Here is a 246,209-nt window from a genome sequence, read left to right as displayed (position 1 = left end):
TGTGGCTTTCAATATGTGGATTTGTATTTATGGGTGTATGGTGTCAGATCGAAAGGACTGGCTTTTAAATGTTATTCTGTAATGCAAAGAAAAAGTTTGGGGAATTGGTGATCTGTGTTGCTAGTGGCTGTTCTAAATGGGTAGTAATTTATATTGAGAATTCACAGTATTGAAATCTGAAGTGTACATGAATAGTTGTGTGTGAAGTTGGAGATATGGCTGCATGAACTCCTGGCCATTGCAAATCCCACAGATATTGCCTGGAACCTAAAATGTACTGGTTTAAATGTTCAATTTTGCCTGCATCAGGCAGGGTTCAAATTAGTTGAAAACTTTAAATAAAACTCAGAATGTTGAACATGAACAAAAAATCTGCAGGCTTTGCATGGCTCCAGTCAATATCTGTTAAGAAGATATTTAAGCAGAAGCTCGACATCTTTTACTGGAAAACTCTGTCTGCCCTCTCTCCTCCTTCCTTTCCTCCACTGAGGGGATAGCTAGCTTGTACTTAATGCAGTCTTTGTCAGGGTGAATGACATTTCATATTAGCCCATAGCATATTGGTGGAAATGTTTTGTTTAAAAAATTAATCATTTTAACAACAACAACAACAACAACATTCCTCTCATTATTCCCCTTCCACAGGCAACAACTAGTTTGGTTTTATTAACATTTGAGCTACAATTACACAGTATTTTGTGTCTGCATAGGGATTTGAGTAACTTATTTAGGAGATAAGGGGCATAGAAAATAATGTATATATCTAATGCTTGGTACATATAGCAGCCCTCAAAACCTTACAGGTAATGGGGCTAAAATTGAAAGACTGCTATAGTATTTTATCAGTAGACTATGACTCAGATTCTTATCTTATCCTGATGTAAATCTGAAGTAGCACCAATGACTGTGAAAGGAGCTACTCCAGATTGAAAAAGTATTTGCGGGATTAGAATCTAGTCATTTCTGTGCTGTATCCCCATGGTATGCATTTGTAGAAAAAGTCAGGTATTAACAGTCACTAAAATAAATTATGTAATGGTTTCAGCGGAATTACAAATAAATCATGTAATTTAGTCATCCATATTAGTTTACAGAAATATTGAATAAAATACAAAATGAAAAAGCAAATCAGTCTAAATCAATAATTTTCAGTTGTTCATTAAGGCAATCAGATATATACATTAACAAATAACTAGGGCATGTTAAATATTTAAACAGAGGAAATAAAACATAACTTGTGTTGCTATAATTAAGGAAAAGCTGACTTTAATCCCAGAAACAGAGCAATATGTATATTTTGAAAAAAAATAGAGCAAGAAAAATTAGCTAAGAACTTCAGTAATGCTCTAATTCAGCAAAACACTTAAGTACACACTTAACTTTAAGCATGTGAGTAGTCCCATTTACTTTAAGGGACTCTAGCTCTCCAAACTCATTGATATCTCAAGTCCTTGGGACAATCAATGGATCTTACTGGGATCTAGAGAGTTTGTTAAAGGCCCAGTGTCTCTGTACTACTGGCTGGTCTCTGCTTAACTCCAAGGAGTACGGCTCCCATCTAACCAGTGGCCATTACTTACAAGCCACCCCTACATACACTGGGCTTGTCTACACAGATTAGCATGCAGCAAGCTGCAAACGAGCTTGCCAAGCACTATCTGGCCACATGGACCCTGTTACTATGACTAAAAGTTCCATAGTGCACTTTGACATGCTGCTGTGGGGACAAGCCAATTGAAACTTTTCACATTAAGGAGGAGGATTCTGGGTAATACATAATGCTCTCTGGATGATCATTGTTTAATACGGGGAAAACCCTAAAAGTTAGCCAGAGGAGATGATACATAATGAGGAATGGCCATCATGCTGCAATCAACCCCGCCTCACACAGTTATATGCCCCCTCTCCTGTAAATATTATGTACCAAAAATTACATTAAAACAACAATATTAAGGATGCATAGTCTAGTCAACCACTTGAAAGCTAGGAAATACCAGAATTAAGATGACCATGCAATATGCTAGCAACTCAACAGAAACTTCAAACAGTGTACAAAACTTCCTTTAAAAAAGTACATATATATTTAGACATCAGAATCACCTGGACTGAGGCAATTCTGCTGAAGTATACTGGAAGAAGCAGCAGCAGCAAGGAAACCTGCATTAGCTAAGAACAAATGAAGCAGTGTATTGTGGATACATGGAAAGAAGACTCACCTTCTAGCAACAAATATATATGCTGTTACATATAGAGTTTACTGTATAAAAAAAAAGCTAATGGTAGACACACAAATATTAAATGAAATGAATATATTAATCTACATAGAGATAGTTTTGTGTGTAATAAAAAAAGCTAGTTGTGGGCACACTAAGAAAAGAATGAAATGACTGAAAAGATGTCTCAATATTGTATTTTTGTAATTTAATATTTGTCAGTACATTTGTATGGATAACTAACATAGGGTGTGTAGCTGGATGCGGTTTTCCCCCCCACACTGCAATTTGCTCTTTTGAGTGCAGTCTGCACAACTTCCGGTTATGCTGTTACAAAGCCACAAGCAGTGGAAGCTCCCAATGATGTTAGATGCTTTTTTAAGGCTGCATTGCTCTATATTACCAATTGTATTCATGCTTATGAATATGTAATCAATTAATGTAAGGAATGAGTGAGAGAGAGTGAGTGACAGCCAATGGTGAAACAAAGAAGCAAATATCGCCTTTTATGGAACCATGGTATTATCTTGAAGAAGGTATAAAACTCAAGGCAGGAGGCCAGGACGGTTACCAACAAGGAAATGTAAAAGCACGCTAAACTCAGGACCAGACCAAAAGCAGTAGAGCCCTCCCATGAATTCGAAGCAACTTTGGGGACTCTCGTTGCCTCATGGCCGATTTCTGGGCAGCTGTCACCTGGCCAGCCTCATCCACCTGCGAAATTGAAACCAACACCCACAGTCTGCCAGCATGAAGGTGGTGTGTGTGAGAGTATAATTGCTCAACTAAGAGAAGCAATAAATCAACCCTCAGCGTTGCTTTAGTTCAACCTTTGTTTGTGGTTTTCCTGGGCTGGTTCCCAGGATGGGTAACAAGGTGTTCAATTACTTTTCTCCATTACTTATTAAACTATTACTCAAAAGATATTGATGTCTTAATACCTTACATTTGGAAGACATAGGGAATATGACGACAACATGCAGATTCAATTATTTTATTTTCTGATTACAGTATCTACATTTTGAAGTGTAAGGCAACTGCATCCATGTGAAATTCACAGCACACTTTGCTAAATACATATAGACTGACTGACCCCCAAGTGACATAGACGTTAATAACATACAACCTATTCCACACATACAACACAGAGATCATACATAAGTAAATTCTTTAAAAAGGAACAACAGTTATAAAGGCTGGCTTTTTCCAAATGCTGAGCATTCATCAGGTTTTATTGTCTTCAATGGGAGCTCTTTGGTGCACAGCTTTCTTTTAAAAAAATCAGACCACTTGTTTATATGCCTAAAATTGGGTTCAGGAGCCTAACTTTAGAAACTCATTGTTGAAAATTTTGACCCTCAGAATCTATTATCAAATCTCACCTGGAAGAATTCTATCCACATTCCCACCCACAACAAAAGGTTTTTTTGACAGCTAAGCAAATCATCATCTGATGTTTCATCATCATCATCACAGTAAAGGGCTGGCAAATAGACTTTGTTCCTAGGCTGGTAAACTTTCCTGATGGATTTGAAGGACTGATTCTACCCAAACTTGAGTAAATAATATTTCCCTCCTCCCCAATATATCTTCAGCAATTTAGATTCAGCTACTTACTGGTGAGCATTTTGTGTGTATTGTCTTTGCAATATTCATAGGTGTAAAAGATGTTTGCTTTTGTTTGTGTACTGCGCTTGGATCTGCAGTACAAGAAAATAATGCACAAACACCTACACATCAATGATTTTGGCATTTGTATGCTTCAGATATAGCTTTTCAATAAATGTAAAAGAATACTCCAATTGTTCTGTGGATGGATATTTGCATGTTACCCCCCTTTAATTCTATGCAAAGCTATGCACAGAGGCAATGTGGCTGGCAAAACTGATAAGCAGCCATGAACACAAGAGATGAACCTTTATTTTCCTGTTAAAACTCCAATCGAAATAAAATTTATATTTTGTATCTAGTCCTCTGGTGCCTGATAAGATTGTGATGCTCATGTGTTACTTATCCAAGAACATGACAGTTGCATCTTAGCTGTGCCCAAGCACCTATTCCCTTGTATTCTCTGCTGAACATACAATATAATTATCAATGATTCAAAATAAAGGGATTAGGTGTCCCATTCTAAAAAGGGATGTAGTATCTTTCAGGATTTCATTGTAGAGTGAAAAATAGAGGTTGGGTGTAGAAGGGGGAAATATAGCCTCCATGTAGGGTCTTGACTTCATACCTGAGCTGAGGGGCAAGTGAGGAGACCAGGGCTGGCCACGCTCAGCTAGATCCTTCCCCCCCCCCGGGACAATTACTGGGTGTAGAGTCTAGAGGGGGCTTCTAGGAAGTAGTAGAAAGAGGGAGCTCTGTTCAGATACCCTTTGCCTTGGGCAGGTTTTGAGGGATCCATAGGTTATGGGAAGGCAAGCCCCTTTCTGTCAAGTTGCCATGCAGAAGAGCAAGGAGTACAGAGAGGTGTGTAGGGTTAGAACAATGGTAAAAGCTTTATTAGCAATTCCATGAAGTGACATAGAAATGAACAGAGCAGCATGCTGAAGTGAGTAGGCAGCCCTTCTTTGCCTTAATCATGAGGTCCATCATACAATTTGCCAATGACATCTGGTTTGTCAGGGGTAAGACTAGAACTTTGGTTACAGCTTTAGCCATGTTTCATATGGGGACTGTGGGTGAAATCCTGGCCCACTGAGGTCAATGGGAGTTTTCTCACCTTTGGAAAGAAAACTAGTTTCTCCTGACTTCAGGAAAGTAGTCTGCAAGCTGTCCAATGAGCTGGAATTTTTTAAAATCCAAAGTGGGACAAAAATGCAAGCCAGGAAATTCTGGTTTACATCCAGCCAGTGAAATATTCTTTGTTACCAGCCTGCGAAGTTTTCCATGTGGGATGCTCAGCTTTGTTATTTTGTGTTTCTTCCCTTTTTTTCAAAATGTGCAAGCTCAGATTCCACTTTGATGTTCTGTTGGGGTTGTTCAAGCTTTCTCTTGAAATACACATCAAACGTTTTGTTCAGTTTTGTAAACATTCTTCTGATCTAAAGTTAGTACTGATGTCATCTGTGTGTCATCTACCTCATCTTCTGTGGTATATATCAAGAAAATTTAATTAATACTCCTCACTACTGTTGACATTCCTGAGGCAACAAAAAAGTGCTTGAGCTGCCCATCCTTTTCAGCCAGGTTAATTTATCAGCAAAATTAAAAGAGTTTGTGAACGATTTTAAAGAAATATTAGTTTCCTTGCTCTGATGACAACTTCTTTTCCTCTATAAAATCTTTCTTTCTGTTCCTTTTCCTGCTGCACCTTTATCTTGCTTCCAGCTTGTTTTTTCTCTCACTGTTCCTGTAGAGATGATCCCAGCCCTTGTTTTTTCTGTGGGAACTGGTACTTCTTCCTGCAGCTGCTCCAACAGACAGTTTCTCAGCAAAGCCCTCTCTTGAAAGATTATTTTTTCTGCCATTCCAGTTTTTCCTCTATCTCTTCCTTTAGCTGCAGCTTTTTTTCCCTCACAGCTTTTTTCAAAGCTTTAATTGTTTGTTCTCCTTTTTTTTTCTATTTCATATCAGTCCTCTCAGCTCAGCCTGTTGTGAGGCTAATCCAGGGTAGAAATCACAACCACTTCTGAATGAAGAAGAGTTTCACTCACTTTCTTGTTTTGTCCTCTCTCCGATGGTGGGATTCAGTCACTTCTGACACCTTGTTGTGCTGTGATACAGGCAGGAACAAGGCATGCAGAGAGACATGTATTACAAGACCAGTAAGTGCTTCATTATAAATGATCCTGAAGCGATATAAAAGAGTCAGCACTATTTCTATGTGTAGTGGGAGGTACAATATTAACTCTTAAATTGTCTTCCAGCATATCTGCCACTTCTTTGAGAGGAGGAGCAAACCCCACTCTTAACTGAAAAATATTGAGTAAAACCCAAGAGTCAAAACTTGCAGAGTTTCCACTTTCCAATGCAGGTTATTCTCCATAAGGGAGCAGGAGGTCTGTAATAATACTGATAATACTTTTCACATATACAGTATTTTTCCTCTGAAGGGCTCAAAGTGCCTTTCAAACATTAGTGAAGTCAAAGAACAATTCTGTGGGATAGGTATATATTATTATATTCCATGTTAGAAACAGCTTTTACTTCTGAATCCCTAACACAGGGAGGGTTGGGTCAGGGAGATTTTTTTTCTAGTTTCCTTACCAAAGTAGTTAATTTAGCTTCCTGGAAGCTTATTGCTGACATTTTAATTCCCCTAGAGACCCACTGGGACAGATACCTCTCTTAACCACTGTATTTCACTAGCCCATTCCAACAGTGCTTGGATATTTACTTAGATAAATGCTTTTATTCTCTAAACAGTCATAGTGGCTCTCTATATATCAAATGAAATCCTGGTTGACTAGTGTCAGTATCTAAAGCAGTCGTGGCTCTCTCCCGCTCTGTCAGGGCGGGAGACTATGCTCCCTTCACTAAGACACTTCCGGAGTGCTTCAGTTCAGAGGAAAATCAGCTCACAGTTAGTGGTCCAGGCCAGCAGTCTGGCCGGGCAGTGATAAATGTGTAGGCCTGGAGCCCTCAGTCAAGTCAGGGTGCCTCATGGTTAATGACTCTGGCCAATGGGAGAGCTGCAACGAGTCTATCTGCCCAGGCACTCAATCAGGGTGGGGCAGTAATCCAGTAGGGGCTCTGGCCAACAGTCAGTCAGGCAGAGCAGTAGAGAGTCTATTCGCCCAGGGAAGCAATCAATTCCGGTATGGGACTCTGGCCTACAGCCAGGCAGATTAACAGTGGGGTTTGTTTGCTCAGGGCCCTCAATCAGGGTGGGCAGCAATCAGTTTAGGTTCAGGGGTCTGTCCTGCTGTCAGGCAGAGCAACAGTGTAGTCTAGCGGGGAGAATCCGAAAAACATCTGGCACCCTAGTTCAAGTGTGGGCCAGACCAATGCAGGCCTCCTGACCAAAAAGTAGGGAGGCTGCCACCTCTGATGGTGGAATGGCAGAGGGTAGGGGACGCAATCCCTCCCACTCCACTGCATCCGAGCCCAGGGCCCTAACAATGGCAGAACAGTCCGCCACTGGGTCAGCAGGGAAATCCAACTGCAACACTCTGGCCAGCTTGCAATCAGCCACACAGTCAACTTTATTTGGCTTCCCTGGGCTTCTTCCCACACTCCCAGTCCAGGGGTACCTGGGTTCCAGGGTTGTCGTTGGTCTCACTCAGGTAAAAGGGAAGTGGCAGCCCCAACAGCTCCTCGGTGTCTGGCAGTTTCAGCAGTCCTTCCAGGTTTCTGGCACAGGAGCAGCCTCCATCAAGTCCAGGCTCCAGCAGCGGGGGAAAAACGTCCTGCTCCTCTGGCAGCTCTGCCCCAACTGAACTAGAGGGCCAGCCTTTTATAGTTCCTGTTCCTGCTCCACCCTTCTGCTTCCAGCACGGTGGCCATGGGTATCCTGGTTCTGCCCACCATGGGGTCGGTCACAGCTCCCCCCCCATCCATCAGGTTGGGAGACCATGCCCCCTCACTACACAGCAACTGTTCCTCAACTTCACACAATGGGAAAAAATAAGCCCTGTATTGGGGAAACAAGGTTCATCTTCTGCACTGACATATTAATTTCAGCTGGCGTATGTAGGCTGTAGATCAGTATAGAATTTGTCCCATAATCTTCATATCTTTAGAAACAAATGCAAAATTATTGGACACAATTTAAATAAAGACAGATATGCTTACAGCAAAACTAACTAGCCAATTGTAACTTAATTGTGTTATTTGATCCAAAGCTTTCAGTTAAATACAAAACAAATCACTGATAGTATAAAAACCAAACCTAAATAAAATGTATATTAAGCATTAAATATATTGTCCAAAATATTGTCGTCTTTCCTCATTATGCATCTTTATTCCAATATAATTCTGATTCTCAGTAGCCACACCAACCCTTTCCGTTTTTAAACAGTGGCCTCAGTTATCAGAATGTTTACTTTTTTTCTGTGATATGCCTGCCAGCTTAGAAGAACAGTAAAAACAAAGGTCACCCATGTGATAAGGATGTATTTTCTATAATAAACAATATGTCATATTTGTTATATGAGGAAAAGAGTACAAAGGAAGAGGCCACTTCCTATTATTTCACATGTATGATCATGTATTCAGTTATAAATACATGTTAAACTTATCTTATATTACCTGGTATGTGCGTATGTTATACCTACTGTATCAGGTGTATATTTGACATAGTATTTTCACTTATGTTATTTGATCCATATGATCAGTTCAGGTGAGTAGATAATTTGTATAAACAACAAGCTCCCCCGTCAAAATCTGTAGTGTCACCATCTTATCCTTCTTCAAATCTCTCCTGAAAACTCACCATTTCCATAATGCCTACAGTAAACTGCAGCATATAATGATAGATAGCCAGTGAGTTGTGATTACTATTCCTGATTGTCTAAGAACTGCACATAACTATATAATTTTAGCTACTTTGTCTTTCCCACCCCAAATCGCTAATATATCTGTTATGTCTTGTATTTTAGCCAGTAAGCTTTTGGGGACTGTCATTTTCTATGTTTGTTCAGAACTCAAAACGACAGGGCTCTGACCTACTTGCCCTGTAGATACTACTGCTAATAAATATTATATAATAATAATAATAATAACACCACAGTTGCCAACTTTCATGCATTAAAGACCTCCCCACCCCCCACTTTCACAATAAGCCAAAAATCAAGCTAATCCCATTTCAAAACAAGGCTCAAACTACCCAGTCGCTGAGAACCCCAATACTCTATGTGACTAGATCCCCCCAGTGTGCAGTCTGGGACTGTGGTGGGCTGTTGTGCACCCCTGACTCTCTCCCACTGCTACCCCTGCCCCTTGCCCCTGCTTGCTTGGAGCTGATGAAAAAAAAAAAAGCAACAAGCTGCAAGCCAAACAAGCAATGAGCTACAAGCCAAAAACTAGACAACAAGCAACTCACAAGCCAATTAAGCCAAAAACAAGCCCAATTTCTTGTTTTTTTCTTGGGTTTGGCATGTCTGCAATACACCTGCCAATTTTCTGCCATTCAATACTAATAAATTACAATAGAACAGATTGGGGAAAACTCCCACAGTAATCATTAGGTAACAACTGAGACCTTCAGGATTTGGACTTCATGGTGAAATTCCAGCATAAGACCTGTGTCCCAAGTACACCAACTGCACTAAGGAGAATTTTGCCCTTAGAGGAAAAATAGCTATGAAAGGCAATTTATGATTTAGCATTTGAGATGATGCATCCAGTTGTTCAGGTTCACATTTAATTTTTTGACATTTTAAACTGTACCCAGTGGCACATGTTCATCTTCCATCAGCCATTATTGAATTCAAAGTCTTATAGGATCTCAATAACTTATTAGACGGTTATGTTTAGTATTTCGGGTGTATCATGCAAGAAACATGCATTAACTTGGTGTTCTTGGGGAGGGAAAGAGGGAGTTAGAGTATTGCTTTCTCTTATATGCTATTACAATGGACAAAGGGTCAGAGCCTCTCATGGGCAGGGATTAAAATATACATACATCTTAAAGTAGAAAACTAGGCAAAATGCCTGGACTTAATGTTAAAAAATTTCTTTTGAAAAAAAAAAACCAAACAGATATTCACACAAAACGTGTGTAGAAGTATGAGGCTTCTCTTTAAAGTGTTTTAAACATTTATTTTTCCCATTGCACCATATAATGGGAATTAGTTTATTTTCAGTTTAGACATATACTCTCTTGAATAGATTCATATTTAAGCAAAACTATAAGTGGTATTACTTGGAGGATCTTTTTGCTTTTTCTAAAAAAAAATCATATTTCAAATCAAACCAATATGAATGGAAACAATCACTTTTAGTAAAATTAATAAATTTTCATTGTCCTTAATACATTCATACTGGTCATTAAAATATACATTTCTTCACTAATATCAACAAAAAGGACAATTTTACTATCAAGTCAACTAATGGAAATATCTAATATTTATCAATATTTTCACTGTGTTTGGCAATTTATGTATTAATGTAGCTGTTTTATTGTGGTATCATATAAAACAATTGGCTAATAGTCTATTATTGTGCTCAGTTGTAAATTTAAACTGCTCAGATTTAATAAATCTTCAGTCTTGTACCAAATTGAAGGGTCATGCAGGCAGTTTGGTAGTGTTGGATTAGTTACATGCATATTCAAATTTACAAATTGATGCAGGTCACAGGAACCTGTCCTGAAGACAACATCTTAAGGACAAAATATTTCAGACAACTGAAAAAAGTAGAATTCATTTATCTCTTTGATCCATGGAGGATGGATACATGTCGTGCATATTTTTGTTCATATCATGATCATCTTTGTCTTCAGAAAGGTACTTAAATATTCATACCCTAGACGTTCCTGTGAAAACTAATAGTAAGCCATACTCTGATGACCTTTTCAAAGATCCATAATTTGTTTCACTGACCATTTCTAGTCCCTTTTGTATACAGTTTCAATAGCTTGTTAAGAAAAGGTACATGGTCAATCAAAACACTGAATGTGAAAAAGGTCAGATTTACATGGCATTAATTTCCTCGTTCCATATTCTCATTATAACAAATTAACCTGGATGGAAAATAGTATAAAACAAACATAATTGTGTTCTCATTACATTTTCAGACTAACCCTGCGGTGCTCCTCTCTTGCTATGCCAGGGAGGCGTTAATCCTTTTGACTTCAGCAACCTTCTGTTTCATATGACTTTTAATCATTTATCCTAAGTAACGGCATGATGAAGGGTTAAGAATCAATTCAGTCCATAGCCTCTAGACTTTAGATGTTGCAGGTTTCAAAGTCAGAAGCTCATTTTTATGCAGAGTACCTCATTAAACAGTTTTCAAAACACTTACTATATGTCATGGCCCTTTCTTCTCCTTGCTGCCCTCATGTTAAAGAAGCACACAGACTTTCAAAGCATGCATCAATATCTTGAATGACTAAGTGACCTATGGTAATTAGCATCATTAGGGTTAGAAAGTTAGATCTTCTTCTACCGCTCAAGGCTTTGTCTACACTGCCTGTGCTGGCCTCTGCTTCCAGCAGCTCCCATTGGCCTGGAGCAGCAAACCGCGGCCAGTGGGAGCCGTGATCGGCCAGTCCTGCAGATGCGGCAGGTAAACAAACCGGCCTGGCCCGCCAGGGGCTTTCCCTAAACAAGCAGCATCCCAAGTTTGGGAAAACACTGATTTAGAACAATACTGACCCCCAAGTCTGCACAAAAATTGTTGATAGAATATGTCAAATTTAAGAAATGCTGCTTTGTTGTTTTTTTTTTGTTTTTGTTTTTGTTTTTTGTTAGGAGTCTGTATCTTGGGAACAACCCCCAGCCATACCTTTACTCCCATTTCAAGGCAATCTAAGTAAATATGCAGATTTTAGAGCACCTAGAAAAGTCATCCTCCAAACAGAGAAGGCTTCTTAACCTTAACTACAGCAGAGCCCCACTATAATGTATACAAGAATAAACTTTTCCTTTAATTCCAAATGCTGGTTTCCATCTGCATCTCATATTAATCACAGTCACAGAGCAGCATACTTAATGATCCCCTTAAAATGATCCATCTCTAAAACTGAGTTTGTGATGACTGCTGTTTTGGAGAATTTCAGTTAGACTGGACTAGCTCCTTGTTAAGTGTTTGCCTTGAATAAAAGGGAATGTAAAGCTGTACCTTAGTGATATTGACAGTTCAGGAAGCTTTTGTGCTGCTGGCTTGCAGAGTTAATTTGGTAAAACACAAGTAAAGCTTATTTTTAATAAATTGCTTAAGGATTTCTGAAGCTTTAATTGTGCCAACTAATTGAGCAAATCAGATAAAATACTCCATTAGGATCTGTGTAATTGAAATTTTACAGATGCAGCAAAAGGAACACAAGAGATCATAAAATAAATTAAAAATAAACAGAAAGGCTAAGAAGTCAGGATGGATGCCCTAGTAGGATAAATATTTGAACTAGTCAATCAGTAGAAATTTTAACAGAGGGAATGGTCTGAAATTTGCATTTTACCAGTTTGCCAACCGGGCAGAAATATTCCCTTTTATCCTAGTACAGTCTATGAGTTTCATCCAATAAAAATGTTGAGTATGAAAACCACCTTCTATATTACAGAAATGAGAGATGTGTCAGAAGAGCTGAAGGTTAAATCCAGCTTGCCACATAACTTTGGCCTCAAATCAACATGAATCTACACAAAGTCTGATGCTTTATTCCTTGTGCAGTCAAAACTGACTGGGAGTTTTGAATGCATAAAGAATGTAGGATGAAGGCCCATTTCAGGGTGACTGAAGGAAAGGAAAATAATGTGGGCATCTGGAAAAAACTGTTTGAGAAATTGCCCATCAGAGGAAAATCACCTATTAAATATTAACATTTCATACTTTAAAAAGCTATAAGATAAGATTATACATTTTTAAAAAGCTGTTGTAGTTTTCAACATTAAAAGATACAAAGAGGGCAGTCCTATATTCACGAGGCTCTCTGAGCATTCTGGTGAAGATCAAAGAGTATTTTAAATGATCAAAAAGAATCTCAATATCATCTATGGACAATACTGCCCCATTATAGTCAAAATGCTATAATACAGTGCATCAATACTATAGTTTACAAGTTAGCAAGCAGTTACACAAAATTTTCTTGGTAAAAGTAGCAATAATGTGGAAAAAAATCCAAAATGCATGACACTATTTTATCATTGCACATAAAAAGGCATCGTTGTGTGCTGATTGCTGAGTGAGTTCAGTCATACTGAGCAAATGACAGCTCCTGTGTGGGAGTGCAGGAGCCAAGCAAGGAAAACGAGAATGGAAGAATGCAAAGAAAATCATGTAGCTGGGACTTATGACTACAAACCTGATTTCCTATCTCTTGCTACAGTCTATGAGGATGCAGAAGGACAAGAGAGCCAGTCAAGAAAGAAATCAATTCTGAGGTTATCTTTTATCAAGAATTTTGAGAACTGACAACGTGCTTCTAATGATGAGGAATGCAAATTAGCTAGCTATAGGGCAAGGCATGTATCTTAATCTTCAAACCATGATGTGTAGAGATCTCTTCTAGAGTTCTCTTGAATTGAGATAGCTGTGTTTTTCAGACAAATTGTTTATTTGCTGGAAAAAATTGCTTTTTTGTCTAATAAAAAGGCTAGATTCACAAAGCTGCTTCACAAAAACTGAAAAAGGAGAAGATGGCCCCCTTATACCCAATAGTCAATGTTTAGAGCAGAGTACCCTAAACACTGGGCTAGAGAATCATTTTCACACACGTTCTTTCTGGCCTTATGAATAGCTTCAACAGGACAGTGAAAGAGCCTCACCCCAGAGTAGTCAATAGCCTAGTGGTTAGGGCACTTACCTAGCCCGTGGAAGACCTAGGGGTTGTCTACACTACTGGCCACATCGTCGGGCAGTGATCCAGCAGGGGTCGATTTATAGTGTCTAGTATAGACACGATAAATCAACCACTTAGCGTGCTCCCGTCAACTCCGGCACTCCACCAGAACGAGCAGTGCAGGTGCAGTCGACGGGAGAGCATCAGCTGTTGACTTCCTGCAGTGAAGACACCACCGTGAGTAGATCTAAGATGTCAGCTTCAGCTACGCTATTCACATAGCTGAAGTTGCGTATCTTAGATTGACCCCATGCAGTAGTGTAGACATGACCTTAGATTCAAGTCCTTGATCCTGGCTTTAAAGGGATTGCTGCTGCCTCCTCCTTCTGTTTTGTGAATGGTGTTTCCAAGTTTCCTTTGCTTTTAATTAAAAAAAAGTGGTTAATGATACCCAAAATCAAAACTTTTCTTTCTTGTTTTTTTTTGTTTGTTTCACCAAGAAATTAAAACGTTTTCATTTTGCTTTGATCCAAACCAATTTTTTTTTAATTTTTGGTTTGAACTTAAAAATTAATTATTTGCACAGCTCTATTCTTGAACGCTCTGAAGAGATCTTTTTGACAGTAAGGCAGGCATTCCTGCAACATGTCTGGTTCATACCCATTTTGATACATTGCTCTTTTTTAGCTATACACTTTGAATAGTTTACCAAAATCAAGTCATCTATATATAGTACCTGCCAACTTGCCTTCAGTTCTTTCTATCCTGTTGTCCCATTTCCTTCATCTTCATCTCCAAATTATTTATTTTAATTGCCCTTGATCCTAACCATAATGGACAGAGAACAAATTATGTATTGCTAGGTTATTATTGCCATGCCTTGGGTAGAACTATAAATCCAAAGTCCAAGGGTCTTGTACTGACTGTAGAACTGCAATAATCCCCTTGAAATGGATGGTCTAAAATGTATTAATGTTCATATGAAGTGAAATTTATACTGTAAGCAAGTAATTTAATAATTATTTACATTTACATAAAACCGTTTATCCACAAATATCCCAAAGTACTTCACAAGTCATATACAATAAGTGCTTTGTTACGTGTCATTTTGGGGGAATGAGGGGTGCTCGTTAGTCAAAAATTCCAGTTAACTAAGCATTATACTTACCAATGAATACCAAATTTCAAAGAATTAGAATACAATAAAATGAATAAAGTAGTATAGGTACTCGCCAATCCAGTACTAGTACTGCACTGCAGAGTGGCTGGTTTCTTGGAGCACTTAGGTGTATACAGATAAAGTTTTCTATACAGTAGGTTGTCTTATGACACTATGGGCAGAGCATGGTGTATGCCCAGATCACTAAAAATACACCTAATACTAAAACTATACTGAATATAATTTAATCTTTCTTTGATGATTCAGAAGGCACTTCAGGATCTTGCAGTGCCTCAGGGTCATCATTATCAACTTTAATTATCATTGTAGATGTAGAAGGTGTATGAGATTGGGCTGAATCTGTAATGACCCTGTGACATACCCTAGAAGCTGCTTTTTTGAGTAAATCCCTGATAGCTTGTTTACTTATCTTCTGCCTCTTTTGCATAAAAGTAGAGTGAAGAATGTGCAATTACATAACCTCCTGGGCAGTATACTAGTCCCGGTTACTAGACTGAAGATTTATATTGGGAGATATCAGAAATGCCGGTTAATAGAGCTTTTGGGTTGATAAAGTGCCAGATAACACAGCTTTTACTTTATGTATAGCACTACTGAAACGCAGCCACCTATGAGATGGAAGGCAATTGCCAAGGCAAGGTACAGCATGCAGCAAAATAGATGGGCAGAGAGGAGAGCAAATTTTGGCCAAGAACCCGGGTGCAACCCTTTACTCATACAAAATGTTCCATGAACTTTTAGTACCCACAAAGAGCAGACAGTGTTTTCTCATCTGAAAGCTCAGTATGCCCCAAACTGCATGATACTCAGTAGCAAGGCATTATACCTTTGGTCCCAGACAACTGATAACCAATTAAAAATCTCCATCAATGTTCAGCATTCTAATGACATCTCATAATATGTCATTGTTGGTATTAAGGCAGCTTCAGTTTCACGTGAATGACATATATTTCATTTAAAAATATATTTTGAGTAAAGCAAATAAAAGTACATTCTGAAACCAATAGATATTCTATCCAGGTAGTTTTTACTTCATCGGGAGGTCTTTCAGCTCATGTTGATATTGCAAAAAAAGACAGATAACAGCAGAGAAAACCTGCTACAAAATATATGTTTCCATTCTCCTCCCTTGCATCTCCTCACCCTAACCCCAGCTCCTGGCACAACCTATTACACACATGAGGACACACATCTCTTCAATTGCTTTATATCCACCCAATCAATCTTTTTTCTTTTCTTTTTTTTTTTTTGCCTTACAGCAACATGTTCAGTCCAAATTTTTCTTCACTGAAGAACAGCTAACTGTCTAAACAAAAACAAACAAACAAAACTATGCGCCACTTCCATACTATGTAGGTGCACAACCAAACAGAGGCAATGGACATCCCAGCATTATCATCAATCAAATACTGACAGAAGGATATAACGGCATAATCCTATCGCCTCAGAAAGAGGGAAAGATACTTTATAGGCATCATTTCTTAGCGTGTCTAGCCATACATATAAAGCAAGCGAGAATTCATGCAAAACACTTAACCTATTTTGAGAAGGTAGGCACAATTCGGAGAGATAGGCAATGCAAGAAACAGCAAAATGTCCTTCCACTGCAATCTTATTACCAAAGTACAGACACCACAAAACCTGATGTGTATCAGGTCCCAGACCAAAAGATTTTAAATGATTTCTCAGAACTAGTCTTTTTAGTCCTCTTCAAAGATGGAGAAATAGGCCCTGGCTGAGCTAAAGAAGTTTTCTGCATCTAACTTTCCAGCTACTATTCTTCTAAGAACAAATGACTACCTGGTTCTCCCCCCTCGCCAATAAAAAACAAAAAAAACCACAACAGCTGTCGTTTTAAAGCTAGGTATCTAAATATGGATTTAAATACCCAAGTATGGATTTAGGTGTCTTGAAAGTTTTAATCAATATATGAAGTCTCGATACATTCAAATTCAGCTGAGTGTAAGCAGGAGCAACTTTATTGAAGTCAATGAGTGGTACAAACTGAGAAAAGGCTTCAGGGACTGCACCAAAAGTAGTTTAAACAGACAAATCATAACAGTATCAGAGGGGTAGCTGTGTTAGTCTGGATCTGTAAAAACAGCAAAGAGTCCTGTGGCACCTTATAGACTAACAGACGCAGGGGCGGCTTTAGGCACCAGCAAACCAAGCTGTTGCCTAGGGCGGCCAAATCTAGGGGGCGGCAGGCTGGGCCGGTGGACCTGCCGCAGTCATGCCTGCGGGAGGTCCACCGGAGCCGCGGACGAGCGGACCTGCCGCAGGCATGACTGCGGAGGGGGCGCTCGTCCCGCGGCTCGGCTGGACCTCCCGCAGGCATGACTGCGGCAGCTCAAGCGGAGCCGCCGGACCCGCGAACCGTCCGCAGCCGTGCCCGCGGGAGGTCCGCTGTTCCCGCGGCTCCGGTGGAGCTCCCGCAGTCATGCCTGCGGCAGGTCCGCTCGTCCCGGGACCTGCCGCGGGAGCTCAACCGGAGCCGCGGGAAGAGGGGACCCGCCGCGGGACCGAGGAAGGGCGGCGCAGCACACCGCGCTGCCTGGGGCAGCCTATTTTCTAGAGCCGCCCCTGAACAGACGCTTTGGAGCATGAGCTTTCGTGGGTGAATACCCACTTCGTCGGCTGCCCCTGGAAATTTCCACTACATGCATCCGACGAAGTGGGTATTCACCCACGAAAGCTCATACTCCAATGCGTCTGTTAGTCTATAAGGTGCCACAGGACTCTTTGCTGCTTTTACAGATCATAACAGGGCTCCATATGTAACGGGAGGAAGTAAGTCTGTTGCTATCTCTCCAACTCAAATATATTTAAGTGCAAACCATCCAATCAAGGAGAAGGGGTTCCTTAAATAAGTATCATATGAGGGAACAAGGAAACAAAGATAGATCTGACTCTCAGTTTCCAACACTGTTATCAAGTACCTCTTTCATCAACACAGAAGACAAAATGAGAGAATGAGAGGCCTCTCTAGCTCACAATCTGCATTTGTTTCTGTGCCCCCACCCCCCAAAACATTTAAAAAGAAAAAAGAATCACAAACCAGAGGCAAAAAGGTGGCAAAATGGCAGCTGAATGTGTATAGGAAGCAATTAGATTAGTAATCTCTCTTTCTCTCTCCTTTTTAGTGAGCATTGGGTATTAAAATATCATCCAGAAGTAACTCAGTTTAATGTTTTGTTACACTCTATACAAAAAACAATAGCCCATTTCTGAGGGCTATATTCTGGCTTTTGAGCCAAATGTATGTAATAGATCTTAAGGCCAGAAGGGATCACTATGATAATCTAGTCTAATTTCCTGCATAACACAGGCCACAGAATCTCACCCAGTTATTTCTTTATCAAGCTCACAACTTCTATTACAGCTATAGCACATCTTTTAGAAAGATATCCATTCTTGTTTTAAAGGCTAGAAAACTCATGATATCCTGAAGGAAGTTTTTCCAGCAGTTAATTACCTCACTGTTAAAGGTTTGCACTATATTTCTAGCCTGAAACTATCTAGTTTTAGCTTCCAATCATAAGATCTCATTATTCAATTTTCTGCTGTATTAAACAGCCATTTACTATTACTCTTTCCCATGTCACTTCTTAACTATCTCTTGGATAAACTCTATAGAAAGAGTTTCTTCAGATTCTCATTACAAAGCAAATTTCCCAGATATTGAATCATTCTGATAACTCTTCTCTGAAACCTTTTGTAATTTTCCAACATCTTTTTTGAAGTGTGGACACTAGAACTGGACAAAATATTTCAATAATGGCCTCACTAGTATACACAGGTATATTTCAATATTCAATAATGGCCACACTAGTATACACCACATCCTTAGTCCTATTCGATATTCCTCTGCCTATACATCCAAGGATATCCGACTGCTGTTGTTTCTGATGGGAGTCCCACATGCAGATCTGAAGCCAAAATTTGGTCCCAAATGTGAGATCAATTATACCTCTGCTTCACACAACAAAACTACTTTCCTAGTTTGTTTTCTTACCATTTTGTAGAACCCTATAGTTAAGAAACGACAATACAAAATAAAAGGAAGAAAATGTGTAGGAGGATAATAAGTACTGCCTGCCTGCACATTTGCAAAACCACAGTTTGACTAAAGTGAAAAACCATCATCCTTTAACACATAAGCATTTCTTTTATTAATAGTTAAACTTGAAAAGTACTTCAGTGTCCTGACATCACTGTGTACTCTGTTCACCTGTCTGGGTCTTACTGAAGTGCACTACTGTCATCATGGCAGTAGTGTATCAGTAATGATAGGAAGAATTTAGCAAGTATAGATCATTATCTTTCAAAGTCCAGTTCTCTTTTTTCATATCTTTCTAAAAAAGTGAACAAAATCTCATTAGTAAAATATGGGAAAGAAACAAGGAGACTAAAGTAAACTAGCTCCCCTGATCAAGAAGTCCATACCCTGGTGAGAATCACTTAGTTGCTCTTGATTTAAAGGGGAACTAAATGTGGATTTCTTGGTTTATACCAAGAATGTCAAGAAGATTAAAAACTTGATTTGACCCAAGACCTTGAGCAAGAAAAGAGTCTCATTTATTCTTTCTTGCTTGGTGTTTCTCGGTTCTTATGTTCTGCCTCTAGGGATTCAGTAACAATATGACAGATTTGTCTACCTATATGTCGACTCTGGGGCTAGAACAACAAATAAAGACTGAGAAAAGAAAGAATGACTAGAAAACACACAGGAATCTTTACTACTCCCTCCCTCCCCAGCCTTCTTTCCCCCAAGGTGTGTATCTTACAAGGGAAGAGAAGAGATGGTGACCAGATAAAAATCATGAAAGGATGTGTGAGGTGACTGTAAAGTTTGTTTTTTTACTGCTATTAATTCAGTTATTTCTTAGGGCTTGGCTACACTTGAGAGTTGCAGCGCTGGTGGAGGCTTTCCAGCGCCGCAACGTAGTAACTGTCCACACCTGCAAGGCACATCCAGCGCTGCAACTCCCTGGCTGCAGCGCTGGCAGTACACCTGGTCTGGTTGGGGTGTAGCGATTGCAGCACTGAATCACCACCACACACACCAGCGCTGTTATTGGCCTCCAGGGTATTAGGAGATATCCCAGAATTCCTGTTCAGCCACTCTGCTCATCAGTTTGCACTCTACTGCCCTGGCCTCAGCCCTTTAAATGCCCCGGGAATTTTAAAAATCCCCTTCCTGTTTGCTGCAGCCAGGTGTGGAGTGCAATCAGTGAATCTTTCCAGGTGACCATGCCTCCACACGGCAAACGAGCCCCAGCATGGAGCAATGGCGAGTTGCTGGACCTCATTAGTGTTTGAGGGGAGGAAGCTGTGCAGGCACAGCTGCACTCTAGCCGTAAGAATTATGATACCTTTGCCCAGGTATCAAAGGACATGCTGGAAAGGGGCCATGACCGGGACGTGCTGCAATGCAGGGTTAAAGTAAAGGAGCTGCGGAGTGCCTATTACAAAGCCCGCGAGGGAAACTGCCGCTCCGGCGCTGCCCCCACGACATGCCGTTTTTACAGGGAGATGGACGCGATACTTGGGGGTGACCCCACCGCCAATCCGACGACCACGATGGACACTTCTGAGCTGGGTGGGGGACAGGAGCAGGAGGAGGAGGAGGAGGAGGAGGAGCGGGGGGTGGAGGAAACCGAGAGTGAAGCTACTGGGATGGGGGAAGACACCCCAGAGTCCCAGGAGGCATGCAGCCAGGAGCCCTTCTCAAGCCAGGAGGAAGGTAGCCAATCGCAGCAGCCAGCACTTGGTGAAGGACAAGCAGAGGAGCAGGTTACCGGTAAGCGGCTTTTATTTTCAGCATGGAAATGTTTCGGGAGAGGAGGGGGGGTTAAGGCTGCATGCATGCATGCCTAGATGTGGAATAGCCCATTGATGTGGTCTATCACGTCGCGGTAATCGGCTGCAGTAATCTCCTCAAAAGTTTCAGCCAGAGTGTGGGCAATGCGCCTGCACAAGTTTATAGGGAGAGCCATTGTGGTCCTTGTCCCAGTCAGGCTAACGCATCCACGCCACTGTGCTGTGAGGGGTGGGGGGGACCATTGCTGCACACAGGCAAGCTGCATAGGGGCCAGGGCGGAATCCGCATTGCTGTAGAAGACCTTCCCGCTCTTCCCTGGTGACCCGCAGCAGCGAGATATCTTCCAGGATTAACTCCTGTGGAAAATGTTGGGAGACTGTTCAGTGCAGATGCCCCCTGTAGCTGTTTGCTGTCCCCAACACACAGAAACTCCTGCACAGCCCTGAAGCAATCCGTCCCCCTTACTCACCATTTCGTGGCTCCTGTTGGGTTATGTGTGCTCTGTTTGGTTTGGGAAAAGTATGCTAAAGTGAAGTCTGTAAACTCCTTCAGTGTGTGGGAATTACTGTCTGGATGAGATTATGAACAATGCTACCCCTGTTAACTGTTGCCATTTTTGCCTTTCCAAAAGCGACCTTGACTGCTGGACTGCCTGTCTCCACCACTGCACAGAGGCTACAAAATCTCAGGAAGAAGCCGCGAAAAACCAAGGAAGACATGCTGAAAACAGTTATTGATCACTCTCTCTAGCAGAGTAAAAACCTGCAGGACTGGAGAGAAAGGGAAAGCAGGATCCGCCAGAGAAACGCAGTGGCCAGGAGGTAAAGCACAAAGCAGCTGCTAAGCATCCTGGTGCGCCAAGCGGACTCTATCCAGTCACTCGTAGCCATGCAGGCAGAGCACTACCGTGCTACCCCACCGCCCCCCCATCTCAAAGCTTTTTCCCTTGTGCCCCAATGTCAGCTCAAAACCCCCTTCCCCAGCATCCAGGTTCTTACCACCACCAGCTGCCTCCAACACCTGTACATTCACCAACCAGCCCTGAGAACTACGACCCTTACCCTCTGCACTCAACCCCCATCACCATGCAGTATATGCACCCTGAAGTGCAGCAGCCATTGCACAGCACTCCAGACAGGACATATGCAAACTTGTGATTGTACAGTTCACCAAACCACCCCCCTGCCCTTTTAGGTTCCCAAAATGTTGTGTGTCTGTCAAGGAAGTTATTTTCTTTTCAATAAAACAATTCTTGGCTTTGAAAACAGTCTTTATTATTGCAGATAGTGAAAGATACCGTAGCCCAGTAAAGAAACAGGCACTGCAAATCATTTTAGGGAAAATTGAACCCTACTAACAGTGTAACCACTGCACTTCACTCCTGTGCAAGGCAGCAAACATTACTGTTGGCTTTCAGCCTCAAATTCCTCCCTCAAGTCATCCCTAATCCTTGTAGCCCTGTGCTGGGCCTCTCTAGTAGCCCTGCTCTCTGGCTGTGCAAATTCAGCCTCCAGGACTTGAACCTCGGTGGTCCATGCCTGACTGAATGTTTCACCCTTTCCTTCACAAATATTATGGAGGGTACAGCAAGCGGATATAACCGCGGGGATGCTGCTTTCCCCCAAGTCTAGCTTCCCATACAGAGACCTCCAGCGCACTTTTAAACGGCCAAAAGCACACTCCACAGTCATTCGGCACCGGCTCAGCCTGTAGTTGAACTGGTCCTTGCTCCTGTCAAGCTTCCCTGTATAGGGTTTCATGAGCCAAGGCAGTAATGGGTAAGCGGGGTCTCCAAGGATCACAATGGGCATTTCGACGTCCCCTACTGTGATCTTCCTGTCTGGGAAAAAAGCCCCTGCCTGCATCTTCCTGAACAGGCCACTGTTCCGAAAGATGCATGCATCATGCACCTTTCCAGGCCAGCCTGTGTAAATGTCAATGAAACGCCCACAGTGATCCACAAGCGCCTGGAGAACCATAGAGAAATACCCCTTCCGATTAATGTACTCTGATGCTAGGTGGGGGGGGGTGCCAGAATAGGAATATGCGTCCCATCTATCGCCCCTCCACAGTTAGGGAAACCCATTTGTGCAAAGCCATCCACAATGTCCTGCACGTTCCCCAGAGTCACGGTTCTTCTTAGCAGGACGCGATTAATGGCTCTGCAAACTTGCATCAAAACTATTCCAACGATCGACTTTCCCACTCCAAACTGGTTCCCGACCGACCGGTAGCTGTCTGGAGTTGCCAGCTTCCAGACTGCAATAGTCACTTGCTTTTCCACGGTCAGGGCAGCTCTCAATCTTGTGTCCTTGCGCCGCAGGGTGGGGGCGAGCTAAGCACACAGTCCCATGAAAGTGGCTTTTCTCATGCGAAAGTTCTGCAGCCACTGCTCGTCGTCCCAGACTTCCATGACGATGTGATCCCACCACTCAGTGCTTGTTTCACAAGCCCAAAAGTGGCGTTCCACGGTGCTGAGCATTTCCGTGAATGCCACAAGCAATTTAGTGTCACACGCGTCAGGCGACTCGATATCATCGTTGGACTCCTCACTGTCACTTTGGAGCTGAAGGAAGAGCTCAACTGCCAAACGTGATGTGCTGGCGACAGTCATCAGCACAGTCCTCAGCAGCTCGGGCTCCATTTCCCTCAGAAATCGCGCTTCACACAGAGAGTAAAACACAGCAAGAGACTCACAATGGCGCCAAACGTGGCCGGAACAACTGTGACTGCTGGGATGTGAAGCGATGCACCACGGGGCGTTGGGACAGGAAGCGGAATGACCCGCACCCTTCCATCCCCTTCCCACAACCCACAGCGGCAAAATGGGACGAGGTGCTCTGTGGGATAGCTGCCCACAATGCACCTCTCAATACAGCGCTGCAAATGCTGCGAGTGTGGCCACACTGCAGCGCTGGTAGCTGTCAGTGTGGCCACACACCAGCGCTGTTCCTACACAGCTGGATGACCAGCGCTGTAAACTCCCAGCGCTGCAACTCTCCAGTGTAGCCAAGCCCTTAGAGCCTAAAGATTCCTGAGTCCTCTGATCTGCGCAGCATAACCTAAGCTTCAGCTTGGAAAAAGTCAAGCTGTATGGATACTTTCTATTACCATTTGATCAAATAAGGGATTAGTCTATTAAGTCTATTTACACCAGACTGTATGTAACCAAACAAAAAAAATTGTCATGCTTCAGAGCAGTCCCATCCTTTGTAGGTTGATGCATAATGTAGGTTCATTATATAAAGCAGGGGTAGGCAACCTATGGCACGCGTGCCGAAGGCGGCACGCAAGCTGATTTTCAGTGGCACTCACACTGCCCGGGTCCAGGCCACTGGTCTGGGTGGGCTCTGCATTTTAATTTAATTTTAAATGAAGCTTCTTAAACATTTAAAAAAACCTTATTTACTTTACATACAACAATAGTTTAGTTATATATTATAGACTTATAGAAAGAGACCTTCTAAAAATGTTAAAATGTATCACTGGCACGCGAAACCTTAATTTAGAGTGAATAAATGAAAATTCGGCACAACACTTCTGAAAGGTTGCCGACCCCTGATATAAAGTCAAAACTTTTCACAGCCCCCATATATCTACCATAAAAGTAAGAGTAAACAACATGTATCAGTGCTAACAATGATAATGTGTGTCAAGTATCAGAGGGGTAGCCATGTTAGTCTGGATCTGTAAAAGCAGCAAAGAGTCTTGTGGCACCTTATAGACTAACAGATGTTTTGGAGCATGAGCTTTCATGGGTGAATACCCCCATAATGTGTGTGTGTGTGTGCACGTGTATGTGAGAGAGAAGAAACTGACAATGCACTTAGACTCATCAGTTGAGAAAAAGGGCTTCAGAAGATTCAGATATACTTGAACAAGACTTGCATGGTGACAGGTTTCAGAGTAGCAGCCGTGTTAGTCTGTATCAGCAAAAACAATGAGGAGTCCTTGTGGCACCTTAGAGAGTAACAAATGTATTTGGGCATAAGCTTTCATGGGCTAAAACCCACTTCATCAGATGCATAGAGTGGAAAATACAGTAGGCAGGTATAAATACACAGCACATGAAAAGATGGGAGTTGCCTTACCAAGTGGGGGTCAGTGATAATGAGCCAATTTAATTAAGGTGAAAGTGGCCTATTCTCAACAGTTGACAAGAAGGGGTGAATACCAAGGGAGGGAAAAATCATTTTTGTAGTGCTACTGAAGCCAATGCAATCAAGGTGGCCCATTTCAAATAGCTGACAACAAGGTGTGAATATCAGCAGAGGGAAACTACTTTTTGTAGTGACCCATCCACTCCCAGTCTTTATTCAGGCTTAATTTGATGGTGAACAGTTTGCAAATTAATTCCAGTTCTGCAGTTTCTTGTTGGAGTCTGTTTTTGTTTTTGAAGTTTTTTTGTTGAAGAATTGCCACTTTTAAGTCTGTTATTGAGTGTCCAAGGAGACTGAAGTGTTCTCCTACTGGTTTTTTAATGTTATAATTCTTGATGCCTGATTTGTGTCCATTTAGCATTAGGGTAACACACTTTGCATGAAAACTATGTCAGCTCAGAGAAATCACAGAACTCCAGGAGGTGGCTGGGAAAGGATTGTGCTCTCCTGAACTGTTCAGTGTGCAGAAAGGCTGTGCAATCATAAATGTCCTTTAGGGTGGTGCAGTCCACTCTTCTCAGTGGATGGGGATCATTGTGTGGATCAGTGGAGGGAATGGGCCATGGCCTTGCCTCCTTCTCTATCAGGGTTGTGTGCCCTGATGTGAAAAAAGAGATCGGGAAAATATTTTGCACAGATAACTCAGTTGCTCTGTGGAGGAGTGACTATGTTAACTTGAAATTGTTTAATATGAGATGTTATTACAGGATAAATATTAAGCAAAATTTCATGATAACCAGATATATTGTTCAATGAAGACCTAAAGAGCCTATGCCAATGGGTGCACAGACACACTTGGATTCCTGGGGGGAAGCTCCACCCCCAGGGCAGGCTCCATCTTTTTTTCTGCCCCAAGCAGTGAAGCAGGGGGGGTGGAGTTGGGGGGGGAGAGAAAGCCGATCGGTGGCAGCTCAATCGTGCCGCTCCCTCTCTTCCTCTTTGGCGGCACTTCAGCAGCTGCTCAAAGAGGAAGACAGGTACTGATGGACCCGCTGCCGAATTGCCGCTGAAGACCCAGATGTGCCGCTTCTTTCCATTGGCCACCCCAAGCACCTGCTTCCTGCACTGGTGCCTGGAGCTGGCCCTGTCCATCCCACTTCTCAGCTAAGATTCTGAAAGGGTTGAATTTGAAGTGTTGCCCCTTGAGGAAAGAGGGAGCCGGATCAGAGATGGTACCAGATGTTATCAGGAAAGGAACTACTACTGGACTCTGATAAGATTAGGCTCTCCCTCTTGGAGTATGAAGTAGAAGGGTTACCAAGCACTATTATGTTTACTCTGGTTAAATAGAAGTTTGGTGTTTTCTCAGAGCCAGAAATTGGAGGCATAGTCAATCAGTTGGGTTTTTTAAAAGATCTGCGTGGTTCTCAAAATGGAGTTAGGAAAAATAGCCAAGACCATCCAATATTCACAGGACAGTGTCCTGAGAGGAAGCTTGAGGGGAGGGCTGTACTAGTAACCCAGAGACACTGGTGTAAAAGAACGTATGTGCCCAGGAAGGGGCAGGTCACAACAAGCTTGTTGAGATTCTGCTTTATTCATTTCTTTTCTATGAAGGGGGACATAGTTTTAGAAGCAATTCCAGGATCAACCTGAGTGCCAAAGGGAAGCTAAAGCCATCTTTTAAGGGTGTCCCCTCCCTACTAATTTTAGTAGTAGTAGTAGTAGTAGTAGTAAGAGTGGCAATTCAGGTCACAGTATCTTAAGGTCAAATCCTGGCTTCACAGAAGTCAATGGGAATTTTGACATTTACTTCAATGGAGCCAGAATTTACCCCCTTTGTATTTAAAGATAGAAAAAGAGCAGGATATAATCCTCCATTGATGTATTATTATGTCTCAGAGGTTTAATTACAGTTGATCTTAGCCATTAGGTCAACTGAAGGAAAAGCACTATAAGGGTGTGTGTCCAATATGGGACTTAATTTCTATACAAAAGAGTACTGAGGAATATTGTGGGTGGAGGAAGAAGTCATGGGTGAACAGAATACTAAATACAGTGGGACAGTGCCCGCAGCCTGCTTCATGATAGAAATGTAAAACAAAAAAAGATATTTTAATCTATGTTCAGCATCTACATTTTATATAAACAAACTTCTGAAACTGAAGTGACTCAAAAAGAAAACAATGGTAGGGTGAAGTTTAATAACAAATAAGAAGGGATAATGGGCATACAGAAAATTAGCACACACTATATAAAAGTGAAACAAACTATGCTATTGGTTTCTTGAAAAATGGGTTTTAGCACAGCAGCAGAAATCATGGATCTTGGATTGTTTAAAATTCCTTACTAATGTCTTTTGTTAAAGCAGAGGGATGTCTACCACAGAACATCTTTTCCTATAAAAGATAGGGAATCTTGATGTGGGTGAATAACAAAATAGAAAATCTCTATCTGCTTGTCTCATTGCTTGTCATGACAGATAATACTAGAAATTAATAACTCTCCCCATAATATGCAGAATGAAAGCAGAATCAATTGATTGAAAAAATAACCACGGCAACCTAAAAGGAATATAATTGTATTACCCTATGGGGCTTTCTGGAAAACATTCCATGATGTTTTAAACTCTTGATCGTGTCATTTAGTTACCAAAGAAGTGTGCTCTCATTACACATTTTTCTTTGTAGTTCTAATTTTGTTTCAGTCACTGGGGGAAGGATATGAGTTTCAGAGATCTATCTTCATGGCTTTTTGTCTATTGAACTCTTTCTTAAGTGCTAGCCTATTTTTAAATTAGATATTATTACAAAAACAAATCTTAATGCTTGTACAGCACTTTCAAGATGAAAATAATTTCCATGGTCTATATATTGAGTATAATTGTTATAAAATGTTTCCACAGTTGTCTAAAAGTTCAAATGGTTAAATACATGCATACACACAGTTATTCTGGTGAGTTTCTATCAGAGAATGCAACAGACTGGAAAAGGAAAAATCAATTACAAAGAAAAAGATGCAGCCACCAAAGCTGGGGGGGGGGCCTACCTTCTGTGACCCAAGACCTGGCAAAAATTATAATACCAGCTATTCTTGGAACACAAAAAAGGCCACTGGGTCCACACCCACAACTCTTTTTTAAAAAAAGTTGGTTTCATTTCTTTTTGGCTTCTGATCTCTACTATGTTACTACCTCTCCATTGAGAAACAGAAGTATTTTTTTCTTAGCCTTGGTCTTGCATGAGTGCAAAATGGGGTAAAGGCATCAAGTGTGAGAACCAGTTAGTGAAGCCAGCTGGCCCTCCTAAGAGGGTGTGTCCAGGACTTTACCCTTCTGCCTACTGGCAGAGGTGCACGGCAGGATCAGACAAAAACATATGCTTTTACAATAACCCTGCACATCAATGTAGCAGACTGTTGTAATCATATGTCTGGTGGGTCTCTGGTGCATTCTGACACTGGACTTTATCTTGACAAAGTACCCGGTAACACTGTGGCACCATGGTTAAAGCAAGGATGTACATTCTACCAAACTAGTGTGAGTGAAGTGGCAGAGGAATAGATTCTGTGTTAAGGAAACTTCAGAGCAGATGACGCCTTAAAATAAACAATGAGACAAAAATATTTAACCAGTTATGCATATCACAGTACTAAATACTGGGTTCTGCTTCAGAGTAACACCCTAGGTCTCCACTTTCAGCTGTAGGAAGCTGCAGGAAATCAAAACCTTTTGATAAATATAAGTGTAAGTGCTTCTGACAAATTTGATCTATTAAAAAAATCAGGTGTGGGTGGGCTTCACCAATAACTGATGTCTGAATTATTTCATGGAGTCTGTATGAATGGCTTCAGATACAGAGCCACTTTAATCCTTCACAATCTCCTTCATTCTGCCTCTGTACTTCCTCTCACTCCCTAAACTCATCTGCATCACATTAAAGAATAGCTACACACACACACACACCCCTACAATACAAGGTCATAGAAAGTACTAGCTACTGACACAGCAAAAGGCATTGAGAGATTGTGTAAGAAAAGTGCAATCCCCCTTTTGGTGCTAGCTTAGTGCCTACATGATGTGTGAACAGGAGACGGGTATCTCAGTCTTTGGACAGTTCCAAACTTCGTTGCCGGGGCTCTTTTTCACAGTGCTGCTGGTAGCTGTCCAGCTTTTCATTATGCTAAACAATAAAGCTACTTGGCAGTGTCTCTAGTGAGACAAGGGGTAACCACACTTGAACTCACAAAACATTCAAACTCTCACAAGCAAATAAATTAAAAAGAATAACTATAATCAAATCCTTATATAAAGTTTAAAGAGAAATATCAAAGCAATACAAATATTAAATTATTAAAATGATTAGAGATATTTAGTAATTTAGTAATTAAATGCTTTTTAATTACTAAAAGCTACGGCAGCAAGCACACTAGGTCACATGACCACACACTTCTCCCAACGTTCCTAAACAAAAAAGTGTCTCCCCGCTCAGTACTGTCTGTCCCCCATGCCTCCGGTACCCAGATGGTGCACAGGGAGACACGTTGCAGGCCTCTAAGGTGATGCTATTAGAAACACACCTTATTATATTGGAACTGGCAGTGCAGGTCCTGATGATCCAGGTAGATGAAAGCCCATTCGCAGACACAAAGTGCCTTAATGGTGCAAAATTAAACCCTAATTACCTATCTAGCTATAATACAGGCTACTCAGGTTCCTTTTCAGGCTGAGTGGTCAGGACATGAGTACAAATCAGCAGGTCTTCCCTGCGATCTGCTGGAGAGGTACTAACTGTCCACCCCCTTCCAGAACTATGCGGACCCTCTTTAAAGCTTGAAACCTACAGGTTCCATTGCAAGCATGTCAGGTTTCTAGATCCAACATCCTGAATTCGGTGTGGCCTGGCTACAGGACAAGCAGGCTGCAGATGATGGAAAGAGAGATGGGCTTCTCCTCCTGTTGATGGCAGCAGGAGGAACAGATTGTCTCCTCCTGAGGGTTTCCTGCAGACTGAGGTTACTAACAGGCCAGTTGTCCGGCCTATAAGTGCTGTCCTGACAAGCTGTAGGGAGACCTTCTCTCCACCACTCCTCAACCAGTCTCTACCAGGTGACAGGAAAGCCAGGCTATTCACAGCCTCCATCCTGCTCTCCATCTGCACAGAGTCAGAAACTACTTGCAGTCTGCCTGGCTGTCTTCTGTCCTCAGATTGGCTGTTGGTGACTGTTGTTTTTCCCTCCTCCTATTGGTTGAAGGAGGAAGGTTGCTAGGATCACTGGAGGATCACATCCTCTTTCCCTTCCCTCCTGCTGCTTGCAGAAGTCAACAGCACAGGACTCTGTCATCGACCCCATGAGGCCCAAAAGGTTTAAGGCCCAAAACAGATAACTTAGAGTATGTCTATATTACTGCTGCACAACTATGGTTCTGCAGCTGTGCCATTGTAGTGCCATAATGTAGACTCTTCCTACATCAGTGGAATACAGAAGTGTTTTTTCCACCAATGCAGTTAATCTAAGAGGCTGTAGCTAGGTCTACAGAAGAATTATTCTGTTGACCTAACCTTTTTTTACACCAAGGGTTAGGTTGACCTAACTATGGAGTTCAGGGTCTGATTTTTTTCACAGCCCTGCACAACATAGCTAGTCTATCTAACTTTAAGTGTAGACCAGGCCTAAATTAGCTGGCTGGAATATTCATTTGTGGTACAGTGCTAAAAATACAAATTAATTGAACGTTGAGACTGTGTGTACATACTGCAAGATTTGTTGTGTAAAAACGTAGTCTTCATTTCTGATTGCATAAAGCCATTATTTTTATGGGGATATGAATGATCTTTCAGTTAAAGCACCCTCTTGAAACACCCACAGAACTTGCCCTTGAAGGTCACATTTCCAAAAGGATACAGTGCTGATGTCAAAACCTTGATTGCTTATACAAGCTTTTGCACTGTGATTATAAGTGTTTTCCACACTTTGGCACATGACAGTTGAGATGTGTCATTATATTTATACGAACCTACGTTTAGTGAAATAACTATCAATGAACAGTTTATCTCTTGCAGTTCAACAAAATTGTTAGTGTTTTAAATGCTTTGAAGATCCCCTTCACCTAGTATTTTGACTTCTCTGTACCCCTTTGCTGTATCCAATAGTAAAACTTTAGCACTCAGTAATATATTCAGCATGCCAGAGGCATGTTCTTTAGGATGTCAACTATTAAGAGGTGATGAAATAGCCAATTTTCAAGAAATAAAGTATTACAGGACCAGAGTTTCAAGCCATCTTAATCTGGCTTACCCATTCAGTGACTGGCATGCAAAAAATGGTAACTACTTTGTGCACTATTGCTTGCCTGAAAAAAAAAAAGGAAGCATGGAAGCCCTATTTTCACTCATTTTGCACATGTGTTTTGCATGTGTAAATGTCACCATTTCTATTTGCAAACAGTAGTGTATTAAAAAAAATACTCTGTGAAAACGGTTACATCCACAAACAGAAGATGTGGTCCACATGAACACTTGAAATTCTCACTTTCCTCCACGTGGTTCTCCTGTGAAGTTTCAGGGGAGGAACAGATGAGATTTGTGCAGCATATTTCCAGTATCTCTCGTTGAAATACAATTTCTCTCCCCATGCTTTCCCAACCACTCCCAATATAAAAGACAAGCTCAAGCTTTACTGAGTTTGGATGAGAAATTTAGATTACACTCTGAGAAGTCCAGAGCCTGAAATGCTCAATTAGGAAAGGCTGTCAAGCTTTTCAGACTTGAAATCAGTGCTTATAACCCTTACAAGCGCCGCCCTAGGGAAAGAGTAATGTCTCTGTCATAATGTAGTTCACACAGACTGACTTTTCTTTGTGTACAATACTGCGCAAGAGGTAACTTGCTCACAAACCATTAAGACCACCAGAATGGATGACATTAAGGTAACATCATTTAACATTTTTAGCACAGCACACTAGGAATGAACAGGAGAGGCAAACCATTAATATTCATTCCCCAGCAGGACACAGAACATTAACACCTTGGATTTCAAATCACAACAATCCAATTGCCTTAAATAGGGTTGCATCATCCAAAATAGTTTGCACAGCTGTGAAAAAAAAAAAAGAACAAAAACACTATTCTGTATCTAATAACGCTTAGATCCCATGTCACTTCCTCTTCTGATATAAACTAGAATTATTCCAGCCCAGATTCTGCCACTCTTACTTGGCAAGTAGTCCCATTGGTTTAAGTGGGACTAGTTGCAGAGCAAGGCCTCAATCCTGCCAAAACTTGAGTACATGTTTAATGTTACTATCATGCACCTTTCCATCGATTTCAGTAGGATTATTCATGGTTGTAGATTTAAACATATGTGCAAGCGTTTGATGGATTGGGGCCCAACATACTTAATCATAGTAACAGCAACCTACAGCTTATACTTGAAAGGTTCTTAGAGGCAACTAAAAACAGTTTGGACTCACCCTCAGCCTGGAAAAAATGGAGTCTTCTATCAACTAATCCCAGTGAGCCAATCATCACCGTTGATGGTACAAAACTACATACCTTGGTAGTACCATCTGAAATACAAAACACAAGCCAGACTTTGCTATAGGATATTCAACAAGCATACCGTCAAACTGTCAACAAAACTGATGATCTACAATGCAGCAATGATAGCATCCCTTTTATACAGATGCGAAACATGGACAACTTACTGCAGATACTTCAAGTAACTTGAAAAATTTCATGTGTGCTATTTTTGCTCTATTCTGAAGGTACGCTGGCAAGATAAAGTGTCAAATATTAACATCCTTGAAAGAGCAAAACCAACCAGCTTCAAGACAATGGTTATCAATGCTCAGTTTAGATGGAAAAGTGATGTTATCAGAATGGAGGATAGACTCATGACAAATGTCCTCCAGATGAACTGAAACTCAGAAAGCACAGAAAGGGTGGTCAGCAAAAATCTTTCAGACATGTTTAAGCAGAATCTCAACTCACGCGGCACAAATATTGATAACTTCAAAGACACGCTCAAGGAAAAACATAGGGCCAACATAAAATAATATACAATATACTGGAGACTATATTTGTTTCCTTTAATGTATATTATAGTGCAGTTAGTTGAAAGTCTTAACCTGGTTACATTGAAAAGTTCACCTACAGAAGTCTAAAACACACACACTAAAATCATATACAATTATGATCTATAGATATACACATATGCACACACACATTACAATAGTTTAACTTTTTAAAAAGTTAAAATATAAAAAAATGAAATTTACTTTCTTCTATCATCTTTTGTATAAAGTATCATAAAATGTTTTGTTGTGATAGAATAGAAAAATGGAGAGGATATTAAAATAGCTAGAGTAGATAGAGCAGCTTTCATGCAAACCAAAAAAGGAAAAAGATGCAAATTTTGCAGGTTAGTTATTGCAGTGAGAGGAGAACTGAAGAATGCCAATGGGAATTTCTTCCCCCTTCAAAATCCACTTCTAGCATTCCAGTTGGGATTGTCTCACAATATCTAGCACTAGCAGTTGGCAAAGAAAATCAGTAGAGCACAAACATTTAAAAGTGCGAATAAAACAAGTAAACATATCAGTAACAGTCCTAATTAAAAAACATGTACTGTCAGTACAAAAAAATGCATTTATTTAATTATACAGCTGTGCCCTATTTTTAACATTCATGGCTTTAAGTGAACAGCATTCTCTATTCATCCTTTTCTCAGCTGAAACATGTTTCTAAATTCTTTTCATGTATCATCTCCTTCCAAGGATGTAGGCCCTGGCGAGTATTTTAATATAATGTCCCTAAAAATTAATAGCTTGTATCATCTGCTTATGTAAATAAAGAAAAAAAAGACCCTGGGCCAAATTCTACTCTGTTATATCTGTGTAAATGGACTTCAGCTGTGTTATTGGAGAGCAGAATTTGGTCCATTGTCACTCATGTTGAGTAGTACTGTACCTAATCCCATATCTAGCCCCATTCAAGTCAATGTGACAGTTTATGAAGTAAATTGTAACTAACCCAGAATAAGGGTGGTAGAATCTGGCCCCTTAAATTCATAGGAGAGCAAAATAATGCATCAGTCTTTTTGTGACGTGATATCCCTTTAGAATGAAGAGCTGACTGATTAAGGACAATAGATTAAACTTATAGGTAATAAGGGCCCTGGCAATCCTCTTGTTATGGAATTCCATTAGCTAAGCTGGATTCCTAAGAACTTGTTTTCCCCCAGTAATGAAAATGTTCATCTGAAAATGTTCATCTGAAAATGGCGAAATTTGCCTGACAACATTTATTAAATTGTATAGACGTGCACTATCCTGCGGAGCGTCTAAAACGTCTTGAGAACCAGGATCCCTGGTTTCCCAATAATATGTCACAGAGTCCTCTCTTCATGGATTCTTTGGTATAAAGATGTAATGAATTTGCTTGTAGACTCTGAAGTGAGCAACAGTATCTTCATATAGCCTTCATGTACCAAATATTCATGTACCAAAGTATTGGGTACCAGTTAGCGGCAGCTATTGTTCAGGTTAAATTCAAAATTTCATTCTGATCCCCATTTTGTTGTTGTTATTAACCTTTTCAGATACACGGAGAGATTTGTTTTTCTGAGCTCTGGTTCGGGAGCATATCTATTCCAAAATGAGCCAGTTTCTCCATGCCACTGCTCTAGTGGTGGAAACAGAATCAAATACCTTGCATTTTCCCTGCTATTCCCCCAGCATGGGATATTCACAGCAGACACAGATCCAGGGTAATTAGCTCCTCTACCATCTCTCTGCAGTCCCCAGCACAGCGGACGTACTCAAGTGGGCAAGGAACATGGCTGGAGTGTGCTGTATTCTAGCTATCCTCTGCTGGCAGTTCTTGGGCTATAGATAGAGTAAACTAGCGAGGTCGCCAGATGGCTCTAATCTACACCATAACTGGGAACCAGCCCCAGAATTAGGAAAACATGCCCAACTCTGTTGAGCCCATTTCAGCTCCATCCAGCAGGCACATCAGAGAATCTGAACCCTTCTGAGCTTTGGCCATACTATTTTGTGAGTCATTGTTCTTTATTCCACATTTTAAAATGTCCTTACTCCACACAAATTGATGTTTTTTCTCCATAGTCACTAGTATAGTTTAGTTTCATCTTCAGGTTCAAATATGAATACATCTGAAAATGTGATTATTGAACTGAATTAGCAGAGAAAATAATATCCAATTTGATTCACATTAAATTTCCAAGTATAAATCAAACCCAAATACACACTGTAAATAAAATAAAACCAAAATTCCTAAGATGGCCATTCTTCTGGTATTACAATACAAGCTGCAATTCAGTCCTCTCCAGTATCTAATATTTAAATATTAATTTTGTTTCCTTGAAAAATGGGACTTTATGCTTAAGACTTTCATCTTTCAGTAATATTTATACCTGATCTGATTTGCTTAATCTGATTTTGATCCAAAAATTATACACCTCCTCATCAGCTATCAATACAAATAGCCAACTCTACAGACTTAAAGCTTTATTTATACTGAAATGCCACTGTAGTCAATGGACGTTCTGCATATAGGGTGCAATTTTCAGAAGTGTCACTCTGTTCCCACTGAAGTCTATGGTACCTCCCTATTTGTAATGTGGTAATATGCTCTTAACTAGAAACACTTTATATTTGTGATTCTCAAAAATGCTCAGCATTGGATTAATTCTGCTCCCATTTACTTCATTAGGAATTAGGCAAATGCTAAGTGCTTTTGAAAATCAAAAGATATCATGTTTACAGGAGTGGGCCCTTATAGGCCTGCGGCCATATAAAAATAGCCTTTTTTTTTAGTTTAATATGCACACATGCTCTCTCTCTCTGTATCCATGTATATATATATAGATATATAATGTGATGCTCATTCAATGCTTATTTTATTTGTGTTTAGATTAGATATGATATGGAGCTACTCCATGTTACCTTAAGCCTGTAGGTAAAGTGAAACAATGGTACCCAAAATAAGAAAGTGTTATGTTTTGCCCAGTTCCAGAAACACTGCAACATGACTATGACTACAGTCTTTACTGTTTATATTAATTTCAACACATTAATGAGGTGTGTATTGGTCAATGCTACCAAACAACAATGTATTAGAAGATTTTTGTTGGGTTTGCATGGGCAAGCCTTTTTTTTCCCCCTAGAAATAATGAAGCTGCTTAGCATGTGTCAAAAATGGCAACTATCAACATTTTGCAATATACAAACATAACGTTTTCATACCATGTAGTCTTAATTGTCAAATTAGCTCACAAGTGATTATAATAGTTGTCTATATTTTCAGTTGAAATGAGACCAGATCAATCTCACACTGAAGGTTATGCACCAGTAACAGTAGATCAGTGTTTCTCAAAGTGGCGGCCAGTAAGTGCCTCGGCCCGTGCCACTTCCAGCAGCTCCCATTGGCCTGCAGCGGTGAACCGTGGCCAGTGGGAGCTGCGATCGGCCGGACCTGCAGACAGGGCAGGTAAACAAACCAGCCCGGCCCTCCAGGGGCTCTCTCTACACAAGTGACGACCCCAGTTTGAGAAACACTGCAGTAGATTGCGTGCCCATAGTTTGTACTGCGTAGTGGCTGGAAATGTAGCATAGAAATGTGTATGATTTCTTAATGCTTCTCCATTTGTAAGCTTTTCTACATACAATGTAGCATCTACTCTGCCTGGTAGAATGTTTTAATTTCTTACTGCATCCTCAGGCAGTTAGAAATTAAAACAGAGACGCTCCCTGGGTTATGCAAACCTGATTTACCAAATCCGGACTTACGGAAAAAGTTCCATAAATTCTGTAAGCTTGCTTTTTGGGGGGTGCAGGGAGTGAGGGGGGGTGTAATTGTCAGGTATATGTTCCTGCCTTACACAAAATTCAACTTATGCAAGGCATTCCGGAATGGAACGCTTGCATAAGTCGGGAGCATCTGTACTAACCTCTGAAATATTCTAGAAACTAGCCTTTTAATTCAGTGACATTTATGCACAGGTCAGTATTAGCCTTAGAGATGACGATACCCAGCTTCATGTTGGGCTTCAAAGTGCTCCCTAAACAACAATGGCAATTTTGATACTAACATATAGATCTGGTCCGGGAATTGAAACCGGATATCGTAGGAATAACAGAAACATGGTGGAACGGTAGCCATGACTGGAGTACAGGTATGGAAGGGTATGTGCTGTTTAGGAAAGACCGATGCAAAGGTAAAGGTGGGGGAGTAGCACTGTATATCAATAATGAGGTGAAATGTAATGAGATAACTAGCACTGCAATGGACAATACAGAGTCTGTTTGGGCAATGGTCACATTGGGGAAGAAAACTACCAGAGCCTCACCCGGGATAGTGATTGGGGTGTGCTATAGACCGCCAGGATCTAGCTTAGAGATGGATAGAGAGCTCTTTAATGTTTTTAAGGAGGTAAACACTAATAGGAACTGCTTGATCATGGGGGACTTTAACTTCCCGGATATAGATTGGGAAACAAATGCTAGTAATAATAATAGGGCTCAGCTATTCCTAGACGTGATAGCTAATGAATTCCTTCATCAAGTGGTTGCTGAACCGACGAGGGGGGATGCCATTTTAGATTTGATTTTGGTGAGTAACGAGGACCTTGTTGAGGACATTGTTGTAGGGGACAACCTTGGCTCGAGTGATCATGAGCTAATTCGTTTCCAAATAAATGGGAGGATAATCAATAGTGCATCTGAGACTAGGGTGTATGATTTCAAAAGGGCTAATTTTACTAAATTAAGGCGACTAGTTAGGAAGTGGACTGGGCTAACATATTTAGGGATCTAAGGGCAGATGACGCCTGGGGTTACTTCAGGTTGAAGTTGCAGGAGTTGTCAGAGGCATGTATCCCGAGAAGGGGGAAACGGCTCATAGGTAGCAGTTTTAGACCGAGCTGGATGAGCAAGCGTCTTAGAGGGGTCATTAAGAAAAAACAGAAAGCGTACCAGGAGTGGAAAATGGGAGGGATCAGCAAGGAAACCTACCTTATTGAGGTCAGAGGGTGCAGGGAAGCTGTGAGAAAGGCAAAGCGACGAGTGGAGATGGACCTAGCGAAGGGGATTAAAACCAATAGCAAACGGTTTTTTAGCCATATAAATAGGAAGAAAACCAAGAAAGAAGAAGTGGGACCGCTTAAAACTTTAAACGGAGTGGAGATTAGGGATAATCTTGGAATGGCACAATATCTGAACGAATACTTTCCCTCGGTCTTTAATGAGGCTAATGAAGGGCTAAGGAATAGTGATAGAGGGACCGATGGGAATGAAGATATGGGGGTAGACATTACGGTATCTGAGGTAGAAGCCAAACTTGAACAGCTTAACGGAAGTAAATCGGGGGGCCCGGATAATCTTCATCCTAGAATATTAAGGGAATTGGCGAGGATATTGCTAGCCCGTTAGCGATAATCTTTAATAAATCCCTAAATTCGGGATTGTACCGACTGACTGGAGATTAGCTAATGTAGTTCCTATATTCAAGAAGGGGAAAAAAGTGACCCGGAAATTATAGGCCTGTTAGTCTAACATCTGTAGTATGCAAAGTCATGGAAAAATCTTAAAAGAGAGAGTGGTTCCGGAGCATGAGGCGGATGGCAACTGGGATTGATTTCAGGATGGATTTACGTATGGTAGTTCGTGCCAAACCAACTTGATCTCCTTCTTTGAGAGAGTAACAGATTTTTTAGACAAGGGAAATGCGGTGGATCTAATATATCTGGATTTCAGTAAGGCGTTTGATACGGTACCGCATGAAGAATTACTGGTTAAATTGGAAAAGATGGGGATCGAAATGAAAATCCAGAGGTGGATAAGGAGCTGGTTAAAGGGGAGACTGCAGAGGGTAGTATTGAAGGGGGAACTGTCCGGTTGGAGGGGGGTTACCAGTGGAGTTCCTCAAGGCTCGGTTTTGGGTCCGATTTTATTCAATCTATTTATTGCTGACCTGGGAACCAAGAGTAGGAGTGGGCTGATAAAGTTTGCGGATGACACCAAGTTGGGGGGTATTGTCAATTCGGAAGAGGATCGGGATATTCTCCAGGGAGATTTAGATGACCTTGTAAACTGGAGTATTAGTAACAGGATGAAATTCAATAGTGAGAAGTGTAAGGTTATGCATTTAGGGATGTCTAACAAGAACTTTAGTTATAAGCTGGGGACGCACCAGTTGGAAGTAACGGAGGAGGAGAAGGACCTAGGAGTCCTGGTTGATCGCAGGATGACTATGAGTAGGCAATGTGATGTGGCCGTTAAAAAGGCTAATGCGGTCTTGGGTTGCATTAGGCAAGGTATTTCTAATAGGGATAAGGAGGTGCTAGTCCCGTTATATAAGGCGTTGGTGAGACCTCATTTGGAGTATTGTGTGCAGTTTTGGTCTCCCATGTTTAAGAAGGATGAATTCAAACTAGAACAGGTACAAAGAAGGGCCACTAGAATGATCCGAGGAATGGAAGGCCTTTCGTATGAAAGGAGACTTGAGGAGCTCGGTTTGTTTTCCTTAACCAAAAGAAGGATAAGAGGAGATATGATTACACTCTTTAAATATATCAGAGGGATAAATACCAGGAAAGGAGAAGAATTATTTCAGCTCAGTGCTAATGTGGACACGAGGACGAACGGATATAAACTGTCAGTCAGGAAATTCAGGCTTGAAATTAGACGAAGGTTTCTAACCATCAGGGGAGTGCAATACTGGAACAGCCTACCGAGGGAAACAGTGGGGGCGAAGGACCTCCATGACTTTAAGATTAAGCTAGATAAGTTTATGGAGGGGATGGTATGATAGGATAACGGGCTTAGTCAATAGGTCAATTAAGTGCCACACTGGTAAATAGTACAATGGGTCAATGGTATGATATAACCTTTTCCAGAGGGTTTGGCTGGAGAGTCTTGCCCGCATGCTCGGGGTTCAGCTGACCGCCATATTTGGGGTCGGGAAGGAATTTTCCTCCAGGGAAGATTGGCAATGGCCCTGGAGGTTTTTCGCCTTCCTCCGAAGCATGGGGCAGGGGTCGCTTGCTAAGGAGTGGGTGGATCGGCTTATGTGGCCTGCATCTTGCAGGAGGTCAGACTAGATGATCATAATGGTCCCTTCTGATCTTGAATTCTATGATTCTATGATTCTATGATCTAATTTAGCACAAATCTGTACACTTGTATAAAATAAAAAAAACAGTAGTAGTGGTGGTGGTAATGCTAACAATGTACTTTGGAAATTTACAGTATATGAAGTCATGCAGGATATAAGCTCCTGAAAGCTTGCATCAAAAAGAAAGAAAGAAAAAAAAAGACTCTCCACAAACTTTGAAAAAAAAAGTGTGATTGGTCAAGAATTTTTTTTTAAATGCAAAAAAAAAAAATCTGTCAAAAGCCACCAGTGCTGGACAGAATTCCATGATGCTGGCAGCAGAATCCAGATGAGTTTTCTAATTTCGATGATTTACCATGAACACTATCACAGGGATTACTTTCAGAAATACACAAGCAAGTCAAATTTGGCATGTTTGAGTTGTATTGAACCCAGGGGAAAAAAACAGACCAAATCTGATGAGAGACCATCATGCTTTCCTGCTTCTATGGCCAGCAGACCAAGCACATCTTCCAGCAATTGGTCCTGTTGCACTGTTTGCTTGAGAAAAAAAACCACACAAGACCAACAAGAAACTTCATAAAATAGAAACATATGAGAGAGCAACCAATCTAAGGGAAGAAGCACTTCAAAAAGGAGATGACGACATATTGTACAGTATATCTATGGGAGACTTGATTGCTAAGAATGCAGTTGATCACTCCTCATGCCTTTCTTCCTTCTTGAGTGAAATGAATCTTAAAGCAAAGCCATCTAGTTACACTGCAACAATACAGTCATCTTGTGACATTGTATTTTTATCAGCTGATTGAAAAAAAGAGAGACAGTGATTTTATGTACAGCAAGAAGGTTCTTCTCCCATCCAAGCTGCTACAAAGACATAAAGCCCTACTTCTCTCAGGACATAGAAACTGAAAGCTATTCCAGTAGCAAATTACGGACAAGATTAGAAAAATGCTATGGTTATGCAATTTCATTCCATATATCCGCTATAACATTAGCTGAAGCTATCCAAGCTGCTAGTAATTTGAAGCAGGAATTTAAGTCATCCAAATTTTTGTGCATGTTCTTCTGGCATGTCGGCCTGATGAACAGCTTTCAAATTAACAGCTAATTTTGTATAATGCCACTTCAATCATTCGGTCTGAAATAGCCAAAATAAAAGCCTCAAAATATTATCCAAAGCCAGGTGATTGTAGTTTATAGAGGTCAACTACTTTTGTGCCCCAGCTGCTGCAGGTATTTGTCCTTTGGTTGACAAAGAGGCACATAATTCAGCCAGCAATGAGTATCATCGTTCAGAAGACATTCAAAGAAGGTGCCTCCCTATTCCAAAGTGAATAATATCTAATAGTTCCAATCTCATCACACCACCGCATGTAAACTTTGCTGCACAGCTGCACCATGAGTTTGGGTTTTGTAATTTAATTGACATACTGCATCTTCATGAATTCTCCATCAGTTTTGATGAGCTGAGGTGGTTCATTACTTGTGATGGAAAAACTGAAGTAAAAACACTCCAGGGAATTGTGTTCATTCCAAATAGAATTGTACCACCCCATGGTGGTGGAAATCTCATCCATGAAGGAGAGGATAACAAACATCAACAGAGAGATCACTGATGGAAAGAATACCTTCCATTCAATGGCTAAAGTGGTGTTTCAAGAACAGTCTGCAGATAGTCCAACATCACAAGAAATATCACTGAAGTGTGGGAAAGAAAAGTCACTTACTCTCCTTGGGAAGTTAGAGTATTTTGTACAGTGTGCAGCATTTGAGAAACCTAGAACACATTGAACACATGAAAAAGTACTTGAGAAAAATAAACTCTTGTCATCTACAAATGAATGCTATCTGAAATCTCTCCTGGTCTCCTTTAAGATTATCACTTTGTGATGTACTACCACTACCAAATTATATTGGTATTGCTCACACTCAGCTGATTCCATTTTGGAGAGGTTTCAACCACAAGCATACCGCCATTTGTGTCAGGTAGATACAAATGCACATTGTTGATATGTTAAGGTCTCCCTGAAAAAGTACACTGTGCCTTTGAATCTGAGGAATGTGCTGTTTATCAGACTCCTGGTTCTTCCAATGGAATTTTGAGTGACATGGGAACAGAGAAATCTATCATCAAAAGACTCAAAGGGTAGCTGTGGGAATGTAGGACTGACAAGAAAGAAGCCAGTCCTCCTCACAAGACATGTCCTGAGTAAATATGCAAAAGCTATGAGAGAAATACATGGCCTAACAAGAAATAGTGAAGACAAAGTCCACAAGCAAGTCCTTGCCTCTGCACTGAAAAGGGACTTACTAACCATGTCTCAACAATACAACAAACCCATTTGACTCTGAATCACTTCCAGAGGTACTTAACATATCTACTGGACTGCAAGTAACATCAGATGTACAAGAGTTTCTACTGAAAATAGTAGGTGGTGGTTAAGAACAAATGGAGAGATTTGTGAGAGGTGCACTTGATTTGGATGGATTCGGATGGGACCCATGGATTCTTCAGCCCAGTCAAGTAATCTAGCACAAAAAGATTTGATGACATGGCCAAGATGACCAAATTTACGTCTGGCAAGGGAGGGACAATCACAGCACCTATCAGTCCACAAAACAAATATCTGTAGCGCCCTGTCCTTAGGGAGATGAAGAGATGATGTTTCAATGGCAGTTCCTCTGTTAATATATAGTTCAAAATGCATCTGGAAGTGTAGAAGCTCACCCAACACAAAAACACTTCTTGCTGGGTGCTTTTCCTATGATGATGTTGTAGAGTCCATCACCACTAGAGGTATTCATGAAGCCCAAGTCTTGTACTGCATTCAAGAGGAAGTGGACGCAGGGATGCTTCAGCATGCTTTATGTGCCAATATGACTTTTGTGTCTCTTTGTGTCAAAGGAACAGTAAATATTTAGTTCACTGGATACAAATGTTTTAGTCCTTGCTGTTCACTACTTTCCAAAAACGGATCACATAAATAACATGTGGATTGAAACAGGCAACGTTACCAGCACAACTGAATGTGAGGACAGTTTTGAAGAGCATGTCAAAAGAGCATCTTGTCAAACAAATATTTGGATGTCTTTGCACGTAGGTAAACCAGATATTGGATCACCATTTCAACATGGATAGAAAACACGGATGATGAATTACTTCCTGTATTCTTCAAGGGCCCAATGGCATCAGAGCTTCTATAAGACCTTATTTGTGCCTGAACCAGTATGTGCTGCTGTACAATCAACTGGGTCTAGTCAGAACAATTTTCCCTGCACAGAACTGTGTACATATCATGGCAATGAAGACTGTGGTAACCCACACACTCTTGACAGATCATAATGATGAACAAGATGATGATAATGATGTTTACTAGAAATGTCACCAGCACTACTACACTTCCATGTTACCTGTACACATTTATTATTGGATTTCATTTTACTCTTTATCTCTTGAAATAATATATAGAATCATTAAAATAACAAAACAAATGCAAATATTTCAAAGTTGTCATATTAACATGTTAATGGTATTGTTAATCCCCAATTCTATGGTAACAGCACTCCTTGACAGCTCCACATCAGACTTTAAAGTAGATATAATAAACTTTCAAATTATGTACAACGTGTCTGTATGTAGAAAGGGTACAAATCGGTGGTGTCTGTCACTCACCTATTAGTTTTACTAAGGGCTGGTTTTGTCCATTCACCCTTCCCTAATAATAACACATGTTTAGATGGATGGACAAAGATAGCAGGATAACAATAAGACAAGAAAACATGGTTCATGATTTTTATCATCATCAAAGAGTCTATTTCTTCCTGAACCTGGACAGAAATCATGACTACTAGCTGGCTATAAGGTATGATGGCCTGTGTATTTTTGATAACCATTCTAAAAAACGTTTTATATAAAAAGTTGGGATATGAATTGTACAAACTAGTAGATTATTATTTTCATTTTTATTAGATCTTTCATTTTGTATGGCATCTCATAAGAACGGCCAGACTGGGTCAGACCAAGGGTCCATCTAGCCCAGTATCCTGTCTGCTGACAGTGGCCAATGCCAGGGGCCGCAGAGGAAGTGAACCTAACAGGCAATGATCAAGTGATCTCTCTCCTGCCATCCATCTCCACCCTCTGACAAACAGAGGCTAGGGACACCATTCCTTACCCTCATTGGCATATGATAAGAAAAGTTCACACTGCATTACTTGCAATGTTCTATTCCTCAAGTAGCTGGGACTCAGGAAACCATCGCTTCAGAAAAGTGTCACTTTGAGAAGTTGGGCTTTATTAATAAATTCATAAAGAGAGATTCCAGCTAGTGTAGATATTTAGGGTGAAATTTACCTCTATGCAGAGGATCAGCACAAGCTCTATGCACTACTTAAGTTCTGCTCTAGTCTTAAAAATCGGACTTAGGTGGTGCATGGGCTTTGTGCTGACTCTCTGCACAGGGTGAATTTCACCTTTAATGAGTAATGTTAATAGTTAGTTTTCCCATGACCTGATTGTATAAGTAGGAGTAAATGTGACCCAACTCATGTCTCTTTGTGCTACTGTTGCTGTGGTATATCTTTGAAATCTGCCTCCCAATACATAATCTCAAATGGATGGAAGACATGTTGCCAACTCTCTGATTTTAAATCATGAATGTTGCAATATTTAGTGTTTTTAGTCAAGCAATCTAGTGAAGTGACACACTTTGCTTTCATTTTTTTAAATGTCCAACCCCTCATGGATGTGAAACAACTTGAAAATGTGACTCAAGTGCACCTTAAAGGCTCAAACCCAGAATGCAGATAAAGAGCAGCCAAAACAGATTTTTTTAACTATTAATTTTTTGTAACGTGACTCAAATTCTGATCTCTTAAGGTTGGCAATATTGCATCCGTGCAGTGGTATAAATCCATTGGACATGTTTTGTGTATGATCATCAGTGGAATTTTCAACATATGCAATGATACACACTTTCCATTTGAATGTAGTCTATGGCCCATTATATTCTAAACAAACTTGTACTATTACGTATAAATTGCTATTTCTTGCTACGCAGATTGCCAGCTCCTCTAAAGATATTTTGGCCCCTAAAGCTACCTTAAACTGGCAGCTGTAGATTTGTAGCCTGTTTCAGCTATCCTTGGTGAGTTTAATGTTCCTTTGGGACAGTAACAAGCTTGTATATTTTAAAGTATCCCTCAAGCAACACAACTATAGTCAACTTGGTCTACTCTTTTTTTCATCAGCTGCAAAAAGAGCATTTATTTGGATGTAGAAAGACAGAGGCACCATTTCTTAGTCCTCAAAAGAATCATAAAGGAATAAGTGGGTCAGCTGGCCATCCCATGAAATGCCTCAGAGTGTGCATATCAGTTGGCCCCTGAAGATGAAAGAGAGTACCAGGCTACTACACAGCTTCTCAAAAATACAACTAAAAGGTAACAGCTTTAGGAAGTGGGAAGAAGTTGCCTAGTTGATAGGGAAGATTTCAGGAAGCCTCCAAATTAGTCCAAACCTTCCCAGATGCTCATGGAGTTTCAAATTTATGTTAAAAGTTAAAGGTTTTCATGTGAAAAGTTTATACATGCCTACCTTCTAACTTCAGTCCCATATCATATTGAGCATAGCCTGCGTTAGGCGGCTTTAAAAAAAAATCTACTGACGCATGAATAGTTATAGTTAGCAAATCAATACATTTCATTTGCATGACAAGAGCATGCAGAGATCATTGTAATCATACCAAGATGACATCTTGAAAAAATAAAGTAAGTTAATGCTTGAAAACACCAATACATACATGAGCACGGCAGTACATTTAAATCTTGAAGTGTCCCATAGTATCACTATCTCCATATATTTTGTTGGAATAAATAAATCAAATACTGAACAAATGAATTACAAACATCCTTCAAATAACACATTTACCTTCCTAATGGCTTTTGAGCTAGACACATAATTGCTCTCCTATACAAAAAGCAACGCAATTTGATAATCTAATAGAGTATTTCAACTCTAAGCTCCTGTTACTGCTTCGTTTTACCAAATAATGAAAACATTAAATCCTAAGCACTTAATGTAGATTTGGTGCTTAAATAACTGTCTCATCATACCCTCGTCTCTCAGAAATGGTCTAAAGCTTTTTGGTCTTAAGCTACCATATAAAACTCCTTTCATCTTTATGGCAGCTGCAAGTGACAGTATTGTAAACTCTGCAGATATCATCCAAATTGATTAGTTTTTTATATAAGCAATTTACTGGCCAGGGGGAGAGTCTTAGCTCTGTTGTAAAAGAGAATATCCCTAATCTAAAAGCATGAATCCCTTCATCTGGAAACAATTGGAAATAAATTGTTTAGACTGAGCTTTACACATACAATTGTCAAAATATGCCAAAAATGCAAGGAAAGATCTGCACAAATTTTGCAAGCTATAAAACTAAGGCTCTCCTGCCATCGCACTGGTCCCATACCCCATTGCTCTCATTAGGTGACAGAATATTATTGAAGCTGAAGTCTCTACTGTCCATCACTGGCAATGAAAAGAACATTTCTTCTTGAACTGGGCATCAATTTCCATGGAGCAATGACAGCAAAAGTATTGCAGCACTTCGGCAGGGAAAAGTTTATTCTCTCTAATTTGTTTTGTTTGAGACCAATATGTTAAAGGAATATTAGATAATGCAAGCTAGTAATGTTTCTAAAATATGGTACTTACGCACAAATTCGATGTAACTTAAAAGGAATAGAAAACAGCCCAGATATGTGTTTGTCTAAAGTTGCAAATGAATTGGAGTGCATTGATAATAAAAATACCTTATACTGGTATAGCACCCTAGGGCTAGACTGTGGCATTTAGTAGCAGCTCTGTGCTAGAGGAGGTATTGAGGAAGCAGCCTGTCTCCCAGAATTTCCTTGTTGCACAGCAGAAAAAGCACAATCTGTGATGCCCATTTAAGGGGTGCAACATACCACCTCACGGGCTCTCTGGCACAAGGAAGGGGTAGAGCCATGGTCCTGCATCCTTTCCAGCAAGGTGCTCCTACAGGGGAAGCAACCTCTGCACTCCAACCTCAGGGGCTACTTTTCTGGACAGTTCTTATAAGGGCTGTGCAAGGGATGAGGTTTCTTATTCCCTCCCACCCTACTGCAAGTAAGGGACAGCAAAAACGTGGCCTTCAATTAGCTGCTTAACTATCCATTTACATGGTGGTTTGTCTTATTTGTACTTGCAATCACAAGCTTATGTATTATATCAACCCTCCTTGCTTTGTCAGGTGACCTAGGCCTTTTTTAAAAAGTGGTGTTAAGTGTTAGCCTAGATATAAATTATTAGGCTTTTGTGTGAGGAGTGGGCTTCTGTCATTTTCCCCTCTAACTTTCCCCTCCCCTGACCCATTTTGTAGTCAAGGAAGGTCTGGTATGTTGATTCATTTCCAAAAGAAACTTTGTTCTGGTCCCTTAAGAGCACTATAAAGCACAATCGTTCCAAAGGACTCAGTGTACTCTCTCTCCACTGCACTACAACTGCTCATGTAACACAGGACACAGCTCATTAATGAAACCCCCATGTTTTCAGAGAATGACATGGGCTTGCAAATTCCATCTGTATTACCAATATGTACAAAATTTGATTTAACTCAATGATCTTTGTTTAATCAAATTGTCCACACTGCAGTCCTGGTGTTGGCATACTGGAATTCTAAAATTATTTTTAATGGAATTTTTATTCCAGGGCAGACACTTGAGAAAACAAATCTATTGGATAGTGTAAGTATTATTATTAATTATCATTTGGGGGACAAAATAAGGTAAGGGATATTATTTACTAATGCAAGGAAGTATGATTTAAACTTAGGGAAGTTGTAGAATGCCAGTTAAATAGAGGGGGGAAATTAATAGTCAGAGAGGAAGAGAACAAGCCAAAAATAGGAAGCAAGATTTCACATATACATTTCTGTACAACTGGTCATTTTTTTAAAATATACAAGGAAGTTATTTGGCTAAGTAACTAGAATGAAGGTTACATATTGAGGAAGAGATGATTACCTTCAAGGGTCACTGATTTGATAGATTTCCTTTTAGAGGCTTTAAAAATTTAAAGTCTCTGCTACCAAATGAGACCTTCGTTTTTTGTATGACTGTATCAGAGTGAAGGGTTGTCTCAAGTTTCCTCTCAGATGTTCAGCAGCATGTTTTGGAGTCACAGAGTTCCTATATGGCCTCATCCCAACTCAGGTACTATTCTGAAGATAAAAAAAACTGTATCCCCAATGTAAAGTAAAAATAAATATCTACAAATGTATCTGAAAATAAAAAAAAAAGTTTAGGCTGAGTAGTTAGACACATTCAGTGGGCAGAAGCTTAAATGTATGCATAGAAATGCATAGAAAAGTAATTTATATTAACTTACCACATCTAAGGAATTCTTGCCTAAACAGAATGAGCCAGCAGGTCACTTAGTCTCTCTCTTGCCGCCTCAGTTTTTCTATATAAAATGGGCATAATGACTACCTCACAGGGGTGTTATAAGGCTTATTTAATATTTGTAAAGTATTTTGTGATCTTTGAGTAAAAGGCACTATATAACTTCTTGAAGATTCAGACTGAATGAAGGATCCTCCAAACACTGTGACCCATCTGCAGCAACCTAGTGAAAACATGGTTACATACCTGTTCAGTAATCATTCTTCAGGGTGTGTTGCACATGTCCATTCCTCTTTCGGTATGTGCATGCCAGTGCACCAAAGCTGGAGTACTTTTTTCCCTCCCGCAGAGTGGTATTCATCAGCAGATGGTTGTCGATGCTTCCTCCATGTGCTTGCCAAGAGTGTAAAGAGGCAGTCACCCTGACCCCCCACCCCTCAGTTCCATCACACCGGGTACCAGTATGTGCAGTGACTGCAATGTAGAGAAGAAGGAGCATTGGTCTGGAGACTGTGGAGATAGTGTAATGAGAGATAAACATATGGATGGAAAGCCAGGTGGTAGCCTTGCAAATCTCAGTAACAGGAACACAACCAAGAAAAGCCACTTGAGCCCTCAGAGAGAACTAATAGTCTGTGATGAAGAGCTACTTTTGCAATATCATAAACAAATACAGGCAGAAATCTAAGAACAGATCTTTTGGGCGGTAACTGGTCTCCTTCTTAGATGAGCAAATGAAACAAAGCAACTGAAGAGATGACCAACACTCCTGAGTTCCATTCACATAAAATGCTAATGCTCTTCAAACTTCTGAGGTAGTTAGTCTCTCCATCTTTGTGAGAGTGAAGCTCTGGAAAGAAATTTGGCAAATAAATAGTCTTATTCAAATGAAACCACTGCGGTAAGAAATTTGGGGTGAGGATGAAAGGCCGTGTTGTCCTTGTAAAAGATTATGTATCAGGGTGAGCCATCAGAGCCCAGAGCTCTGTAACTATCCTAAATGTGGAAAAAGCTACAAAAAACACAGTTTTAATCAAGAAATGCAATAACAAGCAGTTTAAATCCCAGGAAGAAACTGGATCTTTAACAGAAAGAATAATCTATCCATGCCTTTTAAAAACCTGATAATCATAGGATTGGAGAATTCAGATCATCTATAGATGAAAGAAATTCTGAGAGAGCTGCCAGGAGTACCCTCGGTGAGCTAATTGACAAGTTGGTCTCTTTTAGGTGTAGCAAGTAGTTCAGGATAAACTGGATAGGAGCCCAGGAAGGAGAGGTGGTTTCTCTGATGGGACCAAAATGGAGAACAACTTCCATTTCCTAAGATATGTATGCCTGATAGAAAATTTCCTGCGATTCATAATAATATTTTTAACTTCAGTGCAAACTACTTCCAGATAATCTGGAAAACCATTCCATTAATATACATATTACTTACATAAGCATATATAAACCTGGGAAACTGATAAGTAAAGCTAAGATTTTGTCACGCACATTTTTAGTAAAAGTCACGGACAGGTCACAGGCAATAATGAAAATTCACAAAAGCCATGACCTGTCTGTGACTTTTACTAAAAAATATCCATGATAAAATGGGGAGCCTGGGCAGCTGCACTTGGGCTGGGAACTCCAGGGACTCCCACCACCCCTGGGGGCTTGGAGCTCCAAGGTCCCCCTCTGTGGTGGCTCCAAGCTACAAAGGTTCCCCCTGCTGCCCATAGCAGTAGGGAATGGTGGGGGTTCCTCTAGCTGCCCAGGGTGGCCACACATGGAGGGGGGGGGTCCCCCTTGCTGCTGCTGCCGGCCATCTGGGGTTGCCAGAAGCTCTGGGGGTTCCCCTGACATGAGAGAGGTGGAGAGCTCCAGGGGTTCCCCTTGCAACCTGGAGCAGCAGAGGTCTCTCTTGCCACCCACGGCAGTGGGAGTTCTGGGGGGTCCCCCTGCTGCAACTCTGGGGATCCCCCCTGCTGCCTGTGGTGGCTGAGAGCTGCAGGGAACCACCTGCCACCACCTGTGGGGGTTCCCGCTACCTGGGGCAGCTGGGGTATCCCGCAGCTCCTAGCCTCCGCAGAGGGCAGGGCACCCTGCAGCTCCCAGCCAGTGCGAACTGAAGTCATGGAGGTCTTTGGAAGTCGTAGATTCCATGACTAAATCGCAGCCTTACTGATAAGGGATAATTGTTACTGCAGACAGAAAACAATAATTATGGGGGAAGAAAGACCCACTGAAATATATTATCTTGTTAGTCCTCAGTTGTAAATAATCACGCCTTCACACATAAATCAAGTAAACTGAGAATGTACAGAAATTACATTAAAACATGTTTATTTTGGCAAAAAAAAAAAGATTTTCTTTTTTTGGAAACCCTATTTAATGACACCGGTATGGGAACTTAGCTGGGGAATGAAATCTGCCGCATCTTTCCAGATACAATGAAGGAGAGACACATAGCCAGCTCTTTATCATCATCATATCAAAGGGCAGTAATGTGTCTTTTCTTTTCATATGCTATATAATGCTATACTAATCTCTGATAATCTTTGATTAAATAATTTCCAGTTTAGCCTATTATTCAACAATCTTGAGTCATAATTAACTCAGACACTCAGACAGATGATCCAAACAATACTGTGATGTTATAAAATCCTCTGAAACTGCAGCTTCAAACACCACTGAAAGATTGACAAGAAAGTGGATCATAAAAGCATGGCTACCCATTTCTATAAGAAAGACATTAATAACTTTTAATGTGCATATATTAAATACATTACCAATGCCATAGTCATATATTCAAAATAAAATACTACTTTGAAAGATCTGGTGGATTGTCTATCACTTGAAATTGAGACTGGATGTCTTTCTTAAAAGATAGGTTTCAGAGTAGCAGCCGTGTTAGTCTGTATCCACAAAACAAACAAACAAAAAAAAAACCAGGAGTACTTGTGGCACCTTAAAGACTAACAAATTTATTTCAGCATGAGCTTTCGTGAGCTACAGCTCACTTCTTCGGATGCATAAAATGGAACACACAGACAGGGGATATTTATACATACAGAGAACATACAGCATCTAGTGTCTCTTCAAATCAGGGTTTCTGTTGTAGGAGGAGAGTTGGTGCTTGCAAATGACTGAGGCCATTTGTGTGGAACACCGAATGAAGCTATAACCCACTTGGCAGGGCATTATCCTCATTACACCCCACTTCCAGAACTATCAATCCAAAAAGCCAAGCTTTACCACCCCATAAAAGGAGACCGTTACTGTTTAAAGTGGGGTTTTTGTGTGTATACTTATAGAGTAAATTGGTTAGTATGTGTTCGACTGGGTATAGGAAGTAGCATAAGAATTGCTTTAATATATTTTAAATCCTTTCAGCTGTTTACCGAATTTTGAAACCTGCTAGCAAGTTTTCTCCCATTTTTAAGTTGTTCCTGCAAAAGATGAATCTGTTTTGTTTGATTTGGTGTATTGTGTGCATCCTTTTTAACCATTTGGTTCAAGATAAATCTAATACCCATGTTAGATTCCCTATAAGATAGGCCCCACTAGAGTAGCTTCACTAGATAGATTGTGGGAATGGAAAAAGCAAGTATTTAATATACATTAGAGAAAGAATGAAAAAAATCAATGTATAGAAAAATCAAAGGCTTCATCCAGCATTTCTATTTTATTCAGGTTCTTATAAGAACATAACAATGGTCATACTGGGTCAGACCAATGCTTCATATAGTCCAGTATCCTGTCTTCCAACAGTGGCCAATGCCAGATGCTTCAGAAAGAATGAACAGAACAGAGTTATTGAGTGATCCATCCCAGAAATGCACTTGGAGAAAGGGGCAACCAGATCACTATTTCAAAGCTTATTGCTGCTGCGTTAGAACCTTTGTTTTCTGTTATGAGACCTATAACTTTAATGGAAGAAGGAACAGGATTTGGAAAATAAGAAAGTTATGTATTTATATTTCTATAAATGAAATAATAATTGGAATTCCCAGTGTGATATTTCCCCCTTTATCTACTGGGGAAAGGATTTCATTTCTTCTCTCTTTAGTTTAAAAAAAAAATCGAATGTCTTGGTCTTCCCATAATACTTGTTCAAATGCTATTGAAAGGTGTGGCTCATCATTATTATTGCACGTAAAATTAGACATAGGACAATTGAGGATGTGTAGAAAAATAATACCCAAGCCTGTTGATGGGCTTTACTGGAATGGAAGGAGGGAGTGCCAAGAGAATTTTAAGATAATCTCAGATCTTCCTTTAGCTGTAATAAATTGACTAGAATTGAATAATGTCCTCAGATGCAGTGGATCTTAAAATGGAATTTAAGTATGTGTAGAGAGCCAGGGTGGCTTCCCTCCAGACCTGAGGGTAAAGAGCCACTTTCTCAGCCTGGGGGGATGGAGCCAGACCAAGCTTACTCCACCCCCCAGAAGGGGAGGGGTGGAACAGAAAGTATAAAGGGCGGGGCCCTTAGCCCAGTCTGGGCAGCACCAAGGAGAGAGATAGACACAGACCACTGGCTTCTCCCTTCAGACCCTGTTGCTGGTCCAGGGGAGGCCCTGGACCAAGAGAAACCTGACCTGGAGGAAGGACAGGGGCTGCCAGGGCTGCCCACCGCTGAGTACCCGGAGGAACTGGAGAAGCCTGAGGCAGAGGGGGAGCTGGAGCTGCCAGCAGCCGAATACCTGGATGAGCTGGAAGGCCCGGAGGGACTCGCTCAAGAGACCAGGTTGGAAGGAGCCCAGGGACAGAACTGCGCAGTGCGGTGAGTCTATTTGGACCCTCACCCCGCCACTGTCAGGGCCCTGGGCTGGAATGCAGTGGAGTTGGGTGGGCCTGCGTTCTCCTACCCCGGCCAACCCGCCTCGGGTAGCAAACTCCTGATAGCACACTACAGACCCTTGCCGGCGCTCCACTGCCTGAAGGGCGCGCCACAGACCCTTGCCGGCGCCCCTCCCTCTGTTGATTCCCCAGTGACCGAGGCGAGACCCAGGACGGCCAGTGAGGCAGTAGCTCCCCGCCACCCCCTAGTGGCTCAGTGGGCCAACAGACACTGATCACAGTATGAAATCAGCGGGAGTCAGGTGCCTAAACACCATCGAAAATCTGGCCCTCAGAGTTCACAAAAGGCCTGAAGGACAGTTCTAGAGGCTGGAGAACTTTGGTTTTCTATACAACAGACACAGTTTATGTAAGAAATATGAGCATCCTCAGGTACTCCACTAATGTAACTCTACTGGGTCTAGGGGGACAGATATGTCCTCTAAAAGCGAGATGACAGTTTAACCTCCAGTCTCATTAGTGGGAACCAATTAGTTATACTTGTATACAGCTCCCTTAGGACACTTCAGGGTTTCATCTTACCAGACTAGTTCGTTCTTGGGTAAAACAAATCTTGATCTGGAGTGGGGTGGGGGACATATTTAGACCCACATATGGAGGCTAGAAAAGGGATTTACAAAAATCATTCAAAATTAGAACAAGCCTTCATAGATAAAAATAATGAACCCCATTTGTATGACACAGCTTATCATCAACAAAGGGGGGAAATGAAATATTTAAGGTGAGCAAGTGAAAGCCTTTAAATACATACTTCTTATCAACATATTAAAACAGAAAATAAGCTGCGAGCAACGGATATAGAGGAGTGGAAAAGAAAAAAAGTCCTCTGACTTACATATGCTGCAGTCCATAGGGACAATCACTGGCATTATGTAATGTAACCATTATTTATTAAAAATGTAATTACTGCTGTAAAATGTTCTACCAGAGCATCTGGAGTGGTGGATTTATTTCAATTAATCATTAATTTACTATTAACTACTGTTGCAGATACTGCAAATTAAGCAAACTTCAGAGAGCTGAAAATAGACCTAATAGGAATCCCATCCAAAGCACATAATGAAATAAAAACACAAGATTCAGCACCCTACAGAAAGTAGATTCGTGACCATTTTTCATTACTGAATGTACTGGTTATGAAAGGTGGTAGACTGACAGCCCTGGACACCCACAATAGCTAGAACACTGGTAGACATAGGGAATGCAAGATTTCCCACTCCATTAATGTGCTTCAGTGATTATCTGGCAAGGCCATCTTTTGTAGTGATCATTTTCCTTTCTGTTAAGGCAACCAATAAATAGGCCAAATGCTGTCATTTATAATGTGGATATATGTCTCTTATTAATTGTGTTCCACTCATTACATCCTTTCATATTGACCATCAAACAGCCATTAGGAAGTAACAATAATTGGTCACTACTAACTCTGATTTAGAAACAGTGGCATATAGGTTGAAGATTCATGACCCAATAACAAACCCCTGCATTATCCAGTCTTCCATATGCATGATCAATCTAAACCTGCTTGGTCTTTTCTACTACTACTAATTTGCCTGCTTTTCTGCTATGACCCCCATCCCTTCATGTTGTCTTCTCTCCTCTAAATACTGAAACTCTGGTAATTCTCATAGCAAGATTTTTCAACTTTTTGCAATTTTTATTGTGCAGTAAATTGTAGAGAATCTTAGTCACCCTGTTTTTAAAATAGCATTCTGTTCTAGAGGGTTACAGGAATCCTCTGTTTATTCATCTAAATGTGAAACCTGGACTGAGATACCTTGTGTATGTTTCACACATTATTTTAAAAGCCAAGGTCAAAATGCCTTCTGTAATTGCGGGGGTCTATAAATCAAATTACTTTTCAGGAACATATTGTTGCAATAGCCCATTCCTGTAATAGATATCTTTAAGAAAGACTATAGCATGATTAGATTAAACAAAATGGAAGCCTCATATTAAGTCCTTGGCAAACAGTTTTACAGGTACACAGTGTGGGAAAAAATGCACCCTTGGCAGTTTCTATGAATTTTGTATAAAGATGCTTTACACATCTAGGGGAGGGGAATACCACATACCAAACCCTATTCACTTTTTGGAAGCCAAGTGTTCTAATGGTCTTAAAAATGAAACTTGAACAATGTTTCTATTTGAAGACACAAATGAGTAGAACTCTGCACTAGCATTAACGTTTGTGCTTCTCAAATAAATTAGGTGTAAAATATGCATTCTTCCCACAGACATATTCCTTTGGTCTAACCCTTGCACTTATTCATTAACTCCTTGGAACATTAACCTGACCTAGAGCACTGAGCCCTAAGTGTTGACTTCTGCTCAGAGTTATACAAGGAAACTCCTATTGCTATCAGTGCAAATCATTCAAGAGCAGAATTTGGCTTGCAAAACGAAACTGTGCTCTTTGGCATAGTAAGCAAAAATCAGTTTTAGTGGGAATCAAATGTGTTTTATTAGATGCCTAAACATAGTATGGCAGGAAATCAAAAAAACATATACTCAAATTATAGAAATAGAGTTTCCACAAAGAAACCCATTCAGAATGTATTTATAGTGAAATATGGTCTTGGTTTTAGGATTCTAACCATTAACTTTTCACCATTGCCCATTGAACTCTAAACTAAGTTCTGAGAATCTCCTTGCTGAGAATTTAGCTCTCTCTTGTTGGCATTTATACTGAATTATTCCAAACCTCATTGAGTGTTCATATGATGTTATAAGCCTCGTGGTTTTTTTTTAACTCACATTAAATAATCATGTACATGGCTAACAAAGCAAAACTGATAGAATCCCATACAGCATTTTATATAATGTGCAATTTCGCTCAAATAACAGTGGCAGATCTGATGACAAATTAAGTAAACATTGGCCAAAAGCAGTCTTTCATTTGAATATAAATTGACACTGCGCTTGCTCCCATATGTCCAGCTAGGCAATAGGAACACAGACTATGTCTTATTATAGCTTTTTTAAAATTTTCAAATACAGGCCTGTAATGGACTCAGAAAACATGGTTTTCAGTTTATTATAAGGAGAGGAAGAATACAGAACACGGATATATTTAATGCTGCACAAAAGCAACATTTTTTTCATGAAAGACTAGAGAATAATTCTGATGTCTTGACTCTAGCTATAAATGTGTTAAACCTGTTAAGTTCACTGAAGTTACTCAATTTGTACCCCGTCTCCAGGTCCCAACTGCTTTGAGTTGACCCCTCTACTACCAATACCTTCATTTCCTCTCTTCTAATGCCCTCTTTAATCCTCTAAAATCTGTCTTCCTCCAACTACACCAAAACAGTTCTTACTATAATATTTATCTACTTTCTCCTGCTAAATCCATACTCATTATCCAGCTTCACTGATTCCTTCCATACTGTAGGTCTTCCTTGCTTCTCTGTCCTGAGTGAGCTTCCAGAATTGACCATTTCCTCCTTATTTCCACCTATCTAACCAATAATATTTTCACAGCATTTTCTTTCCTCTGCAAGGATTTTCCCTTTGTCCACCGTATTTTCTTTCCTACATCTTAAATAACTGGTAAAAGTTCACCATTGAACTTGTGCAAAGTATTCTATCTATTCTTCTACAGCAACAGGCCAAATATTAAATGGCTCATGACCAGCTTGTAAAAATCTGTTATAAAGTAGTTTCTGTCTCAGAGAGAAATACTGGTTATTGAGCTAAGCCTGAATATACAATCTATGAAGAGGAAAACTATGTGGCCAGTTCTGGGGCTCAGAATACTTCTCCCCAACCTGGGGACCAGGGCTGCCCAGAGGATTCAGGGGGCCTGGGGCAAAGCAATTTCAGGGACCCCTTCCATAAAAAGGTTGCAATACTATATAATACTATATTCTCGTGAGGGCCCCTGTAGGGCCCAGAGCCTGGGGCAAATTGCCCCACTTGCCTCCCCCCGTTTCTGGGTGGCCCTGCTGGGGACAGAGTGCAGTGTCTACAGCCCACTACACAACCACAATATGTAGGGTTGAACCACATAACTATAGACTCATTGGCCACAACCAGTTGTTGAAGAAGGTGCAAGGAGGCTCTTTCCCTTTCTCGTTTGCTGTTGGAATCTGGGAAAATAATCCTCCCTCACATCAAAGAGTGAATAGGGAGCTGTGCTTCTCACCACTCCACCTTTAATCCCTAGCCACAACTGCCTGCCTAATACTGTAACAACTGAATAGCTAGGCTCCATGACAAGCCAAATGTGTGAAGGCCTCCTGAAAGCCTTCTCCACCAATGTTCTCACTTGCCCAAAGGCATAGAACTGGTACTGCTGAATTCAGGGACTTCTGAATACCAGTACCAAGGTATATGAATGGGGCATGGTGGGTAATAAGGTAATAGGTAATAATTGCAGATATACCAATCTCCTAGAACTGGAAGGGACCTTGAAAGGTCATCTAGTCCAGCCTTCACTAGCAGGAACAATTTTTTCCCCAGTTCCCTAAGTGGCCTCCTCAAGGATTGAACTCACAACCCTGGGTTTAGCAGGCCAATGCTCAAACCACTGAGCTATCCCTCCCCCTGGTGATTGAAATACTGGTTATTGAGCTAAGCCTGAGTATACAATCTATGAAGAGGAAAACTATGTGGCCAGTTCTGGGGCTCAGAATACTTCTCCCCAACCTGGGGACCAGGGCTGCCCAGAGGATTCAGGGGGCCTGGGGCAAAGCAATTTCAGGGACCCCTTCCATAAAAAAGGTTGCAATACTATATAATACTATATTCTCGTGAGGGCCCCTGTAGGGCCCAGAGCCTGGGGCAAATTGCCCCACTTGCCTCCCCTCTTTCTGGGTGGCCCTGCTGGGGACAGAGTGCAGTAGTATGTGTCGGGGTGGGGGGTGGGGAGAAGGAATTTCTTTGGAGTAGAGTTTTAGAAACTGGTAATGAGCCATTTAATATTTGGCTTTTCTTTGTTTAAGGAGACTAAATAGAATACTGTACATAAATTGTTTTTGTTAATTTTTACAGAGGTGAAACTACATCTGCGGTGGCAAACCATTACTTGATGCAAAACACGTAGGTAAACAGAAGTATAGCAAACCTATTGCAAATGTTCTTCTGCCACTTATTGCTGCTACTGTATAATATTTAAAATAAATTCAGCCAAGACAGCTTACAAAGCTTTATTCTTGTTATTGATTTCCCTATAATCAGTTTTATTGCCTTCTTTCACTCAGAAACAGATACAGGAGCTACTCCCTGATTGCAGTGGGACTGTTTGCATAGGAAGGTAGTACTCTATATGAGTGCAAGTGGAAAAATCTAGTCCATGGTAAGCAACAGTCATGTACACTGGAGAAATAATTGTGCTTCACTACGTTGTTTAATTGTTTAGCTTATCTGAATACTAGAGGCCAAATTCAATCACCATGTAAGCGGGGGCAACTCCATTCAATGAAGTAGATCAGTGGAGGTATGCTAGGACTGTAATTGGCCCCCACCTGCCCACTTTTCAAGGGGAATGTGTTAAAGTAGAGGAGCAAGCACCAAAGATGTTCAGACTTCCACATAAATTATTCTTTCTATATTGCTTTCAAATGTTATTTCCTTTAATCTCATTTCTTCTTACACTTTTATTTGAAGACAGAAATGGTGCTAAAAAGTACAAGAAACTGCTTTTACCATTTCAGCAACCACAGATGAATAGGTAAGACAGTATAGAAATTGTTTTTGAATTTCTCGCTCCTTCTAAGTCCTCCTTATGCGCCTCTCTCTGCTAGCTGTTTTTATTTGTCTATCATAGCCAGATGACAATTATAAAAAAACCAAAATGCTTTACTTTTATTTAACGCTGCTTTGCAAAATTATTTTATCCTCCCACTGCTCTGCTCATTAATGTTCATTTCAGTGACACTCATATTCCCTGCCACTTCAAAATGGTTTTTTTCCAGTTTTACCCAGCAGTTTGCATCAATGCTTACCTGGTAGTTTGTACCTTGCAAGTTTTCATTAATTTTACTGTCCTATTTGTCTTTCAATGCTCCAATTCTGAGCCCCTTTACTCCATTGGCCTAACTGAACTGCCACAATGCTTTGTGCAGCATTTCACTGAAAATTACATGAAAACTGTAACCAAGGGACGGGCAGGAAAAAGGGCGAATGACTAAAAATATGAGTCTGATTTGGTGTAAACCCAAGCCCCATTTTCAAGAAAGATTTTGGTTTATATAAAAACAAGTGGGTTCATTACTATTACAAAGTCTGAAAATTAGGCTCTGTCACACCAGGAAATTCTTTTCATGTAGCTCATGGACTGGGACAGCTCACAACATTTTGGCACCTGAGGTAGAGAGCTCAAATGATGCTCCCATGCCCTCTCGCTTGGGCCAAAAAACTTTGAAAGGTCTCAATTCTGCCTTCTTCCTGTTCCACTCCTCTCTTGGTACTGCTCTGCTACCTACCCCAATAAAGGAGAACAACTTAAAATACCTTGTTCAAAAATGTTAAGTAACACTTAACTTTCAAACGCCTGACCAGCAAATGTAACTTTTCTTGTCTGCATAGTAAACACTGGCATTTTTATCTATTTGAATAATCAAAGTGGTGCTTTCCATGCCTCCTTGGTTGCAAAGATTTGAACTGTTTCCTGAAGGTCCACAGTTTGGGCCAGCCCATGCTCTATAAAGATGGTTGCAAAGCCGACCAGCCTCTGTGTCATTGTGGAGTGTAGATGTGTTTTTAACAACTTCAGCTTGGAGAAGCGCGTTCTCCACTGGCAACTGTTACAGGAAGTGTTAAAGTATGCACAGAGCAACACCAGCATTTGGAAAGAGAGTGGTCATCTTATTTGTGCGCACATATTCCAGAACAGCCTTTGGAGTTGATCCTGCTGAAATGTCTCTTGAAAGGGCTTTAAGTTCCTCACCTAAATCACTCACACCAATATCATGCATGTCATCATGTGTCAACACTGTCTCTAGTGCCCTGCATTACTGGTGTAGGTCTTCTTTAGGTATAGCGAGGAGTTTTGGAATATCATACAACATCCCAAATATACTGCTGTGTTCCCTGAGCTGCATGAAACGTTCAACTGACTGTATTGCACAATCTAGCATCTGGTTTAAGAATTCAGCTTTCATCTCTTTGGGATTGCTTATGGGATTATCCAGTGCCTCGTAATCAAAATGTCGTCTTCTTCGGTGACTCATGTATTCTTGAATGGGTGGGGAAATAGCTTCAGTGTGAAGTTCTTCTGCCAACTTCTGTGCACTCTTCAGAACGTTTTGAAATCCCTCATCTGACCAGTAAGACTGTAGGTATGACTTTGCTTTGTCCAGTTGTTCCATTGCTCCAGATATATCAAGGTCAACACCTTGGAGTCTCTTGCTTATAACATTTCAAAACAGTATGCCATGCCACAATACTAAGCCACACAGAAATTTGAAGTTATGTCTGTTTCTGGTGATTCCATTTCCCTCTGCCACTGTTCTCCCACAAACAGATCCTGACATAGCATTATCCTCCATAATGGCAACTATGGCATCGTCTCTCTTCCCAGTTTGGTGTTTGATAGGCTTTATCGCCTCCACTTGACTTTCCCATCGTGTGGCACTCAGTGGTTTCACTGTCAGAGAGGATGTTCCCAGATGTTGCTTCAAAATTTGCCATCCATGAGTTGATGCAGAGAAAAATACATAGATGCTTTGAATTACATTAAAAAATTCAGCAGCCAATGCTGCATCACTGACCACCAAGTTCAATGATTGAGAACTGCATGAGACAAAAAAAGCTCAAGGGTTTAACTCTTGGATTTGTGTCTGCACTCCTCTGTTCTGTCCTATCATGTTGGCACCCAGGGCCGGCTCCAGGGTTTTTGCCACCCCAAGTGGCAGGAGGGGGGGGAAAAAAAAGCCGCGATCGGCGGCAGCTCCACCACACCACTTTCTTCTTCAGCGGCAGGTCCTTCCCTCCGAGATGGACCGAGGGACCCGCTGCTGAATTGCCAAAGAGCCCGAAGTGCCGCCCCTTCCCCTTGGCCACCCCAAGCACCTGCTTGCTGAGCTGGTGCCTGGAGCCGGCCCTGCTTACAAAAAAATTGTGCACTCTAGGTGCCAAACACTGAAATCATATAGCCATCAGCACCAGATAATCTTATATGTAAGGTGAACAAGGAGCATTCAAATCTTCCTGCTTGTTCCCAATATACAGTATTAGAATTCAGAAATTACTTCACAGTGCTCTCTATATTCGGTATTGGGGTTGACTTCTAGCCCTTGTAGACATGAAGAAGTGCTCCAGAGGGGATAAGGTTTTCAGGACCAATTAGATCCTGAGGTTTCAGTTCACACAAAGCTTATCAGGAATCATTATTTTGCTATGAAAGCAAATTTTTGGAGTTGCAATAATATTGTGAGCAAAATTGTTTTTAAATTTTGCACATCTTTGCAACATGTTAGAAGACATTCATAGTTTATTGATAAAAGTAATTTGTTTGACTTTGTAAAACTATTACTTAGGGATTGGCTTTTTAAAAGCAACTAAGGCCCAAACCTACAAAAAGACTTAGGTGTTGCAAAGCTCAGGTTTGTACTGTCTAACTTTTAGGAAACCACAAATCCCGAGTTAGACACATAGGGTCCCTATACAGCACACAGGGAGACATAGGTGCCTAAAGAATGGAATCCCCAAAACCTTGCACACTAAGTGGAGACCTGCCTAGCTAGTCGATAGCAAATACCAATAAGAGGGCTGTGTCCTAAGCCCCATCTCTAACAAAGTTAGAGGTAACTAACCAGCTGGGAGGTAAGCACCTATCTCTGCTGGGGATCCACAGCTGAAACCCCTCTCCTGGAGTCAGGTTCCTAAGCCCTTTCACAGCAGCAATGCACACCTAACAGCCTCCCTTATAACCTTTAGCCCTGTGGTTCAATCCCCACTTCTGCCAAATGAGAAGGGATTTGAACGTTGGTTTCCAACCTCTCAGATGAGTACCCAGCCATTGAATTATGGACTATTGTGATGTGGTCTCTCTGTTTCTCCACTTTGAACAGGTAATTAAATATACACAGAAACAGAAAAAAAATCAGCAACTGAAGAAACATGTGGTGATGGTGTAAGGTTTCTGCAATAGTTTCCCATAGTGATTCTCAACCTGTTTCTCAATGACTATTCTGTCCCTCCCAGGCCAAATCCTGCTCTCCTTACTCAGACAAGTAGTTTTGCTGACGTCCATGGAACTGTTTGTATTGGGCAAGCAGGAATCAGTCCCACATTTGTGATGCAAGCAGTTTCCCTGGAATTAAATTTATTTTTTTTCTGATCCCATTAAAATATCAGGCCCTAGACAGAAGATAGTCCTGCTAATTAAACCTTCTGTAACTGACTAACTTAACTTATACTCAAGCAAATCTTGGAAATGTACTCACCAGAAAAGAGTTTTCTTCCTCCTCCTGCTTTTCTCTTCTTGTTAGATTTTTGCCTCTGAAGGCCTCACAATTCTTCATTTGCATTCAGCTCAAGCTGGTGATAAGAAGCCAATTGTGAATGAAATATTCATTCATCTGTTCACATGTAAATTGTGTTAAACATCTTTTGTCTGACAGGTGGCCTGTTTTTTCACTTTTGCTGGTGACCAGTACCTACAGACTTTAAGAATATATTTTCTGTATTTATGCACAACTCCTTATATTGTACTTACATACATTTTGCAATTATTTTGATTATGAGAGTGACACAGAGCTTTTGTTTAAGAAATTACATGACACTTTCTGATGAGCTAGCATGTACATACCAGACCCATGAGAGGCCTGTAACCCCTTTGCACCCCCTTGCAAGTTGGTCTTAAGAAGTTATTAGATTGCATGTATTTCTAACACATGCATCACTGTAGTAGCTAGGTCATTCAGAGCTACATGTAAATACTATTAACAGATGGATAAAATAAGTGTGTGCACCCATGTATCACATGGGGAGAATACTGAGAGATGCAACTTAATTCAGAACATTTCAGAGATTTAGAAAAAGGTGAAATAAGAAGTTATCATGGATGTGGCAAACAGTGGGAATGTGGCAGATGGAAGAATATATATTTGACAAAGTTAAACATTGGATCAATATAGCTAAGGTTCAAGAATACTGATCATGAAAGGAAACTGGTACATTTATAAAAAGAACACCGGTTAAAGGGAATACAAGAAAAATATGTGATAAAATTTCAGGACTACAAATGCTAATTTATTACCATCAGGCAATCACAGAAGTCAATGCCAGGTATGAAGTCATCCATGTTTTTTTCCTATTAGTTTTATAAATAATGTAAACTATGCAATGAACACAGATTTGTCATCTGTTGTCATGATGAAAGATGTATGAAAAACAGTGCAAGAAATACAAAAGGATTTCTATTTCAATGCCAAAGCAATCTTACTTTGGCTGAATTTCAAACTGATTACACAGCTCAGGAAAAAGACCAAATCACATCTTCAAAAGAGAAGAGATGATGAAAGAAATTTGGAAAGAGGTTCTGCTGTACATCATAAATTGCTCTAGTTTCACAAAAAGTAATAAAGCTCCAAAAATGGCAACTACAAAAGGAAGTAAACAAGAGATATTTTAAATATAAGGACTAATGAGTATTATAGTTTTGCAGGTTTAGATAAGGGGAGTGAAATCTCATGCTTCAGGATGTAAACTGATTAGTGTAGGTTTCAAGAAGGAATTTTCTACCTTTACATACATAAATTAGGATGTGAGTGTTGGGATCATCTTCCTCTGATGGGGAAAAAACCTCCCAACTTGATAGGCCAATGGTGGGATCCAGAATGGCTATTCCTAAATTAAAATTTGAATGTGTTAATCTAGATCAAAAGTTTCTGGAATATCAAGAGGAGGAGAATAGCACTATTTTATTATTAATAATATGTATGACAGTAACACCTAGAGGCCTCAATCACCTTTGAGACCGAGGGCAAGGAATTCAATTAGATAAGGGAGGAGCAGTAGGCAACATTGTGAGGAAACTGAAGAGGGCAACCTAAGGAGGCAATTGCAATAACAAAGGTAAGAAATATTTTCAAAACATTTCTCTGTCAATTTCAAAATGATGTAGAAATATTAATGAATTAAAATCTCAACAACACTTCTGAGGTAGGTCAAGTTTTCATAACTTCAGGAGAGAAAAATATAGGAAGAATATAGCAAGGCCAGTGCGCATTCATCAGGAGAACATTAATGACCTGAATATCAAAAAGGAATTCTACAAAAAGTGGCAACATGTACAAATCATTGAAGATGAATACAAAAGAATAGTACATGCATGTAGGGACAAAATAAGAAAGCCTACGGCACAAAATGAGTTACAACTAGCCAATGATGGCAATAAGAAAAGGTTCTATAAATACATTCGGAGCAAGAGAAAGGTGAAGGAAAATGTAGGTTCACTATTTAGCGGGGAAGAAGAGTTAATAACTGATGACATCAAGAAGGCTGAGGTTTTCAAAGCTTCATTTGCTTCAGTCTTGACTAAAAAGGTTAATTAAGATCAGTTACTTAACACAATATTTATAACAGAGGGTAAGAAACACAAGCCTGAATAGGAAAATAACAGGTTAAAAAGTATTTAGATAGGTTAGATGTATCCAACTCAGCAGAGCCTGATGAAATTCACCCTAGGTTACTTAAGAAACTAGCTGAAGCAATCTTGGAACTATTAGCAATTATCTTTGAGAACTCCTGGAGGACGGGTGAAGTCCCAGACAACTGGAGAAGAGGAAACATAGTACCTGCCTTTTAAAAAGGGAACAAAGAGGACTTGGGGAATTATGGACCAGTCAGCCTAACTTCAGAACCTGGAAAGATACTGGAACAAATTATTATTCATCAATTTTAAGCACCCAGAGTAGTGGTTCTCAAACTTTTTTCTTCCAAGGACCATTTTCATTTTTTATACAGAAGTTTCAGGCTATTATTTTATTAGTTTATTATTTAAATATGTGTATGTGCATGCATGTGTATACACACACTTTAATAAACTAATTACTTTTAATTACACTATGCTTTATTATACTATATTTTATTTACATATATATACATATACATATATCTACATACATATATATATATATATATATAATTCACTCAAAAAAGGAATGAAAAAGTAATAATTGCAGATTGTTTACAAGTTATTTATACATTACAACCATTAACTGTACCAGGATCCCCCTGCCCATGAGGATGCCATTCTGAGAACAAAATGGCTCACTACATGCCACAAAAGTGCCAGAATGCTGTTCCAGTGTATTCTGGCCCTGTCTCAAGGGATAGACCCCTGGGGACCACTGACCACTCTGGGAACTACTGACTTAGAGGATAATAGGGTTATAAGTAATAGCCAACCTGGATTTACCAAGAACAAGACATGATAAACCAACCTAATTCCTTCTTTGACAAGGGTATTGTCCTGGTGGATAGGGGGCATAATAAACATGATATATCTTGATTTAAAAAGGCTTATGACAATCTCACATGGCATTCTCATAAGCAAACTAGGTAAATGTGTTCTCAATGAATTACTATAAGAAGGGTGCACACAACTGGTTGAAAGACTACTCAAAGAGCAGTTATCAATGGTTCACTGTCAAACTGTATTCATTTCTGTTGGGTCTATGTTTTTCCAATTGTATTTCAAAGTGAGCCACTAATGACTTGGATAATAGAGCGGAGAGTATGCTCATCACATCTGAGGATGGCACCAAGATGGGAGGGGTTGCAAGCATTTTGGAGGACAGGATTAGAATTCAAAATGACTTCCACAAATTGGAGAATTGGTCTGAAACCAACAAGATGAAATTCAATAAAGACAAGTGGAAAATACTACACTTTGGAGGGAAAAAAATCAGATGTACAAATACGATATGGGAATAACTGACTAGTCAACAGTATTGCTAAAAAGAATTTAGCATTGATAGGTGGATTACAAATTGAATATGAGCCAACAATATGATGCAATTGCAAAAGAGAAGGTAATTGTTCTGCTTTACTCACCACTGGTGAGGCCTTGCAGCTATTATATTATGTACAGTTTTGGATGTCAAACTTTGGGAATGATGTGGACAAAAATGATAAATGGCTTAGAAACCTGACCTATATGAAAGGTCAAAATAACTGGGCATGTGTCTTTTTGAAGAAAAGACGACTGAGGTGGAGACCTGATTACAGTTATCAAATATATAAAAGGTCTGTTACAAAGAGGATGGTGATCAATTGTCCTCCACATCCACTGAAGATAGGACAAGAAGTAAGTGGATTATTCTGCAGCAAAGGAGATTTAGGTTAGATATTAGAAAATATTTTCCAACTATAAGGATCATTAGTTACTGGAACAAGTTTCCAATGGAGGTTCTGCAATCCCCATCATTTGAATATTTTTAAGAACAGGTTATACAGACAGCTGTCAGGGATTGTCTGGGTATATTTAGTCCTGCCTAAGCTCAGGGAGCTGGATTAGATGACCTCAACGTCTTTTCCAGCCCTACATTTCTTTGATTCTATTATTCGATTTTGAACATATTTATTACCTTCTGTCTGATTTCAAAATGCTGTACCAATATTAATGAAAAAAGACTCACAAAAACTCTGTGAGGTAAGTCATTCCCCCCACACACACTATACAGATGAAGAACTGAGGCACAGAAATTTTAAGTGGCTTGTGAAAGGCTGCACTGAAATCTGTTAGAGTCCAAAGTCAAACCCCAATATCCAGATTCACAGTTCTGTGTTTTAATAAGACTTCCCCAGATGAGTAGGTCAGCACATCTATCCCACAGCATGAACGCTAAGTTTAGGGACCACTGAACACAGATTTTTTTCCCCAAAAAAAGTATCACAATTACAGAAATATTTGGGCTAAATAGCTTTATGCTAACCAGTGTTCAATTGCTCTCAAAATTTCTTATTTCTTACCTGGGGTGGATTGTGCAATTGTACAATAGGCTGCAATCCATTATACATAATCATATTTAAGATGACTTCAAAACTTTTTTCAGAGTGGTAGCCATGTTAGTCTGTATCAGCAAAAAGACAACGAGGAGTCCTTGTGGCACCTTAGAGGCTAACAAATTTATTTGGGCATAAGCCTTCGTGGGCTAGAACCCAATTCATCAGATGCATAGAGTGGAAAATACAGTAGCAGGTATAAATATACAGCACATGAAAAGATGGGAGTTGCCTTACCAAGTGGGGGGATCAGTGCTAATGAGCCAATTTAATTAAGGTGTAGTGGCCTATTCTCAACAGTTGACAAGGAGCGAATAGCAAGGGAGGGAGAAATCACTTTCGTAGTGCTACTGAGACCAATGCAATCAAGGTGGCCCATTTCAAACAGTTGACAAGAAGGTGTGAGTATCAGCAGAGGGAAATTACTTTTTGCAGTCTTTATTCAGGCCTAAATTGATGGTGTCCAGTTTGCAAATTAATTCCAGTTCTGCAGTTTCTCATTGGAGTCTGTTTTTGAAGGGTTTTTTTGTTAAAGAATTGCCACTTTTATGTCTGTTTTTGAGTGACCAGAGAGATTGAAGTGTTCTCCTACTGGTTTTTGAATGCTATAATTCCTGATGGCAGATTTGTGTCCGTTTATTCTTTTGCATAGAAACTGTCTGGTTTGGCCAATGTACATGGCAGAAGGACATTGCTGGGACATGGCATATATCACATTGGTAGATGTGCAGGTGAACGAGCCCCTGATGGTGTAGCTGATGTGGTTAGGTCCTATGGGGGTGTCCCTTGAATAGATATGTGGACAGAGTTGGCAGTGGGGTTTGTTGCAGGGTTTGGTTTCTGGGTTGGTATTTTTGTTGTGTGGTATCTGTAAGCGAGGACAAACTGGACACCATCAAATTAGGCCTGAATGAAGACTGGGAGTGGTTGGGTCATTACAAAACCTAATTTCCCCCTACTGTTACTCTCATCTTCTTGTCAACTGTTTGAAATGGGCCACTCTCATTACCACTATAAAAGTGATTTTTCCTCCCTTGGTACCCTACTGTTAATTGAATTGTCTCGTTAGTCTGACCTCCCACTTGATATGGCAACTCCCATCTTTTCATGTGTTGTGTATTTATACCTGCTACTGTATTTTCCACTCTATGCATCGGATGACATGGGTTCTAGCCCACGAAAGCTTATGCCCAAATAAATTTGTTAGCCTATAAGGTGCCACAAGGACTCCTCTTTTTTTTTTAAACTTCTGACTTTATCCACCTACAAAGTGCAACTGTGTCAATATATTTCTGCATTGCTATATTCACAATTAGCATAATGAAAAAGACAGATAATTGAGGCTATTCTTTATGTTAGAAAAATAAGAGCTGCTTTTTGTGAGTACTCCTTGCAGTAAGCTATTTCATAAGCTCAAGGATTCCACAAACAATCCTGCCATGCAATATTTCAGCTAGGGATATGACAAAATTACACATTCTTGACATTTAAAAAAAATTCCTTTCTAGCTGGCTTCCATGCTGTAGTTTGTAACATTATGCAATAAAGTTTGTTCGGAGAACTCAATAGTTTCTTAAAATGTCGAGTCCTGAAAACGTCTCATTTGACTTTTGTGTTGATATTTCCTTCCTAGTATGTTTTTTGTTTGGTTGGTTTTTAAAGCCCCTGAGTTTTTCTCCCCCCCAATGGACATAAAACTGCCTTCCTCTGTAACCCCCTGAGCTATAAAATACTGCTCAAGTTGATCCTTATATACCTGAGAACTGTTCTTTGGTTTTATAAAATGAAAGCTCTTGCTTATGACTATTTATAGTCATTTTCTAGAGACTTGCTGATTTTTTGGCCCTGTGGATCCAGTCCACTCCCCTCTCCCCCAAAACAAAATCAGAAATAATTTAATTGATGCTATCTGAAATCTATTCTCAGTGCCAAATATCCCCTTTTCTGTACTGAAGAATCCCAAGGCACCCACTTAAAACTTAACAGAATAAAGATTCCAAAAGTGTCCAAGAGTTTAATAGCAGTCTAACTAGCCTAGAAACCATCCATCGTTCTTCCCATGAGCAGCTCAAGGGACTCTTCCACCTAGTTGGGTCTCCAGCCTAGAACATTATTTGCAACAATGTAGTATTTGTATCATTCTTGGGGATTTCTGGCCAATTTACATATGGCCTGCAAGGTGTTAAAATATGTAGGTTAGACTATATCAAAAATAAGTTAGACTACATTCTTTTTATTATTAAATACTGACAGCATGTCTAGTGTTATACAACACACACACCCTCTGCCTCCAAGACCTTCCATTAGTCTAGTCCTATATTACAAACTATTTTCTTAGAAATAATTTGTAAAAAAGTTAGATATTTTACCACTCTATACAGAAGTCACAATTTTAAAAGATTTTTTTTAAATTATACAAAAGAAAGAAATAAGAGTTAAATTAGATAGGGTGCACCACTAGAGCATAGCTGTAGGACAATAAACTCTTGATAATCATAGTGAGCATTAGAAATCTCTGCTGTTTTATTTGCTTTGTTCTCACTTTATTTGTTTTCATAAGTAACCCCCCACTTGCTTACATCTTTCCTATATTTTTTAAAGATTTTTTTCCTCTCACCGCATTTTAATTTTTTCCACTCAAGAACTGTCATAAACATACAACTAAAGGTAGCATAAAATCCCTCCTTACCTGTAAAGGGTTAAGAAGCTTAGATAACCTCGTTGGCACCTAACCAAAAGGACCAATAAGGGGAGAAGATACTTTCAAATCTGTGGGGGAAGGTTTATGTTTTTGTGTTCCTTTGTTCTCTCAGAGTCAGCAAGGAACCAGGGCAGGGGAAAGCCCTAAGCCATATCTGAATTAAGCATCTAATATTGCAGAAATAGTAAGTAATAGCATTAGATTATTTTTTGTTGTAACTTGTGAATTTTCCCTGTGCTAAGAGGAAGGTTGATCCCTGTTTTTGTAACTTTAAAGTTTTGCCTGGAGGGGAATTCCTCCGTGTTTTGAATCTTTTTGTTACCCTGTAAAGTTATCTTCCATCCTGATTTTACAGAGATGATTCTTTTATTTTTTTTTAAATAAAATTCTTCTTTTAAGAACCTGATTGATTTTTCATTGTTCTTAAGATCCAGGGTTTTATTGGTGAGGATATTATTCTCAAGCCTTCCCCAGGAAAGAGGGTGTAGGGCTTGGGAAATATTTTGTGGGGGGAATAGGACTACAGGTGGTCCTTTCCCTTATTCTTTACCTAAATCACTTGGTGGTGGCAGCATACTGTTCAAAGACAAGGGTGGAATTTGTGCCTTGGGAAAGTTTTTAACCTAAGCTGGTAAAAATAAGCTTAGGGGGTCTTTCATGCGGGTCCCCACATCTGTACCCCATAGTTCAGAGTGGGGAAGGAACTCTGACAAGAACAGTTATAATTTCCCCTAACCTTGAGGATCCTTCCTTTATTTGAAATGCCTCTAATTGTGCTTTCTATTCTAGTCTCTTTTTTTTTATGAAGTGTAACATTTCCTACACAGACTGGCACACTGACATGGTGCCAGTTTAGTTTAAGACATATAGGAACCATGAAAAGTGAGAGAGCACGTGCAGGCAAGAGAGATGTATGCTATTGCTTTTATAGGCTTGTGAGTGTGTATGTTTTACTGAATATAAGGTGTACTGATAGATTTATCTAATGCTTGATTAATTCTAGCTAACTCCTCTGTATTGAAAGATTCTGTCCCTGGAAGTATTGTCATGCTTTGATCTCTGCATGCTTTTATCATGGAAATGCAGAACTGGAAAGGACATTGATAGGTCATCAATCCAGTCCCCTGCACTGAGGCAGGACTAAGTATTACCTAGCCTATTCCTGCCTGGTGTTTGTCTAACCTTTTCTTAAAAACTTTCAATGACAGATATTCAACAATTTACCTAGGGAGGTTGTGATAGTGCTCAACTACCATTAACGGTTAGTAATTTTCTCTATCTTCTGTATTAAAAAATTATCTCCAGTGCATTCCAAGAACTTGTTGGATAATCTGTGTTCTGTATATTATTTTCCCAACAGATGTCTGGGTAATTGAAATACCCCATCACCACCAAATCCTGCGTCATGAGTAAAGATTATCATTTCATTCTGGAAAACAAGCATGGTTAAAATACACTTTAATATACAGAAAAAAATTACTTGTAAAGATCCTAATACCCCTATGGTGTGGAAGCCTAATTATCCTTGGCTGCTCCTACTCTCAAACTCAATGGGAAGCATAAAAGCTAGATGAGCACGTCATGCTGAGGTAAGCTGTCACAGCACCCTCCTGGGCGCACTCTTGGTCAATACCAATGTCTCTGGGTTGCTAGTACAGCCTCTCTTTTTACTCCTCTAAGCTTTGTCTCAGAAACTGTCCTGCAAATATTGGGCAATCTTGGTTACTTTTCCTAACTATTTTGAGGGACCTGCAGATCTCTTCAGAAACCCCACTGACTGAATATGCTTCTGACTTCTGGGTTTGACAAAAAGCAATATTTGTTTAACCAAAGTAAGCCAAAAACAGTGCTCAGTGGGTGAGGTAAATATATTTTATTGAACCAGCTTCCGTCCAACAGAAGTTTATCACTTCACCCACTCTTGCCTCTCTAATGTCCTGAAACAGATATGGCTACAACACTGCATGCAATAGTGCCCAGTAACACTTCTATTTCTTACTCCAAGAGGGAAAACCTCAGCTTATAAGAGGTCAGAAGTGATTCCTCCCGCTGCTCACAGTCTAGCCTCGCTGACCCACTTTCTGATTCTGCTCCCTCTCTCCTCAAAGGATAATCCTTCAGATTCATCACCTCCCCCTACAGGTTGCAGATGAGCAGTCTGGGTGCAGTTTCCACATGTCTGCTCACCCAGTTGCATCTGTTTCTCTTTCTTCATCCCATAATGTACTGAATCATACAATTACACTTAAACACCTAGTGTACTGGGGGCAAAAGACATATCTGGCATCAAGACTAAGCTTGATAAGTTTATGGAGGGGATGGTATGATGGGATAGCCTAATTTTGGCAATTAATTGATCTTTGATTATTAGCAGGTAAATAGGCCCAATGGTCTGTGATGGGATGTTAGAGGGGATGGGATCTGAGTTGCTACAGAGAATTCTTTCCTGGGTGCTGGCTGGAGAGTCTTGCCCACATGCTCAGAGTTTAACTGATCACCATATTTGAGGTTGGGAAGGAATTTTCCTCCAGGGAAGATTGCCAGAGGCCCTGGAGGTTTTTCGCCTTCCTCTGCAGCATGGGGCACGGGTCACTTGCTGGAGGATTCTCTGCACCTTGAAGTCTTTGAACCTCCATTTAAGGACTTCAATAACTCAGACATAGGTTAGGGGTTTGTTGCAGCAGTGGGTGGGTGAGATTCTGTGGCCTGCTTTGTGCAGGAGATCAGACTAGATTACCATAATGGTCCCTTCTGACCTTAAGTCTATGAATCTTTGAATCTCATATCAGAGAGTTTCAGGTTAACATAGTCCCTTCTCCACGCATGCCATGTTGTGGATAATGGTTGTTCAAACCAAAAGAGAGATATTGTGGCCTTGGCTGTTTTTTCCTTTTAAAAAACTTGACATGGATTTATACCATTGGCTTACTAGGAGAATAATTTGCACCCTCACCATTACTGCTCCCCATCTTTTGCCCAGTCATTGGGAAGGGTGATTTTATGGCAACAAATTAGCAATAGGCAGTGGAAGGGAACAATGGGCTCATGAAGGAGATAAATGCTTCCTTTTTAGTGGTTTTGACATGGATTGAAATGTTCCTTCCTCTGAGATCATCATTCTCAGCCTGTAAGTGGCAAGAAAATTGGCAAACATATCACGTAGGTATTTGTAGGCTGTCCATCACAATGGTATCCGAGTACCAAACAGAGATGGGGGGTGGGAAGGACACTGCTGGCAGAAGGACATGAAGTCCAGCAGAGCATTGTTTCAAAATTCTCATTTAGTTTTAGTAACATTAATTATTTAATTCTTCAGGTACTAAGTAATTTTAAAAATTAAGTATGTCATGATTTAAAAATGTCATCAAAGTACCAATCTGGTGATTATAGATTATTGCCAATCTATTAGTGAAAAAATACAATAGTTCTGTCTGATTTTAAATGAGCTCTTTTCCCCACCAACATTGCATTCAACTTCTCTCTTTCTAGAAATGTTTTTTTGTTCTAACTTTTTTTTAAATCAGCAAAGGAGAAGAAAAGATTTTTAAAAAGTATGTTGCACAGCTTGGAGAGAATTAAGACAGTAATTACAAAGAAAAATGGATCATTGCCACATGAAAAAATAGTCATTTTATATTATGAATTTTGATTTGATTATCCAGGAAAAGTAATGAATTGGTGTCATGGAAATAATCAGTGTTAATAGACTCTCATTTTTCATTATCAACAAGGGAAAAATAATTTCTATCAGTACATCAACCCAGGATGTGGGGGGGAGGGGGGAAGAGTGGTTAGCTTTTGTTATAGTGAGTGCCAACGAATCTCTAGGCTTTAAGGATTTTTGGAGGTTATGTAACACACACACACACACTGAAAAAGGCTGAAGTATAAAATAAAAGGAAGTATTTTGGTGGCTGATAAGACACAAGAAACCAAATTACCAAACACAAATTGAAAGTGTACATCCCAGAAAACTGTATATCATGTAACAGTTTCATAGATGACCTCCTATTTTTCCATAAATGAGACTAATTGCAGTGCACAGAAGGTGATTTTTCCCCTCCCACAAATGTTTATAGTTCAAAGTAGCAAACATGGACAAATCAAGAAAGATTGGACCCAAGCCTATTCATTTTTTGGCTAGAGATACAGCAAGCTGCCCACTTCGATTGTTTTTGGTGTTCCGTCGACTTAAAGGGCTCTTAAAATCTACTTCTTTACTCCTCCCTGACAAGGGGAGTAGTGCTAAAATCGACCTTGCTGGGTCAAATTTGGGGTAGTGTAGACACAAATCGACAGTATTGGCCTCTGGGAGCTATCCCAGAGTGCTCCATTGTGACCGCTCTGGACAGCACTTTGAACTCCAATGCACTAGCCAGGTACACAGGAAAAGCCCCAGGAACTTTTGAATTTCATTTCCTGTTCGGTCAGCATGGCAAACTCAGCAGCACAGGTGACCATGCCGTCCCCCCAGAATCGTAGAGCATAGAAACATTCTATGCTCCCCCTATCATCTCCGTCCCTGAGGTTATTGCAGATTAGAAGGTGGGGGGGAAAAAACGCACTCGCAATGACATGTTTTCCTAGCTCATGCAGTCCTCCCACACTGATAGGGCACAGCTTAATGCATGGAGGCATTCAGTGGCAGAGGCCAGAAGAGAATTAAGAGAACATGAAGAGCGGAGGCAGGACGCAATACTAAGGTTAATGGGGAAGCAAACGGACATGATGAAGCATCTGTTGGAGCTGCAGGAAAGCCAACAAGAGCACAGACCCCTGCTGCATCCACTGTATAACCGCCTACCCTATTCCCTATGTTCCATAGCCTCCTCACCCAGATGCCCAAGAATGCAGGAGTGGAGGATCCGGGCACCCAGCCACTCCACTCCAGAGGATTGCCCAAGCAACAGAAGGCTGTCATTCAGTTTGATTTTTAGTGTGGCTAAAATAAGCCATGTGGTCTTGTTCTTCCCTCCTCCCCCACCCCACCCAGGCTACCTTGTCCGTTATCTATCTCTCTCTCTTTCTTTTTTAAATTAAGAAAGAAAGAATGCACGGTTTCAAATCAGTAGTTACTTTATTTCAAAGTGGGGAGGGTGGTTGAATGCATGGTTTCAAATCAATAGTTACTTTATTTCAAAGTGGGGAGGGTGGTTGGCTCACAGGGAATTATAATCAACAAAGGGGGCGGGTTTGCATCAAGGAAAACACACACAACTGTCACACCGAAGCCCTGGCCAGTCACAAAACTGGTTTTCAAAGCCTCTCTGATGCACAGCACATCTTGCTGTTCTCTTCTAATCGCCCTGGTGTCTGGCTGCTCAAAATCGGATGCCAGGCAATTTGCCTCAACCTCCCACCCCACTATAAACTTCTTCCCCCTTACTCTCACAGATATGGAGCACGCAGCAAGCAGCAATAACAATGGTAATGTTGGTTGCACTGAGGTCTGACCAATAGCGCCAGCGAGCTTTTAAATGTCCAAATGCACATTCTACCACCATTCTACACTTGCTCAGCCTATACTTGAACTGCTCCTTACTACTGTGCAGGCTTCATGAACGGATCCCCCGAGCAGGACAGCAGAGTTGCAGTGGAAGTTGTGGATGAGGACAGTTAGCAGTCCTACTGCACCGTCTGCTGCGAAGACAAAGAGCTGCAATGCCAGGTGCTTCTGTGTCGAATGCTTGGAGGTCTGGGTAGGGCAAGGTACCTCGGCCAAGGTAAAAGAGCAAGAGCCCTGGAGCTGTTACATGTGTCAACCTCCGAAGTGCTATGGGGTGTTACAGCGCCAACCAGACTGGAATGTACGGCTGCAAGACTTCTTCACCAGTGACAAACAGGAATATGATGCACCTAAAATCTAAAAAGGCCCGCACATTTCCCAGAGTAACTACCCTTGATAACAGAATGTCAATGATTGCACTGGCTACTTGGATCACAGCAGCCCCCACAGTAGACTTGCCCACAACAGCAGCAGTGATGGTGAGCTGAGCGGGCTCCAGGCTTGCCGTGGTATGGCGTCCGCATAGGTAACCCAGGAAAAAAGGTGCAAAACGATTGTTTGCTGTTGCTTTCACGGAGGGAGGGGCGACTGACTACATGTACCCAAAACCACTCGCGACAATGTTTTCTCCCATCAGGCACTGGGAACTTAACCCAGAATTCCAATGGGCGGTGGAGACTGTGGGATCCATGGGATAGCTACCCGCAGTGTACTGCTCCATAAGTCGATGCTAGCCACGGTAATGAGGACGCACTCTGCTGACTTAATCCACTTAGTGTGGACATATGCAATCGACTGTATAAAATCGATTTCTAAAAATTGACTTCTACAAAATTAGGTTGATTTTATAGTGTAGACCAGTGCTTCTCAAAGTCGGGCCTTGTTCAGGGAAAGCCCCTGGCAGTCTGGGCTGGTTTGTTTACCTGCCGCGTCCACAGGTTCAGCTGATCGCGGTTCGCCACTCCAGGCTAGTGGGGGCTGCGGGAAGCGGTGCAGGCCGAGGGATGTGCTGGCTGCCCTTCCTGCAGCCCCCATTGGCCTGGAGCGGCAAACCGCAGTCAGTGGGAGCCACGATCGGCTGAACCTGCAGACACGGCAGGTAAACAAACCGGCCCGGACCACCAGGGGCTTTTCCTGCACAAGCGGTGGCCCAACTTTGAGAAGCACAGGTGTAGGCATACCCTAAGAGTTCTGGACCTCAACAAACTGAACAAAAGGAGCTATGGAAATGGCCACACTTCTGCCACACTGGTTGGGCTTTGCTCATTGTGTTGCTCATATATATATAGGATTGTGTTTCTCTGGATTATTTTTCCCTTTTGCCCCAAATACTAGATACTTTGCGTTCTACATTCCCAAAGGCTTCTGAGGAGGGAGGGATGGAGGAAGAACCACTTACCGAAGTGACCAGGAAGGTTCTGTTTTACTTCCCCAGAGCTAGGAATTCAGTTCTGGATAAGGGTTTGAGCCATTCTTCTATTCACATTAGGTAAGGATCACTATGCCAGTTAAATCCAGAGCTTGTTGTTGTTTCCATAGGCACCCGGCCAAAAGGAAACTATATTTACCCTTCTCCAGGTGCCTCCATAGCACTTGTACGTGTATACACACACACACACACACACACTCTTTAAATTTATATATGTCTTATTATGAAAACATTTAGAGACATATTTTGGGGCCATATCACTGTATACACTCAAAAATAGTTGCTCTGTAATTTTCTCCACTCACTTATTAGAGAGCTGTCCAGGAAAGGGTTCCCCCATTCTGTACAAATTTTCCCATCCTGAATCAGGAAAAAGTCAAACTAAAAAAAATAAATAAATCATAAATTAAAATAAAAAATGGTTTGGGTAAATTGAAATTGAGATAGCTGTTGTTGCAATATTTCAACCATTTTGTTTACTATAAATTAGTTTGAATTTGTAAACCAAAAGTAATTTCAAAACTGGAAAACTAGAATTTTCATGTAAAAAAACCTGTCAAAGCTGACCCTTTCTAGAAATAAGTTGTGTTTTTGACGAATTGGCTTTTATTGTTTGTTGTTTGTTTGGGGAGTTGGAAAAAGTTGTCAGAATCCCCTGGCCAGCTCTACTTATTAGCACTTCTAATATTACTCCAACTTCACCTAGTCTTCTATATGGGATGTTATAGAGAACAAATACCTTAATCTATCACCACCAATATACAACTCAAATGTTGGAGTTAATTAGTAGGAATGCAGAAGCTGGCAATACTAGAGCCAATCATTGATACATCAGAGCTTCCTCCTGAAGTGGCCAATAAATTAATTCCTTTTTCTACGGTGTGATCGGGAATAGATTATTTTCAGACCTCACTAGAGAATCCCTGAAAAAGAGAATACTTAAACATCTGAACTTAGTTTAGGGGGAAAAGTGCTTTATTGGACTATTTTTCCAGTATTATAATTAGATGATTGCATAAAAAGCTAAGACCAGAAACAGGGAGTGGGAAATAAGAAAAAAAACTAGTTTTTTAAAAAAATATAAAGCTATGCCCTTAGTTTGGAAAAATAGAATTTTTTCTACATATATAAAATGTGAATGTAAAATAGGATCAATAGAGATAAATATAAATAGATTCATCATATATTACTATATAAGCTTAAGATGTGATGCCATAACTGTAATGCTATTTTAATGTCAATGTAGGTATTTAATACCTAGTTTCTCCCCCACTCCATTTTCAACAATTGATCCTAGACCAGGGCCCACAGTATCACATATGTTGGTTTATCTCCTGCTATGAAATGCAATAGGACTTGTTCATATTCTCAAAAACCAATTGGTGAAATGAAATCAGCATGTTATGTGACATCTCTTCTTTATTTGTCGGACATGAGCCGTTAAGGCTTGGGCTGTACATAATACTTAGGGGATTACCGGGCTGTGCAATATGCATTAGACAAAACTACTTCCCAAAGGTAATGAAACCAAGGCTAATGTGGCAATAGTGGTGCATTAAACTTGGGCAGAGCTAATCGTGCATGTTCATGTGAGTCAATCTTCTGATAAAACTCATTAAGAATGCACATTAAAGAAATTGGCAATTACTCTGCCTTTTAGTCACGTCTCCTTTCTAACAACATTGTTAATATTGTGAGAATTCTGTTTAGAGAGCACATTGCATGGGTGTATTGACTGTAACTCAGTGGAGCAATTTGAAAATCTCTAGAAAGTTCTCAAATGATTCAAATTCAAAGTTGCTTAATAAGGAGCAGCGATTGATCAAATTCTCACTTCCACTCCTCTTCTCTTTTAGATGTGACAGGCCAAACATTGGTATATTGAAGGAATGCTGAAGTCGGACTTGGAATCTGTACAAGTTCCTGCCAAGTAACAGTTTGCAAAAGATGCCGAGAAAAGTAACAGTGGCAACAACACTTAAAAGAAATTTAATCATTTTTTTCCCAAAGGACACAAAAACATGGACAGCCCGAGGCTGTTGAAATCAGGGAGTTACAGAAGCACCACCAAGACAACAGCAATCTGAATCTGTATCAGAAGATGGAAATTTATAATCTTATAAATCTGTGTGCTGAGAAAGACTCATTTATGGAGAAATCACCTATGGCCAGATTTGAAATTCAGTAGCATGGGAATAGCTCACAAAATAAATAGTGTTTCAAATATTCCGTCATGTCTCTCCCTTGTTGATTCTCAAATCAGTATTCTTCTGAACTAAAAGCAACTTCACATCTCAAGTTGAGCTGCATTTATTAAAAGGACTTTTTGAAAGAAAATAACAAAGATGGGAGACTGTGAGGGGCAGAGTTTCAGCACATACTGCTGCAGAGTATGTGCAGTGCTGCCACTCGTAGGGCAGCACAAGGAGGCTGCTATAACTTAGGCCCTCAGGCTCTCTACAGCCATGTCTACACTTCTGGCAGCATGTAGAGTATGTACACTGCAGGCCTACCTAGAATGGGTATAAATAGCAGTGGAGGTGGTGAGGTGTTTGGGATGTTTAGGTTTTTAGATAGGTTTATTAAGTTGTGAGTTTTATATATGAGAAGTTGGCTTTGGCTTTCTCTCTCAGGCATAAATAATATATAAATAATAATGTCTGCTGTCTATGATGATGTTATCTATGAAGTATAGCAGTGTTGTGTAGTGAGGCACTGCTTAGGCAAGGCTATTTTTAGGAGCGTAGCATCCTGCCACCTCCCTGCAGCCAGGAAAGGCTTCAGCAGCAGGAATCTGCCAGAGTTTTTCCTTGCTGCCTCTCCCCTGCCAGAGCCTTTCACTGCTGTGTGTAACTACACACTGCAGTGTGGACACAGCCCACTTTTCATTGCAGCACAGAGCTACACATTCTATACACTGCCACCGGTATAGACAAAGCTTTCATTACACCAAGGGCTGCTCTAGCTCCAGGAGCTGCCCAGGATCACAAGTCACCTTTAATGTTTCCTCTCTCTGGGCTGCAGGTTCCACATTGTAGGTGTGTATTTTATTATGGATAGTGGTTAAGGCTCTACATTCTGATCTGGTGTCATTTTACTCCTCTTCACATTCACTTTACTCAAATGTAAATTATTATAGGGGATACAAAACAGTGGAAATCAGGCACAGGAAGGTTCAGTGATGTGGCTAGAGAGGATATTGTGCCTGTGTATTCCATTCTTGGGGGTGATTTATTATGCTATCATTCAGGGTGATAGGCCTGAGAGGTTTATTTAGCTACAAGCTTAACGTACAAAACTTGTCAAATGCATATAGACTAAGAAAGCTCCGTAAGAGCCTTGTCAGCACTTTTCTATTTTTACTCGATAACAATTTTGTTTAAAGGGGGCAGATATTGGGCTAGATCTCAGGTGATATACATCGGTGTAACTTCCATTTACATCAGCTAAGGATGGACTCATTAAGTTCTTAACTATTAATTTACTTGAGTTGAAGTGCTCGGGTTTTGTAAATGACTGGATAGGTAACTACTATTTTTTTTCCCTCCAATTAACAATCTTCGCCATTCTGTGGAACTTAGACTTGTAATTATTAAGAAGGTAACATGTGTTTAAGTTTATTTATGTACAACGTGCCTGGGAGATATGGGAATCTGATATTTACCTTGGGCACCCATATTATTCTCTGGCATGCCTTGTAGTGGAAAGACATGTAGAAGTTGAGTTTCTAGCTTAGATTCCTGGTCTTTTGGGACTTGTCAGTAGCCATTTTGTAGTTGCTTTCTCTAATTGGCTAAATTAAATAAATGTACTTTTATTAAGGAGATTTGCATATCAAAAGGTAGTGATGAATTACCCTATCTGTTTTTAGCACAGTAAACCAGATGATTTTAATAGAGATAAAGATTAATTAGGTGTAGGTGATTATAGGCCAGAGGTAGGCAACCTATGGCACAGGTGCCGAAGGCGGCACCCGAGCTGATTTTCCATGGCACTCACACTACCTGGGTCCTGGCCACCAGTCCGGGGGGCTCTGCATTTTAAATGTTGACGCTTTATTTAAAATTAAATTTAGCTTCAACATTTTGAAACCTTATTTACTTTACATACAGCAATAGTTTACTTATATATTATAGACTTCTAGAAAGAGACCATCTAAAAAACGTTAAAATGTATTACTGGCACGTGAAACCTTAGGTTAGAGTGAATAAATGAAGACTCGGCACACCATTTCTGAAAGGCTGCCGACCCCTGTTATAGGCAAACCGAATGGGAGTGAGATTAATGGGCAAATGGAGATATCTTCTAGCAGAATCAAGATATTTTTATGTAACATGGGAAAAATGCCTGTACTCTGTCCCAGCCAGAGTCTCATTCCAATACTTGTTCTGAATGTCCCTCTAAATAAATAATATCCTTTTTAATTCTTCTGTGCCCCATCTACGTTTCTAGACCTTTGAATTACTCTAATTCATATAACAGTCTCTGGGCCATTAAATACAATTGATTACCCTATCCTGAAGCAGTGTCACTTTCTTGGGAATTTACTATAAACCAAGATAAACAACATACAATGAAATCCCAGCTGTGTGCATAAGAAATGCTTTTTAAAAATGAATCCCTCCTTGTTAACATAGGAGTTTGGTATTGTTATGATGTAAATATACAGCTATGAAAGCATAAGTTACCATTTTCCTTACTGAAATTCATATTTTATCTATTTTATCTATTTATTTTTCAAGTATTAAATACTTTCCTGAAATTCCCATCTGTACAACTGATTAAAAGCAACAAATATCTTCTGGGAATAATTGTAACTCAGCAGCAAGAATATAACTGAAATATTCTTTCTACTCAAGTTTACTTCATTAATGTATATTTTACGCAATGATACATTAAGGAACTTTCTTGTCAAATACATATAAAGAGGATTTACAGAATAGTGGTCCCTCAATGAACCTAAATCTTGACCTGGGGTGACTAGCAATGAGGGCAATTGAAACTCTGTGCCTGATCAAGCCTTGGTCTAACAACTAAGATTGTTAAAAGGGGCTGATTAGTGAATTCTGTTAGTGTTTTTTTGTGATGGGGCACATAACAGCTAGGAACTGGACTGAGACCACAACTCACTAGCCAGTCATCAATTAGAACAACTTTCAGTCACTAATACCAATCAGAAATAGTGACATTTTATTTAATATTAAATCAAATGTCATTTCACCAGTCCCCTGGGCCACATGGTCCTTTAACTCTATAAAGTTTAATCTTCCTTATATTCAATTTTTAGAAAGGTTTTGGTTTTATGTTTTTAACAAGAGCAGGAATGTAGTAAACTAAAAAAGTCAAGAAGCTGCACTTGTAGAATATTAGCTCTACGGTGGCATATCTTTTGCCTAACATTCCTCTTAATTCATGACAGTGAAAAGGACACAAACAAAATAGTCAACCACACCTAATCCATCTTGCCCTTGCTTCTCCCCCCTCCCTCCAAAAAAACCCTAAAGCCGTTTTTCTCATGGCTTTCTTTTGTTTTCCTCAGACAACAAAAATGCCCATGTATGTCCTATCTTTCCAATCCTTTCTCAGGCCTTAATTCAGCAATGCACTTAGACACGCATAAAGTTGACTTCAGTGGAACTGAAGTACTTGTTTAACTTTAAGCTTATACTTGTTGTCCTTTCTTGAATCTGGCCTCAAACCCAGAGTTACACTTTCCTCCTTATGTGGTCATTTAGCCAGTATCATTTCTTCTTTTCTCATTCCTAAACAGCCCCAAGCTACAGTGTGTTCAAGATGCACTGCACCATGTTTTATGTTGACACATAATCATGCTAACTGACCCATTCTGCCTTCTCTAAAGGAGCTGCTTCAAAATCCATCCCCTCATTTACTAAGTTCTCCACCCCCGATCTCTTCTCTCTCCCCTCCTTTCTTGTGTCCAGCTTTTTTCCCTGTGGAGTGTCCAGAAACAGGAGTGGTGGACAGTGCCTCAGAGGCACTTGAGCCATCTTTCCACACAGAGAGGTAGAGATCCATGATGGAGGATCCCTTCCATGCATAGATCAGAGGGCTACAATCTGGCCAAAAAAAGTGTTACCACACTTTGTATTCAAGAAAACAAATTGTTACATTTGAAAGGGTGCGGTATTCAACAGTTCATATTGAATTCTTGGTGTGCGTTATATACAAATATTGTTGAACAGGATTGATTTTCAACAAAATGTGGCTAGAAGTATTGTACGCCATCTTTGTTGTCCATTGCTAGCATGCAACTGATGCCTGTGGATGTGTGTGTTTTTTCTACACACCCTCTGTCTTCCCTCAGATTTATTCAGGTCACAAAGTACAGTTAATTAATCAATCTATTTTCTTTGCTGGAAGCACTGCAGCACATTGTATTCATTTTAATTATTTCCCCTTCCAAAGCGTGAGGGGAAAAATAATTAAATGCTGTATAATAATCCAACTGCCTGGCAATTATCTGCCTTATTATCCCATTGGTTCATCGTGCATGCTACCAATGGACAACAAAGATGGCGTACGATACTACGAGCCACATTTTGTTGAAAATCAATCCTGTTCAACAATATTTGTATATAACTCACACCAAGAATTCAATATGAACTGTTGAATACTGCACCAGAAATTATGTACAGAAATTACTTTTATTGTGACAACTTTACCCTTGTCAGTCAGATAGAAGGCAGTATTTTGGGAGGATGCCTCCTTTTCTCACCTGTCTGAATTTTGCGGAAGCAAATGATGTCACGTAGATATTTACATCTATGGATTTTACTTACCAAACTAGTGAGTTGAGGTGCCCCAAATCACTAGTCACTTTTGAAGAAATTCGGACAAGTAATAAGAGCTTTATTGTCTAGGGCTAAATGCCACAGAGTAGGCAGTTTTGTGGAGCTACACTGCCAGGGAAGCACCAGAAAAATTGTGCAAGTGCAGAGGGAGGGCTGAATAATGATTCCATCCTCTTACCACTCCCTTTCTAGCATCCTGATCCCTGGGGGAGCAGGAGCAAGCTGTGCTCTCCTCTCCAGAGTGCAGGCAGCACAAAAGCTGCTGTTATGGAAGACTCTCACTCAGCTGTGCTAGGCTTTAATGCCATTAACACCTGTGAACAAGGAAGAGTGCCAGCACCATCTGACCAGCCAGTTTTCTGTGGATCACCAGCAAGTACACTACAGACTGCCGGTAGTGCTCTCGCCACAGTTAAGGGACTATACAACCCATAGCAATCTATCTTTGAGTTCATTTACTCATTGTGTTAAATTATCATACTAAATTTGAAAAAAAAAGTTATTTATACTAAATTACACACAGCTTTAATTACTACGATGTGCTCTAAAACTTCAAAATGCTATTAACATCTGTTAAATTTTTCTCTGCATTGGTGACAGCAAAACACCGAATACAAAAAGGACTCATTTGAGGACTCTAATTTCATCTGCATGCGGAACCCCAGACTGAATCTTTCAATGTGGTGAAAGTGAAGTGTGCTGCATTCCTGTGCTGTTATGTGCAGCATAGCCTGATCTGAAGAAGAATTAGAAAGCAGATGTTACAAGTTACAGCATTTAAGCAATTGCTCTTTTAAAAAATCCCAACAAGTAGAATGCACTCTAGGAACTAAATTGTCAAGGCTATCCATGAATACACACTAGTATTCATGTCTTGAAGTACGTGAAGAGTTTCAAGTTACATGAGAGTTGAATTCACAAATCCCTTTATAGATTCCTATATTATAAAGCCAGAAGGGATTGTTGTGATAATCTAGTCTGAACTCCTGTAGCACACAGCATAGAACTTTCAAGAATTAATTCCTGTTTTTAAACCAGAAAGCCATCTGGTTTTGATTTTAAAAATTTCAGTGATTGAGAATCACCCTTTGAAGTCATGACTTTGTAAAGGTTCTTCTAAATTACCAGTGTTTGGGGGGGGAGGAGTTTCTTCGTTTGTGTTAAGTATATTATGGGCCTGATTCTGATCTCCGTTACACAGGTATAATTCAGAAAAACTATTGAAGTCAGAATTACATTAGTGAGCAACAAAATAAAATGAGATGAGAATCAAGATGAGAAGCTAACACTCTCTCTCACTCACACCAACCTGAAATGTGATGTATTGGGCAATCATCCCCTCCCCCCCCCGCTCCCTTTTTATTTTTTATTTTTTTTAAAAGGTCTAATCCAAAGCTCATTGAAAGATGTTGATTTCAATGAGCTTCAGATATCTGGGCCCTGGTCCAAAGGTATTTAGGTATTGCTGCACTCAGCATTACAACACCTAACTGATATAGGAGCCTAAATCTCTTTCTCAAGGGATTTGGGTAACTAGTAGCCATGAGATTTTTGGCTCCTAAGTGCCTAAATCTCTTTTGAAAAGCACATGCAGGTTCCTTATTAGTTAGATGCTGCAACACTGAGCTCAGTAATGTATAAATATCTTTAAAAAACCTGGCCCCAGGCCCATTATGGATTACTACAACCTTTTGTACAAACTGAAATGGACATTCACCTGTCTTCATCATTATCCAGATCTTATTTGTTTCAGACCACAGCAGCCCTGCCTGGGATGCATTCAACATGGAAAATAGGTTGCCAGCTATAAAGTTGAAGAGTCTTTCAAACTTCACAATCCAATTGCTTTTAATCCTGCACTTACTTTAAACCCTAGTCTTGGGTTCCTTGAACATCCAAAACTCACTGAGAGCTTGGGTACTGTACTTACAGATACAAAGCAGAGTAAAATTCTGGTCCCACAGAAGCCAACAAGAGTTTTGCCATGGACTTACATGGAGCCAGGATTTCACCCAGTATTTCCTAGTAATGGGTCTGAGTCACTAGCATTATATACAGTATGCCCATCCCTAATTATATCACTTCTGGGAGATGAAAATGCATGTGCAAGGGGTATAATGTTTGTGTATATTTTCAGCTTTTAAAAAAAATAATCTATCCTTTGTCATATCTCTGGGCAAGTACAAACACTATCAGCTGTGCCAAAGTTTACTTACATTGACTATGGCAAACTAAAGGATGAACTCCAGAGTTGAACACACACACACACACACACACACCATACATAAACAGTGACTTTACTCTGTGCCCTGAAGGTCAACATAAATAAGCAGAATGGCGATACTCCAGCAAATCCTCCCAATTCACTCTCCTAGATAAGTACAACCCAGCAATCAATGTACTCACTCATTTGACACAGAATATAAGGAAAGGGCTCACATATGATCCAATATTATTCATCCCTAGCTTCTAACATATCAGAGAAGCCACTGATATTTCTCTGCATTTATTTAAATGTATACAAAGTGCTTATAAATCTAAGCACATTTTAAAAATGGTGTAATTTATTCTGCATGATCTTCAAAAGGCACAGTAACTCCAGTACATAAAGCCAAGTACTTGAATGTTGTTTGCAAAGGATTTTTCTATCTACAAAACAAAATATTGATGTTGCTATCCACTTTTTGAGGGAAACTCCCACTTAATATTCCACTGAAATCATGCACTAAAATAAGTTTAGAGGCCCTTGTTATTACTTCACAGGCTCTGTGTGTGTGTGTGTGTGTGTGTGTGTGTGTGTGTGTGTGTGTGTGTGTAGAGCGTGCGCTCTATTTCAATGACATTCTATAATCTTTGCCTGAGTGGACAATGTCAGATTTTATGCCACTATCATATTTCATTTCTTTACATCTTGAACAGTGTTGATAATCCTTACTGTTTTAGAGAGACTGCTAACCAATGTGCATGGCAATGAACTCTGGTCTGTAAACATTTTAATACAGCCTCTCTCACAGACTCATAAAATGTTTATAGGACTCAACTGCTTTTTCTGAAAAATTATATTTATTCCCATTTCAATTTTAAAAGCTATTCAAACTAGTTGTTGGACATGCTCAATTTAGTATGGCACTCTAAGATGTAGATATTAAATGTGAACTACAAGTAATTTTGAAAAAGAACAGAGATCAAGAGGTGAATTCAGAAAAGGCATAGATGCATTATTCAGTAAACATTGCCCCAATCTGATTATACCTCCCTTTATAAGAGTAAGGCAAAGTGATACATTTCTTGTACCTGAGAAAAAGGTCATGAAGTTACCATTTTGAAAGAGAATTTCTATATGGAATATACATAATGCCCATCAGGAACAAAAATTAATTCTAGTTTCTATTAATATACAAAGATTATCCCACAGTGGAGAATGGAGAGAGAGAGTAATAGATGGATTTGCTAATTTGGGGATATTGTGGACCACACTAATGAAAAAAATGATCTAGATTTTTTTCTACTTCATAATGAAATGTAAAGACTCGTTATGTAATCCTGTGGTTTACCAAAATAATCCTTACAAAATCAAATCAATAGTAAAGGTTGAAATCCCATTATAAAATCAATTTTCAAAACACACAAAGAACCACAATCTCCTGGAAATTTAACATGCCACAGCTGATCCTACAGTAGAGTTTTTATGGGTACAACTGACAGAGGCAGGAGGAAGACCTACAAAAGAGCACGTTGTGACTCTCTGACATTACACTAAAAGAACAGGAGTACTTGTGGCACCTTAGAGACTAACAAATTTATTTGAGCATAAGCTTTCGTGGGCTACAGCCTGTTCTTTTTGCGGATACAGACTAACACGGCTGCTACTCTGAAACCTGACATTACACTGGGGTTAGGGCTGGTGTGGAAATAGCTGCAGATTAGAGCAGTCTCAGGAGAGGGAAATCATCAGTTGTCCAATGTCCAATAGCTTCCGGTTATTATGCAGAATAAATTACAGAAACTGAGCTATGAAAATTGTTCCTGTTAAGACTATTTCTCTAGCCTCTCTTAAGTACTTGGGAAAGACATGACAGTGCCAATACAACATGTTTTCTGCACCTATTACGTGTTATGTTGTTTATTATAATGCTGAGTTCTATCTATACTAGTACAGCATTGATGCATGTACATAGCTGCTAGAAAATACAAAATTTTCTAGCGTAGTCCAGCACAAAATGGTGAATCCACATCTCTTTTGTAGGTGCAGTGGACCCTTGGTTCTGCTGCATACATGGAATACAGGATTTGGGGAGGTATAGGACGTGCCCACAGACACGTGGGCCACTGAAGAAGCTACTGATACCAGATTCGTTAGCAAACAATGGGTCAATATCAGCCATACTAACACGTTTTGTACACATGCAAATCTGAAAAACAACTAATTGCGGTGACTGACTAAAAATAATCTCTCCATGTTTAGTACTCAGTGGAATTAATGTTAAAAAGGAATTACAGAAGCCTCATCTTTTTAAAAGCAAAAAGATGATCCCAAGGTGACACCTCTAGCAAAGATCAATGATATACAAAAGCATATTATGCAGAACAAAACAAAAAAGGCAGACAACCCCTAGAGTAAGGTTGTTTACTCAAAAGCTAGGAGATCAGGACAGTGCGTGAACACCTTCAAAAGGAGTAAGTTATGCAGGAAAAACTGTTTATCCTAAAATGGTCTGTAGGCACAAATGGACATTTTAGAAGAGGCACTGGGGCGTAAAACAAAGTAATCTGGAAGGTTTGACTGAAGAATTGTCAGAGAAGAACAGTTTTCACCTACCCAAGAAACCACACCTTGTATTTTTACTATGGTGCCTGCCAGTGGGATAAAGAGAACAAACAGGACAAACTGGGGGAAAGGGAATGCAGCATCTAGAAATATAAGCACGGCCCTACCAAATTCACAGTCCATTTTGATCAATTTCACAGTTATAGGATTTTTAAAGTCATAAATTTCATGTGATCCCCCAGCAAATTCCTTTTGGGTCAGGACCCCCAATTTGAGAAATGCTGGTCTCCCCCAGTGAAATCTGTATAGTATAGGGTAAGAGCATACAAAAGACCAGATTTCACAAGGGGGAGACCAGATTTCATGGTCCGTGACATGTTTTTCATGGCCGTGAATTTGGTAGGGCCCTAAATACAAGAATGTTTCTTCACTGTAAGAGCATGCATCTAACTGTACTGTTGCCTTGTCTAAAATGAGGTATGTTTTGCAAACCTTTTAGTTTATTTTGAGTCTGTGTCCCTCTGTGCTTAACGGTTTTCTTTCTAATTGGATCACATGGGTCTGAAAACTGTTTGGGAATTTCATGCAGACTGTCCTAAATAGAAAAAGACCCTCCAAGTAGCACTAGTAGTGCTGGTGAAGGAAGGGTGCTAAGAGTCTACATCTTACTTTGAATTTTGATCAAAAGAGCATGAATTAAGGCAGGCCTTTACCATAAAACATTGTTTTCAGAATTATGGTCTGAGCACATGGGGAATGTCTAATGAACAAGAATAGAATACAAGGGATGTAGAGTAACAACTGCCAGTAGTCAAACATGAGCAAGTCTGATGCAGGGGAAGGAATCCCAGGTAAGTTTATTCCCCATTACAGTGATGACAGCCCCATAGCAGGACACTGTGCTGTATGCCATTCTTATGCTCAGGAGTGAGATAGCAGCTACAGTCACCACCATTTGTGGAAAATGGTGCCAATATGCAGGGCCATTCCCCTATACTCAGTTTCATGTAACTGAGCAATTCCCTCCTCATTTCCCTGGCAGGCCATGTTCACCACAACTAGCACTGTGCACAAGCACTCCTAAGGAGAAGTATCAAACAAGACATGCTTATTAATATTTTAGGGGAGCAAGGGAAGGGAGTTCTGAACCTTAAACTTTCACTTTCCATTATGGCAATGGTACCTCTGTGTTTTATCTGCATCAGCAGTTGTTGCTGCTTTGAGGTATTCCCTCCATACCCAGGAATCATAGAATATCTGGGTTGGAAGGGACCTGGGTCATCTAGTCCAACCCCCTGCTCAAAGCAGGACCAATCCCCAGGCAGATTTTTGCCCCAGATCCCTAAATGGCCCCCTTAAGGATTGAACTCACAACCCTGGGTTTAGCAAGCCAATGCTCAAACCACTGAGCTATCCCTCCCTCTAATCCAGACAAAGAAGAGAAAGAAGAAGAGGACTCACTATGACATGTTTAGCAAGATCCTGTAAGCCAGTGCTGCATCAGACCTTGAACAGAGGGCCTGGAGGATTAGTACTGCAGACTGCATGAGGAAAGAAGGCAGAGAGGAGAAAGGCCCAGGAGTTGGAGTGGTAGATGTAGTATATATTGACTTTAATAAGGGTTTTGATACTATCTCGCATGACCTTCTCATAAACAAACTAGGGAAACACAACCTAGATGGAGCTACTATAAGGTGGGAACATAATTCGTTGGAAAACCATTCCCAGAGAGCAGTTATCTGGAAGAGCACATCAAGTAGGGTCCCGCGGGCATCAGTTCTGTGTCAAGTTCTGGTCAATATAGTCATCAGGGATTTAGATAATGGCATAGAGAGTACACTTATAAAGTTTGCGGACAATACCAAACTGGGTCGGGTTGCAGTGCTTTGGACAATAGGATTAAAATTCAAAATGATCTGGACAAACTGGAGAAATGGTCTGAAATAAATAGGATTACATTCAGTAAGGACAAATGCAAAGTACTCTCCTTAGGAAGGAATAATCAATTGCACAAACACAAAATGGGAAATGACTGCCCAGGAAGGAGTACTGAAGAAAGGGATCTGGGGATCCTAGTGGATCACAAGCTAAATATGAGTCAACAGTGTAACGTTGTTGTAAAAAAGCAAACATTATTCTGGGATGTATAGCAGGAGAGTTGCTATATCATGCACTTAACAACAGAACCTCTTAGTCTGCAAGCAGGACCAGCTTGTCCTTCCCCCAACAAACACACTCTTAAAGTGATGGCTTACAATTTCAACAGACTTCAGTACACTACATGGGCTATTCTGGGGTTTCTCTCTTTCTTCCACAAAAGATTTACAAAGGTCTTGGCTTTGTTCTGGGGCGGCAGGGGTGGGGGGGCGGACGACAAAAAACAAGCATCACAAACATTTTTCCCCTCAAAACAGAATTCTTGTTGTTTTCTAGCACCCCTACTTGTGGGACTGCCTGGAGTATTTTGGCTGTGTCAGCATTAACCTTGAGCTCCATGATTTAGCTTGAATATAGTGCCATACAGAGGGTCAAGGGATATTCCCAAGGGTCAAGGGTACAATTACTGTCTGGTCATTCAGACTCTTTACTGTATTGGTAGCTCGATCCCTATTTCAGGTAACTGTGTTATTATTTGTATTGGTATAGCACAGGGGTAGGCAACCTATGGCACGGGTGCTGAAGGCGGCACGCAAGCTGATTTTCAGTGGCACTCACAGTGCCTGGGTCCTGGCCACTGGTCCGGGGGACTCTGCATTTTATTTAATTTTAAATGAAGCTTCTTAAACTTTTTAAAAACCTTATTTACTTTAAATACAATAGTTTAGTTATATATTATAGACTTATAGAAAGAGACCTTCTAAGAACGTTAAAATGTATTACTGGCACACGAAACCTTAAATTAGCGTGAATGAATGAAGACTTGGCACACCACTTCTGAAAGGTTGCCGACCTCTGGTATAGCACCTAGGAGCCCTAGTTATGGGCCAGAACACATTGTGCTAGGTGCTGTACAAAGACAGAACAAAAAGACAGTCCTTAACCCAAAAAGTTACAAAGTATAAGTCAAGAGATGAACTGACAAACCAATGGGGGCATGCAAGGAAACAATGAGACAATATTGGTCATCATGATAGCTTGCATTCTCAGCACACCAACAGCCTAACTGTTGTCAAGTCATGTCCAACACCTACACTATTCCTCCTCAACTGTTTAAGCTCTTTAGCACACAGCTACTGTTGTCACAAACAAGGAAAAATGTCTCTCCACCAGCAATTGGAAGAGGCTGGCCTACATTAAAATGAATAAATGTTTGTTCCTACAAGATTACAGAGTGCCAGAGTTCATGGGTAGTAGCAGTGGAAAATTATATAACACTGAAAACATGGACTCTTTCGGCACTAAAAATCTGCTCTGTAAAGTGTTCCTCCCTGAAAACTAGTGAGCAATTAGCTTGTTTATACAAAGAAAATGCTGTCTTTTCTCTGGAGATCATTTCTTCAGTAGACATCAGTTTGTTAGTAAACAGAAGCAAGGAGGGGGGTAATCTCAGTAGTCAGCAGTTAGCATATGTCAGACCCACAGAACACAACCTACTTCTAATGCTTTAACTAATCTCGGAACAATTTCTCCCTCTCCCACAGTAGTCATCTGCATTGCATGAACACTACTAAAGCACAGGGGAAATGAAAATTTAGATAGGAAGTTATTTTTCATGACTAGACTTAAACCAGAACATAGAAAGGAAAGGGAGCTAATTTAAATTATGTATTAGTCACCTAAACATGTTAGCATCTATGGAAGTGGGCCATTAGGTACTGACAAAGACTACATATTGATTTTGCAGAAAGAAAAAGCAAATGTACTTCTATGTGGTTGATATTTATTCCAAGTATTCCTAAGTAGTACATACAACTATTTCTGCAGCTGACTTTTGAGGCATTACAGAATGTGTGTGGTATATATGTACCTGAAGCGATCTCTTCAAGTAATGGTCTATACATTCCTCAGGAGAAATTCTGCTAAGCACACTAGATCTGCTGTTTATCACCCAGCATAAAATGGATTAATCAAACACTCCATGCACACTTACAAAGCTACTAGTCTCAAAATGACGGGAGAACTCTGCAGTTGTTGTGTTTCAAATGTTCTTGTCATCTAGATCACCACAACAGCTTACTATCTGGAAAACTCCAGTCAATTGCTATCTAAAATATAATGCATTGTTTAGACTAGATTTACTTAGACTAGATTTCACAAAAGATTTGGATGAAAAATATGGAGAGCTAGAGTCAAATTTTGATTCAAATTACATGGGTGCACAAAGATATAAGGGGAAGCAAGACTTCCTGGGAAGTCTCCACGCATGTTGGTCCTGGGCACACTTACACCATCACACCTATCCAGGTGCTCTGGCCATCAAGTAGTGAGTGGTGAAGCCAAGACTCTATTCTCTCTTCATGCCCCTCTACCTCCTCCCCATTCACTTACTCATAGTGGAAAGGGAGCTGTGTTCCACACCAGACCTGGGCCCAAGGTTTTGGTAGGTCAAGCAAAGGACTGAAGCCTTACACCTCCACGTGGTTAAGTAAACTAAGGGCACAATATAGCCCTTAAGTCTAGCATTCACACAAGCTAGCCTTTCCTCTCCACCGACCCAGATTCCTGCCTGCTAAAATCCTGCTCACATTCAGTCAGAACACGTACTCAGTGGCAAGTAACTGCTCTGCTCTCAGTCACGCTGAGATCAAGGAGGTAGGAAGGTCTACCTCCCTGCTTCTGCTGCCACACTTCCTTCCATGCTGCTGCTTGCCTGTCTTCCTTTGTCTGGTGATGCTGCTGTCTCTGGGGCTGGTCTTCCCTGCCCACAGCATACAAGTGACAGCAGCAGGAGATTATGAGGAGAGAAACCACCCTACTTTTGTAGTACCCTGCACAGGGGTGGATCCAAAGTGGGTTAGCTTCTACCTGTACATTTCACCAGCTGTCCTCATTCTAGGCCTGAAATTATTACAGCTGGTCAGCAATTTTCCATCAAAGTGTTTTTGATCGAAAATCTGGCTTCTGCAAGAATAATGGTTTACCCAGAAAAATTTGATTCCCCCCCTCCCCACACACAAGTTTTTAATCCTCTCTTAGGAAAATCTAAACCAAATATTTTCTTTCAGCCAGGTCACCCAAATTGTGACATTATCCCAAGCTGGCATTCTGGATGAGATTGCTGTGTGGCCAACTGAGTACAATTTTTAGCCCAATAGCTTGATCAAAGCTAGCATCTGTACATCTACCTGAGCTGGGACTTATACTTCCCAGATGCAATATAGATGTACCCAAAAAAGACTGGGTGATGGGTCCAATTTTGAACAGCGCTCTCACTCAGGAATGAAGTTGTGCAAACCAAATACATAATTAAAGCAATGTGTCCGGGATTGGTTTTCACATGTAACCCCTTTGTTTGCCTTTTAGCTGAAGGTTAAGGATTTGGATACTTACAGGCAAACCACACACAAAAACACAAGAGTGGGTGAAGCGGACTTCAGCAGGGTCAGGATTTTACCAACTCTCTCTCTAGAGATTTTCTTCTCCATACACACAAGTAATGAAAGCCCTTTACATTTCTAGGAATAGTATAAGTAGATAAATAACTACATTACTGGTCTTTAGAATACTCACAGATATTATTCAATAGACATTACCAAATATTTGCTTATTTTTAATCGGTGTTTGTTTTCATAGTGGTAAAAGTATTGAGTAGAAATACTTTAAAAATATGAGTAAGACACATATTTATCCACATCTTCCCTTGTGCATACTGTTTTATGCATGCATACGCCATGAACTACCACTTACAGATTTATGTATGTAATTTACACCAACCATAAAAAGGAGGCAGTAGGTTTTTTTTGCTTTTTTAAAAAATGGTCATAAATAGAAGCCTTAGTAAAGTTCTGAGTGCAGCCCCATAAAGTTAAATGCAAAGAGAATTTTTCCCTAGTTAAACTATTTTATAAAAGGAATAGCAAAGTACGACACCCTCTTCATTCAGATATTATATAAACCTGTGTATATGAATACCGGACAAATACCAAAACAAATGCCAAAGTAATTCAACATGTTTTTTCTATGTTACAGTGAAAGTTGGGCTTTAGAAACTACACAAGTCTATTACTGTTAGTTCTAACAGAAGTAGTAAATAATTTTGATTTCACTGTTACTTGAACTAATGAACAGATATTTTGTCAGAAGTGATATTTTGACTGTGAGTAGATTTAAATATACAATATACAAAAAACCCAACATGTATACCTATGTTAATATTATATTGGCTGAAATGTTCTTCTATTAGTGTGTTAATATTTCAGGTAAAAATCCCCTTTTGGCAAAATCAAGGGTATTCTTGTTTTCCTTGAATTGTTGACAAGGAGTCTCAATTCAGAACACTACTGGCATGTTCTGCTAATTGATTGTAATGAAACTCCAATGCTCTAGCTTTACATCAGTGTAAAAAGTAAGAGCAAAATGTGGTCCTATGTCTCTTGTCACAGGCCTGTTAGGGTCATCTGTGGACCTAGATGTGATCAATTGTGGCCCAAAAACTTGTTAAAGGTGATACAAGTTCCTTAATCATCTGACCCTTTTGGGAAAAATCAGTCATCTTGCATTTGCTCTGTGATCAAAAGACCTCCATGGAGTTATTTCAAATTTACATTGGTGTAGCCAAGAAAAGATGAAATACTATTTGTGCTTTCATCTGATGAGAGTTCTTTAGATGTACAGCAAGTAATCAGCTCAACCCTTTCATGTAAGTTATTCATCCTGATTTCAATAGAAAACTAAGCAAACTTCCTCTACATTTTAATTTTTAAACTTAATCTGCATTTTAAAATAGGAAAAAAAATATTCTCCTGCCCTTATTGGATTTCAAACCAGATAGTTCACTGTATGACCAGACCTAGAGGTTAAGATGTTTATTAAGAATTGTTTCATACTTTAGCTTTCAAAATTTTGAAAGCTAAGTGTTTCCCTGTCAAATCCCATGATTTATGGGGGAAGGATGATCATGAGCTCATGATATGTTTGTTGATGTATATGTGTTCCTCTGAAGCTCATGTCCTTATGCTGCATAGCTGGAAAGTAGAAGAGAATGCACAATAAACCATGAAGGGGCCTAATCGAAAGTCAGAAGTTCAACCACCAGGAAGACATGTGAAGAGCCTTATCACATGTTAGGGGTATGGTCCATATTTGGGTGGAGCTGGATAACTAACTGTTCTATACTAACAGAAATTAGTGTCATAGAAATGTCAAAAGAGGTGTATCTTTAGGTTAGTGGGGAAGATTATGAACTTGTACCCAGACTGTGCAGTCACCTCCCTAATTTTTCACCTAGTGCCAGAGTGTATGAGTGAAAAGTAGCTAACAGTCATTAATTATGACAGACTAAGAGCAAATATAGCTTTCATGTTTGTTGGCCTATACTGAAGCCTGTTACCAAATTCTTCTTCGTTCAATCAGGGAGGATGAGGCCCTCTTCTAGCAGTTGAGGTGTGACCACCAAGGGAGGAGAAACTGCTTTTGTAGTTGACCAGCCATTCACAGTCTTTGTTTAATCCTGAGCTGATGGTGTCAAATTTGCAGATGAACTGAAGCTCAGCAGTTTCTCTTTGGAGTCTGGTCCTGAAGTTTTTTTGCTGCAGGATGGCTACCTTTACATCTGCTATTGTGTGTCCAGGAAGGTTGAAGTGTTCTCCTACAGGTTTCTGTATATTGCCATTTCTATTATCTGACTTCTGTTCATTTATCCTTTTATGTAGGGACTGTCCAGTTTGGCCGACGTACATAGCAGAGGGGCATTGCTGGCACATGATGGCGTATATTACATTGGTGGGTGTGCAAGTGAATGAACCGGTGACATTGTAGCTGATCTGGTTAGGTCATGTGATGGTGTTGCTGGTGTAGATATGTGGACAGAGTTGGCATCGAGGTTTGTTGCATGGATTAGTTCCTGAGTTAGAGTTGCTATGGTGCGATATGTGGTTGATGGTGAGAATATGCTTAAGGTTGGTGGGTTGTCTGTGGGCGAGAACTGGCCTGCCTCCCAACGTCTGTGAAGCGAGGGATCATTATCCAGGATGGATTGTAGATCACTGATGATGCGTTGGAGAGGTTTAAGATGAGGACTGTAAGTGATGGCCAGTGGAGTTCTGTTGGTTTCTTTCTTGGGCTTGTCTTGCAGCAGGAGGCTTCTGGGTACATGTGGGAGTGTTTATTCTAAAGTTGCATGTGTATAAATGTTTTAAATATCACTTCTGTGGTTTTGCCCAGCCTGTTCGAAAGTGTATTATTGTGTGAAGGAAGGAAAGTAAATACAGTGAAATTATAATCTTTTCCCTCAGCAAGACTTCAGGGAAATGTTAAAATGGTAAGTAATAAAAGTATCTCTGTACTTCCTTAAGACCAGCCAGGGAGATTATGTCTGCTTTAAGCAGTCTCCCTTCGTTGAGAGCTCCCCCTTAATGCTCCTGTAAAGGGTTAATGAGCATCATTTAGCTTTAAGTTTTATGTTCTATTAATCTCTCTGTCCATCTAGGCACTTACATGGCTTCTAACACCATATTATCTGAGCCTGCAGATGAAAGCATCTATGATGCATATGTTTATGAAAGCAATAATAAAAAAATCATTGTATAAATGTTTTGGAAAAAAAAAAAGACATGTTAGCTGAAGGCTGGGCTATCAGATAATACAATCATCTCAGAGGCATAAGCCCTGAACATGACGACTCAGGAAAATTTGCTAAGGAACCAGATGTCCCACTACAAGTGTATCTTTTGTGAATTACTATCTTGATCCTGGAATTGCTATCACACAGGAAAAGGGTTGGTGAAAATGTTTTAAATCACTTTATCAATTTGCTTCTGTGATATTAATTTTTACAGCTCCCTAAAGTGTGCTATTGTAATTAACCTTTTTTATATTGTAGACCACAGTCGGAGAAAGATTTTTCTCATGGAAATTCATGGAGCATAATGTCTCTGTACCAATTACAGCAATTGCTTACATAGTTTACATGGAGAACCTCTAGTTTCCTATGTATGTTGTAGCACTTTCTTATACTTGGGGTAGAATGAGAACTGCTTACAATTGTTTTTCAGCTGAATAGTTCCCTGGATTTTACATGGATGTTAGCAGAAGATTTGAACAAACACCGACAGTATCAGTCGTATCTAGTAGTTACGTTTTTAAGCTAGTAAAGTTGCTGTTGCATTAACTATTGCTGAGTTGGAACAAAATGCCTAAAGGCAGTTTTATTTGTTTATTTTGTTCTGTGCTATTTATTTATTTTGGCACATGTAATAACCTAATTCCTCTTCAATTTGAAAGCTATTTGAAAATCTGGTCCTTAAAATTATATACAATTAAGCTTTAGAGTTAACATCCCTTTGAGAGAATCGAGAACAGCTCACATATCTTAGTGCTGCTGGTTGACATTCAGAAGGAAGTCTTAATAACCATGTGTTATAGTCAGTTATTTTAATGAAAAAAATGCCTTTTGCAGAATCTGGCTGATGGCCTCCAGCCAACCCCACACCCTCCTGTCTCCAGCCAGCTCTGCACCCCCTGCCCTGCCAGCAGCCAGCCCCACACCCCCTGCCTCCAGCTAGCCCTGCCCCACGCCCCTGTCTGCAGCCGGCTCCACATCCACTGGTGCCCTGCAGTTTCCAGGGCAGTAACCCTGCACACCTGCTTCAATGAGGGGGGCAGGGAGAAGCATGGGAGGAGAAAGAGGTGTTTGGCAGATAAAACCATTATTTTTAAATGTTATGGTTAATGTATACTTTAAAATTTCTTGCACCTCACTAGAGCTTCAAAAGCATCCTGCCTTTCCCATGCATTCAAATGCTGAGCTGCATTTCCTGTGTGTTAGACAACTGTGACAGATAAGTCAATTTTCTGCAATATACTAGAAAAAACGTATTGAATCAAGTTTAAGTAGCTTTGGAGTCAATTCGAATACAAATGCAAAGTTTATGCATTACTATAGAATTTTATGTACCATCTACAGGGGGATATGTGACCCCCTGCCCCAGTCACATTGGGGTTCATAGTCATCCAATGATTGACTAATATGCCCAGGTCTTTCTCTACCATTCTCAAGTCCCCAGCTTATATTCTCTAACTTAAACTACCAGTTTCCCTTATGGTACTCTATCAAATATTTCACTGAAGTCCAGATAGACTAGATCTACCCCATTTCCCTCCTCTGTTGGTCTATTCCCATAAAATACTGTGGTTTTCTCTAATAAATAATAATAATAATAATAAACCACAGCCACACACACCCCCCAGGTGAGAGACATGGATCCACTGATGAATACCCCCCATATTGGAGCACACAGGGGGCATGGATGATGTGGCACCCCACTGGAGCTGGTGACGGCTGCAGAGTGGCTGCCACCATTTGCATTCTACTTATCAATTCCTGTTTGGACGGGTAAATATTCTGTCCTACCTATCACAGGTCCCACACACAAAGCTTGTTTGCTTTGACTTCGTGCAGTGACAATTTCTTTCAGCATGGAAACTGACCTACTGCAAGGCCCCCATAACGAACAATCACTGGGCAAGGGAAAAGAAAATTGATTTAGCTGTATAAACAGCTATAGACAAAGATATACCAAGGAGATGATGTTTAAATCAGGATCAGGTTTTAGGCTTGTGGGGCTAGGGGTGTCACTGTTTGAGGACAAATTAGAGCCAGAGTATGGATTTGGATTCAACAGTACCCAAGTCTGATGAGCAGTTCTCATGAGAGTTCATCTGCATCTAACCCAGAACTAAAGAACAGACCCATTCCTTTTTTTGGATCCTGTCTGGAACCAAAATCCCAGAGGCAGATTTGAGCTGAGGATTTAAATCCAAACCCAGACTGAAACTGAAAAAGTTGAAGTTTTTCGTCCATCTCTAGTTATAACTAATCACTGCATTCTTCCTAGGAATAAAATTTCATCCTGAAATAGATATTGAGAAACCCAGTTTGATTAAGGTCTCCCAGAGAGCATCATTCTGTACTCTGTGTCAAAAATCAGCAGCTTGTGTCAGCCTTCTTTGCATTACATAATATAACATGACAGTGTTATGTGACTGATAACTTGATGTGATTCTCTATATGCCTGCTGGTGTATCAGCAATAATATCACTCAAAACTGGTTCTATGGATACTTCTTAATGATAAGCTCATGAGACTTATTTTTTTAAATAAGGTCTCATTACCTATAAAAAGATTGAAGTTTGGCATTTATTATTATCCATATTTTCATAGGTAATTTCCCTTTAGCCATGGGTAGAAGCGAGTAGCAATTACCAACTGAGCGTATCTCCATTAAAGCTCTGCAGCACTGTCATAAAGGCAATGACAGGAAGGCTGACCTCATAGCTGAGTCAAGAAGTGTCAGCTAAGGGCATCTGCTAAGTTGGAATCAGCAGTCTCAGACATATATTTCAAGCTTCTCAGAACACTGTGCAGATTTTGTCTCAGACAGAGAAAGGTCAGACTCCTAGCTGATAGTTATTGACAGACACTTATTTAGGTTCAAGATAATAGGTTTGAAAGTAAAATCACAAAGCTATTTTGGATAATTGCTTAGAGCCTTGGCAGATAAATTGCAGATGCCCTTACCTTGCATTTGTTGGCATTTTTTATGAAGTCTGCCTCTGTCATTTTCCCCTTATGGTGACCTGAATATCGTTACCCATTATTCACTATAGTTTTACTTTGAAAAAAAGTTTCAATTCTAAACAAAATTAAACAGCAACACCCTAAAAAGAAAACATTCAGAGCACAATTTAAGTAAGTGAAGAAAGGCTCTGATAATTAAACGTAACTGGTACAAATTTTCAGTGGTCACTTATTTCTTGATTAAATCCAAGAGTAGTTGCCTGCAACATGCCTTTATGAGAAAAAAAAGCTAATGAAGAGATTATACAATAGCAGTTTAGCAAAACTACATCTATTTTAAGTGGTTTGTTCTTAAAAATTAGACTGTAGTAGTGTAACCTTAGTCACCCCAAAGTACTATGCAATATCCCTATGCAGTCATCTAAAGCAGCTAACCATTTACCAAAAGATGCTTCAGGACTACACTCCAGTTAATTTGATATGCTGCAGGGCTGAAAAGAAGTTGTACCTCAAAAGAAAGATTTTGTTAGAGAACAGGGGTCAAAAACATTGGAAACCAAAAGGTAAAGCACTGAAGGGTAGAGAGTTGAGATGTAGTGCAAAAATCTCTCTCTCCAAAAAGATCTTAATATCAGCAAGTATTCCAACCTCAAGTTTAGATAATGGCTTGTATCAATAACCATGAAGTTATATGACTGGCACACGACTAGAAAGGGTTAAACATCCTTCAAAATAAATAACCCTCAAAAGACATGTGGAGAGATAATGTTTGTGTTTTTACATATGTATGAGTAGGTTCAACAATGTAATCAACAGTCCCTATCTATGCTGTATTCTGATAGTTCAGACATCAAAAATGAATTGTAAACATGGGATATTTCGGTATTCCTGTCTTTGAAATGTACTGTGAATGGTGACGGAACAAGCAAATGGCCTTGTGGTAATTCGTATAGCTAAGTACTGGTGATGGACCTCCTTCAAAGTCATCCTAATTACCTTTTGTTCCCTGAGGAACTCCAACTTGTCAAAAAAGACATGAAACTGTATAAAAGATCCTTGGGTCCTGATTCTGCCATCTCAGATATGCTTAGGCTTCATCAGGGGACATTTGAGTCACAAGACTGAGGTCCCAGTTATCTGAATATGATATTTGGACATTGGACTATAACTTATGAACTATTTCTCAAATAACTCTTTCTTTGCAACTACAAAGCTCACTATCTCTGCTATGAATCTGAACCTCAATTAAACTCATGTCTGGTATGTATACTGATCTTTTAAAAACACTCTCTCTTGGTTTTTAATAAATTTTAATTTAGTTAAGAATTGGCGGTAGTATTTATCTGGGTAAGATCTGAAACATTCATTAACCTGGGAGGTATGTGTCCGATCCAGTGGTGGACAACCTGTGCCCCATCAGGCTGCCAGACAGTTTGTTTATATTTGCATGGTGAACCACAGCCACTGGAAGCTGCAGGAAGCAGCGGCCAGCACTTCCCTGAAGCCTGCGCTGCTTCCCACAGCTCCCATTGGCCAGGAATGGTGAACTGCAGCCACTGCAAATATAAACAAACTGGCAGCCCACCAGCAGATTACCCTGACAGGCTGCATGTGGCCTGCAGGTTGCCCACCACTGGTCCAATCCTTTGGAATTGATAAAAAAATTCTTTTATATGATGAAATAAGATTTACAAACATTTTCATCATATTTGCCATGGGTATCTAGATGGAGGCCTGAGGCAGGATCACTTTAAGGGAACTGTTTTGTTTGGACTCTGAGTAACCAGTAAAGTAATAAAGAAGCTGTTTTATGCTCGCTTGGTAAATCTAAGTATTGGACTATCCACCAGCTTTATGGGGATTGTCTGCCCCATTGTTTGGGGTTCACCCTAATTGAGTGACCATAGCTGGCTCCCCACTAGGACTCTGGTCATAATGACACTTTGAATAATGTGTGATCAATATTTCACTAATGCAGTGGTTCCCAAACTTGTTCCGCTGCTTGTGCAGGGAAAGCCCCATGCGGGTCGGGCCGGTCTGTTTACCTGCCGTGTCCGCAGGTTCAGCGGATCATGGCTTCCAGTGGCCGCAGTTCACTGCTCCAGGCCAATGGGAGCTGCTGGAAGCAGCAGCCAGTACGTCCCTTGGCCCATGCCACTTCCAGCAGCTTCCATTGGCCTGGAGCAGTGAACCGTGGCCACTGGGAGCCACGATCGGCCGAACCTGTGGATGCATCAGATACACAAACCGGCCCAGCCCGCCAGGGGCTTCCCCTGCACAAGTGGTGGAACAAGTTTGGGAACCACTGCACTATTGTCACTATTGGCCTGATGAGATACATTGTGAAACAAAGTTAAAAAAAATAGAGCCTAAATCAAAAGCCTCATTAGAACCTTAATTTTATTAAACTTTACAAAACTGTTTCCTCATCTGAGTATTTAATAATATGTACTAATAGCTCCATGAGTTATTAACTGTATGAAAGGATAGTGCATTTCACAGAGAATTAAAAAATTCCTGGGTTGTTCTTTAGATAGAAAACATCCATCTCTAAGACCAATGGTGTAAATTCAAGACCAGGTGCTGGCAAAGTGAAACTAAGTGCCAGAAGCTATGGCTATTCATAGTTTTTAAGGCCAGAAGGCACCATTCTGATCCTCTGGTTTGATCTCTGAGTAACACAGTCCATAGAATTTTACCAAGTGGTTCCTGCATCAAGTCCATACCTTCTGGCTGACGTGGAGCATCTCTTTCAGAAAGACATTATCTACTTAGCCTTTTAAATCAAAATTGAATCTACAATATTCCTAGGTAAGATGGTTCTCCAGTGGTTAATTACCAACACTAACAAATGCTTATCTTATTTCTAGCCTGAATTTGTCTAGCTTTAATGTCCAGTCATTGGATCTTGTGAAACTTTTGTCTGCTATAGTAGAGAGCCATCTACTCTCAGAAATCTCATGTAGCTTCTTCTAGACCATGATCAGGTCATTTCATGATCTTCTCTTAAGGAAAATGGATCTCTTCAGTTTACCTTTACCTTAGTCTCACTATAATGCAGGTTTTCCTGATGCCAAATCATTTTTGTAACTTTTTCCAACTTTAATGCATTTTTTAACATTCTTTCTGAAGTGTGGACACCTGATCTGGACACAGTATTTCAGTGATGCTTGTTGCCACTTTAGTGAGACACCTCCCTACTTCCATTCAATATTTCCTCTGTTTATACAACCGAAGGTAGCATTTGCTCTCTTAACTATTGTTTTGCACTGCAAGTCATGTTCAGTTGGTTTCTTACTATGAAATCTAAGTGCTTTTTGGGGTCTCTACTTTAGAAAACACAGTAAGTGTGACCTACATTTCTGTTTCCCAGGCTTATGACATTGCATTTGGCTGAGCGATCTGGGCTTACTGTGCAGAACTGACCTGTCCTTATCTTTACTTAACCGTGTACCAATTTTTGTTTCATTAGCAAACTTTGCCAGCAATGATTTTATGTTGGTTTCTTCCAGGTTATTGATAAAGATATTGACTAGCAATAGGTCAAGAACCGATCCCTGTAGGTATCCACTAGAAACAGATGACTCCCCATTTATAATCATGTTTTCAGAACTATCTTCCAGGGTTTTTTTTAACATCAAATATGTTCTGCATTGATTTTGTACAGTGCTGAGTGTGATGTACAAGTCTTTTAGAAGATTTACAGTTATCACAAGGTCCTTCTTTCTTCCAGGAGCTAAAACATTCATTCATGATCGGATCATCTTTTGTTTAATTGATAAAAGTAATAGTGCTGATAATATACTTAAGACTTCTGCAAGTCATTTGACTAGTGCCACACAACATTTTGATTATGGATTACAAAAATCAAAATGACATACATCAAATGGATTAAAATTTGGCTGATAGTATCAAAATGTAATTGTAAATGGGGAATCATCATTAAGCAGGTGTTTCTCTAATGGAGTCCCAAAGGGATCCATTCATAGCCCTGTTTACCATTTCTTAATCAATCAATGAGCTAGGGGTGGGGAGAAGTCATGACTCATGAAGTTTCCATATGACCCAAAGATTAGGAAGAGGATAAGTCATTGATAGAGCAATGTGGATTGCTTGGTAAACTAGGCACAGGCAAACAATATGCCTTTCAAATGACAAATGCAAATGTTTACATTCAGGAATGAAGAATGTAGGCCACATTTACAGGACTGGGGGCTCAATCTTTGAAACGCAGTGACTGTGAATGAGACATGAGAGGTCATGCTGGATAACCAGCTGAACATAAGCTCCCAGTGCAATACTATTGTCAAAAGGGCTAATATGATGCATGGATGTATAACTGTGGAATAAGTAGGAGTAGACAAGTTATATTAGATCTATACTTGGCACTGCTGTGACCACAACTGGAATACTGTGTCCAGACTTCAAGAAGGATGTTGATAAATTCAAGAGTTTTCACAGAAAACTCATGACAATGATTAAAGAATTAGAAAACATGCCTTATAGTGAAAGATTCAAGGAGCTCAGTCTATTTAGCTTATCAAAGAGAAGATTAGGGGGGCAACTTGACCACAATCTATAAGAACCTACATGGGAGTATAGTATTCATGCATAGGTAGAGAACTGGTGCACTGTCCCATTAAAAGGCACAGGAAGTGAGTCTGATATACTGGCTCTGTATGCCCACAAGCTGAGGTGGGCTGCTGAAAGCAAAGTATGTTTCTGAAAGCCTTGTAAATAAAACCAAGTTTAGTTTACCCTATCCCGCGTAGATCTCCATTCCTGTGAGCAGTCTAACAAAGACAATACAATAACAGAAATCCAATAATAAAGGGCTTTTCAACCTAGCAGACAACTGTACAACAAAAATCCAATGGCTATTAGTTGAAACTGGTCATATTCAACGCAAAATAAGGTGCAAAATTTTAACAGTGAAGATAATTAGCCACTGGAACACCTTACCAAGGGTTGTAGTGGCATCTCCATCATGAACAATTTTTAAATTAAGACTGAATGTTTTGCTAATATAGATATACTCTAGTTCAACCACAGCTATTAGTCTTGAAGTAAAAAATTAATTCAGGGAAGTCCTATTATGCGGTATGTGAGAATAGATCATCACAATTGATCCTTCTGGCCTTGAAATCTCTGAATCTACAAGCCATCCCACTTACTGCAACTTCTTCTCTTTGGTACTCTCATCACCCCTGACAGTCACTCCAAATGTAGCTGCAATAGCTATAATCATAATCAGATGATTAACATTTGTTTTAGTAGAAAGAGTTTTAAAATCACTTTGATTAGTCAAAGAAACGCATTTAATGATACAACCCAAGAAATGAATAATCCATGACCACAATGGAACCACTCACATTAGTAGGGGCTACTCAGATGATTAAGGGTTGCAAGAAAAGGCCCTAAATAATCATCCAGCAAAGGCTTGCATACATGCTTGCCCTTGTGAACGCTGAATTGCCCCACTGGCTTCAACAGGACTACTCACAGTGTGTGAGCTTCAGAGCCTGTGTAAGTCTTTATAGGGTAGGAGACCAACTTTATACATCTGATTACTTTACTACCAACATAAACCCTACAAACAACAGGATTTTTGGTGACAAAAGAATCTAGAAAACAAATAACTATTTTAGTATTCAATTTCAGAACAATTTATAAAAAATTCCCTAAAGTCCATTTCTATAGAAATGTTAGGCAATTCTCAAAAAAAAGTTATCACTAAATATTCAGTAAAAATAAAACAAACACCACTGAAATCACATCTTAGCTCTCAGATCTATGGTAATTCAATCTCCTCTCTAGTTTCAATATCTGTGAGATAGAGGTTAGACCTTGATTCAAAATGCTGAGCTAAACTGGTGGGCTGGGTCAATGACATTGTTCTAGTTAAACATACAGCTATACCCTTGATTACTAGCACCACTCACTTAAAAGGGACAGTGACAAGACACACATTTAATCTACCTTGAACATTTTTTAAAATGTGATTGGATTTCTAATTCTGAAAGTTACATCACTTTCCAAAGCAAGGATTTGGAATAGGTAAAATGCCTGATATTCATCTGGGTATTAAAGAGAGACAAGGTGCATAAAGTAATACGTTTTATTGGGCCAACTTCTGTTGGTGAGAGAGACACGCTTTCGAGCTTACACAGAGCTCTTCTTCAAGACCTGAAGAAGAGCTGTGTAAGCTTGACTCTCTCACAATCAGAAGTTGATCCAATAATGATATTACCTCACCCACCTTGTCTCACTAATATCTTAGGACCACTACAGATACACCACCACTACATTCATCTAGGTAAGAAACCAGCAACAAACCCACAGGGATGAATTTCTTTGCAAGTTGTCATAAACAGATAGCTAAGGGTTAAAGTCTGTTTTACCTGTAAAGGGTTAACATGCAGTACCTGGTGACCACCTGACCAAAGGACCAATCAGAGACGAGATAATTTCAATCTCTCTGAGAGAGAGCTTTGTCTGGGTTCTTTTTTAGAACTCTTTTCTTTTCTAAGAGAGAGAGTCAGTCTCTCTCTCTCCCTGAGTAGTTTTAGTTAAATAATAATGAGTATTAATTAGAAAGGTGAAATAGTCTTTATGATTTGTTTTTTTTTTTTTTGCAATTGTGTGTTGCTAAAGAAAATGCTATTCCTTGTTTGCTGATTTTTTTTTTTGACTGAGAGGGGGGGGGATCTCTTCTCCAGAGATTAAGATAGACCCTATGAGTGTCAGCTTGGGCTCATAGAGATTCTCTGTTTTTTTTTTTTTTTAGTCTTTTTTCTTTTCTTTTCTAAGGACTTGTTTGGTCTTTCTTTGGTGGATTCTCAGGGGAAAGAGAGAGAGAGGATCCCTCTCTTAGATCCCGTCTCTCTCGGGGGAGGGAGGGGGGGAGGGGGGGAATTTTTTGTTTTTCCTGGGTCCTGGAACTCCATGGATTTGGATTTGGGGCTCTGGAATCCCCTTGGGAAGGAAGGTGACTGTCTCCTCAATTATTGAGATTGGGCAGGTGGCTAGATAGATACTAACTAAGATTTTTTTTTAGGTTTAGGGTCAGGTCCCACAGGTCCAGCACCCAACACCCAAGGGTGGGTGTGACAGTTGACCACAAGTAGGTTCACAATGTGCTATTCCGCTGTTCTTACTGACCCATTTCAGTAGAGTACTTAAGCACATGCCTAACCCCACTGACTTCAATGAGACATCCCACACATTCAAGGTTGAGTATGAGATTAACTTTGCTGACATTTCTACTCCTTGCATGGGAATAGGTATTGTGCTGAAACATTAGACTTTGGCTGAAGAAACTGTCCAAAGCCCTATTCTGATTGGCAGGACATATATCTTTTAGATATCACAACCAGAGGTGCTGGAACAATTTGTATAGCAGGGGTGCTTAAAGCCATTGAATCAAACTGTAAATCCCATCTATAATAGAATCCACTTCAAGCCAGAGGGTGCGGCAGCACCCCCAATGTTCCTAGTTCCAGCACCCATCATCACACCTGTGTATGAGCTGTCAATGATGTGCAGCTGAGATCTTGTCAATGAAAAACATGCAGAAAAATATGTATGTTCATTATAGGGAGTGTGGATTTATGTAGGAAAGAGTTCATTGTGAGGCATCAGTTAAAAAGGCTCACTGCACAGGTGGGACATTTAGAGAACTGGATGAAGTAAAAAATAAGAGACTAAATTAGAAAGTAAAAGTTTTAGACTTCCCACTGTTTAAAAGATATAGATGTTCTTTCACAGCAGTAACTTGTGGCCATCTAGCCACTATTTAGTAGAGCTGGTTGAATAATACTAACCAAATATATGAATCAGTGAATAGTACTGTTTATCCATCATGTACTTCTATAGCTGGCCAAATACTATATACCAACAATATTCAAGTACTTTATCTATGGGAGATGTTTTTCTGGTACTCAGCCAGCCATTCTTTTGAGACATTTTCTCAAGCAAAAGCTAAACTGGGAAGTGTTCAATATTTGGGACACTGCTTTGTTTTTCCTCACATTTCTTTAGCTTCCCCTAGCTCACCAACCAGAGTCCCCACAAATTCCAGCTTCACATACACACACAGGCTCGCTCTGACAGAGGCCACTTTTAAAAAAGGGGAGAACTATATAAAGGAAGCCATTCAAATGTTCCCTCCATAAAAGTTATTGAATGTTTAACTTAAAAAAAAAAAAGGGACATAAAATGCTATTGTGCTCTGAAGATTTATTGTGCCTAATCTGAAGAACAAACGCAATCATTAAAGAGTAAAACAGAGGGATTTTAGTCAGGCTCTAAGCACAAATCTCTATACAACCTTAATTTTTGAGTAACTGTTGAAGCCTACATACTTTTCAAAAATATGTTAATTAAATAACCCCAATACGGACTCAGGGAAATAAGTAAACTAATTTGCATAGTTCCCTGGTGTACTAGGGGTTAATTAAAATGCTTCAAAAACATTTGATACACCATTCAGTTGAGTTCTGACCATTTCTTGATGTTTCAATTAGTTCTGTTAATAAGGGTTTTGATGGTGTGCATTAGAGGTAACAGACCTCGGGGTTGGGTGCACAAAAGATTCTTACAACCAAGAATAGTCTCCTGAAGCAGGTCTTCTATTTGGTGTGTTATCACATATCCAAGCTGTTTCTCTCAGAGGATCTGAATCTCTGTGTAGAGTATAGAGCTAATGCAAGAACGTGACTTTAGCTTTGTTGGGTATGCTATAAAACTGCTATTGACAGTTTAGGAATTAGTTCTGTGATGATGCAGCTTTTGAATGAGTATTATAGGCATGTAAAAAAGCTGAAGCAAATGTAGCCCATTTTGCTATAAAATGTTTCATAGACCTTCCATAATTTCTCACTTTATAGAATTATGTAGAAATGGTTTCTCCCTAGGGTTGTTACTTTTTTGCCTTATGTCAGTCATAGCAGTGCGTGAATAAGCAGCCAGGAATGAAGCTTCCCAAAACCACTGCCTCTAGGCATTTCAGATTAGCAATTCATTCAATCTACAACCAATATCAACACAAAGAGTGCTGTCTAATTGTGCTCAAATATGGCATGATCCTCCAATATGAATCCCTTGCTTCTTAAAAGGTAACTGACAGATGTACAAAATTTATCCCCAAATCCCAGTACATAAGCCAAAGTGCAAGAAATGATACCTAGAACATATCAGCTCCTGGTCAAAACTGACATTTAACTTTCACTTTAAATAAATAAGAATGTGACAGTCTAATACCTATTCACACAGTTTTCACTGTAACAGTTGACACAAGAAAGACAGATATACCATTTTCAGACATTAGTAAACTGGAAAACAGGTATAATTCATGCAAAATCCATTCCTCAGATAATGCACCTCCTCTTCCCCAGCCCTTTTTCGAGGCATAACGCCTGATTCACAAGTGAGTTACTCCAGTGTTACACCAACGTAACTCCATCGGTAGAAGTCATACTAATGTAAAGCAGGAACAAAGAAGAGATTAATAGGTTCATAATATTGCCTGAAGTAAAAGCAACATGGTCAAATAAATATAGCTATTAAAATGGGATATATAGAAGGCAAGGAAGTGTCCGGGCCAGCTTGACACATATCTTGAGATGTGTCAGATTTTACATGAAGATTCAGGTTTATAGCAAGACTGACACTGAGCTAACATTTACAGAACCCTAATCCTAAAGTCTATTCTCCACACTGTGCGTATGCACTATTTAATTGGTGACTTCAGGGTCTGGTTTTATTTTTCACTCAAATGTTATTCAGAAAGCAATTATGTATTGGTAGGATTTCTATGCATAACACTGCCCTCTACCTGCAAGTATAAAAACATCCTCAAAATGATCAATTCTATAGTAAAGGTTGTGCTGAAACAGACTTAAAATTGGGCATAAATTCCTGTTCTCTTCCCCGCTCCCCTCTCCCCCCACAGATATCCTGTGTGAAATTTCTCACACACTGTGATATTGAATATTCAATATAGTTTTTATATGGTCTTGTGCAATATATTTTATAAGTGTTTGAAATTGGTCTGTGGCCCAAGTTGTCAGCATTTCTAGTATTTCATTGTTGATATGTATCTTTAAAACAACTGTGCACGTCACAAGTTGCTAGGGACAGGTCCCTTGAGTATATCTGGTACAGTGGATAGTTTTTCATAGGAATTATGTAGGACTGAAAGTCAATTGTTACCATCATTCTCCATAACTGAAAGTTTGTCTGCAGAGACTAGCACATACAATTTCTTCCTTCCAAGAAACTCACAAATAATTATCCATTTTTAAATGGCTGCCATCTCCCACTCATCTCATTGGGACACAAGCTACCTTCACTTGAGAAATGGTGGTCATCCTAACAGCTTGTGAAGAAGGATACTTAGACTGTCTTTAACAAAGATGGGCACCATCTCTTATTGTTCCACTAGGAGTAAAACTAAAGACCACCACAGTTTACTAGGCTTTCAGGAGGCATAGAGAGGTGCTATGGGTGTCATTGGGATAGGGAGGGCTGGGATGTGTGAATGGAAGATACAAGGTAAACAAGTGAAGGAGAGAGGAAGGGAAGGAGGGAAAACCCTACCACAACCTTAACTCTGCCCACCTTACTGTACCAATGATCCACAACTACTAGAGTTACAAGGAGGTAGAATTGTGAATAGGTACATGGAAGTGAGAGCTATGGAGTAGTTTCTCTCTCCAGTAACGTGAGGTTTGGTAAAATTAGTGCCTGAGGGTGACATGTTAAGGTTATTGCATTCCTATGAACAAAGGAGCTGAGGTTATAGACTGTTAGGTGGCTTAATTTCTCACTTCCTTGCTTCTGTTTGTCTCTGATGTGTTTGTAATTCAGGTTTTGAAAAAATGAGAACAAAGATATATTATAATTATTCTGTATTTAAGAATAACCTATGGAACTGAAGATATCTTTGGGGATTTGGTCCAGGTGCTCGGTTGGTGTAAATCAGCATAATAATAATGAAATCAACAGAGATTTGCCAATTTACATTGGCTGAAGATCTGGACTCAAGAATTTAGTGGCATTCATAAAAAGGATTAGTCACTTTTATTTAATTCTTGATATTCACATCACTGATATGAATATCAAGAATTAAATAAAATAGGATACAAATATGCTTTGGGGCATAAGCCAACCACCATCTGCTAGAGGTTAGAAAGAAGCTTGCTCTATTAAAAGCTTATTACATAATTGTCCTTAATGGAGTTTTACACCCCTGAAGCCTGAATTTAGGAAGAAAAAGTATAGACCATGTGTCATCCAGTCCAAATCTGATAAGACAATTCCTAGTTTTTTTAAGACACTTGTTGACTTGAGGAAAATAAATGAGGGGGACACTGCAGCAAAATGCGGGGGTGGGGAGAGAGAGTAAGATGGTGTCAAGGCTGATTCCCCACTCTGGCATTTCGAGTGCAGAAGATGGGGGACCCACAAGGATTCTAAAAGTTAATACTGGACACTGCAGGCTTGTATTAAACTCCCAAGGTTACAGCTTTTCTCTGATCTTGGATGAGTAGATGCTGCCACCACCCAACCGCAAAAAAACTCTTTGAATCCAGGAAGGCGCACTTGGGAATTCCTCCTTGTGGGGTACTCTCAAGCCCTTTCACCCCCACTCCAGGGAAGAACTGAGAAAGAAAGGAAATCAGCTGTTGCCACCAGCTAATTAAAACAACATATGCACAAACGTCTTAGGATACAAAAACCCAATCCTATTCTTAAAAAACAAAAAGGTACATTTTATTAAAAACAAAAAAGAAAAAATACATCTGGAACTTAAGCTATTGCTAGAGTTAAAAAGAGCAAATATAATAATTAAGAAACAAGAATGGTTTTCTTGAGGTCTAGCTTAATGAAATACAGTAAAAGAAAATAAAAGAAATAAACCTAATTGCGTCTTCCTGGACATTTCCTGATCTACTTACATATCTGGGGATTTCAATGAGTAGTTTCTAGGTATGATCTGGTGATTTTCATACCTGGCCCACAGCTTTTTACAGTATAGCTCCAGCCCTGTCTCTGCTCTGCTCTCTGGACAGACAGACAAAGAGAAAGTTTTTTCCTCAATTTTAAAAAGTTCTAGTCCTCCCATTGGCTCTTTTGGTCAGATGCCCACTCCCTTCCTTTTACCTATGGGCTTTTTTAACCCTTTACAGGTAAAGCAAGTAGAGAACAGCTATTAACAGAGATTTTGTAGCTAACTGTCAGGCTGTGTGTCCATAAAAGGAAGCTACCCCTGCCCCTTCATTTATCACAGATGGTCTCAGAGTTGATTAGCCTAACCATATGGTTATTACCTCAGGAACGGGAAGAACCTTTAAGTTACCATTTAAATATCCTGAGTAGAAAAAAGTTGGAAGGGAATGGAAGCCAGTTAAAGGTGAGCCAGTGAGACCATGAAATAATCTTACCCAATTTTGGGGACACCCTGTTTGACCAATCCCCAGTGACTGTCCCAAACAAACCACCAGAAGCTCCCTCTGATTAAGCAGAGAGAAAATAGATTCTCTCTAAAAGGTCTCATTTATCAGTTTTAAATATCTTCAAAACAAAGGCAGTCAAACTCAGATGTCCTGTGCCGGTGGTGATTCTCAACCTTTTCAGACTGGTGACCCCCTATTTGAAGTTTAAAAAACAAAACAAAAAAAACACTATGGCCTTACATTTAGCAATAATAAAATAATGTATTGATAGTGATAAGCATAATGCATAGTGTATTTGCATTTGCAAGTACATGTGTTTTTCTGAGAGGCTGACAGAGAACACTCAACCTTGAAGTGAATGCTAGGCACAAGATCGTGGGAGAGAATTACCTGTGTGGATTCACAAACTTTGAAGGCCTTGGCTGCCCTAAAGTTATTCTGGAAATTTTATTGTCTTTGCTTTAAAAAAGTAAAAACATTTTCATTGCTTCACAACCCACCTAATTGTCTTATGTAATCCAGCTGGGGGTGAAGACTCACTAGTTGAGAAACATTGAACTAAAGTATATAGAAGAAATAACCTCTGCATAATATGTTTTGTGTAAGTCTCAGGTCTATTCAAGGAGATTTCCCTTGAGCTTCCCCCAGAAATGGAAATGTTTTCTGACAGCCCTCTTTCTTTAGATACTCTTTATAAACCCTGTATTAGAAATACTGCACAGCTGTCTTAGTTGTAGTGAGTTAGATTCTCAAGACAGGTATATAGGGTTCTCTCAACTTTCAACAGCATTGCAAGCAACATGTGTGGGTCCTAGCTTCCCCTGGAGTCCTCTTATCCTAATATCCAACTTGATGTCATGGCACTTTAAGAGAGAAAATGGGCTATAAGGGCCACATATAAGGCACCAAAACATACAACCCCTCATAACCAATAGCTACTCATCTTATCACTCCTTTCATCACATGGTTTTACACAGACTGCAACTCAACTGGCTATGTGCATTCACTCATACCATGCTCCCACATGACAAGGGGATGCAAACCTCATTTCACCAAATGATGAAAGTACTGAAATACAAAGTGTTTCAATGCAAGTAATTCAATATGCACCATTTCCAAACTCACTCAACTGTTGTCCAACCCATTCACAATCTCAGAGGCCCACTCATGCATAGAAATGCTCAGTGAATGATTCATGCATTCGTTGTTTTGCTTTCTTAGTCAATCATTCCTCAATTCCCCTTTGATGCATTAGACATTCAAGTGTTCAGTCCCTCAGTTACTTGGCTCTACTCATTTTTTGAAAGGACATGTCCTTTCAGACCTCCATCTTTCACTGCTCTACAGCTGCCATTCAGTCTCTTCCAGAATTTTTTTGTCTAATATTAGATAGAACTGAATTGCACACAGCATTACCCATTCCTAATTGATCCTTTTTGAAAGCACCTAGAATCAAAGACAATTGTAACTAGAAATAAACACAGATGTGTCACTTCCGGATATTTTTAGCTCAAATGTAAAGTACTCTTAGGCTTATGGATTAGATTAGTTCAGAAGTAGGATAGATAGGTGAAATCCTAATGCATGTCATGTTCTGGAACATTGTCATTCCCCAAAGCATTAGCTTCATGTCTGACATCAAAAGCTGGCATGATATTGTTTATTACAAAGTCAGAACTCCTATGGGTAGAGCTGTTTTGAGAGGAAAATTGCCTGTAGGGATAGGAAGTAGGACATGCCCACTAGCAGTGATAACATGGCTATGAAAAAGGAACAAAGCTGATCTTGGAAGATTATTTCAATCCCAAACAATCTAATTCATGCAACAATATACAGATTTATATTTAAATAAATTATCAAATTTTCATAACTACACTGGACTGACCACACTGGAAAAATATGAGTGAGTGCCCACACCTTCAGATGGCAGTGGGGAAAGAGAAGAAGGTATGAAGTGGATATGAACCACAGTGGGGGGGAGCACAGGACTCAACTATGAGGGTTATAAAGGGATCTGCAATGATTGTGGGGGAATCTGATGGAGCAGGAGAAGAGGATGCTAGTTTATGGTGTGACCAGGGGATTTGGAGATACTGGGCAGGGCGAGGATTAGAACAGATTTCAGTGACAATAATGAAGTTAAGAGGCAGGAGAGGAAACAGAAGTTGGATGGGGAACTGACAGTTTGGCCCCACTTTAGTCCCTCTAGTGAGCAGTGTGATGAGGACACAAGTAACTGGGAGGAGGGAAGAGAGTGAAGCTGGCTAAAATCCAGATGTCCGCGGAGGCTAGCAGATGGTTTGTCTTGACATGCTGGATATTATTTTACCTCAGAATAGTGTCCCTTTAACAGCTGCATCTTGTTCAATGCAAGGAGGTAGAGAAGGTTCCTCTCACATTTGACCCTGAAGTTGTTCTAACAAAGCACTAATGGAATTTTCACTCCTTGGATATCTAAAGAAATGTAAGTATATATTTACCGTGCAACTGATCCTCATTGCTGTATGACAGAGCTTGGCTCAAATGAATTTACACCTCTTTGAACTACAAATCCTACAAGTTGATGGTTTGCAGCTTTATTTCATTTTACATCTGTCCATGTTTGTTCTCCCATTTTACCCCAGCTATAAACACAAGTTTCATCTTCCCTTGATCTTTATCTTAAAGGACCCTTCTCTTGTCCTCCTTACTGCTAACCCCCACGCCCAGTTCTTTGGTCGCATTGCAGCATCTCATGATTATTTCAGTTGGTATGCTATGTAAAAGAGTACAAGTTGCAGCTTTTTCACTGAAAGCGTATTGATTTAAGCTGAGCATGGAGTGTTTGATCTAGACTTGTTTTGGTCTACTCTGCACATCTAATGGGGCTCACTCACAGCTGAATGGATCTGCTCATGATTAGATCACAGTTAGGAAAAGTAATCAGTACAAAACTTTAATCTATCTTCATTGTGTGTGATAATGGATCATCTTATTTTGATTTGGTTTTCTTGCACAGTAATAATGTGACTAGAGGAACACATTTAAATATAAATTGCAAGCAATGTGAAATACATTTAGAAAATGTTGGTGAACAAAATGCAAGCCTAGAATATTTCAGGTGAGAGGGAATAGAGCTTTGTTGGAGAAATAGAAGGGCATATCATTACCAGTGTTACTGCATATTTGGAGCAGAGAAAGTAACCATAATATAAACAGCAATAGACAGAACTAGAGGTATTTAGTACCCACAGGTATCCTCCAAGTGGCTGAATTGCTTAAAATAGCTATGAATATGGGCTTACATACTACCACCTCAGTAGTTACAGCCATTTTCCATGACCTACACAATAGCTCAAAATTTGTCACATTGGGTTTAAGCCAAAGCCCACTTAGTTAAATAGGAGTCTGTACATTGACTTTAGGGGGCTTTCAATCAGGTCCTAATAGCAGAAGCATGTAGAATAGTTCAAGATGAATTAGAGCCATTCATTGCACTAACTACAAGATAGCTTAGACTTTTCAATGTGTTGATGTGTATTTCTTTGTTTAGCCTACACCTAACAGCTTGCTATGTTCCTACCCTCTCCAAATCTCTCCTTAAACTCACTTCTCCAATGACACTTGTAAAGCTTAATCTTTCCTTAACCATAACCTTATATTTAAAGGCAAATCTGTGTAACCCAAGCAGCCATGTGATACCGGGCAAATTAGTTGAAACAATAGTAAAGAATAAAATTGTCAGACACATAGAAAAACATAAACTCTTGAGCAATAGTCAACATGGTTTCTGTAAAGGGAAATCGTGTCTTACTAATCTATTAGAGTTCTTTGAAGAGGTCAACAAACATGTGGACAAGGGGGATCCGGTAGACATAGTGTACTTAGATTTCTAGAAAGCCTTTGACAAGGTCCCTCACCAAAGGCTATTACGTAAATTAAGTTGTCATGGGATAAAAGGGAAGGTCCTTTCATGGATTGAGAACTGGTTAAAGGACAGGGAACAAAGGGTAGGAATTAATGGTAAATTCTCAGAATGGAGAGGGGTAACTAGTGGTGTTCCTCAAGGGTCAGTCCTAGGACCAATCCTATTCAATTTATTCATAAATGATCTGGAGAAAGGGGTAAACAGTGAGGTGTGTTTGTTTGATGACACTAAACTACTCACTCAAGATAGTTAAAAAGCAAGCAGAGAGAAAAAACAAAAAAATCTCACAAAACTAAAGTGATTGGGCAACAAAAAAAAAAAAAAAATTTAATAAATGTAAAAATAAGTAAATGCACAAAAAAAAAAAAAAAACCCTAACTATACATGATGGGGGGGGGGGGGCTAATTTAGCTACAGTCAGTCAAAAAAAATCTTGTTATCGTAGTTCTCTTCTTCTCTGAGATGAGTGTGCAGCAGAAGCAAAAAAAAAAAAAAAAAAAGGGGAATAAGGAAAAAAGGGAATAAAAGAGAATAAGACTGAGAATATATTATTGCCCTTATATAAATCCATGTACGCCACACATCTCGATACTGTGTACAGATGTGGTCTCTCTCACCAAAAAAAGATATTCTAGCACTAAAAGGTTCAGAAAAAAGCAAAAAAAAATGATTAGGGGGTAGAGGAGAGGATATGAGGAAAGAAGAAAGATAAAGAGACTCTTCAGTTTGGAAAAAGAAAAGAAAGAGGGGGGACATGATGAGGTATATAAAATCATGAGTGATGTTGAGAAAGTGGATAAGAAAAAGTTATTTATATATTTACTTATACCATAATACAAGAACTAGGGTGAAATTAATAGGCAGCAGGTTTAAAACAAATAAAAGGAAGTTCTTCTTCACGCAGCTACAGTCAACTTTGGGACTCCTTACCTGAGGAGGTTGTGAGGCTAGGGACTATAACAATGTTTAAAAAGGGAAGATATATTCATGGTGGCTAAGTCCATAAATGGCTATTAGCCAGGATGGGTAAGAATGGTGTCCCTAGCCTCTGTTCGTCAGAGGATGGAGATGGATGGCAGGAGAGAGATCACTTGATCATTGCCTGTTCGGTTCACTCCCTCAGGGGCACCTGGCATTGGCCACTGTCGGTAGACAGATACTGGGCTAGATGGACCTTTGGTCTGACCCGGTACGGCCTTTCTTATGTTCTTATGTTCTTATGTGATCTTGTTGTCATCCTCACCCATCTTCCAACCACTCATCTCCTCTTCCCCCATATATCTGTCACCATCTCTCATTACACCTGGCTGTAGCTTGAAACCTAAAATCTGCAGTCTGATCCTTGCAGCCAGATGCTTACACCTACAAAGAATCCCACAAGTCAATGGTGCTCGGCCTGAGTGTGTGCTGCTTAGATCGCAGTGCCAGGGCCTAGAGCCTTACCTATAATGTTGTTATACTGGTACCAAAACTATATCAGTTAGGGGTCTTTTCCTTTTTCAGCCTCAAAGAAAGTTATGCCAGTACAGCTCCTAGTGGAGGCACAGTTCTACTGGCATAAAGGTGCCTTATTCTGATATGGCTTATTTTCCTTCTCATACAGAAATAAGCTATGCTGGTAAGAGAACCTGTGTCCCCACTAGGGGAGTTACATATACTGGTGTAGCTAAAGCGGTACAATGTGTGTGTGTAATCAAGGCAGTAAATTATAAAATTCTTCAGGACAGGGACATTACAGACAAAGAAAGACAAAGTCCCATACAAACAAATGATGCTGAATAACTTAATACATTTGTATTTAGCAGATTTTAAAAGGCCTGTTGAGTAAGAAATGTTAGGGTTAAACCTTTCAATAAAATATAAATGGAGGAGCCTGGGTTTTGCACAAGAAGTTACCTTGACATTTCTGAAGTTTCCAAGTCAGGCACTCTCTGATTAATGGAAGCCAACGTGGTCCTGGATACCAGAGGCTGCATGGCCTTTGCAAACCAAAATGTACAGCAATAGCGTATACACCTGCAAGGCACATAGTATCCTTTCTGTGAGCACATTTTTCTACTATTCCCCTATACATCTATTATTGTAGAAACTGCTTTTACTCTGGAAAAACCTGTTGCATACTTTGGAGCATACATGTGTGTTGAAACTTATCAGCTTTCTAGTGGCTTTTATCCTCAGGCCTGCACTGGTGCAATGCAGAGCTGAACCTCCCCTATGGGTGCACTGGCAGGGATTGCATGTTTAGGGAGTATAATGCTACCTGGGAGTCCTTAGTGCACAGTGGACATGTGCCCATTGCTTCACCCCGTACAAGGGTGCAGCATGTGCTACCATGAGTGGCTGGCTAACTCTGGATGGTAGTTGTATGGCTAAAAGGAGGGGTCAGAGCCATAGTCCTGCCTCCCCCTTCATGACTTTCTGCCTTCTTGAGATGATTAGATGCCACAACACACTAGCAGGGAGCAGTTTCTGCACCCACTTGAGTAATAAGATTGCAAGTGTTGCCAGTTTCTGTACAGGGGAACAAGAGAGGGAAAGTTCCCCTCCTCCCAAGGTACCCACACAGGAGCGAATTGTGATCTGATCCAAAATGTGGAAGTATTTAAAATGTTATATAGAGAGAACAGATGTTACTTTCAGAAAAATGAACACCAGACTACATTATCTGGCAGTGAAAGCCTAGCTGCAAAATTGATTGAGAGTCTGGTAGCAATATCTGAGTGGGAGAGGCATTCCCTAAACCAAATAGAACTGTCAAAGCTGCTTGATGTTGGAATATAAAGCTGGTTACATTTCCTATAGTTTATGATCTAAGCTTCCATGAGTCATTCACAGACTGAGTTTCAGATTCTCAGATCTGATTCTCACTTCCCAGAAGTGCAACCCTATCAAGCCTCTCTTTGTCTATCTTAATCCCTTCCATAGATTTCACGGGACAGATCTTGGAGTCCAGACACAGCGTGCAGGGAGGGTGAAGGCAAAATTGGCTTCAAATCATCTTCAACATCCCCCCAATTCTACAGTAGTTGCCTGAAGCAGCCAGGGTTCACCAGAGCACAGACACCCCAACATGCTCCCCATGCGCTGAACACATAGGACTAGTCACAGCAGCTCTAGGTCATCCAAAGAGACCCCCTACTGTTGTGGATCCTCCATTAGATGGCTAATCCATCTTCGGGTAGCTGTGTATTGGCTGACCAATGCGGATTGCCCTAGTGACCCCACATCTTTATAAGGATGAATTTTTTCTAACTTTTTTGTATGAGTGAAAAATATTGCAGACAAGACTGGTCTTATTTTTAGAGACAGAACTAGTGAAAGTGTCTGTCACAAAAAGATCAACAGATACTAATAATTAAATGTTTAATATAAACACAATAACAAAATTTGAATCCAGAGCTTTTTAAACTGAATTTTGTCACATTATCAGCCAAACTACATGGAGTCTTTGGTGAGAATCAGAGGTGTTTTATGAGGTCTGATATTACATTAAGTCCTATGAATTTAATAGGAACAGACTCAAACAAGCAATGTTACAATCAACCATATATTTTCAGGGAGGAATTTTTTTCTTTATGTACAGCATTCAGCAATGGATTAGGTCCATTGTAAGAGGTTTGTGTGTTTTTATGAAGCATCAGGTACTGTACTTATTACTGGAGACAAAGCTTAAGATTTGATGGCTCAAAGGTCTGATACAGTACAGCAATCTGAATTGGTTTGGATAAATACAAGAACAGTAAAGTTCTAATGTACAGATTTGTTACCAGAATGTTCCTATTGTCTTCCTAATGTGCTGTCACACATGTATAAATCAGATTAGTGAGCCAGCAGTTAAAGTTGTCTTTTTAAAAAAGACAGTTTCTAGCAGAGAAGAACTTTCAATAACCCAGACTCAAGTGTAAACGAATACAAATACATTAAAATAATGCATCACCTTAAGAACAGTGATAGAAGACCACAAAACACCAATGCTTTGCTAAACAGGGTAATTGTTTTACATTTGTCATTTATCTTTGATACTGTGACCATAAGGGATCTATTCTAATACTAAAGCTTGTAATGGCATGTCTGACAACAGAGTTGCATGTTAGAGGCTGTTTACAGGAAGTATCCCAAATCCTAACTTCAATTCTCTTCAGGTTCTTACACCACACGAACAGTAACTGAGCATCTACCTCAAGAGGCATCAGTATTTCTTATGGAATTTCATAAATTCAAATATCCTTTAAAACACAGAGTGGAAATCTGGTCTGCTAACTGCAAGGGGATGGGGGAGGAACACACACACACACACACTCACTCACTCTCATTGCCCTATCATAGGTAATAGAACAGGTTCCCCTCATGATGCAGTCTTTCAACACTTCACAATTTATTTACAACATGCTATTCAAGTTTTTGTTTCCCACAGCATCAGGCTCTTACCTTCTCCCCAAACACCTGATGAGAGGAAGAAGAGATCTCATCTCTCTGCGACCCTGCACTTCTCTCTTCTTAACTGTCCTCAGCTCATAAGATGAATCATCTTTATTGATTAAGCACCTGATAATTAACTAATTTGGCCCATGTGGGGACACTTGCGAAGTGTACAGAGTGGTGAATCAACCCTTAGGCTACTCAGACACAGTCAAAAAGGTCATATGAGAGACAAGGTGGGTGAGGTAATATGTTGTAGACCAACTTCTGTTGATGAGAGAGACAAGCTTTCAAGCTTCCTGAAGAAGAGCTCGGTGTAAGTTCAAAAGCTTGTCTTTCTCACCAACAGAAGTTGGCCCAATGAAAGATATTTCCTCACCCACTTTGTCTTGTGACCACTACAGCTACAACACCACTACATTTACAATATATTCTTCCTTGAAGTCGCCATGTTGCATAGTCTACTCTAGCACTCCTCCTGTGCAGTGCAAACATGAAGCCATTAAGGGAAATAAGAATTTTTGCAATTCAGGGTCTTTATTTTGATCTGTAAAGGCTCTTATGATTTGGATATAGATACATGAGAAACAGCATTTCTTCTCATGCTTTATCCTGAGCTCGTATCAACTCAAGTACTCTTGCTAATAGATTTTAGATTTAAGTGTCTGAAACTGTTGGCAGCCTTAGCCACTGGGCTAAAAGTTATAAGGAAGGTCTTCCTCCTCCTCCTCCTTTCTCTGCCTCCACCCAGCTTCTTGCTAAACTAGCATAGGCACATAACTTTGAGAAGGTTTGAAGCTGATAATTCCCAGCAGACAGAGGCATCTCTCTGCACACCAGATTTAGGAGCCTCTCTCTGAGAAAGGGGCGGGGATTAGCACATACTCCTCTCTTCAGCATCTTCCCTTGACTAGTTAAGACAAGCCACCTAGCATGCTAGCTTTTGTGCATCCCCTTCTTGGATGCCGATCTGTTCCCATTCCTCATGGAGGGAGCCTAGGCAAGGCTTTGTGAATCCTACTGAGTTTCTAGGCACCTTAAAGTTAGGCATGGTGATGCTCATAATCCCCCTCACCTATTTTTTTTATATAAATCGAGCCCTTTCTAAATACATTACTATTATAGGGCTAAATTTCATACTTGGTTAATAGGGGTCTAATTATCTAATTGATAATCCACAAACACTTTTTCTTCTGAGGGACATTAAGATATTTTGTTACAGTGGGACTGAGAGTGGAATTTGGCCCATATTATTTAAAGAAAAAATAATTTTGTTAAAATGAATTTAAAACAACGGTAGACACTACTACAATTATCAGTTCCCATACTCAATATACAAGAATTTAAAAATATTAAATGAAGTTTCTTACAGAAATACTTTAAGTGTTTCCTTTAGATTCCTGCATTCTCCATTCAGTCAGTTTGCCTAGATTTCTGTTCCACTCAATTTTCACAATCAATTTATTTACTGTTGATGCTCTTTGAATCTGTTTCCTTTTTCCAGAAACCCCTCCTCCCATATTTTGCTTGAGTGACTTTCCTACTTCAAAGGAAACCTGAATGGAATATAGAATTGGCAGCAATCATTACACTTTGCTACAATTATTACAGTATCTGATCAGAGTAAATCTTTCTTCATCTCTTTTTATAACATTAATTCTAATACATTTTTCTAACCTTTTTTCAAGGGCTCGGTTACAGAGGATCTCATTTTGAATATGAAAAGTTATACCTGTATATAAACACCAGAGCTGGCATACCTTACAATATATTTCTTTATTAAGTAGGTAATGTAGCGTGATTCATGCCAGACATTGTCAGTTTACAATATTTCCTGCTTTCATCTTCAAAAATAAGTTTGTTTTCTCTGTAATGTCACCAAAGTTCAACAAATTGACCAGGGAAAATATATTATACTGGCTTCTGCTTTCTGCATAGCTGGTTACAGTTCATAGACTCCAAAGCCTGAAGGGACCACTGTGATCATCTAGTCTGACTTCCACCATAACTCAGGACATAGAACTTCCCCAAAATAATTTATTTTTAACTAGGGCATCTCTTACAGAAATAACATCCAATATTTCCTTCCCTGCATTATTGAAATTTTACCATTTCCATCTAATAATGGATCGATACCATCATTGGGATTCTTTTTTGTTCCCAATATACTTAAAGAAAACCCCTCCTTACTGTCCTTAACTCTGCTGGCCATAGATTTCTCCCTCCTTTGCATGAAGCATTGCTCAGATATATGTTTTAAAGTATTTCTGAATGACAAAAATGCAGGACAGAATACAGCATACTATGGCTCTCATCTCATATTGCCTCTCTGTATGTTCTGTTATACAAATACAATGAATGGAATATGCAGCAAAAATTTGCAGTGAAGATAGAAGTGAAGAATTTTGCCTGTAGGTTGATAAGTCTCTAATTCAACAGCTGTATATGTTACATGTGAATATACCTAAGCTTTCATTCCTAGAATGGTAGTTTCTGTGAAGCAGGAAAGTTAAACAACTTTTGTAACATAAGGTTGTGAAATAATTGTTCCTTGCATTTCTATAGCCCTGCCGTTTAATTTTTTTTTTCTGAAAATCCACTTTGAAATATTTAGCCAAATACAAAACAAACAGCCTGCTATTTCAAACCATATCTAAGGATGTGTTTCCTTTTAACTTCCCCTCAAATTTACTCTCTGTGTGACTAAAAGCCTTGAAACTCAAGTGAAGACTTTAAATAAAAGCTTCTACAAAAATGTATACATCAGTTTTTATCTTTTTTCCCTTGGGTTGTAAGTCACTTCATATGATGCAGCATTATAAAGAATAATTAAAAACCAAGGAAACACTCAAGTCAATCTAGAAATCTATAAAGCTTCAGGGCCGCTCAGAGGGGGGACAAGTGGGGCAATTTGCCCCAGGCCCCGCAGGGGACCCCACGAGAATATCGTATTTATAGTATTGCAATTTTTTTTATGGAAGGGGCCCCCAAAATTGCTTTGCCCCAGGCCCCCTGAATCCTCTGGGCAGCCCTGTAAAGCTTTAAGCTTACAGACTTAAAAATTCACAACCAAAATGATAGTTTGGGTATTTCAATGATTATTACACAGCAGTAGTTGTGATTTAAACATTTGACCATCATATTTATGAGTGTAGATAATAGCAAGCACACAGCAACCAGTGCTCATAGAACCTAAGGACCAGGACTGTCAGGCCCTATGGTGATTAAAGTAGCTTTCTTTTAAGTTGTTAGTTGCCATTGTGAGGGGAGAACATAAGATGTATTGAATACTGCATGAAGTACTAAGAATAGGAAAAGCCTAAAAGCTTTTCCTAACATTTACATTTGCTTTTTGTTCCCTTTGGTCAACAAAGATCTTTTATTAAAAAGTGAGACATTTTGAACCTTTGGTATTAACGAGTTTTCAAATTGGAATGCTACAGTTTCAACAAAATGGCATCTTGCTTATCTGTATGCAGATAAAACCCAGAACATGATTTTTGTTTTGACAGTGGTACTAACCCACCTTCAAAGGTTTCCTTTATACATTATTAAGAGATAACATTCTGTGTACTAGAGTGCACACAGGAAAGGTGGATCTAGTTATTAAACACATTCTTTTATGTGGATAAAGTTATTCCATATAGATACTTTAAACCAGAGATGGGCAAACTATGGCCCGTGGGACCATTCTCCCTAGCCCCTGAGCTCCTGGCCAGGGAGGCTAGCCACTGGACCTTCCCCTGCTGTTCCCTCTCCCCCACAGCCTCAGCTCATGCCACCGGCACAATGCTCTGGGCGGCAGGGCTGTGAGCTTCTGGGACAGTGAAGCTGCAGAGCCGCGGCCTGACCCGGTGCTCTGTGCTGCATGGTATGTGGCTGGCTCCAGCCAGGTGGCGCAGCTGCCTATCATGGTGCAGCCGTGCTGCCAGCCACTGGTGCTCCAGGCAGTGCAGTAAGGGGGCAGGGGGAGCTGGATAGTGGGCAGGGGAGTTTGGGGTGGTGGTCAGGGACCAGGGGTGTGATAGGGGTTGGGGCAGTCAGAGGGCAGGAAAAAGGAGGGTTGAATGGAGGCAGGGGTCCTGTGGGGACAGTCAGGAAGGGGGGGGGGTTGGATGAGACGATGGGAGGCAGTCAGGGGCAGGAGTTCCGGGGGCGGTCAGGGAGCAGGGGGGTGGATGGGGCAGGGGTCGGGGAGGGGCAGTCAGGAATGAGAGGGTGTGTTGGATGGGGTGGTGCGGAGCAGTTAGGAGTGGGGGGTCCGGGGCAGGTCAGAGGACAGGGAGCTGGGGGGTGGATGGGGCAGGAGTCCCAGGGGGCCATCGGGGTGAGACCTGTAGGGGGAAGAGGGAGCGGGCCATGCCTGCCTGTTTGGGGAGGCACAGCCTCCCCAAACCGGCCCTCCATACAATTTCTGAAACCCAGTGCAGCCCTCAGGTTTGCCTGCCCCTGCTCTAGACTAAATTCAACCCTCCAAATTCAAGTCAACATAAATTGTCCCAACCAGAGTTAATTTGAAATAAAAGCATACATAAAAAATAGAGAATTATTTATTCCACAAGAGTGGACAAATTAATGAGATGTAATTTCTCATTCCTAAAAAGGGCCTTGTACATAAATTGTGTAAAGCAAATAAAAAGCAAATGGAGACATTAGTCAGTCATGTCCTAGAAAAGAAATATGGCTGTCTCAGAAACCACACATTTTCAACCCTGTACTGATATATTTTACCATTTCCGCCTAATAATGGATCGATACCATCGTTGGGATTCTTTTTTGTTCCAAATATACTTAAAGAAAACCCCTCATTGTCCTTAACTCTGCTGGCCATAGATTTCTCCCTCCTATTTTCAAAGACTTCAGCCTGCTAAGTTAAATTCTCGGGCTTGTGTTTTGCAAGTGAGCATGAATGGTCCCTCTGGTCTTCAAACCCCTAAATCTACACTAAACGCCTGAAACATGATAGGGCTCTTACAGCAATAGGGCACATAGTTGCATTTACACACCTTTTAATGCTTTTAGCAAGTATTTAAGACCATAAAAGGTCTCTGTGCATCAACGTGAGAACACGCAGCTGAGTGGAAAGGCTTTGGCAAGGAGAAATCCAATATGGAGAAAAGCAATACTTAAAATGAAGTGACCTCTCTATATAATGTAAGTGAGGACACAGATAGGAGTTGACTGTATGATAACAAGCAAGAGGGGGAAATAATAACTTTACAATGGGGGGTCGTGGGGTGTTGAGAATCTAACATAAGTGGACACGTCAGTGAGTAGTAAATTAGAAACACAATTGGGTAGCACAGCTTGTTATTAGTCACTCTCAGAACCATACAGCATATATATCTCCTTCTGGGCACCTATGCAAGAAGGAAAATCCACTCTATTTCTTTGTATTCCAGTTTCAAAGGAGAGTAGATCAAAGCCCACTACAGAACTTTTACACATTCTTCTGAAGCGTCTGGTGCAAGCCACTCTCAGAAACATATTGGCCCACACATCTGATCCCATATGGGAATTCATATATTTCTATATTGTAAACCTTGATAAAACAAGAAAAACATTTTATGTTGTGCTTTAATAAGTCTTCTTGGAACATAAGGATAATACTTTGCATGAGACTATAGTCACAATAAGTTACTTGTACAGTTATACATCCCTATTTGGCTTAATCATTTATTTACCTTCAAAAGCCGCTTTGTTGCCTCGTATACTGTTCTGCCATCAACATTATACCCTAAATTATGTCTTCAGTTTAGATTAATCTTCACAGTGCTTCATAAACAAACAATGGTATATTATATACTTTGTGAATCCATTCAGACTATTTAATAAGGGTTTTCATCATAACAAACTGCTGACTCACAAGCATTAAAAAAAATACATGCTTCAATGAATAATATGATCAAACACATAATTTAAACTTCAAATACAACAATAGATTAAAACCAAAATTGACTATACAAAAGAAGCCTACATTATATAATCTGTGTATTTTACCGAGCGTTGTTCTCATTGCTGTAAACAAAAACCAAAGTAATCTGCAATGGACAGAAAAAACTGATGTTTTATGTTTAGTTTTAGAATTTTATTGACATCAGTTCTCCTTTCCAACCTTCACACAATAATCAGAATCTGTATGTGCATCAATAAGAAAAATCAACAGGATGAGCTATGCAGCTTGTTTTCATTATTGTCCCGTAAAGGTTAAATCCTGTCATTCTCTCTCAACTGTTAATTAATCCAAACTCCAACCAACATATTGATATTTCCACCTTTCCATTCTTGCCTTCTAGTCAGCACTTTGTTGTTCAGTCAGCAATGATTGGAAACTCATTTGGCTGAACACCTATTAGTGACCCGGCTAAAGAGTAATAACCTGATTTAAAAACTCTTCAACTGCCTTACCTCCTGAAAGTAGTTTAACAATTTAAGCTGCTTTAAGCGCTAAGATGTGTTAAAGCTCCCCTTGAGGATCTGAAGTCATCTTAACCATTTAGACTGCTTTAAAGAGTTAAGATGGCTTAGTTTCTTAAAGCATCTGATGGACTGATTTAAAAAAAAAAAAAAAGATTGTGAGCACCTGCTACTCCCATTGACTTCCATACATTAAGAAATCAGACCATGAACGCCTTAATATGACTTAGAAGCTTGAGTAACCATTTAAGGAGTTAAGCTGATTTAAACTATCTGAGCCCTGTATATATTTCAGGTCATTATCCAAGATATTCCAAATAGTTTCAGAGGCTGCAACTTTGTACAAATTTGAACCCAGGCTGAATATTCATCACATCCCTAATACCAAGTTCTAGTCTCTCACATTTTTATTTTTAGAAGCTGCTCATGTGTTATTGAAGCAAACAATGTTTATCATTACAAAGTGACCAAGCACATTGTGAGGTGCTTCCTCTGAAGCATCAGGTATTGGCTAGTGACCAAAAAGGTAGGATGCCTACTGGCTAAATGGACAAGACATCTAAGCTGGTATGATAATTCCAGTATCTGTGTGTTCCAGACTTATCAGTACATCTGTTCCCCCCAGATAAGCACATGCCAATAAATTTGAGAGACAACTTAGAGTGCCTCAAACTGAAATACATGGAAGACCCTGTTTTCATACAGAAAATGGCACATCACTATGGATTTCAAAGATGGCCTCTAGACCTGATAAGCACTGTATGCTATTTTAGTGAAGAGATCAACCTCTTAGGATTCGAGGCATTTGCTCCTTGAAATGATCAGCAAGGGCAATGACAAGAAATGTTTGGTGTTTGAATGTTTGTTATTTTAATATTCTTTGCATTGTGTCTTACTGTCTTGTCACATCATACCAGGCATAACACGATGTGCTTTAACACTATCTGACAGAGTGTAGCTAACACAGTGCACCGAGAGGGTGAGAAGAAAAACAGCAAAATTCACATCTCTCCTCTGCTCTTTCCACCTTAACATTTCTGCAGTAAATGAGAAACTTGATTTCCCCCTCCCATCCCTCCAAGTAAAAGCAACCTGTTCCAGGTTCAGAAATTACATTCACTAGCATTAATTTCCTCGAGCTGCAACTTCATTCACTGTGGTCCTTGTAACCGAAAATTAAGCCCAAATAAAATACTGCTTTCTCTGTATCAGTATTCAGTACACAGCTTCAAGAACGTTTTTTTTCTTACCAGTCACAGCTCAGTTTTGCTCTCTCTCTGGGAAAAGGGGAAATAGTTCTATTTTCTTTTACTTGATTGCTTAAAGTTTTCCCACTCTGTTGCACTCTCAGCAGGCATCTAGGCTTGTGCTGAGTGGAAACAAAAAATGGTCACTTTGAATTCTAGCCTGGCATCTTACTTCCAGTCCACACCTCAGAATAAACCTGAGGCATGGTAAGGTGAGAATTTTACGTGTCATTCAGTAAACTACAATTTACCTGATTGCTTTCAAATAATGCCAAATTCCTGGATGTTTTCATATAATTCAAAGCAAAGCAAAAGAGAACAATGGGCAAGATTAACCCATACAAAAGTTGGACCACTTTAACTATAGTGGTACAGTAAAAACAGTACAATATCCTAGAGTGGATGCTGGTGCATTGGTATAAGGTGCTTATAGTTTATTCTCATATGTGAAAGGGAATGTTACACAGGTATAGGCATCTTTATACAAGTATTACACACAAAAAACTATGATAAAAGAACATTAGGTTTTGCAAAGTCAAGCACTCCCACAACAGTTGCAAGGAGCAGCAACACTAGCAGCCACACTGCCCACGCAGGTTTGGCTCTGTGGCCCCGCTGTCATGAGAGAGGGCTGGCAGGGCCAAACGTAGGTGGGCAGTGGGGCAGCCAGCCACTGCCAATTATATGTGCCATGCATAACGTGTATGTCTTTGGTTGCCAGAGTTTGAAAGCACAGGAGATATATAGACTCCCTGCTTTTGGTTTCAGTGCCCATCTTCCCCCCCCCCCCCCGCAATCATTATAAGGAAAGTCCTTTGAACCCCTGTAGCCCTGGCCTGAAGCATGCTTTGTTGCTTTAGGAGGGAAGATTCGTCCACTCACACACAGGAACTATAAGGGGGACAGGGCAAGCTCAGCTGTTCTGTAGAGCTAGCCAATACGCAGACTGGTAAGCACCAAGAACTGTGAGAGGCTCGAGCAAGCCATTGCTAAAAGTATAGCCAAATAATTGACTACATGTGCAGTTCATTATTAAAAATGTTTGAGACCAAACAACCAAACTTAGCCAATTTTACTGTCTAAGAAAAAGTAGTACAAGATAAAAGGAGACATACATAGTCTCTGTCTGGGAAACAAATCTTATCTCACAACATATTCCCCTTACACTGAAGCTGTGCTTTCAAGATACACTCCCCAAATCTCTTATATTTATCATTGCCAGGAGAGGAAGGTTGAAAATAAGAATAGTAGCTGCTGTCAAGAGGACAAGTTCAGTTCAAGCAGCAAATCCTGAATAAGCAAGAGAGGGAATTTTTTTTAAATGGCCCCCACATTTTGGGACATCACCTCCCAACAATGTAGAAGCAGACTTACGACTGCTCATTTCTGGAAGGGCCCCCAGCTTTTGATTGTGATTCCACCAGCTATGTGCCAGAAGTCACTGAATGAATTTGGGACCTATCAGAGGATTTACTACTCAGTCTTCTGGCACCTCATTTTGGCCACATTTGGGGATTCACTCTCAACCACCCCATGCCCCCTCCTTTGGTCGTTTGCCCTGTCTCTCCCCCTCTCTGGGCTCAATTACTCCATCTTCACAACTCAGAGTATTCCCTCTTCATGGTTTGGTCCTCCAGACAGGTCTAACAGGTCATTATAGTTTTCCCCTTCTAGGGTATCAAAGTTCCACTAGATGATCTGTCTCAGGCAATCTTCCATTCCACTGCCCAGACTATACCATTTCCCCAGTGGCTTGCTAGAGGAAACCACAGCATACTCTCCTCCTAGACCTTCACCTTATCTCTAGCCTACTCCCCTCCTCACTACGGAATGACTACAGAAATCCTTCTTGAAGTCCCCTCTTGCACTCTACTTACTGACTTTATATTAGTTCAGTCTGCTGCTGTGCAGCTGGTTTTCCTCATCCACCATACCTCATCTGCCCCGACTCTACTCCAGATGCAGCCTGGCACAGGGTTAATTGGCCCATGTTACCTATTCTGACCTTGGGTGGGGTAGACACCCCAACACTGGGCCTCAACATTGTTAGCCTACATGGGCCACATTTAACCTTATTTTGTTCTTACATCTGTAGGATGTAATCTCAGGATTACAGTACCATAGAAAAGGTACAGAAATAAGGTGAAACCAAAATACTCCCATTGATTTCAATAGTATTTTACCCATGGAGTTTTGGTAAACAACTGATACAATACATAACCAGAAATAATATATTTTCCATATCGTAAATAAGAGACAGAGTTTATATGTAAATATACTAGGGAGCCCAAGCTTCAAATGTGGGCAGCTAAATTAGATGTCAAAATTAACACTTAACAAATTCAGACACTTTGTACAGGTATTTGGTTGCCTAAATGCAAAATTTCGAATGAATTGTGGAAAAATTACACATTTAGTATCTTCATTTTACATTGCTTCCCTCTACCCCCAAAGTTTTTAAAATATATGTAATCAAGCATTTCCAGCTAGCAATATTTGAATAGTTTTTAACAGTGGATACTACTATTATACAGGTTACTGGTAACCCTGAGGAGCTTAAAGGATATGAATGTTACATGAAGAGAAGGATTTTAACAAGAGTAATAATGGTTTTGCTGTTGTTGGAGCAAGGATTTAATAGTCTCACATCTGAAAGGATTCTAGTAAAGAGCTTTAATGAGAAGAATGAGGAGTACTTGTGACACCTTAGAGACTAGCAAATTTATTTGGGCATAAACTTCCGTGGGATAAAACCCACTTCATTGGATGCATGCAGTGGAAAAATACAGTTGAAAGATATATATACACAGAGAACATGAAAAAATAGGTGTTGCCATACTAACTCTAATGAGACTAATCAATTAAGGTGGGCTATTATCAGCAGGAGAAAAAAAAATTTTGTAGTGATAATCAGGATGGCCCATTTCCAACAGTAGAGAAGAAGGTGTGAGTAACAGTAGGGGAAAAAATTAGCAACCATGTTAATCCAACAGGCCCAACTGCATTGGACACCTGTGGAGCCTGTGCTAGTAACTGATTTAAGTGACTCAAAAATAACTTCTTCAAACCCAAGCAGCATTTAATTGCCAAAGGGAACCCAACATTTAGGGAAATGGATTTAACACAAAGAGTGTAAAATGTCCATTTCCTTATCTAAACTTAATCTTTCTATCCATAATTTAGGTAGGTCCAGTTTATTCCCATCTCTGAGTTGGGAGAGCCAGCATGCTCAAGTCATGTGTTCTCTCTGAGTCTCAATCATTTTGGGCACCAGTATCAGTCTGCTGCCACCTCACTCACCCCTCCTCCTTTCTGAGGCCAGCATATTTAAGTTTTAGATTCCTCTTTAATTTGAGGCTGTCAGTCTTGGAAGAGTAAGTCATGCCATGTTTGGATGGAACCAAATAGGTAGCTAATTCCTATTGTTGTGTTAATTCCTTTGAAGGAATTAATTAATTTTTATTCAATGGGAAAAAATTACTTAATTTACTCCCCACTTCTCTTCTCCCAGTGAAAAAATGTCAAAGTGAGAAACAGATTCATTTTTTTTAAAACACTTAAATATGTAATTTTTCATCAAAAAACTTAAATTTCATTTTTTTCTTCATGAAATATACTTTGTTTTATTCTTAACGGCTCTGTACACTGTGTAACACACAACATCATTGTTCTTGCACTGCATCTCCAGTTCTATGGCTAAAGAGAATCAACACTGCTATAGAAAGATATTGGATTTGTGTAAATTGGAGCAACTCCATTAATTTCAAAGGAGCTACTCTGATTTATACCTGCTGAGAATTTGGCTCATTGTGTTGTGCCACACACTTTCAAATAAAGATCTGCCCACCATCTCAGTGGGCATACATGTATCTGAGTTAGGTTTGGGCTAGTATATGGCTATGAATTCAAGGTTGGATTGGGACTAGGATCCAGATTCTGCCATGAATTCAAGAGATGTTTTCACAACATTGCCACCATCATTTAAATTCAGATTTCCAGTGTTAGTCCATTACTCATGGCTACCTCATGGACACTTACTGGTGTAGTAACCTATGTCTAACTCCCCCAGGTGAAACAGAGCAGTGATTAGCACACCCAGGGATGTGGGGAAAGGCAGAGGTAGGGTAGGCTGACCCCTGGGTGCTGTCACATACCAGACTCACACCAGCTGCTGTAACTTATGTTAGCAAATAACTGCCCTCCTGGAAGTGCACACAGCTCCATCCCTGTCCTAGAACACTCTACATCCTGACCAAAAATGTACCCATGTAAGTGCAGCTAGAAAGGGCCAGTGTATGATTGGTTATGACAACTCAGGGTTCTGCTACACTATTTGGATTCTCCACTGTTACCTTAAGATAGCTTTCAACTCTCTCTTTGCCACTTTAAGAGGAATTCTCTGTGTATCGCGTTAACATAGGCTAAGAATCTGGGCTTATATAGTCATATAGTGAGGAAGGTTACCTTGTTTATTGTGACCCTACCTCTGAGGTCACAGATGGTCCACACAGTAATATCTAGTACATAGGGTGGCAGCAAAAGGTTGAAGAGGCGAGTGGAGGAGTGAAGGGAAATAGGGCAGAAAAAAGGGAAAGGAAAAAGAGAGCCGCACAGATTTAGTCTGTCATAAAAAAAACTAATTTAACTCTGATGTCACAATACAATGATGTCACTCAACCATGAGCTCTTTCATGGGGCAACAGCAGAAGAGAAAGAGGGAGGGAGGAGATAAGAATAATATGTATGTGTACGAGATCTTTCACGCTGGTGTTAAAAGAGTTATAAATCAAAGATGCCATCTAATTTACTGTAATTTTAAACAATATCTTGTATGCATTTATCAGAGGGGTAGCCATGTTAGTCTGGATCTGTAAAAGCAGCAAAGAGTCCTGTGGCACCTTCATAGACTAACAGACGTTTTGGAGCATGAGCATGCATCCGACAAAGTGGGTATTCACCCACGAAAGCTCATGCTCCAAAACGTCTGTTAGTCTATAAGGTGCCACAGGACTCTTTGCTGCTTGTATGTATTTGAGACAGATTTGGAGTTAGTTGTGTCCATCTATGAATGCTTTATATGTTTGTGTATTGAAGAGAATCACTAAATGTACATATTGAATTAGTTCAACATAGGATTACAAGGAAATGCATCCAGGAAGTGGGAGTATAGATCCAGAAAGCTATACATGTCAAGTGATAACGTGTTGTCTGACCTCCCTTTCCCCCCATTATGGATAGAGAGGTTAAGCTTAGATAAGGAAATAGGCATATTAGAATCTGTGTGTGTTAAATACATTTTCCTAGTGCTTGTCAGATAAGTTCAGCAAATAAGGAATCCAGAGAGCAAAGGACTTTGCTCCCTGAAAAAGAGGGAGACAGGTTTTGCAGGGAGCAGAGATGGCTTCTTAGACAGAAGGTGAGAGAGCCAAGAAGAAGAAAAACTTAGGCTGAGACCCAAGACCCACTAGGGTGGTTGAAGGAATGGGCCTGCCTTGGTCTCCTACATTAGAAGGACTTTGGGGTCAGTTCGGCTTGTATGGAGGTCTTTTGTTGTTTTAGTTCTCTTTCCCAGAAATACATTAGTTTTAAGAAGGTTGCACTGCTCTTTGAAACACACTGATCACAAGCTCCCAGAGGGGAACAAGAACTGCACGTATATGAACCCAGGCAGACCCATAGGGAAAAATGGCTGATACAAGGGTGCTGCAGCCCAGATCTCTGGTCTGAGAGCGGGGGAACCACACGATTCCAACTAGAGAGAGGTAAAAGCCAGAAGGCCTAACACCTGAGGCGGTGCACTCAGAGATATCACAAAGGGGACAGAGGTGCAGTTAGCCCCAAACTATGCCAGCATTTAATTGCACATCTTTCTTTGTTAGTCTATTGAAAAACACTGAATAAATTTTTGCACTCAGTCCTCAATCCCTTACACATGTGAATGGACCCATTGATTTAAATAGGTCTTCTCATATAAATAAAGGTGATGCATCAGGTCCTGGGGTAACACTTAATACTATGCTAGTCATTTTTATTTAAAAAAAAATGTGTACATGTTACCGGATAAATCTGCCTGAGTGAAGAATGCAGGAGCTGATGGAGAACAGGTATCTTGACATGAAATACTGTGCTTTTAAAATTGTAAACCTTGTTTACTAGGTTTAACTGCATAGCATTCTTATAAAAAGTGACACAACAAGGCAAGAAGCATCAAAAATACTCTAAACACTCACACTCATGGCTTGTCAGCTATCCACTATCAGTTATAGATAGCAGATGTGGGCATAGAAATATCCTCTCTACCCCATTAACTTCCTTTCTGAGGCATCTGAACCATTTCCAGTAGTTCAATACATCTTGAATGAGAAACATCTTTCTTTAAATATGATACCTGCTTGAGGGCTGAAACAGAATCAGCAGGACAGAATAGTAGCCTTACTTCAGAAATAACGGTACAGAACATCAGGTGACTCATATTTTAGGAGACAGGGGAAAACTGTCTGCAGAAATTTTTCTTTCAGTCTTTTCTCATGAAGTTGATGCTTCTATCAGCTTAAACTGTTAACAACATGCTACCTATTACTATCAATGCTTGCTTGCTAAAAGCAAGATAAAGGGATGACACTTCCAAGGCAGGCAACATTTGTGCCTGGTGTCAGGAGAAACAGCAAAGTGAAATTTAAAATAAAAAGCCTTTGAAAAGGTAAACCAGTCTCTAGCCTGTAAATATGTGTTAGCTGTTGAGTTTCTATTTGTGTAAAGTAGACCAAAACAAGGAAGGGCCAAAGAGAAAATGTGTTTGTGATCCCATCTGAGTCTCCATTTGTCTGCAACATAAAGCCACAATTTAGTATAATTTAGCATGATTGGCAGCTCCAGAGAAGCCCAGGAATAGAACAGCACAGTAAGTATTACAGGATAGTATTGAGGTATGCTGGCAGAGTTTGGGGGGAAGCTTGTACAGCATTCTGCATCTATTGTGACTTTCCCAAGCCAGTATTTTTAGCTTCTTGCTATCATGGATACTAAATTCACTCACAGCATTTAGAAAAAGAAAAATAGGGAAGCCACACCTGTTTGGATACAAATTTCGAAACATTATACTATTCACATCGAACTGCAACTGCTATAGATCAACCTAAGCAGAACTCTCACAAAATCCATAAGATGTCTGAGAGGAAAGCATTTTTGGCTAACATAATTAAAGGAGTTCTATTCCACGTATCCACACATAGAGAACTGGAAGTCTGCTTTGAAATTAACCAAATCAGAGAGGTTGCCAATTTTTGTTGGCTCCTCTATTCAGATTTTTGTATATGTTCTGGGGATTTTCCCATCAGCTGAACCACAGTGTCTTCCATAGTTGTTAACTGGTTTTAGTGATAGTGAAACTCACTGAACATGTTTTGGCAGCATTTTCATATTTTTGTGAAACCACCAGTATAGGTGTCCCACCCATCTGGGTTTTACCTGGACAGTCCAGTTTTTGGCTTCTGCATCTGGGTGCCATTTAGGGTTTCCAGGTGCCTTTTTTTTTTTTAAACCAGAAAGCCCGATTATCACAGGGCAGGGGAGGCACTGGGTCATTAACCTGCACCAACCCCTGCTCAGCTGAGATTGCCTCCTTACCTGCACGTAGGCTCCTTGAGGCAATCCAGCAAGCTAAGTGGGGAGGGAGATGAGTGAGCAATAGGGGCAGGGCCTCAGGGGAAGAGGTGGAACACAGGTGGGGTCTTGGGGGAGGAGAGGCGGAGCAGGGGCCGTGGCCTCCGGTTTCAGGTTACCAGCAATTAGAAAGGTGGCAACCTGCACTAATAAGGCAAAGTATTACTTTCTCTAAAAAAGTACTTGGCACTGCTTGAGTCTAGATGTAGAAGAGTCTTTACTAGGGGAATCCTTACTAGAAGTCTAAGTCAAGGCCTGTTAAAGCCAGTGGGAGTGTTTCTATTGATTCAATGGGCTTTAGATCCAGCCATAGGTTGGGAAGTTTAATAATCTATTCCCTATTTATGGAAACAGTTCCCAAATTTCTCTATTCACCCAGCAAAGATTGACATATAGTATGAGGTTATACAGTAGTTACTAATTAAGGTAACTTCATCAGATAGCTCAGTGGCTTGAGCATTGGTCTGCTAAATTCAGAATTGTGAGTTCAATCCTTGAGGGGACCACTTAGGGATCGGCGGCAAAATCAGTACTTGGTCCTGTTAGTGAATGCAGGGGGCTGGACTCAATGACTTTTCAGGGTCCCTTCCAGCTCTGAGATAGGTATATTATTTCAGTTTTGTACAAGAGGTAAAAACTCAAAAATGAAATGAAACTTTTGACCCAAAACAAAAGTATTTTCAGTTTGTCAAAAAATTCCAAAAAAATTGTTTTGAATTGACAACTTTTTTTTATTTCATGATATGGCCAGCAAACTGAAAAATAGGTTATTCAGCTCTAAATATAAAAATAAGAGTACTCTGGTAATATCGTACTAATAGGTCATAGACTTGTCAAACCTCCTTGGCTAGAGTAGAAAAGCCAATACAGAAAATAAAAGCTAGTGCAGATAATATGAACATTTGCAATAGAGGCCACTTGCTGACTATGAGTGTAAAAGCCTCAAACCTTCATTTTCCCCAAATTTGCTATATATATATATAATATTAGCTTGAATTCTCATATCAATTGTGTTTCTTTCTTAGCTATTACTCCTTAAGTGATATATGCATCTGTGTTTGACCCATCCTGCAACTCACACTTGAGCCACTAATCATTTTAAAGTGGTGACAGACACGAGTTGCTATGAGCAACACAGACCACACAAACATGGTTCTTAAACAGCAAATAGTAAAATGAGATTGCATTCTAAGAGTATAAAATCTTCGACTGTTTGTTAATAGAAGATTGTGGATTTAAAAAATATATTATATATATATAAAATATATATAATATATTATATATATATAAAATATATATATTCATGCTCTTGGGGAATTTACTTTGCATAGCTCTATTACACTCAATAATTTAGGGGTTTGATGGCCTCCCTAATTTTAGAAAGTATTTCTTGTGCCATCCCCTTCCATTCCATACATTTCCCTCCACCCATTCATCACCACTATGGTTTTTTTCTCTCTCTCATTTTTTGCTCTGTTATTTGATAGTCTAAATATGAATTTAATTTGTCTATGTTGACTGATTGCTTATTTTACTCCAAATGGGAAATGTAGGTTCCGTTATTATTAAACAATCACTCTTACATAGGTCAATAGTGGAAAGAGACAAAGAAAGTGCTTACTTATGACTTACCACCACATAAAAACAATGCCATTACAAATGAAGTCTGGGGACACAGTTTGAACCTGAGATTGCTTTGGGGTAACTATTTCTCCACATGTGAACACGGTGAGCAATGATTGATTGATTTCAGAAAATCAATATTGTTATTGGAGAAGAGAGAAACAGTTGTTTAGCTGAGTAGGTCAATAAAGATACAGATGCTTTAAAAGTTTCTGCAGAGGAAATAATTACATTGAGCAGGTTTCATTAGCATAGAGGTTATTTGAAGGAAATACCCATGTCACTGGTCAATAACTATCTTGTGGGTTTAATCACTATGTTGCCAGTTTCCACTTCAGAGACACACTCACAATAAAGACAGCTGAGGAAATAACTAATGGTTGCTGTAGATTGTTAAGTAATGAACTACTTCTTTCCTTCTAGATTGACATGATCCTTTGGTTCATTTATAATATAATAATAATGTCTAGGCACCCAAACCACTGTAATGAAACTTCATCTCCACACTAAAATACTGATTCAGTTAAAGTTAAAGCATATGCTTAAATCTCATTAACTACAAATTAGGATTAAGCATATGTTTAAATGCCATACTGAATCAGTCCCTACCTCTAAACCCATAAATAAACAAGTATCAGAGGGGTAGCCGTGTTAGTCTGGTTCTGTAGAAGCAGCAAAGAATCCTGTGGCACCTTATAGACTAACAGACGTTTTGCAGCATGAGCTTTCATGGGTGAATACCCACTTCTTCAGATGCAAGCAGTGGAAATTTCCAGGGGCAGGTGTGTATATATAAGCAAGCAAGAAGCAAGCTAGAGATAATGAGGTTAGATCAATCAGGGAGGATGGGGCCCTGTTCCAGCAGCTGAGGTGTGAAAACCAAGGGAGGAGAAACTGGTTCTGTAATTGGCAAGCCATTCACAGTCTTTGTTTAGTCCTAAGCTGATGGTGTTTAAATTTGCAGATGAACTGGAGCTCAGCAGTTTCTCTTTGAAGTCTGGTCCTAAAGTTTTTTTGCTGTAGGATGGCCACCTTAAAATCTGCTATTGTGTGGCCAGGGAGGTTGAAGTGTTCTCCTACAGGTTTTTGTATATTGCCATTCCTAATGTCTGATTTGTGTCCATTTATCCTTTTCCTTAGAGACTGTCCAGTTTGGCCGATGTACATAGCAGAGGGGCATTGCTGGCATATGATGGCATATATTACATTGGTGGACTTGCAGGTGAATGAACCGGTGATGGTGTGGCTGATCTGGTTAGGTCCTGTGATGGTGTTGCTGGTGTAGATATGTGGGCAGAGTTGGCATCGAGGTTTGTTGCATGAGTTGGTTCCTGAGCTAGAGTTACTATGGTGCGGTGTGCAGTTGTTGGTGAGAATATGCTTCAGGTTGGCAGGTTGTCTGTGGGCAAGGACTGGCCTGCCACCCAAGGCCTGTGAAAGTGTGGGATCATTGTCCAGGATGGGTTGTAGATCCCTGATGATGCGTTGGAGGGGTTTGAGCTGGGGACTGTATGTGATGGCCAGTGGAGTCCTGTTGGTTTCTTTCTTGGGTTTGTCTTGCAGTAGGAGGCTTCTGGGTACACATCTGGCTCTGTTGATCTGTTTCCTTATTTCCTCATGTGGGTACTGTAGTCTTGAGAATGCTTGGTGGAGATTTTCTAGGTGTTGGTCTCTGTCTGCAGGGTTAGAGCAGATACGGTTGTACCTCAGTGCTTGGCTGTAGACAATGGATCTTGTGGTGTGCCCGGGATGGAAGCTGGAGGCATGAAGGTAGGCATAGCGGTCGGTAGGTTTTCGGTATAGGGTGGTGTTAATGTGACCACCACTTACTTGCACCATGGTGTCTAGGAAGTGGACCTCCCGTGTAGATAGGTCCAGGCTGAGGTTGATGGAGGGGTGGAAGCTGTTGAAATCATGGTGGAATTTTTCCAGAGTCTCCTTCCCATGGGTCCAGATGATGAAGATGTCATCAATGTAGCGTAGGTAGAGAAGGGGCGTGAGTGGACGGGAGCTGAGGAAGCGTTGTTCCAGGTCGGCCATAAAAATATTGGCATATTGTGGGGCCCATGCGGGTGCCCATAGCGGCAACCAACAGGACTCCACTGGCAATCACATACAGTCCCCAGCTCAACGCATCATCAGGGATCTACAACCCAACGCATCATCAGGGATCTACAACCCATCCTGGACAATGATCCCACAATTTCACAGGCCTTGGGTGGCAGGCCAGTCCTCGCCCACAGACAACCTGCCAACCTGAAGCATATTCTCACCAACAACTGCACACCGCACCATAGTAACTCTAGCTCAGGAACCAACCCATGCAACAAACCTCGATGCCAACTCTGCCCACATATCTACACCAGCAACACCATCACAGGACCTAACCAGATCAGCCACACCATCACCGGTTCATTCACCTGCACGTCCACCAATGTAATATATGCCATCATATGCCAGCAATGCCCCTCTGCTATGTACATCGGCCAAACTGGACAGTCTCTAAGGAAAAGGATAAATGGACACAAATCAGACATTAGGAATGGCAATATACAAAAACCTGTAGGAGAACACTTCAACCTCCCTGGCCACACAATAGCAGATTTTAAGGTGGCCATCCTACAGCAAAAAAACTTTAGGACCAGACTTCAAAGAGAAACTGCTGAGCTCCAGTTCATCTGCAAATTTAAACACCATCAGTTTAGGACTAAACAAAGACTGTGAATGGCTTGCCAATTACAGAACCAGTTTCTCCTCCCTTGGTTTTCACACCTCAGCTGCTGGAACAGGGCCCCATCCTCCCTGATTGATCTAACCTCGTTATCTCTCGCTTGCTTCTTGCTTGCTTATATATACACACCTGCCCCTGGAAATTTCCACTGCTTGCATCCGAAGAAGTGGGTATTCACCCATGAAAGCTCATGCTGCAAAACGTCTGTTAGTCTATAAGGTGCCACAGGATTCTTTGCTGCTTCTAAATAAACAAGGTGAGTGTTCCTAACATCACTATTACATGAGTAGATTTTTGCCTTTGTAAGACCCTATGGCACTTAACTTCTAATTTACTTCAGGTTAGGAGGTATTTGAATATTTCACTAAATTTAGCTTTTGTCGTATTAATAATGTGAATTGGGAGGGGCAAAGATAGTAGAGAACTGACACTGAAGGAAAGAAAGAGAGCTTTCTTGTGTTCTATTTAGAAACTCAGGGACACTCTGAATACACTCATTATGTTTTTCCAGTCCATGTTTGAATCCACACTAGATTCTATGGTGACTTCTACCATATTGGCACACAAGGAAGACAGACCAATCATAAAAAAATTGAGTACAAGGCACTGCTTACATTTTAATATTGACTTTACTTAAGGTTAGTGATATTGGTAATAGTCATGCATGTTTATAGAACTCTTTTTGATAGGATCTCAAAAAACTAAATTACATGTAGAAAGTCTGGACTAGGTATTTACAAAACCTCACTTCATCAGTACATGAGACTGAAAAAACTCTTCTTTGAACAAAATAGGAACTTTTTACAATGCACAGTAACCTACCATTTAGAACAGGAAGTAAAGATTATTGTATGCAGTTGAAACTGATAAAGGAAGTTAGGAAGACAGAACATATTTTCCTAAAATGTAAGTTACCAGGGGTTGCATATCCCACTTGTCTACAGAAGGAAATTGACCAGAATAGCTACTGTGGAATAAATTATTCCTCAACAGCTATTCTAGAATAGCTCCCCATATGGACACTCTGTTCCAGAATAATTACTCAGCTTTGGAAGTGACTTAAGGTAAACTAAAGGCCAATTTTATTTCAAATTAGAATGTCCTCATGGGGGGTTAATCTGGTTTAACTAATTTGGTTTAAATTCACACTTTCAATTAATCCAGATTAATTTCTATTATATCACACCCTTGAAAGACGTCAGGAACAATGTGAGGTACACTAAAGCCATTCCCTAAACAGTGTAGGCTTTTTTACATTAATAAATATATTAAAAAGCCTTTTTAATAGACCAGAATTCAGAAAATGAATGTTTTGTGTTAATTTCAGCACCATGAGTTATTCCAATCTTAAATCCTGCTGTTCCAGTGCTGCAGTTTTTACTTCAAGAGCTGGGATTATATTGACAACTTTAAAACCTTAAATCATTTGGGCTCAGCATTCAATAACAATTGTTCTGCTTCAGGCTTTTGGAATCTGCCCTTAATTCTTTATAGATGGGGACACTTAGTCCATCAAGTTGCTTAGTCAATCACTAAATTTCCTGGAGTGACACACTTAATCACTAAGGTTTGTAGCGAGTGGATATGCTTTCTAGAGTTATTTCAACCTTTATTGTGATTGGGATTGGTTTGATGATACCTTAATCTCAAAAAGATCTGTTTTGTTAAGCAATAAATCAATGCCTCCCTCTTTGCAAAATTTCTAATCACTATGCATTTACCATGGAAAAGATGTTTTGTTTTCATGCCCTTTTAAAAAGCATCAACTCACTAGCTGTGTGCCCTTTCCAATTTCTGTTATCCAGGAGTAAAATGATTATATTTGGGCAACTGGATGGCTCTGGGCTATGGCTTTTCACCTGTAGGTCACCGATTCAAATCCACTGTTAGTCAATAGTGACCAAAAGTCATTTCCATGAATACTGATGAATATGGTTTGGTGTGGAATATCTAACCATGTAAATAATGGAGTGTGTGTAATTTGCTTTAACAAAACTATTGGTTTGAAAAACTGCTTCCCACAAGCTTTGCAGATTGAGTTGTTCTTGGCATCAATGTCTATCTTCTCCTGAAAGTGAATTACTTAAAATACAATGTTGGTTTGGCTACTCCTCAGAGCCATCTCTTCCGCACATGTGCAGATCCACTAAAAGTGCTCTCCCTGAGGCCAACGCAGAAAGGGGATACTGTTGTGGTAGCAGCTAAGACTCCTTCTGCATGAGAGGGAGAGATCCATGCAATAGAAAGTTCCCTCATCATAGGTTCAGCATTTAAGGCTAGGATGGACCATTAGATTATCTAGTCTGACCTCCTGAATGTCATAGGCCATTACCCCTGTGTCATCCCTTCATTTTGCTTTTAAACTTGTTTACCTAAAGCATATTTGCCAGCCTTCATCTGAACATCACAAAATGAAGAAACCACCAATTCCCTGAGTAGTTTGTTCCAATGGCCAGTGACCCTCACTGATAAAAAAGTGTGCCTAATCTCTAATTTAATTTCTCTGGCTTCTGCTTCCAGCCAGTGACTGTTGTTCTGCCTTTCTGCACTAGATTAAAGAGCCTTTTTCATGTTTTCATGAAGGTACTTATACACTGTAATCAACTCATCTCTCAATCTTCTTTTTGATAAGCTAAGTAAATTGAGTTCTTTAAGTCTCTCACTGTCAGGCATTTTCTCCTGCTCTCATCATTTGTGTGGCTCTTTTCTGCACTCTCTGCAATTTTTCAACATCCTTTTCAAAATGTGGACCAAACAACTATGTACAGCTCTATCACACGTACCTCAAAGTAGTACTCCGTAACCCCCATATTCATCAATTCATAGACGGTTTTGATATTTCATACAAACATGCCATGTAAGATATCATATGAAAGGTCATGATCTGTTGAAACCCACTGTTCTGTAAAAATATGTGTATCATTCGTGTGTATGAAGTTATGAGATTTTGCTGTATGGTTATTGTTGAAATATGTTGTAAGTTTGTGAGTCATCCATTGCTAGTTCTCCAGTGATAACAAAGGAGGTGATCCATACCCAGGAGGGCATTAAACAAATGCTAAATAGCAGGGGAGTTGCAAACAAGGAGTTTACAATTCTGTAACAGAAGCACCACAGAATGTGGATTGCTCAACCCTGTGACTCAGCAAGGCCCACCAGGAATACCACCTCAACAAGAGGCATAGTTTTTTGCAGCAAAGTTAGATCGACAAAGTGTCAGTGTAGACACAGCTTTAGTTACATGACCATAACTGGCCTCTAGGAGGTATCCCACAATGCCCACAGTGACCATTCTGCTCACAGTTTTGAACTCCATTGCCCTGCATCCAGCTACATAAGCACGTACCCCTCTCCTTTCAAAGCCCCAGTAAGTTTTGAAATTGCTCAGCATGGCGAGCTCATGTAGCTACTGCCCAGCTGAGCATGCCAGTTACCTGCAGCAAACGCACCCTCTGCCTGGGGGGGTGTATCTCCTTGGTCTGTGGGGAGAGGAGGCTGTTGGAGAACTCTGAGAGAATCACAGAATCAAAACATTAACATGGAATCCTGCTCTCCCCAGCGCTAGGACCACAGTGGCAGGCAGATGGGGCAGGCTGGTGGGCAGGGGTGGGGAGGAGTGGAGAAGAGACTTGTGCTGTGCAGAGCCACGGAAGGAGGTGGGGCTGATATCTTGGTGTTGAAGATGGAGGAATAGGGGGACACCAGCTGTCTGTGCACCAGCTTCGGCCTCAGGACTGATTGCTTCTGGCTGCTATCTAAACAAGGGTTCGGGCTGGTGAGTACTGTACTTAAACTGACAGCATGCCGACACACTCACTGTCCCCCAACACACACTGTCTCTCTCTCACACACACACATAAATACACTCTGTCACAAACTCTCCCTCCTTTCCCTTCTCCCACCCTTCCACTTCTGTGGGCTTCTTGTATTAGTGTTTAGCAATGTCAGTTTAGTCATATTACCAAGTGCTACTCTAAAAAGTGATTTAAAAGGTGTTACTTTTCAGGCACAAACAGCCATCATTACAAGGTTCATAGCCCACTGAAAACAAACAATGCCAGACTCAGCACACTACAGCAACACACACTGCTGTGGTGCAGTGTTAATAATCTCCTTAAAGGCATCCCCCAGTCAAATAGCCCCCCATTGAGCACCTTTTATAGCCTAGTGTTCATAATGCACAGCACAATACTGAACAGCAATGCAGGATCCATGCTTTCTGACAGAGATGGCTGGGTTGCAGGTTACAAGGGCAGTTGACTAGTGGCTAGCAATCTAGCAGAATGCCCATGGAACACTAGGATTAAGAAACCTTCATCATGTGACACCGTACCTGCCCCCATGAGCATTGCAAACCCTTCCCAAAGTACCTTGTGACCAGTTTCAGAGTGGGCTAGCTACCTCTGGTGCACTGCTCTCTGTGTCAATGCAAGAGCTGCTATTGTGGATGCACCAACACAACACAAGGAATATAGTGTGGACATGCAACAGCAGTTTAATTACAGTGGTGGTTGTACATTGGTGTAACTTAAGTCCACTTAACTGTGTAGTGTAGATAAAGCTTGAGTATAAAATAAGGGACAGTGGCATCATGCTTTTACCTTTCTCCTCCCGCACCTGTACTGGAAGCAACAGGAATGCTGGGAAGACAAAGACCTGAACTGAGGACAAAGACTGGTCCCAGGCTTACAGAGGAAGCCTGTGTATTAAGGACTGTAACCTACCTGCAACATCCAGTGGGGTGAGAGAAACTGCTTGATCCAAATACTGCTTAGGCTACTCAGGTTTAAGATTTAGACTATGTGCTTACTTTTTATTTTCTTTGGTAACTATCTCTGACTTTTTGTGCCTACCAGTTATCATCACTTAAAACTATCTTTCTGTAGTTAATACACCTGTTTTATATTTTACCTAAAAGAGCATTTTTTGGTCGAAGTGCTTGGGAAATCTCAGCACAATTTACAAAGATTAAAGTGTGTCCTCTCCACATCCAGGAAGGGGTGGACTGAGTAATGAACTTACACTGGTCAGGCTTCTGATCAGGACAAGATGGTACAGTTCTGGGGTGCAAGGCTGTGGGCATGGGAGATTTTCTGGTGCCTTTCTCTGTGATTTGTGAGTGGCTATGGGAGCATTCATGCAGTTTAGTTAGGTGTGGGGCGCCATATGCAGTTGTGCTGAGTGATAGCTCCTGGAGGAGATTGCTGCTTGTTACTAGCAAAGCCTTCTGAGAGACAGCCCAGGGTGGAGAGTTAAGGGGACACAGCGGTACTCTAGGTCCACGTTGTACCCCAGAACCCATCACAGCAGTATTCCAGGACTAATCTCACCAATGCTGTCTACAGACATAAAATCATCTCCTTGCTCTTATTTACTATTTCTCTATTTATTCATACAAATCACAGGGATCCAATCTGGCATTTAAATGTAAATAGAAATGTATTGATTGGATATTGTTAGACATATATATTGTTTCTTCACTACAGGAGTATTAGAGATTATATTTAAATAATTTAATAGTTTGGCTCCTAATTATATTACTCTAAAAGTACAGTTCTGATATATCTATTCAGAATCTGATCCTGCACCTTTGTGGCCTCGTGGAACCTCATTTCACACTCAATTGCAGGATCAGTGCCTTATGTTCCTTCAGTTGTAAAATTATTTTGTCATAATGTAGCACTGTGCAGCTGCAGCCCAGCACCCCTCTTGAGCACTCAGACGCAATGCCTGTGGAGACTGAACAGTATCTAGTCACTGCCTCTGGCCTGGGGTCCAGACTGTCTAGCATGCCCTTCTGAGAGTTTAGACCACATGGCCCACTGCCCAGCACCTTGGAATCAGGACTGACCCCTCAGACTCCCTCATATCTTAAAAACACCCTCCCCCAGAATCTCACTGAAAACAAGAGCCTTCTGAGTTAGTTTAACTTTCTCAGGGGTCACAGAAGGTGTAGCACATAATTCATACAAACCTTGCACAGGACTTGAACAAAGTATGGCTCTTTTTTTTAATAGCATGAGAAATACCTAACTCTATTAAAAAATAAACCCTACATATATTTCCCTGCCTCAGTTTCCTCACCGCTCTAGAGCATTCTTTGGGCCGGGTCACAGTCATAATCTGTTGCAGAGCATGGCTTGAATTCTGAAATTTGAAGCCTTCTCCACAAGCTCGCCTCCTCTGACCTCTGCTGGTTTTTCCTCTTCCCCCCTCCTGCCCAAAGTTCCCGTCTCTCTGTGTCTTCCCTCTTTAGTCCTTTATAAACTACTGTAGTGTCACTTTTGTCTCTTCATCCTGTCTGGGGAATTTCCACTCTTTCCTCTTCCCCCATCTCTTCAGACAAGAGGAGAAAATATCTCCTCCCAACTCAAGCATACCTCCTTAGCATATCTTGTGGTCAGTCAATGCACAGTCATAAAAGTTAAGTACTTCCCATTGTCCTCAATCTGGTGTGAACCTATTGTGGGTCCTATCAGAAATGGTGGATACACTTTGACGTAGGGTCTTTCACTGATGGAATAATTTCATAACAACAACTAGAATTCATTCATAAGACTCCCAAATGTGGATCAAATTCTGAACTCCTTATTCAGGCAAATCTTCCAGTGATATCAATGGGAATCAGTATTTGGCCTTGAATGACTTACATTTTATTTTATATATATAAATTGTGCATACGACAGAAAAGAAAAACACGTGCTTTAAAAATTCCTGACTTAGTAGTTCAGTGTTTTTTGTGGTGAGTTCTTTTTGACTGTCAAACAAAATATATTAAATTTTATTCTGTGGAAATAAGGCAGAGCTAAATTTGTCTTCTATTTAGTGTAATTCAGTTAAGATTGTTATGATGTACATTGCTGTCAATTATACATTGTGCACTATGTAGTTGGAACAATTTGCACAGAATAAATTACTAGTTATTCTGAAACCATTTTCTCATGGCATAGTGTGCTAAATGTGCTATAATTGCATTTGATGGCCCTCTGACAGCTCTTGGTATTTCATATCCATTAAGTGAACAAAGATGCGCTCTGGCCAATAAGATGCATTATGGATAAATCAAGTGTGGTATTTACATTGCCATGGCCATTGGTATTAAAGCAAGAAAATGTTATATTTTAAAGTCCATTCCAGGTCTCACTGAAGTCAATGGAAAGAATCAAATTTCTTCAATGGGAGCTGGATAGGACCCTAAATATGAACTCAGCTCAAGGCAAGCAGTACACAGCACTTGAAAATGAGTCAACAGCCAAGCATCCAAATGGGATGACAAACAGCAAATCTGCTCCTTAATAGTATGAAGATCCATGCATTGAATATACAATGACTTTATAATTTAGCTCACTCCAATAATTAAGTTGCCAACATATATTACTGTGACATTTTTATATTACAGCATGTTTCTTATAATATCAACACCACTTAATATTTCTATAGTGCCTTCCTTTTCAAAATGTCATCCAAAGTTCATTTAATTTCTAGTAATTTTTGTATTACCAAGATGATATTAGAAACATTCCAGTTAAGATTAGAACAGTTAAGACAGGAAAAATATTACCAACTAAATGGCAGTTTCTTTGAACTATGCATACAAATGAATTTTGCCTGAGTTTAGTTAGAAATTATGCAAATAAGTAGGGGAGGTCAAAATTTTCCCTTTGAAGCAGTTTTTCCATCAGAAAATTGGGAGTGGAGAAGGTGATTCAACAAAATTTTTCATGAAAATATTTACTTTCCTTGGAAAATTTCAATTTTTAATTGAAAAAAGAACATCTGAAAATCTAAGTTTTTGCAATATAATTGGTACCCCTCATTTCTATAGTTAGAAACTCAATTATTTTTTTCTAATGCATTATGCAACTCTCTGAAATTTACAACAAAGAAGTTTCTTCCCCTGAACACACACAAGCACATACATGACCAGGATGTGCTGTTCCAGGACCCAAGGATATGAGGTTGCATATTACAAGAAACATTCAGCAATATTCTGACAAGGTGTGACTAAAATAGCTTTAAAATAATCTAATTTCATTTCCTTTCAAAGGCTCATGTTCAGCAAAGTATTTAAGCACATGAATAGTCCAACTGAATTCCACAGGATTACTCACATGCTTCAAAATAGGTATGTGCTTAAGTACCTTGCTGGATCTGGACCCATGGCTTAATCCATCTCCCACTGTAGTCAATGGGAATCTTTCTGTTGACTTCATTTTGAACTGGTTTTGATGATACTGAAGAACATTGAATTTCAATCTCTCTCTGTAACAACTGGCAAGGATTTGAGACCGATTTGTTGTTGTGGGGGAAGGATTCTCTATTGTCTATATGCTTTTGTCTGGATCTCCTGGACTGTTAGTATTTTGCTTTCATGTCCTCCGCACAGCTACTAACTAGATCATTCATGATGCTGAATGATCTAATTCAGCACCTCTGTAGGGTCACAAAATAATTTCTGAGACACTAAGAGTATAACTATTTCAGAATATATAAGAGATTGGAATATTTACTACCATTCTATTTCCATTTCCTATTTCATCTTGTGTAGTAGCTACTCATGAAGCTGGGAGACCTAGATGGGGAGACCTGAGACTGAGAAAGGGGCCCTGGGAGGGACACAAGGGCCAGCAGTAAGGTGGATCATTGGCCTGCAGATGGCCCTCTGGAAGCTGGATGAGCTAATTCTCAACAGAACCAGCAGGAGGTGCTGCAGGGGTGAGTCTGTGCGCTTACACTGAGAATATTACTATATAAATTAGGGGCAAACAGAAAGTAAGTTGGGATTTGAAAATAAGGAAAAAGGAACTTGGCTTTAAGTTTGCTGGAAGTTCACCCCAATAAACATCGAATTGTTTGCACCTTTGGACTTCAGGTATTGTTGCTCTCTGTTCATGCAAGAAGGACCAGGGAAGTGAGAGGATGAAGGAATAAGCCCTCTAACAACATTATTTTAAAATGATGTTGTTAAAGAATCTTAGTACTTCTGAATTTCAAAAGTTTACATTTTAAACCACCAATTACTCACAGAAGTTCTACCCTCACCAACCTACTCAACCCAAACATAGGCTAGAAACATTTTCTCCAGAGATAAGAAGTTGGTCAGTCTCAATAGTTTAACTGATCTGCCACACTAGAAATCGCTTGCTCTGTTGACTTAGTTGTGATGATTCTATGATGAGGACTCTAGTTCACCGAGATGCTAAACCAAGATATTGATTAGTATTGATATAGATGTCTCCATTTTAGGGTGCTCAACTTGAGACACCACAAAGGTGTCCTATTTTTAGAAACTGTTAAGCTCCCATTCCTTGAAAAACAAGCCATTTTTAAGATGTCTCTTTGAGTATCCAAAATAACTAGACACTAGGGCTGGCTGGGAATTTTCCATCATTTTTTCAATAGAAAATGCTAGTTTCATACATTTTTATGTTACTAATTGTTTTTTATTTTCTGTTGGGAAAATCAAACCAAAACATTTTATTTCCGGTTAGTTCACCCAAACCCAAATATTCTGGTTTGTTGAAATGTTTTGGATCATTTCATTTCATGTTAGTTCAACACTAAACTACATCTCACATGATGCACCACAGCTCTCTGAGGAGATACTGTGTTGCAACGTAAGAGTCACATGGCTGAAGGTGCATCATAGGACAGACAGTCTGTCCAGAGAGCTTGACCCATAAAAGAGAATGGAGGAATAAGACTCCCAAACTACAACTTCCATGAAGAAATTCATTAAATAGTGAAATGTGTCATAATGAAAAGAAATATTTCAGTATTCTTGAATCAGAATGTTAATTTTGGTTTGAAAATGCTAAAACAAAATGTTTTATCATTTTCAAATAGACATTTTTGAATATTTTGTTCCCCTGTCCCCAAAAAACTTAAATATTTCAAAATTTCATTCCAATTTGGAGCCCAAAAAAAGTTGAAACATTGGAATTTCCCAAGAGAAGGACATTCCAATTTTCACTCAGTTCTACTTTTCACTTTTGAAAACTTGGGCCTCTAGAATATTATTATTAGTTATAGTTACAGAGCCCCATGTGTTTTAGACACTTTGCTGAGGGAAATGGAAGTACATATTACACTCTATATAGCATATAAGCTTGCAGTCTAAATCGGGGGTTCTCAACCTTTTTCTTTCTGAGCTCCCTGCCCCCACCCCCTGTGCAACATGCTATAAAAACTCCACAGCCCAGCAATGTTTTTCTGCATATAAAAGCCAGGGTCAGCATTAGAGGGTAGAAAGCAGGGCAATTGCCTGGGACCCCATGTCACAGGGGTCCCACAAAGCTAAGTTGCTCAGGCTTCGGCTTCAGCCCCAGGAGGTAGGGATGAGGGCCACAGGCTTCTGCCCTGCACAGTGGGGCTTCAGCTTTCTGCTCTTGGCCCTAGCAAGTCTAACACTAGCCCTGCTTGGCAGGCAGGACCCCTGATGGAGAACTACTGGTCTAAATGACACGGCAAGTAAGGGTAACAAAAAATGGAGAGGAATGGGGAATAAGGAGGTGTTGTGATAACTGGGCCTACAAATTTACCCTAATTGTAAACTTGACTGTAAAAAGCAAGTGGAAGTTTATACATTGTCACACTGACCTATTATATAAAATTGTTGAAGAAAAGATATAAGAAGGAGACAGAATGAATTTAAACAGAAAGGCTTTACTTGTACCACTCAAGGACAGTGTTAAGATTATGACTGATAGTGACAAGAGAAGTAGAGGACTGGAAATCAATGAACCACAATTGGTGCATTGGAAATTGGGCCTACCTGGTAGACAAAATAATGAAGAGATGGGATATTCCACCCATTGCTTCCCTTTTGGATCCTCAAAAAGAAAGCTGAGGGGAAAGATGACTACCACAATGCTGGCTGACTGAAAGAGAGAAGGAGAAAAAGCCAACTTGACCATCATGGCTACCACTTCAACCATATTCTGAACCCCGACCTTCTTTGTTCTAATCCTGAGAGATGTCCTGACCAGAATGGGCCAGAGAGGGGGAGCCAGTTGGCACCACCACCTCTACTGGCTCCAGTTAAATCCTAAACTCTACCTAAGATGTAAGAAATTTTCCCTCTTCCCCTTGGCCTCTTATGCACTCTCTCTCCCCCTCCCCCATTCCTTTCCTTTCCTTTCCTCTCTCACTCCCCCTTTGTCTTCTGTTTAAGTCTGGCTAAAGCTAATAAAAGGTAATAATTGGAGATATACCAATCTCCTAGAACTGGAAGGGACCTCAAAAGGTCATCAAGTCCAGCCCCCTGCCTTCACTAGCAGGACCAATTTTTTCCCCAGATCCCTAAGTAGCCCCCTCAAGGATTGAACTCACAACCCTGGGTTTAGCAGGCCAATGCGCAAACCACTGAGCTATCCCTCCTCCTTGGCTTAGCTAACCAAGACTTCATATTTTGCAACACTGCTGTGAGCTCATGGTCAGAGAGGCAACTAAAAGCAATGCCTTATGCAGTACAAGTTTGCCAGGTCTGAGTGGCTGATAAAACCCCAAGCATGACATATGGTCTTTTCCAGCAAACGGAAGCTGCATTTTCTCTATTTGCTATTGTTTTCTCTCCCTTTGTGTGTGTGTGTGTGTGTGTCTTCTGTTGCCTTCCTAAGAAACAGAATTGGAGTTTAACAGCAGTAGCAATAACAATACCTGCAGTCCCTCTCAACTAATTTCTGTTTTCCTCAACAAAGAACATTCCCATTGCTGATACCATCTAAAAGACTGTCAGACATGAAGGGTTTTTTTCCCTTCTAAAACTCTCTCCAGTTAGAGGGAAAGGAAACAGGAGATGTTACAATGAAAGCCTCATTTAACACTTTAAATTTCAAATGTTTTAACTGGTTTTCGTTCTTTTCTGTATCTTTAATAAAAATAAAAAGGATTTTGATGGTGTATTTGCCATTTTACTAAGCAGGCTGAGGTCTGTGAATATGAAACCCCAAAGCTTGTTTAAACTGTTTATTGTTGGACAGTTTGTGGGTCACATTAACACCTTTTGCCCATATGTTCCATTTAACTTAATACAGAAGAGAATGAGGATTATAGCAAAGTCATACTGTAGTTATGTTGAGGCATGTGTCCATCTTGAGGATACAATTAGAAAGGATTATATCTGATTACTGAACATTTGCTGCTGCCAGCATTGCCATGGCAATGCTAGTATCTTTAAATTTACCTCTACTTGACCTGACCTTTGCAGTTCATTAGAAAAAAAAATTGTCATGTTTGTGGGGCCCAACTGACATGCCTGTCAAATGTTACTCATGTAGCCTGACACATTTTCTCTCAATATGACTTACCTGCATACAATTTATTTTATGTTCAACAACAGAACATTACATTGACAGAAATTGGCTGAGGAGACACATCCCACATTCTTCAGAAGGGGCCTCATTTAGGAAGAAACCTTCAATGCACAGTGCCACTCCAGCTACTTTACTTCCTATAGCAGATAGCACTACTACTTCCAGCCTCCTGTAGGCCCTTGGTGTGGAAGCACTGAGATTAGCGAGACACTGATAAAGCTAGTCATTATTACAAACATCTGTAACAAACATTCCTTCAGTGAATGCTGCATTCTCACCTCCTTTTCTCCACTAGTGCCCTCGACAGTGGTGCTCCTTCTTCCCCTATTGAGTGCTCTGTCCCTCTCCCCTCTGATTTGTAGAGTGGAGAAGGTGGTGGGAAATACAGACAAAGGCACCCAAAATATTCTGAGGGGAAAGAAGTACCTGCTACAAAAAACATGCAAGCTTTGCTCACAGCATACACTAAAAATGTAATCTAATGAGCTACAGTAAATTTGGTTGCTCTGAGTTAACTGAGTGGCTACCCAAAACTTGGCAGCTCTGAGTCTATGATTCTCACTTTCCTGTGGTCCCCATTTTACCTGATGGCCCCACTGTGATTGTCTACACTGTCTCTTTCACCTCTTGCTTTTGCAGTTCATGATAAGAATCTCCCTCTCCAAAACAAAAACTATATGCCCTGGACACCATCTTTTACTGCACATCCTTTCAATCTATGTATCTCTGCCACAACCTTCATGGTGGGATCCAAACACCACTAGTTTTATACAAAGGTTGTGTAAGGAAACCCACAGCCTTATAAAAATTGACTAGTAATGGGCATGAGCCTAGCAATGAAACTAGACAAGTTTATTTTTATACCATCACTGAGCTTCTTGACCTTTCACTGAATTTTAAAAATAAAATATTTTTTGCTGTCTCGACAAGTAGGAATTTTTTGAGGTTTGTGATTTGCTCATGAACATTATTTATTAACTGATTATTTGGTAGATGTCCTGGGTCCCTCATAGGATGAGCTCTGCCCCACATGACACCGGTTTACCCAGTTTGCTTTGGATGGTTCACTTAGGCAGTTTTATCTTGTGGAAATCTGTATTGCACCAAACATGCAAGGGTCATAAGAGTACCAAATCTTATAGCCCAACAAATCATTAACTGTGTATAGACAGAAAGCAGGCAGGCAGGGACAGGCAAAGTGGAGGGGGTTTTGTTGTTGTTGTTTTTTTGGCTTTGACAGGCCTTGGCCGCCTCTGTCCAGTGAGTGAACAAACATAGTACAAGCCTAATCCCGCCCCCCGCCAACCCCGCATTAGTCATCTGAGTGTTATATTATCTCATCTCTATCACCGAGCACTGGCATAGACCCTTTTATATAAACACAAGCAGAAACGCCTTAAGAAAAAGAAACCTGTTCCTGTGAGATGGGAAGCATTTGCAAGGGGCATCATTAGCCACCTCCCAAACTGGCAATTCCACTATAATGATAAATCTCACTGGGAACCGTTGCAGCAAAGTTCAGATTTAAATTGAAATCTGCTACAGGGGAAAAGGCATCAGGAAAACAAGGGTCAGGTCCATCCAACACCCAGGGCCGCTGAGAGCGGGTTCAGGCCCCGGTGAAAAAAAAAGGTCGGGTCCCCCAGCAAGGGCAGACTGGCTAAACAGGACTGAAGAAGCCAGGCCCCCTTCCGGACTGCTGGGCCCTGGTAATTTTTACCGGCTTCCCCCCCCTTCTCGTCGGCCCTGCCAACACCCTGCGAGACAGAGAGAGCTAAAGCCAATGCTGATTCTAATTCAGTTGCCTAAAGCATAGCTGTATCTCAATGGACTTAATGACAGTAAAAGTGGCAGCAGAGAGGGAAGGGTCACCACCCCTGTCCGGAAGCCTTGTTCCTGAAGGTCATGGTAAAGGGTGGTGCCATTTTGGGGTAAAATCCTGGTACTATTGAAGTAAGTAGTAAAACTCCCATTGATTTCTATGGAGACAGTATTTTGACCTTTGTTTCAACATGAGCATTCAGCATATTTTAAAAGTTGCAAAGATGCTACAGCTATCAAAAAAGAAACGCAAAAAGGTACATAAAGACACACAAGGAAAGAAAAGGACAGTCTCCACACTGTAACAGAGCAAGTAGTGAAAAATATACACCCCCACACACAAACACATACCATGTGAGCAAGCAAAATTAAAATTATAGGGAATAAGCTGGGCCAATCGGGGGGGGGGGGGGCAGGAGGGCCATTTGGCCTGGGCCTCAAGCTCAAAGGAGGCCTCAAATTTAGACACTTGTTAATTTTTTGGCATTTGATAAATTTCCAACTTGTTTTTATGCGCAGCCCTATCCGATCAAAATGTGACACACTCTCTCAGCTTAGAGTGGCAAATTTAAGCAAATAAGAGATGTGATTTGGTAAAAGACATACTTTTTTTCTTAACTGATACAGATTGTCATATTAAAGTGTTAAAATGTTCATAAATATTAATAAAAATATATCGGTTCTGATGGCACAAGATTAGACTGTGATGAATGTGTCCTCTCAGATCAACTGATTATATAAACAAATCACTACTTGCTGGCACTGGTTCAAGTGCATGTTGAAAGGTAGAGAATTGTTACATTTTAATGTATTTATAGTTTTACGTCTAGTTGACTAAGGAATTATTTGTGTGTGAGAATTCCTCAGTATCATCTTCATATGGCAGCTAAAAGAGGTGATTGGTTGGTTAAGCCCTAGCTTGGTAGCTTGGCCATCATCATAGGCTTTCGTAGTCTATAGGCCCAATTCGAGGTGAAAATTTGTGAGGACACACGATTGAAATGTTTGGATATTATCCCTCTGTATCCATGTCTGTGTTTACTATGTATGTCATCCCTTTGTCTTCAGCTCAGCATGTTATATTATACCTTGCATGCTTGAGTTTTGATTCAGTGATAAGAATAATAACCTGTTTCATTTTGTGTTCTTAATTAGTATTCCTTCATTTTAAGTCTTTTCAGCAATTGTGTACATGTTTACAGTAGAAGATTTCAAATATAGATCACTACAAAGACGAGATTTGAAAGTGGTGCAAGCAAGAGACAGTGAAAACAATTGAGTGAAGCAGCAGCTAAGGGCTCAAAGCCAATAACTTCATTTCTCAAACCACTGGAAAACACACCCCACCCAACAAACAATGCTACAGATAATAAGTCCACAACTGCAACAGGTGATATTTCAATGCCAATACCTGAACATGAGGACAGTAGTCAAGAAGATGATGTGCCAACAGTAACAGATGCAGCAGAAGATCCTGTGTATGATCAAGAAACACAACAGCAACAGGAAGATGTAGATCAGAGCAATTCATGAGTACTACAGGTTTGACTGTGACTGACATTGGAATTCTTGACAAGAGCAATGCTGCCCAAATACAATCTTTTCTTCAAATTAGTTGTTTTGAAATTCCAAGTAACATTCTACGAGATGCTGATACTCATGATTTCCCTGCTCGTCTGCTAACAAAAACGCTTCCAAATGGTGAGACCTGAACCAGAGACAGGTTATACTAGAGTACAGAAAAACAATCTCTGTACTGTGCACCCTGCTTCATTTTGAATAAAAATGCTGCAAATGCATCAATTCTCTCTGATCAGTCAGGATGGAGCTTCAGCAGAGGTTGGAGGAATTTGAAAGACTGAATACCATCACGTGAGTGGTCCACAAGAAAACAATGTTGCATGGAAATCAGCCAGTAGGGCAGCATCAGCTGAAAGTTCAGTTGAGAATTTACTCTTGACTGAACTCTTTACAGAAACTAATAACTGGAAAAAACTTTTTGAGTGCATCCTGAATGTCATCCTTTTTCTTTCTGAGCAGGGATTGGCTTTCTTTGGTTCCAGTCAACGTACTGGTGATCATGCAAAGAGAAACTTTGTAGGCATAGTTGACTTCCTCAGCAAATATGACCCACTTATCAGAGCGTGTTAAACATGTTCGAGAATTGCAAGAGAGTCAAAAGTGCATGCAAGTCCATTATCTCTCCACATGCATACAAAAAGAGCTTATTGAGCTATGTGGGTCATTCGTACAAACAATTCTTGATGAGATTTGAAATGCCAAGTGTTTTTTCAATCATTGTTGCCATTCCAGATTGTTCTCACAAGGAACAGACTACTATGGTTATTCAATATATTAAGATTGTAGACAGCTCAAAATTTTCAATTGAAGAAAGGTTTATTTTGTTTGATAATTTCACAAGAAAATCTGGAGAAGAAATTGCTGCTCAAGTACTAGCAATTCTAGAAGGTTTTAAGTTAGATTTTCAAGTCTGCATTGGTCAAGCCTATGACAATGGATCTAATGTGGCGGGGAAGTACACAGGTGCACAAGCAGTTCTGCTTGAGCATAATTCAAACTGTATTTTCTCCAGCTGTGGAAATGACACACTAAACCTTGTAGGTGTTGGCTGTGCTAAATCATGCAAGGAGACAATTACTTACTTTGGAACCGTTCAGCAAATGTACAATCTCTTCAGTAGTAGTCCACAAAGGTGGGAAATTCTGAAGCAATATCTTCCTGTGTCACTGCATGGGATGTCCAAAACTAGATGGTCTGCATGGATTGATGGTGTTCAACCAGTTGTGCAGCATTTGAATTCAGTGAGAGGCTTTAAATGAGCTTGACTCCTCAATTTCACTGCAAAGGCTCGAACTGAACTTCAGTCTATTCAGAAGCACATGTCCACATTTGAATGCATTCTGATGTCATCTTTTTGGAGGAAGCTATTTATAATGATCCACCAAACTAATCTGGTAATTGAAGCACTCAGTGCTACACTTTATGTTGTTGACAGGAATAACATTGAAAGTCTTATTAATAACATTCAACAGATTCATGAACAATGGGATGCGATCCTGACTGAGTCCAAATTAGTAGCACAGAATATTAGCATTTCATCTGAGTTCTCCACCAATTGCAATTTACCTACTGAATCCAATGTCGAGCAGCATTATAGCGTCAGTGTCTTCCTTGTCGTCATTGACTCTATTCAATCAGGTCTTACATGTCGATTTGAGTTACTGTGACTAATTTGTACCCTTTTGGGGTTTCTCTGGCAGTTCAAGAGACTGAGTAATGAAGATCTACTTTCTGCAGCTGAACAATTTCAGCAACAGTACAACAAAGAAATCTCAAAAGTTCTCAGTGACGAGGCCATCTTCCTCAAACGAATATATTCCACAAACTTTAAATTGGATTGCAAGTCAAAGGAATTGCTTCAAGAAATACTCGAACTTGGACTCTCTGGGGTGTTTCCTAATATCACAATTGCATTGCGTATTTTTGTCAGTTTGCTTATATCAGTGGCTTCAGGTGAATGCACCTTCAACATATTGAAGCAGGTAAAGAACTATCACTGTTCAGCTGTGGGACAAGAGCATTTGAATGGGCTCGCCATGCTTAATATCAACTGTGACATTGCACAAAAGCTAGATTTTTTCCTCAATAATTAGTGCATTTGCACAGAAAAAGGCTAGAAAAGCATCTATTAAACAAAAAAAATTCAAATAATGTCTTTTTTTTGGTGCCTTATTTTGTTTTCATGTGTCGTCATTTTTTATTTTTATTATCGCTAGTGTCCTCAAAAGCTGGAAGTGGCCCAGGCCTCTCTGGACCTCTGAGAGGGCCTGGGAATGAGACATTTGCATAAATGGGAATCTTGAGTAGGAGTTGAGAGGGTTTTTTTACCTCTATGTTTGGCTCTGGTGCAACCACTTCTGGAATACTGTGTCCAGTTTTGGTGTCCACAATTCAAGAAGGATGTTGATAAATTGAAGAGGGTTCAGAGAAGAGCCACAAGAATGCTTAAAAAATTAGAAAACATGCCTTATAGTGATAGACTCAAAAGCTCCATCTATTTAGCTTGACAAAAAAATAAAGGGTGACTTGATTACAGTCTATAAGTATCTACATAGGGAACAAATATGTAATTATGATCTCTTCAATCTAGCAGAGAAAGGTGTAACATCATCCAAACAATTGGAAGCTGAAGCTAAAAAATTTGACTGGAAACAAGACATAAATTTTAAATGGTGAGAGTAATTAACCATTGGAACAATTTACCAAGGTGGTGGATTCTCCATCACTGATCATTTTAAAATCAAGATTGGAGGTTTTTGATATGCTCTAGGAATTATTTTGGGGAAGTTCTCTGGCCTCAGACTAGATAATCACAGTATTCCATTCTGGCCTTGAAATCTATGAACAATTTCTGTCCTTTATTACTGTTTTTCAGATCCGTTGAAGGCACCTACAGCATGATCTAGGCACTTTCAAGATTTATATTTAAATATAAATGAATACTAATACCTAGCTCTTATATGAGCATTTCATCAATAGATTTCAAATTGCTTTACCCAGGAGGTAAGCAGCATCATTATCCCATAGATCAGATCAGCAATATTCTACTTCCTTTCCTGGGAAATTGCATGAGGTGGACAATTAGGATTTTGTTACCAGCATCAACCAAGGTCATTTAGCTTTATAGAGATCTTTGGTGTATCAGCAGACTCATATGGGATACCCTTTGGATTATGATATTTTTGCCCTAATGATTATTATACAGGAGGAAAGGGACTTCATGAATTATCCATATGTTAGCAGAAGTTCTAATGATAGATTTTAAGCCTGAGAACATATGAAAGCTCTCCAATCCAATGTTCAGGGAGTAATCAGGGCCGGCTCCAGGCACCAGCCGAGCAAACTCGTGCTGGGGCGGCAGATTCTAAGGGGTAGCATTCTGTCCAATCCTAGGATGGCATGGCCACCTCTTTTTTTTTTTTGGTTTGCCACTCTGGCCACCCTGCAGCCCTGGTGGGTTTTCTTGTTTGTTTCGCCAATGACTTTCAGTGCACCACTGTAAGGGACAGCAGCGTGGAGGAGGGGAGCGCCCTGCTGGGAGTGGGCTGCATGCTCCATCTGCCCCAGCTGGCGCCAGGTCAGCAGCAAGCCTGGCAGCCCGCGTGCTTCCCTCCCCACCGACTTTCAATTCACCTGCAGGCGGGAGCAGCATGGAGCCCTCCCGGCAGGCGGCGCTGCGGTAGGGGCCGAGTGGCAAGTGCCCCAGCTGAAGGAAGCCCTGGATGCCCCCGTTCTTTCTCTTCCCCCCCACTCTGTCCTCCCACTAGCCGGGGTGCGCACTCCGCTGCCCGGGACATGTCTGAAGCACAGGGAGTCCCGCTAGCCAGAGTGCAGCCACTGCCCGCGTAGAAGCTCGCCAGTGCAGCCAGGGGAAGCAGCCGCAAGACACCAAGTAAGTGTCACCGAAAGTTTGCGCCTTGTTTTATTTATTTATTTTTTGGTTCGCCGCTCTGGCATCCCTGCACCCTGGTTGTTTTGTTTTGTTTTGTTTTTTGCTTCGGGCTGCAAAAAAGCCAGAGCCGGCCCTGGGAGTAGCTGAGGCTTTTTGGTGTGGTCGTCTTTTTTGCTTAACTTTAACATATCTGCAGCACCAGAGAACTACTCTGGTGCTGCAGATATGTTCCTCATATTCCAGCTTTGGATGTTACTTTCAACTTTTATTTTAGAATTGTTGTTCCCAGGTGGACACAGTTCATCCTTGTGTTTATAACCACGATGTGGTGCAGAATGGAAATCACTGAGGTAAATGGGCCAGAATATATGACTTGGTTGATCTTTAGATCGCTGCTGATTTTTCTAATGCATACTTTCAGCTTTCTTTTGGATCACATTTTGCATGCAACTGAACAATGATTCTTTGAGCACTCATTATTACACAGCATGGTTATCAAAGGTTTTGTGGGTACTGCAATTGGTGGGTTTTTCTTGATAATGTACATGATGCATAGGAGGTCAATGTAAATTACCAGAGGGCTGTAATTTAAACATTCACTGGCTTTCTGCTTCACAAGTTTGATGGACATTTTAATGGTCTGACTTAGATTATTTTCCTCTATAAAGATCACCCTCTGCAAAGAGCTCACAGCTACAAACACCCTCACAAAAAGCTTCAAGCTACATTTGTATTTTCCATCAGATGTACTTAATACCTGCAGAATGCTTCTGCCACATGTGCCATTAACTTCACCTGAAATGTAACGATCCATCTCTAGTAAAATTACATAGATGTACTGCAGAGGATTCTTGGCATTATAATAGTTTTGCTTTAGAGAACTTTTTTTAAACTCCAATAAAGAAAAATAGAGGAGACTATTGATGTTTTAATATAAAATGAATTGAGCAAACAATTAAGAATTTTTGATTAAACAATTTGGCAACTTATCTTCATCAACTTGAGTGGCTATTAAATTACATACAATTACTTTGCTTTAGTACTCAGGATGCAATCTACATTTAATAGTTGCTAAGCATTCTTCTGATGTCTAAACTATTTCTAGACACAATGGATTTTGTAATAAAAGTAGAATTAAAGAAAATAGGGGACTAATAGGAAGCTATTGATTTTTATTTGCTTTACTTTGTACCATCTGCATGCCACAGAGTTTGCAAATGGCATAGTAAGCAAGTACACATATGGACCAGAAGTGTGCCCCCCTCCCCACCTCAAAAAAACTCCAGCAAACTGAGAAAATACTCTAGAAGAATAGCAGTTAGGTAGACATTTTGCTGCTGTTCACATACAGCAGAAACTCTACTGAAGGGTACATTAATAGTTCTTTCTTTAGTAAATTTATGGACTGATTCTCACTTCCACTTCAGCTCCTTTACATCACTGTGGTAGCAAAAAGGCCCTATAAAGGTGGCAGCAACAACCCCCAGGGAATGCCTCTTCAGAAAGGGATTCCCTAGGTAGCAAAGAGCTGCTTCAGCGGTGCTACACTGCCACCCAATGTCAGCCCATGCATATGGGCATGCCGGAGTGGGGCAAGAAGGAGATGCTGTAGAATGCAGTGCATTCTATCTATTCTAGGCTGGTGCATGGCTACAGGGCTGTTGTGGCCAACGTCTAAGTTGGAGCCACTCTGAGGATGATCTAACTTGTGCTGAGGGCCAGACATGGGAGGCACAAGATGTCATAAAGCTACCTTTGCCTATCTTCCATTGCTGGGCATTTAGTCTATATGGAAATGGGATGGGAAAAAATACTTAACAAAAATAATTTAAACTGATAGATGGAAGCCTGGACTGAGGGGGAGGGAACAACAAGTTTATTAAAAAATGTCTTCCAAATAGCATTTTGTTAGCAGAACCTGAAACACTCAGCGACCTGCACTACTAAGGGTATATGTGCAGTGCTACAATAGCCCTATCTTTGTAATTCCAAACATCAGATTCCCCAAGTATGTGTGACTGGAGCAGAGAATCCAATAATGCTCAGCATCAGTCACTTTGGAAGTAGAACTCCCGAACCTACCGTTCCCAGTACCGCTGGTGCTGGAGAATCCATGATAGCCTACAGAGAAGATATTTTATGGCCCTGAAAGACATATTTCTATCAAAGGCCAAAACTCTCTCAGTATCTCCTGCTGGGCTGTGATAAAGGTGCAAAGGGCACATGCAGTGGCTGTAGCAATAAGTTTAACTCTCTGAAGTAGAATGAGAAAGGGCCCTGGCAGCTCTGTCCCATCACTGCCAACTCACCAGACTCCTGAATACAACACCCAGAGCAATTACCTCTTTGCTGCAGCCTCCCACACAATCGCTGTTGTGATAGATAGTTGAAGATCAGCACCCCCTACTGGTTTCAGGCTGCCAGAGGAAAGTTTCCAATCCTCTTCATGAGGCTGCTACTTGCACAAGTGAGCAGTGAAGGGGCATGTATCGGCAAGGACAGGCAGAACTTTGACTCCATCCCCAACATCCCAGACAGTGCTATTGAGCTAGCAGCATGAGGGAAACATTCTACACCTGGTAAAGGGCTGATACAGATTACTTCCCCTTAGACCAGGCAGGGACCCTGGAACTCATCTGTTTGAGTGAATTATCACAATTCATTCCTGAGGAAGCACTGCTACATACTGCTCCCTACTCAGGACAGAGGACAGACCTGCAATATAGTCCTAAATTATTTCGTATTTTCACAAACCCTTTTTTCATGCTACTAAAGTTACTTGCAGAACTATTAACTTCTTGTTTCCTAACCTTTCTTTTATTTTGTAAATAAGGGAAAGCTTTTAAAAAGGAAACCCACTACATGCAAGTGAAACAGCAGTTAAACAACATTAACGCATTCAGCCTCAAATAGTATCTTTCAAATTAAGTAAATCAAGCCTAAGTAATGCTAATAGAATAGAACATAAACTCTGGCTGGTGAGTGGAATTGTGTGTTCCTGTACAGCCAACCTCAAGGCAGGTTCCTGGAGCCCTGCCAATAAATAGTGTTGAGCCTGTTTCTCTGTGTATGTCTCGTGAATTTATTACCCTCAAGATTGTGCAGTAACATGGAGATTATGAAGGCAAAGAGGAAATTTTAGAAGCAAATAGTCAAAGATCTCAAGACAAATGAATTATTTAAGTACACAGTAGGCAAGAAACCTACCAGTTGGTCGAAATGTCCACTAATCTACCACAATGTAAAGAGAATAGTTAAAAGAAAGGATAAGCAAATGAATACATTATTTAAATGATTAATCACCAGAAGATACCAATCCCAAGGTTAATCGTTGCAGATAACCCTGCGAGTGCCTCACCTGTGTTATCAAAGAAAGAAAAAGCTATCAAAGAAAATAGGGAAGGAACAGCTCGTTACAGATCCCTTCATTACTAGGACTTTCCCACACTGCCTTGCTAAATGCTTTGTGTTTTGCCTCCCAACATGTCATTTGGCAGCATTTTTCCCTCCTGCTGTTTACAAACAAAACATTCTTGAAACCTTTCTCCATTCTGAGTGTCTGATAACACGCGTGTCATTTTCTAGCCAGAAATTTCCTTCGGCATGCCACAATGCCACTTTCATGAAGTTTAGACAAAACATTGAGGAAGAGTTAAGAAATGAATTGGAGGTTTTGGAAGTTAATAAATTCCTCATGCTATCACCATCTGCATCAACAACTCTAGGCACTGATCCTAGAAGATTTTGCATAACATATATGCTTTTTGCTGGTATTCAGTATATTTTACCTACACCTAACTTTTAAAATATCTTTTTCACCTGCCCTATAACTTGCACCTCCCTCCTGCCACTCATTTGTAATATTATTTCTCCCTGTATGATTATAAATATCATTTAACAGTAAAGTTTCCAGCACCACATTTGTTGTAACCTATTTGTCCACTCAGCAACTGTACCTTCACCTTTCTACCGCACCCATGAAAGAGCTTTTCAATGTAAAACACTTTATTTGAGGGTCTTGAGAAAGACTTTTATTATAAAAACACCTACATGGGACTTGAGACACAGGAAAACCTCCATAGCGTGACCAGACAGCAAATGTGAAAAACTGGGACAGGGGGTGGGGTGTAAGAGGATCCCATATAAGAAAAAGATCCAAAAATCGAGACTGTCCCTATAAAATCGGGACATCTGGTCACCCTAAACCTCCATCAAATGAAGCAAGAAACACCTGTAGCTCCAGAAGTCTGATCACCACTGCATACTGTTCTTATAGCAGCTGACAGGGTTGTGGCACTGAGCAAATACCTATGGAAATTTAGCTCACAAACATTTGAAATATTCATTAACATATGTTCAGTGCAATTCTCAGTGCAGCATAGGCTACCACCTTCTCTGAATTGGCCTGGGGGTGAGGTTTGAAGTCTGGTGGGAAGAATGTAGGTATTTGGTCTACTACCTACAAACCTATATCTGTAGCAGCTTCAACTTCACCATTCAGATAAATGTCATGTTCAACAGCAACAAAATAGAACTTCAGTTGCACAAACAAAACTGAGGTAATTCAAGTAACTGACATAACTAGGGGTACAGATTAATGGAGGAGACAATTTTATGGGTAAGTGAACTTTTGTGTGCTGCAGTCTTTGCACATAGCACCTGATCTAAAGCCCACTGAAGTAAATGGAAAGACTCACATTGACTTCAATTGACTTAAGATCAGGCCCATAAAGGGAAAAATTGTGGCATGTGTCACTTTGGTAGAGCAGTGCAGAGGTGCACCTTCCCAATGGGCATGGCTGGCAGATTTGTGCCCAGCTTCACTAGCTGGTAGGAAAAAACCAGGAGCAGGACCAAGACCGTGCACTCTCACCCCACTGCCTGCACAGGAAGGTAAGAGCCTCTGTTGGCACTAACCTCACACAGCGAGTAATGAGATTCTGACTAGACCCTGCACAGTAGTAGATAAGGTGGGGCAGACTTCTTGTAATCCCTCCACCCCACACTCAGACACCCCAGCCTATACCTGCAGGACTATTCAAACACTAGGAAAACCAAGGAAAACATTCATGTGTAGATTTCTCCTTACCTATGGAAAGAATTTCATGTGTAAGTTCCCTCTGTGCAGAGAACTTTAGACACCGAAGCTAAAGCTCAAGAGTTGTGTGTGTGGTCGTGGTGTAGGGCAGATATACCGCCATCACCCTTTGGGGGTGTTATAGCCCTGCAGCCAAGTCCAAATAACTGCCCTTTTTCCTCAGGCAGTATGACATAATGGTCAGAGTCACTAGAACCACCCTTCAATGCAGGGTGGTATTTCCCAGTGGCCAGAGTCAAGAGGGTTGTCTTTATATGCAGGGCAGAATGACCTAAGGCCCAAGAACTGATGGACTGTCCCCCAGGGGTGAGTTGGTGACCAGGATAGGGGGACCCTGGTCCTCCTTACTCCACTGAGTCCCAGCCCAGAACCCTATCAGCAGTGAATGAAACACACTGGCTCGGTTCCCTGTTCCACAACCGGATCATATCTGGTTCCCCTGGGCTACCTCCTACCCTGTCTTCCTGCTCTGTAGTCTACAAGCTCTCTGGGGTAGTTGGAAGGCAAAGCTCCTGATGACTCCTCGCGGGCTTCCACAGCCAGCCAGATATTTGCCTGGGTCTCAGCTTGTCTGGCCTCTGCTGTCTGGGTCTCTGGAAGCTCTTGACTGTGAGCCTGCAACACACATCCTCTCTCATCCACACTCTCCGAAAACTGAGGTTTTATATGAGATTCCAGTTGGAGCATGCCCAGCAGGGGTAAGGGGGTGTGGCTTCCTCAGTCCACAGTAGGGGGTTAACTCCTTCCTGTCCAGTGCAGGGCAGGCATACTCTGTCACAGGTGGTCATGAGTAACTCCACAAAAACTGTGAGGGGTCTAGATGCTGCTGACAATACTGTTTCAGTGATAGTGACCTGAAGTTGATCTTTTACCTCTGCTGGCTTTCTCACATCTGTCTCTTTTTCTCCTCCAGTAAATAGAAACCAAGGGTATGTCTACACTGCATTGTAAACTCAAGTCTGTGGGACGCAGCATCATAGACTCAGTGTTTCTAAGCCTACTGTATTGTAAACAAGGGTTTAAAATAGCTGGATCTGGATCTCTAAGCCACATTAATGTGTGTCTATTGCACTAAACAGACCTCCTGACTTGGGCCTGGGGCTTCAGCTGTGGCCACACTGAAAAATGACACAGTGACAGCTTGGACCAAAGCCACAGTAGGACTAGGACTCTGACCCACCACTCCAGCAGGGATCTAGGACTTGGATTCTGAGTGCTTCCTGACCTAAGTCAGACTGATTTGTGTGTGATCAAAATGGCTGCTTGGGCTCAAAACTGAATCAGATCCCAGGCTTAGCGTGTAGTATGGACATATCCCTAGAATCCTCAATGAGCTGCATGATGTGGGGAAGCAAAGGTGGATCTAAGTTACATTTGCAACAACCAAAGATTGTCCCATTCATCAGCACAAGCTAAAGAAACCAAAAGGGATGTGCAGTCACAAAGAGGACTAGGAAGGCAGTGGCTAGAATCTGGTCAAAGAATATTTCACAAAGTTTAATTCCCAGTGCCTGCCTGTGTTGTTCCTTCCTCAAGGGTTCTTTTCCTCTAAGTGCAAGTGCTGCTGGACAGTGTGTAAGACTCCACACAAAAAACAAAATTGCAGCAAGGAAGATTGTTCCCCTACGCTTCAAGTTCTCCTTCGCTGTGACATAGACTCATGACTCCCAAGTACAAAGTCAACCATTAGAACTGCTTGAAACATGGAATATCCATTCTGTGGGAAATTCTGACATTAAAAAAATTATTCCAAATCAGAACAAAAAAGTCAAAAACAAAATTTCCAAAAAGAAATCATTTCAGGTCAATCAAAAAGTTTCATTTCGATTTCAACTTTGGGGTTTTGGTGGTGTGTTTGTTTGTTTTGGCTGGCAAAGTGAAGTCTTACATTCAGATTGACAACACAATATCCTCCCCTCAATCTCACCCTCCCAATACAGTTTACAAATGTTGGCACCTTGAATGCCTTATCTCCCAGACAGAAAGAAAAAAAATAAGAATGGTGGGGGAAGTGGACATTAGAAGAAGGGGGGAATAGGGTGGTATGCAGAAGGGGAGAAAATGAGAGACCCTGGCATGAGGAGGAGGAGTGAATGGGGGTACACAGTGCCCTTGGCAGGAAGGAGAATAGAGGATATGGAGGAAGTGAGGTGACACACCAAGCCCCTAGCCTAAGGGAGGGGGCAAAGGTTTGCAGAGAGTCCTTGAAACAGAGGGAGATGGAAGGTGGCATGCAGGGAGTTTGTGATGGAGTTGGGGCGGGGGGGGGGAGTGAAAGGGTACAAGGATCCTCTGCTGTGTGCAATATACTCTGCCTGCAAAAGAAAAGTGTACAACCCGCCAGTTATATTTTTATTTTATATTTATAATATAAAATAAAATTAATTTCTAAATGAAAAGTTATTTTGAAATGAAAAACAGAAACATTCCATTCCAACAAGGTCACGGCCTTTACTGAAATACTGTGTTTTGATTTTCTTTTACAACAAAATTTCATCTTAGTTGACACTGTTCCACCAAACATTTCAATTTCAACAAATCGGCATTTCCTGACAGAAAATCATCACATCAGAAAATTTTTGGCCTGCTCTCCTGGGTGAGACCAATTTAAAGTTTGCTTTCCTCACCCATTAAAGCACTAAAGTAAAACCCAAATGCAAAAATAAAAAAACCCCAATACTGCTAGTCATATAAAGCAAAATTCTTTCCAGCCCCTGAATGGATGGATAAGAGGCAGGGACAAGGGCTGACCAGAATTTTTCCCAGGAGTGTGATCCCTTGATCCTGGTTAGCAACCCCTCTGGGTGCTAAATGTGAAAAGGAACCAGGTGACAACAGATCTATGCCCCAACTCTGCACTGGCTAGCAGAACTGGCTGGGTATGGAGCACAGAGTGGCAGAGCTATTGATCCAATGCAGGCTGCCTAGGAACAGCCGGTAGGAATTTTGGCTGATCAGATTTCGTTTTGGATGTTCCAAAATAATGCTCACCCTCAGCATCCCTTCTAGCTCAGCAGAGGGAACCCAGGGCAGAATCTTGCCTAGGATTGTTTCAGCAGGACTGTAAAATCTATTTTATCCCTCCTTAAAGTAAGTTAGATACAAAGGAAATGCACCCAGATAAAGAAAATAAAACACCTCCCATGAGGAATCATTAGACCACATCTCCACCAATAAGAAATAAGCCATTTTTAGACCAACTGAGTAATAACAGGGTTTAAAAGAGAACTAGATAAATTCATGGAGGTTAAGTTCATTAATGGCTATTAGCCAGGATGGGTAAGGAATGGTGTCCCTAGCCTTCTGTTTGTCAGGTGTGGAGATGGATGGCAGGAGAAAGATCACTTGATCATTACCTGTTAGGTTCACTCCCTCTGAGACACCTGGCATTGATCACTGTCAATAGACAGGATACTGGGCTGGATGGACCTTTGGTCTGACCCAGTATGGCCATTCTTATGTCCTTATGTAACAATCTGCACATTTTCACAGTAGATCAGCGTAAAGATATTTGGCACAAGCTGTTTCTTTAATTGTGATGTATTGAGGGAAATTCAACATGCTCAGTGACCCTCAAACACCTCCTTCCACCTGGATAGGGTAGTGCTGTGATCTAAGTACATAGTTGTTGTATAAATAACATAGGGATACTGGTTGACTGAAGACCTACTGAAGGGTTTTATTTTTTTATACTGTATTTATCTATCAGTATTTCTTTGTGCAAACCTCAAGCCTATAAAAGAAGCACAGGATTTTTATTAGTTTTAAAACATTTAACTTTGTCCCCAGAGTCATTTTGACCAGTGATATATCCCTGTGCCTGTGAAGCAATGAAACAAGGAATGCAATCCTACCACTTTATAAGTAGAATGCCTCCACAGCCTCCAAATTAGGTTAATAAATATCAACATTAATTTATATATCCTAATTACCCAAACATGAATATTGCAAATACTTGGATAATTTGGTAAACAGGTTAATTGTTTTCACTTGTTTTGTACTCTGAAAATTGCCTACTGAAATCAGAGGAGGAAGATGTAGCTTACTGAGAAAAATAAGGTTCTTTTAAAGGCACCCTTGCTCCTCCTCCCTCCCAAAAAAATACAACTACATAATAAAATGTTTTTGACTCCAAAACTTAGATACTTGTGAACATTCCAAACAAGGCAATCTCAAGGGATTAGCACGATTTATACCAGCCCAGGGGAAGATACTGTATATTTCAAGAGCAATCAAAATTGCACTCATTCACAACAAGGCTAGCTGGAAAAGTCTCTTCATTCATGTATTGTGGGTATAGTCAGATATGAAGTCTTGTGTGGAGGAAGTTGTTCCTGATCTCCAGATATGTTAATTGTGGACATTAGGAAGTGGTCAGAGTATACCATTAACCACACCAAACATGAATAGTTCTCTCTCTCTCTCTCAGAAAGCACAGATGAAGGTCTTGGGCAGAGAATTAGGAATGGATATAAAAAAAATACTAGAGCCTATTTAAAAAAACCTGCATGTTTAAACCCTAACCATCTTCATGTTCTTATTTATATATACATTTTACTGTAGCCAAGCCAGCAGTTACTGCAGTTCTTTACAAATTATAAATCTGAGGTGCAGAGAGAAAGAATCACTTTCATTCATTATTTCTGTGATGTTGCACTCTATATGATTTTATGAAACTATGCTGATGAGTATGAATATAATGTAACTGGAATATGCTTCATGCAAAAGGTCTCTTGTAAGGTATCATTACAAAGCTTATAATCTATTGAGTGTGGTCATCCTATTTGTATAAATGTATCACTCTTGTATCTGAAACTAGAAATATAAAATATAACTCTGAGGGCCTATTGTAATTATGCAAAGTGTGGGCCATTAATGGTGTTGGAATCTTGATGGCTCCCATTAACCAGGACAATTGTCTGTAGATGGCTCTGTTTTACTTGAGAGTCTTCCTGTATACCTGTGTGCTGGCAAGTGGGTACTGAAGTCTGTCAGTGACATGTGATCATGTCACCTGAACTGGAATCCATCTTTAACCTGGTGCTTTTCCATTTAGAAGGTGGGGTGGGAACCCAGAGGAACAAAGGATTCCTGCCTTATGCAAAAGATATATAAGTGGATGGAACAGAACAAAGGGGGCGGCCATCATGAGAAATCCCCTAGCTACCACCTGGAACAAGGGCTGTACCAGAGGAAAGAATTGTGCCCAGACTAGGAAGGCGTCCAGTCTGTGGAATAAACTTATTGAAACATCTCTGAGGGTGAGATTTAATCTGTATTCAGTTTGATTACTGTATTAGGCTTAGATTGCATGTTTTATTTTATTTTGCTTGGTAATTCACATTGTTCTGTCTGTCACTACTTGGAACCACTTAAATCCTACTTTCTGTATTTAATAAAATCACTTTTTACTTATTAATTAACCCAGAGTATGTATTAATACCTGGGGGGAGGGGCAAACAGCTGTAACATTCCTCTCTATCAGTGTTATAGAGGGCGAACAATTTATGAGTTTACCCTGTATAAGCTTTATACAGGGTAAAACTGATTTTTGTGGGGGGAGTTGAACCCCATTGGGAGTTGGGCATCTGAGTGTTAAAGACAGGAACACTTCTGTAAGCTGCTTTCAGTTAAGTCTGCAGCTTTGGGGCACCTGGGTCAGACCCTGGGTCTGTGTTGGAGCAGACTCATGTGTCTGGCTCAACAAGACAGGGTGCTGGAGTCCTAAGCTGCCAGGGCAGGAAAGCAGGAGCAGAAGTAGTCTTGGCACATCAGGTGGCAGTTCCCAAGGGGGTTTCTGTGATCCAACCCATCACAATATCCATCTTCAGTTAATTTCATGTGGAAGGAACCAGCTATTACTATGAATCCTTCCAGATTATGAAATGCATTGTCAGTTTTATTTAAAATGTTACACTTTAAACATCTGCCAGATTCTGATCTTAGTTATGTGGTGTAAATCCATTATAGTGAATGGACTTACCCTTGATTTACAGCAATACAATTGAGATCAGAATCTGGTGCTATAGCTCCTGTGGGCCTTAACGGTATAAGGAATAATTTTCAGTGTGTTCGGGTGAAATTTATCCTATATGACTCTCATTCACATTCATAGAGTTGCATAGCTAAATCTACAAGTACCACACTGAATATCTTTTCCCCAGCTGTTGTTAGTTTCAGCCTCACCCTAATTCCCACCCTCTCCTTGATTTTACTGAATCTAAATTTAATAAGGAATAATAAAATACATTTTGAACAGATGATAGTTTCCCTTTTTAGAGATATCCCAGTCCCCTCCATTTACTATGCACTCCCTCTGTCTGGATCACATACGCACACCACAACCCACACACTTGAACAGCAGGTGGAGAACAACAAGTGTTGTTAGTGACATACTTTAGGAAATGCACATAGATAAATAGTCTGTTTAGGCCTGATTTTACACTATTAAACTGGTGCTGCATATGAATATGCAAAAGAAATAAAGTGCAGCCATTTAAAAAAAACATACACAATAAAAGTTTTAGTTCATAAGTGTAGCCAGAAAATGATGTTAATGAAGGTGCACACGTTTTATGAAGTAAACCCTATATATTCTCAAAGCTTTTACACTGAAATTATTGCTTAACTAATCGCATAACAAACTATTTAATAAGATCTCATTTAGGAGACATCCCCAGGTGGCCATGTTCCACTGTATAAGAATCTTTTAATGGTTTTCATATTAAAACATTTGAATTATTCTTTGAGTTAAGCTTATGGGTTCATTATGAAATATAATTACTCTTGGGAAAGAAAAAGAGTTTGGTTCCAAGACATTTAAAGACTTTTTTCTAATTATTATTTTCCCTCCATTAAACTTGTTTTCTGATACTGTTTTTCTTTCAATAAGAGCTGATATTTTACATTTTGTGAGTCTAGGCAGATTCTGCACCATGAAAAATCCAGACACCATAAAACAGGAATGGAAGTAGTTTGACGTCATGTGAAGTAACGTATTAGCTTATGTGTAATTAGATGTAAGCTCCTGAAGGCAGGGACATTGCCTTAGTTTACTTCTGAATTTTAAAATAATTTAAAAAATATTATACAATAAGGCCTGGTCTTCACTACAGGGTTAGGTCGAATTTAGCTGTGTTAGATCAATTTAAAAATGACTGTCCACACAACCAACCCTGTTCCATTGACCAAAAGGGCTCTTAAAATCTACTTCTTTACTCCTCCCCGAAGAGGGGAGTAGCATTAAAATCGACTTTGCTGGGTCGAATTTGGGGTAGTGCAGACGGAAATTGACAGTATTGGCCTCTGGGAGCTATCCCAGAGTGTTCCATTGGGACCACTCTGGACAGCACTTTGAACTCCGATACACTAGCCAGGTACACAGGAAAAGCCCCAGGAACTTTTGAATTTCACTTCCTGTTTGGTCAGCATGGCAAACTCAGCAGCACAGGTGTATCATAGAGCGTAGACTGTTTCTACGCTTCCCCTATCATCTCCGTCCCTGCAGTTATTGCAGATTAGAAGGCGAAAAAAATGCACTCGCAGTGACATGTTTTCCGAGCTCATGCAGTCCTCCCGTACTGAAAGGGCACAGCTTAATGCATGGAGGTATTCAGTGGCAGAGACCAGGAAAGAATTAAGTGAGCACAAAGAGCGGAGGCAGGACGCAATGCTGAGGCTAATGTGGGAGCAAACGGACATGATGAAGCATCAGTTGGAGCTGCAGGAAAGCCAACAAGAGTACAGACTCCCATTGCACCCACTGTATAACCAATTACCCTCCTCCCCATGTACCATAGCCTCCCCACCCGGACACCCAAGAACACGGGGAGGGGAGGCTCCAGGCACCCAGCCACTCCACTCCAGAGGATGGCCCAAGCAACAGAAGGCTGTCATTCAAAGAGTTTGATTTTTAGTGTGGCTACAATAAGCAATGTGGCCTTGTCCTTCCCTCCTCCCCCACCCCATCCAGGCTACCTTGTCCGTTATCTAATTTTTTTTTAATTAATAAAGAAAGAATGCATGGTTTCAAAACAATAGTTACTTTATTTCAAAGGGGGGAGGGTGGTTGGCTTACAGAGAATCAACAAAGAGGGCGGGTTTGCATCAAGAAGAACACACACAACTGTCACACCGAAGCCCTGGCCAGTCACAAAACTGGTTTTCAAAGCCTCTCTGATGCGCAGCGCACCCTGCTGTGCTCTTCTAACTGCCCTGGTGTCTGGCTGCTAAAAAATCAGTGGCCAGGTGATTTGCCTCAACCCCTCATCCCGCCATAAACGTCTCCCCCTTACTCTCACAGATATTACGGAGCACGCAGCAAGCAGCAATAAACAGTGGGAATGTTGGTTGCACTGGGGTCTGACCAACAGTGCCAGTGAGCTTTTAAACGTCCAAAGGCACATTCTACCACCATTCTGCACTTGCTCAGCCTATAATTGAACTGCTCCTTACTACTGTCCAGGCTTCATGAAGGGATCCCATGAGCAGGAGAGCAGTAAAGCTGCAGCAGAAGCGGTGAACGAGGACAGTTAGCAGTCCTACTGCACTGTCTGCTGCCAGCAGCACCCAGGAGGACCAGAACGGATCCCCTGAGCTCATCACTGGGGAGCAGGAGAGCAGAGTTGCAGGAGAGCAGAGTTGCAGTGGAAGCGGTGGCACTGTACACCATGCCCTGGAGGTTGCTAGGAGCCGGGCAGGGAAGACATTCCCAGAACCCTCGGTCAAGCTACATGTCCGATGAGGACGGTTAGCAGTCCTACTGCACCATCTGCTGCGAAGACAAGGTGCTGCTGCTGTGTAGCAATGCCAGGTGCTGCAGGTGCTTCTGTGTCAAACGCTTGGAGGTCCGGGTAAGGCAAGGTACCAGCAAGAGCCCTGGAGCTGTTACATGTGTCAACCACAGAAGTGCTATGGGGTGTTACAGCGCTGACCAGACTGGAATGTACGGCTGCAAGACTTCTTCACCAGTGACAAAGGTCAGGAATATGATGCATCTAAAATCTAAAAAGGCCCGCACATTTCCCAGAGTAACTACCCTTGATAACAGAATGTCAATGATTGCACTGGCTACTTAGATCACAGCAGCCCCCACAGTAGACTTGCCCACAACAGCAGCGGTGATGGTGAGCTGAGCGGGCTCCAGGCTTACTGTGGTATGGCATCTGCATGGGTAACCCAGGAAAAAAGGCACAAAACGATTGTCTGCTGTTGCTTTCATGGAGGGAGGGGCGACTGACGACATGTACCCAAAACCACCCGCAACAATGTTTTTGTCCCATCAGGCATTGGGAGCTTAAACCAGAATTCTAATGGGTGGCGGAGACTGCGGGAACTGTGGGATAGCTACCCACAGTGCACCGCTCTGTAAGTTAATGCTAGCCATGGTAGTGAGGACGCACTCTGCTGACTTAATGTGCTTAGTTTGGACATACGCAATCGACTGTATAAAATCAATTTCTAAAAACCGACTTCTATAAAATCGACCTATTTCGTAGTGTAGACATACCCTAAGAATAAAAAATTAATGAGGGCATCACTTCCCTCTGCTGTATAGACTGTCGAGAGATAGTAATGATGTCACCCTCTAATGGCTTTGCATTCGAGGATTTATCCATATTGTGACAGCTAGGAGAGAGTCTCCTTTAGCTTGTAGGGTATAAGCTTGTTTTCTGTAGCAGAAGGTCCTTGTTTCAATTCTCTGTGCTGCATGTGTGTAGTTAAAATAGTTACTAAAGGATCTGTATGTACACAGCAAAATTTACCGGATACACTCAAAGGCCCACTGCAGCTCAAGTTGACGGCTCTCAGCCCCAGTTGACAGATTTGTGCTAGCGGAGCTGAAGCTAGTGCACTAAAAATAGCAGTGGGGACATGGCAGCTCTGGGACAGCTCCAGATTTCAAGCCCGCACAACGTCCTGAATCTGAGCTCAAATAGCTACCCAAGTCTCTGCCAGGGCCACAACATCCACTATTTTTAGGGCTAGCACAAGTCAGTGTAACTGGGCTGGAAGGCTCACTCCCAGCTGCCATGTAGACATACCTAGGGACTTATCGAATTCACGGCCAAGAAAAATGTGTCATAGATCATGAAATCAGACCTCCATGGTGAAATCTAGCTATTGGAGGGGAGGGGGAAGGGCTGGGATGCTCCAGCCAGGGGCTCCTACCAGGCCCTCAGCTCCAGCAGCTAGTCCACTCCAGGCTGGGGAGGGATGGGACTTATTCTTCTCCTGCACAGCCACTCTGGGGGGGAGATCAGACCCACCTCCAGGTACCTACCCCAGCTTCCTGCAGCACAGGATGTTGCCAGAGGTGGGTCTGATCTCCCCCGTGCTGCTGGGAGTGGCCCAGCCAGGGGCTCCTAGTGGCTAGTCCCAGCCAGGCTGGGGAGGGATGGGACTTGCTCTTCCCCTGCATGGTCACTCTCAGAGGGACATCAGACCCACCTCTGGATGTGCTGCTGGGAGCACCCCGGGGGAGATCAGACCCACCTCCACCTCTGGGACCCTTCTACAGCTGCAGGAAGCTCCAGGGGAGTGCTGCCTTCAGAGCGCAGAAGTGAGGGTGGCAATCCTGCAATCCCCCTACAACAGCTTTGCGAGCACCCCACAACCCCATTTTGGTTTGGCACCTCCACATTACAACATCATGAAATTTCAGATGTAAACATCTGCACATGTGAAATTGACTAGTTTTCAAATCCTATGGCTGTGAAATTGACCAGAATGGACTGTGAATTTGGTAGGGCCCTAGACATACCCTAAAAGTCCACAGCTATTTTTGATATTTTCATATCTGTGCTAATATTTGTTACTATAAGTTCTCTGGCAGTCCCAAAAATACTCCTTGCTACGTCAATACCATCAATTACTGTAGAGTTTAAGAAAAACACTGTTCACCTGGACCTAGACCAAATCTTCAGATCTAAATTTCAAATCTGAACTTCCTGGGTGAAATCTTGGCTCTTTGAAGTCTGTAGGAGTTTTACTATTGACTCTGTTGCAGCCAGAATTTCACCCCATGTCTCTATCAAGGGCAGAGCCAAAAAGCCTGGTTCCAAACATTCTTGAATATTCCCATGTCAAAATCCAGATCCAAACTTTCCCAAAGTCCAAGAGTTTTCAGATTCAGTGTTTGGATTCAGCCTATTATAGATAGATTTAAGCTAGAAATTGAGATTTAAGCCTAGATCTGGAGCTGGTATTTGCAGTTGAGGGGTTAACCCGTGGTAGAAGAGCTGGCAAGAAGAGCTTAATGGAGGTATCTATGCAGTCTTTGTATTTCTATGCCAATAGACCTTTACTAAGGGTATTCTCCAGAGCGCTGCAGAAAGATCCAATGCAGGCAGAAATAAGACCTTTGCGTGTGGTTTAATTAAAATATATTTGAATGTGTTTCCAAATGTGTGTACTACAATGTGGTCTAAGGGATTTATATTAAAATGTTCAGATATACCTTCCAATAGGTCTATGGTGGGGTGTTGACCCCACATTAGCTTGGAAAGAGTTAAGAAGTCAGAGATGAGGGCAATTAACCAGAGAGGCCACACCTGAGGGGAATTAGGTGGCCTAAGCAACCCCTGAATTATGATGAAGTCCAGCTGAGAAGGAACGGGTCAGGCTGGTATAAAGCCATGAAGTTAGCAACAAAAAAGGGCTGCAGCAAGGGTGTGTGTAGTCACTTTCTGAGCATTAGAGAGAGAGAAAGGTGTCAAACCTAGGGGTCTAGGCCCTGAAGGAAGAGTTTACCAATAAAGGTGGTGAAACAGAAGCCCGAGAGAGGTGGAGCAGGGAAATGGCAGAAAAGTGGGACTTTGCAGACCTTGGGGTTCCTCTACCAGCCATTGGGGAAGTGGCATAATCAGGACAGTGGATTTGAGGACAGCCTGGGATGGTTTGTCCTGTGGGACTTTGAGACCCCAGAAGTGGGAAAACACAATGAGCTGGTCAGAAGGGTGAGCCAAAAAGAGAGAGCACCCTGAATTGCATAGGGAGAAAGGGAGGCTACAGAGTGTGTAAATGTGCCATGGCAGGGGCTGTAGGATTTGAATGGTGCTAATTCCCAGAGCAGCCAGGAGGAGGTGCCCTAGCAGTGCATATACCCTGTGACAATGCCTATTCCAATAATTCTGAAAACAGCCCTGGTTTGGTTGCATCTTACATTCATTTTGAGTAGGTGTAAATAATAAACAAACAAGGTGCCAGGCAGAATCAGGCCTTTTATGACCTGAATTCTTGCCTACCTACTTTTAGTAATCTACCACTTCTACCTGATAAATTGGTGGTGGCAAAACCCCAATGTGAGTTACCGCATAAGTTCCATGCAACTCACACTCTAGGGTTTTCAGAGCTGTCCCTAAGAATTACAAATTAAAATCTCCTTGTCCAACAAGCTTAATAAGGCTTTTTTTTCTTCTTGAGTGCCTATAATTCCCTTTAATGGAGATAGGTGACCTCTATTAGAAAGAGCTTGGAAGCTTTGCTCTAAGGGTTTCTTATGGAGAGGATATCCCCTTGGCTCATAATATTAGAACATTCCCAAACACAAATGACCCAAATCAAATTTAGTTTAGTTTCCAGTGGACTGTAACTCATTTCAGAAACCTGCTGGAAGGTTCTGAATTTTTAAGCAGCTTGCCGCCCTCGGATTGGGTTATTTTGCTACTCAAACAGCCCTGGAAAGGCCGTATTAAAAATGAACAGTGTGAATATTGCTATTGGAACATATTACTTTTTCAAGATTTTGTAATTTAAAATATTAAATACTACCTTTTTTTTTTAATTCCATACTGGAATGACACTTGTCCCAAACAGCTTAACCAGCTTGATAATTGATCTTGCCCTCAATTATGATTCCTGGGCCTTCAGCATGATATACATAACTCACATTACTGTCAGTTACCAAAAGGGAGTAAAATGGGAAGTATCGCTGAATACATTTCTAAGAACTTCAGCTCTTACTGTCAGCTTATTTCTAACCCTAGCTATGGATACAGCTTCAAGCCAATTGCAACCCAACAAACTGTGTAGAGTCGGGTTTAAATGATACCATCAGCTCCATGGGTCATATATTGGATAAGTGGATTAACTGAACAATTTTTAGGATGGAACATCTAACTGGGGACCCACATGATGATTTTTGACTCCACATAGTAACACTAAGGTCACTTAATCACAGAAATTTTGATCTGTAGTTGGTATATGGCAATGTTGTGGAGTCTGTGGCTAACAATAGATGGGTCCAATGAAGGATGATGAATGGCTGGATCTGTGGGCAATATGTGGCAGATGGGAGTTCAGGTAGGTTTTGAAAGTTTGTAAATCTCATCAGAAATCTACGTGATCTGAGGTAGATAAGTGCTGGGCAAGGATAGAAGGGTAGAGCTGAGGTTGCTTTTTATAATGTACAATTTGATATTTTACACAGGCATGTTGATTTCAGAGATTGTAAACTGTGAGTGAATTTGAATATTTAACTACCTTTCCTTGCCAGTCATTTCCAGACTTTTAAAGACTTAATTTTTTGTTTAACAGTAATGTCTCTTGGTATACAAACATTGTAGCAACTTTAACTTTTAGTTCATTTCAGATCATTGGATGCAGGTTGCTATTTAAGCACAAAATATTATTAATATGAAAAACTACCCATCTGAGTTTTATATTATAGATACTTAGGCAGATAAGTAGCTAAATATTGGGAGTAAGAGCCCAAAATACATGTTCAGATCGCCACAGATTCTTCAAAAACTTTGCAGAAAAATCTCTAAGACTTTGCTAAAGTCTTTTATGGGGCATATTCTCTTTTTTCTAATGGCATTTCTCATAAATGCCATCCCACTTACTGGAATATACACATTTTAACTTTAGTTCCTGGCTTTACAGCTTGCTTATAAATTGTAACTTCTCAACTACCAATGCACTAAAGCATTTGTTAAATCAGGATTAATATTTTTCAATGCCTTCTTTTCCTCAACGTTTGTTTTGTTACTTACTCATTTTAAACATGGGGGGTTTTGTTTGTTTGTTTGTTTTTTGGTTATTGGGACTTCATTGTGCTGTCCAATTATTAATTTCTTAAATGTCCTTCCACTATTACATTTACAATGGAACAGGTGTCTTGGGCTCCATTGTGACTTCTAATACTGTAAATTGATATTAATCCCATTATTAAGTACTACACCATATAAACCTCGGGGTATTAAACTGAAATGAATACATAAGTTATGCTGCTTCTTATCAAAATTTAGTGTAAGAGTAAACCACTGATATCAGCTTCAAGAACAAGTTATTCATCTCACTAAAACCTTTTGAAAACATACAATTTAAACTTGCTGCCTAAACCTCTAGCTTTTTCCAGCCATTTGCATTTCACATGACTTCAAGCATAAAAGGCTCAAGCTAATGTTCTCTCTACTTTGATGTTTTCTAATTAAATTATTCATAGTTCTCTTACTCTCGTAGCTTTTGTTTCTTTTCTTTCCAGAAGCAGCACTTTTCACCCATATTGTAAAATAATTTGGAAAATATAAAATATCATTCAGTGCCCCATTGAACAAAAAAAGCCATCCAACAAGCGTTCTTGAAACTCTTATTACAAACAAACATGTTGCATTAAACTTGAAGAGTTATTTTTTACCTAAAGCTAATAACCCTGGGTCAAATTCAGCAGTGATGTAAATGGTAGCATAAGGTACACTTGGTGTATGTTGGGGAATAAGGACACTGCACACTAGCATTCTGATCTTAGTCACTAGGGACTAAATTCCACAGGAATGTGAAGCAGGTCTACTAAAGGAGCACCTCAATGGAGTAGCAATCAGGAGCAAGATACAAAGTGTGGGAGAGGAGGCAGTAACAGTACGTTGGACACAAGGTGGTAGAGGTCACTACTGGCCATATTGACCCTTCATAAATCTACCACAAACTCAACTGCCTCTGGTTCTCCTCTCGTCTAAAAATTGATCTAAAATGCCCAAGACACCCTCCACGTCTCCCTCTCACCCAAATAGCCATGTTCCCTTCACAAACCCCCACCAACAACTCAGTCAGTGGAGTTTCATTTTTTAAATGTTGAAATGAAACACCTCCATTTTTTCCTGAATCATTTGTTTCCAACCAAACCAATTTGCAGAAATCAGAACAAATTTGCAAAAAAAAGTTTTGGTGTTGCCAAAAAAGTTAGTTGAAAAATTTCACCCCAGTTTAGTGCTGAGCACTTGCTGTCTCTCTGGATACCACTGCTGTAGTAGACAGAGGGAATACAGCTGCTGCTCAGATGTGTAACCATAGACCAGACAGAAACAGAGCGTTTTCTTCACACCGCCTCCCCAAGGACAGAGTCCCAGAAGCATGGGATGGGAACTCACATGATATGCATGCTGAGTGCTGTTTTGGCTGACATAGGGTGCAAAGAAGTGAGTGATCCAGCCAGGTGTAGCAGAGAATTCACACTTCAGCCCAGAAGTGCTCAGCCTCTGTTTGTGAAGGAAGAGCTCAGTGGGGTCTGAGACAGAGGATCAAAAAATAAGCAGTTTCTGAGAACAGAAGGATACAGAGGACACTTTCCAAGAAGAAAGGAACAAAGGAAAACTGCATTTGCAAGAAACTGGTATGAGGAACTAAGAGGTGGAAGAGATGTTTTTGTCACCTGACCAGGTTATGATCTCAGACCCCAGGGAAACACTGGATTTGCACATCACTGGTGACAGTCAGAAAACAATGGCAGAACCCAAGATGAGTTTGAGGGACTAACTGTTTGGAAAACCCACACTGTTACTTGCAAACTAAGCACATTTGATATACAAGCAGTGAGAGCCCACCCACAATGATCATGGAACCTCACAATGCCATTTTTACAAAATCATATTTTAGAGCTGAACCAGACTTTAAGCATTTCAAGGGCAATTTACAGCTCAAAAGGTGCCTTTATTATCTTTGCTCTTAAGCAGTTAAGGTGTAATAGGACTTCTAAAGATAGCCCAACACATCACCTTCAGCAGCTCAGGGCAGCCTAAAGCAATTCAAAGACAGTCCAACATTTTAAAGTGCTTTTTGCTTTTAAGGTATTGTAAACTTGAATGTAAAATATCCTCTCTCATATTTTAACAAGCAGTGACATAGTTAACAACACTGATGTCTAAGAATACTCACTAGCATCTGAATAGGCAGCCACTAAAACGGATGGGGCAATGTACACCTAGGGCTGTTATTTCAGGCTCTCTGCAAACTCAAGCAGACAATCATGTCATTTTTGAAAGCTTTCTAAGCAACCATAACAGCTAGAGGCAAAATTTTCAATAACAACAAACCCAGGTTTTGCCAAACAAGGTAGAGATGAGCCCTTCAGAGTCAAGAACCCCTCACTGCTGGTGCCCTGCCACTAGCCTGCTCCAGTTTAGTTGGCTCAAGTGCCTGGGCAGATTGCAACTGCCACAGTGTGGAATGGGGAGAGTGTCACAGTGCATCAGTGGGTCACAGATGAGGATACCAATTTCAGGACAAACTTCTGAGAAAGAGGGCAGACTCACTCCAAACTGGCGGTTATTCTATCATTAGATTATACCAAGGCAGTAACAAAAGTAACACTATACTGGTTAACCAGAAGTCAAAAATGCAGCCTCCTTAGGCATTCCAGCCCTTATCTCACCACCCAGACACTGGACTTTATGATGGTTACTGAAAACCAATTTAATCAAATATAGGGTCCTGCTAATCCCAAGCGATTACCCAATGACCATGCTGATGCCAATCATTTAGTAACTAAAAACTAAAGGTTTGATAATAAAAGAAAAGGAGATAGTTAATAATGGTTAATAGACAATTACATACAAATAATTGCAAAGTCCTTATATCAGGTTTGTAGCAATGATGGCATAGACTGCTGGCTTGCAAAAGTCTCTCTGGTAACTTCCAAAAGATTAGAAGGTCCTCAGTCCATAGTTCAAAATGCTCCTTTTAGTTGTAAATCCACAGTTCAGAGAATCAGGGCAGGAAAAAAGAGATATCTCAGGGTCTTTTATAGTCTTTGCCATGTGCCTGGAAATTTACGGTCTCTGTGGAAAGTTACTGGCCTAAAATGGAGTCCATTATCACATGAACATATAAAATGTCCTCACTTGGCTTGACTCACAGGGGGTAGCTTCCCATTGTCTATATTCTTGCTGAGGCAGCCACAGGAAGAGCTATCTGGGCAGAATGAGTTTCTTCTATGGCCCATTGTGAGAGTTAAGTGTCATTGCTGGGCCATCAATGCATAGCTGTCTGACCTTAATATAAATTTTACCTGGTGTGTTACCCAGGAATCAAGACATATGTATGTTGCCAGTTACATAGCCAGTATTCATAACTTGAGATAAAAAAATGAGACGTGCATATAAACAGGATAATCATACTTAGCAAATCATAACTTTCCCATTGACCCCCTCACATGACATACTTGGTACAAGATTTGTTGCAATTGTATAACAGTAGCAATATCAATGCTATAAATGGTCATATTCAATCATACAGTATCACAGAGAGTCTGGAATGTGATCTGTTAAATAAAAAGCTCAACTGTTTTGTTGGGGTTTTTTTAGCTGCTGAGTATGGGCTCAATCCTGCCAGGTACTAAGGACTACCAGTGACACACTGAGTGCAAGAGTGCTCAGCACCTCACAAGAGGCACTGAAGAGCTGGCATGTTCAAGCCCAACATGAGAAGACTGAAATCCCAAAGTTCTTTAAATCTGTTATACATTGTTCACAATGTATCTAATTTTAATTTGATCCACGGTTACTTGTGTGACAGCTGTTTATTTATTAGATTAACAGGGAATGTTGTTTATTTCACTTTAAACTGAGGTTACAACCGCATTCCTGTAATAATGATGGTAATTGGCATGAAGGTCTGCATGTGTATATTTGTTTGCTTGTTTCAAACAAGGTCAGTTTTCTGTTTAACGGTCAGGATTCAATGTAGTTCCACAATGTTACTGTCCGTCTGAGTAAATAAAAGGTAGATAAACCTGTCAAAGTATCGGCAGTGTAATTGTATAAATGTTTACCTTCCTTTTTGTCTTTTGCTAAAGTGAACAATTTAGACAACATGCTTCATACCACTTAGCCTGACTGTCTGCCACTCAGACAAAACCAAAGACTAGATATTTTTGTTACTTCAAATCAGTTTTACACTAGTTTGATCTCGTTGTTATAAAAGTAACTTGCCAGTCAAGCTACTTGCCAATAGTCTTAAAAGGACTAAGTAACTATGCCCCTGCCATCCTAGAAACAGTCAAAGGAAAGAAGCAACTGAGGACTGAGTCAAAATAATGATGCCCCACAGTCTTGGAAGCAGATTCTATTGCTTGTTTATCTGGTGTTAATAAGAAGTGGTTAGTGACCCTCAAAATATATGGAGGTCCAGGTTACAGAAGCAACCAATGTCTAGATGCTTCCATTTATCCAAATGTCCTGAGAAAATTGCACAAGAAATATCACAAGAGAGCCTCTGCACATACCATTTACAATATATCCTGTTTCAGCTCGGGCAAGAAATACTGCAAAACTATCCATTTCTATGATGTTTTAAAATTTCTGCTTTCTGATGGAACTAAGATTTGCTGACGCATTTGAAAATGAAAATACAGCATTAGCTTACCTTTTCTGAAGCTCAGTAATGATTCAAGTTTGGTCAAGGATTGGGTGACTCAAAATAAGAACTAAGATGGTTTTTTGAAATGATCAAGTTATAGCCTGCTTTTCCATTGGCACTGCCACTGGGGCAAACTTATTACTGTAAGTTATGTGCTAAAGCCCAGTCTTGCAACCATTTCCCCAGTCTGAGTGGTCTGCACTGGTTGCCCTCTCTGTACACTTTGCTCACTGTTTCAGGAGACACTCAAGCATACAGCATGAAAAAATAACAATGTACTGGAATGCCTGGCTTTAGCCTATATTGTTGCAATTTGTTTTCTTGCTGCAATCCCATCAAGATTTTTCCCCACCTTGACAGAGTGAATAATATATCTATAGATTGGAGCTGCGTGACAATTCCAGTGCTGGCAAAACTGTTGAAAAATCAGTTTCCCCAACTCTTACCTTAGATTTCCACTGGAGTGTTTTTGTTGGGTTTTGGTTTTTGTTTTTTGGGGTGTTTTTTTTGGGGGGAAGGGGTTGGTTTTTGTTTTAATCCCTCACCCTCCACGTACTTTGCTGTAAAAAAGTTGTTTGGAATAAAAGTGGCAAATATTTTCTCTTAGAAAAAATACTGACTTGCTTGTAGGAAAAACAGCTGTTTGCCACCGAAATAGTGAGAGACAAGGTAGGTGAGGTAATATCTTTTATTGGACCAACTTCTGTTGATGGAAGGCACAAGGTTTTTGAGCTATACAGAGCTGCTCTTCAAGTCTGGGGAAGACTCTTCTCAAACAGAAGAGGTTTGAATAAGCTTGGATCAGTCCCTTTTCCAAACCAAACTTTGAAGCTCACCCACCACTACAAGTTATGCATCTTCACTATAACAGCCTTCAGATGTTCCCAAGTGAAGACATTTTATAATTTCCCTTCACTACCTGTCTATAGGTGCAGAAGAAAATGGTATAAGATGTCACAATCAAAGGCAAATGTACCTGTGCCGATGCCTTTATCTGTACTCATTCAATTAAACAAAAGGATCTTATTAATTTAACACAAAGTGAAGGTTTTATGTTTTAAAATGTATTTTATTATAAACTCCACTAACCTAAATATTGGACACTGGCTTTTAGGTCTGATCTTGAAAAAGAGTAGCTTATAGGATCTATAAAACACCAAGTAGTGCAATCCCAACTTTATGTATGTAGCACAAAAGTGTGATTAGTAAGACAGACTGCAGTTTGGTCAGAGGTTTTGGTTTTCTCAGCTGTTTTAATGCAAGCATAGTGGAGAAATTATTTTAAGCTACACTTAATTCAGCACAAATTTTTATTTCTAATGTATCATTAACCAATTTCTCTGCCAAGTTTTTGTTGCTTTCATTAGAATAAATGCAATAGGGTACTAAGTCAAAAATTAACATTGATTACAGCTTTATATTTGCCTATCTGTCAATGGATAAATGTGAGTTATAAGTAAAAACACTAGTTGGTATTTTATCTATAGATGTAAATATTTATAGGCTGTTCTATGGCATTCATCTCTATACCATCTGAGTACCTCACACATTTATTTAGTCTCAACAATCCTGTGAGATAGGGATGTATAATTATCCCCCTATATTTGCAGTGGAGAAACCAAGTTGGGGGAGTAATCTATGGAGCATAAGTGCCTAAACTGAAGTCAATAGAGTTGTTCATGAACATCAGAGCAGAATTTGTCAGTGAAGGCTATTGACCAATGAGCTAGAATAGCAGTTCACACACTGTGGCTCAAAGAGCACTTGCAGGTGGTCTAGGATGACCAGACGTCCCCATTTTATTGGGACTGTCCCCATATATGCTTGTTTGTCCCGCGTCCCGACCAATGGTCGGGACACTGGATAAACAAGCAAGTTTGCCTTCCGCTCCGGCGCACAGGCGGAGCCCGGAGGGGCTCACGCGCCCCCCCCCCCCGCCCCGACTCTGCCCCTCCTTCCCCCATTGGATCCCTCCTCAAATCCCCGCCATGGCCCCGCCCCATCCCCGCCCCCTCACGGCCCCATTGGATCCCTCTCCAAATCCCCACGGATGCCGCATTCCTCCTCCCTCCCAGACTTGAGCTGATCAGCTGTATGGCGGCACAAGCATTGGTGGGAGGGGGTGACACCAGCGTGCGTGGTGCGGCCATGAAGAAGATAGGGCCAGGGTGGTGATTTAGAGGGAGGGGACAAAATTGCTTGTTTGTCCAGCATCCCAAGCCGCGTGGAGGTGGGAGAGGCCACTGGGCACCTGGCCGGGCCACCAGTGCCGCGCCCAGACCCCGTGCCTGAGGGGCAGAGCTGCTGCCCACTGGCCCCCTCCCCTGGGGCAGCTGGTGGCCCCCATTCCTCGAGGGCTCCCATGTCCCCCGGCCCCTTTGCCCAGCTATTGCGCGTGCCACAGGACCTGCCCCGAACCCCCCGGGGCCGCAGCGCAGGGACGGGCCGCGGGCGGGTCAGCGCTACAGGCTGTTCTTGTACGTGGGGACAGACTCGCCCCACGTGCAGGGCAACTCGGTGGGGTCACAGCAGCCGCAGGCTGAGCACGCCCCAGCCGCTCACTTCCTAATCCCGGGGTGCTCTGTGCTGCAGGGCAGAGCTGACGCCTGCCTGAAATGCTGCTGTCTGAGTGGGTGGGATTGCACCAGCTGGGCACCTTCCCCTATGGAGGGAGGTGGAGACGAGGCGAGCTGGTGAGGGGAGGGGGACTCCGATGGCTCTTTTTTTTTTTGCTCCACCGCCCCCCATCCCCTGCGTCCCGATATTTCACCTTTGTAATCTGGTCACCCTAAGGTGGTCTGCAGAGCTGATTCTGTCACACTGGTAAAGCATCTGTCAGTCTCCAATCAGATGCTTCCTGTAATTATAGCCCAGACCACACCTCTTTGGGGATTTCTAGATCAGCTGAACGAAAGCAGAAAACGCCAAGCACTTTACTGAACTTGATATGGCTGCTTCATCTCCTTGGGCTCACTTCACAAATGGGGTGTTCTGAAACCAAAGTTGTGAGGCCCCTATTGTTGAAATTCCAATCAGAGTTGGGTTCATGATAGCACAAGGTGACCCAAAATCACCAGCCCCCCTGAAATGAGCGATAATGGGTAGCGGATTTGCCAGGCTAGCTAGAAGATGCACTGATTCAATGCATCCCATAAATATCCCCCATTGGAAGCCCCTATGTAGCTGCTTCTCCTGGTGGAATCGCCAGGACAATGCAGTGGTGTAAAACCAGCTTTCCTACTCCTGGATCAATCTGTACTCACTCACTGCTTCCCCTGCTGACACAGATTGAAATTACATCTTTGTCACAGCCAAGGTGAATTAAATACTTGGTCATGTGTTGCTATGATGCAAGTTCAGCTGTGATCAAGTTTTTGAAAAGCACCATCGTTGCTGCAGTTGCAAACACACAGAAGGAAGAATCAAAGTGCTAAGTGACCTGAAGAGATTAGAGCAATGGGGGCAGCAAAACAATGAAAGTAGACAGGGTATTAATTTGAGCAGTACTAAAAATGAAATCCCAGATCTGAACACCACCGGATCTCCAGAAATTTGGATTCAAATTTTGTGACTCAGATCCCGTCTCTAGTATTAATAAATGTAAAGTCTTTAATCCAGGGAAAGGAAATGAACAACACAAAATGAAGTAGGGAGTATAGGACAGATGGGAGCAATGTAACCACACCCAACCTATTACCATGAGTTCAATTCTGTCACAATTAGAAATGGGCCTAGACCACAAAATTCAGGTCTATATTTTGGAATAGTGGGATGTTTGCAGAGGTTAATTGATATCCAATTTTAGATATCCAGTATTAGTTTTTCACATAACAAAGCACCACAGTTACTTCAGAGAAGCAAGGATTTGAGCTTGAGAGTCAGGGATGTGAGAGGAAGGTCTCTATTTCACAAATGCCTCACATGTCTTTACAGAACAGAAGCTTACCCCATTCGATTAGATCTGGGCTCCAAGATGAGATGAATGAACAAATCCAACTGCAGAAGACCAGTTCTAGTAGTTCCACTGAAACCTGGCAACTATATGATGAGTTTGGGGGTTGAATTTCACTCCTTGAAGTAGAGTCAAAAAACTCTCAAGATTTTGAGTAATGGTGTTTTCATCACTATTTGTTAAACCTGCTGATGCTGTGTTTATCATGGTAGGTGATTGCTTTATATAGTTAGCTCTCCATCCTCCAGTAGGCTCTGTGGTCTCTCAAATGCAGAGAAGGTCTTTGGGAGAATGGAGTTAGGGTATCTTTTCAAAGCAATGCATCACTTTAATTTACGGAACAACATTTAAAATGGAGCCAGGTCTTTTATGCATTTCCAGAAGCTGCTATTCTGTGCTCTGAATATTTTACACTGGGAAAAGTAGCAAGACAAGTTACCATCTTTCCTTCACTGCAGTTTGCCTGACCAGTAGAAATTCACAGGGAAGGCACTAGACAGGTAAATTTATCTCAGGCATTGAAGTGGGAAGAGGCATGCTGAAAGTTGCACTTTAAGAGGAAAGCATGTTAGAGTTATTTCCCAAATCCATAGACTTCTATCCCTTATCTGATTTCTCTTGTTAGATGTTTTGGCTCTTGCTGGTTTAATTTTGGTCACTTTGAGAATCTTGTTCTCAGACCCACAGAAACAAGGATGTCCTCATTTTAAATTGATGAGCAGAAATAGCTGTTGTCAGCATTAGGATTCCTAACAGTCTCAATCCCTCTCTTAATTAACACAGTTAGGGATGACTTGTCAAGGTAGTTGCAAGCTCTTCATTAGTAAGGAGAATTAATCTCTTAAGAATGACATCTGTGCCCCATTTACTATATATTCTATAACTGATGCTGATCACAATGTTCAAAGACTTTAAAAGAAAAGGAAAATTGTTTTCAAACTGTATTTAGAAAACAAACAAAAGGGTCTCAGGGTGGCTAACCAGTCTAAGTCACAATAAAAGTGGGGAAGGCCTGTGAGCTGCTGATCCAAAACAGTATAACTTGTCAGCTGCAAATTATTCAAAATTGGTTGGTTCCTAATGAGAATTATATTCCAGTCAAGATCACAAAGGGGGTTATGTTCTCCTCTTTCACTAGGGCAACTACCCTTCTTATTAGATTCTCAGGTCCTTAAAACATAATATATTATATTCCTCATTCTTCCTTGGAGAGATGAATGTAAACAGTGAATTTCTGTTCGTATCCCCACTAGGCCAATCCTAAATCATTCCTATTTGTTAACCTAGCTTGGCCAATTTGATACTCAGGACCTGGAGGGAGTATGGTATTTAATATCTGGTTAATATTATTGGTGAGAGGAGGGATGGCCTATGGTCAGGATATGACCTAAGACACAGGAGACCTGGGTTCAGTCCCTGCTCTGCCATAGATTTCCTGTGTGACCTTGAGCAAATCATTTGCCTTCTCTGTACCTCAGTTTCTCATCTGTGAAATAGGCCTAGACTTGAGTTGCCTGGCAATCTAGGTATGAAAGTCAAGACACCAACAGAAGCCGTACTTATCCAACCTTGGTGCTGGAAACAGGAGATGGTGAGTTGTTTCATCCCAAAATCTGTTGCAGGACTACAAACAGAGGTGAAACTGAATAGAAAACAATTGTCACCTGAGGCATTTAATGAAATAACATAAATTAGTCCCTAACTCATGCTTATCTCCTTCCCCCTCTGAACATACTAGGCTCTCTCAAAGGTCTGATCTCTGCTATGTATGTATTACTAAATGAAACAGGATCTGTTGCTAGACTGAATGGTATGAGATCTGTGAGAGTGGGAGACAGGCCAGTCCTCGCGTACAGACAGACCCTCAACCTGAAGCAACCACACACCACACAACAAAAACACTAACCCAGGAACCTATCCTGGCAACAAAGCCCGTTGCCAACTCTGTCCACATATCTATTCAGGGGACACCATCATAGGACTTAATCACATCAGCCACACCATTAGGGACTCATTAACCTGCACATCTACCAACGTGATATATGCCATCATGTGCCAGCAATGCCCCTCTGCCATGTACATTGGCCAAATCAGACAGTCTTTACACAAAAGAATAAATGGACGCAAATCAGACATCAAGAATTATAACATTCAAAAACCAGTTGGAGAACACTTCAATCTCTCTGGCCACTCAACTAGAGACCTGAAAGTCACAATACTCCAACAAAAAAAACTTCAAAAACAGACTCCAATCAGAAACTGCAGAATTGGAATTAATTTGCAAACTGGACACCATTAAATTAGTCTTGAATAAAGACTGGGAGTGGATGGGTCATTACACAAAGTAAAACCTATTTTTCCATGCTAATTTTTCCCCTACTGTTACTCACACCTGCTTGTCAACTGTTTGAAATGGGCCATCCTGATTATCACTACAAAAGTTTTTTTTTCTCCTGCTGATAATAGCCCACCTTAATTGATTATTCTCATTTTAGTTAGTATGGCAACGCCCATTTTTTCATGTTCTCTGTGTATAAATATCTTCCTACTGTATATTCCACTGCATGCATCCAATGAAGTGGGTTTTAGCCCACAAAAGCTTATGCTCAAATAAATTTGTTAGTCTCTAAAACACAGCCACCACTCTGAAACATTATTGAATGTGATTTGTCCCTGTCTACATTAACTGAAAAGTTATAGTCAATATTATGTTAGCTAACATGACTCCTCAGGTCACTTTCTAATGTGATGTGATTTTTCTAATGAAGGCATGACCTTCCTAGAACACTTACTTTTCACATTTCACCTTTCCCACCCAAGCTGTTTTACATGTTTCAAACAAGGGCTGAAGAATGTATCTTTTTATAACGGAAAAACAACATCTTCCTTCCACCTGCCCTCCCGTCTTCTTGTACTACCAAATGTCTGAACAACTTTTTCTCAAACTTATATATAAATCCCTTCAGGCAGAGACCATGCATGGAAATATTTTGCCCCCAGAGGTGAAAGTTTCAGAAGGTTATGAGTGGTTATGAAGGTTATGAAAGTTTCAGAAGGTTATGAAAACCAGAGAGATTAGAGTAGAAATTTATGGAAACCTAACTATTGCAGGTGATGCCCACCACCTGTTCTAATAGTACACCTCTACCCCGATATAACGCTGTCCTCGGGAGCCAAAAAATCTTACCGCGTTATAGGTGAAACCGCGTTATATTGAACTTGCTTTGATCCACCGGAGTGCGCAACCCCACATTCCTGGAGCACTGCTTTACCGCATTATATCCGAATTCGTGTTATATCGGGTCGCATTATATCGAGGTAGAGGTATATATACCAATATATATTTATTGAAAGAAAGTCATAGAAATGGAATTACAGATAAATTATACTTTATTAGGATTATGGCTCTATTTATTTGTGACTACAAAAGATTTGGAAAATTCTCAGCTTAAATCTCTATATAAGGGGAAGTTCAAAGGACTCATTTCTAAGGCTTTCTAGTCTCATCCCTGATTAGAACTTCAGAATGAACTTTCTGATTCTGAAAAGCTCTCATCAGTGTGGCTAACAGGTAATTCTTCTCATGTCCTGCCCTACATTCTTCCCATGTCTCCTTACATTCTTCACTGCCTCTCTCAAACTGAATGTCAAGCCACTAAAAGACCTTCATCCATCAATGTCCTCACTCTCCAGGTTTTACAAGCACTCCGAGGTTAAAGAAAATATTCTCTGCAGGTACTGGTACCAGCACAGTAAGAACAAAAATGTATACAGCAATGAGCTTCTCTGCTGGAAAGAAGTCTGCAAGAGTGATGTTTCATTTCTGTTAAGCAGGAAAAGACAATTTTTTGGGTAGTAATTTTTTTCTATGAGCTTATTCATTGTGCAGCAAGGCAATTGTAGAAAATACTTGAAATGCGTAAGTAAAACTCCTGAAAACTCATAGCATAGTGGCTGCAAGTTAATGATGCTTTTCTATACCTGAAAAATCTTTTAGATTGAGAGTTATTATTATTATAGGCATCCCTCTAACATCTGAGGGGCTATTTTTCAGTGCTGACTTACAGTTCTATTGAAGCCAATGGGACTTCATAGTGTGCAAGCAAGCACCTGAATTTGGCCCTAGATCCCCAATAGTCATATTTATGGTGCATGTGGCAGCAATAAATTCTGGATGACGATGGATGGGAAGGAAAGGATCTGGAGCCGAAAAGCAGCACATTTAGATTTTGCTCTAGCTTTTCACGGGTTTGCTTATTCTTCTCATGATGTAAGTTGGGAGTCTAGTATGTAATCATTATTCATATGGAGCAAAAATCTGGAACACAGAACAAAGCCTGAATAAGAGGGGTTTACCTCAACATCACAGTGCATAGGACTTAACCTTCAGCTCCAGCTAGCTAAGGAATCCACATGGCCAGGCTGCAAGTAGGCTATGGGAAATAGCCACAGAGCTCACTATTGCTCTCCTTCTGGGCAGTTTTGCCCCCTGACTGCCCCCCCACACACACACACACAATGCATGGGCTCACTAGCTACTTTCCTGTCCCTCTCTCTCATAGGCTCTGCCTCTGTGCCACAGCGTACTGTTCAGGCCTGCTGCAGAAATCTCCTTCCCACAGTGTTCTAGCAAGGCTTGCCTTCATTAGAAAAATCACGGCATTAGAAAGTGACCTGAGGAGTCATGTTAGCTAACCTTTTCCACGGGAGTGTCTCTGCTCTTCTAACTCCAGACAAATTACATGCAGTTCTTGAAATACTTTGGAGCCTTCTGCACCAAAGAAAGAGCCCCAGAATTGAAACTGAATGAGATTTAACAATAATCACACTTAGCACTTTTATGTGTTCCATGTACAGTAACCCATTAGTCCTTGAAACATCCCAGTGAGCTGAAGGGGAAACTGAGTCAAGTAGGTGAAATGACTAGCCTATATTTACACAGCAAATCAGTGGTATGTAATGGATCTGCAAAACATGAGACTACAATTCCAATTGTCTCCCCCACACTGTACATCCCCTTCTCCTCGCCCGGCAAGGAGAAAGCTCCTGAAGCAAGTGTGGACAGGCTCTGTTTGGGAGTGGGAGCCACATGGCAAGAGGAAGCTAGAGAGAAGCCCCAAGGAACTGTGGATAAAGATGCATGTGGAAGAGGCTGAGAGTGCCGGACATTACAGCTGAATGCAGGTCTATGTCTGACATATGGGGAGCAGCAGAGGCTGCGTGGGAACCAGGGCAAAGGGGCACCCATCAGAAATGTTGACTGAGCCTGGCTTGGAAACCCACAATATGCTTGACTGCTTGAACAGAGACTGGACTGGAGAAGACAGCACAGAAGCAAGTCCTGAGTCTCAGCTGGACTGCCCCAGAGGCCCAAATAGGAACTGCTACTGCTAACTTTGAACTGCATCTGTTTAAGCCTCTGTACCTAGGGTACTTGCAACTTTTCCTGCCACCCCTAGTAAAAACTTTTCCATTAGCCATGGGCCTGAGCAATTAGTGGGACCAACATAGCTAGTATCTAGAGGGTTTTATCTCCTGAAGCACCTACCATGCTCTGAGATGCCGTACATCAGGCACACTACTGGAGTTTCTGACTCCAAACTGTCTGCTCATCTTCCAGACCACACTGTTTAGCAATAGGATGGCATTTGCTACTTATTATTTGCATAGCATGAAGAGTGTTCGTTATTTTACAGACAGGCATGACCACATTGTAAATTGCATGGCCAGGGACCAAACAGGAGATTACATTTAAATAATTTAGATTATAAACTATGTCATTGTGTTCATGAGAACACGAACAAGTAAAATGACATTGTACATTTCTTACTGCTTCCTAAATATGGTTATTTTATGAAAGCAGGGCTTTATATGGGCAATTTTTAAGGAAAACATACATTATTAGAACAGTACTGAGTTTACTATCTGTATAGTATTTTGAAAGCAATGTTTACATTGGAATTAAAAGATTAACTATTCTGCCATGTCAAGATTATGTACTCTTCACTGTTAAAATAGTGTGAGTTTTATTTCAGCATTGCTAAATGTTAGTTTGACAAATTCCAGAAATAGGCTTCTTGCCAAGTTCAACACAACCCCCATCTGCTATTTAGAACTATCCCTGTAGCTCATCTCAGCACTGATGAGCAAATAGGCCCATCCTTGGTATCTCTGCAATACCGCTAATTGTCCTAAGAATAATTTGAACTGAAACAGCAATCCTTTCTCCTGGAGAATTACATCAGTCTCAGAAACAAATGCTTTATCCTGTCAAGGCCCCTGCATGAGAGAAAGACCAAAGAAAGAGACAAGAGAAATAATAGCTTTAGAATGCTGAAAAGAAGATGAGGTTTATTTATTTAGCATAAACAATATTTACTATAGTCTCTTTTGAATGTGTCTGTATTTTAAATGAATAATTTACAACAACATTAACAATCTCAGGCTTACATAAAAATTAATCTAAAATAAGGGGCAGTTGTTTGTAATTAATTATCCGAAAAGAAAAGAACTTCTGCTATAGAGCATTTCCCTCAGAAAATTTGACCATCTCAACTCTCCTTATTCCTTCAGTGTTTGTACCACCCATCCCTTTCTTCCTTGTAATTCTTTTCTTAGAGAGACTTCCTGCTGTAACTCAAGACTCAGTGCATTATCTTGTATTCTGCTGAAATTAAGAGTACAAAAATAGAAAGGTAAAGTGGAATGGGATACTGCTGCTTCCAAGCCCTGAGGATATTAGATAATTAAAGGTTCATCTGAACAGGAAGATCAGCAAGCATTGGAAATTACTCCAGGGTAAAGTAGCATTTTCTATTAATCAGAAGCCTTTTTATTTGAGTGATTTGCTTAGCTCTGCCTAACAACCAAATTGTGGGTGCATGTAACATGTGCAAGGAGCCTTTTCCCCCAGGGGCCATTCAGGGGCATGCCAAACTTGCTAGTGCTCTCCTGAGTGAAAGAGCCACACGGGCTCATGCTTCTTTGGTTGTTGGCCCCTCCCAAAGAGATGCAGAAGGGAAATAGCTGGATACCCCAGATCTCCAAGGGGCTCTCTACCTCTAATGCAGGCTTATACTTTTATGAAACAATCTCACCCTTAACATACCACAAATTATCCCATTAACCAGATTCAAATATGCAATGACAAGATGCACTGTCCTTTTCTCATTGTAAATCCAGAAATACTGGTAGCAGTATACTCCCTTGTATATACTTCCCAGAATGAAACTGGGCAAGAACCAGAGCCAGGGTATACTTTCCTGGCCCAAAGGCAATCCTGAGAGCATGGATGACCCAAGCAGGACTACAAGGGACTGTATGGTTGAACCTAATCAGAACAAACTTTATAATGGAGCAAGTGTCAGCAAGAGTAATGCAGAACTCAGATGAGTCTGAAAGGAAGTAGCAAAAAACTATCAATTATCTCTTAAACTAATTAGCAATAGCTTTACCCTTATGGTTGCATATCTTTTTGGCATTATATAGGCACAGTGCTATCCCCACTTTGATTTAGATGTGTTACTGAAAAAGGGGAAAATATTACGTACAAACATATTCTTGTAATATTTACAATAAACAATAGTTTAAATAAACCAGGAAAACCCCAGTTCTGTGCAAAGTAGATGATATAAGACAATCTTGAGAAGATTTCAGATCCCAAACATTATAGACACAAACCAGAGCATCTCCTTGTAGCTTGCTGGTTTAAGTCTGAACACAAACAATATTTATTTTGTGTTTCCAATATTCATTCTTTGTAATTTAGTATCAAACATAGGAGCAAACTCACTTATTCCCCAGATATAAAATTGTTCTTAGGCATCTCCTTTTCATTCTCTTCAATAATGCTTTGAGGTATGTCAAAGTGAACTGAGAATTGAGTGCTCCTTGATACACTTCAATACCTTTTTGACATGACGCATCATAGGAATTCCTTCAAATCCATTATGATGGATTTTGCCAGTCCTTGGTATTCAACCATTAGAATGATGAGCTGGCTATGTCTATTCACAATATTATAAGTTACCATACATTTAATTGCAAACAAGAATATTGATTTCTTTAAATTTATTTTCAATTCCTGAAGTCCTTGTCTGTACTGTGCATTCATGGCCTGCAATATTGCTTTCTAAAAGAAAGTAAAGCTGATTTTAGGCAGGTGAGTGCACAAAATCATCAAATAGTCTTATCATCCACTTTTAAAATATGTATAAAAGTATTTATAAAAAATAATTAAAAGATTTACTCATGATCAGGGTGGAAACACTTGCTACTGAAGAAGTATTCACATGAACTTAATTTCAACATTAAACAAGAAGCAAAGAGTTAAATATTTGATACTAGAGGGACTTTTAATGTAGCTGACACAGGCATAATACGATCCTGTGGCTGGAAGTTGAAGTCAGAAAAATTCCAAGTAGAAATAAGATACACATTTTAACAGTGAGTGTAATTAAACATTGAACCAGATTACCCAGGGATGTGGTAAATTCTCTATCACTTGGAGTCTTGAAGAGAGGATAATTTTTCTAAAAGATGTGCTCTAGCTCAATCACAATTTATCAGGCTTGAAGCAGGAATCACCAGGTGAAATGAGGTGGCCTGTTATAGACAGAAGGTCAGAATAAGGCTGTAAAAATCTGACTCCACATGAGCCTGATGCACCAAATTCCAAATAAATGCCAAATTACTCCACTAAAGACAATCAAGTGATTTGTGAATTACACCAGTGTAAATTAGATCAGAATTTGGCCCACAGAGTCTACAGAAAAGGGAAGTTGGATGAATAAAATTAGTTGCTTTAAGCTCTATGCCACACATTAAGATCCTGTTAGATCTACATCTATAAGTTGTTCAAATGCAATTATATAATATGCCATAAACATGCTGTGGACATGCATGAATACTATTAGTGAGTAATATATTGGATGTTGTTTCATATACCAGGCACAGCACTGTTCCCAAAGGAAAAATGAATTAAACATCAGTGTCTAGATACGGAAACTTAGAGGTGATTAACAGATTAAAAAAACAGATATTAGTCATAGACACTTAAAACCACTATTACAAGTGTTAGTCTTATTTAGATATCTAATGTTGTAGTCTAACAATTTAATTTTATTTGAGGACAATTAAAGAGGTTTTCAGAACTGTGCAAGCACAACTCTAGGACTAATTTCCATCCACAGTTTTTGCAAATATGGTAAATGACCAAGCAAATGTGCAGCTCTGCTTTTAATTATTTCCATATACAATTACTTTGAGTGTAAATGTGTAATTCTGAAAACCTGACAGGCAGAGTTTCATACCTATATAAACATTTTAGACAACCAGCACTATTGTTGAAAGAACTATATGGCAGTTATAAAGAGAAAGTGCCCATTTGATAAATTTATGTTTTAGAATGAAAACATCCTACTCCCTCAAAACAAATCGCTCAGCTCTATATTTTGTGTATGAACCTGTTTGAGTTCACATGTATATTTTGTATATGCAATTCAGGTATCTATTTTTTTTTGAAAGTTTGGGCTATGCAATCTAAAGATGGGTGGGAAACAATTTTCCTGTCCCAGGAGAATTTTCAATATATCCAAAAATTTCCCCAAGTTGGCACAAAAAGTCAAATATTTTTTTAAATTGTGATTGGAAATCCAAAAAAACTTGTATTGGCTTAATTGAAACATTTTGTTTTGATATCAGTTTTTGTTCTGTTTTGTTTTTTTGGTTTGGATTTTACATTTTATCACTATAAAATGACTTAAATTATGGAACAAAGTCCTTTGAACCAAAAACCATTTTTTTATTTTGAAAATGTCAAAAGTGCATATTTTGACAATTTCAAATTATTTTTTTTTAGTTTTGAAACAGGAAATTTGTTGAAACTCACCTTTACCCACAGACAGTCTTGATAAATCTGCATTTTCCCATGGAAAAATGTTTGATCAAAATATTCCCAACCAGCTCTATAAATTCTCTCTTTTCCAGCAAAAATCTTTGAGACATTGCCTAATATAGTCTTAGACTTTGGCAGAAATAAAAAACAAAACAAAACCCCAAGGTATTTAGAAGCTCCTTCTACATAATAGAATGCTAGTCCAGCACATTGTATTTCTCTTTACCTGTAAATCATTATGCTTTCAGCACAAACAGAAAGAGCCCAATCTATCACTAATAGTTTTCTTCTTGGAAATTATTCTAGTTTAATTACACAACGAGAGAATAGCATATGGTTTGATATATGGGGCAGAAGGTCACAATAATGAATTTGTTTAAGAAATTTGTTTTACATATTTACTTTCTCTAATATTTTCTTGTAATCTAACCAAATGATGTGTAAATCCACTCCTGTTTTCATACATCATTGTGTAGGTAATGATCCCTTTAACTAGCTTCCATCATTTGAAATCACTTCACTCTCATCAACCCTTTTTCAAATATTAGATGTGCATGTAACTTTACAAACATAAAAAAAAACTAGCTCCTCTGAGGGGTGCCAATTCATTTCAAGTATTAAGTTTATCCATACATGAGGAGAAATGTACATATAGTCTAAAATGACATTTTTTAAATTCAGGAGAAAAAGAAAAAAAAAAAAAGTACAGTCTCTACACTACCTGAACTGTTACAGGTTAGAAGCAGTTTTGAGAGTACAAATGGTTGCTTTGCTGTGCATACAGAATACAAACTCCAGCACTGTTCCACAGCTATGCATACCACACAACTGCATTCCGAAGACTGATTCTGCATGGGGCTGAGTACCCTCAATTCCTATTGAGTCCAGCAGGAGTTGCAAGTGTTCAGCACCTTACAGATTAGACCCAAAAGTAGGAGCAAGCCAAAAGATCATGTTCAAAGTAAGCCTGTAATTCTATAGATACTGAAAATGACATTTTACTAACGGAAGTTTTAAAAATGAATGTTTTCCCTTTGGGGGACTGGTTGCATCCTTGTAAGTCTCGAAAACTGGACTGGAAATCTTGCAAATACAAGATACCTTGAGAAATGTTGACACTTCCATTTTCTAGCCTAGCTCTTCTTGCCGTGTTTCTAATACGTGGGTGGGTAAAATACCCTAAATGCTATATAATTCATGATTTGCCATTCATGCATATTGACCCTGATCTTGCAAGGGTTAATGGGCTCTGGACAGCACAAGAGTCTGCCCATAGAGTTGTCCTTTTTGGGTCATTCATGCAATATATTGACTAGCTCCGAGACAAAAGGGATGATGAGTGATTATGCATGTCAGTCCTAGGACCAATCCTATTCAATTTATTCATAAATGATCTGGAGAAAGGGGTAAACAGTGAGGTGGCAAAGTTTGCAGATGACACTAAACTACTCAAGATAGTTAAGACCAAAACAGATTGTGAAGAACTTCAAAAAGATCTCACAAAACTAAGTGATTGGGCAACAAAATGGCAAATGAAATTTAATGTGGATAAATGTAAAGTAATGCACATTGGAAAAAATAACCCCAACTATACATACAACATGATGGGGGCTAATTTAGCTACAACGAGTCAGGAAAAAGATCTTGGAGTTATCATGGATAGTTCTCTGAAGATGTCCATGCAGTGTGCAGAGGCGGTCAAAAAAGCAAACAGGATGTTAGGAATCATTAAAAAGGGGATAGAGAATAAGACTGAGAATATATTATTGCCCTTATATAAATCCATGGTACGCCCACATCTCGAATACTGTGTACAGATGTGGTCTCCTCACCTCAAAAAAGATATTCTAGCACTAGAAAAGGTTCAGAAAAGAGCAACTAAAATGATTAGGGGTTTAGAGAGGGTCCCATATGAGGAAAGATTAAAGAGGCTAGGACTCTTCAGTTTGGAAAAGAGGAGACTAAGGGGGGACATGATAGAGGTATATAAAATCATGAGTGATGTTGAGAAAGTGGATAAGGAAAAGTTATTTACTTATTCCCATAATACAAGAACTAGGGGTCACCAAATGAAATTAATAGGTAGCAGGTTTAAAACAAATAAAAGGAAGTTCTTCTTCACGCAGCGCACAGTCAACTTGTGGAACTCCTTACCTGAGGAGGTTGTGAAGGCTAGGACTATAACAATGTTTAAAAGGGGACTGGATAAATTCATGGTGGCTAAGTCCATAAATGGCTATTAGCCAGGATGGGTAAGAATGGTGTCCCTAGCCTCTGTTCGTCAGAGGATGGAGATGGATGGCAGGAGAGAGATCACTTGATCATTGCCTGTTAGGTTCACTCCCTCAGGGGCACCTGGCATTGGCCACTGTCGGTAGACAGATACTGGGCTAGATGGACCTTTGGTCTGACCCGGTACGGCCTTTCTTATGTTCTTATGTGGATAACTGGTTAATTCTCGTGGTGATATTTGTTGTTGTTTAATATGATTTTTGTGGCCAAAAATCCAAGCTGCATCTGTGACTTTTAGCACAAAATGTGCATAATGCATGATTCCTAGTGTGGCTAGATGTCCAGTTTTCAACTGGACTTTTCGGTCAAAGGTGGGACCTGATGGTGTACAGTCAGATCTACTAACCAGACACCCAAAGTCCAGATACTGCAGGTGAGGGAGGCACCGAGTCATCACCCGTGCCAGCCCCTACTCCGCAAGCGCCACCTCCTACCTTGCCGCAGGCAGCTGAAGCTCCCAGCCCCAGCTCTGCAGACAAGTTCCTCCCGACCCACGCAGGGAGGGTGCAAGAGGGGAAAAGCAGTGAGTGATAGAGAGAGGGGGAAAGAGGAGCGATTGTGGAGAGGGGCTTCAAGGGGAAGGTGGCAGCACAGGAGCAGGGCTTTGGGGAAAGAGAAGAGGCAGGAGTGAGGACTGTGGGGGCAGGGGCAGGGCAGGGACAGGTCCTCAGGGGGAAGGGGAAGTTCCAGCACTCCTGACAGATTGTCCACCTTTTAAATTATACAAAGTTGGCAACCCTAATGATTCCCGAAAGCCTGATTCTCCAAGTACCCTTCCCACTCAGAGATATACAGCATGAGGAAAGTGTTCTGCGCTTCCATGGATGCCTATGGGCACAACTTATACTTTTTTTAACTCTCGTCCTCTGTAAGGCTTTGGCTGCAAAGGCTCAAAGAGGTGTGTGGGGTGTTTTGGGGTTTGTTTTTTAATCTCAGAGTAAAAACACAGTGAAGACAATATACTTTAGCTTTATTGTAAAACTATAGCTCTGCCTGGGGTTGACCTCACAGTAAACCTCAAGTACCCCGTCTTCATTGTGTTTTTTCCTCAGGATAGCATTTGTTACCTTGAAATAACACACACACCTTTTTAGCAGTGAAGATAAGGCCTAACACTTCTATCCCCAATTAGCAAAGTGTTAGCAGTTTTATTTTGGTATAAGATTAACTGAGGAGGTCTGTGATGGAAAGAAGCTGAGGCCTGGTCTATATGAGGAAATTAGGTTGGTATAACTACCTTGCTGAGGGGTGTGAAATATCCTAACCCTGAAATGCAGGTAAGGTGACCTAACCCCCATTGTAGACAGAGCTCAGGTTGATGGAAGAATTCTCCCACCTAGCTATTGGGGAGGTGGAGTACCCCCCCTGTAGGTGTAGGTAGCGTCTTCCCTGAAGCACTACAGCAGTGCCTCTGCAGTGTTTTAAGTGTAGAAAAGCTCTGAGATTCCCCGGGCAGACTGAAAGACTATGTCCTAGTTTATATTAAGCAAACCTGGATTGGACTGCTCCGTACACTACAGAGGGGAGATAGATGTAGGGAGCTGTGGAAGGCAGATGGTAGAGGAGAGACAGAAAGAGGTGCCAAAGTTATAAAAGAGAATAAAAATGAAAAAGATGCAAAGTTGAAAGTCAGAGACTGGAGGGAAAAGAAAACAAAGGAATAAAGAACAAAACAGGAAGGAAAAATGATACATAAATGTAAGTAAGATTTTTTTTAATCAATCCCTTATTCCTCCTACCATCTCTCCCTCTCCAAACCCAGCATTGGCCTTGCTGTTAGCTCCCTAAGTTCACTTGCCCAGTGACCCTTTTTCCTTACGTCAACCCTGATTGGTATTTGAAAATATATATATAGTTTTTTCTAAACTGGCCAGCTATCATCATATTACTTTTTCCTCAGTCAGTACACCATTGACTAGAATCAATATGGAGTTCCAAAGTCACTACATTTTCTACGGGTCTGCATGATTTTTTTTCTAGATGAAGATACCTGATTTTCCTTTTATGGCTTGTGGTAATACTTTTCTCATTTGCTATTTAATCTAACTACAAAGAAAGGGCTTCATACTCTAGATTAAAATTATTTCACACACGTTTAATTATTTTAGTTCCTCAAGGCAGGAATCTACTGCTATTCCATGTTGTCCGTAGCAAGAGAGCAATTTGTCTTTTTTTTATTTTATCCAAACAGTATGTCTATAACACTTTATCTAGAAAGACTGTCATATTTGACCAGATAGTATGAAAATTACAGTGCCCAGAAATTATTCATTTCTGATATTTCTTCCCTTTGCAAGATGCACATATACTATACAATAAATGTTTTCTTGTTTTCCTTGCCAACTTTGAACAATCTACGTTCCATATTTTGTTTGCATTTTCAGTACAGTAGCATTATACCATAGGTTCTTCCTCATTTGTTTCATCAGTAGTGATGGTTCCGTTAATTATTTTATTAAGAATTCAAGACTTGTTTACATTTTTCTTGTTTCCACCTACAAGTAAATCACCCCGTTTGTTTCCTGAGGTAACTAAAGATTTAACATTGTAAAAGTTTTCATTCCCACTACTGAGTTCAGCTGGCATCCAGAAATGATAAAATATTCTTGTACAAATTGTCAGATCTAAAGATCTAACAAAACATTACTTACATTTGTTTTCTCCCAGGACACATTTGTCATTTTTTTAAAATAGTTGATTTTTTCCCCCGTATTTACCGAACAGCGTTCTTTGATTGCCTCCTCAGCTTGGAAAGATTCAGATCTATAACATGACCTTCAAATGATTCATGTAATTTTTATCTTCCTCTTCATCATTCTCATGTTGAGATGTTTGTGGTAAAGTGTTTCTGGAATTTACTCATTTATGTGGCTGGTGTTTTAATGTCATGCTCCTCTGAAGGAGTAGGTAATGTATCCTATGAAACTTCAGCTACAATATAAACTACAGGGATTTTGTTTGTTTGTTTCATTTCTTATGTCCTCCAAATTTCATTGTAAATCTTCCACCTATTGACTCAGTGTAACTTCTGATATTTAAGGAATGTAAATGTATTTACAGTAAATTATGTTCAGTTTTGGGAATTTAAATTTGTTACTATTTACAGTAAAGGGTTTTTGTTTGTTTTTTAAAAAGCATAAATTTTTCATCTTCGTGCTCTCCGTAGTTTTTATTTGTTGCCACAACTCTCTCCCTAGAATGTGTGAAAATTGTATTTATTTCAAATCATATGTAATTTTACTGCTAATATTTTTAAATAAAGTGTGTCCATCAAATAATGCTTTTTGTAGAATAGTCTTCTAATATTTATTATTCTTGTTACCTCTTTTGGATTTCTTTGAGTTATATCCAGCATTATATTTTCCAGCTGTACTTGTGGGGAGTTGTACTGACTTTGAAATTTTGTTTTCTGGGTGATTTGCATCTTAAAATTTAGTTATTTTTAAAAAGAAAAAAGTATTTATTGATATTTTCCTTGGCCCAAGTCCTGAGTTCAGTATCCAGGTCAAGTAGCAAGGCTGGTGCTGGACAGATGTATTGGAGGGAGGGGAGGGAGAGGAATGTGCTTCTCCTCCAGACCTCAGACCTGTCTGCAGCCAATCAATGGAAACTACTCCAGGGCAATGTCTGGAGTAGCCTTTCCAGGCCCACATAGTCTCCATGTGGGAGATGAGGGGAGACGGAGTCCATATAGCAGCAGAATCCTTGGCCCTACACTTAATGCCCCACCATTGGGCAACTCATGTCCATGTATAACCCCATAACATATCAATTATGATTTTCCTCCAGTGGTCATATGACTAGCATGATCAACAACTTAATTTCAGGAAGGCATTGTACATACTCAGTTCAGGGACCCTCAGCAAGGGTTGAGAAGTCAGTGAATAAGAAAGGTTAATCTATTTTTCTGCATCAGAGTTAATTTATGTCCACTTTAAAAAAAAAAGCTACTTAAAGGGTTCATATAACTTAGCAAAATATTCTATTCAGAAATGTAGGGAAAACCTTGTTTCCAATCCCCCAGAGCATATTACCCTATGACAGCGTTACTAGCTAACAGTGCATATTATGACAAAAATAGTTCATCCAAGAAAGTAAGTCGTATCAGCATGTGACTGCTTTAGGCTATCATTAAGAGTGTAGAGTACTCAGTCTGGAAGCCAGGAATGAAGCAACTTAAATGACTTGAGAAATGGTTATCATAACATATTATTTGGCATTTTATTCTCACGTTGTGCTATTCCTTGCTGAAGCTCATTTTCAAGGTACTAACCTGAAACTTGTGAGTGATGGACCTACAGAGTAAAGCTTACACAGAGGCATTTTACTTTATAAGTGAGCCATCCAAGAGTCAGGAGTTTTTAATGTATTAAAGCTAATGCTCCTTTGCTCATTATTCATTGAGATTTAAAATCTTTGTCACTGAAACCATTCAAGCATTAACCCCACCCTCTCCTTCTCCCCGTACTTCCAGGTCACGGCCAAATCTTGCTGCATTTCCTTCCAATACATGTTGAAATCCAACAGTTCCTATCGGTCTTGACTACCTTCCGTGCCCTACTCATTTTGGCCCAGATCCTCAAAAGTATTTAGGTACCTAACTCCCATTGAGATCAAGCACCACTGAAATTACTGATTGTTAGGCATGTAAGTACCTTTGAGGATCTGGGACTTTCTTTCTAGTATTGTGATCTCCTACTCTCTACCCCTCTAGTACCCAAATCTTTTCAGACTCTCTGAAATGCAGTTGTCAAAATGTTTTTCCTTGCCCATCTAAAAGGCTGCATCACTCACCTCTTTGAATCCATCATCTGCCACCTCCTAGCCCATCAGCTCAAGTTTACACTTTTTGTCCTCACCTTCAGTGGGACAATTCAGGCAAGTAAGGGGCCCACTATGCAAATAATGATGACAGCTATAAGCCATAATTCAAAGCAATCTCCTGCATTCCCAGGGAATCAGGCCTTCTTCATAACCGTATTTTAGGCTGTAAGTGTGATAGCCTCCACTCTGAACAACATAGTGAAGACTGAACCAGGAACTTCCCGAGCTGAAAGCATAAGCTGTTACAGTTGATAGCCATAGCTAGGCAGCTTTAGTGCAACGTCCCACACATTGACCAGCATGTTACATAAGATCTTTGGGGCACAGAGTGTTCTCATCTGATTGTACCACACCAAACACTTTTTTTGGTTCTTAAAGAAATTGTAATAGCAGCAGAAGCAATGGCCAACCAGCAATCTTTGTGCTATGTTTATCTGAGTGACATTCCAATGCATAATATTCTAAGTACAGTGTTCTAAGAACAGTAAACCTAAGTAATTTGTAGCTTCCCTTTCCACCTATGTCTTCTGTGACTGTAAACATTTTAGATATTCTCTGAAAATTCCTGCACAGTGGTGTATGCAGTATTGTTGTAGCTGTATTGGTCCCAGGATATTAGTAAGACAAGGTAAGTGAGGTGATATCTTTTATTAGACCAACTTCTTCTGGTGAGAGAGACAAGCTTTCAAGCTTACACAGAGTAATGTTTTCTCTGAATAAAGAAGATTGTACTTCATGAGTTTTTAATTTATTCTCTATCAATATTCAAAGTCTACATGAAGGGTAGAAGTCCACAGGCATCTATATAACAGAAAGGCATATAGGTACAAAAATATTTGTTAATTCTTTGAACCTGATTCTCTTATACTGTTAGATCAAGAGTAATTACTTACCACGGAAAAATTCCATTTTAGAGGAAGCTTTCTCTCTTTAGGAATGAAAAAAATAGATCACTTTTATTGTACTTTCATGGTCACATTCATAGCCCTTGATAATTAATTTGAAATTGTAAATGCCCAGCATTTTATGAGGTGGTTCATAGTTACAAAACACAGATGCAAATCTACCATGGTAAATAAAAAGGAAAGGGCAGGGTGTACACATAGGATGAAAGGATTATTTTCTAAATAGGCAATTTGCAAAGCAAAAAGAAATAAGTTTGCTCAAAGAATAAAGTGCTTTTTTATTTAAAAAGCATCCTAGTGTACGCTGGTTTTAAACCTAATTATATAATATGACATATCCTTTAAATAGCATGTTGGGAGCTATGAGAAAAGGACTGTAAACATTTACAATTCTGGCAATCTGAATAATCAAGAGTGCAGAACTGCAGTTGATTGTAATTCCACCAACTATAGATTTTTCCCCTGTTTATAACCCCTCCCTTGGCTCTCCTCAACCATTTCCCATTCTCATCTCTCTTTCCAATGGTACTTCACCTTCCCTTCCATCAGTGGTCTGCTTCCGTTATGTCTAGAAGATAGTGGTTAAATTTTACTGGTGAAAGAAGCAACATTTTATAGGAAAGCAATTTCCAGTTGTTGTGCCAGTCTGTATTTATACTCACTATGATATAAATACTGCTTATATAGCTTAGTGTTTCACTGAAGGGTGACTACAATTGCCTGGTGACATGACATGCATAGGAATAGTTAAGGAAAAGGCTATGATAAAATGTGACATACAATAAATATTTTGTAAACATTTATGCTTAAAACCTGATTCTGCCCTTTTTGAAGGAAAAAAGCACTTAACCCAGAATTTGCATCAGAGCTGTCTGTTCTACTGTGGCAGCAGAACTTCTAGATTCTTTCATTTGATTTTCATGAGTCTGTCTATGGTGCACAGGGTTTCACATGCTCACTTTAACCTTGCATATGTACTTTTCTAGTTAAAGTTTATAAAAGCTACCATGTGTCTTCTTCTGGCACCTCACCCAAAAGGGGCACTCACGTATGCAGCAACAAATTGTGTCCTCTATTTACAACATAGCAACTACAATGAAGTCAGTGGGTGCTGAACATATATAAATAAGAACAGAATTAGGCCCACACGAGTTGGCAACTGGCTCACGTGTTTGTTGTGAGATAAATTGTTGTTGTTTTTCCCCACATTGTTCTCCAAGTGGACAGTTGAAGGCTGGCAAATCAAGTGCCAGCTTTGTATTTAGCAAGAAGGCTGTTGGGTACAAAGTAATATTACCATTTCAGACAGAGGGAAATTGACACACATTGGTAGTGACTGTGGTCTGCTGGATTAAGCAAATTCCTGGAAGCGAGGTTCTAATCTTGATCTGTGTGACCTTAGGCAAATCTCTGAGCCACTGTTTCCACATCTGTGAAATGTGGATAATACTGTAGTTCCTAGTACGTATTTTATAGTGAGCTATGTATGTTGCAAAGTGCTATCATACATAAATATAAAATATTATCAAAGTCAGTCAATGGCAGAGGTAGAACTAATGTACCAGAAATATGCTCATCCATAGGCTCTACGAGTGGGTAGAACCCCTACCTCCTCTACAGACATCACTATGTCCCAGACCTCTTGAGGCATTTGCAAGGCTTGTCAAAATTTCAACATCTTTGCAAGTTTAGATTAGCTAAATGCTTCACATTACCTCCAACATTCAAAGCTGCTCTTATAGATTCTACTGTATACCCAGGATTCTAAGGAATAAGAGGAGCAAAGACATCTAATAGACAGTCCTACATGACGAGTTTAATGTTCATAATTGCAAAAGCATAATATCAATTTCCTTGGCTTGCTCCTTAGATTTAAATGAGACCTACAAAACAAGCTACTGTAAGTGTGATGAAATTGGTTCAGCCTTGGTTGTGCTATGCATGAGCAACAGAAAACACAAGGGAAATGGTTTTGTTTTATTTTAACTAATGTAAAGTTCTAAGAACAGTTGAACAGACTCCACTGAAACTTTCCAGAAATACTTTACATCTGAGATCAAGCATAGAACATTTTGACCCTAAACGGATTTGTTTGAGAAAGTTATGGGAAAATGAAAAAGGACTATTATAGTGGACATTGCATTTCAATCTTAACTATGGCAGACAGAATCCTTCCCTGCTGCATTTGCTCCCCATTTTTCATATCTTTTGATAGGAGAGTCTGAAATCCCCTTTGTCTCAGAGGGTCCTTTATTAACTTGAGCAGTCAGGCTAGTCAGAAGGTTCACTCTCCCAGCATTTGCTATTCTCCCCATATCTCTTTGAGCTTTCCCTGGTTTTCTTTCACCTAAAACCTCTGCTTGCATACAAGAAAATCTCTATTGGTAGCTCACTTTCCACTCCCCTTCTTTTGAGGATCAGATTCTAACCCTCCCTGCAATGCTGAGTTATGAACTGAACCTGCTTCTGGCTGCTTTTCTTTCAACATGGAGAATTTAAATAATAAACAAACAACCCCCCTCCTTTCATGAATAAGGATATGCTAATGAGATGCCAGACTAATTGCTCTGACCCTGATAGCAGGTGACCTGGGGTGACTTTGTAAAAGAGAAGACATGCTGAGATCAAGGCTCTTTGTTGGGGAAAAGGGTCTTTATTTGAAGTATTTTTTTTCTGGTACATGTATATATAATATTTTGTATTTCATTGTCTCGTATATATCTCATTTTTGTTCACACTTTTATTTGGTGTCCATTGCATACTGTGACAACAGTATCTGTTGTGATTGCAACAATAATACAAATATACCTTATCAATATTCATGGCAACACTTTATAAGAGTACTGTAATTTCTATTCATATCCCTACTCAAAATTTGCTTCTTGCACTAATCCTTCCTACTCTGTTCTCCTTTATAGTGTTCTCTCCATATAAGCTGCACATGAAATGTTGCTCTTTGCTCTGTTTTGTCTGTTAGATTACAAAGTCCCTGATGCCAAAAGCTTATAAAGTTCCATGTACATTCATGATACTATAAATAATTATATTCTCTTGTTCTCTAATACATGGTGTTATAAAACAAGTAAAGAATCCCCACCCAATTTAATCAGGCCTGCAAAATCAGATCTGACTTTAAAAGAAAGAAAGAAAGATCCATACACACTACACACATACTTTGAGTGCACAAATATGCAATTTGTGTATTCAGTTTGATGTAACTGCACATGCAAATCCTGGTATGCAAAAATGCAGAATCATGGGGGCCCCTTTTCTTTCTAAAACAGAAAGACCAGAAAATCTGAACAGTAAGAAACATTTCTCAGCATGAAAGACTTACGAAATTATTTTAATTTTCTAAAATACCTTACCACTTAAATATTTTCAATACAGTTTACACTTTATTGATGCTAAGATTATTCCTTATTTTCTGTACATTTGAACTGAAGAAGTGAATAAAATGGGTAGTCTTTTAAATATCAAACAATATAGGAGCACAATTGCATCTGTCACAGATGCAAGACTCAATAGCATTTATCCATGATTGCAATCTGTTCATTAGTTTCTAAACTCAAAGTCCTCCAGGGAATGTCACACATCCACATATTGTCTCTGAATTTTGCATTTGGATCACTGATGTAAGTAAAAGATCTGCAAAATCTGATGCAGCTAAAAAATTCTCTGTTGCCTATGCATTTGAGATGGCTCAGGGACATACTTTATTGGAGAAAAAGATAGCAGTAACTTGTGCTCCATATTGACCCATTACAGAAATCAGTAAAGGGAGAAATTGAACAGTTCGCTAAATCGGAACACTTAGACAATCCGTATGCCAGTTTTGATCTGTCATCTGTCAGCTTTGTTGTCACAAATGTAGAAAAGACAGGGCTGCCCAGAGGATTCAGGGGGCCTGGGCCAAAGCAATTTTGGGGGCCCCTTCCATAAAAAAAAGTTGCAATACTATAGAATACTATATTCTCGCGGGGGCCCCTGTGGGGCCTGGGGCAAGTTGCCCCACTTGCCCACCCCTCTGGGCAGCCCTAAGAAAAGAAGAGGACGGGGGTTCTGATCCAGTCTTTCCACTGACTTCACTGGTTGCATCAGGTTCCTAGATTGCTAACAGAGAACTCAAGGATTAAACTGAATGGTTTGAGCATTATTGTGGATGCTTTACATTATTTTCTGTAGCAATACATAGATTGTTCATATGTTTATGTTAAGGAGAGAGAAATAAGAACAATTCATATGTCATTTGCTAGAAATTCAAGCAATAATCTGAATAAAACACTATTGCAGACAGAGACACTGAACTTGATTCTTAATTACTTAGTTCTTGCTCTTAGGTCAGGATAAAGGTGGGGTTATGTGGGAGGAGATGGGGAAGTTATACAGCTTTTGGGGCACTGCAGGACCATGCTCCCAGGGAACTTAGGGTAGCCTCACAGCTGCTCTGATTTCTATTCAGTTTCCCAGGACAGAACAGAGCTGTAGCACAGGGTGCTCCAGAAACCCATCCCTATCTACCCAGTATGCTGAGGCCTCGTGCCAGCTCTACTCCCATTGTGGGGGCTTTCTGGAAACTGGAATTCTTAAGGGGCCCTTTATGTATACTGTAAGGCCCCTTGATTCTATCAGAGTAGCATGAAGGGGCCTTCGTGTAACTGAGAATAAGGCCCATCTAGTAGATATATCCATCTCTAATTCTTTTCCAACATTTCTATCATGGAATTCATAAATGTGTCTCTATCCAGGCAGAAACAAAAATAAATGTTTTTTTAAGAGAAAGACATCTCATGTTATAATATGTCCTAACTTCTAGTGACAGATCAGAGTCAACATTCAGCACTAGGCTGGAGAGATGTGCTGATTAGTAAGTCATTGTAAGACAATGATAAACCCCCAGGTTCTAGATGAAATGCATCAAGATCTTTACAATACTTCAAAACTGCATTAACAGCAACTAGGTCTACCCAAACCTTATATCAAACTTCCTTTTCCAAATGGATCACAGCTTTCTATGCACTTAGCATAACAGTGCTCCACACAGTACTAAAGTGATTGATTTATTCAGTTGAAGGGACAAAAAATAAGCTCAGCAGGTGTGTTTCGCTCTCTAAAAAATATTGTAGTTTTACACATGGACATGGTTGCAGTATGTAAAAATCAGTACTGTCCTTTGCATAAGTAGCAAGAAGGAAAATTAGCCTAATTAAATTTGCCTTAAAAGATGATTCTATAGAAAATTTAATCATTCCCCTAAATTATACACTTTAAAGTTCCATGAGATCACATACTTAATTTTATTTAATTAAAGCTATCCTTGTACATGAACTCAAAATCTCTAACATTTCTGTTTCTGCTGTACACAATATACACTGCACTTCATTTATAAAGTTGAAACCTGAGTATTAAAATTAAATAAAACTTCTTGTCTCATTGCTGAAGTAATGCCATTATGGTTTTGAAATACAGTGCTTGCTCACTGTATAGCTGCCTGCTTTACATCTACTCCTGATCACAGGAGTAGATGTACTTGAACAGGATCAATTAAAGGATATTTCTGGAAATACAGGGACTGGCCCTGGAGACCCAAGAGAATCAATCTTCAAAATAAGAGGCAAATACTGTGTGTTCAATTATTTGTCTATTTATCCAGGTTCTTATCTATCATCAGGATTCCCAACACATCTTGCATCTGGGTTCTAACACTGACATCACAGGAGCTTACAGCTTTCCATACTATGCCATTCAGCAGCTATATATGTGCATACAGCAGTAGCTCAGTGTATCTAATGAAGACTTTAGTTCAGTTTGGCTGGCTATAGCATGCATGGTAATCCTTTTTTCTTCCTACAATATAAATGATTTGCTATATGTTTCTCTACTGCTCTAACAAGAAATGAGCTCACCACACCACTGACAATGAGGATTAACTACATAGAGAGCCTCACTGAAGTCAATGCGATTCCTTGCAGATTCAGCTAATTGCAAGATTGGGGCCTACGGTTCTAGCTGCATAGGCCCACTATATATTCTTACAAATATATTTTACAGAGGAACAAATTCTGAAACCTCCACTTAAGTTTTTTTTTTTCCTCATTTTTATATTAAGGTGAGCTGTGCCTGCATAGAGACTGAGTAAGGATCTTCCATATTTGGTGAATTTAAGTCTGGAAAGTGTACCCCATACTGGGCATCACTGAGAACCAATTAGATTAAGAACAACTTCTCAGACAAAATATGAAAAAGGGATAGGTTCTTAAAGGATGTGGTTAGGACTCCAGAGAAAAATTTAGATCTCTTCATAAAGATGACTGGTGTATACACCTTCCCCAGAGAAAAAATGGGGTGTCATTTAGCTCAGATGTTCCAACAGAAAAATGCTAGCATTTAATTTGTAACTATCAATGATAAATCTATACAGTGAGTTTCACTGAGGGGCACCAATTCTTCTTCCATACTAACTTCTGCTTTAAACCCCAATTTAGAAAGGTATTTGAGCACATGAATGACTTTAAGTGCACAAGTAATCCTACTGAAGTCAGAGGACTATTCACATGGCTTAAAATTAAGCATGTGCCTAAGTACCTTGCTGCATCAGAGTTATATAGAAGTTAGAACCTGACAATTGTGCCTCTTAGCTTTTCCTCCCTCCTAGGTTATAAATCCTTCTCTTTGTCTTCTGCTATCCTTCATGGAAAATTTCTATAAATTTAATAGAAAAATAAATTTTCTACCGGATTTTTTAATTTCACTATAAAATGTAACAGAAAATTATATCCCTCCCATAGAATTCTATTCACTGGTTTAAAAACAAAACAAAAAACACACAATATACAAAGAATATCTTTCTAACTAACTTTAGAGTTTTAGAGTAATTTCTATAGTTTGATCCTTATTATATTCATAGTACTTTTCCAGAACAAATAGAATCGCAGTTTCCACATGCCACTATCTTTCACACATTTCACTTCAGACCATCTCAATTTTGGTATTGTCCTCTTGCTAAGGGCTAGATCCTGCACTCATTTTTTAACAAAGGGAGTTTTCCCATTGATTTCAATGGAAGTAGATTTGGCCCATTAATGTCTTAGATATGAATAATCCATCCTCCCAAATGATATGGAGTATGGAAATCTGAGTTACAGAGTCAGCAAATTTGTTCTTGAAACATTTCATTGCAACTTTCACTGCAGGCGCATGTACTCCCCACAGATGTCCCAGCTAGGAAGCAGCACATCTAGTATTACTCATAAATCAGAAAACTGTCCCCATTTTAGGTGCCTCACAGACCTTCCAGTTTTGTACACAAATATGAAACATGCTGTAAAACCACTCAGCCAATAGGCCCTTACTCCTCATACCCCAAATACATTTCTTCCAGACATACAAACTGATTCAAGACCTAAACCAAACTCACATCCCACAACAACATGGCAGTTGCAGCTCCTTTTAGATACCTTGAATATGAATGTTTCTATACAACTAAATTCTGATCCATATGCCTGTTTGTGGTAGCCTAAAATTAGCATACAACTCTGAAACGAAACAGTTTGGCATCTTAGCTGGTGAGCTGTGTAGCCAGCTTTGTTTGGGAGTTGAGCCAGCAAAACAGTATTTCACCACCACCCCGAGATGCCCACAAATTCTTCTCTTGAATCTCAGTTCAAATTTGGCTACGTCAGAGTTATGATGTTTCTTAATTAGTTTCTTAATATTATCAATATTTCAAAACATTGTGCTTTCTCATCAATCATTTTCCTGTCAGTTCTCTTCTATTCATAGAGAGTCAATGTGGAGTATTTTGCTATATCTGTTATAATATAGTGCACATTAATAATTCCAGAAATTATAGGCAATTCTACTGGGTTTTATTTCAGGAGAGAAAAAAAGCCATTCAATCAGTAGACAGAAATGTGCTTGATTAAGTATATTTTGTATCAAATCCAGTCTGGTTTTCATCATGCACATAGCACTTAGAGAACACTCTTATAGAATACCAGCAATAAAATTAGCTTTGCAATGGATGCTAATCTGCTACTCAAGGTAATATTTATACCCATCAACAAAGCAGTTAATTTTGTCATTTAGTCCATTCTGATGAAGGAGTCCCATACCAGTGAACTTGATTTGATAAACTGAATGGTTTTCATTATATCCTGTAGATCTCAGGAAATTAGGGCTAATGATGATAGATGCTCTTCTCCTTTGACAGTGTTCACAATAAGCATCCCCAGAGGTTCATTCTAATGCCAAACCCTTGCAATTTCAATGTTTATGAAGTATTTTGCTGCTTCAGACCCTCTCTGGAGTTAATACATTCTGAGAACAGAAGGATGACACTGGCTTCCATTACTCTGTGGTTACAACAGTAGTTTGGACTATGGGCTATTGGTCTCATGAAAATGTAATGGGCCTATTTCTGCCTTCAAAACCACAGAAACAGAAAATTGCCCAATTTGGCATTTCATGAACCTGAAACTTGGCCCAGATTAACTGATGTTTACATCAGTTTATAGTAAACCTACACCAAATTTCAGCTGAGTTTTGGGTCACCTTCCCTACAGGTTCCCTGCTGCTACATTAGGACCTGGACTATCAGGTTACCCAGGGGTGGCTCCAGGCACCAGCACAGCAAGCGCATGCCTGGGGTGGCAAGCCATGGGGGGCGGCCTGCCGGTCGCTGTGAGGGCGGCAGTCAGGCAGCCTTCGGCGGCATGCCTGCGGGAGGTCCGCCAGTCCCGCAGCTTCGGCAGCAATTCAGAGGAGGGTGCCAAAGGCTCGGGACCGACAGATAACCCGTAGAAACGCTGCTGAATCCACGTGACCAGCAGACCGTCCGCAGGCGAGACACTGAAGGCCACCTGACTGCCGTGCTTGGGGCAGCAAAAAACATAGAGCCGCCCCTGAGCTTACCCAAGGTGATATACTGGGAGGGTGAGTTTCTTGGGTACCTCAATGTCCCCTACCTGGCTACTTCCCTCTCCCTGAGCTTATGAAATGCCAACTGGCTAGCTCTTTTCTACCTTCCTACTTCTTTGTGGACTAGGAAGGTAGGCCCACTCCCACGTACCACAAATCCACTTGCAGTTCATTGCTACAGGACAGTAGGTCATCTGGGCCCCAGAGTAAGGTAAAAGGCCCTCTCAAGCAGCTGTGGGATCCAGTAAAGTCATTTGAATCCTAGATGTACAGAACTGGGGGGAGAAGAGGACCAGTTTACCCTGTGAGTCAGACACCTACTCCAAACAGACAAGAGTGGGTAGGGCATGATTGGCACACTACCAGAGACCTCAGAAGTGATTAAAAGGCTTCTGACATACTTAATTACACAATACTATACTGTCTCAGTAGCATTTTAAGACTTGTAAGCCTCCTTTATAAAGTGCTTTGAATCTACTGCTGAAAAGCACGATTTAAATTGAAAGATGTCTCAGACTTCTAGATGAAGTCTAATGAAAAGTTTGAAGTTCTAGATGAAAAATAAGGCACCTGAAACTAAATTAGTTGTGCCATTTAGCTTACTTGTTTTATCTAAAACTTAAACCACTATAGCAATTTCTGCTGACTGACTAATCACCATTACTGGCATTGCCATCTTTATTTCTGATAGTTCTTGGGACATGTAACGGGTTGGGACTCACCACCTGGCGCCTCCCGCTGGTGACACCGGGAATTAGCTCTGTCCAGTGGAGTACCCCCTCTTGGTGGTTTCCTGTTCATCGTCCTGCCCTCGGTTGGCGTCTCTGGACCTGCGTTGCTCCCTGCTCGGCAGCGTCCTCTTTGAGGCCACTGCCCTCCGGCAGTGCCCCTTAGTCCATCCGCACCCCCTTCCGGGTGTGATTTAACAGGAGTCTCTGCACCGGCCTCAGCAGCCAGCCACAACCCTCAAGTCTAGCCCCTCTTACGTCAGGGGGCAGGTTGCAGCCTGACTCAGTCCCTGCTCCATAGCCTGGTGCAGCACAAGCGGGAATGGGGGGACCCAGGCCCACCCACTATTCTGGGTCCCGACCCAGGGACCCTCTAACGGCAGCCTCTCGGCCCTCCTTCTCTCCCCTTGCCTTCAGCCTTCCCTGGGTCGCTTCCCCTCTGACCCCATTGCACCTTCTAGGCCCTTCTACTCAGGGCCCGCAGCCTGGCAGGCATCAGGCTGAAGCTCCACTCCGCTTCCCTGAGCCTGCCCAGCACTGCGCTGTCCTCCCTAAAGGTCTGCAACAGACTGACTGCTTCCTTCCTGGGCAGCCTTCTTATAGGGCTAGCCTGGCCCTCATTGGCTGTCTCCACTCTGAGCCCTGATTGGCTCACAATAAGCCCTTCTTTAATTGGCTCCCTGTCTGCACAGGTGCCCTAGCCTGCCTCAGCCCACACTCTCCGGGAGTGGGGCAGTCCGCCCCACTACAGGACACTTACATCCACTGTAAACTATTCTATTCAGAGCTGCAGTCCATCTGTACTGTTTTCTTGTATTATTGCCAGGGCACAACCATTTTTTATTTTTGCAGTCTCCTGGATGTTCTACACCTAGGTTTGCCCTCTTACACACACTTGTTTATTCTTCTGGCTCTTTTTTGCAATTCTAAGCATACCTATATGCTTCTTTATTCAGCTTTTGGCTTCTGTACCACTGTGGATATGTTACCATTTCACATTGGCATGTAGACTATTCAGCATGGCATAAACGGCCAGTCACCTTCATGTTACATATACGAACACTCTGTGAACATGAGGACTGGTAGCTTCCTCTCCATCCAAGTCTAAGTTTGCTATCTACCAAATGTAAAGGGGCATTTAGCAAAGCTGATGCAGTCTGACACTTCTCACTCCACGGAAGTTCAGAAAGAGTGCCATCCTCTACTTCTGTCCCCAGAATCATTGTCACTGGCAGCAATAAATTAACACTTCTTACTCTCTGAAAAGAACTGCATGTTAGCTAATTGAATTAACTAAGAATACTTTGACATTTCTCTAATTTGTGACAGGATTTAGGTAAAAAATGAAACAAGCAGTTTGTTGTGTGTTAGCATGTCAAGAATAAGGCTGAAGGCAAGGAGAGGTGGGTGTCACCATAAAAGTTTTAAGTGAGATACATCTGGGATCAGAGAGTAATATAGCACATATCACTGAAGTATCAGACAAGGTGAGAATGCACACACCTATGCATAAAAATTCACAATTTACTGTTATGATAAGACAAGCTGAAGTTCATTAGCAGATGGTGTACCTAATTAACACAGCAGAACAAGAGAGAAGTGATGAAAGGGGCTTTTCAGCACTGTCCTATCCCTCAAAGCAATTATTCTCCATTGTAGTATAGAACAGAAATAGGTCCAAATCTTAAAGTCCTTACTCACTCAAAACTCAACCAAAAACTTACTCTTTTGAGTAAGAACTACACAAACTACTAAAACCTCTATTTTAACTTGAGAGTTCTACGAGATAAAGGCAAAAACAGCAGGTGAAATCTTCTTACCTTTCCTTTGAAACTCCTCTGACACAATGAAGTAACACATGGAATTAATTTGACCTTCTAGTTTAGCTCTGATAGGATCCAATATAAGATGTGCATCACAGAGGCAATCATATCTCAGAAGTGGAAATGAGCCCTGTCACTTGGGTATTGTATTTTAAACAAAGGCAGATAAATTCTGTCCTGACTGTCACCCAGTAAAACCTCACAGACACCATTGCCCAGGGCAGAGTCAGGGCAGAATTTGATTCCTGTCATATTATAACGGAAGGGAAGTGAACTATCAAAACTAGAATGGAAAAAAATCACAACATAGGAACTGCCATATTAGAACAGGTCCATCTAGTTTTATATCCTGTGTCTCGTTAATGTTGCATGTCTCAGAGGAAGGTGTAAAACCTATGTACCAGAGTGCACCTATTTGCGCAATATTATTTTATGGAGAGAAATTTTTTCCTCCTCCGAGTTGGTGATCATCACCATGTGCTGAAGCATAAGGGTTATATTTTTCATATGCCTATACTTTTTATTTATGTATTTCTGTTCATAAATATTAAATAAGTGCTCATCCCAAGCTCTGGCCATCTTTATATACATTACAATTCCAGTGTTTTGTTTTCACCTGACTCAGACAAATTTTTTACTTCAATTCATTGAAAAGTCTCAAAAAATCTCGTTTTCTGTTCAACCTGCAATTACATTTCTCCTCCACCCCAACCCAATTTTTTTTTAATTACCAACAAACAGAAATCCCATGTTTCTCCCAGCTCTGGTTAAAAAACCTGCAGAATCAATATAATCCTAATCAGTTCTTCTTGCTGCTTGTAGTATAGTATTATAAAATTACACATGTATCCTATTGTACTACATATATAGATTTTTTTCCCCATGGGATTTGTTTTTAAAGTAAGTTTTGACAAATGCACAAAAAGCAACCATTTAGATAATGGCAAAAGGTGTGTGGTATTGGGGATCACACTGGAAAGCCACTCAGAAAAAAAATACACAAAATTATTCTCCAAAATGTTGTAGTATTAAGATTTCTTCACTTCATGAACTACAAGATCATAAAATTCACCAGTGACAGATTCTCTTTCTTTCAACCAATTGTTCTTGAGCCCAATTTAATAACAAACTGAAGGTGTACTTCCAGCTGAACAAAAGCTGCTCATACTGTCACAGCTAATGCTGCTGCTACCATGGTACCAGCAATGACCTCATCCTCCCATGACATACATTATAAAAATGTGGGGCATGTATTTCTCAAGTGACAGATGGGTGCATGATGCTGAAGACAAGTAATTCTTCACTGTGCTATTTTCTTATCAAGGATTTTATTCTGGGCTAAATAAAACAGCCATTCTTGATATGTCTTCTGTAACTCATCATAAGGATACTGCCAACATTAGCACTGTGTTGGGCAAATCTTTAAAAGCAGTGAACCTTAGCCTGGCCAAATGTTCAGCATTTATATAAGTCAATGCATCAGCAATGCATGGGAAGGCAGCATGACCGTGTGCTTAAAATACCATATGTTTATGGAACTCAATGTGCCTGTCATTTACCTCCTCTTGCTAACATGAAAAGGTGGCAAAGTAGCACTAGAACATTCTGAGTTGGAAACATGCCAGTGATCTGTTTTGCCACTTTTCTAAGGCAAAAAGTTTTCAAAACTCCCAGGATCTCTGGCATTTTACTGAACCTAACATAGTTCTGACATGTGAAAATGGTGAGATTAAGTGATAGCAGTTGTTAAAATTGACTCAAAACTTCATGTCATGCTTTCTTATAAATCTGACAATAAATATAAAAATTCCACAGTGCACAATAAAAGACGCTGGCTGAAAATTAAAAAAAAATCAATAACCTTGCTGCTTTCTCTTAAATATAGCAAAGTATGGAAGGACAGCAGGAAGAAAAAAGCAAGTGACATCTGCGTTAGATATGGAAGAAAGGCACAGTATCTTGCAAGTTTCCCTCTGCACCAAAGCCCAATCAACTTCAGATCATCTGAAGATTAGAACTTGCACAGTGGTCACAAGAAAAAAGCCTCCAGAGAGAAGAAAATACGATAGATATTATCCTTCAGGGATCCTTCTGAAAAAAAAGATATGGTCTTGCAGTCAAGCTCGTCTGCACAAGAGAGGAAAACTAAGTTTCCTCTTAAGTTAAGCATGTGGCTTTTCTCCTCTAGTCTAAGAGGATTAATTTTCTTTTGCATACTATAAGCACACTAAGTAGAGATGGGTCGAACTGGCAGAGTTTGGATTCTGATCCAAATGCAGATTTGAATTTATCCAAAGTTTGAGACTGTTTGAGTGTGTGACGTTCGCTCTGCCCATTACAGAAATACAGTAGTTGCCAGATGCAAAGTCCAAATCCTGATCAAAACACAAATTGTGCTCTGATCAGGGGTTTTGGTTAGAGCCCCTCTAATATTAATCACTTTTCAAGACATACTTTTAAAAAGTATTACTGCTTTGCCTAAGGTACATACTTTTAAAGATTAGCAAAAGAAAAATATAAAGTATCACATATAATGTCTGCAAAACAAATAGTGACATCAGAAAATAGACCAATCCCTTTGATGCCAATGGTGAGTTGTGTGTTCACAAGTGATGCAAAATTAGATCCTTTAAATTAGGTAAAATACTGTCCTCTTATGGAAAGGTGGCATGACTTTGTGCATGTTCTAGTCCCCACCACTAACAGCCTCCAGAAGAAACATGAACAAAGCATGTGTAATAAAAAAATTGAGGCTGGATTCTCCTCTCCCTTACACCAGTGTAAATCAGAAGTAATTCTGTTTAAATCAGTGGAGTTACATCACTGCAAACCCTACTTACAGGTGGAGATCTTGCTGTTTTGAACGTCAGGGTGGAAAATGTTTTCAGCATCCTGACCCGCCCCAGCCCCCTCCCCAAAAGCAGCCGAGGGCAGGAGTAGCAGGGAGGGGAAAAGCCAGCTAATCAGAACAAAGTGGGGTGGGGAGGGAAAGCTGAGTGGTGCAGTGGTATGGTGCCCCCAGGAAGTTGGCATGCAGGATGACCCTAAAACCAGTCCTGCTTACGTAAGAAGGGAATCAGGCCCTTGATATTTCAACATAGATAAAGATGTCTAGTAACAAAACTTTTTAGTGATATCAATGTTCCTGCAGGGGCCAAATGACTGACACACTCATCAATGTCTGTGAGAAAGGGAGTTGGTAACCATGGTAACCCAGCTAATGCTAGTTCTGTACTTGAAGAAATTAAATCTTTTGAAAATATTTTGAATACCTCTACAAGTGAAAAAAAAAAGATTGGCAAAAGTGAGGTTAGATCTGAATGAGTCTGGATCCAAGCCTTGCTTAAATGGAAAAAAATGAAGAGTTTGGAGGATAATGTAACTGAGTCACAGAGAAGTACTAAAGCAAATTCTAGAATGCTCTAGAAAAAGTAGTAGTTAACCCAGAGAATATAAACTGGTGTCAACAAGACAGGATATTGAGTCTGGAAGAAAGGCATTCAAGGTAATATCCACTCCATTCTTTCCACCCACGGAGGTGAATGAAATAACACAAGCAATTATACCTATCTAATCTTTGTCAAACAACATATAAATTGTACTTGTTCTTATACAGTTTACAGACAGCCTGCTCTTAAAAAAATTAAAACTGTGTCTCCATTCTGAAAGAAGGGTTTTCTAATCTAATTACATTTATCAGCCTCTCAGCTGAATAAGAGGTTGGTGGTGGTGGGAGTTTGGGAGCAATCATTCAGAGGGGTGGGTTTGTTGTCCATCAGTAGTTTGGGATAGGCATGATGCCTTTACATAGCTTTTAATGTTTAAATAGTGCTTGTCTTTATTATTTCTTTGTACGTCTTTGTTTTTAAGTTTGAGTAACAGCAGAAACGTAGGCGTCTGTAAGTCTTTCAAAGGGAAATTCAGTTTCTTGACCATGATGATGCTGGCTTATTTTTATTATACACTAGTCATATTGAGACCTTTCCTCTCCTCCTGCCTCTGAATACACATCATAAAAGTGTCAACTTCAGTTTATTAAGGGGCCAATTTTGCATTTCTTATACTGACAAAACTCCCTTTGAAATCAAAGTCAATTTTGAATGAGCAAGGAATTCAGAACAAGGCGTGAGAAGCCAGTGGGATTTCAGAGTACAAGAAGTCAATGGGAGCTGAGGGCATTCCGCCCACATAGGACATGCTCAATAACTTCTGAGAATAAAAAAAAAGATTTGTAAATAAGCAAAAATATAACTTTAAATATTAAATTTCAGTGGCAGTTCTGTGCCTGATGCTCTTAGGCTTCTTTGAAAACCTCAGCCTAAGTCAAAGGATTTGCACCTACTTGTTTTAGTAATGGATTTGGCTCTGTTTTTTGATCTCTGTGCTCTTTTATAATGAGGAAAAGAAAGGGTCTCCAGAACTTAAACCTAGTCCTGAAAGCTACAGATGATGTTATAAATTTGATGGAAATAAATTTAACCCTCCACAAAATTTTAGAGCCAGTGTTGGGTAAATGATGTTATGAAATTAACAAAAATGTTTTTAGAAGTTGGGCTCTATTTTTACATCAACAGTTATATGCACCTGCAGATGAGGTAAGAAGTAGTCCAGATGATCTAAACTGAATGTTCAAATAATTGTGGATGCAAATTGTGGATGAAGGCCAGGTTGAAAAATTGGCCCGAAGTGACTAGAACATTAGGAATGCAAGTATCCAGAGCATGAAAGATCTTACAGGTAAGAGCCAGTGACTTTCCGACTTAAAAAGAAATGTAGTTTAAATGTAGGCAAGTCAATAAACCCATAAAACTAACACAATGCATTGAAATTGTTCTAGTACAAGAAGCTCAGAAAATAAATCTGTTCTTAAAAACTCAACCATTATTCCACAAAGGAAAACCTCAATCAGTGTAATTGATTAGGAACACATTTAACAGTGAAGGTGTTAGCCATTGGAACAAACAATCAAGGTAAGCAGGGGATTCTCCATCTCAATGTCTCACATCAAGATTGGTTGCCTTGCTGGAGGATACGCTTTAGTCAAATTAGTTATTGAACTAATACAGGGATAGCTGGGTGAAATTTAATGGCCTGTGATAAACAGGAGGTCACAATAGATGATCCAGTGGTTCCTTCTGGCCTTAAATTCTGCCAGCCTATGAACTCATCAATTCCTGAAAAAAAAACACCAGAAATAAAAAGTATCTTGGGAAACCTAGAAGGTTGGCTTAGTTGTCCCTATAGATGATAGACTCTGGATGAGTATATTCTCCATTATCGTAAACTTATTCCTAACTGCTGTCTTCACTCACAGCCTGATTCAAAACCCACTGAACTCAAACTCTGTTTTTATCTTCTGAATAAACCCATGTGGAATCCAGCTGCGAAATACAGGTTTAAGCTCATCAGATATTGATGATGTGTTCTTGCCAAGTATGCGTATCACACTCTACATTCTTCTTCATGTATCATGGTTAAACCATTTTGGTTCAGAAATGAGCACTTTTATTTCTTCTATTTGAAATGTCCCATTTCTCTTATCCCTCCAATGCTTGTCTTGGGGAGCACTTATGTGCTAGACTCTGAATTTGAATGAGGAAAAAAACTTTAGTTGCAATTCTCCTCAAGGTGATTTTAAATAACTGGAAGGACATAACTCAAATTTCATATGATGCATGGTTAAACCTGGTAATCAGCACTTATAAATGTGAAAAGCCTGCTGCCCTCAGGGATCAAACACTTTGTAATTTTTTTTTTTAAATCCCCTATTAATTCCAGCACATAATTGTTTGAAAATATAAACCAAATCATGTAATTATTGTACTGTATATACAAATGGATCTGTATTTGCACATATACATCCTACAACTATAGACAGCTATTCTAAAATTATTTTTCCACCAATGTTTAAGCTGTAAAATATTTAATGGATATTTTTATTTTATTTTTCCAACAGTTAAATACTCAAATCAGAAAATATCAAAATTAAGGTTCTATGAGCAAGCTTAAAAATTCAGTCTATTTTGCATATGCAGTACCGTAATCTTTAATTACTTGACTGCTTTCTGTTTTTCAGACAATATAATCTAATAACAATGTTTTTCTGCATCCTTAGGTACACCTATCTAGCATTTTGCAGTGCTCTATATATACCAGATAACGTCCATAAATATCCTTTATATGCATGATGTGCAGTGGAAAAAGCAAAGACCCCAGCTCATTCACTATGCACCTTACAAAATTGTGATTCTAAAAAAAAAAAATAATCCAAACAAGATCACATTATATATACAGGTCTGTCACAATTTATGCGCATTTAACATGCGCAATTTCAGCTTTACGCTGTATGGCCGGAGTCCTGGGGGACGTGGCTTCAAGTGGAAGAGGCGTGGCCTCAAGATTTAAAGGCCCTGGGGCACCAGCTGTGGCTGGGAGTCCCAGGGCCTTTAAATCACCTAGGGTGTTCCCAGCTGCACAGATGGCTGGTAGCCCCTGGGGTGAACTAAAGGGCCCGAGGCTCCAGCCACCGTGGAGCTCCAGGCCCTTTAAATGCCGGCCCCAGCCCGGCTGCCAAAGCTGCGGGCAGGATTTAAAGGGTTCTCAGGGCTCCCCACCACAGCAGAAAGCCCGGTGGAGCCCTTTAAATCCCACCCGCAGCTTTGGCAGCCGGGCCGGGGCCGGGGCCGGCATTTAAAGGGCTCCTCTGGGCTCTCTGCCGTGAGCTGCAGGCTGGGATTTAAAAGGCTTGGGGATGTAATTTTGAGTGTACACGGTTTTCGCTTTACGCGCTAACCGCGGAACGGAACCCCTGCGTAAGATAAGATTTGCCTGTATTCCTTTTTTTTTTAAACAGAAAAACTATTTGAGATACTGTTTGAGTGTTTGACATTTTTTTAAATTTTAGAATACTAATTGTATTGTTCGGCCTGCAAAGCGAAGTCCCTTAGTAACTTTGGGGCAGCTCCTTGGCTGGTATACATTCTCATAGCTCCATTAAAGGCAATTTACACCAGCTGAGGATCTCATGAGTCTAGATGGGGACACCTCAGAGGAAGAGAAAATGTCATGTGCTTGAAAATCTTGAGATATCCCAAACCTCTGGAATCAGATACCTGGGCAAAAAAAATGCCAAGCAGCTGGAGTTTCTAAGTTTTGCAGGTGTGAACAGAGCTCTTAGGATGCTGACAAAGGATGATGTAGGTCCCATAAAAGGCCAGATGCAGGGAGAAGGTGAATAGGAAGAGACAGTTGAGCAGTATTTCTCTGCTTACTAGCAGGAGCTGCAGGTTCTATTATCTGTTTCTCTTCTGTCTGGCCTTTCCTGGTCATAAGTTTGGAGTGGAGCTTTGCTACTATGAAGCTAAAAAGCTCTGCAGGAACCTCCTCAAACCCAACCTTGTCCCATTCCCCGCATTCCCTCAATCCTCTGTAGCTCCTTTTAGGGGTTCTGCAGAATGCAAGTATCTCCAGGACACATAGCCAGCCTTATAGATAGATAACTACATAGAGATATAGTTTGTGTATCTATTTGCATTTCTGGTTTCTCATATTGGTTTGATGCATTTGGTCCTATTGAATAATCTATGTAGCTAGATTTTACATTATTGGTGGTGATGCTTTATGACTGAAAATGACCATTTGAATCATTTCTGCTACCACCGTTATACAATTGCAAAAACTCTTATACAAGGTAAATCATGTAAGCGGTCTATAGAAAAGTTACAGTCTATCAGATATGATTATCTTGGTTAAATTCATGTATCATCTTTGTATCTGAAGTTATGATAAGTATTGGCTATGTACTTGTATCTTACACATGTGTTGTATTCCTGATTGACACCCCCAAATAGATTTACATCAAAGCTAGACAGCTATGTGTTTGATGGCCCATTAAGGACACTTCGCTCTAACAATGGGCCATTGAAGAAACTCATCCCACCCAGTAGGTCTTCCTGCAGACATCTCAGACTCTGAGGGGCCAATGGCTATCCCCGGTGATTTAGCAAAACGTGCAAGGGCATGTGATATGCTCATGTGACCCTGACTCCATCTTGAGTCAGTAATTTTCCAATAACAGAGGCTATGGACTTTGGGATAGTACACTTCGATGCACATGGCAGTGTATATAAAAAGGCACCTGAGACATCACCATTTTATCTTCATTTCCTGCTTCATTTCTTTGGACTTGATATCTAACAAGGAAGCTCAATACAATCTGTTTGGGTGACTCCAGAGAGACTTTTGCAAGCTAGCAGTTTATACCATCACTGCTACAAACCTGATATAAGGACTTTGCAATCACTTGCATGTATATGATTCCTTAATAAATTTATAACTCTGTTCTGTTTATATTATTAAATTTTGGTTTTAGTTACTAAAGGATTGGCATCAGCGTGATTATTGGGTAAGATCTGAGTTATATATTGTTCTGTAAATTGCTGATCCCTTGGGATTAGAAGTACTCTATATCTGATTAAATATATCTGATTTCAGTAATCATTCATCATAAAGTCTACTGTCTGGGCAGTGACCCAAGGGCTGGAATGCCTAAGGAGACTGCATTTTGACTTCTGTTTAACCAGTGTGGTGATACAGAAGTTCACTTCTGTTACTGTCTTAGTATAATCTAATGATAGAATAACCACCAGTTTGGGGTGTACATTTTCTGTATCTTCTTGTGGAACTGGTTGTTTATTACAGTTAATTGAAACATTTTTAAACTTTAAAAAAATCTCTCATTTAAATGAACATTGGTGATGATAGGTTATCATTCCAATATTCTGGATCTAATCCTGAATTTTAAGTCAATAGGATTTCTCACATAACTAAGGTATGCAGGATTTGGCCTTGCAAGTATGAGAGCACTGAGAGAGACAGACACAGAGAGGGAGAGCGCTAAAACTATGTGAAGTGTAATTGAGTCACTATTGACAGGAGAAAATAGATCTGCTGCTTTAGCAGAAATGGCAATGAACTTGTTTTGGAAGCTGTAGCAACCTCTCTCCCCAATTATGTATACTTGTTTGTCTGTGTCCCATTAGAAAACAGAGTACAGAATCAGATTACTGGCTCTAACACTGTATGAGGCACATCCAAGGTAAGTGATTAGAACTGGCACCCTCCCAAACTCAGGGATAAATCACTGGACTGATTTTATGCTGGGGCAGCCAGAACTTCAACAAATGTGCTTATGCCAGCCAAAAAATTGACTGTTTTGCATTTGTAGTTCTGTTCAGTTTTACAAAACATCTGAATGACAAAACAACCATTTTTAGACTCTTAAATCATCTCCTTTGCAGCCCTAGTCTCTAGTTCAAGTAGTTGTTTGTCCAGTTCTAGATGCCAAGGCAGATTTCCCCAACTGCAATCTATTGTGCTGCCTTAAGTCCTTAGAATGCACCTTTCCCTCCCTGCCTCTAGTGAATTTGATTCTTATCCAGGCCAATATAGACTGCCTTTCTTCTTAGTTTTTCCACATGCAGTGTGAAATAGATCAGTCAATGCTGCTTTTTTTTCTTGTTGCAATGACTCTGTTACTTTTTTTTTCTTATGCAAGCAGTGTTTTACTAATGTGCAACCCTACAATAATAAAACAGGGCCAGATTCTATCTTGCCTGTTAGGGAGCTATAAATTACACCTACCTGCCAGCCTGGCCAACTCCACCAGAGGTATTCACCTAAGGGAGATCAGATAGCAATACCACTATTTGCCCTTCTTTGGGCTTTCACTTAGGATAGGGGATCAGCCTTAATTTCCACTTGAAGACACAATAGCCAGTAGAGGCTGCAGTGAAGATGAAGCAGGGCACATCCTGCCTGCACTAACTGCATCCCCCTCTTAAGCCTGGTCTACACTACGTGTTTAAACCAGTTTTAGGAGCATTAAACCGATTTAACGCCACACACGTCCACACTAAGAGGCCCTTTATATCGGTATAAAGGGCTCTTTAAACCGGTTTCTGTACTCCTCCCTAACGAGAGGAGTAGCGCTAATATCAGTATTACCATATCGGATTAGGGTTAGTGTGGCCGCAGATCGACGGTATTGGCCTCCGGGCGGTATCCCACAGTGCACCACTGACCGCTCTGGACAGCAATCTGAACTCGGATGCAGTGGCCAGGTAGACAGGAAAAGCCCCGCGAACTTTTGAATATTTCCTGTTTGCCCAGCGTGGAGCTCCGATCAGCACGGGTGGTGATGCAGTTAAAAATCAAAATAAAGAAAGAGCTCCCGCATGGACCATGCGGACGTGATCGCTGTAAGGGCAGGCAAATCTGTTCTATCAGCGCTCCGTTACAGAAGACGAATTAAAAAACATTTTTAAAAAATCTCCAGACAGACACCATAGCAGGGACTCAGCGCACTGCTGCGTGACAAGCGTAACGGAAAGCCAAGGAATCAAATGGACACTCATGGACTGGAGGACTCAAGCTATCCCACAGTTCCTGCAGTCTCTCTGAAAAGCATTTGCATTCTTGGCTGAGCTCCAAATGCTTCTAGGGTCAAACACAGTGTCCGTGGTGGGTCAGGGCATAGCTCAGCAATTTACGCACCCCCCCACCCACCTCCAGAAGTGAAAGGGAAAACAATCCTCTCTTGACTCTTTTACATGTCACCCTATCTTTACTGAATGCTGCAGATAGACGCGATGCTGCAGCACTCAACGCCAACATCCTTGCTCTCCCCCCACCCCGCCATGGGTGGCTGATGGTGCAAAATGACTGGTACCTGTCCTCATCATCAGCCTATTGGCACATGGGGCAGTGCAAAAGGGCTGATAACCATGCTGACTAGCATCCGTCAGGTCAATCAAGGGCGCCTGGCCCTAATTTTTCCTGGTAGATGGTACAGTATGGCTGATAACCATCATCATCATAGCAACAGGGGGCTGAGCTCCATCAGCCCCCACCCTTCATGTGTAAAAAAAAGATTTAATTGCCCCTGGACTAGCAGAGGGATGCTGGGCTCCTCTCCTCCACACTCCTTACTGTCCTGTCTGGACTATCATAGCAGCTGGAGGCTGCCTTCCACTCATTTCTCACTAACAAGTCACTGTGTCTTATTCCTGCATTCTTTATTACTTCATCACACAAGTGGGGGGACAATGCTACGGTAGCCCAGGAAGGCTGGGGGAAGAACGGAATCAACAGGTGGGGTTGTTGCAGGAGCATCTCCTGTGAATAGCATACAGCTCATAATTTCTGCAGGATCTGACACAGAGCAGCTGTGCTCTCTGATACAGTGGTTCTCTAGTACACTTGCCCATATTCTAGGCAGGACTGATTCTATTTTTAGATACCAAAAAGGAGGGATTGACTCAGGGAGTCATTCCCAATTTTGGCTTTTGCGCCCCTGGCTGATCAGCCAGGGGCACTTATGACAGCAGTAAATGGTGCAAAAGGACTGGTAACCATGATCATCTTATTACCAATTTATGGTATGGTAGATGGTGCAGTATGGCTGGTAACCATCTCTGCTGTCATGCAAAAGCAAAAGCATGCTGCTGTGTAGCGCTGCTGAATCGCCTCTGTCAGTGGCATCTAGTACACATACGGTGACAGTCACAAAAGGCAAAACAGGCTCCATGATTGCCATGCTATGGCATCTGCCAGGGCAATCCAGGGAAAAAAGGCGAGAAATGCTTGTCTGCCATTGCTTTCCCAGAGGAAGGAGTGACTGACGACATTTACCCAGAACCACCCGTGACAATGATTTTTGCCCCATCAGGCACTGGGATCTCAACCCAGAAATTCCAAGGGGCGGGGGAGGCCGCGGGAACTATGGGATAGCTACGGAATAGCTACCCACAGTGCAACGCTCCAGAAATCGACGCTAGCCTCGGACCGTGGACGCACACCACCGATTTAATGTGTTTAGTGTGGCCGCGCACACTCGATTTTATACAATCTGTTTTGCTAAACCGGTTTATGTAAATTCAGAATAATCCCATAGTGTAGACGTACCCTTACAGCTGGAACCTACAGACCCCCTGTTTAAAAGGGAGGCTCCATTTATTTTTCACCATTGCAACCTCACCACAGACAGGCATTCTGCCATCAGGGCTCCAAGCTGCTGGATCCCACCTGCCTCTCTAACTACTCCCCACACCAAATCTCATTTCATTCCTTCACCTCTAAACTCATTTGAATGCCCCACCTTCAATGACTGCGAGGATCCTGGTACTTTCATTCTAAATGGATTTTAATTATATCAGAGGTCACTAGAATTGGAGTCTACTGTGCTCGCTCAATCCTGCAGGCCTTAGTGGCACAAAACCCCATTGAATTTTGCCCTGCAGTATCTAGCTCAGTGACTCTCAAACTTTTGTACTGGTGACCCCTTTCACATAGCAAGCCTCTGAGTGCGACCCCTCCCCCATAAATTAAAACTACTTTTTTATATATTTAACACCATTATAAATGCTGGAGGCAAACCAGGGTTTGCGGTGGAGGCTGACAGCTCGCGCCCCCCCATGTAATAACCTCACGACCCCCTGAGGGGCTAGCTCCTCATCTTTGTTATGTAGTTTATCAAATAAGTAACATTGCAAAAAAATAGTTTTGAAGTTATGTTAGACAGTAACTTTTAGCTTAGGGAGGGACCTACTTTTTCTCCCAACATTTATGTCTATTAGGCCTGGTCTACACTAGGCGTTTAAACCGGTTTTAGGAGCGTAAAACCGATTTAACGCCACACCCATCCACACTGAGAGGCCCTTTATATCGGTATAAAGGGCTCTTTAAACCGGTTTCTGTACTCCTCCCTAACGAGAGGAGTAGCGCTAATATCGGTATTACCATATCGGATTAGGGTTAGTGTGGCCGCAGATCGACGGTATTGGCCTCCGGGCGGTATCCCACAGTGCACCACTGACTGCTCTGGACAGCAATCTGAACTCGGATGCAGTGGCCAGGTAGACAGGAAAAGCCCCGCGAACTTTTGAATATTTCCTGTTTGCCCCCCCACCCACCTCCAGAAGTGAAAGGGAAAACAATCCTCTCTTGACTCTTTAACATGTCACCCTATCTTTACTGAATGCTGCAGATAGACCCGATGCTGCAGCACTCAACACCAACATCCTTGCTCCCCCCCAACCATGGGTGGCTGATGGTGCAATATGACTGGTATCCGTCCTCATCATCAGCCTATTGGCACATGGGGCAGTGCAAAAGGACTGGTAACCATGCCAACTAGCATCCGTGAGGTCTATCAAGGGCTCCTGGCCCTAATTTTTCCTGGTAGATGGTGCAGTATGGCTGGTAACCATCGTCATCATAGCAACAGGGGGCTGAGCGCCATCAGCCCCCACCCTTCATGTGTAAAGAAAAGATTCAATTGCCCCTGGACTAGCAGAGGGATGATGGGCTCCTCTCCTCCACACTCCTTACTGTCCTGTCTGGACTATCATAGCAGCTGGAGGCTGCCTTCCACTCATTTCTCACTAACAAGTCACTGTGTCTTATTCCTGCATTCTTTATTACTTCATCACACAAGTGGGGGGACAATGCTATGGTAGCCCAGGAAGGCTGGGGGAAGAACGGAATCAACAGGTGGGGTTGTTGCAGGAGCACCTCCTGTGAATAGCATACAGCTCATAATTTATGCAGGATCTGACACAGAGCAGCTGTATTCTCTGGTTCTATGATACAGTGGTTCTCTAGTACACTTGCCCATATTCCAGGCAGGACTGATTCTATTTTCAGATACCAAAAAGGAGGGATTGACTCAGGGAGTCATTCCCAATTTTGGCTTTTGCACCCCTGGCTGATCAGCCAGGGGCACTTATGACAGCAGCAAATGGCACAGTGCAAAAGGACTGGTAACCATGATCATCTTATTACCAATTTATGGTATGGTAGATGATACAGTATGGCTGGTAACCATCTCTGCTGTCATGCAAAAGCAAAAGCATGCTTCTGTGTAGCGCTGCTGAATCGCCTCTGTGAGCGGCATCTAGTACACATACGGTGATAGTCACAAAAGGCAAAACAGGCTCCATGATTGCCATGCTATGGCATCTGCCAGGGCAATCCAGGGAAAAAAGGCGCAAAATGCTTGTCTGCCGTTGCTTTCCCAGAGGAAGGAGTGACTGACGACATTTACCCAGAACCACCCGCGACAATGATTTTTGCCCCATCAGGCACTGGGATCTCAACCCGGAAATGCCAAGGGGCGGGGGAGGCTGCGGGAACTATGGGATAGCTACGGAATAGCTACCCACAGTGCAACGCTCCAGAAATCGACGCTAGCCTCGGACCGTGGACGCACACCACCGATTTAGTGTGTTTAGTGTGGCCGCGCGCACTCGATTTTATACAATCTGTTTTGCTAAACCGGTTTATGTAAATTCGGAATAATCCCGTAGTGTAGACGTACCCTTAGTTCATGTCATCAAGCTGGCTGCAGAAGAATACCTGGCTGTGCATAAGAAAGGTGGCAGTGGACGGGGACGTGTGCAACAACTTTTGCTCCATTTCCACAGACCATTCAGGGAAAGTTATTGTAGTTGTAACAAATATCTAGAACTCTCTTCACACAAGCCTAAACTGCAACCAATTTAAAATGATGAGGAGAGGGAAGTGAACAGGCAATGGACCATGCAGGAGATGTGCAGTTCAACAAGAACATTGCCATACTGAGTTGATGAATTTGACAGAGGCATTTGTCTCAGCAAATATTCCTCTTCATACCCTGGATCATCCAGCCATGAAAAAACACACACAGGTTGCAATCTAAAGAATATGGGACTAATCTGCGTTGTTCACCAGCTGAGAAAATTCAACCTGCCTGACCTCTGTGAATTTTAAAAGAAGTTGGAAACAGAGTGCCTGTCCCTGGCCCTGTCTGTTGTGGGTGATGAAACTACCGACGTGGGGAATTGGTACCATGCGTTCTGAATATTCTTGCTCTGCTCTGTTTAAAATGTGACAAAAACTCTGAGACATCGTGGCTGGAACCCATCATGACAAGCTGTGGTCTTTGACTGCGGGAATTTCAAGGAATCCTGTAACCACAGGCCTGAAAGACAACTCTCCCATATGGAAAGGCAAACTAACAATATGTCACAGACAATGCCAGCTACAATTTTAAAACAAATATCTCTTTAAAATCTTCACTACCATTTTACTGCTTACTCTGTAAGGAACATACTACTCAGGACAACTGTCAGGAAGAAATGAATCACAGCAACATTAGCATTTATCCAATATCTTTCATCCAGGGACCTCAATGCTCTGTACAAATCTGGGTAAGTATTATCAGCCACATTTTACTGATCCTATAAATGAGACAAACAGAAGTCCATTTTTAAGGCCAAGTTTACAGAGTGAGTCAATAGCACAGCTTAGAACAGAACCCAAATCTCCTGGCTCCAAGTCTGCTAGACCCTACTGCTTATCATGTGCCAGTACCTGTTGCTCCCTTTCGAGTGTGGCAGCTGTTTCCTCAGAATCACCTCCTGAAATTCATTGGCTTCTGGCAAAAGGAGAAGAAATTAAAAAAAACCTGATCAGGAGCTTTGCCAGGAACAGAATATTAATAAGGTAACCTGGATTCACATAACCTAAGTATCTGAAATGCTATGTAGGCACTTCTGTGGCCCTCACCACCATAGTATCTGAGTGTTTAGATATTTCTCCTTCAGTTACCCATCCTATTTTATCTTTGATGAACTAAAGAATCTCCTGACTTGGACAGATCCTTGAAGTATGTTGATGAAATACCACATTCGACTACCAGACAGACATGAGGGGGTGAACAACACAGTGCATTCAGTTCTCTATCTGAATGTTTGGAGGAGCCAATGTTTTCTTCACCATTAACCAACTGCAGTTGTCTTGACAGCATACTGTGTATAGAATGCTGAAGAAAGTAGGAATCCAAACAACAAAGACTTTCCTTGTCAGCAACAGTAAACAAAAAGAGTTTGCAAAGTCAACTAAAACTTACATGTGCCGCAGACCACATGCAGCTTTGGCACACACTTAACAGTTCAGCATTTGCATCAACAGCAGCGCACTGCATGTCTGTACTTGTGAACAGTATCTCTACAGAGCATTCATTAGCAATGTATGAAGATGTCTTGAGAAAACAAGATATCAATCAAGGAATATGCATTATGTTAATTCCAAGCTACATGAACTATTGCTTTTAAGCTTTTATGCAGAATACAACTGATTCTTGTTTGATTTTGTTTTAGGGCTTTGTGGCGGGGAAATGACTCACCAGCATGGCACCTCCTGCTGGTTGTCCAGGGAATTAGCTCTTTTCTAGCTGTGGAGCACCCTCTGCCAGCTGATGTCTTGCCTGCCACTGGCCCCCATGTCCCTCCCGGACCCCAGTGCCCTTCTATGTCTGGGTTCTGCCCCCACAGTAACCCACAATCTGGGTCTCCCCATCCAGGGGAACACCCAACCCCCTATCCCCACCTTGTCTCAGTGGCTACTGCCAGTCATCATCTAGCCCCCGCTTCCTGGGGCAGACTGCAGTCTGTAAACCACTCATCATCGGCAAGGAGGGGTTGGACCTGCTGCTTCTGCCTATCTATGGGCTGCCCTATTAGGCTGGAGCTCCCCAGCTCCCTCTGCCCTTCCCCAGCACTGCTCCACCTCAGGTCCCTTCTCTAGAGCCAGAGAGGACTCTTTAGTTCCTGGCCCACAGCCCTCTTGTAAGGGCCCACTGGACCCTGATTGAGCTGGCCACAGCTGTGGCTGCTTCCTTAATCAGCCCAGCTTTTTCAGTTGCAGCCTTCTCCTGTTTTAACCCCTCTGGGCAGGAGTGGGGTGGCCACCCTGCTACAGGCTTGCTTTGATGTGCTTCGGTTTTGAAAAGAAAAAAATGGTACTTTCAAACCATTTGATTTGGACTAAAACTTTAGCAAAACAAAGTTATTTTGTTTGCTACCAAGTATATCTATGATCTTACATGAATTTCTATGATTTCCTTCACTTTCAACATTAACATAGCTAATGTAGCATTTTACCCAAAGATTGGGTATAACAAAAATATAGTCAGGGTGATCACACAGCCACATTACAAATGGGAACAGAACCTGTAGGTCAGCAGCCAGTTTAACTTAGGGTGACCAGATGTCCCGATATTATCGGGACAGTCCCGATTTTAGGGGGCTTGTCTCACGTCCCGACCTTACATCAGTTGGGATGCACTTTGTCCCGATATCGGGGGACCATCTGATGGAGGACGCATGCCGGCGCCGCTCACCTCTTCTTCCTGGGCCCTGGGGCAGCGCAGCTGAGCTCCCGGTGCCTGCCTGCCGGCCGGCAGGAGCCTGCAGAGTGCTGTAGCCCCACTTCCCAGGCACACACAGAGGTCTCCGCCGTGTGCTGCAGGGGGAGGGCTTGTAGGTGCTGGCAGTGGGAAGAGAGCCCGCCCCTGCCCCCCTCAACCCGACCTGCACGTGAGTGATGCGACCTTAGGAGCCAGAGGGACAGGACCTGCCTGCTGGATGCTTCCTGGGAGCCGCTCCAGGTAAGGCTAGCACTGCTGGGACTCACCTGGTCCCCTGGAAGGTCCTTCTTACTCGGGGGGGGCTCTTTCCCTTGTGCTCCCATGTCACCTCCAACCTACTTACTTTCCCCAACATCCGGGTTCTTACTACCACCAGCTGCCTCCAACACCTGTAGCTTCACCACCCAGCCCTGAAAACTATGAACCTTACCCACTGCACCATGCAGTATAGCCATCCTGAAGTGCAGCACTCATTGCACAGCACTCCAGACAGGCAGGCTGAGTATGATAACAGGACATAAGCAAATCTGTGATTGTACCGTTCCCCATCCCACCTCCTTGCCCTTTCTGTTTCCCAAGCAGTTGTGTTTCTTTTCAATAAATGGATTTTTTGGCTTTGAAAACATTCTTTATTATTGAATAAAGTAAAAGATACCTTAGCCCTGGAAAGCAACGGGCACTGTAAGTCAGCGTAGCAAGCACAGATTCCTACTAACATTGGAACCACTGCACTTCACTCCCATGCAGGGCTCCAAACATTACTGGTGGCTTTCAGCCTCAAATTGCTCCCTCAAGGCACCCCTAATCCCTGCAGCCCCATGCTGGGCCCCTCTAGTAGCCCTGCTCTCTAGCTGTTCAAATTCAGCATCCAAGTGTTGAGCTTCCAGATTGCAATAGCCACCCACTTCTCCACTGTCAGGGCAGCTCTCAATCTCGTGTCCTTGCGCCCCAGGGTGGGGGCGAGCTTCTCACACAGTCCCATGAAAGAGGCTTTTCTCATCCAAAAATTCTGTAGCCACTGCTCGTCATCCCAGACTTGCAGGACAATGTGATCCCACCACTCAATGCTTGTTTCCCAAGCCCAAAAGCAGCATTCCATGGTGGTGAGCATGTCCGTGAATGCCACAAGCAATCTCGTGTCATATGCGTTACTCAAGTCGATATCATCATCGGAGTCCTCACTGTCAGTTTGGAAGTTAAGGAGTAAATTGACTGCCAAACGTGACATGCCGGTGGGACTCATCAGCAGTTCAGACTCCATTCCTGCAGACCGAAAAGGGAAGACAAAGCACGCAGCACAAAAAACATTGAAAGATGTGGACGGAAGCAGAGAGATTGCTGGGATGCAAAGCGATGCATCACGGGGCGTTGGGACAGGACCCAGAATGCCCCGCACCTCCCACCCCCTTCCCATGAGCCACAGTGCCAGAATGGGAAGAGGTTCTCTGTGGATAGCTGCCCATAATGCATCGCTCCCAATGCCGCTGCAAGTGCTGCAGTTGTGGCCACATCCGTGTGGACAGACTGCAGTGCTTTCCCTACTGCGCTCTATGAAGGCTGGTTTAACTCAAGCGGTCTACATCTGCAAGTGTAGCCATGCCCTAAAAAGGTTAACAGTGATCAGATATGCAACACAATTAATATTAACAACAAGAGGGAAGGAATATAAGCCAAAACAGGGCAAGATACATTACAGTTGGCAGATCCTGATTAAATTAATCATAAGGTACTTAAGAAACTAGCTGAAACAATCTCAGAACCATTAGCAGCTATCTCTGAGAAATCCCGGAGGCCGGGTGAAGTCCCAGAGGACTGGAGAAGAGCAAACATATCTTTAAAAAAAGGGAACAAAGATTACCCAGGGAGTTATAGACCAGTCAGCCTAACTTCAATACATGGAAAGATACTGGAACAATTATTGAACAATCTATTTGTGAGCACTTGGAGCATACTAGGGTTATAAGGAACAGTCAGCATGGATTTATCAAGAACCAAATCATGCCAAACCAACCTAATTTCTGTCTTTGACAGGGTTACTAACCTAGTGGATAGAAGGGAAGCTGTAAATGTGATATATCTTGATCTTAGTAAGGCTTTTGACATAGAACGACAGGGATGACACAGACCTCCCTGCTGTAGAGCCCATCAACATTTGGTCACTTGCATTATATATTTTTCTCTGAAATCTTCTCAGGAAGTTGGACTGGAAATAATTGTTCATCCAGGACTGGATTTTCATGGGCCACTCAATGATCTTTTCCCTACCTGTACTCCACAGTTCTGCCACAACCTGTGCCTTTGAACTCTAAAGCATATCATGGTAATTGCAGAGAAGCAGCCCATGAAGAAATGGATTCAGTGGGAGAAGGATCAAGTCCTTATTTCTTTTTTCATTAAGCATCATTTCGTAATTATCACACAGCAAATCCAAATTAATGTCACACAAGGAAACAGTTGTAACAGGGACTGCTATTGCTTTTGTTAGGACTGTTGCTAATTTCCTGGAGGTGAAAGCAGATTGTTCTATCCTCCCTGCTGCTATTTCTGCATCTTAAAGCAGGCTGTCAGGGAAATTAGTGCATTGTCTTTGCATGCCAAGAAGATTAAATGCAATTTCAGATAAATTAGATGAATAATAAAGAGTGAAGTGCTGATGCAAAAGGCCATCAAACCTTATTAATGCTTTGTCTGGACTTAGTGCTCTGAGGGTGAATCCAGCTGAGAAACTCTAACTCTGAAACAGAATCTCCCACTTGTTAATATCCACCATCTAGAACACAGATTTACCATATTAAATATCAGGTTTTCACCTCCAGGAAGCAGTTGGGAGAAGTTGTTTTAGTGAAATGTAGACAGAGAGCAAATGGCATATACCTTCAGCTGTCTGTGTGGCTGGCTAATCCTACTCTTCATCTTCTCAATTTCTTCAGGCTTAAACATTTTGTCATTACTTCATTCTTTCCAAAAATGTTCATTAAATGATATTATTTGGAAGTCTATTCCATGTAACTAGAGATAACCAAACAGCTCACTGTGCCACAGCTCTGATGCAACAGAATACAGGAATGGGCATTCTGCTTCTTTGACTACTAAAGGGTCTGCACTGCAGAGCAATTCTGCAATCCCAAGATTCTGAGATAAACTTTACTATTATCACAGAATCCTGAAATCTCAGTCATACAGCTTTAAATAATATTCCACCCACAAACCCTCATTTAAAACACTTTGTACTCATATCTAAGGCAATGAGACAAATAGACAGACATGCAGATAAGCTTTACTTCCAAATCAGACAATTAAAAACATCACAAGTACCAAAATCTCAGGATTAGTAGAGGTGCAATCCTGCGATTTCAATAATGGAATGTACCATGGGATCCCAGGATGCCTGTTCTCAAAATCCTGGGATTGCATTCCCTAGCAATTATGCCAGTTCCTGAGGAAGAACTTCTCAAATGCCATGATGATGAACATTAGATAAGAACCTAGATAAACATACAGACAGATTGATTTCAAACAAAACAATTAGTTCCCACACTGAGCAGTATTTAATTTTGTGGTGAGGAAAAGAGCTACTAAACCTTCATGGATCAAATCTCAAAACTTCAAGCTTTTAATACAGTGCAGATCTTAACCTGAAACAGAAGCCTTGAGACTGTGAACTTGATAGGATATACACTATTTTTAAAGGTTAATTGGTACAATAAATGTTCAGAAGTTAATAACCAACTGGATTTTTTTTTATTTAAATTTTTCAAACTCTTGGTATTAAATTAATCCTTCACTTAGTCCTGTTTACTTATAGTGATTATGTCTTTTTAAATACTAGAAATATCGATAATTTTTAGGTCATCAGATAGCAGAGGTGGGCATGTAAAAACCAAAATAAATCTTGGGGGATGGCAGTGAGTGCTGAAAAGAAGCTGGCTGAGGGGGGAAATATACATTACATAGGTACTAAAAGAAGTGCTGAAAAGCTCTATTGTCAGTCTTTTCTTTAGTTTAGTTTATGGCCCTGTAACTTAGATTTATATATATGAGCCAGGCTTGAACTCAAAATATACCTCAAATAGAACCCTGAAGAAATCTTTTAATTTTATATATGGCAGTAATAATTAAAAGTCTCCATAACCAAGAAAATATACCCACAGACCAATAAAAAATCACTCACTCTAACCTGTGCATAGCCTTTACAAACACCACACGATGTTGTATAGAGTGAGCCACTATCATATATGCAAAAGGCCAAAGGATATTTGAACAGATGTGCTAATATTTTGCAATGAAAACAATCTCAAATACTCATAAAGATCCTGGGCAGCAGTAATACACTGCAAGACCCAATATCCACTTCTAGAAACAAAGAACAAACATGTAAAACTTGCTCACAGACATCCTTGTGTGAATCGTTCACTTCAACCCCTTAAAGTAGTCATAGTCAGCCTTGCATTGTGTTTCCAGGGGTGATTCACTGGTTTAGTTTGTCAAATTGTACAGGGAAACTTTTTACAAACTTTTTTTTTTATTTTGCTCTTAATGGATATCCATTATTTGTTTTTCAGGCTGTAGTTTATAGGGTATTTTGAGTTCAAGCCTGGTTCACTGAATAAGTCACATGGCATTTCTCCTCTGATAGGCTGAGTTTATTCCATATATATTATATGATAGGAGGGCCAGCCCAATTCAACATAAAGCCATTTTAAGCTGGTTTTGCAAAGTGAAACTGCATTTCAATATCTGTCTCTGATGCAGCTTGGAAAAAAATGATTACTCTGATCCCTGTGTCTGTGCCATAATTTCCATTATAGAGCACCACACCATTTTGTCAGAGGAAGTCTATACCAACTGGGAACAGAGTCACACAGGAACAAGCAAGTCATTCAAGAGACATAGTATAAAGATCTTTAAGCAAAGGATAATATCTAATCATTACATAAAGACATAAAAATGGTTTCTTATCCCTCATCTGAAAATTGACAACTGTTTAATTGTTCCCAGACAGTGACTTTCCTACTATCACTCACTGAAGGAGAGAATCAGGACCCTCACTTCCAGTAAAAAATATAGCTGTAACAGTGTTTTGTTTAAAAAAAAAATCAGGAGTTTGGAAAGAACTTAATCCAAAATATACAGGATAATCTCAGTCTCAACAGCAAGGACTTCTCTGAATTTCCAGGCCAAATGGTCAAAGTCAGGTAGGTGGGAGAGCTTAACCATAATAGTGAATAACCCCCTGGAGGAGAAACCCTTAGTAGGAACAAGAAGATTAAAAGAACAATGGTTCTTGTAAAAGCCATGGCTGGAGAGTAACTTTCCAGTCAGACCATGCTTCAGCAATTTCCAGGTATACAGAACATAGCTATATAAAAGATAAATTCACATTGCCCAGATTTGTATTCACCAGCAAGCAAAGCGTAATCAGACCAAAGTGGAGTCTAAATACAGCAGCCACATTGCAGATTGCAGGCTCAGTGATAACCAGATCAATGGACCCCATCCTCCTTCACCTAAGTCTCTATGGATAGAAATTTCATGCTCTAGTAAAAATATAACAGTAGGGATCTATTATCGACCACCTGACCAGGACAGTAATAGTGATGATGAAATGCTAAGGGAAATTAGAGAGGCTATCAAAATAAAGAACCAATATAGTGGGGGATTTCAATTATCCCATATTGACTGGGAACATTTCACTCAGGACGAAAATGCAGAGAAAAAAAATTTAAATTCTTTTACTTTAAATGGGAGCAGAGCAGCAGAAGGTAGAAACACACAGGGAGAGGCGACTGGAGATTTAATCCGCAGGAGCGAGCTGGAGGAGGTAGAGGGTAACTATAGCTAGGATAGATAATATAATAAGTGATAAATATAATATCACATCCCATCCATGGAACAAACAAGAACATCAACACTGCTGTGGCCTTTAATTTCAAGGGGGGAAAAACTATAAAATGAGGGGTTAGTTAGACAAAAAGTAAAAAGTTAAAAACTAAAGTGAAATGAGTGAAGTGAAAGCCAAGGTAAAGACAATTTATAACCAAGATAATAGAGGCCCAACTTCAATGTATACCCCAAATTAAAAAAAAAAAAAAAAAAAAAAAGAAAAAAACCACAAAAAACAAAAAAGAAAAAAAGCAGTGAGAGAAGAGAAAAAAAATAAAAAAAAAAAGTGAAAAAAAAAGGAAGGCAAAAAACAAGAGCAAAAAACAGCCAAGAAAGAGAAGAGAAAGAGAGAAAGAAAGCCAAAGAGGAGTTTGAAAAACCAAAGGCCAAAAACTCCAAAGGTAATAGCAAATGTTTTTAAGCTTTTAAAAACAAAGAAGCCCTGCTAACAACCAGGATGATAAAAAAAGAAGGTGAAGTGAAAAAAAAAAAAAAATGATAAAATTGAAAGTCATCAGATGAGGAAAGGATGTGATTCTCTTCCTTCAGTTGGCTGAGTTAGAGGATTCTGGAGGAACCTGAGGAGCTGAGAGTGTTGTGATCTGGACAACAGAGGAACTGTGATTATTGACATTAATCAAAGGAGGTTTTTAAATGAATAACACCACATTAAGACAAGACCAGACCAGATGGATGAACCCAAACTAGAAACCAAAAGAAGGAAAGAACTAAGGAACTCGTAACCAAAATAATAAACCTGTCCACTTTATGCCTGGAAAACCCAATGACTAGAAGTTAGCTAATGTAAGGGGATTACAAAAAAAATAAGCTAACGTATCAGTGGGTGTATAGTACTACACTAGTAAGTAAGTATATTGTAAAAAGATAGTAAAATATATAGAAAAGAAAAAAAATGTCAGAATAAAAATAAAAAATATGGTCTGTAAAACAAATCAATTCTGGTTAATCTTAGAGATGTTTCTGTAGAGGTTATGTAGAGAGAAGAGAGAGAGGAACATGTGGACATAGTGGGGACAAGGTAGATCCAAGGGGACAGGATAGACAGAGTTCCCTTAGATCTTCATTAAGGAGAGGCTCTTAGGAAGGATTGATGGATAAAAAGGAAAGGAAGGTCTGGGAATGGAGGAGAGGAAGAGGGAAGGAAAGAATGGAAAGGAGGGGAATTAGGAATAAATGAGGGGGGTAATGAGGTAATTCCCAAAGGGTTAGTCCTAGGACCAATCATTCAATTTATTCATAAATGATCTGAAAGAAAGTAACAAAAGGGTGGCAAAAAGTTTGCAGATGACACTAAAACTACTCAAGATAGTTAAGAACTAAGCAGATTTAAGAGAACTTCAAAAAGATCTCAAAAAACTAAGTGATAACAAAAAAAAAATGGCATGAAATTTAATAAATAATGAAAAATAAATAAAAACAAAATAAAAAAAATATTAAATATATACATAAAACATTACACATAGCATGAGAAACAGAAAAAGAGAAGATGTTAGTCAGGAAAAGTGGATGTCAAGAGTTCTGATAAGATGTTAGTGATGTCAGAAAAAGCAAAAGAGGAATAATAAAAAAAGGAATAGAGAATAAGATATAAGAAGAGGAATAGAATATAAGATCGAATATATATACACAATGCATATAATCAATCTAATTGTTGTCTCTCCTCACCTCAAAAAAAAAGAAGAAAGAGCAACACAAAAAAAAAGAAAGAGGGACTAAAAAAATTAGAGAAAAGAAAGGGTTAGAGAGGGTCCCATGGGTTTAAAGATAAATGAGGCTAGGACTCTTCAGTTTGGAAAAGAGGAGACTAAGGGGAGGAGAATAAGGAATAGAAATCATGATATGAGTGAGATAGTGGATAAGGAAAAGTTATTTACTTATTGGAATAATATAAGAGTATTAATAAAAATAAATTTTATTACAGGTTTAAAAAAAACAAAAAAAGTAAAACAAATAAAATAAGTTCAGGTTCACTTTGTCTTGGACAACACCTTTGAAGGAGGGAAGGAACAGGTGGACTGGAAAAGGATACTAAAAACTGGATGTCTAAAATGGTGGCTAAATCTGGTAAATAAAAATTAGCCAGGATGGGAGCCAGGGGGAGGATGGTGTGGGATGGTGGAGATAGATGGGAGGATGGAGATGGGATGATCAGAGAGAGATGAGCATGGATGCCACCTGGGAGGGAGATCCTGGCACCTGTGGCCCTTGTCGCCTGGCAGACTAGACTTTGGTCTTTACTGATGGTCCTTTACTTTCTAAGGCCATGTCTATACCATAAACTCTGGTTGATGCAAGTTGCATCAGCATAAAGCCGCTGAAGTTAGTATATCACTGACACATGTGCATACTTAACTCCTTGTATCAGTGCTGTGAGTACTCACCAGGAGTGCTTGTGTCGATGCACAGTGCAGTGCACCATGGGTAGTTATCTCACCTTGCAATTTGCCATCATCCAGCACACTGACTTTTGGGAAATTTTGGCAATGCATGCTGGGGCAAAGAAGATCATGTTCCCATCATGCAACTTTCTCCATCCCATACTGCCATCCCTATCCCATAATTTTTATACTTTTTTTTAAATCTCGCAAATCCCTGCCACCTTTGACAGAAGCATGGAGCCCACACAGCTCTGCGCTATTGTCATGCACATTGCAAAACACAAGATGAACAATCCTCCTGTATTTGCAGAGCCGCAGGAAGAACTGCAGCAATGGGCCACGAGACTATTTTGTGGACAATAGATTGCTGCAGGACATAGCAAAAACCAATTCTAGATTGTTAGTGACATTCACGGAGCAGCTGCAGATGGCGGAGTGCTGTTTCTGAGCCTGAGAAGCAAGTATTGACTGGTGGAATTGCATTGTAATGAAAACTTGAGATGATGAGCAGTGGCTACATAACTTTTGGATGTGCAAGACCATATTCCTGAATCTGTGTACCAAGCTCGCCCCAGCCCTCCAGTGCAAGGACACCAAAATGACACCGGCACTTACAGTTGAGAAGTGAGTAGCAATCACACTGTAGAAACTTGCAATGCCAGATTGCTACCAATCAGTGGGAAAGCATTTTGGAGTTGGAAAACCCACAGTGGGGGCTCTTATCATGAAAGTGTCCAGGGCCATTAATTATGTTCTGCTACATGTGATTCTAGGCAACATGCAGCACATAATGGATGGATTTTCAGTAATGGAGTTCCCAAATTGTGGTCAGGCAATAGACTGCACACACATCCCTATTTTGGCACCAGACCACCTTGCCATAGGCTACATCAACAGAATGGGCTACGTGTCTATGGTTAGGGCTCCATGTTTGTCATGGAGGTTGCGGATGTCACAGATTCTGTGACTTTCTGCAACCGCCGAGACTTCTGCGGAGACAGTGTAGCTGACCCCAGGGCTGCTCAAGCAGCTGGCTCTGGGGACAGCCATACCAGCCGCTGCTGAAATGGCCCCGGGGCCAGCTGCACCAGCCTCTGCTACCCACAGGGACCGGCCGAGCAGTGGTCCCCGGGTGGCCAGTGCAGCCACTGCCAGCAGCAGTCCCCAACAGCTGGTGCTGCGCCCCCCAGCAGCAGCTCCCCAGGGCATGCTCCCCCCAGCAGCAGCCCCTGCTACACCCCAAACCTCAGCAGCATCACCCTTAAGATTTAGTCAGGGTTATTTATAGTATAAGTCATGGACAGGTTTTTGTTTATTTTGTTTGTTTTTTTGTTTATTGCCCGTGACTTTTACTAAAAATACCTGTGACTAAATCGTAGCCTTGTCTATGGTTATGCAAGCGTTGGTGGATCACAAAGGACACTTCACCAACATCAGTGTTGGCTGGTCAGGGAAGGTGCATGATGCTCACATCTTTAAGATATAGGGCTGTTTAGAAATCTACAAGCAGGAACATTTTTTCTCAATTGGCAGATTACCATTAATAATGTGGAAACGTCAATAGCGATCCTGGGAAATCAAGGCTACCCCTTGCTCCCCACCTCAGGAAGCCATACACCTTAACAGCACCAAGGAAAGATTCAACTACCAGCTCAGCAGGTGCAGAAGGGCAGCTGAATGTGCTTCTGGGAGATTGGAAGGATGCTGATGTTGTTTACTCACCAGATTGTATTTCTGTGAGAAAAATATCCCAATGGTTATAGGTGTCTATTTTGTCCTACATAATATCTGTGAGACAGAGAGGGAAAAGCTGTCACTGGGGTGGAGGGCAGAGCTGGAGCAGCTATCTACACAGTTTGAACAGCCTGACACAAGGGCTATTAGAAGATCTCAACATGGAGCTATGCAGCTGAAGGAGGCCTTGACAGAGTACTTTAACAGTGAGCAACAGTAATGCGGTGTGGTGGACTGTCCTCTATTTGGCCCTGAAGTTTTGGGGGCTATTAAAAATTGTGTGGTGCTTGGTGTACTTTTATTAGTATAACAGTCTGTTAATACACCTATTAATTTTTGCACTGCTTGCTGTCCATTTATAATGATTACACTGCTTGTCGCTATCTTATGAGTTCTGTCACCCTGTACAATAACAGGTGGTGGGTGCTTTCAGTAGTGCTAGGAATTCTGCAGCTCATGTTGTGTGTTGCATATTCATTAATAAAGATGAATTATTTACCAAAAAAAAAGAGATTTTTATTGCTTACCAAAACTGTAGCAAAAAAAACCCAACAAATCCAAAAACAATGGCAATAGAAAACAAGGACAATAAAACCTTCTGAAATATATTAACATAACAAAACTTAAGGGGAAAGAACATTAATGTCAATTTCAGTTCAATTTGGCTACACATACAGCAACCGTTGTTCTAACACATAATTGTATGTGAAGCTGTGGTTGTCCTTATTGTCCCTTGGCATGAAGTGCTAGGGGCAGATTATGGCCCCTAATGTCAAGTGGAATGTTGTGGAGTGTAGGGAGGTGCTAAAATGGAATACTCCATTGGCTGAAAATGGAGGCAACCTGTGATTTTTGAACCTGTAGGTCAACAAGAGACTGCAACATCCATGTTTGCTGCCAGTGAAGCCTTATTATGTCCTAATGCATCATTCTCTCCAACTCCTGAGCCTTTCACCTGTCTGTGCTTTCCCTCTCCATATGATCTGCAGTATTCACCCTCCAGGCTCTCTGTTTACAGTCTGATGCAACACTGGCTTGCAGGATCTTGTAGAAGATATCCTCCCTTGTCCTTTTCTTTCTCCCCCTCATCATGGTGAGGTGATCCATGGATGTGGAGGGGGGGCCCCTCAGAATGGCAGCAGCAACAGATAACACAGAAGTATCATATTTACAGTCAAACAGAAAGCAGAAGTTTAGTTTAAGAACTTCCTTCCATTGCTCCCCAAAAGTTTTAAACAACACATGCTTATTGACACGTCAGCTTTGGAGCACCTTTGCACAACACCACTGCAGCCCTGGTGATTATGGCCCAGCAGCGATGTGGGGATTGGAGGAAAAGGGGAAAACGAGGACTGAATTGTTCAGTTGCATTAAACAATACATTTTCAGACCCTAGTTCCATGAGTATGAATGCAGGGCAATGGCATTGAGCACTGGAACTATTTTCCACAGGCAGCGGTGACTGTAGCTGATATTTCACTCCTGAGGGTAACAAAGAGCCCAGCGTCCTGAAGCCAACTAGGCCTATATGCCACTAGCCGGTTTACTGACATGGTGCCAGCCAAAGTCATTGTGGACTGGTGTGGGAAAGTGTCCTACCACAGAGGAAGAAATAAGGCAACCATCCCTGGAAATCTTCAGGAGAGGATTACAGAGTACCTCCATGAAAGTTTCATCAAGATCTCTCAGGAGGATTTAATGGACATCCTTGTACCTAAACAAGCTGCTTCATGTGCCCCTTAACCTTACAGGGGAATAAAAACAGGAAACAACTCTACTGCTCTGTTGTTCTGCTACCTCTTCTAGTACCTCTTCTAGAAAAGTAGTG

At 40.5% G+C, this 246,209-nt stretch overlaps 2 long non-coding RNA genes across 2 annotated transcripts; one reads left to right on the top strand and one right to left on the bottom strand.

Annotated features, from left to right (window-relative positions):
* Nucleotides 1-4,631: 4,631 nt before the first annotated feature.
* LOC120407474 lies at nucleotides 4,632-133,013 on the bottom strand. The gene is made up of 8 exons (XR_005600013.1): nucleotides 132,889-133,013; nucleotides 128,428-128,546; nucleotides 62,517-62,610; nucleotides 32,178-32,273; nucleotides 14,339-14,426; nucleotides 10,889-10,993; nucleotides 7,412-7,894; nucleotides 4,632-5,931 (listed from the first exon to the last, which is right to left on the bottom strand). It is a non-coding gene; the product is annotated as an uncharacterized LOC120407474 (long non-coding RNA).
* An 87,530-nt stretch (nucleotides 133,014-220,543) lies between these two features.
* LOC120407404 lies at nucleotides 220,544-225,375 on the top strand. Its single transcript, XR_005599943.1, has 3 exons — nucleotides 220,544-220,622; nucleotides 221,692-221,854; nucleotides 224,968-225,375. It is a non-coding gene; the product is annotated as an uncharacterized LOC120407404 (long non-coding RNA).
* The last annotated feature ends 20,834 nt before the right edge of the window (nucleotides 225,376-246,209 follow it).

This window comes from Mauremys reevesii, linkage group 6 (assembly GCF_016161935.1).
Source record: "Mauremys reevesii isolate NIE-2019 linkage group 6, ASM1616193v1, whole genome shotgun sequence".
NCBI lineage: Eukaryota > Metazoa > Chordata > Testudines > Geoemydidae > Mauremys > Mauremys reevesii.
Note: the sequence above shows the minus strand (reverse complement) of the source record. Positions and strands in the feature narration are given on the sequence as shown.